We start from the raw sequence: 280458 nt of genomic DNA, 5'->3' as shown, positions 1-280458 counted from the left end.
AAGATCATAAGCAAGTGATTTAAGTACTTCAGTACCCTAGGCAACTCTCTAAGGATGTTACATGTCCTGACCAACATGCAAAGCACTGTATTGGTTGTTAGAATTATGAGCATGAAAAAAGTTTGGGCACAATTATTATTTACTCTTTTTTTTTAACCCTTATCTTCTTAGTATTAGTTCTAAGACAGAAGAATAATGGCAAGGGCCAAGCAATTGGGGTTAAGTGACTTGCCCGAGGTCTCACAGCTAGAGAGTAACTGAGACCAGACTTAAACCTTCCTGACTCCAGGCAGTGGCTAGAGCACTGCCCCTATTATTATTTAGTCTTGTGGAATTCTAGTTGGCCAGGACCCATAGTGAGGGCCAGGACCCTCAGCATCAGCCTAGGTAGCATCTAACTTCTTTTTGTGAGAATGAACTGCCCTAAAATAGAGCATATTCCATAGCCTGGTACTTCTCCTCCTTCTCTGTCCCTGCCCTCCTGTTCCCCTCATGCCTTTTCATTGCTAGCAGCCTAGACAGCTCAGGGTCGTAGCCGAGAGGTCTTGGACTTCTGAAGGCATTTGGGAGGTGGGTGGGAAGGACTGGTACTGTTGGGTATATCCAGACGTTGATGTGACCAAATTATAGGTTTAAATCTCAAATGGGCTTTGAGCCTCCAGGTACGATCTCTGGAGCATGGAGTCAAAGGCCAAGTGCTACAGTCTGACTGGCTCGCCATGTCTCTGCTTTGCTCCCCTTTCCCCCCTACCCTGCTCCCCAACCCAGCGCCCCGGGATGCCGTCTGGAGCCCGGATGCCCCATCAGGGGGCGCCCATGGGTCCCCCGGGTTCCCCGTACATGGGCAGCCCCGCCGTGCGGCCTGGCCTGGCCCCGGCCGGAATGGAGCCAGCCCGCAAGCGAGCAGCACCCCCACCCGGGCAGAGCCAGGCGCAGAGTCAGGGCCAGCCAGTGCCCACAGCCCCTACCAGGAGCCGCAGGTGAGTGAGAAAGCTACCTGCAAGTGGAGGGAAGGAGGGAGGAGGAAAGTGACTGGCTTTGGGAATAGCTAGCCTTAGGGGCAATGTTTCTAGCTGGGAAGGAATAATCCAGAGGGAGAATATGTCCCCGCACCCCCCCCCCCATCTAGGTGGATTTAAATAGGTGAAAGAGAGGGTCAAGAGCTTCCCTTTGGGCTTTTGCCTTTGGCTTTCCCCATTTTTCTTCCACAGAAGTTCACTTATGAAGTTATGGCATATGCAGCTTCTGCCTCTTCCCCTGCATTCCCCTACATGCCTCTTCTTACCCTCCTCCTACCTTGTTTCCTACCCACTCTCCCCAAACTTCCCATCATTACTGTCCACTTGGCTCTCAGCCCCTGTATAATTTGCTCTGTTAGTTCTCTACCATCTTTTAGGGGTGGTGGCTCAGTTGGTTATAGCCCTGGGAGGGTCTTAGAGGCCACAGGAGGCACACCCTGCCTACCTGGGCAGGCATGATTCCATGTCCTCTTGGTCCAGCCCAGCCCCAGGAAGATGAGCTTCCTCCCTGCCACAGTTTGGGCTGCAAATGCCCCAGTGGTTACTTCTCATCTTAACTGGCATCTAACCAGCAAGACTCCCTTTAGGTCTCTGGTTGTTAGTGAAACATGAAAGTCTTACTTTGCACAGAGGAATTCTTTAAAAAGGGTATAATTAGAATTTTTGCAAATTATCATTAATATTCGGTTGAATCCTATTTTAGAACATTGTTAGATCCGTTCTGTAAAGCCTCAGTTTCCATATCTGCCAAATGAAGGAATTCACTAAATGACCTCCAAGGTCCCTTCCTCCTTTTAATCCTGTGATTCCAAAAGAATCTCATGGCAAATATTTTGGCAAAGCAAACTGTTCTGGCCAAAACAGCATAGCCCATCCCTAATTTATCTCATGCAGACCTGGATCTTTCACAGAGTGAGTTAGCTTAGAGTGAGGTATACCTGTGATGCAGGATGCCCCCCCCCATTTTGGGTAGGATAATGGGGTGGGGAGTGAGGTTGAACAGAGCCCCGACAATGGGACCAAACACCACAGGGGGCAGTGTGGAGCTATTGTTCCCCCCCCATGTGCTCAAATCAGCCTTGGACTTCCCCAGCCCAGGTTGAGGAGGCATCCTCTGGTGTCAAATTTGTAGTTGGACGGGACCTTCGAGGTCACTTCATCCCATTGGGAGCCAGAGGCAGGGGCCTTAGAAGAGAGGGTTCATGTCTTTGCCCCCAGCCCCAAGCCAGCCTCGATCCCTTAGTCCCCAGTTGCCAGCCCCAGCCAACCTCACCACATGGGATAGTAAGTGGTGCCCCTGCCAGGGGCATGCGAGGAAGCTAGGCATGACTGCCCTGGGTCAGCCCTCTCTTCCTGGTTGTGCACATCCTGCCCTTGTCTCCAGTGACCAGGAGAGCAGCCTCCCTTCCCCTTAGTTTGGGCTGCTGGCCGGCCTCTCCTCCCCGAAGTTAACCCGATCACCCTGGAGTTTATTGTCTTGAACTCCACCACTTTGCCCTGCCCCCATCCTTGGTCTTCTCTCCAGTCCAGGCTTCCCGCAAAATCCCAGCCAACCAGACCTTTGAATACCACTCCCTCTCCTTCTCCCCCAAGTCCAAGTTGTTCCCGATCCTCCCTAGCCTGGTGGATTTGGTGAGAGGGAGGGAAGGGGCTTCTGAGCCTAGAGAGCCACTAGGGTCAGCCCAGGGTCCCCCTGGGAAGGACACAGCCCCAGCCCCACTGCCTGACCGATTAGCCCCTCAGGCGAGCGGGCAGGCTGTGGGAACCCCAGCCGGGCGGGCGGAGATGTCGGGATAATTTAGCAGGTGGCCTCGTTACTCCCAGATCTGTCGCCATGGTAACCTGGTTTTTTCTTTAAAAAATGTACAGTGCCAAGAGGAGGAAGATGGCTGACAAAATCCTCCCTCAAAGGGTGAGTGCCTTTCACGGCAGCCCCCCTGCCTGCCCCCCTCCCTTTCTGCTCCCCTCCTCTGCTGCTCCCCCCACCAAGATACCTCCCCCTCCTCCCTCAGGGCCAGAGCTTCTTCGTCACAGTCACTTTCACTTTTTCTCTTAAAAAGCTAATTAAGAAGTGAGGCTCCCCAGGCCAGCGGGTTGGGAAGGGGAGGGGGAGGGGGATAGAGGAAAGGCGCTGGGATGTGAGGGGCCAGAATGCTGACTGGAGCTGGGGGGAGGGAAGTCTTCAGTGAAGCGAAGTGGAGGGGTCCAGAGATAGAGACTGGGAGTAAATAGAGACTGGGAGTAAAAGGGGTACAGAAGCTTTGGGGGTAGGGCTAAGGGGAATAGAAAATGGGCAGAGGGACAGATGCCTAGGCTGGCACAGAGCATATAGGGACAGGGTACCCAGCAGGCTGTGATTGTCCCACTGTTTGGGGTGAAGGGCAGGAGGCGGCCATGACGACCAGGTCACCCAAATGCCAACAGTTTGTGTACTTTAAGAACAGAGTCTGACCCCGTGGCACCTAAACTATGATTGCTGGCTCCCTGGGCTCTCGAGGACCCAAGAGTCCCCCAGCCTCACAGGGACCACTAGAAAGCCATCAGGTCTCACTAGAACTCCAAGCTTCTGTGGTTTGGTGACTAAGGTACAGGGGAAAGTGGGCAGCTCTCTCCTTTCTCCTTCAGTCAGCCAGCTGCTCCCACCTTTCCTACTGCCAGAATGGATGGGTTTCCTTCTAGGGTCTCTCTTCCCTAATCAGTGAAGTCTTTTCCAGCAGAGATAACGTTCACTGGATATTGACTCTCCCTGCTCCTCAGTTCCACTTCCAGAGTTTAGGCATTCTCTAACTCCAGAGTTCGGGAAGGACAAGATATCCCTGTGTTTCATGGTCCAGCTTTGTCAAAGCTCCTGATTCTCTGCCCTTCCCTCCAGATCCGAGAGCTGGTACCCGAGTCCCAAGCTTACATGGACCTGCTGGCCTTTGAGAGGAAGCTGGACCAGACCATCATGAGGAAGCGAGTGGACATCCAAGAAGCCCTGAAGAGGCCAATGAAGGTGCCTCCGGGTTGGGAGTGGGCCCCACAGGGCTGGGCCCTTGGGCCATGGGATCAGGACCCCAGAGGATATGGACAAGGAAGCAGCAATGTTGTGGTGGAAGGCACTGGATGAGGATGGAGAGGTCCGGATTCCTATCCCACCTCCTCACACTTACTAGCTGTGTGTCCACAAGCAAGTTACTTAGTATCTCAGCTTGGACTCCATGTAAGATGGGATTATGCTGGAGCCTTCATTTCTAGGACCCTTAGAAAGGCTTACAGGAGCTCTTTTGTAGTGTGTTTTGCCAACTTTAAAAGGCTGTTTATGAATGTTCACCATTCTCTGCTTTGGGGGGTGATAACTGCCTTCAGGATAGTGTAGCATCAGCTCAAGGGTAGCCGGCCATAGGGTCCCCTCCTCAAAGAGGAAGATGTTGGCCATCAGCCTCCAGGATCAGTCTTCCCTGATAGCTCAGTGGCCGGCCTGTCATTTTCTCCTACAGCAAAAGCGGAAGCTTCGGCTCTACATCTCCAACACGTTCAACCCAGCAAAGCCAGATGCCGAGGACTCTGATGGCAGCATTGCATCCTGGGAACTGCGGGTGGAAGGGAAACTGCTGGATGATGTACGTCCTGGCCCAGGTCTCTCCACGGGTCCAGGGAGGGGTCGAGGCTAGGATGGACTTGCTTGGAGAGATGTGGCCGCTGCATTTGTGCCGGGTGTCAGGGACCAGGACAAGGCAATGGGATGGAGTGGGGAGATGTGGAGAGTTGGGGTGCTGATGCAGAGGGGGAGAAAGGGGGCGGCTGCATCTGCTCATGCTGCCCCATCCTGCCCTCATGGATTTCTTCCTGATAGCCCCTCCCCCTGCCTGCTCCCAGCCCAGCCTTATTCTACCCCCCATGGCCCCTGTTTTGCCCCCACGGCCCCTGTTCTGCTCCCACAGCCCAGCAAGCAGAAGCGGAAGTTCTCTTCCTTCTTTAAGAGTTTGGTTATTGAGCTGGACAAAGACCTCTATGGCCCAGACAACCACCTGGTGGAGGTGAGCAGTCCTGTTCATTCATTTATTCATATAGCAAGAATGTGTGGTGATGCTCCCCCAAGTCTACCTTCTCCACATGGAGCCCGAAAGGGGCTAATTGTAGCACACATTTATTAAGTACTCACAGCTTACAGACAGATCCCCAACGCTTCCTCACTATCTTAGCATTCAGACTAGGGAATGGCATCCTGGAGCCCCGAGTCACCCCAGGTTCAGGCAGGTCTGAGGCAGTGACCTAGCTCTTCTTCTCCTGGACAGTGGCACCGGACACCCACAACACAGGAGACAGATGGATTCCAGGTAAAGAGGCCAGGAGACCTGAGTGTGCGCTGCACCTTACTCCTTATGTTGGACTACCAGGTACGTGTTTCCTCCTGCCCTCCTCATGCCCCAAACTACATGGGTGCCCTTATCCTTTGGGAAGAAGCCTGAGAAAGGTCCCCAGTGACTTTTCTCTCAGAAACAGGCTCCCCTTAGGCCTCTGGGTTGGGCCCCCTGGAAATCCTCTCTTCCTTTCCTGAGTTCCTTCCTTTGGGATACGTCAGAAGAGCCCTTTCCCCAAAGCCCAACGTTCTCAAATGCTTGCCAGTTCACATCCCTTTACCCAGCTGGGCACCTGTTCCCACAGCCTCCCCAGTTCAAACTGGACCCTCGCCTGGCCCGATTGCTGGGGCTTCACACCCAGAGCCGATCAGCCATCGTGCAGGCCCTGTGGCAATACGTAAAAACGAATCGGCTGCAGGATTCCCATGACAAGGAGTACATCAATGGGGACAAGTACTTCCAACAGGTAACCTCTCCCCTAAATCCAGGGATCTGGGGAAGCCACCAGTAGGGGCAAAGACTTCCAGTCAGGTAACTCGAACCTAAAACTCTCTTGAATCTCAGTTTCCTCTTTCAAATGGGGATACTACCTCTCTTTCCTCACTCCTGCCCAAGGGCACGGAGCATTGAATGAAATTGTTCAATAACTTGATGGCTATTTATTGAACTCCTACCACATGCAGGCTCCATTTAAGCTTCATGGAAGGCAAGAAGTATATATTCACTGGAGGTCACATGTGTAGAGGAAGGAACAATAAATCAGGAACAAGAAAACTGGGTTCTTATCTCAACTTCCCCACTAAGTGCCTTTGTGGACAGAGTCAAACCATCTGTCTCAGGGTCCTCAGCCAGATATTAAGCCCTCCAACGTTCTAGCTTTTAGAAGCTCAGCTTCTCTGGAGTTAGGAGTCAGGAGTCCTATTTCTAACCATCCTTAGCCATTTCTAGCCCCAAAATGTGTGTGACCTTGAACAGATTCCTCAACTTCTGCTTGAAGCCTAATTTTCTTTATTTTTGAAATAGAGATAATGCCAGCCTCAACTACCACATAAGACTATTGTGAAAATATATAATGGGGGCAGCTAGATGTTTCAGTGAATCAAGTCAGGCCTAGAGATGCAAGGTCCTAGGTTCAAATCTGGCGTCATACACTTCCTGATTGTGTGACCCTGGGCAAGTCACTTGACCCCCATTGCCTAACCCTTACCACTCTTCTGCCTTGGAGCCAATACACAGTATTGATTCTAAGATGGAAGGTAAGGGTTTAAAATATACATGTGTATCTACATATACATATATAATACATGTAAAAAGCATTTGAAAAATAAAAAGAACTCTCTCTATATGTGAGAGATGAGAGTATTACTAAATAGCTTCAGAAGGTAATCTCAGAGGGGCACTCTTTAATCATCTTACCATATTCCCATTTCCACTGAGTAATGATGGCTGGGCTCAGCCTCCATAAGGGTACTTTTCTGGAGTTGGAAAATTGAAATGAGAGCCCCAACATTCTCAAGCACAGAAGGGTGAAAGCTTTCCTATCCCTTTTACCTCTTCCAGATCTTTGACTGTCCCCGGCTGAAATTTTCTGAAATCCCCCAGCGCCTCACAGCCCTGCTACTGCCCCCAGACCCTATTGTGATCAACCATGTCATCAGGTGAGCCTCTCCCTCTCTCTGCCTCCAATTTTTGGTCTTTCCCTACCTTGCCACTGAGCCCTTTGGCCTGTGGGCCCTGGAATCTAAGGGTAGCCTTTCTCCCCTGGTAGTGTGGACCCGTCAGACCAGAAGAAGACAGCGTGCTATGACATTGACGTGGAAGTGGAGGAGCCACTGAAGGGTCAGATGAGCAGCTTCCTTCTGTCCACAGCCAACCAACAGGAGATCAGTGCCCTGGACAGTAAGGTCAGTTTGGTACCCAGAGGTGTATTAAGTATAACCCAGAGAACAAAATGCAGGTATAAAATGAATGTTCTGGAGTAGACCATGACACCATTACAGCTTTTTCCCTTTCTTGCTGGAATCTCAGTATCTTCCCATACTACTCCTCTTCACCCTGACGGCTTCAGAAGTGTTAAAGGATATTTAGGATTTGCCTTCTGAATCAGTGGAGAATCATGCCACATCCCATTCAGCCCCTTTCCCACAACTGCCATGGAGACAGGTTCAGAATAAGAGTCTAGCTCCTGTATTTCTGCTTCCAGATCCATGAGACGATTGAGTCTATAAACCAGCTCAAAATTCAGAGGGACTTCATGCTGAGTTTCTCCAGAGACCCCAAAGGCTATGTCCAAGACCTGCTCCGCTCCCAGAGTCGGGACCTTAAAGTAAGAAAGTGGGGAGCAGGAAAAGTTCAGAAATTGTTAAGTGGAGGGAATGAGGGAGATTCGGATAGATGTTGTTAGGAAAGCTGGTAAAAAGAGAGAGGTTCTGGGTCGAAGGGTTGACTCCTGTGTTCTCTCCAGGTAATGACAGATGTAGCAGGAAATCCTGAAGAGGAACGTCGGGCAGAGTTCTACCACCAGCCCTGGTCCCAGGAAGCTGTCAGCCGCTATTTCTACTGCAAGGTACTGCAGCAGTTCCAACCACGAACACTTTCCTCTCCCTATGCCCTCCCTTCCAAGGCAGGTCATGTCTTTATTTTTTATTGCTTCTTCAATGAGGAGAATCCCCCTGGAAAAATCTCCCCTCAAGTGCCCCAAAGTGTACTTTCCCTGCTCCCAACCCAAACACAGGAAACTTGCTCCCAGAATTTCCTCCCAAGTAAGGTGGCCTGAGGACTTATGGGTGGGCTCTTCCCTCCCCAGGGGTGCTATACCCAGTAGTACTCTTCCTTTCTGCAGATCCAGCAGCGCAGGCAGGAACTGGAGCAATCCCTGGGTGTACGCAACACCTAGGGACACCTCCCTGGACCGGACACCATCATGGACCTCCAGGGCCAGGTCCTCTGCCCCCCAGGGACCTCCTCCTGGGCTGTAACATCACTCCTCAGACATTTTCCATGTGGGGCTGGGGGGACCAGATTAAAGGTCATTCAGCTACCAGTAACTGTGTAGTTATTGGGAACTGGGAAGGTGTAAGAGGCAAAGATGGTGACCTCATTGGGAAGGATAGTTTCCCATTCCTTTCCCCTCCCATGCTTCTCTCCTTTCTCCAAGCCCTGCCTCCAGAACTAGCAATAATCTGGCAGAAGAAAGTTTTAATAACATTTTCTCATTTAAAAAAAAATACAGTAACAATTTCTCCATCTGTCTATGTCCATCTTGCCTCACCCTTCCTGGGGCAAAGGCAGCAAAGGGAAGGTGAGGAAGTACCAGTGTACAGAGAAGTAGATTAGGTACTGTTGGCCTGCTCTTGTTCAAAGAGAGCCATAGCGAGCTGAGCCCGGCTCCCCAGTCCCTCCAGATTACTGAGCCTACAGCGGTGGTAGAGCTCCTCACTAAGCCGGGGGCTGCAATCCCGAAGGGAGAACCTCTGCACCAGGCCCGGCTCAACTGCACGAAAAAGGTGCAGTCCTGAGAATCGTAGAAAAACATCTAGCACCTCTAACCCCTCAAGGGCTTCTTCTTCTTCCTGTCCAGCCAGTTCCCCGGCCAGCCGGGCTCGAGCTGCTAAGTAGTCAGCATTGTAGAAACAGCCCTCCGAAGAGGCCTGCCGATCAAAGCGGCCCCCAGCAGAGGCCCCCCGAGGCTGGTCCGGACCGGCAGGGGAGGGTGGATCAGGGCCAGCCCCAGGGGGTCCCGGGGGTGACTTCACTGGGGCCAACACAGGGTTGAACTCCTGGAAGTGAACAGGGAAGAAAGCCTGCCAGCCTGAGATGGCATTCATGCGGCAACGGTTGAGAACATCAGGCCCCGGCCTCGTCCAGACAGTAGTCAGGAAGAAGAGTGTATCTACCGGGTGCTTTTTTGAGACGACGTCCATGAGCCGCACCTGGGAGGGTGCCTCAGCTCGCACAGCGAGCCAGGCCAGTCGCGTCCCAGGATGCCTGCGCTCTAGCTCAGTGGCAGATGCCTTCACCCCTGCAAAGGGGTCTGGGGCCCCTCGACCACCCTCCCGTGGCCCGTAGACCAGCAGAAGGGTCAGTAAAGCATGTTCCCTTGGCTCCAGGACACCAGCCGCAAAGGCCTCCAGGAAGGCAGGGGCAGCAGCGGCCTCTGTAGGCAGCAGTGGAAGCACTAGCTGTACCCTTGTGGCCTCAGTGACATAAGGCATAGGTAAGATTTCCACGCGGCTCAGGGGCCGAAGTAAACTGACTCTTCGTGCTAGGGCTCGACGGTGCCCACGCTGGGTCACAGCCTCCAAAAGAAGGTCCAGCGTGTACTCCATGCCTCGGGCTGGGTCAAAGCGTCGGTAACCATTGAGGAGCCGCTGTTTGCGGAAGCGTAGACGGGGCTGATAGCGCCTATTCAACTGCTCCAGAGCTGTCTCCACAGCATCCCCCACATCTGCCCTGCTGGCCCCCCGGAGTGGACATTTGGGGGCCCCATCTGTACAGGAGAAGATGTGCTGCTCTGTGAAATAATCCCAGCCTAGCACCTCAAAACGGGACCGAGGAGTGAAAGGGGCAGGGAGCCCCACTGGCCAGCTCAAGCCTGCTTCTCCCTCTGGGGTCAGCACTGTCAGGTTTCGGATCTGTGCCTGGGGAGAAAGACCATAACCTGTCAAAGCCTGATTCAGGGCCTTAGACAGCCAGGACTTTCTAAGCTCAAATCTTCTGGCCTCAGTCAGGAGCCCGAGTTTCAGGCCTGACTCTACCATTCACTAGCCTCAGGAACTTGGACCAATCATGTAACATTCCCCCACCCCCACCCCCATCAGTAAAATGTGATAATATGACTAGTCTCTACTTCACTGAATTGAGTGGATGATAGGGGGCAGCTGGGTGGCTCCATGGATTGAGAGCCAGGCCCAGAGATGGAAGCCCTGGGTTCAAATCTGGCCTCAGACACATCCTAGCTGTGTGACCCTGGGCAAGTCACTTAACCCCCATTGCCTAGCCCTTACCACTCTTAACATACACAGTACTGAGTCTAAGACAGAAGGCAAGGGATTAAAAAACAATTTTTTAAAAAAGTCAGATGATAGAAGTACCTGTACCAAAAAGTAATTATAATATAGAAATTATAAGCACTAGAGGAATCAACTATAACAACCTTTTCTCCCTCTTGCCCAAGCCCAATAACATATCCCTGTCACAGCCAAGCCCTGTTCTGAGTTCTCACCCTTACTGTCTCCTTAGCCTACTATGATTTCCACCACCTGACCCACAGCTGTACATTAACCTACTACATCTGGTCTCAGGACCTTGCTTCTTTCAGACATCTCTGGAGGTCCCAAGTCCCCCAAGAATGGGAACAGAAGCTTCTCTCCTTAATAATGAGGAACTACCAGCCTTCCACCAACACAGTACATGGCATTCCCAAATCCAGGTCTCCCTGCACTTCCTTTGACTCCTCACATCTTTAAAGAGACCTTGGGCTTGCCCAGCAGCTAGCTAGCGCTCTTGCTCTTGCTCTCGCTCTCTCTCTCTCTCTCTCTCACTCACACATATAGTCAACACCTTCTTTTTAGTTATAGTCTAGCCAACGGCTTCAGCTCAGCTACAGATGCTTTCTTGTAAACCCATTTCAATTCCTCTTCCTCTTATTTCACTGTGACAAAAAGCCCCCACCTTGTAAACTCCCCTAATTTTCTGACTCACCTGCAGCTGCTCTATCTCACTGTAGGCCCGATCCAGCTCTAGGGCACTGAAGCGTTTGTGAAGCCGATACATGAGTGTCCCATCGGAGACAGGGTGCACAGCAAAAGCACTGAGGAATGCAGAGCTTCCCTCCTTCTCAGGGTCCCTGTTTTTAGCCAACTCAAAAGATCGGTACTGCTGCCCCTAGAGGGACCAGAGGGAAATAAATGTCTCCTTCATCCAACTTGTAGATATTCCCACCACGTTCTAAACCCACAATAAGGAGGCAGCCTTCTCCACTGCTCCTTTTGAGTCTTCCCCCAAAATCTTCCTTCCCTGTTTGATTATTCATCCCTGGTTTTCTAGGAGGGATTCAAAGTTCCACTGTACTGATCTCCGAAAGGAGAGACTAAATGGGCCTCCTATTTCTCCAGATAATATCCCCATCTTTCTGGGCCGGAAGGGTGGAACATATCCAGGAACTGGCTCTCTCCAGGAGAAAGCTGGATGTGTAATGGTAGCTCTAACTCTCTTTCCGGGAGAAGAATAGATGTGTTCATTAAGGGGAAAAGATGGCTCTCCTCTGTGGTAAAGACCATGTCTAGCAAATTCCCATCTGTTCAACATTACTCCCATCTCTATTGGTCAGGGGTCCCCTGTTAATAATTTTGATATCTCTGAGGTATGACTATTGGGGGGAAGTGTAGGTTGATGAAAACTGAGGCAGGAATGGGTTTTGCTGAAAATGCAAGTAGCTGCTAAAGGTAAAGGTTGTGAGGACAGCAACTTCTGTGGAAAGCAATTGAATCAGGCACCAGGATCACTCAGAAAACTTTGACGAGCCTCCTGGAGCCTGAGGTTATGGGAGAGCAGTACCTGGTGCTGAGAGACACAGCCGATGCCCAAGGAGTCAATCAGGCAGCGCCCAAGCCACTCGTCAGGACGGGCACTGAGGATGTCTCCTCGGCAGCCATCCAGGTGGGGCCGAAGCCGGAGCAGAAGGCTCCTGGAAAGGAGGTAGCCAAACCCACCGTGACAGTATCGGGCCTGCTCCCCTGCACCAATGAACTCCTCAGCCCGACCCAAGTACAAGTCCTGGTTAATACTAAGGTGGCCAGCAAGTGCAGCCAGGCGAGGGGCCTGGACATAGGTATCATCCTGCATCACGAAAAACCAGTCATAGTCAGCGCCAAAGTGAGTGTGAAGGTGGCGAAGGGTCTCTGACATGAGCCAAGCTGGGCGCTCATCCCCATGTGACACTACTTGCATCCCCGCTGGTGCCCTGGCACCTCGCTGCCCTGTGAAATACAGTAGCCGAGGAAAATGGTGGGCCACGGTGCGGTTCACAGCCACTGCTAATGTGGATAGTGTGGCCCGGGAGGTCAGGACAGCCACCAGAAGCCGTTCACGAGAGCCCAGTTCCGTCTGGATATACCGTGTCCTGTGGAGAGACCACCACACCAGAGTCAAAGGACCGACTTCTCAACTCTCCAGAACCCTTTTGAGATAGTTTGTCCTTGAGATTAGACTACCTTTGGATTAGGCTAGGAAAGAAGAAAGAAGAGATTCTCTCTATCAGCACCCAATAATTAGAGCTATTCACCATTCACTGATTGGAGATGTAGCCTGATATAATAGTCAAAACTGATCTTGGAGTCAAGAAGACAAGTTTAATTCTGCTCCATACAAACTAGCAGTGTGATGGGTAAATCTGTTAATTTCTCAGTACGTCAGGCAACTCTCAAAGACTAAAACAAGTTGCTGATCTACTTTATCAGAGGGAGTTTTCATATTTGGAATTCCTGACATTGATGAAATATAGATCTGTACCAAAAAAAAAAAGTATGACTAGCTGGCACTGTTTTTTCTTTTGTTTTGTTTTTAATTGAAAACCCTTAATTTCTGTCTTAGAAAAAATGCTGTGTATTGATTGGTTCTAAGGCAGAAAAAGTAAGGGATAAGCAATGGAGGGTCACATAGCTAGGAAGTATCTGAGGTCAAATCTGAACCCAGGACCTCCCATCTCTGGGCCTGGCTCTCAATCCACTGAGCCACCCAACTGCCCCCTGGCACTGTGTTTTAAGGTTTACTGAGCACAAATCATATATGTTCTTCTTGCCTTCAAGGAGCTTACAAATTTAATCTCTTAAAAACCAAAGTAGAGGATCTGTTGTCTTAAAGACTATATAGAGCCCAACTCTCACCTGAGTACCTTCTTGTATGGCTTATTGGGATCCCTGTAGTATGGCACAATCCGGGGCTTGAAGTCTTCATCACTCTGGCCAAGATGGATCCTTGAGTCCAGCTTCCGTGACCCTCCAAGTTCCCCTAAAGCCTCCACACAGGGGTCATCACCCTCACCCTGGATCCAGGAGACCCTCAAGAGGCTCAAACTGCATCCCAAGGACAGTCCTAGGATGAGGGGTAGTGCTGGTCGCAGCAAAGCCAGAAGGGAGCCCAGTCTCATGATGGTATATCTTGGGACACTGATGCCTACCCCCAACAAGGGGCACAGTGTCAGGGATCAACTTGGCTAAAGGATATATAGCCTAGAGCAGTGGCAAACTTAAAGCTTTAAATAAGGAAGTCAAAATGGTATACAGCACAGCAGAGTAGGTGTGCTTCCAGGTCCAGCATTTCCCAAGGAAGTTCAAGACAGAAAAGTAGATTCCAAAAGAGTTCCCCCAAGCCTAGTCTGTCCTAACTCCTGAACTAGAAGCAATTAAGCCTGCAGTTAGCTCAACAAGGCTTCACTTCTGGGATCACAGGATGAGAAGATTAAAAAAAACAAAAAACATAAAAGACTAAATTCCTGGGTCTGATAGAAAGGAGGAGTAAAGGCCACAAAACCCCAAAAATTTGATCTTGGGCAAGCTGTGGCTGTAACACATGAAAGAAGGATAAGAGGTGAGATTCATGGCACCTCAAAACAAGAGCTACCAACCACAGGAGCTAACTTTAGCCTGGACCCAGATCTGCCTACTGTGCATAGTTCTAGATTCTAGATCAGCCATACCCTAGAATTCTCACTTTGCTGAACTGCTCAGATCTGATACCAGAAAGAATGTGATATGGAGAAAGAAAGGGTAGCTTAAAGTAGTCCACGAATTAAGAGTAGCTAAGAGCTATCTCCTAATAGTCTACATTTGAGAACAGGTACTAGAGTGAGGTAGGCAAGCTTGCTGAGGGAGCACCATCTCAAAAAAGTCCAGTGAGTGATGGCATTTCCCTGGAATTTGGGGTATCTTAAGGCAAGAAGCAGAGAATAGTTTCCCCTAGATCCTCTTTGAGGGAAACAGAAAAGCCAGCTTCCAGTAGTCCTTGCATCACTTGCTCCTTTATCGGTCTACCTATATATAGAGATTTTGCTACTTAATCGCAGTGTTCCCCTCCTTGAGCCTGTTTTGTCATTGGTAAAATGAGAGGGTTGGAATGGATGGTTTCCTTTCCAGCTTTAGACCAAAGAATCCAAGAAAGACTGTAAAACACCAAAGCAAACAAAGGAGGTGAAGGGATTGCTAAATGTTCCTGGAAGGGGAAGCCTATTTTAGATGTACACTCACCAAAAGTAAGGAAAACTTAGTTCTACTTCCCAAGAAGCCAATGATAAATCTCAAGGCTACACAGAAGAGACAAAGACCTGTCTGGGTTTGTCCCAGGATAGAGCTTAAAACCTATTCTTTCAAGGAGCGCCAGAGGCAAAAGTAGCCTAGTTGCGGAGTTCTTTCTTTCTTTTAAGAGGGGAGAGGAAAGGAGGCGAAGGGAAGGGGATCCTGACAGGGAGAGTCCTAAGGCAGAACAGAGGCTTCGGCGAAGACAGAAAACCTCCTCCCAGGGAGTCCGAAGTGAAGGGGGTTGGCCTCCAGACCCACAGACCCGAGGAGAGCTTGGCCTCGGATTAGTTAAGGACCCGGACAGGGGATGGGGGGGGGGGGGAGGGAGCAGTCTAATTTCCACACCCCCCAAGGAAGGGAGATCCCCAGCAGACAAGGGAGAGGACCTGATGCTGTTCTAGAGGATGACAAAGCCCGACTCCCCCGAGCAAGACACGAACGAACCAGAACCCCAAGTTCCGGAGACTTGCCGGCTCCGCTACTGCCGCAGCTGCCACCTCACAGCCCCCAGAGCTTGCTCCTTCCTCTTCCGCTTCCCCGGTCACTATGGTGACCGCATCCGGCTGCCTGCTCCGTGGCCGCCGGCCTTCTAATATAGTTGTCTCTGGCCCCCAGTACGCATGTCCAAACAGGACAGAAAGGCCCAGCTGGAACGGTGCAGCCCTGAATGAATAGCGCCCCCCTCCGGGGCCGCCAGGACCAGCGCATCTCCGAAGAGAGCACCTGCGGATGACAGTTTATCCCCCGAGGACGTAGCAGCCTGGTAAGGCGGTCCTCAAGGAGAGAGGATACTGTATCTTCTGGGGAACAAAGTATCTCCAGATGGCAGCTCAACCCCGTGAGGACAGCGAGAGCAACGTATGTCCGTGGGGGATAGTGCTTTATCGGATGACAGGTCAACCCCTTAAAGACAGAGCAGCCCATGAAAAGGTGGGGGGAGGGGTGTGGCCGTCCCTCAAGGACTGCGTGGTCCAGAAAAGACAAATAGGGACAGAGTATCCCAGTGGGGACAGTACAGCCTTGACGAAAGTTCAGACCCCGTGAGAAAAGAACCGTTCCACTGAGACAATACAGCCCATTGAGGACATCGAAGCGTGATGAGGACAGCTCGGCTCGGCGCTTTGGGGATGGCCACTTCTCGCCAAGAACTGAGTAGTTAGGCTGGACAGCGTGGACCGCCAGATCAGGACAGGAGCCCAAGAAGAACCTAACAGCTTCGGACAGCGCACCCTGGCGGGGACAGTGCAGCTCTACGAGGATGGCATAACTGCTTGAAGAGAACCTATATATTTCTCTCTCTTTGTCTCTCTGTCTCTGTCTCTCCCTTCTTTCCTTCCTTCCCTCACCTTCCTTTCATCTTAGTATATAGTATAGTAGTGGTAGTCTCTCGGTGACCGAGAATGACAATTGTCGTTGTGCAGTTTCATCTACAGTGTACCCTCATGTGGCTTTGAAGTCCAAAGGCTGAGGCACAGTTTGTGGCACTTGGGGCATGGGATGCCAGTTGTTACGTGCAGCGGCAAGACTTCCACATCGCTCATCTTCAAAGGTGGTGACGGCATGGTTAATGTGGGTTCACCAGCTGCTTCTGACAGAGGCAGCGAGTTCTAGTTACTTTGGTGTAATGCCAGCCCACTTCAAGTTGGACTTTAGCTGATCCTTGAATCTTTTCTTTGGTCCGCCTTGTTTCCAGAGTCCAGCTGACAGTTCACCATAGAATACCTGTCTTGGTATTCACTGTGGGTCCATGCGGATGATGTGTCCAGACCATGGTAGCTGGGTTTGGAGGACCATGACTTCGATGCTGGTGGAGTTGGCTCTGTCGAGGACTTCCTGGTTGGTGATTCAGGTCCTGCCATCGGATCCTCATGATTGACTGGAGGGAGCGTTGGTGGAATTGCTCCAGCTGTTTCATGTGCTTCCAGTACAGTGTCCACCTCTCGCAGCAGTAGAGGAGTGAGCTGAGGACCACTGCATTATACACTTTGAGCTCTGTTGCAGTGCTTACACCTCTGTGTTGGAGGACTTTGCAGCGCAGCCACCCAAGTGCCTGGCTGGCCTTTTGGATCCTTGGCGATGGTGCCGCCCAGGTACTTGAAAGTGTTGACGTTAGAAAGCTGCGTGCTGTCGATTGTAATGCACGGCTGGTTAGTTGGCCTCCCTGGTGCAGGTTGGAACAGCACCTCTGTTTTGCTGAGGCATCAGTCAGGCCAAACAGTTTTGTTGCTGTGGAGAACCTGTCCACATTGGTTTGGAGATGATTTTCTTGGTGGGCCATGAGAGCACAGTCATCTGCAAAGAGAGCTTCCAGGATGAGTCTCTCTGTTGTCTGTTTTTGCAGTCAGGCGGAGAAGGTCAAATAGTGAGCCATCCAGTCGGTATTTGATGTAGACATCCAGGTCTAGATCCATCACAGCATGTCGTAATACTTGGGTGAAAAATAGGTTGAATAGTACCAGAGCGAGGACACAGCCTTGTTTCACGCCATTGGAGATGTTGAAGTGATCGGAAGTCTCTCCACCAGATAGGACTTCCCCTGTCATGTCGACATGAAAGAGCTGGATCAGTTTGATAAATTTTGCTGGGCAACTGAGCTTGCCGAGGATCACCCACAATGCGTCCCTGTTCACTGTGTCGAACGCCTTTGTCAGGTCTATGAAATGGTAAAGGCTATGGGATTAAGTGATTTGTCCAGAATCACAAAACTAGGAAGTGTCTGAGGTCAGATTTGAAGCCAGGACCTCCTATCTAACTTGATTCTCTGTCCACTGGACCACCTAGCTTCCCCTGGGAGCCTATATTTTCTGTCCAACATGCCTGGACACAATCGTTGTCCTTCTGCCTCTCTCCTTCTTATTCTCCCTGGGATCCCCCTCCCACTTCTCATTCCTCAGTCTATTCCTCACTCAATTCCTTTCTCACTCTCCATAATTTAAAATGAATTTTCCAGTTCAATTCAACAAATTGTACTAAATATCTTCTATATGCAAAGCAGAGATAGCTAGGTGTTTCAAGAAGACCAGAGTTGAAATGTAGTTTCTGACTTATTAGCTTTGTGACCCTGGGCAAATCACTTAGCCTCTTTGCCTTAATCCACTGGTGAAGGAAATGACAAATCACTCCACCATTATCTTTGTCAAGAAAACCCACTGACAACATTGACCTGACATAATCCATGGGGTCAAAACTCAACAACAATGACATCAAATAAAGGAAGTACTATTCTAAAGGTCTGTTATATAAGGATGAAAGACACAATCCATGCCCATTCCTTTCTTCAAACCCTATAAAAGCTTCTTTTATACATCCTAACTCCTTTCAATTTTCTCCCCCATCCCTTTTCTCTTTTCTTCCATTCCTTCTCATTTCTCCCACCACTATTCATTTCACCTACTCTCCCTCTTTCTTTCTCTATTCTCTTTTTTTCCTTGCTCTTTTGCTCATCTCCATCTCTTTCCTCCATGTGCCTTTGTACAAATTGTTCCCTGTATCTGAAAAGCACTCCTTCCTTACCTCAAGCGCATGGCCCTTCTACATAAGTATGTAGCCCCTTCCTTACTTCCCAGTTACTAGTGCCTTCCACTCAAAATGATTTTGAATATATTTTAATATCATGTATATGTACATTTGGTCTTTACTGATAAAATACAAACTTAAGATGGGATCACAGTGCCCAAGTCATAGTGGGAGGTTAATAAATGCTTATATATTGGTTGATTAATGATCTCACCAATGAGAATATGCCTTCTAATCATAATAATTGCACTTATCCCTACCTTTCTATTATAGATTCTTGTGTACATTCTTTGATAAGTTTACTACAGAAGGTCTACCCAGCATTCCAGGAGCTTTACTCACATTTTTTGACATCACAAGGACATCAATAGAGCACACAGGTTGTTCATTGGTTATTCCTTGCTCTTGCCATATGAACAGTTCATCTTTTTCACTTATACATTTTTGATGACCTCATTTATTTTGCTTCTCCTTTGAATTAATGCATGGCAGTCTACTCATACCCACCACTTACTTATCTCCATTGTACTCTGGGTGATAATTCATTTTTATTTCTTCAGAGACTACAATGTTGCACATTTCAAACTATATACAACACTGGGTGAATATTAGTATTTTTTAAACGGATGTTTGTCTCAGCGAGAAGTTTGTAGTCATGAAAAGAACTATGTAATTTCCAAAGGCAATCCAACCTACTCTTATCCCATTCAATTCTGGGCCCAATTCATTTTATTTGAAGTCCTAGTTCAAGACTGATACTAATGGATGGACTGTATAGGCTGTCCATTCACTTGTCTATCATAGTCTAGATAATGGGTAGTATTTATCTTTTTGGTTTTTCCTAGGTGGATAATTAGGCCAAATTCTTTAGAGTGTTTGTGGATCTCAGCTTGGAGGCCCTGTAATTTTCTGGGGCTTGGTGCTATCATCATAAGATCAGCAAAAAACCAGGAGCATCTAGAGGAGACACTTCTTCAGTTTAGATCCTCTGCTGGAACTTCACAAAAGTAACAAATACTTTTGTTGAGGAAATGTTTCCATAGCTTATGCCTCACTTGGTATTAATAAATAGTGGGTGGTAGAACAAGACTATCTTTGCTATTTTTTCAAGAAATTTCATATAATCTTTTTTATTTTTATTTTTTATAAATCCTTACCTTCTGTCTTAGAATCAATATTGTGTATTAGCTTGGATTCTTAATTTTTTTAACCCTTATCTTCCATCTTAGACTCAATGCTGGATGGCTGCCCCCTGAGGTTTCATATAAATTTGATATTTACATAAGAAATGCTTTGATGGAAAGGAGCCCATGTCATTTGCATCTAAAATTAACACCTTGGAGGCGGTTGGGTGGCTCAGTGAAATGAGAGCCAGGCCTAGAGATGGGAGGTCCTAGGTTCAAATTTTACCTCAGACACTTCCTAGCTGTGTGACCCTGGGCAAGTCACTTAACCCCCATTGCCTAGCCCTTACCACTCTTCTGACTTAGAACAATACTCAATATTGATTCTAGGATAGAAGGTAAGAGTTTTTAAAATATTAAAATTTTAAAAGAGCAAAAAAATTAATGCCTTTTCTATTATATCATAAGACTACTCATTTTCCCTTGGTGATGACTGAGGGCTGGCTACACATATAGGGCCTGGGCTTTACTATCATAAGCCAACAAAGGCAGCTAGGTGGCACAGTAGATACAGAGATAGGCCTGGAAACAGGAGGTTCTGGCTTCAAATCTGGCTTTAGACACTTCCTAGATGTGTGACCCTGGGCAAGTCACTTAACCTTGCCCTTATTGCTCTTATTCCTTGTTACCAACACTTGGTATCAATTCTAAGAGCGAGGGTTAAAAACAAACAAAAAACCTCAGACATAGCATTTTAAATCACAACTACATCAGCTCTTTTTATTATATTCTTATTGTCATCTAATCTTTTAAATGATGTAACTTTCTGAAAATTTCTCATTATGAGAAAGGAGCTGCCTATCTTTCATTGTTTTCAATATTGGCCACTTAACAAAATCCCTAGTCTTTCTGATCCCTAGGATCCTTTTCCATAATACATCAGCCCATGTAGTAGTGGGAGTACTTATTTCAGCCCTGGGTTTGTAAGTACAGCACAAGCTCTAAGCCCATTCTCCTGCCTCACACTTGGACCAGCAGGTTGAGTTCTCACAATATGGAGGGTGTTATGAGGAAGAGGTAAGGTTTGCAGGGGTGAAGCTAGGCTCTTCATAGATTTAATAGGCTACACTTATCACCCCCTCCTCTCTAATCTATAAACCCAGTCCCTGTTTTAAATAACCTGCACTAAACCCCTCTCTTAGTTATTACTAGAGGTGATGGCCTGTGGCAGATTTGGCAGGGCCCAAGGTAGATCCCAGGTCCAGATGGACCCAGACCTCTGCTTACTACTCAGGGCAGTTATCTGGTAAGGGATCACAGATTTCTTCTCCTAAGGAAACACAACAATGAGAAAACAGCCAGGAAAGCAAGCAGGATAGGAAGCAGGAATAGGATCAGCTGACTCAGGACAGGCAGCCACAGTTCCCAGGTTGCATCCAGAGAAAGACCCAACTGCCTGCCCCCAGTTCCAGTTTCACCCTTCCTTCCAGCATTCCAGAATCTTTCTCTGTAGGTCTCATGCATCTGTCCTTTACAAGCCTTATCTCTTCCTCATAACAAGGGCTAGTGAGTTTTCTTCAGTACTATTACTCATGAGCCCCCATCTAGTATGTTCCCACAAAATCAATTGACCAGTTAATATCAACAAGTTTTTACCAAGGGAATTTATTGAGAAGGTACAACAAAGACCAAAGTACCATAATATCCTTTGCAACTGGGGGACCTCTCTTTCCTCTTTAACCCTCTTCGTCCCTGAGGAAAGTGAACTCAAACTTAAGGTTGCTGTAAAAATATTCTTCCCTTCATGGAGGCTGAAGTTCTGCCTGGCACTGGGAGTCCTTTTTTCCCTTCACAGAATCCTCAGTAAGTTTATTTCTAAGTGCAGCATATGAATGAGTTGCTCCCTTGCTTGCAGGAAGCAATGTTTTGACTTCATCAACACAGGCTGATTCATTGCTGGCCTGGGTCAAGTATGTTTTTTAGCTCCTTTAAGGTCTTTTCACTCCACTTGGCTATTCCAGCTACCATCAGACAGTGTTACCTGACTCTTACTCAACTTTTTGATAGCTTTTCTAACCTTTTGAAGCTCACAGAGTTGTAACCTGTTGTTTCCAATACTAATTCACCTGTGAACAGGAAAGATAAATACAATGCAGCAAAGAAACAGAGATGCCATATGCTTATGGCCACATAACACAGGTTGCAAGATAAAACATCTATTGTAGTCCACTGCCACTATTTCTGCCCTCACTCAGAGGCCAGAGGCAGTACTTTGCCTCACTTGCCACCAGGGAACAAAGAGAGTTCATCTATTTGAACCTTTTGTATACATACTCATTTCCCACTTAACAGCTAATTAAACAATATTAATAACCAGAAAATAAACATTACTTGTGCCAGGGACTTGCTGGTAAATGTTTAACAATTGGCTTTCTGAAGAAATAATTTATATACAACACACTTTTCAGTCAGTTCTGAATTATTCGCAGGACAATCAACAATCCATAAATGAACCCTTGATTTCATTTGCCTGTTTCCTGGGTATAAATTCTCACACAGGTACTAATCTGTTCAACCTATCTTTAAAATGTCTCTCCCCATGTCTGTCCCAAAGAGGGGAAAGAAAGGGCCCTTAATCATAAATTTCTGGAAGCAGGCTTTTCCCAAATGTCCATGTGTTTGTCCAAGCACCTGCTTTGTGCCTGGGTCCTCAGTGACTCTTCATTCATTACTTGAGATCATGAATAAAGGAGGGTTGGTGACATGATAATGAGATCAGTCCTTCTTCCAACAAATAGCAGCCACGGTGTAGTGGTAAAAGCTCTGCCCTTCAAGCCAGGTCTGAATTTAAGTCCCAGTCCTATTGTTTACCATGTGGCAATGGCCATGGCTACTTGAATCTCTATGAAATTCACTTTCCTTTTTTGTGAAGTTGAGGTAAGCTTTCTTATACTGATTTCCTTATAGCATTGGTGTATGGAAAGTACCTATAAACCTTAAAGTGCTCTGTAAATGTAAATTAAGCTGCTCTTGAACCTTTTATAAGGCAAAGTAAAAGATGCCATTATAAATAGTTCATATTGTAATATAATGGATCTTGGGCATGTAGGCTACTCACACACATCTATATGTTTATATTTCAGATTATAAAAAGAGATCGGCAAAGATGGTAAAGTAGGAAAAAGCAGTAGAGTACTGGGCTGGACTCCTATAGACAACAACAATGACCACCCCGAAAGAGCACCGGCTCAAGTTGTAATTGGGAAAGCCAGGGAAAAATCACAGTGAGTCAGTTTTCCAGACCAGGTCAGCCTAGGGAGACAGTCTGCAGGCAGTGGGGACAAGGTCCATAAAGGAAGATACTTCTCATAATCCCAAATTTAGCAACTGATCTGGGTCCTGTAAATACATTTGGACAAGAAGTGATAACATATCCAGAAGGAATGGGCCTGATGCCACAGGAGGGGGCAAAAAGAATAGAATCACCTGGCAGCTCTGTGACTAGCACCCTAGAGCTGGGTGCAGATTGTACATGGACTAAGAAGGGGACCGGTGACTTGAGTGATCAACCTGTGGCTGTGTCTGTGTCAAGGAGTGGTCAGGTCTGACCCTGTGTCCTGGGAAAGTAGCAGGAATAGAAGAAGTCAGCAAAAGCCTTGTGGTTCATGCCCTAGAGCAGATGCTCAAGATCAGCTCCAAGCCAAGTCAGAGAGCTGCCACCGAGTAGCCTCCTCAGACCAAGGGAGAATGTCCACTTTGGTCCCTCTGTGCGGAATTGTCTCTGATGGATTTCTTTCTACATCCATTCCTCTTTATAAGATTCTATTAAATGGATGACAACATATAGTTGAGTACACTTTGGCACTCTCTCAGAGCCAGGCTGGCTACATCTCCTCCTCAGCATTCTACAGTACCCTGGAGGGGTTCAAGGGATCTCCTCTCTACCATCATGCACTTGAACTTCCACCAGCTGCCATCCCCTCATTGTTAGGGACCTGTGAGTTGTGACCCAGTTCCACTTAACCACTTCACACTGGGGAGCTTTTTCAAAGGGATATTTACTTCAAAATATGGCAAGAGCAAAGTATAAACATTTCCCCCACAATCTCAGGGCCATACTCTTCCCTGTACCTCTTCAGGCTTTTGGTGTGTTGTCTCAACACTTAGCTCAATTCCTATTGAGTGACTATTGAGAGTCTTGGTCCCACTAAGTTCCCATCCGAAGGCTCCATTAATAATGGATGAATACTTGTCTCTGCCGCTGCTGGACCATAGCCCAGAAGGTTACTCTTTGTTCCTCAGGGCATAAATTCTGGACTGATGGCAATATTTGACCTAGAACTTAGACTCTGGAATTTCCAGAGCAAAGATATTCTTCTTTGCTTTCAAATTTGCAAGGTCAAAGAGGCTCAGCTCCCTTCATCTAAAATGGAGAAGGACAAAAGTGGAAAGCAAAGGCTGAGTCTTGTTTCTCAAGGACCATATGGCCTCAGAGAAGACCCTGTGGCTTCTTCTCTTACAAAATGGTCTCTTCCTAGAGAGCAAAAGCACAAGTCACCAAGATCCCTTGAGATCAATGGCAGTAAAAGGAGGTAGAGTGTCTGATACTGATAAGACTTTTACATGCCTCGAAACCAATCCAAGTGTCTCCACTTTACTTCATGTGGTTAGCTAACAGAGCCAATTACAGAATGTCTATGTGCACTGCCTAGTCTCTCTGCGGCACTTTCCTTATATGTCAGCAATATTCTACCAGAAGCAATCTCACCATGAAGAAGTCGCATCTGCTGAGCACACGCCTCTGATGCCTAATAGAGTACCTCCTTTTCTTATTCATGTTTGGTTACTTTAGTTGTGTTTTCCAATGAATGTAAGGGACTGCTAGCAAAAAGGTCAATTTGACTGAACCCCTAAGTGCCAGGATTGGAGTAATATAAGATAAAACTGGGCACAATGGAAGATAAGTCCAGGTCAGTGGAAGAGTGCCAGGCCTGGAGTCTGGAGGACTCGAGTTCAAATTTGGTGTCAGACAATTCCTAGTTGTGTGACCTGGGCAAGTTAATTAACCCCCATTGCCTAGCCTTTGATTTGATTTTATTCTACCTTGGAATACATTGTTTTGATTCTAAGATACAAAGTAAAGATTAAAAAAAAAGTCTGGAAATATAGGTTGAATAGAGTTAAAAAAAAAAACACCTTTATCTTCCATCTTAGAATTCATACTTTATATTGGCTCCAAGACTAGGACATATCTGAGGTCGGAGTTGAACTCAGGACTTCCTGTCTCCAGTCCTGGTTCTCAATCCACTGAGCCACCTGGCTACCTCTTTGAATAGAGTTTTAAATACCAAATAGAGGATTTTATGTTTGATCATAAAGGCAAGAAGGCATTGGGATTTGTTGCAAAAGGGAATGATGTGGTTCAACCTGCCCTTTGGAAAAATCACTTCAGCAGAGAAGAAGAGTGTGGAGAAAGGCTGGAGAAAGTGAAATCGACTAGAAGGTCCTCTGAAGAGCCCAAGTGATGGACCTTCTAACTGGCCTGGTGGCCCTGTGGAGAGCTAGAAGGTAAACATGTAGTGAGAAACAAATGACAAAATTCAGCAACTCTTTGGGTGTGTGTGTGAAAGTGGAAGCCACAGTTTCAAACCTGGAAACCTGGTGGAAATAGAGAAGTTTGAAAGAGGGGCGGTTTTGGGAGGAGGCTCCTGTAGGCTGAAACCCATCCATGCTTGCTCATCATCTGTACACATTCTGTCCATCCAAAACAAAAGGGTGGTGTGGGATTTTATTTACTGATAATTGCCTGTGAGTGCAAAGTTTCACTGAGGGGCCCTTGCAGGAGTCTTTAGATCATCTGTAGGTAAGGGGTGAGTATGCTGGGAATACAGTTTCTACTGTGGACCCCCAAGGATTGGAAGCTCACAAAGTGGGGAGAAAGGGGGCAGAGGAGGGTGTGTCAGGTGGGTAATGAGTGTTAGAGACACTTGATTGTCTGTCATGATGGATACATCCTTTGGGGTCATAGCACAGCCACTCATGAACTTGTAGTCTTTACTTTGAATACCACTGAAGACAACAACCTGCTAATACTACCAGCATCGTGGGTGTCTTCTGTGTGTAGGATATTATGCTTGGCCCTGAGGACAGAACCTTCATAATAGGACACACACATAAGAGATAAGTAGCAATATAAATCGGCATGGGCCAAGGATCAAATGAACAGAATAAATTAAACGAACTAGATCAAATGCACTCTTCTTTGGTCTTTGTGTGTACTTTGTAGGTCCCTTATGGACTTGTTTCCATTTTGCATTACAGATGTATGGTTTTAGCATAGCTATTGCATATTGGTTTAAATGCCATATCCCTTCTGTTAGATTGTAGGCTCAAGGAAGGTGGGAGCCATGCTTCAATTGTCCTTCCTTCTCCCTCAATACTCAGCACAGAATTTAATAACTGATTGTCAAATAGCCAAAGGAATAGGAGTTTAGATAGAGAGGGCACTCTGGCCTAAAGTCATCAGGGATATTTATACGGAATTTTGATAGTAACATACTATCTTTTTCTCTCATCGATTCTCACAATAACTCTATAAGGCAAGAATTGGGGATTTAATCCCGGGAACAATACAAAGCCATGAAAGGTTTTTGAGGGGGAGAATTATCTATTTCAGGAAGAATAGGGTATCCATATTCATATGAAAAAATGCTCCAAATCACTATAGTGCAATTTAAAACAACTCTGAGACACTACCTCACACCTACCAGATTGGATAATATGACCAAAAAGGAAAATGATAGCTGTCAGGGGGCATGTGGGAAAATTGGGATACTAATACACCATTGGTTGTAAAAATTAAAATTAATGTGCAATAATAAAAATAATATATTTTAGGAGATTTATTAATGATCATTAGAAATCAAGAAATAAAGAGGATACAGAATAAAGACCATGTGTCCATGGCTGATCAGTCAATTCAGATGCCCTCCTTACCACCATCAAGCTTGCTGTCTTCAAGCCGAAGAGACTGGACTCTCCTTGTCCTTGCCTAATATCCCATGCTACAGGAAATATGTAATGCCAGGAAGTCAGTGGGCTCCTGGGAAATGTAGGTTTTTTTTTTAGGTAACAGATTTTCAATTATACATGGTAGAACTATGAACTGATACAACCATTTTGGAGAGCAATATGGATTTAGGTTCAAAGGGCCACAAAACCATACATACTCTTTGACCCAGCAATACCACTACTGGGTCTGTGTTCCAAAGAGATCAGAAGTAAGGAAATAGAACCTACTGGTACCGAAATATTTTAGCAATTCTTTTTGTAGTGGCAAAGAATTGGAAACTGAAGGGTTGTCCATCACTTGGGGAATGGATGAACAAGTTATAGTATATTATTATAATGGAATACTATTGTGTCCTAAGGAATGATGAACAGGATGAGTTCAGAAAAATCTAGAAAGACTTATATGAACTGATGCAAAGTAAAGTGAGCAGAACCAGGAGAACACTATATATAGTAACAGAAATATTATATGATGATCAACTGAGAAGGACTAAACTGTTAACAGCAAAGCATTTCTCCAAGGTAACCACAAGGGACTCTTGATTAAAATGCTCTCCACAATCAAAGAAGGAACTGTTGGAGTCTGTGTGCAGATCAAAGCATGCCATCTTCCACTATATTTCCCTTATGAGATTTCTATTATATGTATGATATGTATCTTCTATCATGACATGAACAATATGGAAATATATATTACATGAAAATACAGCTAGGATCGATACAGCTAGGATTCACTACCAGGCCATGAAGGGAGGTAGAAAGAAAGAAAAATCCGAATTTTAATGTTAAAAAAAATTGTCAAAAATTGCCTAACAGATTGACTAACATGACAAAAGGAAAATGATCATGCTGGAAGGGATATAGAAAAAAAGAGTGCACACATGCACAAATGCTCTGTTGGTAGAATCACTAATTGGTCCAATCAATCTGGAGAACAATTCAGAACTACTCCTAAAGGGCAGATTCTTTGTCCCAGCAATGCCACTACTAGGTCTATATTCCAAAGTGACCAAAGAAAAAGGGAAAAAATATATTTGTACAAAAATATTTATATCAGTCCTTATTTGGTGGCAAAGAACTGGAAATTGAGGGGATGCCCATTCATTGGGGAATGGCTACACAATTTATGGTATATGGTTATGACAGAATACTATTGTGCTCTAAGATATGACTATATGTACTCTAAGAAAAGAAGGGGTAGTTTCATAAAAAGCTAAGAAACTTATATGAAAGTGAAATGAGAAGAATCAGAACACTGTACATAGTCACAGCAAAATTATGTAACAATGATCAACTATGAAAGACAGATACTCTGATCAATACAATGATCCAAGACAATTCCAAAAGACTCATAATGAAAAATATTACCCACCTCCAGAGAGAGAAATGATGAACTCTGAATACAGATTGAAGCATACATTTTTCACTTGATTTTTCTTGCTATTTTTTTTCAACACAGCTAATAAGCTAATTATGGAAATATGTTTTCCATTGTTTCACACTTTTAATTGATACCAGATTGCTTGCCTTTTCAGTGTATGGGGCAGGGACTAGAAAGAGGGAGATAATTTTATATTTAAAAAAATTTTTTTTAAATGCTAAAAATAGGGAGGAAAAGAAAAAAATGTCTTGAGAAGATAGATATTAAAGCATGCCACTCATTTCATGAAAGAAAGGTGTCTGGTGGCACAAAATGAGACAGATTTTCAAATATGGTCAATATAGTGAATTGTTTTGCTTAATTTTATTTGTCAGACAGGGTTTCTATTTTGGCAGGGAGTAGTGTGCTATTGGGTACTGACAGAAATGCAAAAAAAAAACCCATAGAAAAAGAATAATTTAACAAAATAGTTAAAAGTACTTAAAAAGAAAATAAAAACTCAGAAGAGGATGCTGAGAGATTTTGTCACTACCAGGCTCAGTTTATCTTATAAGAAACACTGTATTAAGGAAGTTTACAGTTTCATATAAAATTCTTTTTTGTTCTTTGTACATATGGAAATATCCTTGTGAATGAATGATTGTTAAATTCATAATAAAAAAATTAAAACAAAGAAATTTTGTCCCCCTATCAAGCCTAAATCAGTTTCTCTTCACTTTCTACCTGTTACTGTTAGTATTGCCTTTGGAGGTAAAAAGAAGCCTTCTTATATCAAAGGCTTCAAATATGTGAATGCAGCAATCATAAACCCTCTACATTTTCTTTGGGCTAACTTTGACCATTTCCTTCAGCCAATCCTCATACTGCATGATCTCAGGGTATTTCACCACTGAATATGTTTTTTATTAATATGCTTGCTAAAGAATGGCACTCAGGCTTAGAACGCAGTACTGCTCCAAGTGTGATCTGACCAGAGAAGAATAGAGTGGGACCAAGAGGACTATCACTTACCTTGTTCTGAATATTAAGCTTCTCTTAATGCTAAGATCACACAAACTTTTTCTGGCTCCTGTATTGTATTGTTGACTCATATAGGGTTTGTGGTCCTTTAAAAACTCCAAATCTTTTCCTGATGAATTCTTTTACAAGATTGGAACTTGGGAGATAAGTCTTGTCTAAAATCTATACTTGGGAATGTTTAGAGGTAATAGATGAATCCATGACAAGGAATGAGATATGTAAGGTAGAAAAGAGAAAAGAGTATAGGGGTGAAGAGTAATTTCTTTTTTTTTTATATTTTATTTGATCATTTCCAAGCATTATTCATTAAAAGACATAGATCATTTTCTTTTCCTCCACCCCCACCCCCCATAGCCGACGCGTAAATCCACTGGGCATTAGATGTTTTCTTGATTTGAACCCATTGCTATGTTGATAATATTTGCATTAGAGTGTTCATTTAGAGTCTCTCCTCTGTCATGTCCCCTCAACTGCTGTATTCAGGCAGTTGCTTTTCCTCTGTGTTTCTACTCCCACAGTTTATCCTTTGCTTATGAATGGTGTTTTTTTTTCTCCTAGATCCCTGCAAGTTGTTCAGGGACATTACACCACCACTAATGGAGAAGTCCATTACGTTCCATTATACCACAGTGTATTAGTCTCTGTGTACAATGTTCTCCTGGTTCTGCTCCTCTCGCTCTGCATCACTTCCTGGAGGTTGTTCCAGTCTCCATGGAATTCCTCCACTTTATTATTCCTTTGAGCACAATAGTATTCCATCACCAACATATACCACAATTTGTTCAGCCATTCCCCAGTTGATGGGCATCCCCTCGTTTTCTAGTTTTTGGCCACCACAAAGAGCACAGCTATGAATATTTTTGTACAAGTCTTTTTGTCCATTGTCTCTTTGGGGTACAGACCTAGCAGTGCTATGGCTGGATCAAAGGGTAGATATTCTTTTGTCGCCCTTTGGACATAGTTCCAAATTGCCCTCCAGAATGGTTGGATCAGTTCACAACTCCACCAGCAATGAATCAATGTCCCTACTTTGCCACATTCCCTCCAACATTCAATACTTTCCTTTGCTGTTATGTTAGCCAATCTGCTAGGTGTGAGGTGATACCTCAGAGTTGTTTTGATTTGCATCTCTCTGATTATAAGAGATTTAGAACACTTCTTCATGTGCTTATTAATAGTTTTGATTTCTTTATCTGAAAACTGCCTATCCATTTCCCTTGCCCATTTATCAATTGGAGAATGGCTTGATTTTTTGTACAGTTGATTTAGCTCTTTATAAATTTGAGTAATTAAACCTTTGTCAGAGGTTTCTATGAAGATTTTTTCCCAGTTTGTTGTTTCCCTTCTGATTTTAGTTACATTGGTTTTGTTTGTGCAAAAGCTTTTTAATTTGATGTAGTCAAAATTATTTATTTTACATTTTGTGATTCTTTCTATGTCTTGCTTGGTTTTGAAGTCTTTCCCCTCCCAAAGGTCTGACATGTATACTATTCTGTGTTTATCCAATTTACTTATGGTTTCCTTCTTTATGTTTAAGTCACTCACCCATTTTGAATTTATCTTGGTGTAGGGTGTGAGGTGTTGATCTATTCCTAGTCTCTCCCACACTGTCTTCAAATTTTCCCAACAGTTTTTATCGAATAGTGGATTTTTGTCCCAAAAGCTGGGATCTTTGGGTTTATCGTATACTGTCTTGCTGAGGTCGCTTTCCCCCAGTCTATTCCACTGATCTTCCTTTCTGTTTCTTAGCCAGTACCAAATTGTTTTGATGACTGCTGCTTTGTAATATAGTTTAAGGTCAGGGACTGCAAGGCCCCCATCATATGTGGTTTTTTTCATTATTTCCCTGGATATCCTTGATCTTTTGTTCTTCCAAATGAACTTTGTTATGGTTTTTTCTAAATCAGTGAAGAAGTATTTTGGTAGTTCCATGGGTATGGCGCTAAATAGATAAATAAGTTTGGGTAGGATGGTCATTTTTATTATATTGGCTCGTCCTATCCATGAGCAGTTAATGTTTTTCCAATTCCTCAAGTCTAGTTTTAGTTGTGTGGAGAGTGTTTTGTAGTTGTGTTCATATAGTTCCTGTGTTTGTCTCGGGAGGTAGATTCCTAGGTATTTTATTTTGTCTAAGGTGATTTTGAATGGGATTTCTCTTTCTAGTTCTTGCTGCTGAGCTGTGTTGGAGATATATAGAAAAGCTGATGATTTATGTGGGTTTATTTTGTAACCTGCAACTTTGCTAAAGTTGTTGATTATTTCAATTAGCTTTTTGGTTGAATCTCTAGGATTCTTTAAGTAGACCATCATGTCATCTGCAAAGAGTGATAACTTGGTCTCCTCCTTGCCTATTTTGATGCCTTCAATTTCTTTTTCTTCTCTAATTGCTACTGCTAGTGTTTCTAGTACAATGTCAAATAGTAGAGGTGATAATGGGCATCCTTGTTTCACTCCTGATCTTATTGGGAATGCGTCTAGTTTATCCCCATTGCAGATGATATTAGCTGATGGTTTTAGATATATACTGTTTATTATTTTTAGGAACGACCCTTCTATTCCTATGCTTTCTAGTGTTTTTAATAGGAATGGGTGTTGTATTTTATCAAATGCTTTTTCTGCGTCTATTGAGATAATCATGTGGTTCTTGCTGGTTTGCTTGTTGATGTAGTCAATTATGTGGATGGTTTTCCTAGTATTGAACCAGCCCTGCATCCCTGGTATAAATCCTACTTGATCATGGTGAATGATCCTTCTGATCACTTGCTGGAGTCTTTTTGCTAGTATCCTATTTAAGATTTTTGCATCTATATTCATTAGGGAGATTGGTCTATAGTTTTCTTTCTCTGTTTTTGACCTGCCTGGTTTTGGAATCAGTACCATGTTTGTGTCGTAAAAGGAGTTTGGTAGAATTCCCTCTTTGCTTATTATGTCAAATAGTTTGTATAGTATTGGGATTAACTGTTCTCTGAATGTTTGATAGAATTCACTGGTGAATCCATCAGGCCCTGGGGATTTTTTCTTAGGAAGTTCTTTGATGGCTTGTTGGATTTCATTTTCTGATATGGGATTATTTAAGAATTCTATTTCCTCTTCTGTTAGTCTAGGCAGTTTGTATTTTTGTATATATTCATCCATATCCCCTAAATTGGTGTATTTATTGCCATATAATTGGGCAAAGTAATTTCTAATGATTGCCTTAATTTCCTCTTCATTGGAGGTGCTGTCCCCCTTTTCATCTTTAATGCTGTTAATTTGCTTTTCTTCCTTCCTTTTTTAAATTAGATTGACCAGTACTTTGTCTATTTTGTTTGTTTTTTCAAAGTACCAGCTTCTTGTCTTATTTATTAAATCAATAGTTCTATCACTTTCGATTTTATTAATTTCTCCCTTAATTTTTAGGATTTCTAGTTTGGTTTTCTGCTGGGGGGTTTTAATTTGATTGCTTTCGAGTTTTTTCATTTGCATTTCCAATTGATTGATCTCTGCTCTCCCTAGTTTGTTAATATAAGCATTCAGGGATATTAATTTACCTCTGATTACCACTTTGGCTGCATCCCAAAAGGTTTGAAAGGATGTCTCGCCATTGTCATTTTCCTCAATGAAATTATTGTTTCTATGATTTCTTCTTTAACTAAAGGATTTTGGAGTATCATATTGTTTAATTTCCAATTGGTTTTAGATTTGGTTTTCCATGTACCATTACTAATCATTATTTTTATTGCCTTGTGATCTGAGAAGGCTGCATTCATTATTTCTGCTTTTCTGCATTTGTGTGCTATGTTTCTGTGACCTAATGTATGGTCAATTTTTGTGAATGTGCCATGTGGTGCTGAGAAGAAGGTGTATTCTTTTTTATCCCTATTTATTTTTCTCCATATGTCTATTAATTCTAATTTTTCTAAGATTTCATTCACTTCTTTTACCTCTTTCTTATTTATTTTTTTATTTGATTTATCTAAATTTGATAATGGTTGGTTTAAGTCTCCCACTAATATGGTTTTACTGTCTATTTCTTCCTTCAATTCTCCTAGTTTCTCCATTAGAAATTTGGGTGCTATATTATTTGGTGCATACATGTTGATTAATGATATTTCCTCATTGTCTAAAGTCCCTTTTAACAAAATATAATTACCTTCCCTATCCCTTTTGACAAGGTCTATTTTTGCTTTGGCTTTATCAGATATCATGATTACCACTCCTGCCTTCTTTCTGTCAGTTGAGGCCCAGAAGGTCTTACTCCATCCTTTAATTCTGACCTTGTTGGGTGTCAACCCGCCTCATGTGTGTTTCTTGAAGACAACATATGGTAGGGTTTTGGATTCTAATCCATTCTGCTATTCGTCTACGTTTTATGGGTGAGTTCATCCCATTCACGTTCAAAGTTATGATTGTCATTTGTGGACTCCCTGGCATTTTGATATCCTTCCCTAATTCTAACCTTTTCTTGTGAAGAGTAATTTCTAATGAACTCCCCTAATTAGGTGGCCAGTGGGAAAAGAGGTGCCATGAAAACAAAGAGGGAACAGTCCGAAAACTAGGAGAGCTGAGAAAATTTGCCCTTGAATGCAAGGGCAAATACTTTTAAGGAATAGGTATGTGAATGCCAACTATTGAAGACAGTTCAAGAAGGATGAGGTCTGGGTAAAAGTCAAATGAATTTGGCAGTTCTTCACTGATAACAAAGGAAGTAGGATCAGTCTCTCAAGCTGTTTTATTGTTCATATCCTCTTTCCCCTAGGAAACTCATTTACAATGGCCAACCTAGCACTTAGCCTTTGTATACTTGGAGTGTACAGATATATTAACACTTTGTTAGATATTAAAAACAAATTTAAATCCAGTAACTGATGCAAATGGCTTTGAAAATATTAGGAAGGTGAAACTTTGGCAGGGATACAAGGCTTTCTTGTGTTATCCTTTGACATTATTGGAAGGGGTCTAGTGTTATAGAAAGTCCCTAAGCAGAGCAGGAAGAAAATAATGTTGTGGCCTTTGTCCTCCTCTCAATGATGGAGGTAGAAACCTGCAGGGCATTCAAGTAGCCCTGTTTGGCAGGAATATAGGCTACATGGAGAGAAGTAGTATAAGGCTGGAAAGTTATACTGGTGTTGAACTGTAGTGAGTAAACAATAATTTTAGCTCCTATTATGGGTCAGGCACTGGGTTAAGTGTTCAAGATAGAAAGAAAGGCAAAGACAATTTCTTCTCTCAAAGAGTTTATAATCTAACGAGGGAGACGATATGTAAACAACTACATAAAAACAAGGAATATGCCAGATAAATCAGAGAAAATCAACACAGGGATGGCAGTAGAATTAAGGGGAACCAGGAGAGGCTTTTTCTAGAAGGTAGGATTTTAGGTAGGACATAAACCCAGATGGAGATAAGAAGGGAGAGAGAATGTTTTTTTTTAATTAATTAATTTTTATTCAAAGATATTTTTATTTTTCCAATTACATATAATAATGGGGCATCCATCAGTTGGGGAATAACTGAACAAATTGTGGTATCTGATGGTGATGGAATACTATTGTGCTGAAAGAAATAATGAACTGGAGGAATTCCATGTGAACTGGAACTACCTCCAGGAACTGATGCAGAGCAAAAGGAGCAGAACCAAGAGAACATTATACTCAGAGACTGATACATTATGGCACAATCAAATGTAATAGACTTTTCTACTAGCAGCAATGCAATGATGCAGGACAATCCAGAGGAACTTATGAGAAAGAACGCTATCCACATGCAGAGAAATAACTGTGGGAACAGAAACTCAGAAGAAAAGCATATGATTGATTGCGTAGTTTGATGGGATTTTGATGTTAAAAGATCACTCTATTGCAAATATGAATAATGTGGAACTAGGTTTTGAACAATGATACATGTATAACCCAGTGGAATTGCTTGTCAGCTCTAGGAGGGGGTAGGGAATGGGAGTGGGAAAAATCATGAATCATGTAACCATGGAAAAATATTCAAAATAAAATTTAAAAACCATACATTTTCTGAAATTATAAGATCCAAATTGTCACCCTTCCTCTTATCCTTCCCCACTGGGAGATGGTAAGTAATTTGATCTGGATTATACTTGTATTATCATGTAAATCATACTTCTATTTTGGTCATTGTTGTAAGAGAATACTTATATGAAACCCAAACCCCAAAATATAGTCATAAATAATGTGGAAGATAGAATGCTTTGATCTGCAACTAACCCCAACAGTTCTTTCTCTGGAGGTGGATAGCATTCTTTGTTACAAGTCCTTCAGAATTGTCGTATTGCTGAGAATAGATGTCTTTCACAGTTAATCATCATAAAATATTGTTGTTACTGTCTATAATGTTCTCCCAGTTCTGCTTAGTTTGCTCTGCATTGGTCCATGTAGATCTTTCCAGCTTTTTCTGAAATCATCTTGCTTTTCATTTCTTCTAGCACCATAGTATTCCATCTTCAATATATACCACAACTTGTTCAGACATCCCCCACTTGGACATCCCCTCAATTTCCAATTCTTTTTAAATACAAAAAAGAGCTGCTATAAATATTTTTTATAAAGTAGGTCCTCCTTTCCCCTTTTTTATGATCTCTTTCTTATAAAGACCCAGTCATGGTATTCCAGGATGAAAGGGTATGCACAATTTTATAGCCTGAGAAGGAAGAGAAAAATAAAAAATGGAAGACAAGTGAAAATGCTAGATTTGGGAGATGAAGTGTCTTGTTCCAGGAACAGCAAGATCAATGTTGCTGGCAGGGAAGGACTGGGTGTCTTGAATCGTGGTCCAATGAGTTTGGACTTTCTCATTAGGTAATAGCCAATGAAGGATTTTGAGCAGAGAGGAGTGACAAAACCAGATGTATTGGGAACATCATTAGTTTTTTAGTGTCATGAAAATTGGATGGAGGTGTGGGGTAGAGTGTAGATAAGAACACTTATCAGGAAGCTGCTTCAATAATCTAGGTGGAGGGCCAGAAAGATCCTTAGTAGGATGGTAGCAGTGAGAATAGAACAGAGAGGATTAATGGGAGAGATTTGGGGGAGGTTGAATGACAGGATCTAGCAAATAATTCAAGATATGAAAGAAATCAATCAAAGAGAATATTAAGACTTTTAAACATCTAAGACAAGATGGGTGGCTTTGCCATCAACAATAACAGCAAAGTCAGAGAAAGGAATTGTAATGGCGGAGGGAAATGGAGAAAGAAAGAGGATTTCTCTCCTCTCTTACTAATGGGGAGAGGTAAACCAGGTACAATTAGACAATTAGCTTGGCTTAAAATGTTTTTTATTTTAAAAATTTACCCCAGACTACATGTTGATACAATTTTTAATATTCATTTTCTGGCATTTTTGCATGTTCTCTCCCACCATCACCACCAAGAAGGTAGGTTATATGGATATAACTTGTCCATATGTTATCATATAATACATATTTCTACATTCATTTTGTGAAAAAAGATACATTGTTTACACTAAAGGAAAAATTCATGGAGAAAATCAGGTGAAGAATGGTATGTTTCAATCTGCATTCAGATTCTGTTTGCTCCTATGTTAATGGATATCCTTTTCCTCATGAGTCCCTTGGAGTTGTCATGGATCCTTGCCTTGTTAGTTAATAGTTAAGTCACTTACAGTTGGTCATCATACATTATTGTTGATACTGTGTACAATGTTCTCCTGGTTCTGTTTACTCCACTTTTGCATCATTTCATATAACTCTTTCCAGGTTTTTTGATGATCATTTGTCATTTCTTATAGTATATAGTATTCCATTTCAATTGTATACCACAACTTATTCAGTCATTTACCAACTGATGGACATCCATTCAGTTTCCAGTTTTTTGCTACACACACACAAAACTACTATAAATATTTTTGTACAAGCATGTTCTTCCTCTACCTTTAATTGCTTTGGTATACAGACCTTGTAGTACTATTGCTGGGTGTACAATTTGATGGCCCTTTGGGCATGGTTCCATATTGCTCTCTAGGATGGTTGTATCAAATGTCCTAATTTTTCCACAACCCCTCCACTATTTATCATTTCCTTTATGGTCACTTTAGCCACTCTGGTGGGGTATGAGGTGGTACCTGAGAGTTTAATTTGCATTTCTCAAATTCATAATGATTTGAAGCATTTTTATATGACTAAAGGCAATTTTAATTTCTTCATCTGAGAATTGCCTGTTCATATCCTTTGATCGTTTGTCAATTGGCGAATACTTTATATTCTTACAAATTTGATTCAGTTCTCTACATATTTGAGAAACGAAACCTTTGTCAGACACTTGCTATATTTTTACCAGTATATTGTTTGCCTTTTTTTTTTAACCCTTATCTTCCGTCTTAGAATCAATACTGGGTATTGGTTCTAAGGCAGAAGAATGGTAAGGGCTAGGCAATAGGGGTTAAGTGACTTGCCCGGGGTTACACAGTTAGGAAGTGTCTGAGGCTTGATTGCCTTTTAATCTTGGTTGGATTGATTTTGTTTCTGCAAACCCTTTAAAATTTAGTCAAAATTATCCATTTTACATCTCATAATATTCTGTCTTATTTTGACCTAAATTGGGTGATTATGCCATCCACCCGGAGGGGAGAGGGAGAGCCACAGAATGGAAAAGAAGTAACCAAGGCAGAAATTTGAAAGGGGCTGGGAAAAGGTTTAAAAATCAAGGAGTAGACTTTGTAGTTAGTAGTAGAAAGGGATGGGGGTTAGCGTCCGAAGTCAAAACACAACCACAGTCCCAGGCGCCAGGGGGATGAGGGCTGGAGGAAGAGGCCCTGGAATTTGTTAAGAAAAGATAGGAGGTGGCAGGTGATCTCGAAGAGGACATTACCCCCACCCACCTTCCGCCGTCCCGCCGAGCCTCATGGCAAAGAGATGAGTAGGAAGGAAGTGGAGGGAGAGGTGCTGAAAATTGTTGCAGGAAGCTTGGCCTCGTAACGTACAGAAAAGCCTATGTAAAACTTTTTAGGCAGGGAGGACTGGTCTGGGAAGACCCTCCACTAAATCTCTTAAATTGGTTTAGTACACTACTTCAGTTCCTCGCTGAACTCTTCTCTTCTCTTCTCTCTGCGACCCAGCCTGCACTTTGTGTCTTCTCAGCTCACGCCAAGTGGTGAATAATGGGAAATGTAGTTGGAGCCCAGCAATCTCTTCTGTTGGGCTCCCACTTGGAAACTCCATTTCCCAGCAGGCCTCGAAAAGGTAGTGGGGAGCACTTGAAAACGCTACCCGCCTATGCGCATATTCTGCTGGGATTTGCAGTTCCCCGGACCAATGTCAACTCACGTGCGAAGGTTATGGTGGACTACAATTCCCAGGAAACACTGCGCCCCCATTCTCCGATTGCGTCATCGCGACGGCGCTGAGGTCTCTGGGAACTGCAGTAGTTCGCGTGCAGGACCTTGGCCTTAGCCGGCCGCGCCAGGAAGACGACATTTCCCAGGTGGCCGCGGGGAAACGCGCCGGGAGCAGGCGGGTGTTGTGATTGGCTGGAGAGCCGGCCGCACGCGGAGTAGCCGAAGCTGTTCTGTTGCGACAGAGGCCGAGCGGCGAGGCCCGGTGAGCTGGGGGAGGGGGTGCCGGCCGGTGAGGGCGGGAGAGTCGAACCGGGCCTGAAGGGAAGGCAAGGGATGGAGGGAGAGGGGAGACCCCGGGGACGGACAGGAGGCCTGGGGGAAGAGGACTTCTGGTGAGGGACGGTTGGTGAGGGAAGAGAACCGGGCCGGGGTGGGGGGCAGGGTGGGGGGCGGGGAAAAGAGTGGAGAGGAGTTGGGGAAGAAGAGTTGGGGGAGGGGGGTAGATAATAGAGTTGAGGGTAGGGAACGAGAGTAGAGGGATGGGGGAAAGGGAGACTAGCAGGAGGGAGAGAGCGAGTTGGGGGAGGGGAAGAACGTGGAGGAGGGAGAGTAGGAAAGTGAGGGTATGGTAGAAAAGAGAATAGAGAATGGGAGAAGAGGGAAGAATGATAGTTGAGAGGAGGAGCAAGCGGAGAATGAGGGAGAAATGAGGGACTGGGAGTAGGGCGAGTGAGGAGAGTAGAGAGTGGATAGAGAGTGGGGGAATGGGAGGAAGAGATAGAGAAAGTGAAAAGTGAGAAGTGACTGAGAAGGGAGAGTAGAGGGAGAATCATGAGTGATGGAATGAAGAGGAGACCAGGGTGGACAGGAAAGAGGAGAGTTTGGAAGAAGTAGGAAAAGAAATAAACAGGAAGAGAGTAGAGGGGAAGGAGTAGTGTTGGGAAAATAAGGAATAGTAGAAGGGAAGAGAGTTGATACGGAGGGGCCAGAAGAAAGGAAGAGGAACAGGCAAGGTTAGATGAAGAGGAAAGGATAGAATGAGAGACATTTAAAAGGTAAAAAAGACAGGATCCAGGGGAGAGAAGTTTAGAGGAAACTTGTGAAAGGTAGGAAACTTTGAGGACCTCAAGGATGGAAGAGTAAGTAGGCAAATTGCAGAGGTATGGGAGGTAAACTAAAGAGTATATGTGTGTGAGGGTTTCTTTTAGGGGGCAAAGGTAGGCCATAGGAACATAGATTTAGAGCTGGAAGGGGCCTTCTAGGTTATCTAATCCAAAATCATTTTACAGACAAATTTGAGGCCTGGGAAGGTTTGGTGATTTGCCTAGCACTGCCAATTAAGTGGAAAACCTAAGTTGCTGACCTTAATTTACTCTGATTTAAAATTTAGCACTGGTCTGTGATCTGGCAGTTGGGGGTTCAGTGAAAGATGATGGTACCGGTGGGGTAAAGTTTGAGTAAAGTCTTAGTCAGGAAAACATCCCTGGCCACTATATAATGAGTAAAAAACAATAGTATAGGAATAGAAAAGACAGAAGATTAAAGAGAGCAAACCGAGAAAGGGCCTACTTCTTTGTGGTGTGTTCTTGAATATGTAGATATCTTTACCTTTTTCACTTTAGGTTAAGCTGAAAGAACTGTAACACCTGTGGCTCATCACCATGCCGTCTGATCTGGCCAAGAAGAAGGCAGCCAAGAAGAAGGAAGCTGCCAAAGCCAGGCAGCGGCCCAGAAAGGGGCATGAAGAAAATGGAGATGCTGGCTCCGAGCCACAGGTGGTAGAGGAGAAAAATGAGGAAGCCAATGGCAAAGAAACCTTAGGTAAGAGTGAAGTATCTTTTATGAGAGTTCTCTGATAGTTCAGAGTTGATGTGGGGTTCCCAGATCTAATGTTGTCAGAACTGTGACTTCTGTTAGAGCCTCATGATTTAAATCCAGAAAAGGGCAAGGAATGTGCCTTATACTGTGGGTGTTTGTTGGGGGGCTGTGACTTGAGCCAACAGACTGTTGGGTAACCAGTGCCAGAGTGTAGTGGTGTGCTCATTTTGGGGCCTAAGAACTTTTCTTTCTCACCATCTTATTTTCATAATTGATAATAATTCACTGTGCCCATATCATGGCCAAGGTGCTGGATTTTGTGTTCCATGAAACCCTCTAAGAGCTCTTAACCACATAGAAAAAGATATCTTATATTTGACCCCCTATAAAGAGACTCCTTTCTCTTTTTAATTTTGTTGAAAATGTTTATTGAGTATATGTTATTTACAAGCCACCAAACTGTAGTTTATGAGAAATATGATAGAATAAAGTTCTTTCAGCCTCCAAAGAAGTTTGGGGAGATGAAATACACAAGGAAAAGATTAACTATAGTAACATGTTAAGTTATTCATTATGATAAATAATTCATTATATTGGTATTGTTCAATTTGTTTAGTTATTTGAGACACTGTGGTATAACATAGGGCCTACCTCACAGGTGGAAAAAAATCTGAGTTCAGGTCCTACCTCTGACATATAATAGTTCTATGAATCTGGTTAAATCATTTAACCTCTTAATCAGTGGTTCAGGCTATCTGACTGTAATTTGCAGAATAATTGCTTTCCCACATCATAGAAAGTTTTTCCACTTCAGAAATTCCTTATACCAATGACATTATAATTCCTTCCAACCCCTTCCCCCCTTACTTTCAATTATTTATTACATGAATCTTGCAACCAAACTTGAATTTTTGTTGTCCCTCCTTATACTTTCTCAGTCTTCATTGCTTGATTCGCCTTTCATTTCCAATGATGAGTACTGTTCCTTCAAAATCAGCCTCTCTGGATACCTTTTCCTTTATGAATCCTTTTTCAACTACACCAGCCCACAGTAAGCTCTGTCCTCATTGAATTCCTATAAAATGATTATTGTCTCTACATATCATTTGATACTTAGCAACTGCTGTCTTGTATATCTTTTTATGTCATTTTTCTTCATTTAGATTGTAAGTTCCTTGAGGACAAGAATTAGCTAGGGAGTTTCTTCTTTTTGCCTTTGTTCTACTTCTACTTCTTGTGTCCTCTGTGCCCAAGAAAGTACTTCACACAATTACTTTTTAAGGAAGATGAAAATAATTGGTGCAGACAAAAAAACATCAGGGAGGGAGAAAAAGGGGGAGATTAGGAATTGCTCTATTTTTTTTGGACATTGGGAAAAACTGATAGGATACTCGGGCCATGTGATGAAATGTTGTTGAAAGGGAATAACTTTTACTCCTTAACTCCCAAACCAGTGCCCCAAGGAGGCACTTTGTTTTGTTTTATTACCACCAATCTAAAACTGGAAACCTGCCCTCCCTTCTTTAAGATGTTGGACAACTCTTTAATTGAGTAAAAACTATTCTGAGGTTTATAAAAGGGTAAAGGGGAGAGAAAACAAAAATTACAAAGCTCAAGATTGTCATTTTCAGGTTGGCATGTAAAGATGTTCTTATTCATTCTGTCTAGGCCTCTTGCATAGAAAAGGTTAGTTCTTCTTTTCCTGGTGAGTCTCAGCTCTCCAACTTTTAATTGGCATCTTAGCCTAACCTAGATTAATCTATTTGGCTCTAAGTAATTGCTCCCTTTTAGAGACTGGGAACTAGACTTCACTTTAGCTTTCCTGTTCAGTGTTCAAGATAGACTTCTTGTCTTTTCTTATATCAAAAGTGAAAGTTCCCACTAAATTTTGGCATCAGGGAGCTTCCATTGGACTTTAGCCTTGGCTATTTGATGCTCAGATGAGACTCACACTCTGGTTCTGATTAACATTTCATACTTGGCCTTCCACACACTTTTGGTATGATCTCAAGAAGATTAGTCAATTTCAATTGGCTCCTACTTTTCATAGAAGAGTGGCCCCTTCCTAGGATCCCACAGAAGAATTCTACAATATTCTAGTACTTGATGCTTTTAGTAATGATATAGACAGTTTTGATCCAAAATAAAGAACTAAGAGGTAGAAAGTTTTTCCTGACCAGATCAGAGGAGTAGATGGGTAAAGATGGAAGAAATGAGAGTGAATGGCTAAACAAAGTAAGAAATGTAATTTGAAACAAGGAAGATAAAACCCTCTCCTAAATAAAGTGGAACCATGATCTTGGGTTTATATGATCTTTAAAGCAATGGATACACATGGAATGAATTAGGGAATTTGAAAACTCTTTAACTTTCACTCTTAGACCAAACAAAGATTCATTCCCTAATTCCTAGCTTTCTCTAAGGAGGCAAATATTTTTTCATCATATCTAGTCTCTAAGAAAGTAAAATCTCTCTTTCACTCACCACTTAGCTTCATGTCACTGAAGGATACTTACATGTACTTAGTGCTTTAATATTTGGGAAGCATTTTTCTCACAACCTCATGATGTATATGTAGAACAAGGATAATTCCCACTTTATAGATGAGAAAAGTGAGCCTCTAAATGAAAGTTTAATGGCTTGCCCATGGTCACACAGCAACTAAATATCTGAGATGGAATTCTAAGGTTTCTTCCTTCTGAGTATCACTCTTTGGATTACTCTATAACAGTGGTTCTCAACCTTTCTAATGCCGTGACCCCGCAATACAGTTCCTCATGTTGCAGTGACCCCAAACCAAAAAATTTTGGTGGCTACTTCAAAACTGTAATTTTGCTACAGTTATGATTTGGAATGTAGATACCTAATATGCATTATGTATTCTCATTGCTACAAATTGAGAGGTTGAGAACCACTGCTCTAGAATATCTCACTAAGCTTCTTAATAACCCTCTTGGGACTTCCCATATTACTGGGTGTCAGGGTTATACCACTTCTTTCACAGCTCCTTTGGTTCACTTTTCAATCTGCTGCAGGCTGAATCTTCTCTCAAATCGATCGTGGTGTTTAGAATGATTCTGTGCTCCATATCACCAAGCTTGAGCCTTTCCAGTCTGGCCAGGCAGTCTTCCCAGGAATCAGAGAATGGAAAACCAAAAACCATGCAAGAGAGTAACCTTTGTCTGTCTTTTTTCTTTCTTGATTCTTAAGACTCACAGGCTTGTGATTTGTCCTGTGGGAAACAGCATGAATCAAAGTATAAGTAGGAACAAATGTGTTTCATTTGGGAGCCAGTGAGAACTTTGATTTGATTAGCACAGAGAGTGTATTTAGGAGTAGTGAGGGAAAAGATGAAAATCAGAGGGCTGGATAACGTGATTCAAATTCTCCCTTGAGGCAAGATGGTCTGACCCTGAACATCAGTATGACCTAGGGATCATGGGTTCGTGGCAGTGAATAAAAGGAAGAGAAAGAGTCACTAGAGAAGGAAAGAGACCCAGGGGTTGGGGAGCTGCTCTTAAGGGAGCTTTGATCATTTTCAGTCACACCTGTCTCTAGATAGACTTGCACAGGTCTAATCCATCTTCCTTCCCACTCCAACTTCCATTGGATACTTGCACCGGATGGCTTCTACTTTCCAAAGCACATAACTGGAAAGGTGGTCAGATTGGGGATTTTAAGAATGAACAGTTGGCCTACATCCATTCCTTTGTTTATCTCAGGAGCCTTTCAGACCTTTGTTATTGCAATGTCATTCCTAGATGATTGAAGACTTCTTTATTCCTGGCTCTGCCACTTGCTGGCCCATCCACAATGCCATTTCAATGGTTTAGATGTCACCAATTTAGTCTGATGCTGTCATCATTCTCTCTTCACATTAATTATCTTGATGCTAATAGTAGATGACATTTATGGAATACTTTAATATTTTTAAAGTGCTTTTAAAATAAATTTTTGCTTAAAAATTACAGCAACCTTGTGGGGATTCACACTAGATGATATTGTCCCAGTCTGATAGAGGAAGATGAGACCCAGCAAAGTGAATGACCTGATCGTGGTCCTGGAGCTAGAAATTGAGCTTAAATATCCCCTTAGAAATTCAGTGTTCTTTTCATGATGTGACAGATCCTTCATTGTAGATGACGTCCACATTTCCTCAAGATTTTCTCTATACTTTCATTGAACTCTTATTTTGTCCCACCCCCTTTAAGCCCCCTTCTTTCACCAGACCAGTTCTCTTATCCTCACTAGCTGTTCCTCTGTAGCCCCTACCCTTTCCTTTTCTAAACTTATTAGTCATCCTGTAGGATTCATCTTCACAAATTTATTTCATTGTTATACTTTCAAAGCACTTTTGCATCCATTCTTTTCTTTGATCCTGAAAAGAAACAGTGAAGGTAGGTGGGGCAGGCAATGATTAATTGCAATGGCAGTGTGGCTATGGGGTAGAATATTACCCCATATAGAAGTCAGGATTAGTGTCCAAGTCATCTTGTATAATCTGGTTATGTGACTTTGGGGGCAAGGCACTTTATCTTTCTGGACCCATTTCTTCATCTGCAACATAAAGAATTAGATGATCACTAAAATCCAATTCTTAATATTCTATAACCATAAAGAAATGCCCAGAGGTGAAATTAGGTCAGGTCACTTAGCTAGTTAGGAAAAAGACAACACTCATTCCTAGGCCTCTAGATTCCAAATCCAGTGTTCTTTCCACTATATTGTTGCATCTTCCTAACTTCTCTATCTTATCCCCATTTCATTTTATCCAAGCAAACTTCAAAGAGCTCCTCTCTCCCTCTCAGAGTAATGATTTTAAAACTAATATTGTTGAGCAAGCTGCTCAAACCTCAAGGACCATCTTTGGAGGTAGCTTTGGCCCAGATAACATAAGGGTGTAGTAACTATGATTCACAAGAATTGATTTACCATCTGGTGGTATAGGCCCACTGGTTGAACCTGGCTTTTTCTGGAAAAGTTAAATATAGTCCTTTCCTTCTTGGAAGGATAGTGATGACACCAGAAATGACAAACTCCTTTCATGCCTCGTTGGTGGGGATCATAGTGCCTTATGACTAGCCCCTTCTGGGCAGCTTGGCTTCCTAGAAACACAGCCTCTTAGATGATGAGGTGAGCTGTGTCCCTTTAGTATCTGCTGAAGAGCAGATAGTTTTTTGGACAAGTTCAATTCAACAGACATTAAGTGCATACTCTATACAAGGCTCTATGTGAAATGCTAAGGACACAAAACTAAAGTATATCGACCCTTCCCTCAAGGAGCTTACAGTCTAGCTGAGGGATTTGAACATATATAAAAATAATTATACACCTTATAATAAAATAAATGCATTGGAGAGGTTAGTTGGTGCAGTCAAGAAGGGTTCAGCCATCTCCATGGCAGACAGAAGCAAGGGAAGTTAAATATGTAGTGCAGATAGAATGTTTTCAAAAAACACTGTGCCCAGGTGCTAGGTCTGGTTGTCAGTTCTGATCTAGCAGACTTTTGAATTATCATTGTAAAGTTGCTGGACATAAGTTGAGTTCTAGTCTTTGGGAGCAATTGTGCCTGTTAATTGAACCTATCTCATACCCATTCCCTTGATGTCCTTAGAAGTGGATTTGCTGACCAAGGAGCTGGAGGATTTTGAGATGAAGAAAGCTGCTGCCCGAGCTGTCACTGGAGTCTTGGCCTCTCACCCCAACAGCACTGATGTCCACATTATTAACCTCTCACTCACTTTTCATGGCCAAGAGTTACTCAGTGACACAAAGCTGGAGCTGAACTCAGGGCGTCGCTATGGCCTCATTGGTCTGAATGGAATTGGTGAGGCATTGGAAGATGTCTGGTCAGTTGCTTAGTCAACCAACAGTGTATGTGCAGGGCATCTACTATGTTCCAAGCCACTGTGTCAGGCACTGTGAGGATCCATAGATTACTAAGACATTGCTCTTGCCTTCAAGGCCCTCAGTAACAGGCAGAGGAAAAGGCAACTGAACAATACAAGGCAGAGCATGATAAGTTTCAGAAGTATTGACAGTTTATAGATGAGAGGAGACAGAAAATAGTAGGCTGGGAAGATGGCCAAGGAAGTTTTATTTCAGAGAGGAGGGTGAGCTTCAAGATGGATAGAAGAGAGATAGGAGAATAAAAAGGTGCAGGCAGTGTTTGCAAACCCAAGTTAGGAACATCCCTTATGGTTGGGAAGAGGGATTTATATAAGGGAATTATGTGAGATAAGTTTAACTCCTCACCCTTTTCCTAAAATTTTCCTTCATCTTCAGGAAAATCCATGCTGCTGTCTGCTATTGGTAAGCGGGAAGTGCCTATTCCAGAGCATATTGATATCTACCATCTGACTAGAGAGATGCCCCCCAGTGACAAGACACCCCTGCAGTGTGTGATGGAGGTGGATACAGAGCGGGCTATGCTGGAGAGAGAGGCTGAGCGACTAGCCCATGAGGATGGTATGGACAGGGACTGGGGATTGGGTCCTTGGGTGGTGTAAGTGTTAAATTAAGGTTGGACTGAATATAAGAATGTGGTTGCTAAAATTAATATATCTATATCTCAAGTCAAATGACTTTTTAGCAGTATTTATAAAATAGAGAAAAGAGTGAAAATAGAGAGAAAGAGAGTAGAGAAGGTATATATTCTATCACACTAGATAATTACTTTGTCCTAGTTCAAGCCAGGTAGGGTTTGTTAACCTTCCACTGGAGGAGCAGGAGTCAGAGGGGCACTAGTGGTGAATAAAGCAAGAGTTTGAGCCAGGAGGCCTCCAAGACAGGGGGCCTCTCCAGAAACTAGTCCCTCCAGGAGCCAGGAAAGGAGTCAGCCTTTTTCACTCACCCATGTGGTAGTCCAAAGAGAAGATCTCCACCAGCCTTCAGATGCTCTGAAAGAACAATTCCAACTCCAAAAAACTTCTAGCAAAAACTCCCTCTCACAGGAAGTTGCAACTACTTTTTTTTTTTAGTCAATTTAGAACATTATTCCTTGGTTACCAGAATCATATTCTTTCCCTCCCTCCCCTCCCCACACCCCTCCCAGAGCCAATGTGCAATTCCACTGGGTTTTACATATGTCCTTGATCAGAACCTATTTCCATGTTGTTGGTGTTTGCACTAGGATGTTCATTTAGAGTCTACATCCCCAGCCATTTCCCCTTGACCCATGTATTCAAACTGTTGTTTTTCTTCGGTGTTTTTATTCCCACCGTTTTTCCTCTGAATGTGGATAGTGTCCTTTCTCGTAGATCCCTCCAGGTTGTTCAGGATCATTGCATTGTCATTAATGGAGAAGTCCATTACATTCCATTGTACCACAGTGTGTTTGTCTCTGTGTACAATGTTCTCCTGGTTCTACTCCTCTCATTCTGCATCATTTCCTGGGGGTTGTTCCAGTTCCCATGGAATTTCTCCACTTTATTATTCCTTTGAGTACAATAGTATTCCATCACCAACATATACCACAATTTGTTCAGCCATTCCCCAATTGAAGGGCATCCCCTCATTTTCCAATTTTTTGCCACCACAAAGAGTGCAGCTATGAATATTCTTGTACAAGTGTTTTTCCTTATTATCTCTTTGGGGTACAAACCCGGCAGTGCTATGGATTGGATCAAAGGGCAGACAGTCTTTTATCGCCCTTTGGGCATAGTTCCAAATTGCCCTCCAGAATGGTTGGATCAGTTCACAACTCCACCAGCAATGCATTAGTGTCCCCACTTTGCCACATGCCCTCCAGCATTCATTACTTTCCATAGCTGTCAATGTTAGCCAATCTGCTAGGTGTGAGGTGATACCTCAGAGTTGTTTTGATTGCAACTACTTTTAAAGACTCTTCTTTGTGTCACTTCCTGTGCCTTCCTCCACTTTACATGGACCAACCGTAGTTTATAAATTTTCTTAGGACTGCCCAAGGGACAGTCAGTCATTTCTGAGTTGTCACCCACTTTATTTAGCATGTGGGTTGTGGACCTCCCCCAATTAGGCATTAAGTAGGTTGTATAGACTTCTCGTAATTTAAAAGTAGGTGAGGGGAGAGTTAATCCCTTCTTCACAGTGGGTAAGATTCAACTTAAGTGAATAAAGGTGGCTGGTGAGATTCAACCTTAGGCACCAGATCTAAGGAGTTTTTTTGTCTTTTACCCTTTCTCTTGGTTGCAGCGGAATGTGAGAAGTTGATGGAGTTATATGAACGATTAGAGGAGTTGGATGCTGACAAGGCAGAGATGAGGGCCTCAAGAATTCTACATGGTTTGGGCTTCACACCTGCCATGCAACAAAAGAAACTCAAGGACTTCAGTGGTGGCTGGAGAATGAGGGTTGCCCTTGCCAGGTAGGTATCCCCTCCCCCCAGGCCAGTGTAATTTCCTTGAGGCAAATATAGGGTAGGACCCAAACTACTCTTTGGAACCATTTGTCATAGAACAGTGGTCAACAGTGATGCATGCCAAATGAATGATGATTTTAATTATAGGTATGGGGGTTATAGAGGGTGAGTTATGTAGGTAACAGGTCTAAACAGGACAGAATTTTTAAGAAGACTCCTTTTTGTCCTTCCTTGGCAATATCTTCCAATCCTTATTTCTCCTTTCTATCTAGTGCCTGACTCCTAATAATCTGTGTTAAGGAATTAACTAAGGCGTTTAACTAACAACTTAAGGTGCTGATCCTCTCCTTTCATTCTGCCCTCTTAAGACTTAGACTGGTAGATACTTTAAATTAGAGTCTCCAGATACTCCCCAAGTTATCTTCCTTTTCTACTTCCTGGGGCTCTTTGTCTCATTTCCTCCTTCAAGAGAATGAATGTTTATGTAAAACCCAGTGGAATTGTGCGTTGGCTATGGAAGGAGGGGGTGGGAGAAGGGGAGGGAAGGATCATGAATCATGTAACCATGGAAAAATATTCTAAATTAAATAAACTTAATTAAAAAAGAGAGAGAATGAATGTTTAAAGAACTTGTTTTTAACTGCTTGATCACATGGGTCAGTGAGAATATCATTGGGGTTATAAACCCCAAATGATCACCCTAGTGCAAATATCAATAATATGGAAATGGGTCCTGACCAATGACACATGTAAAACCCAGTGGAATTGTGTGTCAGCTATGGGAGGAGGTTGGTGGGGGGAGGAGAGGGAAAGAACATGATTTTTGTAATCCTGGAAAAATACTTAATTAAATTAATCAATTAAACAAAATAAAAAAAACATTTTAAAAAAAACTTGTTTTTGAAAGGCTACTTAACAACTCCTCTTAGAACACTGGGGCAGGGGAAACAGGACTCTAAAATCCATCTCTCTGCCTCCAGCAGAACTATTGGGTCTCTCCTCGTAAATGGAATAACTTACTACTCCAGGAAGCAATATGTTTTATGTTTTCCCTTGTTTCTGCCTTTGACTGTCATAGCAGCTAACTGAGCTGCTTTTGGCTGGTATCATTTCCTGTGTCCCTTGTGTGAGTGGAGACTTTTAAAGAAACAGCATCTTTATTAGGTCTCCTGTAGCTTCTTTTTGTTTTCAAGAATAATATTCTCTTTGCTCAAAAGTCTTAGTTTCCAACCCTATAATTATTTCTATCATTCTCTTTCACATCTCTTAAGTTCTACCCTTCTCTCTCAAGTTGTGGAGCCATAGACTGCCTCTGGGATTCCTCAGGGCCTAACCCAATGCTTGCATGCCAGGACAAACTTTAATAAATATCTCTTTTGTTCTTTTTCTTCCCACCAGAGCTCTCTTTATCCGGCCCTTCATGCTGCTATTAGATGAGCCCACCAACCACCTGGATCTGGATGCCTGTGTTTGGTTAGAAGAAGAGCTGAAGACGTAAGAGTGTGTGTGTGTGTGTGCATGTATGGGTGGGTGGGATGGATGAGGACTGACTAGGGCAGGAATTCTTAACTTTTTTTTTTGTGCCATGGACCCCTTTAGCAGCTTGGTAAAGCTTATGGATCCCTTTGCAGAATAAGGATTTTAAATCCATAAAATAAAATATATAGGATCAATTATATTAAGATTTAGTAAAAATATAAGAAAAATAAGTTCATAAAACCCAGATTAAGAATTCATGGACTTAGGGACAAGATCAGAAGCAACTCTATAGCAGATTTAAGAGCAAGACCCCCTCAAGAGCATCTAGATCAGATCCTCTATTCAATTTTGGAAGCCTAATAAAGAGAATAAGGAAGAACACTGATGAAGCCAAAAGGAATCCCTGATTTACATAAATAGACTATATTTGGCAATGGCTTTGGTCTGGGGGTGGGGTTCCCAGTGTGTCAAAACCTATTATATGTTCTTTCATCCCAGGCCAGGCAGCTATCTTTACATAGCCCCTGCCACATTTTTTATGTTTGTATTGCATATATATTCAGCCCAACTGACTTCCTTTCGCTTCCATGGTTATTGCCACCTCCACCTGATTTTTTTTTAATGATTAAGGAAAATGAGAGAACTTAGCCTCTTTCATGAGTTGTTTGACTTTTCAGCTTCAAGCGAATTCTGGTCCTCGTCTCCCATTCCCAAGACTTCCTGAATGGTGTTTGTACTAATATCATCCACATGCATAATCGGAAGCTCAAGTATTACACAGTGAGTGGGCTCCTGCAGCCTGATTGGGGTGACTTCTTTGGGTTCACGAATGTTATAGAGATTTTTTTGTCTTTATTGATATCTTTTATTTTTACATTATCATCATTTTCTAATATGCTTCTTTTTTTCCCTTAATAACCTATCCTTATAATAGATAGAGCCTTCTGTTCAAGATGTAATTTTTTAAAACTCCCAAAATTTTTCCCTCTTTCCTTACCAGAAAGTACAGGGCTAGATGTCTGCCACTAAATCTTCATCAGAATAAAAGAGCAGAGATAACCTCAGTAGCCCATTTTTAAAGGCTGCTTACTATTGTTAGTTATGTTATTCCCCCGGCTAAGATGGTAGGAAGAACTTTGGCTCTTGGGTGATTGCTGAGTTCTCCACTGCCCACACAGTAGTTTCCATATTCTGTATATGTCTTCTCAGCAACCTCTCCTAAGTCTGTGGATTCCCAAATTTGAAACTTTAACTTTGAACATATCCCCATTTTTCTGTTATTCCATCATTTTTTTTTAGTTGTGTCCAAATCTTTGTGACTCCCTTTTGGAGTTTTCTTGGCAAAGACATAGGACTGGTTTGCATTTCCTTCTCTAGCTCATTTTACAGATGCATAGCTCTTCAGTGTCTGAGGCCAGATTTGAACTCATGAAGATGAGTCTTCCTGACTAGGCCTGTCACTATGCAGCTGCCCCCTCTTTACCTGCTGTATAAAGTTGCCCAGCTCAAAGCAGAGTAGTCCTTCCTCTAACCCCTGACCTACCTGCCTGCTTCATCCAACTCATTCATGCAGGGAAATTATGACCAGTATGTGAAGACTCGACTGGAACTGGAAGAGAATCAAATGAAGCGTTTCCACTGGGAACAGGATCAGATCGCTCATATGAAGGTATGAAGGCTGTAGACAATGGGAAAACTACCTTTAGAAGCTGAAGTGTGGGGGAGGGATGAGAAACCATGTTCTTTTACCTCAACTACCCTGGTCTTTTTCAGAACTACATTGCTCGATTTGGTCATGGCAGTGCCAAGCTGGCCCGTCAGGCCCAGAGCAAGGAGAAAACACTGCAGAAGATGATGGCCTCAGGGCTGACTGAGAGGGTCGTTAGTGATAAGGTAGAGACCACATGGGCTAAGGGTTTGGGGCCATGTATTGGTGGTGGGGAGCAGGTGGGAAGGAGGCCTAGACTCTAATAAATGTTCTATGCTTCTACTCTTCAGACACTTTCATTTTATTTCCCGCCGTGTGGGAAGATTCCTCCACCTGTTATCATGGTGCAGAATGTGAGCTTCAAGTATACAGATGATGGGGTAAGTTCAGATTGGGGTGGGTCAAGGGGCCACACAGTGAAGAGAAGGAGGAATGGTGTCAGGAATGAGTAGAGCTATCACCACACAAAACACCTTAGAGCGTAGGGGAATTCATGATCTGACAGCTAGGGAAGAGCTGGGAATGGTATGGTGGTCCTCTTCCCTCTCTTGGGGGTTGAGGTTAAAGAGGAGCTTGTCACAGTAAGACAGAGCACTGACATATCCATATTTCCTCCACCTATACCACAGCCCTGCATCTATAACAACCTGGAATTTGGAATTGACCTGGATACACGTGTGGCTCTAGTGGGGCCCAATGGAGCTGGAAAATCAACCTTGTTGAAGCTGCTAACAGGAGAGGTAGGACTATCCCTCTCCTGGATCATGAGGGTCAGACCGGATATGTGTATCCAGTTGGGAGAAGGAGGAAAGTCTTTGCTTTGGACACTTTCTTCATGATTGGTCCGAGGACTGGAGATTGAGTACTCTTTTAGGCCAGTCCTCAATAATAATTCTTAGTGACTCACTGTAATTTTTTTCCTTGCTTTGTCTATGATTGTCCTTTCTTTCACCTGAACTCCTCTCCATCAAGAGCAGTATTTCTTTTGGGATTCATGTTGACCTTGGATGAGAAAAAAAATTACATCTTTTGTAGCCCTGCCTATTTTATTTAATATATTCAAAACATTCTGAGAAAGGGGACCAGAGGCTTCATAGGTTTCCAAAGAGACCTTTGATAGGTTAAGAACCCCTGAAGTAGAGACTGGACATCTTCCCCCAAATGGCTGGAGGATGGAGGACTACTTGACGTTCTTTAGCCAAGAGTTAGAGGTTGGGGAGAAGAAAGGGATGAGGTTCGCATAGGTTTGTATTTCTTACCTGTGTAGGTTTTCAGAAGATAGCTCAATTTTGTTCTCTTGAACAGTGGACATGAAGTTTTCATTGTCTTTGTTTGTATGCCTGATCTCTACTCCATCTGTGCCTGTGTGTATTTGGAGGTGTAGTTAGTTTATGATCTCCATAAATACATTTATGGTAACAAAGATAGAAACAAGTTGATGGTGCTACATTCTGTTTAGCTCTGTAGATGAAGCATCTCACTAAAGGGGGTAGAGGAAAATGATGGGTTGGGGTCTGTCCCTTAGGGGGAAAAATTTTGTATGTTCCTCAGTTGTGTTATTCTTTCAGCTGCTGCCCACAGATGGGATGATTCGAAAACACTCTCATGTCAAAATTGGCCGATATCATCAGGTACAAGGGGAAGGGATAAGCATTTTTATGATGCCTTCTGAGTCATTAACAAAGATTATCTCATTTAATCCTCACAACCCTTTGATGTAAGTGATATTAAATGCTTTTTTACAGTTGAGGAAAAGGATATAGGCAGAAGTTAAATGACTTGTCAAGGGTCACATAGCTACTCACTGTTTAAGTCTAGATTTAAACTCAGGACTTGATGATTCTAACTCCCAGTGCTCCATCCGTTGTGCTACCAGCTATCTAAGATACAAGGGTTATGTGTGTTCAGGGACCTCTGTCCAACTATGCCCGACTTTCCTGCCACCCCAGTAAGAGATGTACAGCTTTTCTAGTCTGTTCTTTTGTTACCCTATGCCATAAAGACAGAAGCAGACAGCATTGAGTTTACCATCTTTTAAGCAGGGGGACCTTAGAGGTGAGAGGCCCTCAAGGGCCAGGACTGCATGGTTGCCACTTTGAGGATCCTACTCAGAAAGGGGTAACTAACCCTTGACTTATTGCTATTCTCCTCATTTAGCATTTACAAGAGCAACTGGACTTGGATCTGTCCCCCTTAGAATATATGCTGAAGTGCTACCCAGAGATCAAGGAGAAGGAGGAGATGAGGAAGATCATTGGTCGATATGGCCTAACTGGAAAGCAACAGGTGAGCAAGAATGGCACTCCAGGGAGCTGGGAGAATCCCGAACCATAATATTATGGACATCCTATCTTGAACTTTAGAGTTTTGCCTGCTCCTCAGACTTCGAGGGCCAAGTAGCAGGGAAGAGACATCGTAACTTCCAGATGGTTCATCTTGTTTTGGAATCTTGCACATTTTCTCCTGGTTTAGAGTTCTATAATGGGGAGGACTGGGAAGTTTGATTTTTCTGATGGTCCCCTCCCGTGTTCTGAGGTCCTCACCTCTCATGGGGTAGGGATCTGTTGGAAGAAGAGAGTGGCAAGAGACTCAGATATTCATAATAATTTCCTAAAACACAGCGGAGACTGGAGAGCAAGCCCAGGAGCAAACCTTGGGTCTCATCCTGACTAGAAGCATTTTTAACTACGAGTTAGGAATCCTGTGTGCTGGTTTTGACTAACATCGGGGCTTGTTGCTGCTGGGTGTGCAGAGTGTCTCCCCAAAGTCTATATAGATCAAAGGGTTGTGATTCCCACACAGGTGAGCCCCATCAGGAATCTTTCAGATGGGCAGAAGTGCCGAGTGTGCCTGGCGTGGCTGGCTTGGCAGAACCCTCACATGCTTTTCCTGGATGAACCTACCAACCACTTGGACATTGAGACAATAGATGCTTTGGCGGATGCCATCAACGAATTTGAGGGTGGCATGATGCTAGTCAGTCACGACTTCCGGCTCATCCAACAGGTGGGTGCTCTTGAACCCTAGGAAAAGATGGGATGAGTATTTGGGAGGAGGAGAGCAAATTCAGATAGTGGAGGAAAAGGACCCCCTGGATAGGAGAGTTCTGGCAGCTCTGGAGTCATCCCTAAAGGAACTTCAGCAGAAATTCTGCCTTGGGGAAGGGGTGGGGGTGAGAATCTAGGATTCCTGGTGGGACTAGTTTTACAAGAAGGAACCAGTATCATCTGGGAGACTTTTGATCTACCGTGGTAGGAGAGGGGAGCTTGGACAGGGATGGTCCCTGGGCAGCAGTTACTGACCGAGGGGCCTGGGACCAGAGAGGATACAGTAGCCTGGGAGGGCTCTTTCTCTCCATGAAGAAACCAAGGCCAGATGGGGAAGCTAATGCAGCCAATGGGTGGGGGTGGGGGTGCAGGACCCAAGGCTCCTGATCCGTGCTTTGCACAGAGTAGGGAAGGCAGGGCGGGCTCAGGGCTGTGTGACTGGCCATCCGTCAGGATTGCATGGACAGAGACTGAGGGCTCCTGTCCTTCCAGGTGGCTCAGGAGATCTGGGTCTGTGAGAAGCAGACAATCACCAAGTGGTCTGGTGACATCCTAGCCTACAAGGAGCACCTGAAGTCCAAGCTGGTGGATGAGGAGCCCCAGCTCACCAAGAGGACCCACAACGTGTGAGCTAGCCAGCACAGGTTTGGGTCAGGACCTCGGTCTGGGGACTCGACCAGCCGCCCAGGACTGGACCCCGGGCCATGCTCTTGCATCACGGCAATACTCCTCACCCCTTGCCATCTTCCCTCCCCACCTCCCTTTCATTCCCTGTTCCTGCCTTAGCACTCTGACCTCTGCAGACATCGCCTGTCTGTTTCCTGCCCTCCCTCTGCTTACCTTTATCCATGTCTGGACCACAGTTGGCTGCCCTCCCCACCCCCACATCGTTTACCTTCTGCACACCTGGATGTTGATGCAGTCAGGGCCACTTGGGGGCAGCTCTGGGGCCCAGGCCTTAGAGTTTGGGCTCCAGTGAAGGGAGCCTGGGTTCGAGGAGGTGTGAGGAAGGTTCCAACCCCTCCTCCCCTTCTCTTCTCCCCTTCTGCTTCTGATTCAGAGCTAGGGGCTGGGGCCCTGGTCCTGGTCCTGGTTGGTTTTTAAAGAATTATTTAACAGTGTAACTACCAGATCTGCCTGACACCCCTACAAAGTGTCCAATAAAGAAAAAGGAAAAAAAAAAGCCACAGCCATAGTTTGCTTCCTTGGCCTGGGTAGTGTTCCCTTCTCTAGCCCAGCTCCCACCCCTGCCCCCCATGACCCTTCCCTCCAGAAACTGTAGGAACCCTGCCCTGAGTAGGATCTGATCTTGGGCGGAGTACACTGGGGAGGGCTAAGCCCGGAAGCAGTGTGGATGAGAGGGCTGAGTGTTTGTGAAGAGATTCCCTGCACCTGGGTGTCTGTCCTGCATCAGAGTGGCTCTTCCTTTTTGATTCTTTCGAATGACCTGATTTCTGTCAGACAACCCCAGGCCTATACAAAGACTTGTTTGTTCTCTGTTTTTATTTCCATCATTTATGCCATCTGACCCACTGGTAGCTGTTCTCTTCAATACTTAAAAAGCGACTGTGAACCAGCATCCCCACTATCTCCCTCATCTTCCTTCCACCTCCCCCAGCCTTCAGAAATTCTCATCTGTGTTAGAAAGGAGGCAAATAGCTCCTGGCTGGATCCCATTATCTATCCACTGGGCTGAACCTAAGCCTTGTGGGAAGTACATGCAAAAGAAATGGAATCCCAAGCCCTGCCCTCAAATGCTCTGTCTTTGTTGGAGAAATGGTTTTCCAGCCTCTGGAGTATAGGAGCCAGTACCAGGTGGAGCACTGAAGCATTCCAAAAAGGAAAAGAGATGGTTTGAGTTGAGCCAGAGGAGTTTCAAGAAGTTAGAATTTCAGCTGGACCTTTAGGGGTGCATAGGATTTGGAGAGATAAAGAGCTGGATATTTCTAGTGGAGGAGAAATAAGGACATGTGGAAGCAGTTAGGCACTGAAGGTGGTTTTTAATGAGGATTGATGAGATGGACAGCAGTGACTGAAAGGCCTCCCTCCATGCAGGCTTGAATGACCATCTCCTCTGCTTCTTGGTAGTCATCTGGAAGAAGAGACCTTTCTCTGAGACTTAAGAAACATCCCCTCAAAATTGACTATTGAGTGCCAAGGGTCGGGATTGGGAGTTAGAGGGAACCTTAGGTGTCATCAAGTTCAGCCCTCGGTTTATAGAAAATAGGCCCAGGTCCCAAGATCACATCACTGATAAGGGCTTGGGTTTGAACCTAGGCTTCCTTCCTTCCTAGCCAGTGCTATCACTCCACAAGGCTTCCTGATACTCTCAAGATCTTAGCTTCTACAGCAGTGGCCAACTGTGTGATTTGAAGTGTGTAGAGCTTTCCTAAAAAATATTTTTAGTGATTCTTGAAATTTCATTATTTGCAATTGAATCTCTTGGGATAAGTATTGCCCTCTTCCTGTCAAATCCTTGCACATTAAGTCCCTAATCCATTGGAGTAAATGATAAATTTCTAAACCTTGTAATTGGATCTTCCACCTTCAAGAAATTGACACTTTTTAAGACTAAACAAAAATAATGCTCATCCCCTGGGGCCAAGGCAAAATGGCCAAATCAGTTTTTGTCTTTTCTTTTCCCCATTTTTCATTTTGTCTTCCATTCCTTGTCTCCCTTCCTTCTCAAGGCTCCATCCTGTAAGGTTTCAGGTCTCCATGCTTCCTACAGATTCTAAAACTAAGGAAAAGGTCATGCATCCATGCCAAGGTTTCATAGTTAAAAAGGGACCACTTCACTGGGCTGCCTCTTGAAAGAGAATGGGTGTGAGTATTCTAAAACAGAGGATATATGCACTGTGGGTGGTGGGGAGAGCAGGCCCAGCGCATCCTTACCTCCCACTTCTATACCAGTTTAAGCCCCCTAGCCATCTCTCTGGTCCTTCCCCAACTGCTCCAGATTGGAAGAGGGAATTCTTTCTGACCCAGAAGCCTTTATTAGCATTCTACGCTATTGAGCACTCAGCTGTTCTCCAGTTGTTCCAGGTGCCTTAGTTTTGACTCCTAGGCAGAGTGTAAACTTGAAAACAAATAGCTTCCGCTTCTTTATCCCTGAGTAGCACAGTGCTTAGCACATAGTAGGTGTTCAATAAATATTTGAAGTACCATTGATGACATTTGCAGGTTTATGGACTTGAGGCATTGATGCATTCACTGGTAAGGGCCCTTTGTGAAATGGGGGGAAATGCCTGGCAAGCAGACCAGAGGAGGAGATTGTTGTACACCCTAATACACACCTCTCCCCTTCCCCCCCAGAAAGATTTAGAACTTGCATCTCCTGGCTGTACAAAGACAGGTAGTATAATATACTTTTGGGAAAATTACGAATTAGTCCAACCATTCTGGAAAGCAATATGGAATTCTGGGAAAATGACAAGTATTATCCCAGTGTTGGGCATATACCCCATGGAAATAATATATACACCGAAATAATAGCACTTTTTGTGGTAATAAAGAGCTGAGAATAAAGTAGATAACTGTTAATTGGGAATGACTAAATAGTGATACACTAAAGGAATCTCGTAATAAAAAACGAAGAGTTCAGAGAAGCATAGGAAGACATGAAATGCTGTAGGTTGAAGGAATCAGAACCAGGATGATAAGTACCATAGCTACAACAATGTAAATGAAAAAATGAAGTTCAACTTCTGTGTAATTGTAATGACAGAGTTGGGCACTATGAGAGAGATGGGGAAAGAGATTCTCTTTCGCAGAGGTGGGAGGCTCAAAGGTGGAGTGCTCAACCCATCAAGATTTGGTTGATGTGTTGGTTGGTTTTGCTGTATTTCTATTTTATTTTGTTACAAGGACGACTAGTGGGGTAGGGGAAGAGGGAAGGCTATTTTCCAAAATGAAGGTGATGTATTTAAAAAAAAAAGGAGATAGCAATAAAAATAAAATGTTTAAAAGGAAAAAATTGTTCCTCCTGTATGTTACCATTCTCTGGATGCTTTGTGTCATCACAAAATAAGTACAGAATAATAGTAAACAGAACACTTAAGGTTTATAAAGCACTTTACACATTTGAGACTAGAAACAACTGTATCAAGTAAGTACTCTCTAGATCTTAGCCTTGTTTTTACAGAGGAAATTAGTTGCACTCTAACATTAAGTGATGCTCATAGTCACACAAGTTTGGCTCAGTGAGATTCAAACCTCTATCTTGGGATTCTGAGTCCAACATTTCCCCTCCTTGTATGTTGGTGTAAGAAGTAAGGGTTTTTATTAAAAAGGTTGGACTGGATTATATTTTTTAAAATAGGGTCTCTAGGAATTTATATTAATTCCAAAGAAATTTATTTACAAAATATAGAGAGTGAAGTAAGAAAATCAGAGAGAGGATAGGGTAAGATATCTAGCCTAAGCACCAACTATTTTCTCCCAGCCCCTGGCTCAACCTGGGCAGGGAGAGTTAGTCCTTGGGCCTCGCAAAGCCAAGGACCTGGGTAAGTCTCCTGAGGCTAGTCTCTTCAGAAAATCCAATTTGAAAGAAGTCAGCCTTTCACTCACCACATCTTGGGTCCCAGTGGGCAGATTTCTTCACCGGCCTCCACTCCAAAGAAAGAACTGCCAGTAGAACTCCCAAGTGAAAAAACTCAGGAATTTATAACTCCCTTTTAAAGACACTTTATTTTGCATCACTTCCTGTGCCTTCCCCTAATTTTTACGTGGACAAATAATGCCTTGATTAGGACTGCCCAGGAGGCAGTCAGTCGATTCTGATTTGTCACCCGCTATTGCATATGTGGGTCACAGACCTCCCACTTAATCATTAAGTGGGATGTTTACACTTTTGTTGATTAGATCTAAAAATGGGCAGGGGTTACAATTAATCTTCACAATCAGGGGAGAGTTAAATTTAATCTTCACACTGGGGAACGGAATCATGGCCTTAACCACATATGCATTTAGAGGAGTCCTCCTCAGTCCAACCTCTGTACCCTGTGTATGGTCCCCACCCCTGGCTCTGGTGTCCTGGAGGGAGGGAGGGAGGCAGATGGCTTCATCTGTCTCCAGGTGAAAGTCTTCAGGACTGCATTGAGACACACTCCTCCCTCAATCTCCTGCTCCCAGGTGTTCTCCCTTTCAAACATACATCCCTGGGCCAGGTGAGCCACTTCCACATAAGTGGCTTCCCCAGAGAGCTAGGGGAGACGTTTCCTCTGGGGTGAGTGCCGAGAATGGACAGCAACAGCAGCTACTGCTGGCGGGAGCCTCGGGGTACAAAAAGGCCAAGTGGAGGAGCTACAAGGAGACCTACGTGGTATGTATCTGCAAGGTACTGAAACAGGTGAGACATTTGTAGGAGGCACAAAGGAATAAAGCCTAGAGCAGACTTGGAGAGAGAGAGGAAGAGATGAAGGGAAGGAACACCTGAGGCTCTTCCTTCTAGGTCGTGATCTGACTCTCCCTTTAGTAAAGAGGCTAGGCCTGGTGATGGCTAAGGCTCCTAAGCCTAACAGGGATGGAGGCCTGGGAAAGCTGTGGGGCATCAGCCCAGGGGGGAGGCAGTGAACTGGAGCCTCCTGTTTGGCTTCTAAAGCCCTCCACCTTCCAGCTCCTATCTTTGGCCTCCTTCACCATCACTCCTCTTCCTGCACTCCAGCCCATGCTTGCCATCTCTGTGGTCCTCTCCATGGTCTTCCATCACTCGCTCCTTCCCTAAACCAATTTGTATTCTCTAGATTCACATGTGAACATCAACTCTTGGAAATGAGGGATTGTTCAACGATTTGTGTCTATATCCCTGGTCAGGATGATAGTAAGACGGTAAACCAATGCCTATTGATTGGCTTCCATCAAAGGACAACTCAGAGATGCAGCTTCTGTGCCCTGCAATGGGAAATGGCCTTACAGGCTTGATCTGACTGGAAGCCTGGCCTGTGGTGCCAGGCAAGTGGAAGAGCCAGGATCTGCCAGAAAGGCCATCTCAGCAGCCCCTTGTCCTTTGCACCCTTCACCCCTCAAGATGCAGGAAGTCCTGTGGGGCTGAGGCAGGGGATTTCTTGTCTCTCCATTGCCTGGGTGACTCATTGAGCCCTTGCAGTGTACTGGCTGCTCTTCTGCCTTGTTCAAGCCCCCAGTGTCCAGTGCTAGAACCTCCTCCAAGGCTGTCTCTGCCCTACTTCTTCACCCTCTTTCCCAAGACAGTAGGGGAATACAGATCTGGGCGTCTCCTTTTCTCTCATGTTCCATTCTGCCCCCTCCCCCAACCTGTGACTAAACTGCCTTTTCCCCAACCTGCCCCGGATTCCCACCTCTGCTCTGGGTGAGTTATCCAAAGTAGATGAGAGGAAATCAAGCCATTCTCCAATTGATAAATGGGCAAGGGACATGAACAGGCAGTTTTCAGTCAAAGAAATCAAAACTATTAATAAGCACATGAAAAAGTGTTCTAAATCTCTTATAATCAGAGAGATGCAAATCAAAACAGCTCTGAGGTATCACCTCACACCTAGCAGAGTGGCTAACATGACAGCAAAGGAAAGTAATGAATGCTGGAGGGGATGTGGCAAATTTGGGACATTAATGCATTGCTGATGGAGTTGTGAATTGATCCAACCATTCTGGAGGGCAATTTAGAACTATGCCCAAAGGGGGATAAAAGACTGTCTGCCCTATGATCCAGCCATAGCACTGCTGGGTTTGTACCCCAAAGAGATAATAAGGAAAAAGACCTGTACAAGAATATTCATAGCTGTGCTCTTTGTGGTGGCCAAAAATTGGAAAATGAGGGGATGCCCATCAATTTGGGAATGGCTGAACATATTGTGGTATATGTTGGTGATGGAATACTATTGTGCTCAAAGGAACGATAAAGTGGAGGAATTCCATGGAGACTGGAAAGACCTCTAGGAACTGATGCAGAGTGAGAGGAGCAGAACCAGGAAAACATTGTACACAGAGACTGACACATTGTGGTACAAGAGAACGTAATGGACTTCTCCATTAGTGTCAAAACAACGTCCCTGAACATTATGCAGGGATCCAGGAGAAAAAAACACTATCCACAAGCAAAGGATAAATGGTGGGAGTAAAAACACTGAGGAAAAGCAACTGCTTGACTACAGGAGTGGAAGGGACAGGAATGAGGAGAGACTCTAAATGAACACCCTAATACAAATACCAACAACATGGAAATGTGATTGAAGCAAGGACACATGTGACACCCAGTGGAATCGTGTGTTGTCTAGGGGAGGGGCAGTGGGAGGGGGGGAGGATAAGAAAAGGATCTTTGTTTCCAAGGAATATTGCTTGAAAATAACCAAATAGCGATAGTCTCTCGGTGTGCAGTTTCATCTACGGTGTACCCTCATGTGGCTTTAGAGTCCAAAGGCTGAGGCGCAGAGTTTGTGGCACATGGGGCCTGGGACGCAAGTTGTTACAGGAGGTGCGGTTATGGCCTGGTGTCGGCGTTCACGCGCAGCGGCGAGACGTCGACGTTGCTCATCTTCAAAGGTGGCGGCGGCATGGTTAATGTGGGTTCGTCAGCTGCTTCTGTCAGAGGCAGCGGGTTCTAGTTGCTTTGGTGTAATGCCAGCCCACTTCAAGTTGGACTTTAGCTGATCCTTGAATCTTTTCTTTGGTCGGCCTGGTTTCCTGAGTCCAGCTGACAATTCACCGTAGAATACCTGTCTTGGTATTCGCTGTGCGTCCATGCGGATGACGTGTCCAGACCATCATAGCTGGGTTTTGAGGACCAGGACTTCGATGCTGGTGGAGTTGGCTCTGTCGAGGACTTCCTGATTGGTGATTCAGCCTTGCCATCGGATCCTCATAATTGACTGGAGGGAGTGTTGGTGGAATTGCTCCAGCTGCTTCATGTGCTTCCAGTACAGTGTCCATGTTTCACAACCGTATAGGAGTGAGCTGAGGACCACTGCGTTATACACTTTGAGCTTCGTTGCAGTGCTTACACCGCTGTGTTGGAGGACTTTGGAGCGCAGCCGCCCGAGTGCCTGGCTGGCCTTTTGGATCCTGGCATTAATCTCGTGGTCTAGGGACCCGTTGTTGGCGATGGTGCTGCCCAGGTACTGAAAGTGTTGACGTTAGAAAGCTGCGTGCTGTCGATTGTAATGCACGGCTGGTTCGTTGGCCTCCCTGGTGCAGGTTGGAACAGCACCTCTGTTTTGCTGAGGCTGATAGGCCAGTTTTGTTGCTGTGGAGAACCTGTCCACAATGGTTTGGAGATGATTTTCTTGGTGGGCCATGAGAGCACAATCATCTGCAAAGAGAGCTTCCAGGATGAGTCTCTCTGTTGTCTGTTTTTGCAGTCAGGCGGAGAAGGTCAAATAGTGAGCCATCCAGTCGGTATTTGATGTAGACGTCCAGGTCTAGATCCATCACAGCATGTCATAATACTTGGGTGAAAAATAGGTTGAATAGGACCAGAGCGAGGACACAGCCTTGTTTCATGCCATTGGAGATGTTGAAGTGATCGGAAGTCTCTCCACCAGATAGGACTTCCCGTCATGTCGACATGAAAGAGCTGGATCAGTTTGATAAATTTTGCTGGGCAACTGAGCTTGCCGAGGATCACCCACAATGCGTCCCTGTTCACTGTGTCGAAAGCCTTTTTCAGGTCTATGGAGACAATGTAGAGACTCAGGTTCTGCTCAAGGCATTTTTCCTGCATTTGCCTCACTGTGAAGACCATGTCGATGGTGCTGCGATCTGGTCAGAAGCCACATTGTGATTCAGGCAGGTTCTGCTCTGAAACAGATGACAGGAGTCTGTTGAGTATAACATGGGCGAGGATCTTCCCAGCAGTGGAGAGTAGTGAGATGCCTCTGTAGTTGTCACAGGCTGCTCGTGAGCCTTTGTGCTTGTATAGGACTACGATGGAGGCATCTCTGAGTTCTGGGGGCATGTCTTCCTCTTCCCATATGCTGGTCAGCACTATGTGGAATGCCTGGAGCACCTTTCCATTTAAGGCCTTGTACACCTCGGTTGGGATCCCGTCTTTACCGGGTGCCTTGCCTGCACTCATTTGTTTAATGACTTTTTGGACTTCCTCTATTGAAGGAGGGACATCAAGTTGTTCAATGGAGCGGTTTTGGGGGATCTGGTCAAGGGCGCTTTGGTCTACTGAAGAGGGTCAGTTGAGAAGCTGACTGAAGTGTTCTTTCCACCTGTTGCTGATGCCTTTTTTTATCTTTTATGAGAGTGTCACCGTTAGAGGATAGCAAGGGAGTGGTGGTGGGTTTTAATGGCCCATAGATAGTCTTGAGGGCACTGAAAAATTGTTTGTAGTTTTTCATATCAGCAAACCGTTGGATTTCTTCTGCCTTTTTTCCCCACCATCGGTCTTGCATCTTCATGATCTCATGCTGTGCCGTGGCTTGGAGAGACTTGAATCTGTCCTTTTTAGGAGCAGAGTTTGGGTTATTTTGCCGCTCCATAAAGGCTTTGTTCTTCTTGCTCAATAGGTCTTCAATAGCAGTGTTGTTCTCGTCAAACCAGTACTGGTGGTTGCGTTGTTTTGGGCCTAGAACTGCCTTTGATGTTTCCTTCACTGAGTCTCTGAACTGGTTCCATTTCTCGGTTGAGCTTCCACTGAGTGGTCCCTTGGCAGACAGCTTGTTGTCCAGGCAGGACTGAAATGTTTGCAAATAAGATGGATCTCTAAGACGACTCACATTGTAAAATGCGCGGTCTGGGCGCGTTTTGGATGGCGAGGCGCAATGCGCATTTGAAGAGTCGCTCTAACCAATCAGTGGTCTGTCCAGCATTCAGCTCCTCTCATGGCTCTGGTGATCTTTACATCCTGGATGTCTCGCCGGCATACAATGACGTAGTCAGTGAGATGCCACTGTTTTGATCTTGGGTGCATCCATGTTGTTTTATATTTGTTCGCCATTCTGAACACAGTGTTTGTGATGGTGAGTTCAAACTCTGAGCATTTGCTGAGTAGCAGTAGGCCGTTGTTGTTCATTTTGCCCACGCCGTGTTTGCCGAGCACTCCTTTCCATCTTTCATGGTCCTGGCCAACGCGGGCGTTGAAGTCTCCCAGTAGTATCAGCTTGTCATTTGTGGGCACTGAGTGCGGGACAGCACTCAGGTCAGAGTAGAACTGCTCGATGGTCTCCTCTGTGCTGGTCAGTGTTGGGGCATATGCGCTGATGATTGTGGCATACCTGTCTTTGCTGAGAGGCAAACGGATCTTCATGAGCCTCTCACTGATGCCCACAGGCAAGTCTGGCAGCTGTTTGAGCAAACTGGTCTTGATGGCCAGGCCAACACTGTGGATTCTGTCTTCATTTGTGGCTCTACCTTTCCAGAAGAAGGTGTATCCAGTGGTGGGTTCGCTGAGTGATCCCTCTTCTGGTAAGCGTGTTTCGCTTAAGGCTGCAATGTCGATGTTATATGGCGCCAGTTCTTTACCGATTAGAGCTGTTCTTCTCTCAGGTCTTGGGGTATTCTCTCTACCAAGTAATGTCCTGATGTTCCATGCTTCTAGTAGGAGTTTCTTTGTATTTTTTCTTTGATTTTGACTGCTTAAAGGGGATGACCCGCCAGTTGTGGTGTGCTGACTGGGTGTTTGTAGGGCAGGCAATGTTTGGGACACCTTTTCTAGTCCCCTCCCTTGATTAGGGTGAGCAGTGCTGTCCTAGAGAGGGCTGCTCAGTCGCCCAGGATGCTGCCGAACGTCCCTGCTGCCCACAGGGCCGAGCGACCACTGGTCCGTGGGCCACCTACGTGCAGGATCGTGACTACAACTGCCAGTGGTCACCTCCACCTGTTGCGTCACCACTCCCCCATCGCCGCAGGTCTTGAAGAGGGTGGACGGGGTTAGGATAGATGAGTGTGCACAAAGATACGACTTGTGTGTGAAGGAGATTTAAGTGGAAAAGCCGATGCACAGAGACTGTCCCACTCTCTCTCGGCGTTGGAAGCCTGGGTCCAGTGGCACGAAAAATTGTTACACCTGGAGATTTCCTCAGCTACATTGGATGGCCGTGTTGTCTTTTGTGCTCCAACACGCCCTGAGCACTCCACAGTGCTTTGCTGCGTCACCCTCTCAGCCGTTGAACCTTCTTATTGGTTTCTTCTGTCTGTTCAGCCGAAGCAGTCTTCACATGCTGGGTGAGCAAAGCCCTGGAAAGAATATTCATAGCTGCGCTCTTTGTGGTGACAAAAAAAATTGGAAAACGAGGGGATGCCCTTCAATTGGGGAATGCTGAACAAATTGTGGTATATGTTGGTGATGGAATACTGTTGTGCCCAAAGGCATAATGAAGTGGAGGAATTCCATGGAGACTGGAAAGATCTCCAGGAACTGTTGCAGAGTGAGAGGAGCAGAACCAGGAGAACATTATACACAGAGACGGATACACTGTGGTACAATCAAATGTAATGGACTTCTCTACTAGCAGCAATGCAGTGATCCAGGACAATTTGGAGGGACTTATGAGAAAGAACACTATCCACATTCAGAGAAAGAACCATGGGAGCAGAAACACAGAAGAAAAACAACTGCTTGATCATATGGGTTGATGGGGATATGATGGGGGATGTAGACTCTAAACGATCACCCTGGTGTAATTATCAATATGGAAATAGGTCTTGATCACTGACACATGTAAAACCCAGTGGAATTGCTCCTTGGCTACAGGAGGGGGTAGGAGGAGGGGAGGGAAAGAACATGAATCTTGTAACCATGGAAAATATTCTAAATTAACAAAAAAAAAATCAAAAACAACAAAGTAGATGGGAGGGGCAACAGGGTGACTTAGTAAACAGAGCACCAGGCCTGGAGTGGGAAGAACATAGATTCAAATCTGGCCTCAGATACTTCCTAGCTTGGTGGCCCTGGGCAAGTCACTTAGCCTCCATTGCCCAGCCCTTGCTGCTCTGAGTCTTAGAATTGATACTAAGACAATGGATAAAGGTTTTAAAAAAATGGGAGCTACTGTTTCCAGAAGGGCCCCTGGTTGAGTAGAGACTGGCTGGAAGAGGTTTGTACTGGGTCCATCACTTACTTCATCATTAGCTTAACAAGGCAATCCCTGGACTGAGGAGGGAAGGCCCTGAGGGACTATGGATTGGAAATACCAAGCCTTGGGGTTGAAGGAGGACATCCCCTTCAAGCCTAGGGGGAGAAGAGACAGGCAAAGAGCTTCCTGTGGCCTAGTCCCCTGTGAGCTCTTGGAACAACTCTGCTTGGCCTTTTAAAATCCTTCACAACTAGACTCTAGCTTATTTTTCCAGGTTAGGACTCTTTCACGCATCCCACGTCCCATTGAAACTGACCCACTTTGCTCTCCTCCACGAATGACATTCACACTCCCATCTTTGCACAGGCCATTCCCTATCCCAAGAATGTATTCCCTTCTCACTTTAGCCTCATTATCTTCCTTTGCAGTTCAACGGAATTACCATTTCCTACTGCAGTGGAATCAAATTCAAATAGAAAGCAGAGGCCACCAAACCTTACTTAATTACCCCATGCAGCCTCCTATTGACTCAGAAAACAGTCTGTTCACAATCTCTACACGCTAACATTTTTTTTGGTTTATTTTGTTAAATATTTCCTGATGACCTTTTAATCTGGTTCTGGAGCGCTGGGAATTTTGATCTGCAGTGCCACAGGCAGGGGTTCAAGCGTTGAATCCTCTCTCCTAGGGATCATCTTCTTCCACTTCTTAATTTTACAAAGGAGACACCAAGGCCCTCTCGAGACTGGGTTCTTCACTGGGCTGCCCCCATCTCTTGACTTTAGGATGGTCCTGTAGCTCTCCAGTCAGCCTCCCAGACTGAAGGTGCAGACAGCTTCGCTGATGCTGCCTTCTCTTTTGTCTCTCCCAGATGCACCTCGACATCAGCATCTCCAAGGCCACGAGCATCATGAACTAGCTGGTGAATGACGTGTTTGGGCATCTAGAGGGGAGGCAGCCCAGCTGGCCCAGTACTCCCACTGAGCCACCATGACTTCTGGAGAGATCCAGATGGCCATCCAATTACTGGGACTTGAGCTGGCCAAACACCAAGGCTCTAAGTGAGCTGTGGATGAAAAAGGTATTGGTTTGTGGAGGATCAAAGAAGAAGACTCCTTCCTCACTGCCCCCATGATGCTGGGAGCATTAATAAAGACTAGGAGGACCCCTCTATTGACCTCAGATGATTGATTGGTGGGAAAGGAGGTAGTTACCTTTTTACGATTCCTCACTAGAAAGAGTAGGGAACCATCGTTTATTTGGAAAAAATCATTAGGCTTTTAGAGCACTCTTGTGGGTTCCCAGCAAGATCCCTGGATTCGAGCAGAAGGAGATCAGTTCTAGTCTTGGTTCTACCATTCCTCCTCATTTATGGGAGAAGGGGTCTTTCAGGTGGGACAAACTATGATTCAGCCTCTCTGGACTTCATTCCCCCAAGATCCAACCTGAGCCCTTACTCTCAGGAACCCGAATCTTTCTTCTCATTCATTCCTTCAACAAATATGAAGTGCAAAGCACTGCATTATACCCTTCTGAGTTCATCTATCCCAAGCTCCCTAGAATATGTAAACTCTCCATTAAAAAAAACAAACCCAAACCAAAAAACTCTTACCTTCTGTCTCCATCTCAATTCTAAGAAGAATGGCAAAGGCTTTAGGTACCTGGGGACATGACTTGCCCAGAGTCCCAGGGCGAGGCCATGTCTGAGGCCAGATTTTAATCCAGTCTCCAGGTCTGGGGCTCTATGAGCTGTTCTACCTAGCTGCCCTGGCTTTCCCTCTCCTTATCAATAAGCATTTATGAACTGCCTACTGTGTGCCTTGTAGGGGGGAGGTGTCAGGGTGGGGCAGGTGGAACCTCTGGGGTTTCTATGGAAACTACAATCATGAAACAAAGGACACCTGTAGAAGAGAAAAGGCAAAATGTCTGAGGGGTGAGTGAGTTGGGAGTGGGAAGAAAGTCCCAAATGCCAACCCCTGGCCCTAAAAAACAAAGATCTTTCTCCATTGACTGGTCACACTATGGTCAAAACTTAGCCTAAATCCTGTGTGGAGCATCTGGGGAGAGGGGAGAAGACTTTTTTGCACCCTAGTTCCCCTCTCCCCATCCCATTTGTTCCCTAGTTCCCATCTTCACTGGGCGCCATGTACAGCCCCAAGCCACTATCTTTTCCCCCACCTAGAAATGCTCATCCATGGAACTGATGGAGCCAAGGAATTGTCTAGCTGAAGGAGGAAAAGACTAGCCTAGGGAATGAGGGGTGGGACTGGGGCAGAGCAGCAGCCCTAAAACTCTTCTTAGGTGTGTGGATTGGGGTCAGAGATTACTAGACTCTGATATGCTCACTCTGCCTCAAGGGATGGAGGCAGAAGCAATGGGTAGAACCTGGAAAAGGGCCAGTTTAATCTTGATGATAGGGAAAACTTCCTAACAAGCAGAGGGACTGAAGAATGGAATAGACTTGTCTTAGGAAGTAGGGAGTTCCTACTCAATGGAGATCTTTGGATGGATTCAATTGGTTGGATAGATTATAGTCGTTTGCCTGTTTTGGGTCGCCATCAACTCTTTGTGACTTCATTTGGGGTTTTCTTGGCAAAGATACTGGGGTGGTTGCCATTTCCTTCTCAAACTTGTTTTATAGATGAGGAAACTGAGGTAAGCAAGGTTAAGTGACTTGGCCAGGATCGCCTCTGGTAGGCATCCAGATTTGAGTCTTCCTGACTTCAAGCCTGGCACTCTATCCTCATCTGCACCACCTTGTAGGGATTCTCTTTGGGTAGAGACTAGATAAATCCCTGAAGTCCTTTCATGCCTAAATTCTCCAATTCAGATAATGGGAGTGGAACGGAGACCACCCCCCAGACAGACTTATTCTTCTGTCTCCACCTTCAATCTCTGTCCCCGCTGTATACCACCATAGACATTTCTAGCACCTCAGGACTATGTCCCAGAAAGATCCCCCAAGGAGCTACGTGGCCTCCTGACTCCCACAAAGACACCCTCCCCACAAAGAGCCCCCCAATCTCTTTATTGGCCTTCCATTCCCTCAGTTCTCTATAGTGTGGAGGTTCTTACCCTTTTTTGTGCGTCATGGAGCCCATTTCTAGTCTGGCAAAGCTGATGGGCACCATTGTGTTTTTAAATCCATAAAATATGTGGGATTACAAAGGAAGCCAATTACTTTGAAATAAAGATGTCATTTTTTCCTCATCCAAGTTCAGGGACCCCCTAAAGTCCATCCACAGACTCCTTGGGGATCCATAGACCACAGGTCAAGACCCTTGCTCTAGGAACTTGGGTCAATCCTCACACCAGCCCTCTAATATCCCACTGACCCCCCATGAATGTAGATTCATCCATTAATGTCATCCCCATGTAGACCTAAGATGATAGAATCCCAGATTATAGGATAAAAGCTAGCAGAACCTTAGCTATCATCCCAGGCTATTCCTATTCATTTAAAGATGAGTGGGAAGAAAGGACTTGACCAAGGTCACACAGATAAGGAATGTCAGAGCTGGGATTCTAGCCCAAGTTTCTCTGACTCTAAATCCGGAGCCCCTTCCTCTGCGTCCCACAGTCTTGCTCCCCCACCTCCTCCATGATTCTTGTTCTTCTCCTCCCACCTCCATCACTAGGACATACCAGCAGCTCTGGGTTTCCACGCAGCAGAATCTACAAAAGTTGTTGATTGAGGAGGAGGCCCCACCAGAGCCAGTGCCAGAACGAGAGCGAACCTCCTTCATCTACAAACTTTCAACCCTTTTTTTGCACTACCTGGGGATGATGCGGAGGCTGGACATCATCTATGATCAGATGGTGCAACCCCAGAAGCGGCGGCTCATCCGCCGCCTCTTGGACGGGGTGGCCGGTCGGATTCTGGAGCTGAAGGAGGAGTTGGTGCAAGTCAATCTTTCTGAGTACCATTGCCTGGACTTTGCGCTTCAGGATCTAAAACTCACACCGGTGCGGGTTGGAGGGTGGGGAGTAGATTTCAGAGAGCTCTTCTCTGTTTGAAATGGCAGGAGTATGGAGAGAGAAGGCTTAGAGAGAACAAAAGGTGTGACTCCACTCCCCTGACATCAGAGTTGGGCAGAGGATGGGAGAAGACAGTGACTTTGGAGCAAGAGGGTTAGTTAGTGAGTGGGGGAGACCGCGAGGCTCTTCCATGGAGCCCCAATAGAATTCTGATGACCCCACAGAAAATGTATTACCTCTCCCACCCCTACCCCTTGCCCAAAGGAAAGGGAAGAGATGGGTGAGGTGGGGCAGGAAGTGGCTGAATCCTATTTCTGAATGCCCCAGACGCCATAGATTTGGATTTGTACCTTTTGACACTTTTCTTGACCTTAGGCCAATGACTTCACTTGTCTAAAGCTCAGTTTCCCCATCAGTAAAATGAGGGAATTGCTCTGAATGACTTCTTAAATTTCTCTTGAGTTCGTGATCTTATGGACCTATTATAAGGGGGTAAGAATAATTCTATGGATGGTGGCTAGACTTGCCCAAAGATGGGAGGTAAGACCTAGCGAAGGACTTTAACTACTGGAATTCACCTCGAAATAGGGAAGTGAGAGATGGATGTTGCTTTTCAGCACATGTGGGGGGGGAGGGGCACAGAGTGGTTGGAAGTTAGATGTCATGATGGATCTCTTTAGAATAGTGCTCCTAATCTCCATGTGTAGACCTCCAACGCCTAGTTAGAATTCTCTAGATGGTGGCTGGGAAAACCTTCAGACAGCTCCTCTCTTCCACCCCAAACGCTCAGAGATGTTGGAGACGTTATCCAACCTGCCCCGGGCTCATCCCTAGCTTCAGTCTATGTTTTGACCCTGGAAGCCTGTATCATGGTCTTCTGGAAAGCAAATCCAGATGGGTGAGCCTGTCTGAAGAGATGAGAGAGGATGGAGTAACTTCTCCACAAGCCCAGCTAGGATCACAGAACTGAGGACTTGGGGAGGGTTGATGAGATATGAGAAGGTCCTGACACCCTGCTCTCCATACCCTTCCCAAAGGCTGACCTAGAAGTCCCAATTCCCAAATACTTCTTGTTGGAGCAGTCACAAGAAATCAAGGACCGAGAGACATTAATGGAAGGCCTCCTGGACAAATTCGGGCTAAGACTACTACAGGTTGTTAGAAAAAGAAACCCCTTTTATGCCTCTGAATCCCCAAAGACCCGTCCCCTTTTCCGAGATCTCAAACTAACTTGGGATATTCTTAGCCTTACCCTTCTCTAACTCTGGGCCATTCCTTCTCTAACTCTAGGAAACCCACAGTCTTAGGGGAGTGAGTGACCCAGGGAAGGCCACCAGTCAGGAAAAATTGGGGGCCACCAACTGGTGTATTTTTTTTTAAAGAGCTGGAACTTATATACCTACTGTAAAAATGGAGATTTTGAACCCTAGACTTCAATCCCCAGAAGTCCTTGGTATTTCCCAGAATTCCCTATAATCTCACCTGAGTCTCCATGTTGGCGAGATCACAATTGGTATTTAACTGGCAGTAACACCTCCCACGCTCTCTTCTCTTCCATTGCAATGATGTAGCAAGTAAGCTAAGCATGGGGATTTTGAATGGGCTAATCAGCCATGGGCACATGGTTTTTATTTTGTACCCTTGATTTATAATAATCCTTAATAAACCTCATAATGTAATTTTTATTATTAGAGATATAATTTTAAATTTAACACTACTCTTCCCTCCCACCCTGCTTCCCCTTCCCCTCCATGTACACACACCCCTTTAAGGCAATTCCTCATGATCTCTTTAACCTGAGGGCGTGTGGTGTGGCAGGATGATCACTGAATTTAGTCAGATGACCTGGGTTTGAATCTTATTCTGGTACTTACCAGCTGTGTGAGGGGCACATTGAGCCCCTCTTTGGGACCCTATTTTTTCTCATTTCTAAAATAAAGAGGTTCTACTAGGAATAACCTCTAAAGGTCCTCCCAGTTCTGAATACTCTCATCAGTTAGATACATGTGAGTTAGTTACACGATGTTATGTGTCCTGGGTACCACGATCCTAGCAGTGGGCCCTTGGCATAAGTCATAGTCCAGACTCTACATCCACTCCACAGGAAGAAAAACGATATTTCAGCCTCCCAGAAGCAGTACTTTTGATCCAACGAGCTGAGCGAGGCCGGCAAGGCTGGTTCCGGGCCAAGTTCATGCGAGAGATTCGAGAGGATGAGGAACGAGAGAGAAATCGGCGAGGGCGGGAGAACAAGCGGTTTGAGAACGATAAAGATCAGGCAGCAATCTATATCCAAAAGGTACTATCTGACGAGTCTTCCCCTTGTCCATCCAGAGGACAATGGAGGCGAAGAGGGAGGAAGCTATGGGCAGGGAATGGTGGAGATGGATACCCCTAGACTTCATACCCCAGTTCGTCTTCAAAAAGCTGCCTCTGCTTCATTCATCTTCACTCTGATCGCTTCACTGCCTTCAAGTGGTCCTTAGGATGCCTCGATACATGCTGAGCTCCTTAGGACTTCCCTGGCTAAAGAGGGAGATGATGCTGGTGTCCAAGAGACAGGGCAAGAACAAGCCAGTGATTGGAGCAGCAAAGGATAGGTTGCATGAGATAGCTCTGGAATTGTTGGGGAGGCCCGAGTTAGTGAGCCCCGATAGTACTCAAGAAGGGCTTCCTCGAAGGGGCAGGACTTGAGCTGGTCAGTGAAAATGAGGTAAGTCTTGGATAGGGAGAGGAGAGTGGGGAGAGCATTTCATGGAGGAACAGAATGAGCTGTGGAGTGAAAACAAGAATGATTCCATGCCTTTCTCTTCTCCCTCCATCCCTGGCACTTGCTGTCATCTAGGCTTACTGTGGGGGTTCACTCAATGCCTGTTGACTAGCTGAGGGCCCTGGAGATATTGCTCCTGTCATTCCATCTCCTCTGGAAAATGAATGACTGAAAACTACCCCCTCTCGATCTTTTCGGTCTTCTAAGAGGATTGATAACACCTCCCCATGCCCCCATCCCTGCCAGGTAGTAGGTGTTGGAGATTACTCGCCCCCTTTTTCTCTCATCCAGATTTGGAGAGGTTACCGTCAGCGGAAGATAACTCGACAGATGCGGCATCAAGAAATGGAATTCATTGGCATGGTAAGACCTCTCCTCTGCCCTTGTGGGATCCCCATTTCTTGTCTTTATGCTCCTGGGAATGAGGATTTTACAGCAGGGTTTCCTGAAGGACAGAGACCTGGGCTGATGTCTAGGACATAGACAGACCCAGAATCCCAAGTAAACGTTGAAAAGTGGACTAAGATCTGGAACATGGGCGGAGGGGTGTACCTGGCGAGCTTGGAAGGTCAAGTGGAGTGCTCTGAGGGGATAGAGGAATCCTCCACACCCCCAAGGATTCCCTGCCTTGGGGTGGCTACCAAGAGGGGCCCAGAGGCAGAAGGGTGGGACTGTGAGTGTCTTCTATTGGGTGGGTGGGGGAAGCTTGAGACTGGCTTGGGAAGACAGAGCTTGGGGGTGTTATAGGGAGGATGGAGGACAGCAGCAATGACAAGCAGGCCCTCTTCATGTGTATCAGGGAGGAGGGAGGACTGTTTAAAGATTGGGGTCCATGGCAGGGGAATATTAGGAGTGGGAAGGCCAGGAAAGTAGTCATGGAGAGACAGGATAAGCAGGACATTAGGGACAAGGAGGGGAGAGGAGGAAGGATGAGGAACACAGAGAATTGAGGGGCCATGGTGGGGGGGCCAGGGTGGCAGCCCAGTGGTGGTAGGTGAGGAATGAGCCTGACCACGCGGGCCCATCAGCAGTGTGAGCTCAGCGTTTTCAGTAATTGTCTCTGCGCAGAGTGATATTTAAAATACATTTGGGAGCCAATGAGGCGGGAAAGTGGCTTCGAGTTTGGCTGCCGACATGGGGTGGGGAGGCTGGTGGGGGGGGGCTGGAGGCCCACAGGGGAGTGGTGGGCATGAAAGGGGGGGACATGGGGGGCTGGCCCAGATGCATCTCACAAACTCATTATCAGAGTAATTTACAGAGATGAATTTCGGCTCCAAATGCAATTTCTCCTGATGCCAGCATGCCTGCCTCTCCGTGTTTGTGTTAGCGTGTATGGCGAATGGGGTGGGAGGGGGAGCGGCGGTGGTGGAGGTAGCTGAAGGGGCACGTGTGGGTTGTGGGTCTGTATCAGATAGGCTGTGGGCACCATGCTCCCATGGTGTGTCATCGGCGAAAGACCAAAGTTGAAAGGTGGAGGTGGTGGAGAGTGAGATGGTGCACATGTGGGGCCGGTGAGGATGTAGCTGGAAAGTGTGGACACGGACATCCCCCAGAGTACCTTCTGCACCCCTTGTCCCCAGAGCCCTGGTCAGGGTTACTTTAGGGAAACACCCCCCAGAGCCACCCTCCTCTAACCCTATCCCCCAGATGCCTCCTTCCAATGAGACCAACTACTTGATGACCCTGAGATCGGCCGAAAAAGGGGAGGAGGTGCGCCGACAACGCCAGTCAGAGAAGGAGGCAGAGTACCAGGAAGCAATAGTAGAGCTTCATAGGCATCTGCGGGATAAAGAAGGACCCAACCTACAGGAGAAGATGAAGAGTCAGATCCGTCAGTGGTTCATCGAATGTCAGTCAGTATCTTGTCCTTCATCCCATCCCATGCCCCTTTGGAGCCCTGGATTCTCACCTTCCTCCCTCTGCCTTCAGGTTTCCCACCAACTTTGCCTCTTATTCTCCAGACCCTTTGAACCCATTTCCTGACCCCACTTTCTCCCTAAAGCCTGGCCCTCTTCAGACCATGTTCTCTAGGGCACCGATTCTACCCAGCATCCAAATCTTCAGGCTCTGCTGCCTCCAAAACTGATTCTTCAAAGTGGAGGGGAAATGCCCAGGGATGTGGGCAAAGGGGATGGAGAACACTCATGGTTCTCACATAATTTGTCCCCTTGCCTCCTCTGTATTCCATCTCTCTGTCTCTAACTCATCATTCGTTCTCTTCACCTCCCATCTATCCATCCCTCTTTTATCCAATTAGTGATGTTACTGGTCAGTTCCCTGAATATCCCGATGAAGAGATAGGTGGTTCTGAAGTAATCTATTCAGACAAGACCCCACAACAGGTACCCATGAGGTGGGGGAAAGAGAATCCTTGGAGAGGGAAGAGAGCTGGGAATAAAGAACGTGTCCTGAGAATCAATAATACTGCAGAACTGGCATTAGTGTAGAGGCTGGAATGGAGAGATCCAACATGGCCAAAAGAGGTGCAGACTGGAAAAGGGATAGATCTAGAAACATCAATCGTAGCAAAAGAATAGATTATGCATGAAGAGAGCAGATAACATTGGAAAGACAGTTCTGATTTCAGAGTCCATGGACCCAGGAACACAGTCTCACAGAAAATAGCATTTTGATCCAATGTCCTCTCTCCTCCTCCGTATGTTTTCCTCAGAACCACTGGCCAGGATGTGTGTAGACCCACAGTCTCCCCAGGACCCCTTGCTGACCCATTGATCAGAACTCATAGTCCAGGGCTCATCCCAGTATTAGGACCAGTTTCCAGCCTTCCAGGGAATTGTAGGGTCTAAGAGATCCTTGAATCACAGGTGAAAACAGAAATGGACGAGATAGATGATGAAAATGCCAAAAAGAAGGGGAAAGAAAAACCAAAGGAAAAGGAAAAAGACAAGAAAAAAAAGGAAGAGGAGAAGAAAGAGAAGGAAGATAAATCCAAGAGGGTGATGAGACTCCATCCAAAGGGTTATGGTGGGAAAGGGCAGGCAGTAGAGGCATGGGGAGCAGGGGAGAAGTGGTCTGGGTAAGCAGATGAAGTGACCAGAAGGGAAGGACACAAGGTCAAGGAGATTGAGCTGGGCAAAGTCCAGGAGAGGATGGAAGTGAGACAGTTTCTATTCTAGATGGAAGAAGCTATGCTGCAAATGGCACCATCCAAATTTGTGCCTATTCTTAGTGATGGAAATAAGGAGTACAAGGGTAAGGAGGGACAAGGGCTTGGGTAGAGTGTCACAGATCTGCTGGGAGTTCTGAGGATCTCCCAATCTGGGGGTCATTCTGGGTCCTATGGGAGACTAATGGGGCTGACAGACTGGAGCAGTGGGTTAGAGGAAAAAAAGAAAGCCAGCAAGGTACAATGGAAAGTTCACTGGCTTGAGGGTCAGAAGACCTAGATCTGGGCCTCTGGCTCTGCCTTTTGTTCCTTTAGAGGTTCAAGCTTAGCTTAACAGCAACCTTGTTCAAGAGGATTTTCTTCCCAGTGGGGGTGGGAAAATCCTGGCTTGGGTGGGAATTTTGTGTGTGTGTGTGTGTGTGTGTGTGTGTGTGTGTGTGTGTGTGTGACTGGGTTTGGAGCATCTACTCATCTATCTGTGGTCTATGGTCTGTGGTCAGTGACATGGGAGAGCCAGAAATCACCTCTGAACCCAGATCAGAATTATAACGCTGAGATTATTCGGATGGAGAAGCGAAAGGAGGTGGAAACGGAAATCCGGATCCAGGTTGGAGGGTCTGGACAACAGACTCCTTGCTCATTTCCCTCTCTCTGCCAAATTCTTGAATCTTCTTTTCCTTAATTCTCCACCCCCATGCTCTTCTCCATCTCTGCCTCCATCTATTCCTTTTGCCAGTATTCCCATCTCTGTATCCCCAAACTCCAGCTCCATCCCTCCCAGGCCTCAACATTCAACAGTTACATTCTTATTCTTGCTCTTTTTCTGTTCCCCAGTCCGAGTGCTTGCCTTTATCTTCATTTCTTTCTCTGTCCCTTCCTTGCCTCCCTTCATCCTTCCATAACCCACCCCCATTCACATCTCCATCTTCACCCTGTATCCCCCATTCCCACCTCCAATTCTCTGTTACTTCTTATTTCCTTTATCCACAACTCCTCCCTGTCTGTCTCCTCCCTGCTGTCTGTCTCTACTCTGCCTTCTGATCTCATATTTCTGTTTCTTTCTCCATCTTGATTTTCTTCCCTTTATACCCAGTCCCATCTTCTCATGTCTGTATCCTCTGGCACCACTCTCATACTTTAGTTACCATTCTCTACTCCTTCCATTTATTCATCTGTTTATCCCCTTTTTTCTTGAACTCCAGCCCCTCAGCCCCAAGGAGACATTGCTAAGGGTCCAAGCTGACTACAGCAGTAGAAACAGAGAAGAGACAAAGAAGGGGTCAGATTGAGAACTTGACTAGATGCCTAAGCCCACCTTCTTGGGGAGTGAAGAAGCTACATCCCCACTCTAGGAGTATGACTTTTGACTCTTGCTCCCTTCTGTTTGTGAATACTCTATTCTTAGGTCTTGGGTCACTATTGAAGTTCCAAACTGGTTTTCTCATCAGGACACAGGGGTCAAGCCTTTGGAAAGAGAGGACCAGGGATCTAAGTCATCTATATTATCAGAAGCAGTTATAGAAATGATGGCTTCCAATAATGAAAATAGGTCTTGATCAACCACACATGTAAAACCCAGTGGAATTGTGTGTTGACTATGGGAGGGGGGGTTGGAAGGAGGGGAGAGAAAGAACATGCATCATGTGACCATGGAATAATATTCTAAATTAATTAAAGAAAAATTTTAAGACTAAAAAAAAAAGAAATTATAGCTTCCAATTTCATTGGGGATTCCAAGTGCCAAGTTAGCTCATCAGCAATCATTTATTAGGCACTTCCAGTCACTATAAGAGCTGGGGATTCAAAAAGAGGCAAAGCCCAAGAGCCAGGAATTCATGGTGAGAATCAAGGAAGAGATAGCTATCTGAAGTTCAGAGCAGGCTATAACTATTTGTATGACCTTGGGCAAGTTGGCCTCAGTTCTCTTGGCCTCAGTTCCTTCCTCTGTCTACAAGGAGATTGGATTAGACCATCTATAAAATGCCTTCCACCTCACAAATACAAGGAAGCAGTGTAGTCAAGGCTAATATGAAGGAAAGGGTAGTTATCTATGGTCAGAAGCAAGCAAAGAGGCCAGAGAAGAGGTCAGACAAGATCAAGAGGAACAATCAGATCTCAGAAGGTGAGGAAGCCAAGGATCCAGAATCCAAAAAGTCATAGATGAGTCAGCATGTGCTTGGAACCAGTCCTTGGCATAGAGAAGCAAGCCTGCTCTTGAGGTGGGACTGTGGAAGTGCTTGTCTTTAAACTTTATGAAGACAGAGACTAGTCACCAGATAGACTGGACCCAAAGGTTGGCAAAAGAAGCAATCACAGCTGGTTGGAAGACTATGTCTGAAAGTGTGCCTTGATCCTATCTGGGGTAGGCTAGGGAGAGTCTTCTACTTTTCCAAAGGTTTCACCCATTTTTCTTCCTATCCCTGACTCCTGCTCACGATCAACCAACCATACAAATACTTATTTGATCCATTTTCTGGCCTTGTGTCTACTCCATTCATTCCCGTTCTCTGTTGCCATTTTGCAATACGTGGTTTCATCTCCATTTCTTCAGCCTCTCCCTTTCTGTCTCTAAGCAGTTTTCTAAGTTTTCTAAAACTCTAAGAGTTTTCTGAGTAAGTGGAACAGGTAGCACGATTTTGAAGGTGCTAGACACCTTCCAAAGCTTCCAGAATTTTTCTCCAACATTTCTTAGGGTCTAAACTTTCACCATTCAGAGGGGGGAAAATCATTACATTGGATCTTCAAGGCTTTTTTTCAGTCTAGAAGAGTTCTTTAGGGAAGTAAAAAAGCCCCTGGGAAGGGTAACACCCTAAGGGTGGTAGAGGGAGAGCAGAGCCAGGTTTCAAATCCCAACTCTGCTACTTGGATGAATTCCTGATCCTCTCCCAATCTCAGTTTCCTCATCTGGGAAATGAGGGGATTGGATTAGGTAATATCTGAGGTCCCTTCCAGCACTAAATTCTATGATCCTTGGCCAATGATATATAGAATTGCTGATAATTTATGGGGATTTATTTTATATCCTGCTACTATGTGAAAATTATTGGTAGTTTCAACTAATTTTTTTTAGTTGAATCTCTAGGATGTTCTATAGAGTCCATCATATCATCTGCAAAAAGAGAATTTTATTACCTCTCTGCTCATTCTGATTCCTTCAATTTCTTTTTCATCTCTTACTGCTATTTCTAGCATTTCTAGTACAATATTAAATAATAGAGGCGATAATGGGCATCCTTGTTTCACCCCCGATCTTATAGGGAAGGCTTCTAACTTATTCCCACTGCAGATAATGTTTGCTAATGGTTTTAGGTATATACTTACCAGTCTAAGGAAAAATCCTTACCTATCCCTATTCCTGCACTTTTAAGTGTTTTTCAGCCACCTGGCTGCTCCTCAAGTATTTGTACTAAGAGTGGGAGGACTGGATTAGAACCCCAGAAATTCTGGGAGTTCCTGGAGTCAGGAAGACTCATCATCTTTCTGAGTTCAAATCTGACCTGAAACATGACTGGCTGTGTGACCCCAAGTAAGTCACTTCATCCTCTTTGTCTCAGAGTCCTCATCTCTTCAATGCATCATATTGTATTGATCCTAAACTGTTAAAGCCCAGGAACTTTGAAGGATTTGTTTGTGACCAGAAGAGAAAAGAACAAGACACAGGAAGGAGTTGAGGTTAGGTTCAGGGAGAGAACCGGAGGAAGGGGAGCCAGAAGACAGCTGGGGTTCCCTTTCTCTTGCATTTTCTCCACCATATTCATTTTGCTTCCTCCTCTCTGACTTCTTTCTTGTTTCTGGATCACTGCCCTCGCTTCTTCTCTCTCTCTATCATTCTTTCAATTCCTCTCTCCTCCCCTGACTGATGCCTGCCCTCCGGTCAACTTCTTGTGCTCCAGGTAGACAATCTGATGCGTCAAGAGCTGCAGGCCCTTCGACTGGCGGTAGATAGGGAATTGCCAAGACAAGTCAAGGGGAAGGCCAAGCCCAAGGTGAGGATGGAGGATAGACTATGAAGGAGCCAAGGCTCAGGGAGAGAAGCAGAAGGGACAAGAAAGAGCAATAACTTCTGTGCTTGCTTCCAACTATCAGAAAGCCAAGAAAGGCAAAGGGAAGAAGAGGGACAAAGATCTGACCCCAGACAGGTACCAGATCCCACAATGCCCCAATAGCTGTGTTGAAATTGTGGGGAAAACACTGGACCAAGATTTTAGATTTAGCTTCATTACCGTGTGAACTTGAGCCAACCACATGAACTCTTTGGTCTGTTTCCTCTTTCCGTCCAATGGGAATAGTGATATCTTACCTGCCCTGCTTATCTCATAGAGGTCTTATAAATACATGGGAAAAATTTTTGGAAAATTATAGAGCACTATGCAAATGAAAGGCATAAATTTTATTTATGTGAGGCTGTTAACATGTTCTGTAGGTAAGGGGCCTAGATTAGAACCTCAGAAATGCTGGGGTTCAAAGGCCTGCCTCTGACACATATTGGCTTTAAAAACTTAGGGATCCAGGTGGTCCAGTGAGTGGATAGAGGGCCTCTCATCTTCCTGAGTTCAAATTTGACCTCTGACACTCACTATCTGTGTGACCTGGAATAAGTCACTTAACCCTGTTTGCCTCAGTTTCCTCATCTGTTAAATGAGCTAGAGGAGGAAATGGCAAACCACTCCAGTATCTTTGTCCAGAAAACTCCAGATGGGGTTTTGAAGAGTCGGGCATGACTGAAACAACTCAACAACAAAACCCTGGGAAAATCACTTAACATCACCTCAAAAGGAAACCTTGGAAATATTGCTAGGTGCCACCCCAGCACATAAAGACACACTAGCTCTTCCTCCGCCTAATAGAAATACTAACTATATAGGCAAAAAAGCAGTATAAGCAAGTAGAAAGCCCCATACTATTCTCTCCCGCTCCCAGCACCTACATACAACTTCTCTGATTCTTTCACACCCCATTCCTTCCCTTCCTATCTTTATTCAACTCCTTCCCTTCTCACCCATTCCTGGTCCCATCTCTCCTTCACTCATACTCCCCAAGTGCCATTCTTTTCTCCCACTGCCAATCACCCTTAATGCCATTTACTCCCTGTGTTCTCTGGGGTGTTCCCTGCCTCACCCCATTCACCCTGCTCCCCCATCCCCACCTCCAGGACTGTGGAGTCTCTGTTTGAAGAGCTCGTGGAACAAGGCTTGATCAAGAAGAGCCCATTTGTGAGACTGTCTGAATTTATTGGTAAGACCCACCCCAGGAACCACATATCTACTGAAATGTGAGAGCTAAATTACTATTATTCCTTCCCTCAAGGGATGACTTGTCCCTCCCCAAGGGATGTTTGTCCAGCCATTCTCCCCACCTACCTCCAAATGACTTCCTAGTAACTCTCCTCAGGTGACTACTTATATCTCGGAACTGCTGCGAAACCAGGAAACAGATTGGCAATGCCATCCCTCTTCGACTTGAGGCAGAATATAATTCTGTATGGGGTCCTGCGGCTTGGTGAGAAGGGACCTGGTGAGGGGGGGAAAAGATGGAGGAGAGGAGGGTCTGGTTCTTGGAGATGGCTCTCAGTAGTCCTGTGCCTCAGCAGAGGGGGTCTGGAAGGCTGAGGACAGCTAGGTGGTATAGGGGATGGAGCAATGGAACTGGAGTCAGAAGGAACCAAGTTGAAATCCTGCCACTGACACTTACTAGCTATGTAATCCACATGACTCCAAATCCATCACTTGATCTCTTTACAACCTCAGTCACCATGTCACTTAAAATGGTGTCACAAGCCACTTTGGACACAGTTGGCCATGGTTGGCCAATTCTTGCCCCTGATGTTCCATCTTATGGAACCTGGCTAGTTGATAGAAGGTCCTAATCAGACCTGAGTCCACACCCTTTTCCCCCCCAGGCCTTGCTTGACCATTCCCTCCCCATAATTTCTCCTCCATCGACACTCTACGTGCTCTCCCACCTCTGCTGGTCCACTCCTTTTCCCCTGGCCCCTTCTTCCTATTCTCCTAGGCTCTGCTGAAATACATGCTTTGGCTCCCCACGTCCGATCCATTCTTCTGGCTGGCCCTATTGGCACAGGGAAGAAGATGCTAGTCCATGCAGTTTGTACCGAGACTGGGTCAAACCTGTTTGACCTGTCTCCAGAAAACCTGGCAGGAAAATATCCAGGCAAGGCAGGGCTACAGATGATGATGCACATGGTCTTCAAGGTTTGGAATTCTAAGCCCCACTCTTCTCTTCTTCCACCCTGCCCCTCTATTCCTCTATCCTTCACCTAATCCCTCAATAAAGGAGGAGGTTTTGTTCTTCTATGGAACTTTGATTCAAGAGAGCCTTGACTTTTTTTTTATTTGAATCTCAAAAGTATTTTATTTCATTTTTTAATTGAAAATTTTTATTTAATTAATTCATTGAGAATATTTTTCTATGTTTACATGATTCATGTTCTTTGCCTCCCCACCTCCATCCCCCTGCCCCCATAGCCGATGGGCAATTCCACTGGGTTTTACATGTGTCATTGATCAAGACCTATTTACTTATTATTGATAATTACACCAGGGTGATCATTTAGAGTCTACATCCCCCATCATATCCCCATCAACCCATATGATCAAGCAGTTGTTTTTCTTCTGTGTTTCTGCTCCCATGGTTCTTTCTCTGAATGTGGATAGTGTTCTTTCTCATAAGTCCCTCCAAATTGTCCTGGATCACTGCATTGCTGCTAGTAGAGAAGTCCATTACATTTGATTGTACCACAGTGTATCCGTCTCTGTGTACAATGTTCTCCTGGTTCTGCTCCTCTCACTCTGCAACAGTTCCTGGAGATCTTTCCAGTCTCCATGGAATTCCTCCACTTCATTATTCCTTTGAGCACAATAGTATTCCATCACCAACATATACCACAATTTGTTCAGTCATTCCCCAATTGGAGGATATCCCCTCATTTTCCAATTTTTTGCTACCACAAAGAGCGCAGCTATGAATATTTTTGTGCAAGTCTTTTTCCTTTTCTCTTTGGGGGTATAAACCCAGCAGTGCTATGGCTGGATCAAAGGGCAAGCAGTCTTTTAATGCCTTTTGGGCATAGTTCCAAATTGCCTTCCAAAATGGCTGGATCAATTCCCAACTCCACCAGCAATGAATTAATGTCCCGACTTTGCCACATCCCATCCCGCATTCATTACTTTCCATAGCTGTCATGTTAGCCAATCTGCTAGGTGTGAGGTGATACCTCAGAATTGTTTTGATTTGAATTTCTCTGATTATAAGAGATTTAGAACACTTTTTCATGTGCTTATTGACAGTTTTGATTTCTTTATCTAAAAATTGCCTATTCATGTCCCTTGCCCATTTATCAATTGGGGAATGAACCTTGCCTTTTTTTGAAGCAAAAAAGGGAATCACTCAACCTAATGTGATTTCAAGGACCAAGAAGCTCTCTTGCCCCATTCCAGCACCTCCACTTGTTGCTAAGTGGTTCTTGAATTGCATCATTAAATGTTCTTGTGAAATGGAATTTGAGACTTACATTTATACTGAGTCACTGAGGGGTGAATCCCCGAGACCAGGAGAACTTGGAGGCACTTAGTAGTCTTATGGACCACAGTTAGGGATGAACACTAGGAGTAAGGGAAAGAGGGAAGAAGGGAAGACTGGGGGAATTGAAGGTAAAATGATCCTGACTCTTATTTTTACCTAGAGATAGCCTTGCTCAGGGGTCTACTCCCTCAGTTTGCTCATTCAGAGGGAGAACAGGGTTCTAGCCCCGACCTTTGCCCCCTTTCCTGACTAGGTGGCTCGACTCATACAGCCTTCTGTGATCTGGATTGGGAATACTGAGAAAACATTTTATAAGAAGGTCCCAAAAGAAGAGAAGGAGGTAAGGGAACTTTGAGGGAATGAAAGGCTTAGTAGGAAGATCACAGGACTAGGAATCAAGACTACTTGGATTCTGGGCTGAACTTTACCATCCAATCCTTGTGTGAATTTGGGAAATCATATTATGATTGACTTGCCTCTGAGACAAAAATAGCAATAATTCAAATTTGTATAGTACTTTGGAGAGGTGGCAAGGGATAGTGGACAGACAGCCATCCTTGGGGTTAGAAGGGCATGGATTCAAGTCTTGCTCTGACACATGCCAGCTCTGAAGGTATGTATATATGGATGGATGGATGTAGGTGGATAGATGGGTGGGTGGATAGATAGATGGATGGATAGATATGGATGGAGATGGATGGATGGATGGGGATGGATATATGAATGGAGATGGATAGATGGATGGATGTATGGATGGATGGATGGAGATGGATGGATGGATGGATGGATGGATGGATGGATGGATGGATGGGTGAAGATGGATATATGGATGGAGATGGATGGATGCTAACCACAGGCAAGCCATTCAGCCTCTAAGATCCTCTAGCATCTGTATAAGATTTGGAGTTGCAGACAGTTGCCTGTCTACATCAGTGCAGAAAGTTTCCTACACTGATAAAAGTTTTCCAATAAATATTACAAAGTAAGCATTTGAACAGCAACAAAAATACAGATTACACTTTACAAAGGGCCCTCCTCAGCCAACAATCTTATGAGGTAAATGGTACTAATAGCATTATCTGAGCTTGGGCCTCAGACAGAGAGAGAGGTGAAATGATTTGTCCAAAGTTACATAGCTAGAAAGCACTGGGGCTGCGACAAAACCCCAGAACTCCTGGCTCTGGAGTTCTTCTATAGCACCATGAGGAGGAGGCTAAACAGAGGTAGAGTATGAAAACAACTGTTTCCGATCCAGGATTCTTTTGTTGTTACCTGGTGAGTCTCCTGCTGGCAACATCCCTTTCCCTTCTCTTTCTCTGGAATAGCTAGATCCCAAACGGATAAAAAAGGACCTGGCAAAGGCTCTGCGCCAGCTGCATCCCGGAGACCGAGTGATGCTGATTGGAACATCGGATCAGCCACAGTCTGCTGAAATCAAAGGACTATGCAAAACATATGAGAGGATCCTGATGGTGCCCCAGCCAGATTATGCCTCCCGCTACCGTGAGGATCTGGTGGTCTGGGGGGGAAGAGCAGGGACATGGCCCAAGAATGCTCCACCAACTCATCTTTGCCTCTTTTCTGGGCTCAGGACCCTCATTCCTTCTATTCCTAGTGGGAGCTTAGTTTTGGAATGCCATTCTATACTAGGATCAAGTAATAATAATAATAATAATAGCTAGCATTTACATAGCACTTAAGCTATACACATATTATCTCATTCTATTCTCCCACCATCCCTGGGTGGTAGGTGATATTATTATCCCAATTTTACAGATGAGGGAACTGAGATTGAGAGACATTAAGTGATAACCAGAGTCACACAGCTAATTAAGTATCGGAAGCAGAATTCTAACTCCGACTTTCCTGACTCCACATCTAACACTTTATCCAGCTGCCTCTTGGGAAGGGGACTGCCTGGGAGCCCAAGTGGTGCCCATCCCTGGATTTGGGCAAGTCACATCATCTCCCCAAAACGTGCTAGTTTCCACATCTGTACAATAAGAATGCTAATAGCAATATGGTGCTACAACTCCGAGGAGCGAATGTTACTCTCCTATTTTAAAATTTCTGCTGAATTTCAAAGAAGTCCTGGTCTTGAGAAACCATATAATCAGCATTAACTTGCTCAATGACTCTGGGCAAGTCTCAGTTTCCTTATCTGTCAAGTGGGATATCAATAGCTGCCCTAAAGTATGTACATCCCAGGGCTGTTGTGAAGAGATAATGAAATCATAGTTATGAAGTTGCTTAGGATTCATGGTAGAGGGCTAGGCAGCAGTAGCAACCCCAGGAAAATTAGTAATAGTGTCTTTTATTTATTTTTATTTTTTTGTTATTAGTTATTTTCTAAATAGTGTCTTTTATACCTTCTACTGCTCTGGCTCCAGGCCATTCAGCCCCACTTTGCTTAGGTGCCCTACCATTTTCTTCTTGGGTCCTCTTCACCCTTGCAGTCCTCTGGAACAGTTTGATTGGGAAACATGGGAAGATTCTACTAAGCCACCTGGATATCAGTGGCCTGACCAAGATTTCAGATGGCTACACCCCTGGAAAGATAACTCAGGCTGTCACATCTGTGATGACCGAGAGGCGGAAGCTGCAGCTCGTCAGACGGCACCTGAAATCCTCCGAGTTTCTGGACCCTCTGACTAAGCTGGAACCAGTATATCATGAAGAAGAGGCATCGCTGAAGGTACCAGAGACGTGGATGAGAATGTCGAAGGCAGGGTGAAGGGTTTCCAACGAGGAAGCAGGGGGAAGAGCTTGGAAGAGCCCTTTGGAAAGAGACCCAAAGTCATTCCTCAAAAGAGGGGTCTGCCTCCGGGGGAAAAGGTCCTTCTGTTGCTCTGTGGCTTCATCTCCTACCATAGATTTATAAAAGGGAAAAAATAACCTCAAAGGCAGGCTTTAAGAGGAAAGGATTTCACTGATATTGGGAATTCCCAGATGAGAAAATTCTCTTGGTCCATTCTTTGCCCTTTAGAGTGTTGGAAGATTGCCCAGAGTCCTAAGGGGTTCAGTGAGCCTTCCAGAGTCCTACAAACCAGTTCTCTGGCCACTACACCAGACCATTCCTTTGAAAGGGAAAAAGGTCACAGAAAGACCACACAATGGCTAAGAGCATGTGTAGAAAGGGTGAGGGGACAGGTCCACTCATTCCTTTGTGAGACTGGGGGCTCATTATATCCACAGCCTCAGTGAGAGTTGATCATACGCACGTGAACCTCAGTTCTCCTCTCTGTCTGTCTGTCTGCCTGCCTATCTGTCTATCTGTCTGTCTCTCAGCACCAGACCTTCCCACACACACCCCAGCCCTCTCCTTGAATCATTTGCTCAACCATTGAAAGTTTCTACTCCCCTCTCCTCTACCCCCAGTGGGACCCAAGGTCTTGATTCTTTGACCATACCCAAGGGATGGTTTTGAGGGCATGAGAGGAGTGAGGGAGGTGGATCTTAGTCTATGGAAGGCACATGGGAGCAGAGGGAAGGGATATAGCAAGATAATGGTAAGATTTTTATAGGAGGTCCACAGAATATGATCAATCCTTACCTGCTAAGAGGAGGAGGTTAGAAAGGAATTGGGTCCAATTTGGATAGTTGGGAGGAAGAGGAGAAGGAAGAGGAAGAGAGGAGCAGAAGGAGGAAGAAGAGGACATAGAAGAAAGGAAAGGGAGGGGGAGAAGGAAGAGAGAGGAAGAGGGAAGAGGGAAGGAGAAACATGAGAAGACAAGGGGAGGAAGAGGGAAGGGAGAGGAGAAAAGGGAGGGGAAGAGGAGGGGAGGAGAGAAGAGAATGGGAAAGGGCAGGAGGAGAGGAGAGGGAAGAAAGGAAAGGAAGTAGGAGAGGAAGGGGAGGGGGAAGAAGGAGGAGAGGAGGAAGGGGAGAAGGAAGAAAGGAGGGAGAAGAAGAAAAGGAGGCAGAGAAGGTGGGCAGGAGGAAGGGGGAGGGAGAAGAGATGGAGAAAGGGAAGAGGAGGAGAGGAAGAGGAGAATAGGGATGTGGGGAAGAATGAAAGAAAGAGGAAGAGGGAACAGGAAGGGGAGGAGGATTTGCTGAGGAAATTTGGTGATTGAGAGGCATAGGTCAGAGAGGGAACCAAGTCAAAGGATCTTTCTTAGAGGTCCAATAACACTCTCTTTTTCTTCCCATCCCATACTCTCCTACCCTGTCTTCCCCTGATTCCTTCAGGATTGGTACTTTAAGACTCCTCTGGGGAAGAGGTTTCTAAAAGATGCTGAAGAACGAGCAGGGGAAGAGGCAAGAATGGCCAAAGAGAAGAAAAAGAAGAAATGACGAAGCTCAAAGCAAGACCAGAGTGGGAGGGTTGGCTGAGGACTGGGGATGTGAAGGGGAAGCATCCTTGGGATGGATGGGCCAGATGACAGAGGTATAAATACCCAAATAGCTGTAGGGATGATGGAAATTCGTGTGGATGTCCATCTCTATGTCTCATTTCCCTGGTTTCATTTCTCTAGCTCTGATTTTTTTTTATCTTTTGCCTTCTTCTCTACCTTTCTATAAACATGTGTCCTGCTCATCTCTCTTGTCTCCTCTCTCAATCATGCCTTTGTTTTGTCTTCTAAGACATTGTTGCCCTGCTCTTTCCTGATCTCAGTCTCTGTCTCTGCTTCTGCCTTCATCTCTGACTTGGTCTCTTTTTCTTCCTGCATTAATGGGGTGAACAAGGATGGAGAGGGAGTCATAAGGATGGCAGGTGGAAAGTCTAGGGGCAGCAAGGTAGCACAATGGATAGAGCAACAGACCTAGAGTTCGGAGGACTTAGGTTCAAATCTGAGTTTAGACACTTCCTAGTGACCCTGGGTAAATCACTTAATCCCAGTTGCCTAGGCTTTGTTGCTCTTCTGTACTAAGACAGAAGGGAAGGAAGGAAGGAAGGAAGGAAGGAAGGAAGGAAGGAAGGAAGGAAGGAAGGAAGGAAGGAAGGAAGGAAGGAAGGAAGAAGGAAGGAAGGAAGGAAGGAAGGAAGGAAGGAAGGAAGGAAGAAGGAAGGAAGGAAGGAAGGAAGGAAGGAAGGAAGGAAGGAAGAAGGAAGGAAGGAAGGAAGGAAGGAAGGAAGGAAGGAAGGAAGGAAGGAAGGAAGGAAGGAAGGAAGGAAAGATGATGAAGAAATTGAGGTCTACTGGCATGAGACAGGGAAGTGCTCAATGAGAAGTTGGAGGATCTGAGTGTCCTTGGGTGAATAACTTGCATCTCTGGGCCTCAGTTTCCTCAGATGAAAAATGAAGGGGTTGAATTCTATTCTCTTTAAGGTTCCTTCTAAATAGCATTCTTTCAAGTAGGGGCACATGATAAGATAGATACTCTTTCCTTTAAAAAGGTCCATTTTAGTGGTATCTTTTGGTTTTACATCCCCTTCCTTTTCTGGTATATCCTTCTACTCTTTCTCTCTCAAAGAGCCATCCCTAATAACAAAGAACAACAAAAAAAGAGAGAGAGAGAGAAAGACAAAACCTTAGCAAAACAAACAATGTTTGAACAGCCCCCCACTTCAGCAAAGAGAGGAAGGAGGGCAGTGAGAGCATTCTCATGGCTCCTTTTTGGGGACAAGCTCGGCTCAGCATAACTTCCCAGGATTTCCAGTGATGTTGTTCGTTCCATTGACAATGTTACAGCTATTTTACACGTTATTTTCCTGGTTCTGCTTACTTCTCTCTGCATCAGTTCATGTAAATCTTTTTATTCTCTTCGAATTGATTCTAATTATTAATATGATTATTCTATTAATAATTTTATTAATAATCTCTTCTAGTGCAGTAATAATCTTTTACATTTATGTATTACGATTTATTCAACCATTTCCCCCGTTGATGGATGTCTACTTTTTCTCCCAGCTCTTTGCTACCACAAAAAAATACTTCCATAGATATTTCTTTTAATCATTGTCCTTCTTGGGGTACCTGCCTCACTGTGGGGCCTCTGGGTCAAAGCAGTTTAGTCTCAGTCTTAGCATATTTCTAAATTGCTTTCTAGAAGGGGCGGGGAGGGGGGGAACTGATTTACAGCTCCACCAACAGTGTATTGGTGTGTCTCCCATTCTGTGACTCCAACAGCTCAGATTTTCCCCTCTCCCTTTTAGGGGCCCCAAACCTATTCCCCGATGACCGGCCCCACCCCCAGCTTCAGGTCTTGCCTGGATGACAGCTGAGCCTGGGGCTATTTCTGGTCTCCATCTCAGCACCCTTCTCCCCTCCCCTCTCTGAGCCAGAGGCTGGATCCTATCCAGTGTCTGCTCAGGATATGGACCTGAGCCACCCTAAACCCTGCCTTCTGGGTCTCTCCCCCAGAAATCCCCCTGAAAACCGCAGCCATGCCCAGAGAATCGGAGAGAAGGCGGCGGCCGTCGGGGTTCACCTGGCTGCCCCCAGCCTCCCTCCTCTCCGGATGGGGCCCCTCGTCCCAGGGCTCCTCTTCATGGAGGGTGCCTCGGAGGGCGCCCCTGCTCAGCAGGGACATGGTCCTGCAGAATGCATTGTACACGGGGAACCTGGAGCGGCTTCAAGAGCTCTTTCCCCCCAACAGCACTGCCAACCTGCTGCTAGAGAGCCGAGTGGCTGAGCCTCGATGGAGCAGCCACCAGAGGGGTGAGGGGGCGCATGACCCGAAAGGAGGGCCCAGGGGCCCAGGCGGTGGGGGTAAAAGGGAGTGGGAGAGGGGCGCTGGGCTGGAGGAGCCAGAAGAACCCCAAGCTGTTTCTCTGGTCCTCAGGCACACCCTCACCCTGCAAACACTGGCTCTGACCCGAAGTCATGCGGAGCCCAGAATAGCTTCTGGGGGCCTGAGCGTCAGAGGCTGACTTTGAGCCTGGGGACTAGCAGGAGCCTCCCCCTCCCTCTCGTCCTGTCTTTGCCTCCCCTTCTTCCTCTGTCTCTCCCGCTCCCCTCCTCATCCCCCGTCTCCGCTTCCCTCCCACTCTCCCTCCCAAGCCCAGACCCTGCTATACCTTCCCCATGGGCAGCCCCTAGTCCCCAGGAGCCCGCAGACAGCCGAGGGAGGGCCCGATGAATAGCCTTTGTGCCAGGTTGGTTGAGGACCCAGACAAGGACCCCAGGGGGGGTCCCGGGCCACGTGGCGGGCCCATAGTTACCAGGACGGCCTCGGGGCCCACCTTGGAGTTCTGGCGAGCTGTGCTGCTCGGGGATGTGGCCTCTGTCTCCCGTCTCCTGGCTTCCCCCGGCTCTGGCCTCAGCCCTGATGTTGTCTTTGACACCAGCGACCCGGAGAGATGGAGAGAGTTCAGATTCAACATTCGAGCTCTGAGTACGGGCGGGCGGCAGAGGCTGGCGGGATGGGGATGAAGAGAAGAGGCGGGAGGAAGGGCTGCGACATTCCCATCCGCCGCCCCTTCCCATCGGGGCTCGGGGCGGGGGCTTGACCCTTTCTGGCATCGGAGCCCCCCCGCCACTCGAGCTCTCCACACCCTCCTCAGGGCTTTGGTCTCTCACCTACGTGGAGGAGCTGACCACCCCCATCCACGTGGCGGCCAACCGTGGCCATGAGCAAGTCCTCCAGCTGCTGCTAAATCGAGGAGCCCAGCCGGACGCGGCCCCTGGGGGCCGCACCGCCCTGCACGAAGCCTGCCTCTCCGGGCACCCGGCCTGCGCCCGACTCCTGCTCGTAGCGGGAGCCGACCCCGACATCCCAGACCAGGATGGGAGGCGTCCTCTACACCTGTGCCAGGGGCCGGATGCCCTCCAGTAAGTCCCCCCGGCTCCACCCAGATCCCCACTTCCTGAACAAAACCCCCAAATGTCTAGTCTCCACTTTTGCCCCATTCCTAGGAAAGGCTGTGGGTCAATTCCAAGAGATGGAAGCAGGCAGCACACAGCGCCCAAGACGCTTAAGAGAGGCAGGCACCGGCCAAAACAAGGAGCATTTATTAGAGTGCTGGATCCAGTAAAGCAGCATTTCTTGGTTCTTTGGCCTTTGGGTCCACTCCTGCCCCTTCTCTGAACCCCAGTTCCCCCCTCTTCCATAACGAGGGAGCTGGACTGGCCCTGGGGTCTTAATCTGTTGTATGGAGAAGTGGCTCCGTGCTGCAGTGGATAGAGGACTGGACTTGAACTGAAGAGGCTGGAATTCAAATCCTGCCTCAATCATTGATTAAATGTGTGAGCTTTGGCAAGTCACTGAACTCCTGCCTGCCTCCGTTTCCTCAACTCTAAAATGGGGATAATGATAGCACTTACCTCTCAGAGTCATGAGGGTTAAATGAGATCATATTTGTAGGTGCTTAGAACAGTAATGGCGCATAATTCCACCGTGGACCCTTTGGCAATGGGGTGGCCCCCCTCTCAAGAGTAACAATTTTAAATGCATAGAATTACAAAGGAAATCCATTTTATACATACGTACATACATACATATGTACTTTTATGGGTAGGATCTATTTTTTATGTTTTATCGTTTTTTATTTTAAGACCAAATTTCCACCTAAGTTTCCCAAAGTTATATGCCGCCCCCCCCCAAAGTTGACAAGCAGTTCAATCTGGGTTAACATACGTAGTTTTTTAAACCAAGCATAAAACTTCTCAACTAGATCATCTCTAGGGTTGTGTTTCCATGATGTTCAGAACAGGACTGCCTCAATGCCAGGAGGAGAGTTTGCTTTGGGGTGTTTGAGGTGCCCCTTGGGGCATTCCTTTAGGGGGGAGAAGTTGTACCCCTGTATATGTGTGTGTGTATGTGTCCGGGTGTGCTTTTATAGAACATCAGGAAAATCTGGATTTGGCCAAGTTTGTCTTTGACGTCTTCATCCACCCCCTCTCCCATCATGTGGGACCTTTTTCTGTACCCTCTTAAGCTATAAGAAGGACAACTAGGTGGCACGGTGGATAAAGTGACAGACCTGGCCTTAGACACTTACCAACTGACCTGGGCAAATCATTTAATTTTGTGTGCCTCAGTTTCCTCATCTGTAAAATGAGCTGGAGAAGGAAATGGCAACCCACTCCAGTATCTCTTCCAAGAAAATCTAAAAATGGGGTCCCAAAGAGTCAAATTCAAGTGAAAACAATTGAACAATGGCAAAGCTGTAACAAGAGAGACATACGGTGGACAACAAGAAAGGGAATCATTTCACTGAACTTTGCCTTGTTCATATGACACATATTGTGTTCAACATTGGGTTTCACATTTTAGGAAAGGTTTTGACCAACTGGTGTCCTCACAGAGAAGACAGCTAGAGATCCTGCTATATGAGCATCACTTCTTGAAATTGGAATGCTTAGTCGGGAAAACAATTGGGAAGGGGGTAGGGACAAGATATGTCTTCAGGTATTTGAAGGGCTGTGGCATGGACAAATGATTCAACTTGTGCTTGGCCTCAGGAGCAGAAGTGAGAGCATGGGGTGCAAATGGCAGGGAAGAATCCATAGATCCAATGTGGCTGTAACAGTTAGACTCTTTCCAATATGGAACAGGTTGTCATCACTGGAGTTCTTCAGGTGGAAGAGAATAGATGCTCACTTGTTGAGGATGTTGTAGAGAGGATTTCTATTCAGAGATGGTTTGGACTAGATAATCTTGGGAATTTCTTCTCATTTTCTCCCATACTTTTTTTCTTTAAAAAAAATAAAGGATATTTTAGTCACTTTATTGACATCCCAAATTTTCAAAATGGTCCCACCATTATTGGTAGAATTGTAAAATGGTGGGACCATTTTGGATGTCAATAAATCTTCTCATTTCACACCCCTTCAAAACTGACTCTGGGAATTTTTTGGTTGTTATTTTCACCAACTTTCAGGGTGTGAAGAAAACTTCAGGATGGTTTTGGTTTGCATTTCTCCTATTATTAGTGATTTGGAGCATTCTTTCATGTGATTGTGAATATTTTATAATTCTTCTTTTGAAAAATTCTTATCTTTTTGCTACTTATCTTTTTTAAATTAAGATTTTTCATTAATAGAGTTTATTTCTAAGTGTCTCAGGCCCTCTCTTCCATGCATCATAAAAGGCATCATTGGGGAGACAGACATGTATATATAAATTATATCTTTCATGTTTCCATTTTTCAGTTCATTCTCTGGAGGTAACATTCCCAAGTTATTCTTCAAGCATTAAATTTGTAGATGTATATAATGTTTTCTTGTTTTTACTCATTTTACTGTTCATTATCCCATGTAGTTCTTTCTAAGTTTAAAAAAAAATTACATACTCATCATGTGTTGTGGCATAATATTATTCCATCACAATCATATGCCACAGTTTATTTAACCATTCCCCAAATGATGGGCATCCCCTCAATTTCTAGTTCCTTTTCACCCCAAAGAGAACTGCTATAAATATTTTGGAACATATAGGTTCTTTTCCTTTTCCTCTGATCTCCTTCGGAAACAGACCAAGCAATAGTATTGCTAGGTCTTAAGGTATACACAATTTTTTAACTCTCTGGGTATAGCTCTTCAAAATGGTTAAATCAGTTCACAGCTCCACCAACAGTGTATTAGTGTTCCCATTTTTCCACATCCCCTTCATCATTTGTCATTTTAGCCAATCTGATAGGTACAAAATGGTATCTCATAGCATCATATCTTTTGCCCATTTATCAATTGAGGTATACTCTTTTCTTACTACTCAATGAGGAGGTTCCTAAATCCCACCAAAATCAGATCTACTTAGCCTATGAGTGTGTGCCCAGCTGTCTGTCTATCTGTCTGTTTGTCTGTCTCTGTCTCTCTCACATACATTTTTCTCTTCTCTCCCCTAATCTCCAGTTGTGCCGAGTTGCTGCTGAGGTTTGGCGCCAGTGTGGATGGGCGATCTGAGGAAGGAGAGGAAACTCCTCTCCACGTGGCTGCCCGAGGAGGGCTGGTGGAGCTGGCCGCATTACTCTTGAGGAAGGGAGCTTGTCCAGATGCCCGAGATGCCGAAGGCCGGACCCCTCTCCTGGCTGCCTGCTCAGTGTCTTTCCTTTCCCCCACTGAGGTTGAGGAAGCCACCTCTAGGTGTCTCCACCTGTGCCACCTGCTTCTCTCTGTAGGTGCTGATGCAGATGCTGCTGATCATGACAGGCAGCGGCCCCTGCATCTGGCCTGTCGCCGTGGCAATGTGGCTGTGGCTGAGTTACTCCTGTCCCAGGGGGTCAGCGTCAACGCCATGGACTACGGTGGCCATACGGCTTTGCACTGGGCCCTCCAGGGTCCACCTGCTGCCCTGCCCTGCAGCCCAGAACAAGTGGTCCGAGCTCTACTCAATCATGGCGCTGTCAGAATCTGGCCCGGAGCCCTTCCCAAGGTACCATGGGATGCTGAAAGAAGAGAGCATCTCCCCACGGGGGTGGTACAGAGTTTGAACAAGTCAATGCTCATCCATATACTCTGAGAACCAGCCCTTTGTCTCCCCTTCTTTGTCTAACCTGATGAGCTGGGATGAAGCCATTCATTCATTCGTTCCAGAAGGAAGGCACAAAGTTGAGAAGGTTTGGGGAAGGCTTCTTGGAGGAGATGGCATTTTAGTTGGCACTTCAAGGAAGCCAGAGAGTAGGCAGACAAAATGCCAAGAGCTGAGACGTGGAGTATCTCATTTGCGGAACAGCCAAGAGGCCAGTAGGGTCACTAGATCAAAGAGTGCACGGTGGGATGGAAGGGATAAGAAGACTAGGAAGGAAGGAGTAGGGTAGGGTTAGGTTTGAAGGGCTATGTACTTCAGAAGCAGGATTTTGCATTTGATTCTGGAGACAATAGGGAACCCTAGAGTTTAATGCGTGGGGATGGACCTGGGCTTTAAGAAAATAGCTTTGACTCTCAGCAATGCACTGATCTGGGACAATCCTGAAAGACTGATGATGGGGAATGCTATCCACCTCCAGAGAAAGAACTGCTGGAGTTGTCTTTCACATCAGTGTATTTTTGGCTTTATTTTGGGCTTTTTGGTGAGGTTTTAGTGTGTTTTTACAGCAGTGACCAATATGGACGTGTGTTTTGTGCAGCCATAAAAATAACATTAAAAAAGAAAAGAGAATAGCTTTGATTGATTTGGTTGAGTGGAAGATAGATTGGAGTAGGGAGAGGATTGAGGCAGGTGTCTCCATGGAGATGTGAAGCAATGAGGACTTGTTCTGGAGTAACAGCAGGGTCAGAGGAGTGAAGGGAGAGTATATAAGAGGTATTGAAAAAGTGAAATCAACAGGCTTTGGCAAAACGGATTAGATACGGGCAGTGAGAGATAGGGAGGAATCCAGGATGACGCAGGCTCTGTGCCTGAGGTACCAGAAAGATGGTGGTGTCTTTGACAGTAATAAGGAAATTAGGAGTAGGCGGTGAGGGAGAAAATGAATGAATTCTGGTTTGGACATGTTGAGTTTAAGATGACTACTGGCATGTAAGAAATGATGAACAGGATGGTTTCAGAAAGATCTGGAAAGACCTCCATGAACTGATACAGAGTGAAAGAAGCAGAACCAGGAAAACCTTGTACATAGGAACAGAAATATTAGCAATTCTCAGCAATACAATGATCCAGGACAATTCTGAGGGATTTATGACAAAGAATTTATTCACTTCCAGAGAAAGAACTGTTGGAGTAAGAATGCAGATGAAAGGATACAATTTTTCACTTTAATTTATTTTGGTTTTGGTTTGCATGATAATACATGTATGACCCAGATGGAATTGTTTGCCAGTTCCAAGGAAGGGGGAGAGAAGGGAGGAAGGCAGAAATTTGGATCATATAACTTCAGAAAACTTATGTAGAAGTCTGCTAGTACATATAATTGGTTAAAAAAAAACTTTATAATAAAAAAAATTTAAAAAGATGACTACTGGAATCCATTTCCAGATGTCTGAAAGATAGTTGGACATGTGATATTGGAGGTCAGCAGAGAGGTTGGTCATGAGAGGTAGATTTGTGAACCATCAGCACAGAGAAAAGATGGAATGATAAGAATATCAGAGCCTGAAACTGGTGAAGGACAATGTATATCGTAATTATAGGATCAAGACTATGAAGCCTGGGCAGCTGGGTGGCTCAGTGGATTGTGATCCAGACCTAGAGATGGGAGGTCCTGGGTTCAAATATGGCCCCAGACACTTTCTGGTGGTGTAGCCCTGGGCAAGTCACTTAAACCACATTGCCTAGCCCTTACCACTCTTCTGTCTTAGACCCAATACACAGTATTAATTCTAAGATGGAAGGTAAGGTAAGGAAGGAAGGAAGGAAGGAAGGAAGGAAGGAAGGAAGGAAGGAAGGAAGGAAGGAAGGAAGGAAGGAAGGAAGGAAGGAAGGAAGGAAGGAAGGAAGGAAAGAAGGAAGGAAGGAAGGGAGGGAGGGAGGGAGGAAGGAAGGGAGGGAGGGAGGGAGGGAGAGAGGGAGGGCCGGAGGGACAGAGGGAGGGAGAGAGAAAGAGAAAGAGAAAGAAAGGAGGGAAGGAAGGAAGGAAGACCTAAAACCAAACAAAAGTGAGGCTGGAACAGGAACTATTGATTATGAGAAAAGGAAGGAATGGAAGGACTGGAGATTGTTGTAAAGCTAAAGAAGTTTAGAAGGAATGAGTTAGAAAAAAATGAGAGAGAAAAAGGAGGGAGAGGTAGAAGATTTGAAGAATTATAGAATTCAAAATTACAGAGGTGCCATAGTTATGAGTGATGACTAAATCTTAGGTATCCATATTAGTGGCTATAGTGGAAAGGAGACATAGGTCATGAGATTTAAGGAGGTTAATTGGCTGGAAGGCCAAAAAGTTTTAGTTGTGTCTATTGAAGTCCCACTCAAGGATTGGGGTGGAGAGGAAGACTAAGCCAGGTACTGATCTTCTTTAGAAAAAGGGGCAGTGGTTCAGGTAGATTAGAGAAACAAGGATATGTCCCTGGTGATATAGATGGAGAAAACGTTAAAGGAAGAGAGGCAGAGAGAGGGAATGGAAATGGCGGTGGTGAGCAAAGAGTTTGCTAATTCCTCCTGATAGGTCTTGAGAGAAGAACCAACACACTTTGCTATGTTTTCCAAAGAGAGCCAAGTTTTTATGAAGGCAGGAAGATGGAAAGCCTGTAAAAAAGAACAGCTCTCAGATAAAGGGAAATGGGTTCATAACAAGGATTCCAGGGGACATAATGGAGTGGGAGGGAAAACAAGTAAAGGGACTGATGAGGGTTGAGTTGGAAAGAGAGAAGACTTTGGGGAGAGGGTGCAGATGAAAGGACTTTTGGCCTTATAATATGGCTTGTCACTTGTGGGAAAGGTAAGGTCACTCATTAAGACCCAATGCCAGATTGGCTCTCAGGAATAATGCAATCCTACCTTCTCTTCCACATTAATGAAGAGATCATTGCTTTTCTCTACTCTGATTTTATCAGATCTGTCTTCTTGAGTTGCCTCCTTGGTTGACCCTTCTGTCTCTATTACTTCCAGCAACCCTTGCCTATGTCTATATTGTCATAATTCTTCCCCATATTCTTCTGGTCTTAGTGTGGGTTCGTTCATCAATGCTATTTCTCTTCCCATCGGGTGGGCTTTTTAAAAAACCCTTACCTTCTGTCTTGAAATCAAGACTAAATATTGGTCCTAAAGCAGAAGAGGGGTAAGAGCTAGGCAATGGGGATTAAGTCACTTGCCCAGGATCACCTAACTAGGAAGTGTCTGAGGTCAAATTTGAACCCAGGACCTCCTGTCTCTAGATCTTACTCTCTATCCAATGAGCCACTTGGATATAGCCTCTCCTTACCCCCACTTCTTAAAATGAAGGACTGCCTACTTGGAGAGCCAACAAGTGTCACTGGGCAGAATGTCGGGATGCTGGTGTCAGTCAGCATGGAGATACACTGACTTCTGGACTGAACACCTGGGAGCCTCCATGAGTTTGCCAGTACTCCCCACTTTGAGCACAGCATGCTTTTGCTATCTAGGAGCACTGGAAGTCAATCATTATCAGATCCAAAGTCCAGTGAATCCAAAGGACAGATGAGGTGCCATTAAGTGCTTTGGAAGATATGAGAAGAGTCTCTGCTCTCAGGTTACTTGTCATCTAGTTTAAGGAACAAAAATGACAGAAAATAAAGAACAGTCAGTCAATCCATCAATAAACATTTATTAAGTGCCTAATGTATGCCAAGCATTGTGGCAGATATTTGAGATACAATGACAGAAAAATCCTTCCTCTCAAGGACCTTGAATTCTAGGTGTGTAATCCTCATTTTACATACTATCATGGTCAAAAAGGGAAGGCTAAGTGAAGGATGGATGGGTCATTGAGGAGGCGGGACATAGGCTGGCTCTTCATGGGTATGCAGGATTTAGATAGCCTACCTGGAAAGTGAGAAAAGCTTATCATAGGCAGGGGAATTCTCAGACTCTGTTGGCTGGAAAAAAGGTTTGAAATTCCTCAGGGACAGTAGACAGAATGGGTCCAGGTTATAGAGGACCAGGAAGCAGATTTTGCATTTGATATGGTAGGCATTCAAGAGCCATCCTGGGTTCTTGAGCAAAGGAATTGCATCATTAAAAGTAGTTGGGAAGCTTAGTTTGACAGTAAGATTAAGGCCATAGAAGAGAAATGGATGTTACATATCCCAGGAAGAAAAGGAGAAATTCCAGGTTTTACATGGTGTCCGGGTTTCTTGAGCATCAATACTATGTTAGGCATTTTGTAGTCCAATAACATGACGCCATCTAAATCTGACCTCTGAGCAGTTGTACATAAAGATCCCACCTGACACATTTTTTGTTCGTCCATCCATCCATCCATCCATCCATCCATCCATCCATCCATTCATTCATTCATTCATCCATCCATTCATCCATCCATCCATCCATCCATCCATCCATTCATTCATCCATCCATCCACTCATTCATCCATCCATCCATCCATCCATTCATTCATTCATTCAGCAACTATTGATTTGGTGCCCATTATCTATGAGAGTTGTGGGAATACAAAGACACAGCCCCTGCCTTCAAGGAGCTTGCAATCTATTACAGGAACTTAAGGCAAATAAAAAAGTATATTCAGAGGATTTAGAGCAGGGAGACTTTACCAATTGAGACCCAGAGAAATTAAGTGACTTGTTACAAGTGAGATAGGGAGGACCAAAGCTGAAATTATTATGCAGACCTTCTAATTACAGATCTAATACTGTCTCTGGTACGCCACCCAGCCTCTATGAGGCACTTTATGATAAGGGTAGTAAGGGGGTGGAGATAAGGAGGGCCAGAGGAAGGAGCCAGAATATCCAATGATCCTCTAGGTAAAGGAATAAACAATTGAGGAAGCCAAGTGGATAGAGGGCTGGCCTTGGAGCTAGGAAAACCTCTGTTTGAATCCTACCTCAAACATTTTCTAGCTGCGTGATCCTGGATGAGACCTTTTAGCTCTCATGGTCAGTTTCCTCTTTTGTAAAGGGGAGATGACAATAGCATTTCTCTCAGATTTGTGAGGATCAGATGAGATAATATAGGTAAAGTGTTCTAATCCTTACAAAAGACATGCCATTTGAGCTGGACCATCAGAACTTGGGGTTTGGGAAATGGAGGTCATTTTGCAAGTTCATTTTCAGCGTTCCACCCTCTTTTATCTCTATTTTTCTTCCAAGTCTGGGTGATGACAGCACAAGAGGTAATAAACTGTCTGTGTGTGCTGTGCAGTGTGGTGGAAGCCTTATGGCCCAGAGGGAGAAGTAGGGAGAAGGGCATTACCTAATACACCGGGCATGTGTTCTGGGAAGAGCTGGCAGCCATGAAGGGAGAATGCCTGAGAAGAGCTCCAGCGACCTTTGGTTTGGGTCCCGTTGACCCGTCCCTCCCTGGGGCTTGCCAGGGCTCCAGGTCAGCCCCTCCCCACTCCTGTCCCCACTCTTCTGCCTCCCCCTTTCCTCTTTGCTCACAAACGGTTAAGCATCTGTCTGGATTCCCAGGCAAGACCAAATAATTAAACAGCCCGAGAGTTCGGCAGATTGGTCTCCCCTTTGGGAAAATACAAGAAAATCAACAATTAACACTAATTAATCTCCTATTAACACCAGATAATTAGGAGACAAGCAATTCCCTGTAATCTGACAGAGGCTCTGACAGCTAATGATTCCCCTAGCCAGGAGGGCGGAGGGAATGGGCGGGCTCAGGCCAGCTGGGAAAATTGACAGCAGATGAATGGGCAGGAGGGACACCCTGTCCCACCCCATCCAGCCCAGGCTCCAGCCCAGAACCTCTGCCAGTGTCTAGACCCTGCTAGAGAAACCTGATGCACACGGTGTGTGCGTCCAGCCCTTTTGGAGTGGCCCCTGGCTGCAACAGCTTCTGAGCCTCAAGTCCCGGGGATCCAAGAGGGTAGAAGGAAGAGCTCTATTCTCATCCATTTCCAAATTCCTTCCATCTGCTTTACAGAATACCAAAGAAAGTGAGAACCATATTTTTTTAATTAAAAACATTTTAAACCCTCATCTTCTTTCTTAGAATCAATATTGTGTATTAGTTCTAAGGCAGAATGACTTTAAGGGTAAGCACAAGCAACTTGCTCAGGGTCACCCAAGTTAGGAAGATTCTGAAGCCATCTTTGAACCCAGGACCTGGCTCTCAATCCACTGAGCCACCTAGCTGCCTCCATACTTTTTTTTAACCCTTACTTTCTGTCCTAGTAACCACTCTAAGACAGAGGGGCAAGGGTTAGGCAATGGGGTTGAGTGACTTGCCCAGAGTCGAATAGTGAGGAATTGTTTGAGGTCAGATTTGAACCCAGGTCCTCTTGACTCCAGACTTGGTTCTCTACCCACTGTGCCTCTTAGCTGCCCCAAGAACTGTACCCTTCTGGAAATTGGGAGATCTGAATGCAATTCCTGACCTACATGACCTCGGGCTTCACTAAGTCTCTTTGACAGGTTTCCTTATCTGTAAAATGAAGGGCTTAGATGGATGGTGCACAAGGCTCCTTCCAACTCAAATGTGGATAGGTTTCCATGATTCAGAGCTGGAAAGGCTCTCAAGTACCTACTGACTGGGGGATTCTTCTTCTCTGAACCTCAATTTTCTCCTCTATAAATTGGGGCCAATAATAATTGCAATAACCTTCCCCGGGGTAGTTGTGAAGTGAGTGCTCTATCCAGATGTCAGAATTCTTGCCATTATGGCTGCCCTCTAGTTAGAGTCCCCTATTTAACAAGAAGGAAGCAAACTCCCAGAAAGGACCATATTCTATGACTCTGTGTGTGCTCCTCCTTACTAGAAGTCTTCAAGCAATGGCTGCTTGGCCACTTGCTGGATGCTGTTGATGGCTTTTTGTCCAGATGTAGTTGGGACGAGGTGGCTTTTGAAGTGGCTGAGATGATGGGTTTAGCATGAATTCTGTAGACAACACAGGTAGCTGGGGTCTTCCCTGTCCTCTTCTCCAGCCAGGCTGACCTTCTTGTGGTCTCCTCAGTGCCTTTCCTTCCTTTCTTTGCTCATTGGTTTTCCCCATGAGCAGGACCATACCTGCCCCTTTGGGCATCTTCTCTGGTCTTCAAAGCTCTTCTCCGCCATGAAATCTACAGAGAAGCTTTGAAATCGCCACCTGCTCTCCCAGGTGTGTCCTCCTGGGCAAGTTGTACCCAATGCAGCTTTCTCTTGTGATCATTTTAATGCAGAAGCCCACCTTCCCCTGACTCAGCAAACATTTATTGGTCACCCAATGGGTACAAAGCACCATTTTAGTTCTCTCTGCAGGTTCTGGGATTATATCCCTAAAAGGGACAGAGAGCCGAATCTCAACGAGCTTTCATTCTGTTCTCCAGAGGGGAGAAAGCAGAGAGGTATAGATCACATACCCATTAAAGGGTCATACGAGATGGGGAGAGATGAGGCTCTGAGAAGTTTTGGGAAGAGAGATTAGATTTCTAGTTAGGTTAATGGCGAGGGGGATTCGCTACACTACCCATAGGACAAAGACCCTGGTGCGAGCCCTGCACATAGCAGGTGCTGGATAAATATTGATGGGTTAGCAGTTAGAGGTGCGTCATCCTGGGAACACACCGTATGGTTTTGCCTCTCGTTTCCCTTCCCAGGTGTTGGAGCGCTGGTGTGAATTTCCCCGGATAATTGAGGTTCTGATGAATACCTACAGCTTTGTGAAGCTTCCAGGAGAGGCAGAGGACCTTATTCCCCCAGAGGTCCTGAAGGTCAGACTTGGGGGCTGCCCAGGAGACATAATCCCTAGAACATAGAACCACCCATCCTAGCCCCAAGGAGACTCTTGTCATTCTAGAGAAGGGGTTCTTAACCCTTAAAAAACCCCTATCTTCTAGCTTAGAATCAATACTGTACATAGGTTCCAAGGTAGAAGAGCATTAAGGGCTAGGCAATGAGGGTTAAGTGACTTGCCCAGGGTCACACAGCTAGGAAGTATCTGAGGCCAGATTTGAACCCAGGACTTCCCATCTCTAGGCCTGGCTTTCAATCCCCTGAACCACCCAGCTGCCCTCTCCTAAACCTTTTTTAAAGTCATGGACTCCTCTGGTTCTCTGGCCCTATGGACTTCTTCTATACATATACATATATATATATATATTACATATATATATACACCAGATAGTCTATCAAAAATGTACATCAGAATCATTCGTAAAAAAACTAAATAAAGCAGAGCCAGGAGAACAATTTGTATAATATGGTAAGAAAACTAACAACTTTGAAAGACCTAAAAATTCTGAAATTATATAGTTTTGGTATCATTTTGGTGCATATATTAATATATATTACATATCTATTAAAACTCTTATCTTCCATCTTAGAATCAATACTCAGAAGAGTGGTCAGGGCTAGGCAATGGGGGTTAAGTGACTTGCCCAGGGTCACAAAGCTGGGAAGTGTCTGAGGTCAAATTTGAACCCAGGACCTCCTATCTCTAGACCTGTCTCTCAATCTACTGAGCCACCCAGCGAGCCCCAGAATAATATTTTTAAATGTACAAAGTAAGATACACAATATTATAAAGGATACCAATTATATTAGAATGCAGTTCTCAAAATATTAAAAAAAAAAACCAAATCCATAGACCTTAGATTAAAATTCCCTGATAGAGTGGGGGGGGGGCACCATTAAGTTCCTCACTTTTTATGTGGGTACTCCAAAGAGATTGTTCATATTCTAGAGACAAAGAACTCTCCAGATTCAGGAGAGATCCTCCCAGAAGGGCTATATGGAGATGATCTCAGTCCCTAGAACCCCCCACAAATACTCTCTGCCTGCAAAAGACTGTTTTTTAAAAATTCAATTTTATTTTATTTTTACTTGGAATTATGTCCCTCCTGCTCTCCCCTCCCTGGTTGAGAAATTAAAAAAAAAAAACCCTGTTCCAACCACATATAGTCAATCAAGACACATTCCTACTTTGGCCATCAGCTCTCTATCTGGAGCCGGGTGTTGCGCTCCTCCGTGAATCCTCCAGAACTGTGGCCGGTGATTAGAATCAGAATTCTTGTTTTTTACCATATTGTGTAAATTGTTCTCCTGGCTCTGCTTTATTTAGTTTTTTTTTTATGAAATATTCTGCTGGGGATTTCTGATAGGCTATCTGGTATAATTAAATGAATTTAACCTCAAACAGAGAGCCTGACCTTGAATCTCCATCCTTTGACCATATTCATGACCTGGAGAGTGAACAGCTGAATCCCTGCCTTTGAATTTCCTCTTCAGTAAAATAAGGGAGTCTCTCCCGAGGTCTGAATTCGATCCCTTTGCAACCTTTCATGAACTCTTCCCTTGACCCCAGCTTCGTAATGTCTAGCTCTTGTCTATTTCCAGAAGCATCAAGATTTCTACTCTTCGCTCTTTGCCTTGGTGGGTCGGCCAAGATGCCTGAAGCACCTGAGCCGCCATGCTCTCCGATCTCGGCTGGCTGGCTGCTTGTCCCAGGCCCTGCCCCAGTTACCGCTGCCTCCCAGCCTCCTTGGCTACCTACAGCTGGACTTTGAGGATATTCTCTATTAGGTGAGTCCTAGGATCTGTGGTCAGCCAGAGGCTGACCCGGGATGGGGTGGGGTCTGCGGGAGGCTGTCCTTAGGAAGTAGGGGGTGAAAGGGAAACTCCATTCAAAATAACTCCAGACCACTTAGAATCTCTGGGGGTATGCTTGCCAAAACAGACCCAGAGATGTTATGAACACAACGATGTAATGTTGATGACTTCACACAAAGTCAGACCCAAACGATAGAAGTTCGGGAAGAACGAAGGGAGCAAATCTGGTATTCTTAGAGATCAGCATCCCTACAACTGTCTTTACTCTCATCTTCCTTTTTCAATATTCTCTCCAGTGCTGGGCTTGAAGCCAGGAAGACCTGAATACAAATCCAGTCTTAGACATTTATTAGTTGTGTGACCCTGGGCAAGTCACTTAACCTGGTTGGCCTCAATTTCCTCATTTGTCAATGAACTGGAGAAGCTAATGGTAAACCACTCTAGTATCTTTGCCATGGAAACCCCAAATGGGGTCCCAAAGAGTCAGCCATGACTGAAACGACTGAACACCAAAATTACTAACCTATTGGAGATTCCTGATGATTAATTTGGGAAACAACAATTCATCTAGCCTGTCCTATTGTAAGTTATCACTAGAGAAGTGGGCCTGGGGCTTTGCTTCCTGGGTGCTGACATCCAGGGATGTGCTGCTTCCCCAAGATAGTCCAGTGCCTGAAGATCCCCAAGTCCTTTGTTTGCCTGCCCTTCTCTTACTAGCCATTCTCACTCAGCCCCAGGCCACCCCCTACAAGGATTCTGTCCCCTTCTCCCAAGGTCCCTTCTACTTCTAAGGCCTTGAGGGGTGGTAGTTTAGACTCTCTTGGTCCCTTTTCTCCAACTCTTTTAACCCAGAAGAATTCCTAGTTGGAGCTGTGCCTCCAGACTCTAAACTAGATATAGAGCGCCTGAGTCTGAGCCCAGGGAAATAGGATGAGCCTGGATTGTCCTGATGGAAAAAGATACTGATACTGAAGCTACCTGATGCTGGGAGGGCAGGAAGATGCTGGTTCTGAAAAGGAAAGAGAAAGGCAGAGAGACTGTAATAGAAAAATGATAGAGGACAAAAACTGAGAGAGAGCTTGGGTTTTTTGGGGGGCTACTAAGAGGGCTTTCTTTTTATTCTACTTTCTCCATTGCAGTGTATCCTTTTCCCATTGCAGTGTATCCTGGAATATTCCCCTTTAAATTCCAACTCTGGATATGCATTAAAATGTACATTGTTGTCTCTATTGTCTCTCTATGTGCTGGCTCACCTGGAAGGTATATATAGATACACAAGTAGGACATAAGAAAGCATGGAGGCAGTGCAAATGGTAGAAAGGAAAGGTTTAGAGCCAGATTTAAATCTCAAAGTAGCCAGCCACACATTGAGCTGGGCAAGTCACCTTCTCTCTCTCAAGTCCTCAGTTTCCAGATGTGTAAAACAGTCCTTCCAACTCCACAATATATTATTCTAAGTTTAAATTTCTCCTTAAGCCTTCACTGCTTCAACCCTTCTCTTCACCATGTTACTACTTCTTTGGCTTCCCTAAAAGTCAGGAGGAGTAAAGATTGGGCTGACACATGAAGACAAGACCCTGAAGATGGACACAAGAGCAAGAGGAAGATTTTAGAAGGAAACAAAGAGAGAAGATGAAAATTTTAGAGGAAAGGAAAGTGCAGGAATAGGAGGGGAAAAGTGTTCATGATGGGCTTGGAGGAAAATGAGGGAATTAAGGTGGGCAAGAAAATGTAGAGGCAGCCTTGGGAAAATGGGACTGAGGTGATGAACTGAAGAAGATTGGTTTCGATTTAAGGAGGCAGTTAAGTGGCTTCTAGTGATCCTCTTGTGAGGTCAGAAAGAACTGAAATCAAATCTCGCCTTAGGCACTCACCAGCTGCAATTTCTTCATCTATAAGATGAGAGTAAGTCTAGCACTCACCTTACATAAATGTTAGTTAGCTATTATCATTATTATTATTTAAAAACCCCTACTTTCTGTCTTGGAATTCACACTAAGAATCTGATCCAAAGCAGAAGAGCAGTAAGGGCTAGGCAATGAGGGTTAAGTGACTTGCCCAGGGTCACACAGCTGGGAAGTGGCTGAGGCCAGATTTGAACAGTTAGCTATTATTATTAAGGATATCTGCTCAAACTTGTCAGGGTTCATAACTTTTCTCAGAATAATGTTTCTAAATTTATGAAATAAAATACATAGAATGGCAAAGGAAAGCAGTTATAGCGAAGTAGGGTTTTCAAATACATACACATGTGCATGTATAAATATACATACATATGCTGGTATGTTTTTGTGTATATATATCTAATATGTGTGCATACACAAATGCTCAGAATGAATATTTCTTCATCCCAGCCCATTGGTTTAGGTGCTATAGATGGACCCAGAGTCAGCAAGATTTGTGTCTGAATCTTACAGCAGACACTAATTGTGTGATATTGGGCAAGTCATTTAACTTAACTTCTGTCTGCCTCAGTTTCATCATCTGTAAAATGGAGATAATCATTCCCACATGACAGGGTGGTTGTGAGGATCAAATGAGTACTTTGCAAACTCTGAAGCACTCTAGAAATGCTAGCCATTATTATTATTCCTCTCCTTTGGCTGCTAATGAAAATTCATATGGGCACTCAAGTTTGTAAAGGATGTGTTATTGAAGAGCTGTTAATGTCCTGGCTGCCTTGTAACTAAAGCAGGGTAACTTGGGGCTGGAATCCAGGTGATCCAGAGATGGAGGGTCCCAAGGTTCTCCCCTGACCCCTTTGTTTGGTAGCTTGCTGGGGTCTGGACTTGTAGACCAGAAAGTTTACTCTTGAGAGATTGTTGATATAGACCTCTCCTCCAAGAAGCTTACGTTTGGATGGGAGAAGACCCCATAAAAGGGAGCTGAGAGGAAGGGAGAAAATGTATGGGAAGTAAAGATCCTTCTCAAAAGAGAGAAATAAGCTCTTTATTCCCTCCCTCACAAATAACTGTATCCCTCCCATCTTTTTCTGTCCCAGGATCCCGTCTCCCATCCACATCCTGCAGCTTCTTAACTTTCTGCCCTCCTGCTCAGCTCTCTTAGCTTTATCGCACAGACCACTGCTTCTCACTTCAGCTAGTTCCAGACACAGAGTAGGGAAGGAAGGCTCAGAGGCTCCGTAGCTAGTGGTCATCAAACAGACGGGATGTAGGGCTGCACAGCCCCTTCTGTTCTGGCTTCAGGAAATTCTGTAGGGCTCAGGGATTGGGGTGGCTGCGTGGCTGTGCCTGTGTATCTGGGGGAAGGAGGAGTTGATCAGGGACGTTCTGGGAAGGTCCTGTGAGAATATTCTCTCTAGAAGATCTCTGGGATATGTAATAGGGATGCCTGCCACCTTGAAAGGGGAGGGGAGAAGTTTTCAATTCGTAGAGATGTAGGAACCAAAACGGGGATCCCTACCTAAGCTGCGAGAGGCAACTGTTTCAAGAATCCTGGTGGGTGGGGACGTCTCTCTGAGCAGTAAAAGCCAGGGAGGTTTCCCATCCTGCTTGGTAGTGCTATGAGGGGAGGGGGCGATGGTCCACTTTGGGAGAAGTCCGCTCTGGCCGAGCTGTGTTTCCCATAGGTTTAGGGAGTTGGAGGGAAGATCTTTAAAGGGGGGGGGGGACCTTACCCTTAGGAGGGGAAGGTCCTTTCTGAGGTTAGACACCTAGAGATTCCTCCAAGCCCGGGCGCTTCCTCCCCGGCCTCTTCGCTGCTGGTCCCGCGGGCCCCTGAACCTCTCGCCGGTAATTGCTTTTAGTAATGTGTTTGCTCCAAACCAATTTCACGCCTCTGTGAGGACTCCGCCCTGCACCGGAGGCGCGGACCTCCCCGCCACCGCCAGCATCTCCCCCTCCCCGCATGGCTCGCACACAGCCATCGCCCGGCCAGACTACCCGGGCACACTGGCTAAGCGCGTCTGGGCGGTACAGCATACCAAGTCGGGCCGATCACCGCCCGGCCTGCAAGTTCGCAAAGTGCAGGGACACAACCCGGTTCTCCGCCCTCCCCTCTTCCTCCGTGTAGTGAACCAACACCAGGGGGCGCTTGTTCTTCTCTGTCATCTTCCTATGTGCAGTTCTACCCGGCTGCCACCAGAGAGAGCCCACGGACAGGAGCCAGTCTGGGCCGCGGAGACCCCGGGACTCGCTCTGGCTAGTCGTCCTGGGCTCAGTGAAACTTCGCTTCACTCAGCTCAGGGAGCCCTTTCATTCTTTCGCAGCATCCCAAAGTGCTGTCTCTTGGATAGAGAGAACAGCTGGTGGTCTGGGCAACTCAGGTGGGCACAGGATCCCAGATTTAGGGATCCAGAGGCCATTTGGTCCAACCCCGTCATTTTATCGTTGAGTAAACTGAAGCACACAGAGGCTGAAGTGACTTCACCAAGGTCACACATTCCTGCAGAGCAGCAGCAGCCTCTCAGAGAATTCCCTCTTCAGAGGCAGGGGTGAGGACCAGGCCGACTAGATGAGGCAAAGAGACAAAAACTGTTCTGAGACGTGGATATAGGAGTGGAGCAGATTCCCGGGGGGGGGGGGGGAGGGGGGAGGGAATGTGAGAAAATCCCTGGACTTTTGCAGTCAGAAGACCTGTGATCCTGTCCTTTCTGTGTCTTGCCATGGATTAACCTTCGGAGAACTATCTCTCAGCCTCAGTTTCCTCATCTGTAAAATGGGGGTTGTTAAATGTTCTCTAAGGGTTTTTCCTACTTTCAAATATTGTGAAAAGCGGCTGATTCCCATTCACGCGTTTATAGCAAGTTGCCGGCTCCAGCTTCTGTCCCTAGCCTTGGTACTGATATTAGGGCAAGCACTGTGCTGTAAGGTTGCCAGTTCTTGGGAACGTAAATTGTATCCATGTCCAAAACCATCTCTCTACCGCTTGCTATGTGCAAAATACTGGGCTAAGCGCTGGAGAGACAAAAACGGGAGCCAGCCATCGTTCTCAGGGCGTTTACAGTATATTGGGAGCTTCCATCCTGCTTTCCCCTTCCCTGGAGCTTAAGGTAAAGGGAGCCGAGAAGCCTCAGAATATGCGGGATGGGAGGAAGGGGTGGCGCTAAATGCAAAGCTTTGGTTTCCCTACTATATTATCCAAGGGTAGCTGCTCAATTGCCTTCAGTACCGCAAGGCACTTGCCCTGGGGGGGGGGGGGCAAGTAACAAAGGCACATGTTGAAGGGATGTATAGGGGTAGTATATAAAAGACAGTGCCTGTCCCACCCATCAGATCACTACATTGTCCCTGAGGTCCAAAATCTGCCTAGGTTTCTAATCAGTGATGGGATGGTTCCTGAATAATCCTGATAGGCTATTTTGTCCCCAAGTTTTGATCCTGATCTGTGTGCCAACTTGAGCAGGATACCACCTTGAAATCGATCATTCTAAGTGACCAGTTCTTGGCTTGGGGCTGCTATAACTATATCTTCAAGGTCAGGTGGCCCCCCCACCCCCCAGCCCTTGTATACCCTCCGGATCACGAAGGAATGAACACTCATTTAACAAAGTGCTCCTCCGTGCCTAGTTAGGTTGCTGCTGGAGCTGCACTCTCAGCTGTAGCTTCAGACTCTTTGGCCAGTGTCCCCTTGCCACTTTAAACAAATAAGTATTCATAGAAGCATAATATTCAGAATGAGGGAAGCAATAGTTCCCTGGTCTCTAATCTGCCTGGTTAGATCACTGTCTTCAGTTTGGGGTACTATATTTTAAGAAGGACATCAATGAACTAGAGCATGTCCAGGGGAGAGGGAGGAAGATGTTGAGAGACTTGGAGATCAAGTCTTAGAAAACTCCGTTAAAGAAACTGGGGACTTTCAGGTTGGGGAAGAGGCAAATTAAAATGATAATCATGCCTGAATTGCCTACCTCACAGGATTATTATAAGGAAAGCACTTTGTAAATTGTTTTTTGAGCTCTCCATATAAATGTGAGCTATTATTATTGAATTGACTTGAATGTTTTAGTTTATAAGTGTTTGCTTGAATGAGGTAGAGGAAGAGAAGAGTGTCAAGTATTTGAAAGACTGTCACAAGAGGAATTAGACATTTTCTGCTTGGCCCTAGGGACATGGAACTAGAAACCATGGGTGGAAATTTCAGAAGGGCAAATACAAATTTGATGTAAATGGAAAACTTTCTAATTATTTGAAGCTGTCCAAAAATGGAATTAAAAGTAAGTTCCTCATCACTGAAGACTTTTGATTAGAAGCTGGATGGGCATTTATTAGGCTTGTTGTAGAGAAGATTTCCATTTAGGTATAGGTTAGTAGGGTTAAGATGATTTCTGCTATTTGCAGTTCTCTCTCTCTCTCTCTCTCTCTCTCTCTCTCTCTCTCTCTCTCTCTTTCTCTCTCTCTCTCTCTCCCTCCCTCCCCCAGCAGACACATCATCTCATTGTTCCCTCTAGCCCCAAAGTCAAGACACTTGACCTTTTAACTCTTGGGAAGATACACATTTGGGCACCTGATCAGGCTCTGAAAATCTCAATTGTACTTTTTGCTATCCATGTGACCTTAGCCAAGTTGCTTATCTCTGGGTCTCAGTTTCCTCATCTGTAAAGAGAGATCATTGGACTAAATGATCACTAAGGTCCTTTCCTATGTATTGCTACTCCTCAGTACTTATTCAATCTACCATGTGGTGAATAAAATGGACTGAGGATTTCTCCATAGAATGTTTGCCAGCTTACATAGACTTCTGCTTGGCAGAGCCCACTTCATCAGGGATGGTCTGCTCAGGCTTAAGTTAGGACACTTCTTCCTTCTCCAAGGTGACATCAACACATGCCTAGCCAAACTGTCTTTTTAGATTCCACTGATTTTGTAAAGCCTGACCTAAGTCAGGGTCATAAGAAAAGAATACTCCAGTCTCCCTCCATCTCAGTCTGGTGAATCTTGGAGGGCCTGCAAACCAAGACAGTTGAACAATAACAGCTAGCATTTATATAGTGTGTTACAGTTTACAAAGCTCTTTCAACAGTCCAGTCCCATGAAGGAGGGAGATAACACAAATATTTCCATTTTTAAAATAAAGATGCTCACTAAAATCCATCTCTAATTCCTTGTTCTAACATGGCGGTTATCCTGGGTTCTCAAAGGCTATACCAACAGAAGATAAGTTCTAGAAGGATCTACCTACACCAAGCTGAAAAACATGGTACCAATAAGTCTCTCATGAATGATCCAAGGTAACCATGTTCTGAAAGACTTGTCATAGGGAAATGAAGTCTTCAATCACATCAATTCCCAAGGTCCCTCTGTTAAGTCATAAAGGGACACTAATACCAATTGAAATATGTACATTGGAGAGGGCCAAGGTACAGAAACTTGCCCATAGTTACACAGCTATGACAGATTTGGGTCTAGATTCCAAGTTTTCCATCTCCAAATCCAGTCTGTTTTGCATTAAGGGCCTACCAAAGAGGTTCCTTTAAATAAAAGCTCCTCTAATGTGCAAAATCAGCACTGTGCTAGATGCTGGCCAGAGAAAGCTCACTTCTCCCCTCAGTCTGCTTTGGGCCCACTTGGATCTCCTTTTCAAGAACTAAGCCTGGAATTAATGAAGGGCAGGAGGAATGTCATTGAGGCAGACCTGCTTCTCCATATTTTCTCGGTCTCCTTGTCTACCTATCCTATTTCTCTCGCTTTCTGCCATCCATCTCCTCCTCTGGACCGAGTGTCCCCTCCCCATCCTTGCACTGGAGATCTCCCTGCCTGATTTGACCCCTCCACTTAGCCCCGATGGCCTTCCCTAATGCTTAGCTCCCCATTTCCAGGTGGGCCTGCGTCCCTCACCCTACCTGGTCTGGCTATGCGAGGTGTGTGGGTGGGTTTTCCTTTCTCCATTAGGCTGGGACGGCCCTCTCCTGACTGGCTGCAGCCTCCCTCTCTTGCCTGACCCTCAGCCTAGAAGCCGTGTCAGGCCAGAGTTCTCTGCCTTTTGCTCCGTGTCAACTCTATAGCAGGCAGTCGCGAGGAGGGGGAAGGGTAAAAGGCGCCGCCGATTCAGTGCCTGGAAGCGGGGGGGAAGGTGAGCAGAGTCATCTGCAATTAGCGGATAATTAGTGCCGCTGACCCTTGGGGCTCATCAGCGCTTGCAGGGCCGGCCCCCAGCAATCAGCCGGGGCAGGTCGAGAGTGTCAGGCCCGGGAATGAATAGGGCTCATCAGCGGCGGGAGCCAGGGAGCCAATCAGGGAAATTAATAGCAGAAGAGGGAGGAAGAGAGAGAGGGAGAAGGAGAGACTGAGACCGAGACTGGAGAGACAGAGACACACAGAGATAGAGGGAAGCAAGGAGAAAAATAGAGGGAGACAGCAGCGCAAAACAGGGGTTGGAAGATGACAGAGCATGAGATAGAAAAAGAGATGGAGGGAAAGAACGGGGTAAATAGGACTGAGGGGAGAGTGACAAACCCTAGGAAAGAAGGACGTGGGTTAAAGACAGAAAGGGAGGAAAAGAACAGCTGTAAGAATGTGGGAAAGACGGAGCCCCAACATACATTTTGGGGACTCAGACATAGTACATGCAGACAGAAAGGGAGGGAGGGAGAGAGAGAGAGAGAGAGAGAGAGAGAGAGAGAGAGAGAGAGAGAGAGAGAGAGAGAGAGAGAGAGAGAGAGAGAGAGAGAGAGAGAGAGAGAGAGAGAGAGAGAGAGACGTGAGAGAAGTTCCGAATAGATGAAAGATTGAGGGAGGAGGGGAGAGGGGAAAAAAACGATTGGAAGAATAACAAGAGAAGATAAAGGGAAGAAGGAATGTGAATGAAGAAGCCTGAGGAATAGAGAGAATGAGATCGCAAGAAAGAGGAAGAGGGGTGTGTGTCTGGGGGGGGGGGGGGGAATAAGTATTTAACGAGCACTCTAACTGGGAGGGCCTGACAACCCTTGCAGTCTCCTCTCCCGGCGAGCACATATCTCCTCACTTTCCTTTTCTCGTTCAGACGGGGAGAGGAAAAAAGGCGTGTAGCAGGAATGGAGAGGGGAACTGTAATGCCCAAAGGGTCCATAAGGGAGCAGGTCTCTGTCCCGTGTAAACCTCACCTGGTACTCTGGACTTCCGAATCACCACTCTGTGCACCTGGTGGGGATTCAGAAGGAAGGTCCTGGGAGGAAAGTCCAAGAGAATTGGCTAAAAAGGGGTGGGAGGAGTTCCAACGAGGAGGTATCTTGTTGGCAGGAACCTGGGTTTGCCTTGTTACGATCATTTGTCCTACACCCCAAATTCTGCTTGGTTCCTCCAAGCTTGTTCCAGGTCTGTCTCGCTCTTTGCTGTATCCTTGGTACAGTACATGCCTATATACTAGGTTTATATATGCTGTTTGCCTCGATATCTTATCTTCTCCTCCTATTCCATTCTTCTGTCGGTGCATTCGCCCCAATTCTCTCCTCCTTTGGAAATTTACTCGAGGCCCCATCTCAATCTTTACGCACTACTCTGGCCTACCCTTCTATCCAGTTTTCTCCACCCCACCCCCTCTGCCCTTCACTTGGCTCCCCCTTCGCGCCCCCTAGCTAAGTCCCCTGGGGCCCGGTTTGGGGTGGGGGGGAACCGTCACAGCAGCTGCCGCCGCCTTCTCGTCCGCCACAAACTTTCACAAAGCGGCGGTGTCCGGCCTCATCAATCTCCATTAATAATAGTTGGTTGGGCCGCGGGGGGCGGGATGGGGGGGGGAGGGCGGGCAGGCGGGGGTCCCGGGGGCCGAGCCGGCCGAGAGGCTGGGAACAGGCTCTGCGGAGTATTCGGGAGAGCCGGGCGGCGGCGGGCGGGCTGGCGGGCGGAGGGAGGAAGTGAAGCGTAATTTGAGGAAGATGGATGAGTCCGGAGGGCGACACCCCCAGCCCGCACGCCCGCCCCCTCCCTCCTTATGAGAGCGAGCGAGCGGCGGCGCCCGAGCCACACTGCGCTGAGCCCGCTCCCCGCAGCCACCTCCGGCCCAGGAAGGGAGGGAGGGAGGGAGGGAGGGGTGGGGAGGGATCCCGCCCGCCCGCCCGGCGCGGGGCGCAGAAGCCTGGGGGCGCTGGGCACCGGAGCGGCGCCCCAGGCGGGCGTAGCAAGCTGAGGTGGGGCCCAGAGCTAGCGCGCACTGCGCTGCCCGAGCGAGTGGCGGTGGCGGGCTGCCCAGGGGCGCCCTAGGTGGCCTCAGCTCCGGGGCGCGATGCAGAGACCCGGAGGCGGCAGCGGGGCTGGGGGCAGTGGCGGGGGCAGCGGTGGGAGCCAGGGCACCGCCTTCTCCATCGACTCCCTTATCGGGCCGCCTCCGCCGCGCTCGGGCCACTTGCTGTACACTGGCTACCCCATGTTTATGCCCTATCGGCCGCTGGTCCTGCCTCAAGCTCTGGCGCCCGCGCCCTTGCCCGCAGGCCTCCCGCCACTCGCCCCGCTTGCCTCCTTCGCCGGCCGCCTCACTAACACCTTCTGCGCTGGGCTGGGCCAGGCCGTGCCCTCCATGGTGGCTCTCACCACAGCACTGCCCAGCTTCGCAGAACCCCCCGAAGCCTTCTACGGTCCCCCGGAGCTGGCCGCCTCCCGCAACAATCCAGAGCCCAGCGGCCGGCGCCCAGAGAGTGGGCTGGAGTCCGATGAGCTGCCGCCGACCAGAGAGAAAGTAGCAGAGCCCCCACCACCGCCTCCTCCGCCGGCGCCGCACTTCTCCGAGACTTTCCCAAGTCTGACGGGTAAGGTCTCCGGGCCGGCCCATACACTCTGGACATCGGGCAACCCAGGATGGGTACCCCAGTCCTTTACCCCAGATCCCTGCCGTGGGCCCCAAATTAGCCAACTTCCTCCTAGTTGGTCCACAGGTCTTCACTCCCACAAGCCGACTCTCCAATCCCCAGATACCAGCTACCAGAGCAACCCCGACGTCCATCCTCTCTTTTCCTCCGCCTAGGAATCGGCTTCCCAGCCGCCCGCCAGCCCCTTCCTTCCAGCGCCCCGACCTGGAACTCAGCCCCGCCCCAACCCAACCCTCTTTTCCTCCATTCACCTCCCCCCACGATCCACCCCCCCACCCCCAACCCCAGTCTCCCGAATAGAGTAGCTTAAGTGGAGGGTTTCGCGGGACCACGGTGGGAAGCCAGGGGAGCGATCAGTGTGTGGGTACCGTTCGAACTCGAGTGTGGGGAGGAAATTGGGAATGTTTTTTTCAGGGTTTCTGGGTGTGGTTGGTACTGACCCAGAGAGGGGAGCTCCTTAGGGCGGAGAAGCAAAAGGTGAGCCCCGGAGGATGCCTGACTGTGGCTGCAGCTGGAGATTTGCGGGGCAGGGGCGGGAAGCAGACAAGGCGGGGCTCGACTACCCTTCGAATGTAGGTGGAATGGGGGGGCTGGACGGGATTCGGCGGGAGGGACCCGCTGGGCTGGAATCCAGTAAAGGAGATCGGGCTTCGGACGGGGTGTGAGGTCTGGGTTTTGGAATTGAATTAGATGTTGAGGTTACAAAATCCACCACCCCAGGCACAGAAAGCTGAGGGCGCCCCCTCGGGATGTGGCATGAGTCGCTGTCCAGCTTCTACAAGCCCCTGGCCTCGATCTCAGTCCAAGATTTTGCTCCTAGTCTATTTACCACCAAACCAAGGCTTAAAACTGTGAGAGCAGGGGCCACGGGATCAGATTGCAGGAAGCATACTAGAAGGCTAGTAGAACCGGGGACTTAAGAACTCCCCTTCCCTCCGCCCCCGCCATCTTAAGATAGGGCTTTATGGGCGCCACTTCCCTCTACTCTTCAGGCTTTTCCAGCAGGGCCACAGGAAGGACTGGTGCTACATTCCTTTTGGCTTGGAAAGGGACAAGGGGAGAAGCTCTCAGTGCCTGGGAAGTCAAGGCAGCTTGGTGGGCCTTCAACTTTCTAGTATTGGGCCTGGGGGAGAGGGCAATGTCAAGTAGAGGAGCTGTCTCCTGAACGAAGAGAAATAACAATCTGGCTTTCCCAGGGAAGACCAAAGATGGGGACAAAGTGTCGAAGGGCTGAACAGACTTGGAAGTGTTGGACAGGTGGGATCTGGGGACTGGAGACGTCACGGAACAGTCCTGGAGTGGGGGGGGGGGCAGGGAAAGAGCAGGATTGCTCAAGGGATGATGAGATGCCTCAGGAGAAATGAAACTAAATGAAGTAAGGGGTAAAGAGGTGAAACGACCCACACAAGGAAGTTACAGGCTAGGGATCGAGGCAACAGGAAGATCAGAAAGAGTCCAGCCTAGCAGAGCTGAGGGCAACACAGCTTACAACAGAGAAAAGTCAGTAGCTCCTTTCTCTTCTTCCTCCACCCCTCTCTCCCCTCTCTTTCCACCAGCCCTGGTTCCACTGGCTCTGTGATTTGGGCTTTTTTTCTGGCAACAGAAGGGACTGACTGTTATCAGACTCTGAGAGAGGAAACAAACAGCAAAGAGAAGGAGGAGGGAAGGGCTGGGTTGAAATAAGTGAAATTGCTATTGGGATTATGGCGCTAATTTGGAGAGGAGAATATTTTCATATTGGCGGGAAGGAGAGTTTTCTGCATATAATTTCAAAGGGATTTTTGTATCAGATAAAGAAGGAAGAAAAGTATACCTTCAATGAAAATAATAGGCAAAAGAGTTCTGTGCAGGAATTGATAGTCAAAAGAGAAATGTTTATGCTGGGGGAGTGGGAAGAAAGAGGAAAGGAGAGGGAGAAAATCTCCACACTGGAAGAAGCATAAGATAGAGTACTGGGGATGGTGTAAATATGAGACTGCTGTACAGAGCAGTGAATATTGTATGCGATGGAAGGGAAAAGACTCTTGTGGTGGGAGGAATAGGGAAACATCCCCCCCTCTACATATATATATGTATATATATATATATATACTTATAGGAAAATGCTGAATAAGTGATGGACATAACTCCTACTGGGGAAATGATGGATGTCAATGGTTTGTTCTGGGATTGCTGGAGAATAGCTTGTCTTGGAGGTGAGGAAGAGAGATGTTACCATGAGAATGGTGGAAAAATAAGAAGGAGAAATAGATTCTTTTCTCAGAGTGGAGAAGGAATATTTCCATGACTGATGGGAGAGAGAGTAGTATGGAAAGTGAAGGGGCTTGAATTCTATGCTGTATGTGTATGAGTGGGTGGGTGGAGACAGGACTGGGAATGCTGGGAGAGAGGTCAGTATTGGAAGACAATAGAAGTTGAGACTAATGAGAAGAGAGATTTCTGTACTTGAAGTGATCTCAGAGCAAAGATGGTCTTTGGAATGATGGAAGAGAAACTCTTGTACTAGGAGAAAGGGGTGTAGTGGATCTGGATCGGCAATGATAGGAAGATGGGCCAGATATTGGGAAAAATAAGTGAGAAATCTTTTAATGGAAGATGCTGGGGAACAGTGAGTTTGCTGGGAGTGGTGGAAGACAGCACTTTTCACCAGAAGTAATGGAGAAGAGCAGAAATGTTATGGGATTTGTCTGGGTCAGGAAAGCAATTGTATTGAGAGGAATAAAGGAAGACATCGGTGTACCAGAAGTAATGGAGTAAAGCATGTACTGAGAGGGGTGGATTGAAAAGAATTCCATCTTAGGAGAAGAGAATGAAGGGAGTGACTGGGAAGAAGGCTCGGTGCTTTGATCTCTGCCCCACTGCCCCCAATTCAAAACTCTCCCTTATCACTCTCAGTACAAAGCCATGGGAAAAGAGAGAAAGGCTGGGTTGTGGGGAAGACAAAGCTCTCTTGTGGGAGTGATAGGAGGAGGGAACTCTGTATTGGGATGAGTGGAGAGTCCTCAGTGTACCAAGAGTGATGAGGAGGGAGCTTTGAAAAACAGCTGTACTGGTGGTGCTGCTAAAGGCTGTGTGTGTGCTTATGAGAAAGATCTTTGTAATTAAATGAACATTTATTAAGTACCCCCTATGTGCAAGGCAATGTGCCAGGTTCTGAGGATACAGAGATGACAAATGACCCAGTCCCTGTCCTCAGTGATTCACAGTCTAGTAGGACAGGGGGAAAAGATGTTTACAATGGAGTATGATAAAAGTTGGAATGTGATCAATGTATAGGGAAGGTCACTTAGAGAGGCATGAGAGAGTTGAGGAGGAAGGGATGAGGTAAAGTTTCATGAAGGAGTTGGCACATGCAAATGCTAGAAAAGGGCTTTGTAGTGTGAAAGTCATGATAGAAATCTCCATAGTAAAAGTGACAGGGGAGAAATTGGCATATTGGGAGAAATGGTGGAGAGATTCCATTTACAGCAAAGCAGAGGCAAACTTTATGCTGGAAGTGATTGGACAGGCAACTTTCCAAAGAGTGATGGGGGCAGAGCTCTTGAAAACAATTAAGATTAAAAACTGAGTGATATGATATGATATGGGGAGGGAGGGAGTAGGGAATTGATGTACTGGAAATAATGGGGGAGAGAAGGAATGAGAGAGGGAGACACACACACACACAGAGAGAGAGAGAGAGAGAGAGAGAGAGAGAGAGAGAGAGAGAGAGAGAGAGAGAGAGAGGTCAGTGGTGTGAGAGATGGAAAGAGAAGCATTTGGAGTGATGGAGAGAAAAGCACTAAGGATTGAGGGATGGAGAGTGAGAGATGATAATGGACAGAACATAGGAGATATCACCATAGTGGATAATCATTGAGCAGAAAGGTAAAGTGGAAGTGGTTTGGTGGAGAAAGCTCTGACCATACAAGGAATTATGGGGAATACAACCCCGGACTGGCACTGATGAGGAATATCCCTTCTTGTTGAAGAGAGTGGAAGACAAGGGACATTCATCAGGCAACCAGCTGGGCTTTGGGAGAGCATGATGTTTCCATTTCAAACACTTCGAGATCAGCACCACACTGAGCTGTGCAGTCAGAGGGCATTTTAGATGACCACCAATTGATTCACTGTTTGTGCACCAATTGTGATGATCAGAACATGACTTTTCCTTATCAGAGAGAAACAGGGAATGTTGAAGTGATATGCAATCGGCAAAAGAATTCTACTGGTAGTACTGAGGAATAACGCTTTCCTGGGAATGATATTGATCGGAGAATTCTTTCCAGGGGGCTTTAGAAAGGAGCCCTTTCAGCACTGAACAGTGGGAGAAAACTCTCCGCTGAGGATGATGGGAAAATGAAAGCTCAGATAGCATGATATATGTCAGGGGTTCTTGACCTGGTTGGTATCCATGGTTCTATGGCAGAGGATCATTGAACTTGAATGGACAAAAAAATCATGTCTATTTTTGTTAACCTCTAACTGAAATTTAGCATTTCCCTCAGTGACTTAAAGACATTGTTCTGTGGAGTACATAAGCTTCACCAGACTGCCAAAGAAAAGTTAAGAACTGCTGCTACAAGGAAAATACCTCAGTTCTGGTCCTGACTCTGCTGCTAATTAGCTAGAGTGATCTTGGGCAAATCATGTAGCCTCTCTGGGACTTAGTTTCCTCACCTACAAAACAAGAAGGAGGGAACTGGATGATTCTAAGTTTCCTTCCAGATCCATAGACTAAAATGGATCGATGCTTCTGAAATAATACTTTTGGGGAAAGGACCTTTATTGGGAATGTCCAGAAGGAGAATATTAAGAATAATACAGAACAATATAATGGAAAGAGTGCTGGGCTTGGGGACAGGGAATGGGGGCTCCTCCAGTGTCAACTTTGACATTTACTTATGTGTGATTATAGACAAATCACTTACCATTTTTGAACCTTGATTTTCTCATTTCTAAAATGGGGATAATACTTGTAGTGCTTAGCTCAGAGGATATTGTGATGATGTATGTAAAGCCCTTGGGAATCTCTAAAGCTCTCTATATATGTTAGCTATTTTTTTTAACCCTTACCTTCCATCTCAGAATCCTTACTGAGTATTGTGGCAGAAAAGCGATAAGGGCTAGGCATTGGGGAGGAGTCACACAGCTAGGAGGTGTCTGAGGCTAGATTTGAACCCAGAACCTCCCATAGTTAGACCTGGTTCTCAATTCACTGAGCCACCTAGCTACCCCCAATGTCATCTATTATTAATAGTGAAGCATAGACATCAGTGGTGAAGTGAAAGGAATATTTGAGAGTTCAGAGAGATAAGGAAGAGAGCTCCTTCTTCACAATGGCATTGGTGGGGAAAGGAGTCCTATATGCCAAAAGGAATAAGGAAGTTGAAGTTCTGCCACGGGGAGAAGTCTCTGAGTAAAGAATGACGGATATGATTTGTCATCACTAAGAATGGAAACAGAAATATTAGAGAAGTAACTGGGAAGTGGTTGATGGGGCTGAGTGGGTTTATATTCAAAGTAAAAGACATCAGTAGTCTATGCTGGTTACAATGGGAGAAGAGGCAATATAGAGATATAGAGAGGATAAAACAGCTTCGCCTTGTGAAGTACCAGGAAAAGATTCTTTTACAGAGGGGAGAAAATGGTGTATGCAGAAGGTACTTTGGGAGAAGTTATGGGATAGTTAAGTAACAGAAGCAGAGAGAATTGACTATTGTGCTGAAAGTGAATGGAGCTAGACATGGTGGCATATACCTGTAATTCCTGCTACTGTGGAAACTGAGGCTGGTGGATGAATTCAAGAGTTCTGAGTTACAGCAGGGCTAAAAACCCATTGGGGGTCCAAATTAAGTCTGATACCAGTATGTTCTCTCAGGACAAAGGGGTCACCAGGTTTCCTAAAGAGGGGTGAACCATTCCAGGTCAGTAGTAGATTGGGTCAAAGCTTCGGAGTCAATCAGCAATGAGGTCAGACCCAAGAAAATCCACTGTACTTCCAGGATAGGCAAGATAGGGAGGCCTAGTCTAGGAAGGAAAGAAGGAAGGGAGAAAAGGAGGAGGGGAAGAGAAAAGAAGGAGGGAGGGAAAAAGGGAGGAAGGAGAAAAGGAAGGGGAAAAAAGAGGAAGAAAGAAGGAAGGAAAGAAAATGAATGGAGCAAAGAAAAAATAGAAATATTTGCGTTCAGATTGAAGTATGATCCAATGAATATACATTTATTAAGAGATAGCTGCTTATTAAATTAATAAACATTAACATATTGGATAAATGAAAGGCAAATCACTTCAGTGGCCTGGACCTCTGTTTCTTCATTTGTAAACTTGGAGAATTAGAGCAGGTAATCACTAAGGTCCCTTTCAGCTAGATCCAAATCCTTTGATCTTATGTTTATTAAATGTAGTAGAAGGAAAGGCATATGGCTTGTTAGAGCTATTTTATTTTTTTAAGTTTTATCAATAGATGGATGAATAGAGAAGATAAGTATAATGACAGAAATGTATTAGGAATATTGGGTTAAAGAGATCCCTGTACTGGGAGTCATAAGAGAGAAGATTTTGAACTGGGAGTTGTTAGGGAGAAATCAAGCTTAATAAGTAATAGAAGACAAAGACTAAACTGATCACTATGAGGAGGATAGAGAGCTCTGTGGGAGAAAGGAAAGAGCTCTCATCTGGAAGTAGTGAAGAAATTGTAATACTCTGGGAAGGAAGGAAGGAATGGAAATTAGGCTGGAAGTGATGGGAAGGGCAGGCTTTGTACTTCTAGTGGGATGAACAAGGTAATGGCAGTGATGAGGAGAGTATTCCAAATTAGGAGGAGAAACTGAATGACAGCTTCATTTTCTTCTCATTAGAGCTAGAAATATGATCATCTTGGCAGTTAAGACTTAAGAGGAATATAGCAAGACTGATGTGCTAGGAGTAAGTAGGAGAAGAGGTATTATATTGGGGGTGGCAGAGGATTGACTTGTATTAGGAGTTCAGGAAAGGATGTCATAGTGGGAGGAATGAAGAAGACCCAACCACCTTGGCACTGGGTGAAAATACGGCTCTAGGTAGGCAAAAAATGCCACCGACTACCCTGCCTGATGTTTTTAGTTCTCACTAATAGAGAGCATATTTGCACCTAGTTTGAGACTCCCAGATGATGCCATTATTGCTATTAGATAATAATAATTATAGCAACCACAATCAAAACAACAATAACAGTAACTGGCATTTATGTGATGCTTTAGTATTTGCAAAGCACTTTACATAAATTATTGGTCTTTACAACAATCCCATGAGGTAGGGGCTATTATTATCCCCATTTTACAGAGAAGGAAACTGAGGCTAAGTAAGGCTAAGCAATACTATATTTAACTTCTAGGACTATTATGGGCTGTCTTCTTCCTTCTCACCCCATTTTATCTTCTCTTTTTTTTAAACCCTTACCTGTTGTTTTAGAATTAATATTAAATATTAGTCTCAAGGCAGAAGAGAGGTGAGGACCAGGCAACTGGTTCTCTATCCTCTGAGCCACCTAGCTGCCCCATATCTTTTATTTTCTACACTAAGATATGTACAAATCTCTTTATCCCTTGGTTCAATCAAGACAGGCTTGGAGAGTGGGAGGGTAAAGAGGGTTTCTAAAGAATCTTTATTGGATGAATAAGAGAAAGGTAAAGTGTGGAGAGAAATCCCTAACTAATCACACATATGGGGGACCATGAATTTATGTTGAATTTTCAGCATAATATAAAATACTAATAATAATAATAGGTAGCATCATTTAGTTTTAGGTCTTGCAAAGGACTGTAACATGTATTATCTCATTTAATCCTCACAACAACCCACCCTATAAGGTAGATGCTATTATCATCTCCATTTCACAGATGAAAAAACTGAGGCTGAAAGAGGTTATGTGACTAGTACAGGGTCGGTGAATTCTAAAGCAGGATTCAGATTCAAGTCTTCCTAACTCCAAGCCCAATGCTGTATCAACTATGCCACTGAGCTTTGATATATAGGTAGAGACTCGTATAGTCGTGTTCTCATCTATAGTCTTTGTCTCATGGAAGATGTCTTGCAAAGAGTCCAAATAAAAGAGGGATTCCTGATTGATCATGAGGCTTTCCAGATCTTCCATCCCCAGGATTGAGCACTGGAATACTATAGAATCCTCTTGATGAGATCCACAGTCACTTGAGGGTGACCTAGCAATTCACCCTGAAAAAATCCAAGTGGCTCAATTTGAAGCTGCTGATGAATAGAAAAGGCTTGTCTGGAAATAATCTTATTCTAGTGGAAATGATGAACATAACGGAAAGGGGCCAATCCCCCCCCAACTTCTATTCTAGTTTAAACCTTAACTGAATTGAGTGTGGTCTTGAGTCAATGTGGCTGTGCCCTCTTTGGTTGGAAACATTCCTGGTCATAGGACAGCTAGGGGATGCTGTGGGTTGGATGTTGGGATGCTGGACCCGGAGTCAGGAAGACCTGACTCTAAATCCAGGCTCACGTGTGTATGTGTGTGTGTGTGTGTGTGTGTGTGTGTGTGTGTAATATTTAAAATTTTTCCCATGGTTCCATTATTTTCCCATGGTTCCATGTTGTCTCCCTCCCCTCTTCCCTCCCAGAGTTTACAAGCAATTCCACTGAGTTATACATATATTTCACTCAAAACCCATTTCCATATTGTTCATTTTTGTAATAGAGTAATCTTTTAAAACCAAAACCCCCCATATCTTATACCCATATAAACAAGTGATAAAACATGTGTTTTCTTCTGCATTTCTGCTCCCACAGTTCTTTCTCTGGATGTGGATAGTGTTCTTTCTCCCAAGACCCTCAGAATTGTCCTGGATCATTGCATTGCTGCTAGTAGCAAAGTTAATCGCATTTGATCTTCCCACACTGTGCCAGTTACTATGTAGTCCTGGTTCTGCTCATTTCACTCTGCATCAGTTCACGTAGGTCAGACATAGTTTGGCTAAGTGACCTTAGGCAAGTCTGATATGATTTTTAATGAACAGGTTCAATAATACATTGCTAATACTGGATGGTATAGTGGAATAAGCTTCATACCTGGAGTAAGGAGAGGTTCTGGGTTCAAATCCTCTAGTGCTCCTTAGCTGTATGGTCATTTCATCAAACTGCTCAAAATCTCAATTTCTTAATTTGTAAAATAGGAGTAATCTACCCTACTCCTTCATAGGGATGTAGTGATGAATTTGTTGCTCAATTGTTTCAGCCATGTCTGACTCTTCATGACCCCACTTGGTGTTTTCTTGGCAACAGTACTGGAATAGTTTGCCATTTGCTTCTTCAGCTCAGTTGACAGAGGAGGAAACTGATGAAAACAGGGATAAGTGACTTGTCCAGGGTCACGCAGCTAAAACTTCAAGTCTTTCTGACTCCCGGTCTGGTGCTCTATTGACTGCACCAACTAACCGATGTGAGGAAAGTGAATCTTGAAATGTTATTATCAAGGATAATTTCTGTCCTTAGAGGAAATTAAGATTTGTCACCTTCTGTTCTAACTACTGCCAACACCTAATTTCACCACATGACCTTTTTGGAGGCTGCCCAGATGATTCCTGCTTGCCTGTACCCCAAACTAATATCATTTTCTTTCCCATTTCAAGACTCAGAGCCTCTTGCTGGACCTCTCACTAAGTCTCAGTTTCCAATCTTGGGATATGGCTAGTTGTCAGCTCATTGGCAGAGCTAAAAGGATGAACAGACCTTAGACCCAATAAACATTCAGCCCTCTCCTAGTCCAGGTTGTTCAGTCTGCTTGATGGCTCAGGTGCCCTCAGGGAAGATGCTTTCTAGAATCCCACAATATCACCTGGATGTCACACTGACCATCCATTAATGACACAGACCATAGGGTAGTAACATCTAGTGAGAAAAAGGTCAATTTGTCATGGACTGGTGATGGGGAAGAATCTGTGCTGTCAAAGATGGAGGTGAGAGGAGCAGAGCTGTAGCCATCTGGTAAGAGTTCTACGGTAGAAGTGTGGGGTATGGGACTCCAGCAGTCCAGTGAGTGAGAGAGAAAAGAGGAGTGGTTAGAGGAACCTGGACCATGAGGAAGGACTGAGAATGATAGGGGGTGAGGGGAGACAGATCACTCCACTGGGAATCTCATTGGAGAGAGAGACAGAAAGAGAAAGCAGGAGGAAGAGGAGGAGGAAGAGGAGAGGAAATAACTTTGTGCTTGGAATGAGGACAGAGAAGCAATGGAAGAGGTATTGATATACTGGAAGGGGGGATGAAGGCAATCTGTGGATGACAGCCAATTGTGACCTTGGACAAGTCACTTCTTTCCAGACCTTAGTTTCCTTATCTGTAAAATGAAGAAACACATGATCTCTAAAGTACCTAGCTCTAACATTCCAGGATTCTACCTTGATTATCAAGGTCTCTGGCAATAAATTTCTTTAACAAAGTTGTACTGTGCCTGGAGAAGTGGGCCAAAAAATTAGAGAAAATTAACTAGCATGGTGTCACGGAAAGAGAGCCTGATTTAGAATTGTTCAGAGAACTTGTTTTCAGATTTCTCCTTTGCTTACTGGTTGCCTTGGATAAGTCAATTCTCTTGGCCTCATTTTCTTCTACCTATAAAATGAGGGGTTTGGGCTAAATAATCCCTAACGTTGCTTTCAGTTGAAATGCCATAAGTCCTGGTCTTAGTGCTGGTTTGAGAGGAGCAGTAGTATTGTTAAAATTCAATTTGACTCAACAAAAATTAAGTGCTTACCATGGGCCAGAGCTATGATACAAAGACAAAAATAAATGGAGCTTACCTTATATGGCAGAATAAATACATAGACAGATAAATGCTAATAGATACATTATTTAAAAGAACTTCAGAAGGAAGAAAATGTGAATAAACAGGGAAATAAAGAAATAACTTTATGTGGGAGATGGCCACAGGTTTCATCAATTGAGGAGAGACCTTGGTGCCGAGGTTCACAGGGGACCCTGGGTCCTTGTGCTTCCATAAAAACCAAGCTACCTGTCATTCCTGGAGAGAGAAGAGTATCTCATAGGGGTTCATAAGGCAGTGGGAGTGGGGTGATGCTGTAAGACCTCCTTCTTCAACTGAAAGGGAAGGACCCAATACCTTGTTGACCTATGACCAAGAGAAAATCCTGACTTTGATTCATTTACTTTATTCATTTAATTATTTTATTTATTCCTTAGTCACATACATTGTACAAGGTGGGAGGAGGGAAACAAATAAATGGAACTTATTATAATCTAGGAAGAGTTTCTATCAAAAGGCATCCTTATGCTTTGTTTATTTCCGTCACAAGCAGCAAAGTCTCTGACAATATGTCATTAGAACATAACCTTTTCATTCCCTTAGATCATATATACTTTTCTGGAATTAGATGGAGAATGATGGGTGAGAGGGGTTCTTTTATTGCAAATTATGAAGAAGAGAGGACTCTACTGGTAATAAAAGGAATGAGTCACCAACATTAATAGTGGAAGAATCTCAAGTTGACAGAGAAAGGGATGACCCTAAGAAAAACTTCCAAGTTAGTTCTGAATCTCTCCCACCTCCCCTTCTGCACCTCTCTCCCTACTTGGCGTGATCCCTAATGATCACTGCCTTCATTATGCTTTTGGAAGACAGGTATCCTTTTTGAAGTATGCCAGACTTCCAAACTAGAACCCCTTCTCTTTCCCTTTCCTTGAATCAAACATTTCCTTCCCAAGAGATAGACTGGGTTTTAATGCTTTCAGAGGCAAGCCAGTTGATTAAACTCATTCCCACTAAAATGTGAAAGACTAATAGTCTTTCCAAGGTTATTTGCATTTTTAAAGAGGAAGGGTTTTTGTCACACAGTCTGAAGTTAAGCTAGAGCTGGGATTCCTTTGGGTACACCGAGTGAAGCAAAGATTTTCAGATTGAGTTGAGCAAAGATTCTGCCACTTCCCTTTACTATTAGATGAACATTTTAATTTCTAGTTACACCAAAAAGGATGAAAGAGACAACTATATACCATACCATCAGTGTTAGCAGAGAAAAAAGCACCATACTGGGCCTGCTGGAGAGAGTTGTCCAGGGAGTGATTAGGAGAGACATTAATACAGTGTGAGCCATTCGGTGGAGAGAGCTCTGTAATGAGGAGAAGGAAGGAGAACAATCAAGATGGGACAGAGAGTTCTCGAGACAAATGATGAGGAGAGAATTCTTTATTGGAATACATGTGTGAGTGGCTGGGAGGAGGCACGTTGAAGCTGGTTGTTATGGAAGGAAAGGATCCGCGTTGCAAATGATGAGTTTGAAACTTCTTCCCAGAATCCTGGGGAAAGATGCCTTTATGGCGAATCCAGCAGAAGAAGGAATCTTTATGAGCACTGAAGAGAGAGAGAGGGGATGGGGGACTACAAATGAAGGAGAAAGCAGCTCTGTACTTGGCATGAGGGGAAAGAAAAAAAGTTGAATCAAACGAAATGGAGTGATGAGATTCACTAGTAAGAAGCAAATCGACTTGGAGTCCTAGAGCTGGAACAGCTCTTTCAAAGCTTCTGCTCTGCCTACTCTCTTTCTGAAGGGGGGGGGGCATAATTTTCCCAAATCACACTGTTTAGAAGTAGCAGAGACAGACCTCAAACTCGAGTTCTCTAAAGACTATTTGTTCCACTAATCTTGAGAGAAACTATGTAGGGGCAGCTAGGTGGCACCATGGACAGCACCATGACTGGCATTGGGAGGAGCTGGGTTCAAATGTGGCCTCAGACACTTTGCAGCTGCCTGACCCTGGGCGAGTTGTGAACCCTGATTGTCTAGCCCTTGCCCTTCTGCTTTAGAGTGATCACTAAGAAATAAAATGAGGTTGTTGCTTTTTTAAGACTCCATCTGTATGAGTGCTTGCCTAATTGTGAAGTCATGGGATCTAAGGTAAAATCCTGGCTCTGTTACTTAATCTTTAAGTTCTCTGAACCTCGGTTTCTTCCTTTGTAAGATGGAGAGGTTAGACGGTGACTGGAAGAGTCTTCCAGGTTTTAATTCTCTGTTCCAATTATCTTGTGGTGGGAGAGTTAGCTATCACATAAGAAATGAAGCTTCTGAAATACGCTAGATTATTGAGGTCTCTTACTGGAAGCGATGACCATTTTTCTTTGGGAAAGAGGAGGGAGATAGAGAAATTGGAATTGGGATATAGGAGAAGGATGGACTGTCAGTGCTGAGATTTCTGGAAGAACCTAAGTTTTTACTGAAAGTGATGAGGGGAAGCTGGGAGAAGGGGCTCTGTTTTGAGAATAGTGGAAGGGAGCATGGCCCAGTTGAAAGAGCACAGAAGAGCTCAGGAGCCCTAAATTAGGGCCCTTTCATTCAGTTGCAATTTAGATTGTTGTCATTCATTCATTTCAATTGCGTCCAACTCTTTCTGACTTCTTTTGGGGTTTTCTTGGGAAAAATACTGGAGTGGGCAGCAAGGTGGCTTAGTGGATTGAAAGTCATGTCCAGAGATAGAAGGTCCTGGGTTCAAATTTGATCCCAGACACTTCCTAGCTGTGTGACCTACCCCCATTGCCTAGCCCTTACCGAACCAAAACAGTATTGATTTTTTAAAACCCTCACCTTCTGTCTTGGAACAATATTGATTCCAAGACAGAAGAGTGGTAAGGGCTAGGCAATGGGGCTCAAGTGACTTGCCCAGGGTGACACAGCTGGGAAGTATCTGAGGCAACATTTGAACCTAGGACCTCCTATCTCTAAGCCTGGCTCTCAATCCACTGAGCTACCCAGCTGCCCCAACAGTATTGATTCTAAGATGGAAGGTAAGAGTTTAAAAAAATACTGGAAAGATTTGCCATTTCCTTCTCCAGCTCATTTCACAGATGAATAAACTGAGGCCAACAAGGTTAAGTGACTTGCCTAGGGCCACACAGCTAGTAAGTGTTTGAGACTGGATTTGAACTCAGTGCTTCCTGAACTCCAGACCCAGCTCTATTCACTGTACCACCTAGCTGCCCCTGTGATTTAGACAAGTCCATTAACTTCCCCATGCCTCAATTTCTTTATCTTTCAACTGGGAATAATTCTGACTGTGCTATTTATGGAATTGCTATTCAGGCTGCCATAGGCAGTATGCTATAGAAGAATTAGCCCTGCGATCAGATTCACATTGAAGTCTCATTACTCACTAGCTGTGTGAGCTTGAGCAAGTCACTAAAAGTATATCACCTTCCTTGTAGTGACAGCTACAAAGAAGGATGCTGAGACTTTGATAGGAGGTCTTGGTTGGGAAAATGGGGAAGAGAGGTCCAGGGAAACTCTGACAATCAGAAAAGTGAGGGAGGAAGAGTCAGTTGGACCAGACAGTCTCTAAGATCCTTTTCAGTTCAAATCTTCTAAATAAAATTAGATCATAGTTAAAAAGAAATTAAAGGGGGGCAGCTGGGGAGCTCAGTGGATTGAGAGCAAGGACTAGAGACAGGAGGTCCTCGGTTCAAATCTGGCCTCAGACACTTCCCAGCTGTGTGACCCTGGGCAAGTCACTTGACCCCCATTGCCTAGCCCTTACCACTCTTCTGCCTTGGAGCCAATACACAGTATTGACTCCAGGACAGAAGGTAGGGGTTTAAAAAAAAGAAATTAAAGGAATGAGGGAGCTCCAGCAAAATGAAGGATTTTGGTGTTGTAGAGAGGGAGGGAGTGGACCCATGAATCAGGAAAATCTGAGTTCAAATTCCACCCCAGACATATACTGGATATGTGACCCTGATGAAATTATGCAACCTCTTAGTGCCCCAAGCAACTCTCTATGACTTAGACATGGCAGAGCAGTGTCGATCTACATTGATAGGAATTTCCTAAAAATGGAGTTTCCATCACCAATGAAATCAGAAATCTGGACAAAAGAAATTCTTAAGTCAATGGATTCAAATGTTGAGGCTCTTTCTAAGGTGCTCTTTAGAAATAGTAAGCTTTCTGAATAGGCATTATAGGGTGGAAAGAGTTCTTCTGCAGGGGAAGTACTTGGTGGAGGCACCTAGAAGAAGGGGGCTCTGTATTGGGAAGGATGGGGAGACAGGATTTTGAACTGGGAAGAATGGAAAGAAGACTTACTTTATTGACTCAGAGTGTAAATAAAGCCCATTACTGGGAGGCCTGGAAGGAGTAATGGACAGGATAGAGGAAGATTTCTTTGCTATGCCTAAAATTGATGGGATGAGTGACATGGAAATATGGGCATGATGGCAAGAAGAGAATTACATCCTGGAAGGGAGCTTATCATTGTAAATGATAGGAGGGAGTGCTCCTTAGTGAACTGAACAGGGAAAAACTCTATCCCAGGAATGATCCAAAAGCAAAAAAATCTGAATGGGCAATGAAGGAAGATGGTATATCCATCATGAATGATGGCTGTAGTGGGATTGTTATTGTTGATACTGGTATTGATGAAGAAGGAAATTTGTATGGAGAGAGAAGAGAGAACTCTTCTCTGGAAGTAAGGAGGGCATTTTCAGGCAGTGTTCTTGGAAATTATGGGCCAAATTGAGAGCAAGAGAAAGGAAACCTTTCTGCCATTGCTAAGGAATACTGTGTGCAACAAGGACAAGTTTGGAAGGCTTTGGTTGGAATGAGAAAGGCATATGTCATGGGGGCCAGAGCTGTCATATTTGGGGGCAATACAAGGGATGAGTTCCAGGCCTTGGGAATCTAAAGCGATTCTCTCCACTCCCCCAGTGATTTCCCGCCTCTCCAGCACAAGTCCATCATCCCGTGTGGCCAGAACTGTGGGACACTCCCACATCAGATGGTGCCAGGCAGTTGTCCTCTGTCCTTCTGCTGGAGATCCCCTACTACGGATTCCTTGGCTCTTGATTGCCCTCTCAGCCTGACCTCACCTGTCCATGAGAAGAGGTCTCTCTGTACCTCTGAAGCTGCTTCTCCTTTCTTCTGCCCCCTCCCCAGCTGTATCCAGCTGAGCAGACCTTAATGTGATTGGAGCATCTCTTCCCACTACTTGAAGAGAGTGGAGTCAGATTTCCTGCCAAGAACCCTACAGGTACCTTGGGATCTGGATCCACAATTTGTACTTCACAGGGCTTGGCCTCTTGGTGTCAAGAGGCCAGCATCAAAGCAGAAGTCCCATTGAACACCAGACATGACATCAGCAACAATCCAGACCCACACTCATCCAAAGGGCTCTCCCTGATAATTGGATTTCTCCTTCGCATTGCCCAGCCCATGGGATTCATCTACAGGAAGCAAGCTTGAAGCTCAATATATTGTCTTCCCACCAACATCTTTATACACTGAGGACAATGTACATCCTACCACTCAGTCTCTTTCTAGGACCAGGCTGGAGACAGGTGGATCAGTTCCTAACATCCTACCTCCCTGGAATTCTCCTAGAAGGAACAAGCTGGAACTAGTTACTTAGACACTCCAGGCCAATTCCATGAGGCTCTCCAAACCTCAGCCAAACGTTCTCCCATGAAGAGTATCAACACAATATGGGGAACTTGGCAGTCCTAAGAAGTTTTACCCAAATAGCTGTTGAAGGATGGCCTTCCTTCCTGACTTTCACAAGGTCTTGCCTCTTTTCAGTTGGAAAAAAGAGTCAACTCAGACCTGGACTGATGTCATCAGATCTCAGTCTGCATGTCTATGAGGAAGAGAACATCACTTCCCAACCTCTAATAAGATGATAATGATTCTTATGACCCTCTACAGGCATGGTTCCTTCTGCCCAGAAGAGAGCATCTTGGAAAGAAAAGAAGGAGCTCCTAGAGCCTCCTGGGGAAAAGTCTGGGCACCTATGATTCCTTTCACCCCCTTCTCTGAGACCCACACAGCTAATGGCAGCACAGTGGAAAGAGCACTAGCCCTTGTATTTAAGTCTTGTTGCTGATCTTTCCTCCTTGACCTTGGACAGGACACAACCTCACTGGGCCTTATTTTTCTCAATTGTAAAATGAAGGGGTGGATTATTTGGCCTTCGAGGCCCCTTCCAGATCTATAATTGATCATCTTAGGTCTCTAGCAGCCATAAAGACTACAACTTGCCTGCGATCAAGGCTGCTCTGTGTGTGTCTTACCTATCTGAATCTATTCCAAGCAACAAGTATTTATTAGGTGCCTGCTATATCTATCTATCTATCTATCTATCTATCTATCTATCTATCTATCTATCTATCTATCTATCACCTATCTATCATCTATCTACCTATCTACTTATCTATCTATCTATCTATTTATCCATCTATCCATCTATCCATCCATCCATCCATCCATCCATCCATCCATCCATCCATCTATCTGTAGCGCCAGGCATGATGCCAAGTGCTGGGGATACAAACACAAAAGCGAGATACTGTCTGTCCTCAAGAAGTTTGCTTGCCGAGGAGCCACTTGGGAAACCAGATGAGAGAGGACAAAGCCAGACCAGCCTAGGACTGGATGAGGAACTGGAACTGGGAGAAGGAGAACAAACTCTTCAAAGCCAGAAAGTTAATATAAGGGTCAGAATAGGTTTCCATGAATGGAATAACAGACGTTTCAGTTTTCTGGGGAATGGGAGCAAGAATTAATGGTACCCTCCTGCCCAGTCCATTGCCTACAGGTGGTATCAACAGGAAAGGACACTAGGGGTGGAGAGATTAGTTTCTAGTTCTGGCTTTGCCAGTAATTTAGGTTTATGATTTTAGGCAAATTATTTCATTTCCCTGAGCTTCTCTTAGTTTCCTCATCTGTAAAATGGGTTTGGATCAGATGATCTCTAAGGTCCCCTCTGTGTCTGACTTTCTATAATTTCACATTCCTATAATACCATTATTTTTAAAAAATAAAGTCTTGCAACATTTCCCCTGCACTAACTATATTCCCCCTCCAGATTTTGATCTGATCTCTCCATCCCATATATCTCTCCTGATTCTCCCCTAAACCTTTATCTCTTTTCCCAATCTTCTTTCAATTTGCTCTTTTGCCTTTTCCCTCCCATACAACCCTGATCTCCATGACTGGCCCCTATTCTGTTCTCTTCTCCGCATTTCCCTTCCCATCTTTCCTTACCTGCCCAGTGACACCATGCCCCTTTTCATTTGTATCCTGAGTGTTATGTCATAGCTTTGAGGACACAGAGAAATGAATGCCTCCCCTGCTTCCTGGCCTTAGATATAGCAGTTAGCTGGGATTGGGAGTGGATGGATGGATGGATGGATGGATGGATGGATGGGTGGGTGAGGGGCAGGGGCAACTTTTTCCTCACTTACTGAGATTTAGCAACAGCCTGAATGAGGCTCCAAACCCCACCTCCCTGACTGGAGGATGGGATGATCTCAGGAGGGCTCTGACAACTTGAGAAGCTTGGAATTCTCTTCTCAATCATCTTCAGTTTAGATTTATTGAGCATCCCCCGGGCACATGGAATGACACTAAGTGACTTCTCCCTGGAAGCCTTGAAATCCCACTCCTGGGTCTTCAGCAGCTGGTTCTTCAGATCTCATAGATTCGGTTTGGGGACAGATCTGACAAGGTCTTTTTTGATTGACTGGCTTTTAAAAATATATACTAGCTAGTGCTTATTTCTGTTTGCCCTTTGCAAACAAAAACAAACACCTTTTGAGGGCTAAAGCCTCTCTCCTGTTTCATGGGGTTCAGATTGCGGTAGGCTTTCCCTAGAATACTGGGCTTTCCTTATATGATGACGGTTGGTCAGGAAAGAGGAGAGGAGAGGAGATGGCCTGAAGGGAAGGAGAGGGGAAATCTCTTAACCAGAAGCTGGAAACTGAGGCAACATGGCACAGAGGGATGGATTTATCATTCGCATCTGATACTGGCTCTGCCATTTATGTGTGTGAGCTTGAGAAAGTCATTTCATCTGTCTGGTTTCCTCATTTTACAAATGAGGGCACTAGAGTCAACGGTCCTAGGATACCTTCCCTCTCTATCTCTATGAAAGGGAATGAAGAAGAGCCCAAAGAGAAAAGAGCTTAAATACGAAGCTATGTTTGGAGGGAAATGTGAAAAGTCAGTACTACTGGGGCAGCTGAGTGGTTAAGAGATCCTGGGTTCAAATGTGGCCTCAGATACTTCCTACCTATGTGACTTTTGGGCAAGCCACTTAACCCCTATCGCATAGCCCTTACTCATCTTCTCCCTTGGATCCTATACTTAGTATTAATTTTAAGACAGAAGGGGAGAGTTTTGGTTTTACTAAGTAAGTCACTAAATCACTTCATCTATCTAGGCCTCAATTTTCTCTTTTGTAAAATGAAGGGATTGAACTAGATGATCTCAGTTCTAACATTCCTATTAGCCTACAATCCTATGCTAGGTCTATGAAAGGGGAAGCTAATAGGGAGGAAAAAAAGAAAGAAATAGGAATCTTGGGGGTAGAAAGAGACAGCACTGGCACTGAAGCAGAGGGGAGAGCATAGTGTAAGGGGTTCGAGTGGATGGTGGACCCAATAGGTATCAAAAGTAGAGGCTGACACAAGTAAAACCCAGTGGAATTGTGTGTTGGCTACAGGAGTAGGGAGGGGAGAGAGGAGGGGGAGGGAAAGAACATGAATCATGTAACAATGGAAAAATATTCAAAATTAATTAATTAAATAAACGTTTTCAATTAAAAAAAACTATAGTCTGAGGGCCAGGAAAATATGGGGTTGAGGGCTATGAAAAGTTCAGAGCTAGTGGAGACTGAGTAACTGGGACATTGGGAAGAATGGTTGGAGTGGGATGCCATGCAAGATACCAATGAGCCTGGCTAAAGAAGAGGCTTCTGGGAGGAGGGATCTGGCTGAGGTGGAATTGTGGGTCTGGTTGCCTGCAGAGCGGGTCTCTCTTGTGTCTTTCTTTGTTTTCCTTAGCCCTTAAATGCAGTCAGTGCAAATAGTTGGCACTTAATGAATGCACATTGATTTGACTTGACTTCCTATGAATTGAGGAGTCTAACTGAAAGGAGGTGGTGAGAATGTTTCTGGGGTAAAGTATGTGTATGGGCTGGAACAACTCTAGTCCTAGAGAAAATGGCAGCTATGAAGATTGATAATGGGGGGGGGTCTTTACTAAAAGGTCAGGGGTAGGGAAAAGAAGAAAAGTCAAGGCAAACTCCAACCATCAGAAGGGCAAGAACATTTAGAACACATCCATATGTACCTTATTATAAAACACTTCCTACAACTATGAACTGGATTATATTGTGGGCCAAAATTCAGTGACCAGATTTTCAGAGGGATTTTGAGGTGCCTCCTGAGGAAAGTGACCACTTGAGGGGCTTCCTTTATTGGGAAGGAAGTTGGACTAGATTGGTATTTTCCAAGCCACTGAAACTATGCTTTGGAGTGCTAAAACATCCATTTTTCCCATTGTGGGCCACTTTTCCCTCTACCGCCTGAATAGGGTGGCTTTGGATGGATGGCTCTAGGACTGGGTTACCAAGATCCAGAGAGAAGGATGGAGCTGGGTATGGGAAAGGGGGATGGAGGGAGGAAGAGAAAGCACCAAGCTGGTGTGGAAAGAGTTCTGGGTCTGCCCTCAAAAGATGGAGAATTGAATAATGCCTTTATCTTTTAGCTGCGTGACTAGGGCCATGCAACTCAATCTTTCTGGATCTGTTTCCTCACTTGTGAAACTGGGTTAAAGTAAATGATCTTCGAGTTATAGTTCTAGATAGTTATAGATCTCATTAGTTATAGATCCCATTACCGCATGGGAAGAAATCAGTTTATTGTTTTGTTTTTTAGCTCATAGGTTTTAAGAAGGTAGGGCAAGCCAATGTTCTGGGGATCACTGGTTGGGAATAGGGGATTAGGATTGATGTCTGAGGTCCCCTCAGCTCTAGGATTCTTTTATGTGGACACGGTGCGTGTCTCAAAATATGGAAAGCCTTTAATGATGATCACTTGTCCTCCAACCCCAGATGTTTTTTATTTTTATTTTTTAAAATCCTTACCTTCTATCTTAGAATCAATACTGTATATTGGTTCCAAGGCAGAAGAGTAGTAAGGGAGTTAAGTGACTTGTCCAGGGTCACACAGCTAGGAAGTGTCTGAGGCCAGATTTGAACCTGGATCGCCTGTCTCAGAGTCTGTCTCTCAATCCACAGAGCCACCTAACTGCCCTCTTGACCCCAGATTTTGGATGGGATTCTATTTTATATCCAAATGCCTTCCCGCTCCTCCTCTCTTTCACAGCCACCTCTTCATTGCTCATTATTAGCTATTTTTTGGATTTCACAGGTCCCTTTGGTTTTTCTCTTGTCATTGTTGATTACCTGCCTTTTCACCCTCTCTCAGCTCACTCCTACTTCCCCAGTAAGTGGGAAGAAATGTGATCAGTATTTGACTGAAATCTTCCCAAGTGGTAAGAAGTTCTGGTGAAATCTTGGGTGGAAGATCAGAAGGTTGAAACCAATTGTTAAAATAAGGTCTTAGAAATATGCATGTTCTGTGCACACCTGGGAGTCCATTAGCCTTTGCTTCCTCTTCTGCCCCCTCCCCTGACCTCCTCAGTCCAAACTGCTCCTCTTCTCTCTTTCCTTCTCCCAGCTCCATGGCAGGTTCAGAGAGGCCAGCACTGTTGACCCGGGCAGAAAAACAGCTGTCTGCTCTGCTAAGGCAGCAGGGACAAGAAAGGAGAGGCTCCCCGAAAGAGAGAACATATATTTCCCAGGGAAGGAGGGCAGGGTTGGAACACAAGTGAGCCTGGGAGAAAAACATGAGAACGGGGTCAAATGGTTGGAAAAGGAACGTGTTAGGTGCTTCTTATCCATTCTGGCCTGAGGGGTGGTCTTTGGGGAGCATTTCTTGGACACTTCAGCTAGAAGATGGTGAAAATAGGGAAGGAAGAGGGTGATTCGTGGCCTTCTCTTGCCCTAGGCAGGAGATAGATAGAGTGCAAAGACCTGCACACTTGGAGTTCGAAGTCTTGGGTTCTAGTTCTGGGGGGCTTCACTTGTACATTAAGGAGGACATTAATAGTGCCTCCTCCACTGAGCTGTCCGAGGAAAAAGAGAATGGATGAAAAGGCTTCCCGAAGCACCGCCAGTGTTCAGAAATCACCCAAGATGCTGTTGTTATGTTTAGTGAGACGGGAACTGGCCAGGAAAATGGAGCGGACATGAGGCTTCTCAGGCCAGATCTGCCCGCTCGCCTAGCAAAACGGAGTTGCCCCCAGGACTGCGCGGAAGAGTCCGGGGATAAGCAGTCCAGAGGGCGGCCTGGGCCTTGGAAGTCTGGGTTCGGAGCCAGCAAGAGCGGAAGAAGCCGGGTGCCCGGTGTCTGCTTGGGGGCAGGGCTGTGGGCCGGGACAGAGGGTGGGGAACTCCGGGGTTGTAGTTCTGGGGAAGGTTCTCCTTGCAGCTAGCTGGCTATTGCCCCTCCAGATTGGCCTTGTGAAATCGATGCTGGTTAATACCTCTTTCCCTGTTTCTCTCTGTTCCTTCCCCGTCTCCCTCCGGCCCCTTTACCTCGCTCCCTCCTTTTGTTCATCCGCCCGCACCGCGCCCCTTCGGGGCTGCTTGTCCATCTGGACCACTCTCCCATTCCGTACCCCCGACGCCCCCCCCCCCGCCCCTTCCCGGCTCCTCGTGTCTTCTCCACCCACCCTGTTGGTTGACCTGCTGCTCGCCACAGCCGAGGGGAAGGTGTACAGCTCGGATGAGGAGAAGCTGGACGCGCCGTCCGGAGAGGCGGCTGGCAGCGAGCCCGAAGAGGAGGGCTCAGGCGGCGGTGATAGCGAGGACGACAGCTTCCTGGACAGTGCCACTGGGGGCGCGGCGGCCCTGCTAGGGCCCAAAGCCAAGCTCAAGGGGAGCCTAGGGGCCGGGGCCCTGGACGGGCCTCCCGGGGCGCCGGGGGCCTCTGCTCCCGGGGGCAAGAGCCGGCGGCGGCGCACGGCGTTCACGAGCGAGCAGCTGCTGGAGCTGGAGAAGGAATTCCACTGCAAGAAGTACCTGAGCCTGACGGAGCGCTCGCAGATCGCCCACGCCCTCAAGCTCAGCGAAGTGCAGGTCAAAATCTGGTTCCAGAACCGCCGGGCCAAGTGGAAGCGCATCAAGGCCGGCAACGTGAGCAGCCGCTCGGGGGAGCCCGTCAGGAACCCCAAGATCGTGGTGCCCATTCCCGTGCACGTCAACCGGTTTGCCGTGCGCAGCCAGCACCAGCAGCTGGAGCAGGGCGCCCGGCCCTGAGGCGCCCAGGGAGGGCAGACCATCCACGCTCCCCGGCCAGCTCTGGAGGACCTTGACCCGAGGCCGCACGGGAGCCTTGGGGCCCAACGAGGATCCCGCTCCAGGCGGCGGGGTGAGAAGCCCGCTCGGACCTGTGGAGACTCCGCCCAGAGCCCACCCCCGGGCGCTCAAGGCTATGGGTGGGTGGGACTGGGGAGGGATCTCAAGGGCCCGGGTCCCAGCAGCAGAGGAGCGGTGAGGCTGAGGACCCCAGGGGCGGGCGGGAGGCCAAGGGGCCCAGGCACTGAAAGGGACGGGAGCTCTAAGAATGGGGACTAGCTCTAGGCAGGGGGTAGCCGGCGTTCCCTGGGCCACTCTGCCAAGCGGATCGTCCCGGTTGGTTCCTTATTTATTTTGTGTAAAGTCTGTACATATGGAGCAGTATGTGTGTATACGTCTCTATGTTCGCCCCTCTAGGAGGAACGGGGGGACCTTAGCCTTCAGCCAGAGTGCGCTTCATTCAGGGCAGCCCCGAGACTATACCGGGACCTTGTGCTGTCCAGCAACTTCAACCAAACCTACCCTCTCATCCTTTTCCAGGTGCACTTCATCCCACCCTCATCCGCTACCCGCTGGCCCTTTAGCCACCCACACGGGCCCACTGGCTTTGGGATTCCTGTTCTGGAGAAGTTAGTGGGCTTGAGGGTAAAGGGCGAAGCTCCCTCCTGGGGGATGGGAGTTTGGGGACCCCTTGTCTGGCTGGTGTGTGTGTGAGTGAGTGTGAGTGTGAGTGAGAGCGTGCACGGTTCTCCGAGAGCGAGTGTTCCCAGCGGAGGGGTTATCCAGTCCTGTGTGACTGGGGGTCTTGTCCATTGTACATTCGTGGTTTCTCCAATAAATTATTTTCTATGTAAAGGAGACGAATAGTTCTGTCCATTTCTGCTGCTGAACCCCCCCCCCCTTTGGGGCTTTGCGGAGGACGCGCTTGGGACCCCACTCCTCCATTCTCTCGGGAAATGCAGCTTTACTCTCCCCGCCCCCACAGGCAGAGGGAAGGCCATAGCGCGCGGATCAACTTTTTCAGAAGGGTAACTGGAGTGTTTGGAGAAAAGGAACATAAAAAGGAATGTGTAGAGCATTAGGGGAGAAGGCTGAGGTCCTGGGATTGGAGAGTGTAACCCACGAAGGGGTGCTGAGGGGTTCAGACCTCAGTAGTGTGAAGATGGTCACCAGGTTTAGGGAGGGGAAGCTCAAAGGTCAGATGGTCCAGAATGAACAGCAAGGTTGACCCCTCGTGGGAGCCTATATAGGCTTTGCCATACACCAGCATCCAGTTATCCTTATGCAAAGTATGTCGAGGATGTCAGCCTGTGAATTAGGCTCAGAGACTGAGCAAAAAAGGGGACTGAAAACTCTGGGCTGGCATCACGCTGAATGAGGTTTCCTGGGAAAAATTTTGGTGGGGGGCCATGAAGAATTCTAAGGCCAAAAGCCAGTGAGATACAGACGTGATCTTCCAAGGTAAGAGCCAGAACCTCTGCTGCTGACATATATTGCGACCTCTATTTTGAGGGAGCTCCGCCCCTAGTCTTTTTAAACCCCATCAGTGAACCCTGGACCTAGAAGACAGCAAGGCAGCCAGACACCTTGTCTTACGGATTACGTCACTGTCTTGTTCTCTTGAAGAGCAAGGTTAGGCAGGGCGAGGGTAGAGGTTGAGGCAGGCTAGTGTCCCACGTGGTTTTGCCAAACACCCGGGGATCGGATATACACACGAGCTTAGGGCAAGCATGGGCTCTACTTCTGAGCTCTGATCCTGTCCGCGCCTCATCCTGCCTCCTTTAACAGGCGCCAGGGCCAAGGTCCCACCCCTTCTTACACCTTTCAGAGCCTTTCCTCCTAAAGCTTGGACAACAAAGGGGTTCATCCCCAGAGGAGCCAGGCAGAAGCAGATCACAAGTAATTATAACCATCGTAGTCCTGTTTGTGCAATGCCTGGTCTCCAGGTCCCGGGGCCCTGAATCTATGGTCCCAAGTTCCTTGTCCCCTCCAAAGAGATTTGGGGTGTACCAAATTGAAGACAACGAAGGTGGATCTTCTGGGCAAGTCACCAACAAGCCCCTTCAAAGGAGAGTTTTGTAGATTTAGCTCCATCTTATCAGTTTCCACCTCTCAGAGTAGATGTGAAGAAGCCCTTAGCAAAGCCTGAAGACTAAGGCCTGGGCTGTACTCTGCTTTTTTGGTCCCTGGGCATTTGTGTGTGCCTCCCACTCGTTCCCCATCCCCCTGAGGTTGGACCTCAGTCCCCCAAGAGGAGACTGCAGCGAGAGTATGATAAAGCTCCTCCTTTCTCCTCAGGGTCACTTGGTTATTTACAGGCTTCAGGCACCACCAGACCAGGGCCCTCCCCGCCTGCCCCCTTTCAAGGGAAGAAATGAAGGCCAAGCTGCCTCTCACAATCCTCAGCTTTGCCTTTTGGACAATAGTGCAAAGTGTGCTTCAAGTAGGTGGAAGAACTGGAGATGCATGGGACAGGGTAGAAGGGGGAGCCCAGCACCCTAACTTCTCCTTCATGGCCAACAGACACAAGGAGAACAGCCAGGAGGGCAAAGAGCTCAACTCCGTCCAGCCCAGGAGTGGGGGGGGGGTGGGGGATGATGGCCTACAGGCACAAAGCAAGGCAGGGGGCAGCTAGGGGGATCAGTGCATAGAAAGCCAGACTTGGAATAGGATCTACATTCAGATCAGGGTTCCAGGCTGACCTCAGACACTTCCCCCCAGCTGTGGGACCCCGGACATGTCACTTCCCCCCAATTGTCTAGTGGCTAGCATTCTTCTATCTTGGAATGGTAGAGGGGTGTTGGGCAAGGCTGGGAGCCAGGCCAAGTGGCTGTCACGCTCACTTCCAGGAGTGGCCCAGGCACCAGGCTCAGTGACCTTGGACATCAATGCTGAGTGAGCACACCAAGCCCCACAGGCTTGGAATCCCTGCGACATTCCTGAACTCCGACCCTTCTTGCAGTCAGCTCAAGCCTCTCCTTGACTCTCCATTTTTCCTCAGTCTATGAGCTCCACACCCCACCTAAATACTCCTGAAGCTCCTTCCAACTAGAATACTGTATCTGGAGCCCTAAATCCCGGGTTCGAATCTCTCTTTTGAGCCCCTGAGAAAGTTATCTCTGCGGGCCTTAGTTTTCTCAGCCCCCAAACAAGAGCACTGCCTTAGCTCTAAGGCCCCTTTCAGACCTCAATCCTATCCTCTGAGCTTGGGTTCCGAGGCTGATGGGAACCAGGCAGGGAGGCGGAGCGCGTGGGAGAGCAGGGGCTGAGCCGGGCCGAGGGGGCTCGGGCAGTGAGGACAGCCGAGCAGAGGGGGGGCAGCGGGAGCGTGGGGACACACACAGGGCACACACGCACACACAGTCTGGTTTATTGGCTCGTCACACACACATATGTACACACACATAAATATTCCAATGTACACATTTTACACGGGGCTCCAGGACGCCCTCGGCCCTCTCCTCAGGCTCTTCCTCCAGCCCCACACTCTCCACACCTCATCTCCAGGCTAGTCTGGCCGGGCCTTTGTGAGCGGTTCTTGAATGAAGACTCAGGGTGAAGCTGAAGGGCAGGAGGCGAGGGAAGGGGAGAGGGCCTGCTCCCCCCTCCCTCTAGGTGCCTCCAAAGGGCCCGACCCTTTTCAATGGCACCCACAGGGCCCTGGGCTGGGCTTCAGCCCCATTTCCGCCTTCCCTTGTCCTTTTCATCTCCTCTCCACCCCCTTTCTCCCTCCGTGTCTCCTCTCGCCTATGTCTCCCTCCCCCTTTCCTGCAGGGGGAGGGAGGTGAGCCCCAGATGGGGGTCTCCTCAGACCCCCGATCCTCCCTGGGCCTCACAGGAGGCTGGGGCTCCGGTGCAGCTCGGCAGAGGCGCCAGAACCATTGGCAGGGGTTGGGGTGAGGCTGCCCTCCCCGGGGCAGCCGTGCTGCAGCAGGATATCCACACACTCCTGGCTGCCAGCTCGGCGGGCGTAGGCCAGCGGAGTCAAGCCCCGAGCGTCCCGGCTCCTCACATCCACCCCGTACTGTGAAGAGAAGGAAGACTCAGGCGCCACCCTGGAGGAGGGGGGCGGGAGCAAGAGGGGAAGGGGAGAGCCAGAGGGGCCGGGCCGGGGCAGGGGCGACTCACCCAGATGAGCAGCTGCGTGAAGACGACATTGGCCATGGCGCTGGACAGGTGCAGGGCGGTGCGGCCATCCCCATCCCCGTAGGTCTCGTTCACCTCCTCCTTGGAGCCGTGGGCCAAGAGCATCACCAGGAGCCGAAGGTCATCCTCCACCACGGCCCGGAGCAGCTGCTGCCCCAGGGGCACATCAGAGCTGGGCAGCGGGGCCAGAAACAGCTTCTGCTCGTACTTGGCCCGGATCCAGTGCTCCTTCTCCTCCCTGAAAACACAGGCCCACTGAGGCACGGCCCAGGCTTGGTCAGGAGGTGGGGGAGGCTGGGGGAAGGGCGCCGGACGCCTGGGGGGAGGCTCTGTGTGAGGGGCGCAGCCACGAAGGGGTGGCAGGAGAACGCTGTGGAGAGGGCGCAGCAGGAAGGCTGGAAGCAGCGGCCCAAGAGACAGCTTATCTGGCCCCTGTTCCTCCCCCACCTTGCTTGTCAGCGCTGGGAACAAAAGGGGGGAAGCTTGTGATACAGGGGACATCACGGCCCTATCTCCCGCCCATTCTCCCCATCTCTGCACAGACTAGGGCACCTCAGGCGACAGAGAGATAGGCACCCCGCGCATGCGCTCCCTGCGGCCCCCTGACCCACTGATAAGGGCTCAGAAAGGGCCCGTTGTTGTGAGAGGCCTGAGTGACAGGCCGGGCCGGGAAGGGCCAGCCCCGGGGGCCCACAGCAAGCAAAAGCACCGGCTCTCCTGTCATTAACCCTTATGGTGCACTCCGGTAGCCATCCCTGTCTCCTTCCATGAGGAGCACCCCAGAAGACTGCCTCCCCTCCCCATCGCCCCAAGACGATGGGCTCCGGACTTCCCCTCACCTGCAGGCCTCGGGCCCTGGCTTGGCGTAGCCATCCAGGGCCCCCTCCCAGACGCTGTTGGCCAAAGCATTGCCCATGGCTGTCATCACGGCCAGCAGCTCAGGGGGCCAGTCATCCAGATCCAGGGACCGCACTCGAGACAGGTGGGCCCCCAGGTGCCGGTGGATCCCCGAGCATTCGATGCACATGAGGGCACCTAGGTTCAGGCTGGCCCAATCTGGGTCTGGTGAGAGAGGAGAGCTCCGGGGGATCAGGGAACCCAGGGAAGGGCCGGCTCCAGGAGCTTGCCTCTGCCCCCTGCCCCCACTCCCTTCTTCCTTCTCTCCAAGAGCCCTCCCAGCCCGCTGGGGGCCTTTCCTACTCACTAGGAGAGTCACAGTCGATACAGAAGCTGTTGCCTCGCGCAGTGCGCACGGCCTGCACCGCCAGTGCCGAGTTCTGACTGCCCAGGCGCGTCTGCAACAGGGTGGGAGAGAGAGCTGTGGGCCCTGGGGCCACCCCTGCCCAGCCAGGCCACCAGACCCGTGCCCAGGCCCCAGACCCACTGCGTCCTGGTGACGGGGCCTCTTTGGGCCCTCCATCCCCTCACCTTATCCTTGGCACTCCGACAACCCTGCAGGCTGGCGAGGATCTGAGCCTGGACACTCTGTACCCACAGCTCCCGCTCTTCTGCCGTGGAGGCCTCAAAATGCCACGTCTGCCCCGTGAGCGACACAACCATGAACTCAAACGACTCTTCTGCATCTGGGGAAATGGGTGTTTTGGGGGGAAGGCGGGGTGGGCGAGTGGGAAGACAATGATTCAGGAAAGGGAAGGCTCCAATTTCCCTCCGAGTACTCAATCATCCTGCTCGCTCAGACACTCCTTCTTCCCTACATCCCTCTGCATCTATCCTTCCGCCAGCCACCAGCCAGCAAAGGGCCCCCCAAAACCAGTGGGGGAGCAAGAGAGCGGCAGAGAGATCTGCCAAGGAAGCCCTTGAACCTGGACTACCTGCGGAAGCACAGACCAAAGGCTGCAGGGATAGAGGTCCATGAAAGGCCCCAAAGTGCCTGTCTGGGGAGGGATGGAAGGGGGTGCTAGGAGGGGCGGGGGCGGGGCGGGAATTGAGGAGAACGCGAGCGCCATCCGTACATGTCAGCTGCAGCCGCCTCATTTTGCAGCTCATTAAACCCAATATTCCTGACGGCATCAGCGAGGGGCTCCGGGGAACCAACCCCCTCCCCCACCATCCCATCACAGACACACGAGAGGGGCCGGGGAGCTAGGAGAGGAAAAGGGGGTCTATCCATGGACTGGGATGTGTGCTCAGACAGGGACCTGACCCCATCTGCAACAACAGCCATGGGGTTGGGCTGCGGTCCCCAGTAATCTGGGGACGGCTTCAAGCACCCTTCCTGAAGGTCCCCTTAGACGACAGCCACATTAATCTCAGCCCTACCGGTCACTGCCCCGTGGGCACACAATCCCTAATAAGCAGAGGGGCGACTGTGTGTGTGTTGTGGGGGGCTGGCGAGAGAGCACGAGCCACCTGGGAGCCTGGGCCAAGGCCAAGGGCAAAGGGAGCCCTGGCTCTGCTCGACCTTGGGTCACCTGTTGGCGCCTGAGGCCCCCCTTCACCTCCTTCTTCCCCATATTCCTCAGGGTGTCATCTCCCGCTCTCTCCCTCCCTTCCTTCCCCCCTTTCTCTCCCTCTTGCTCTGTCTGTCTCTCCCCACCCCACGGGCCTAACTGGAATCCCAGGCTGAAATAGCTTCCCACATGCCAGGCTCTTGAGCCCAGACCCCCTAACGCTGTCCAAAAAACGTACTCTTCCCCAGCCTGACTCCAACGCTAAAGTCTGAGCCTTAACGAGGTGCGAGCTCCTCTAGTCTCCACTGGCGTGTGAGGGGCAGCTGGGCTCAGGACTGCCGCAGCATGCACAGGGAGCTCCTTGGTTCACCCCCCCCATAACCTGCAGGTGTCCTCGTGCCTCTGGACACAGGCAGACCCCTCAGGAGGCCAGTCTGGACAGTCAGGGTTGAAGAGGAATGTAGGTACTTTGGGAAGACTCAGGAGAGTCATAGAAACCGGGACAAGGGTGGGAAAACGGTAGGGAGAGTCACTGAGATGAAGCGAAGTCTGGGAAGAAATGAAAGAGTCCCCAGGCAAGCTTACCAATGAGGAGATGAGCATTTGTAAAGGGCCTCCAGCATGCCCAGGACTGTGCTGGCCTTCAAGGGAGCCACGAGAGAGGGGAGAGGCAAGGATTTTTGGAAGACAGTGATTAAACAGAACCCTTTTCTAACTCCCACTCACAACAGAAGGAAAGAGTTTAAACGGCAGCTGGCTGTATTGTAAGCCGGACACAGGAAAGTATGTTCTCTACCTAAGACACAGCGGGCCGGACGATGAGTGCCTTCCGCAGACATCAGTCCCAGAGCCACCCTGACGGTCAGAGCCTGCCCTCGGTTCCCTTTACCTTCAGCTGTGCTAGTGGGGCCGTCCGGTCGGGGGGTTCCTGTACTCTTTTTCCGACGGTGCTTCTTACGGTTGGCGTGGGGAGAGGGAGGGGGCTCCAGCTTAGGGCTGGAGCTGAGCACGTCAGATGGGCCACTGGCTGGGAAAAGGAAAAGGGACAAAAAGGTAGGAAGCAGAGAAAAGAGGCCTGGGACACTGGCCCAGGCCCAGCAGGGGAGCCCTGAGCTTCCTGATTCAGCCCCTGTTCCATCCCTGGGACCTGACAACGGTCACGGCCTGGGCTTCGGTGCCCAGAAGAGGGAAGGAAGGAGAGAATGCTTGTGGGGAGGGGAGGGGGGCTGGGGAGCAGGGAGGCACTGAACAAATTGGGGTAGAGGTAATGGGCACATAGGGCCGGGAGAGAAGGGAGGGAACGCTTGGTTCCTGCAGCTCCAAGGGGTGGAGGGCGGCCCAGGGAGCTCACAGGGAGCCGCAGCCCCGGCAGCTCCGCACCAAATTTATCCTCAATCACACTCCCCGCTCCTCACAATTAATAGCAGAATTAGAAACAATCAGGGAGCTGCCTAATTACTGTCAATTAGAGCGCGCTAATCAAGCTCCCGTCTCCCACACCCCGCCCGGCGCTCACCACTAAATGTCAAACTTCATTAGAGGCAGACACGCTCCCTCCCTCCCCCCTCCCTCCTCCCTGCCTCCCCAGCAGGGCCTCCATGATGGCAGCGATAGGCCATCAGCGCCGGGAGCCCAGGGGCCGCCCCCCCTCCGCGTGTCAGTTACGTGGCACCGTGGAGATGCGAATTTGGGGGCGCGTGCTTCAATGAGGGGGCTCCCCCAATGCGCCCCTCTGACTGGAGGCTGGGGCACAGCCCAGGGTCAGGGCTGTGTAGCCCGGAAGAAGGCCCCTATGCTGGGAAAGCTGGGCAGGGTGGAAGGGAGAAGGGCTGGAGGGACTAAACGCTGTTAAGGTTAAGGGGGTGCAAAGGCTCGAGGATGAGATTGGGGGGAGGGGGTGGAGCCTGGCACCAAACAAGGCGAGGGGGTGGAGCGGGGAAGGGCCTTCTCCCTCTGCTCTGGAGTGCCCTTGCCCCAGATCCCCTCCCTCCCTAGCCTCTCGCTTCCCCATGCCGCAGCCCGCCCTCAGCTCCATCATCCCTCCTTCAGCCAGCGCCCGCCTGCCCCCCGCCGGGAGGCTGATGAGCTGACGGCGCAGGGGGCTGATGGGGATCGAGGAGCCGCCACCAGCTCTGCCCTGGGCCGCCAGGGGCCAGGAAGAGGGGGCTAGCATGAGAGGGAGAAGGCTGGGGCTGGGGGGGGAGCCTGAGCACCCCGGCCCCAGCCTGGGGAGCCACTCACCAGGGTGCTGAATGCCCGGGGGCAGGGCAGTCGCTTCACTCCACTGGTCTGCGCTAGATACAGAGCAGGAACGCTGATGGAGCCCGTCCGGCCGGGGCCCCGCCAAGGCCGAGCTGCTCAGGGAGCGGTCCGAGTGCAGGGATGTGCTGCTGGCTGAGTGGGGGGCGCCTGAAATGGGCGGGGGGGGGGGGGGGAAGAGGGGGCTCAATCAGGGGAGCACAAGCCAAGCCCACAGCCAGGCTGCCCAAGCGTCAGGGCCAGGGCCAGGCTTCCCTCCTGACCATACCCTGGCAGGACAGCCTGGATCGATGGCTCAAAGTCGGGACACACCGGGAGGCAGCCAGGGTGGGGAGCGTTCCCTGGGCCTGCATCACGACCACCTCCCTCCAAGAACATCTGCTGCCCCCGGCTCAGACTTGTACCTCCAAGAAGGGCAAACACTCCCAGAAGGGCAGGGAGCCATGCTGTCGGGAGGAGGGGTTCAGTGGCTAGTCAGGGGCTACCTGTCCCAAATGGGGGCCCCCAAATGGCTGGGGGCTGGAGACAAGGAAGGGGGCACAGTCCAGATGCCGGCCTCTATGCCCTAAATTCCCCTCTCCATGTGTCACTTGCTCTGCGTCAGCTTTGCTGCCATTCTAACGAGGAATAAGTGTATCAAATTCAAGTAATTATGTCTAATTAGTATTAGTAATTATCCTGTTGGGCTGGAGAAAATTAATCTTTCGTCTCCCATCGGGGAAGGATGGCAAAGCTGAGGGGGAACGGCCGCGAGGGGGCCGCGTGTCCCAAGAAGCCCTCAGGGTACAGAGGGGTAGAGTTTGGGGGAGACCCCATGGGGCTCCTCAGGCACCTCTCCAGACCCCTCTCAGACAGGGTGACTTGGGAGCCATCGGGACGGGTGGGGGTGTGTGATGGACCTCGGGCTGGGATGAGGGGCTGAGGAAGATGACTCATTATGGGCAGCTGGAAGCTGAGCAGGGCAGTAGGATGTTATTGGGCCAGTCACTAGCCGGGAAGGAGCTCGGAATCAGGAAAAGGGCCTAAAGCAGGCCAGAGGCAGGAAGAAAGCCGAATTGCAGGGCTGGTACCAGCAGGAGGCTGCTTGAGGGCAGGAACCGAGTATTAGACCTCTGGTATTACACCGCCTACATACAGAGGTCCCGGACCTCCCGAGGAGGGCCCAAATGGCTCCTGGCACAGGGTGGGTACAAATGCTACTTGTTGAACAGAGGAAGTCCGAGGCACACCACCTCCCTCTCTTCCAGGCGTGCTTCATTTCCATCCCAGTCACAGCCATTCTGCGGTCAGGGGCCAAAAGGGTTGGAGTGACTCTACTCAGTCCCCCTCCATGCGGCCTACTGCATGTGTGCCCCGCCTGGGACCGTTCTGGTACCCTGGCTCCCCCGGCCCCTCCTGACTCCTTGCCTCACCCAACTCTCGTCCAGTCCCCCTCCAACCCCAAAGCCCCCCAGCTCGAAGCCCTGAGGGAGGGAAAGTGCTTTCCTTTCTCTTTGTTAATTCTCCCCTCATTACGCCTGCAATCCCACAATCAGTGTGCACTGTAATTGTCGAATTTGATGCTAATGATTAATGAATTAAACATGGAGCCATCAATTAGTCCTCGGAGGATAATTCTGCATAAAGCAGCGGATAATGTAATTACAGTAACAAAGATAATGAGATGTTAACATCGCCCGGCGAGTGAGAGACATGTGTGTGTGCCCGAGCCTGTGTGCAGGAGGGTCTGTGGCACGGAGTGCCAGGGTACACTGGGTTTGGGGGGAAGCCTGCCTGCCCAGAGTGTGTACCATTGGAGGGTCTCTGGCAGGGAGGTGACTGGGTACAGCCTGTAAGGGAGGAGGCTCTCTCCTAAGATGGTGATGAGTCATGGTACAGCACAGTTCCCTTTCATCCCCCAAACTCTGGGGGTGGCCCTGCCCAGGCAGGGCTCCCCTCCAATCCCTGACTTCACCCGAGCCTTCTGTTAAGTGAACCCCCAAACCTAGTGAAGTTGGCAGTGTTATTCGTGACACTCCTATAGAGGAGAAAATGGAGGGTCCTGGGGAAAACCGTTAGCCTTTGCTGGAATCTGGTTTGCTAAGGGACCACCTCTTGCGTCCACCCCTGGGCATGCCTTCCACTAGAGGTGTAACTTTGTTATCAAGAGGGACTGTTTCAAATGCAGTGTCCCAAAAGTCTTATGGCAGTTTTAAGGGACTAACTGGCACCTAGACTTTGGGGACACCCGGTATAGAACCACAAAATCCAAGGGATGGAAGAGGCCTTGGTAGATAGACATCTAGCCCCTGCCAAAGGTGATGGGTAGCTCACTCCTTCACATGCATTCTCATTTTGGGATCTGGGCATCTCTGGCTGAGTACTTCTTTGTACCTTTCCCCTGGCACTTGGCACCATGCTTTGGCCACTCATTATGTGCCGGTTGCCATATTTTTGGAGTCTTTCTTCACCTAAGCTACTGTCCCAGTACCCCAGCACCTCATTCTGTCTTTGGTGCTCCTAGGGATCACTGATATTTGCCTCTGACTAACAGAAGGGACACATGGGGCAGAGGAGGGGGGAGAGGTCATAGTAAAGTCAGCACATTCCTCTCGGGCCTAATGGCCCACCTGTAGGAGGCTGCCACCTCGGCCCCCAGGCACTCCCTACTGCTTCCCTTCCCAGTCTTGGAGAGTGGAGATACTGGTTTTCTGGGAGGCTATCATAGGGCTGACAGAAATTGGGTGGTGGGGTCAGAAAGGGAGGGGGTGTCCTGAGCCTAAAGGAAACAGGACTCTATGAGTCTAGCCAACCAATTGGGGATAGATAGAATGAGTTTTGGAGGGAATGAATGAATGGTTTGTGGGTGGTAGGCATGACGGAGCCAAGGGGAAGGAAGGTAGGACTGGAAAAGAACATTCCAAGTAAAGAAGACAAGAGTAATGGGAATCTGGAATAAGCTAGCTCCAAGGATGGAAGAGAGATCATGGGTTCCATGTTGGAAGTTGGAGACACGGAAGATCACACCTTAGCTGTATGAGACAGAAGGAGCTATCCCTGCCTCCCTCTTTACCCATAACCTTTCCCCCTGGAGAATGAGGTCTGTGCCCAAGGCCTGGATTCCCATTCAGGCTCCTCAATCTCAAACAGGTCCCATGGGATTCCATGGCCACAACCAAGAGTTGGGATGCTGGTGGTCACACTGGCCTAGGAGCACCTGGCTGCCTGAAATCTCCTCTCTCCCATCTGCCACCACTGGCTGAGGAGTCTGAGGCAGCACCCAAAGGCAATGTGTTCTTAGCTCCCTGGTCCTAACTGAGAATGTAGGCTAGACAGTGTTCCGTGGGCCATATTCCTGGCACCATTTTCCCAGCTCATCTCTCCCTTTTTAGCCCCAAGGGGTGCCCTACCACTCATCCCCTGCCTTCTAGGCCAGAAGCCACCCACCCCTTCTGGTTCCCACCCAGATAAGACTAGCACTCTCAAGTCATAGCTGACCACAGTCCCTGAACTAGCCCCCCTGGGCACAAAGGCTCAGAGTTCCCTGATACCCCACTTCTACCACCCAACCTGCCCCTCAAGCAGTGGTGTTCCTCCCCTCACCTGTACTCCCCCCAAGCTGGGTGTTGCTTCTCTCTAGGACCAGCCCATTGGCACGGGGGCTGGCACCAGCTGAGGCTGTGGAGGCTGTGGCCCGGGGTAGCCGCTTCCCTGGGACTTTGACCGTTGTCCGCAGCAGGTCGATTTCCTTGCCATGAATATTCTGCATGTAATCCTGACAGAGGGAGAGAAGGGCAACCATGGGAGAGGGATGAATATCCACTAGATGCAGGCAATCCAAATCCCTGTGATGTGGTATAGCCCTCAACCCCTTTCCCACTGGATGGACTAGGGATCACCCCCATACTTCTTGTCACGGGGCACTGCAGGAAAGGGGACAGGCATGTTGGGCTTCTTGTCCATTCTTTCCTGAGGCCTATTACAATAGAAACAATGCTGGATCTGGAGTCAGAGGACATGGGCTTGACTCCCGACTGCTAATTAAATATGAGTGATTCAAATACAAGTCACTTGACCTCCTTCAAATTCTTTACCCATAAAATGAGGATGGAAAGAGGATCTCCAAGGCCCCGATTCTCTCTAGGCCAGACTGCATCTTAGCTAAAGGCCCTGACTGCTGGGCTGGACCTGGATCCCAAGAGGAAGATGAGGGTTAGAGCGGAGGCAGTAACAGGGGGTCTGGGCTGGTAGGTCTTGCTTGAGAATATGCTTGAAGAAGTCTTGTCGCCGGCTGAGGCCACAATGAGCACTTTAGGCAGCACTTCCAGCAGGAAGAACGATTGAGGGTTAGAGGGTCAAGAAATCCCCTCAGGAAAGACGGAAGAATAGATGCCAGGATTGGAATTCAGGAGGGATGGGGAAAAGGGGTGGTAAAGTGAGCAAAGCTGAACTACCCTTCAGGTGCAAACTCTCAAATGGCTATAGATAAGGATGATCAAATCAGCTACATGACACAGAATGCCAATTCAAGATCCCCACATGGTTAGCTGCTCCTCAGAGTTCCTCTCTCTGTCAGGCCCTGACAGTACTGAACCAATGAGGGTAGGCCAGGGAGGATCCCACTCTGAAGTCAGGACCCCATTGAGTTTTCTGCGCTGGGTACCCCTTTTTAGGGGATGCTCTACCCACTGCTGATTGGGGCCATGAAGGCTCAGGAAGGCATTTCTTCTAAGTTGGAGTTAAGATCTAGGAATTTCAATCTGAATGCATCGATTTATTAGTACCTACAATGTGCCATGCAAAAAACCGAAGCAGTCCCTGACCCCAAGGAGCTTCCATTCTACTGTGGAAGTTAAGTACAAAATGTATACAAAATAATGCAGGTGCCTAGAAGTGATCAGTAAGGACTTCATGCAGGTCACTATGGTACTAAGCCCTGAAGAGAGCTAGGGATTCCAAGAGGAAGAGGGGAGGATGCCTCCCTTACAATGCCCAGCTTGCCCTAGGACCAAAGAAAGAGCCCCCCCACTTCCTGGAGTCCAATGTTTCTGGGAAAGCTGCCCAGAAATGAGGCACACATGTGCTATGGCCAAGTGGCCCCAGGTTACTGTCTCTATTGCTGCCCCATACCCTGCCTCAACATCTAAACCTTGTCTGGTGAAGGGGAAAGTTGATGTTCCTTGGGGGAAAGACCCCAGAGAGCACAGAAGCCAGTCCTAAGCTTCTTATCCTATGCTCCCTGGGTCCCTCCTATCCACTTCTCCTTTCTCACTTTGCCCTCACCTCTGCAGAATGTCCTAATTTTATTGTTCTTCCTTACGTGTAAAAAAGTCAACATTGGCTTTTCTTAAAGGAAAATAGAATCTTTGCCTGTGGGATCCAGGTTGACAGTTGCTGAGGACCCTGCCCTAGATGGCACTGACAATGCACACGGCAGATTCCCCATTCCTTTCTGCATGGATGGTCTTGGGGTAAGCACTGGAGGTGAGTGGCTTCCCTGGCAATGGGAAGTCCATCCCCCCCCCCCCAATCCCTGCCCATTCTCTGCTTTTGAAAGCCAGAGCAATCAATGGCCCTGGTTCCTTGGGGAAATAGCAAGAATGGCTCCCTCCAGAGGGTGAAGGGACAACATGGTCATGCTGACTTTGGATGGAACCAGAGAGGCCTTTTCTAGGCTGTGGAGTATAGTTTTATCCTGGGGAAAGGGACTGCACACTGCTCTGGATGGGGATGGCAAAGAGGCCACCCAGCCCAAATAAACAAAGAACTGAACTGGGGATGGAGATTGGGGGTGGGGGGGGGAGAGAAGAGAAAAGGAAAGTACTGTCAGCTGGCATCAACTGAGCAGACTTCATGGAAGAAGTGGGCTTTGGGGCTTAGCCCTGAAGGAAGGGCAAGAACTGAACAAGGAGAAAAGAACATGGGGTGGGGGCAAATTCAAGTTGTGTACATACAACATGAGAAAAACCACAGTGGGAGAAGTGGGTAAGGCCTTCCAGATGAGGGCAAACTGCATGGCACCAAAGGGTGAGATCTTGAGTATGTCTTTCTCTGGGCCCCTAAAATTCACAGAAGGTAACCAGAACAAATGAGTAAGAACCAACAGGTGTCAATGGAGGCAAGGGCTCACAGGGCCAAATGGCACCCTGGGAACTTGATCCAAGTTGAAATTCCTGAGATCCATGACTGGCAACATCTCCCCCAAGACCAGAAGTCAAGGCTGATATAAGAACTCCCTCCCAACCTTGTTTCACCCCCACCCCAATCCCTGACCCAAAGCCAGTGGTCCCAAATCCAGGCTAATCCCAACCGCGATCCAGTGAAATGACTCATCTTGGGGCCTCCCCAGTAAAATGAAAGGGCTGTACCCTAAGGCTCCTTCATAACTTTTGGCTCTCCCCTGCCAGCTTTGATCTTAAAATTCACCCCCCAGCTACCCTCTGCTGGTCCCTGTCCTTAGCACCTGTCTGCCTTGTCTCTCCAGTCTAGACTTAGACCCTCTCCAGCGGTTTGACTCATTCCCCTCACTCTTAGCTGAACCCCAGCCTGCCAACCACACATCTGGGCTTCAGCCTGTCCCCAGCCCAACACAATCACCTCTTACAGCGGCTGCCTCCTGACAACTGGCAGCAGCTGGCTGGGCCAAAGTCACAGCTGCAGCTCCTTCTCTGGGGTGGGGGCTTGGGTCTGCTCTAGTTCACAAGGAGGTCACAGCAGCTGCACCCGCCTGCCAGGCCCCATTCTAGCCCAGAGCTGGCTGAAGCCAGGGATGTGGAGAAACCTGCTGACAAGCCCTTTTCCCCCCCTTCTTCCTATTCACAAATCCAGGAAAGCTCTCTGTTCTGAGGGGATTTGGGGGGTGGGGGGCAGGCGTCAGGGGACCCAGAAGCCATGAAGGGCCTCTGGGGAAATGGGCTGCCCTTAGGTGGACCCAGAGTCCAAAGTAGACATCTCCACTAGACCCAATGCGGGCCTCCTTCTGCACCCACAGAGCCTAGCCCAACACCACATCCCACAGCAGGACAGAGGCTGGAAGCTAAGAGGTAGAGTGTCGGGGATGGGCAGCTTAGGGGCGGCGGTGGCGGCGGCAGCAGCAGCAGCGGCAACGTTTCCCTCCGTCAGCAGAACGGGAAGCATGGCAGCGGCGGCGACGGCAGCGGCTGCTCCGGAGAGCGGTCACCACGGCTGCCTTTATTACCCACCATCAAACAGCAATTTCTTCCCCAGCCTCCTCGCTAATTACCCAGCCAGCGTTCTCATCTCGTTTTATTACTGGAATTAACAACGAGTTCAGAGCGTGGAAAGCTATTAAGATGTGTGATTAAGCCACATTCAATTAGTTTCTACAAACAATTTAATTGATGTTGCAGATAGAATTAACAGAAGGTGATTGTGTGAATGGCTCCACTGGCTGCAAAATGGGGGAGGCTCTGGCTGGCTCTCTGGGGCTGGGCAGGAGCTGGGCTCTGAGCCCGAGGCCTGCCCGCCTCCCTTTCCCCACAGTGTCCGGCAGGCAGGCCCCCTCATTCCAGGAATGACTCACCGCATTATCTTTCCCTTTCAGGCCCCAGGCAGAGCTTCGCTCAAAGAAGGTGAAAAGATCTCGGTCAGGCCAGAAACTTAATGCCAAGTCCTTGGAGTGCCTCACCTGGGACCCACTGTCTGGGAAACTCCTTGTCCACTAGTGACTGCGGGAACAGAAGGAAGCTAAGCTGGTTGTGTCGGTCCCAATGGGGTCTGGGTGCCTCTCTGCCCCGGCACTCTAAAAGTTTACCAGGTTAGAGATGCATAAAGGCAGCAAAGGTGAGGGCAAGACTGGCAGAGAGGGAGGCATAGGGAGCTGTCCCCAAGGGAGCAAAGCCAGGAGGCTCCAGGAGCCATGGCCTGAAGAAGGTGACCTTTGCCTGGGTGCAAAGCTCAGGGTCTTATTGAGAGGATCCTGTCCCAATTGCTGCCATCAAGCACTTGACTATATATATGGTATGCTCCCTTCCAGTTCTAGAGCTAAAAGGGCTCCTGGAGAGCCCCTAAAGCCCCTTCTCTATAAGATGAGGCAACGGAGGCCCAGACGATGAGACTAATTCTTGCCCAAGGTCTTCATACGTAGGTCTTCTGACTCACTAGTCTGGTGCCCTCTCACCCCACGTTCCTTCATTGCTTCCTGTCTCTGAGTCCTGTCTCCATTGCTAGGCTTAGTGTCTAGCCCCCACATTGCTTGGGGCTAGTCCTCAAGGGGTCCCCATTCCTCCTCATTTACTGCGGGTCCCCTTAGGCACAGTGATCCCTATTGGGGTTCATGGAAAGATGGATTTAACAAATGTTTGGGCCACAATCCAGGAATGCAACAGCTGAAGAGGTGCTGGTGCTTAAATGGGTGAAAAGTAGCTGTGGCTGCTGTGAGGCTCTGAGATCATTGTGGGTCCCCCATACCCCCAAATACCAAGAAGGTCAGAGGCACACACACCAAGAGGTGCCGCGTGCGTGCGTGTGTGTGTGTGTGTGTGTGTGTCACCCCCTGAGCCTCTTCAGACTCCCCACCAGGGACCATTCACTATCTGTTCTTTCTGTCCAAGGCTCAGCCTCTTTGGGGAAGACAAGGGAGAGGCAGAGGAGCTAGCTGGTGCAGGGACTCAGGTCCCCCCAGAGAGAGCAAGGGGAAAAGAAGGGGCAAAACTGTGAGTGAAGCACTGATAGACGACTGCTTAAGGAGGCCGGAGACTCGAATTTCTACAACGGTATTAAACCAGTGAATAAGGGGCGTGGATGAGGAGAGCAGAATGGGTGTTAACCAGCTGGGACCCCAGAACGGTCACGTCACCTTTCCTCGGCTATCAAAATCCAAGGGATTGATCTGGGTCATTTTGGGTTCAGAAATCCTTTTTCAGATGAACACTCATGACCTTTTCCTAAGTAACGACCCCTTACCACTCCTCCAGAGCCCCTGTAGAAGGTTCCAAAACATTCCCCTCATCTCCCCTGACGCTCAAAATAACCCTGGAAAGCAAATGGGGCAGGTGGTATTCTGGTTGGAGGCCCGTCTCACCGAGAAGAAAACAAATCCAAGGGAGTCTGGGATAGAGCCCGGGCCCCAAGACGGCGCCCCGCTCCCTCCCTTTCACCGGGTCATGCTGACTCACTGGAGAGAAGGCTCTCTCTTTGGGAGCAGAGGGGCTGAGGGATGAGTCCCAAGTCACCCCCTAGTCTTAGGACTATGATTCTGCCCCAGTCACCGCGTGCTCCTCCCTGACCTGTTCCCCTGGAAGTGCTAACACTGAAGACTAAGTGGAAAGTGAGTGCCCAGGGCACTGAGAAGGAAATTCAGAAGGGTCAGCCTGAGGAAAAGACTTCCAGACACAGATAGCTCCAGGGCTGGGGGCAAGGTCGGGTGGCTCAGTGGACTGAGGGTCCTGGGTTCAAAGGTGGCCTCCGACACTTCCTAGCTGTGTGACCCTGGGCAAGTCATTTTACCCCCATTGCCTAGCCCTTACCACTCTTCTGCTTTGGGACCAATACACAGTGTTGATTCTTAGACAGAAGGGCAAGCAAGCAAGCAAGAAATGTATCGCCTGGGAACCTGGGAAAATGTTCTTGGGAGCAGTTCCTAGGAGGGGGATCCCCTAGGCTAGGCGATCGCCAGGGGATTGGGATCCAGAAAGTTTGGGCCCCACCTGCTGACAAGTCGGGCAGATGCCGAGGAAGGGCTGAGGACCTTGGGAGGAGGCCGAGGGCCCACGGGCCGGGGGCGGGGCCAGCCCACGTGCTGTGCTTGAGGGGCTGCTCAGGAGAACTCATTAGCCCCACAGTGGGGCGGTGACAGAGATGGATTCCAGAGACAGCTGTGTGCTGGAGCCACGCAGTGAGGGAGAGGAGGGCGGAGGGAGAGAGAACTGCTGCCACAGGGCCACGGTGCATGCAGGGCCTTGCCTTTCCCCAACTCCCTTCATCCTGACCTTTGCTCCCCAGCCTGACTCTGCCCCCTCGGAGGGCAGGGGAGCCCCGGGCCTGGCCTGGCCGCTCTGTGCCTCTGCAAGTGCCCGGCCTGACCCCCCGGGCTGAGCCCCCAGAGCCTTTGGATAATTTGAACATAATCATTCCACAACTGCACGCTTGTCTTGCAGATACCTGGTGGATCGATTCCAGAACAGAATAATACAATTCGTGTCTGTGTGGCCCCATCAGGTTTTCAAAGTGTTTTTCTTGCAACAACCACATTGGGGCAGGTTGTGCAAGTATGGTCATCCCCATACTATGGCCGAGAAGACTGACATTCAGAGGTAAAGAAGTGACTTGTCTAGGGCCACAATGCAAGTTAGTGACAAAGATGGGACTCAAACACCAGATCTCAAGAGATTTCATAGGACTAAAAATGGGAAGGAAAATGAAAAGATCCATCCAGTAAGATTTCAACATTTGTATAATGAGGAGGCAGCCTCTGAGAGGTTGAATGATTTGACCGTGGCATAAATAAAAGAGTTGAATTCAAATCCAGTCTCACTTCAAAGTCCAGGGTTTCTTTCCCCTATACTATGAGAGACATATACACACACACACACATATGTATTCAAGCCTCTTCTGGAACACTGAGTGGAAAATTTGGGCATTCCAGCTTGCAAAGGACACACTTTGCCTTCCTGGTAATCACGTGGGGCTCCCAGACAGAGGCATTCTCCTCAAGGGTTCAGCCTTGAGTCTAAGGATAAGACCTCAACCTGGATGTCATGGTCTTTTCTGGTTCCCAGGTCATCACAGATTAGCCTCTGCAGAAGCTCCAGGGGAATGGCCAGGGCCATTTCCTAACCCTATAAAGCCAAGCCTATAAGGAGGCCTTCTCTCGTCCCCTCCCCTCAGTCCCCATTCTCTTGCCCCCCTCCCCCTGGGCTCAGGCCCTCTCTTCTCCCAGACTCACGTGTAAGCTGGGGTGGTAGGTGAGCAGCCCGTTGTCACACAGAGTCACGTACTTCTTCTTCCATTCCTTGTTCAAGGACTTGCCGCTTCGTTTCAGCAGAATTCCCTGAGAGGAGAGGCAAGATCAAAAACAAGGCAGAGGCAACCAAAGTCCTCCAGAATGCAGAGAAGGGGAGGGGGGCCCCTGAGGTCTGTTCAGTTCCACCTGGGCACGGTGATCTTTCACTCAGACCAAGCAGTGATTTCTCTGAACTTACCTAAGGACCTGGGGAAAACAATCTGACTGACCCATCGTCAGGGAAGAGGTAGGTTTATGGAAAAACATGGTGCTCCCTGGCCCATCCATCAGAAACATCCAGGGCGCTCTTTCACTGCCTTCCCTAGGGGCAAAGAATCAGCCTAGCAGGGATACTTGTGGCCTAGATTTTTAAGAGCATCTTTGAGGAATGATCGAAAAGATCTCTGGTCACTCACTCCTCATGGATGAAGAGTCTCCATACATGGTTCTAAGAGACCATGTGTGAACTTTGCCAACCCTCTCAGGCACCTCATCTCCCTCTCTCTTCCCTGCTAAAATGCAAGGAACCCATCCTTCTGACATCATCCTGAGCAGAGAAGTCACCTTTTAGATGGATAGGTATGAAGGCAGCATGGTTACTGGTCAGAAGAATTATGGGAAAAGCCCATCATTATAAAGTAGATCCAAGTGATATCTAAAGTGAGACCCAGGAGGCCAAGAAGGGGAAACTTCCACACTGACTCCTCCAGTTCCCTTTAGCCAAACCTCACGTTGGGTTGCCCCGCTAATGGCCTTTCACCCATCTCTGGCCTCCCTCCCTAAAACAACAGATGAAGACACACAACTGTGTTGAAGTACTAGAAGTGAGTACTAAAGAGAAAGATGGAACTGGGGATGGGACAGAGTGTTAGAGGTCTGAGTGTGCCCAGGATCCCAACATAGGTGTCAGGCCTGAGAAAAGTCAAGGCTGGAGGGGAAGGACAAAGGAAATGGTCACATAGTCCAGAACCATGAAAACGAGGGAAAGATTCCAGGTCTCCCTTTATGTGGGGAGTTGGAGACCAAGAGGATAGAAACGATCATGGAAATGGGGGTTAGGTAAGAAATCTCCTGTGGACAGAAACAGAACAATTCTCTCTGTCCTGGGCATATCTTGGGTTCAAAGGAGGAAAAGAGACTAGCTTCAGCCCCTTTTGTCTCTTGAGGCTCTTCTGATAATAAAGCTGAGCTCTAGTAACTGAAATTATTAGAAAGGTAGCAGAAGGACAAAAGAATTACTGGCTGGATTTCCCTATATTGAGGGTTCATGGGGAGCTATGATGTAGAGTCAAACTCCAATTATGGATTTAACATCACTCCTTCACTTTGGAGTTGTTTTCCATCCCCTTTCCTTCTTCTTTCCCAATTTTTCTTTCCTTCTCATTCCCCAAAAGGACAAATAGGTAAGGGGTGGCAGAGTCAAAGGTAGGGCTGATATTGTCATAGGTGATATCACTAGCTAAGAGGAATGGACTTCCTGATTTACTTACTTTCTCTCTCTCCCTTCCTCTCCTCCTTCCTTCCTTCTCTTATCTTCTCTCTTAGAATTGATTCCATGGCAGAAGAGTGGCAAGGGCTAATTAAGTGGAGTTAGGTGACTTGCCCAGGCCCATATAACTAGGAAGTGTCTGTGGCCATATTTGAAGCCAGATCTTTCTGACTCCAGTTCTGACCCTGTCATCCCCCTTTCTTATCCTCAGCAAACACCGAGGGCTCACTTTTAGAGCTCTGGGGTCCAGGTGGGTGGGAGGAAGCCACTTTTGACCCCTTTGGTGATATGGTGAATCCTATAGACCCCATCTCAGCCTCTTTTCAAATACATAAAATGAAATATACAGGATCACAAAGAAAACCCATTCTATTAAAATACAATTATCTACATCTATATAAAAGAAAAGGTTTACAGACATCCAGTTAAGAATATCTACTCTAGAATAAAATGCAAATTCTTCAGTTTGGCATTAAAATCCATTCACACTCTGGCTCTGGCCTATCCTGCCAGCCTTATTGCTCACTTACTTACAGTGCATGATCCAGGCACTGAACAGGCCCATGGTCCTTTTACTGTTCTTCACAGTGGCCCTCCATCTCCTACCTGCATGCCTTTGCATAGGCCTGGCATGCACTCCTTGCTAATTTCTCCCTCTTGGAATCTCAAGAGTTTCCTACAAAACTTCCTACTGAAGCCTTTCCTGACTCCCCTCTTAGCAAGGGGGTGCTACTTTTATCCCCAAATTACCCTGTATTATTTTGTACACTTAAAAAAAACTCTTACCTTCCACCTTAGAATTAACAGTGTGTATTTGGTTCCTAGGCAGAAGAGTGATATGGGCTAGACAATGGGTGTTAAGTGACTTGCCCAGGGTCACACAGAAGGGAAGTATCTGAGGCCAGATTTGAACTCATAATTGAACCCAGATTTTTCTATTTTTAAATGAAGTTTTATTGTATGTAATAGCCCTGATTTGGCCTTCAGGCTGTGAACTGCTGAGCCTTTTTCAAGTAGGAAGAATACTGGAACAGGGAGACGTGGGAACCCATGTCTACAATTACTACTAACTATAGCCTTGTACCCTCTGGACGGAAGCTTCCTCATCTATCTATAAAATGGTGGTGGGATGGGGGGGTGCAGATATTTTGGACCATATCCTATATGGGATCCATTCTAGCTCAAATGTCCTGTAATCTAAGTATCTAACAAGGATCTTCCCAAAGAGCCTCACATCCCTGAGGCCGGTCTCTGGGGACCCTCTGGATTCTTCTTCCAAGTCCTGGCTCTCCCTCAAGCCTCTGCTCTCGTGGTCCTCCCTGCCCAAGTCCCTCTTCCACAGAGCCACGTCTGTCCCTCTGGGCCGTGTCACAGATCACAGACTTTAGTCAGCCAGGGAGCCTGGATCAAGGCGCAGAGGGTGCAGCTGGCTGGGATGGCAGGCCAGTTTTTGGAGTGGGAAGCCCCTTCCACAGCAGAGGCCTGGCCCTCCCCCTTTAGACAGTCGGGCAGTAATGATGTTCGTTAGTGGTGAGAGAGGGCGTGGGATGAGCCGCCTCAGGCTTCAGCGTAGGAGGTAAGGCAGGACGGGGTCTGGGGACTCAACTTCCCTCCTACTCGCAGGCCTAGCTCCCCCTCCACCTCTCCCCTACCCCAGCCCTGCTCTCCCTGAGGGAGGAGGGAGGGGGCTAGGCTGGGGAAAGGCCCTGCTTGCCCCTCAGCTCCTTCCCACTGTGCCCGCTGCCCCCCCAACTCCTACAGCTCCGAAGAGCTATGGGGGTCCCTGTTCCCCTCTCCAGGCTGGGCTGGGGCTGTGCACGGTGAAGCAGGAAGCAATCTGGGGCGGAATGGAAGCGGTGCGGAGGCGACGGCCCCCAGAGGACCTGTTCCCACCACCCGCCTCCCTCCCAGCTCCGCCAGCCGACTTAATTGCGGAGTCCGGATTGATTGGGAATGCAAATGGTAAATGAAATGCAATCTCTACTCCCAGCAGGAGCCGGGGGACTGAGGGGGGTGGAAGGGGAAGAAAAGGAAACGGGGAGATAGGACAGGAGGGGGGGGCAAAGGGGAGGCGCCAGAGCTGAACCCAGGAAGGACGGGCCCGGGTGGGATGGGGTGAGGGGGGACAGGATAGGGCCAGAAGGGAGAGGGATAAGCATCAGGTCCAGGAAGGGCAGGGGCTCTGCCACCACGCTCAGTCCCAGGAAGGCGAATATTAGGAGGACGAGCTGGGACCAGCCTAGAGATGTCGATACAGCGTGCTGTGCCCCCCCCCACCGCCAGTGCCAGGAGGGTGTCCTGGCTTCCAACAGAGGGAGGACTAGGGAGGCCGGGACCCTTCCTGGAGGAGCCCCAGGGTACCTGAAGAAGGCACAACCAATGGGTCCTGCCTCTGCCTCAGAGGAAGGTGCAGCCTCCAACCACGGCCAGCCTAGAGTCAGAGATGGGAGGAGCTGGGTTTGAGTTCTGCCCCTCTGAGGCCTGGGGGGGGCACTTAATACTCTAAAGACATTTGCTCATAAAGCTGATGGGGGGGAGATGACCGCTAAGGACCTTCCAGCTCGGACACTAGGCACCGTTCTCCAGCACCTCAGTCTTGTCCTCACCACCCCCTCCGTCCAGGCTCAGAAAACCCGCGGCCAAGGACAGGCCTGCAGGTGAAGCAGGGAGGCTGCGGGAAGCCTGCCCTGCCCCTTCCACGGCCTGACGTATAGTCGCAGCCATCCCTGGAAGGGGATCTGTGAACTTTAGAGTGGTACACGAGCACCAGCTGTCACCCCAGAGCGCCCCCGCGCCTGCTCATTCTCAATCATTCTGCGCAGCTCCACACACGCCCCACTCACCTTGTCCCCTCCTCACTCAGCACCCAGGAGAAACACCACAGCACAGAGGGGGCCCTTCCTGCCCCCTGCCTGACGCAGCGCCAGGCAGCCCCCACAGACACAGGGCCGGGCAGCCCCCACACAGACACAGGCAGGGCAGCCCCCCATACAGTCACAGGGCTGGGCAGCCCCCCATACAGACATGCAGGGCAGCCCCCCATACAGACACAGGGCCGGGCAGCCCCCCATACAGTCACAGGGCTGGGCAGCTCCCCATACAGACATGCAGGGCAGCCCCCCATACAGACACAGGGCCAGGCAGCCCCCCATACAGTCACAGGGCTGGGCAGCCCCCCATACAGACACAGGGCTGGGCAGCCCCCCATACAGACACAGGGCCGGACAGCCCCCCATACAGACACAGGGCTGGGCAGCCCCCCATACAGACAACAGGGCAGCCCCCCATACAGACACAGGCAGGGCAGCCCCCCATACAGACACAGGGCCGGGCAGCCCCCCACACAGACACAGGGCAGCCCCCCCCACAGACACAGGGCCGGGCAGCCCCCCCCACAGACACAGGGCCGGGCAGCCCCCATACAGTCACAGGGCAGGGCAGCCCCCCATACAGACACAGGCCGGGCAGCCCCCCATACAGACACAGGCAGGGCAGCCCCCCCACAGACACAGGCCGGGCAGCCCCCCCACAGACACAGGGCCGGGCAGCCCCCCACACATAGGCAGGGCAGCCCCCATACAGACACAGGCAGGGCAGCCCCCCCCACAGACACAGGCCGGGCAGCCCCCCACACAGACACAGGGCCGGGCAGCCCCCACACAGACACAGCTGACCACGTCCCTCCCCTCTGCACACAAGGAGGTGCGCGAGGCCCCCACCCTGAGGCTCACACTAAACACACGTGCCCCAATGGCCAACACCCTAGTTGCTGATACATGGGCCATCTCAGCCTAGACCATGTGGGGCCAGGGACAAGACAAACAGCACCCATCTAAGCGCTGCAATTCTGTAGCGGTTCAGCTCCCAGAGCGTCACCTGCTGGACACAGAGACAACCAGAGCCTCGGGAGGCAGCCGGGGGACTGCCAGAGCCCGGAGAGCAGGGACAAGTTCAAGGGGACTTCCTAACAGTGGCGCCAGAATCCAAGGCCTCAACAGGACTAGCCCAACAGGGCCAAATCGCCAATCCCAGCGTCTCTGGGACCCTCCCCCAAAGCCTGCCTTAGGAAGTCCTGCCCTGCACAAACCAAGCACCTGCTGGCTGTGGCTAGGCCCGGAGCTTGTGCCCCATGGGCCCTGGGGGCTTGGCTCCCTGTTATTCCCCGGAGGGCGAACCTGGCCACCTCAGGGCTGGGGCTTAGCTGCGGTCAGCCTGCTCTGCTGGCTCTCTCACGCTCCCTTTCCGGAAGCCATCCCGGAATGGTTTTAGCCTCCTATTGCAGCTGGCCTCTGGACACAGCACTTCTGCTGGCATCTAAGGCCTCTGCCTTAGCTACAGAGCTCCAGATGTCCTGGCCCCCCAAAACTCATGGATCCCCCACCCTCAATACATCTAGCAGGCGATGGGCTTTACAGAGGCCCCCTCCAAAGTGGGGAGGCTCAGGCGGGGAGTCCTGAGCTTCGAGGGGAGGCTCCGCTCCTTCAGATCAGCCTGGAAGCATCCCTGACTGAGCCGCGGTGGGCCGCCTCTTCCTGGGGCACGATTCTGATTCTGAATGCACTCCCATAACCCTTTCACCAAGGTGCGATAGAGGGATCCTGTCTCCGCCCACCTCGGCTCCTAAACTTTCCGAGGAGGGATGGGCTATTGCTGCCCCCCTGTGGCTACTGCAGGGACAGCAGTGGGGGGATTCCATAGACCCTGGCCTCAAGTCTAGCCCACCAGGCAGAGTCCTCCCCGGCCCAGGAGCTGGATGGGAGGTAAATGAACAGCCAGTCCACACGTCCCAGGCCTCTGGTGGGGGACTGCAGGAAGGGTGAGCCCATCAGCCATGGAAGGGGCAGGCTGGGCCCTTGTGGTGCTCAGCTCAGGCCTGAGCCCCTCCTCCCTGGCCAGGCCCAGGCCACCCTCTTCTCCCGTTGCCCCTCTAGGAGGGAGGGGGGGGGGGGACGGCGAACCTGCTTAATGGGGATGGCTCGACCGCTGCCGATACTGTCCACCTTGCATTCCAGCGCTTTCTTGTCCCGGTCCAGGTCGGCGCCCTTGCGAGACTGAAAGAAAGAGACAGGAGCGGGTTAGCCAGAGCCCCGGGGCAAGAGGCGAGGGCGGCCCCTCCAACTCCTGGGTCCCCCCCTTTTCCTCCCGCGTCCTGGGCAGGGTCTGGCCATGGGCTGGGGGCAGGGGCGGCGGGAGGAGGGAAGGAATGACACCACGAGTATTCCAACGGGTTTATTCTTACACACGGCACCGTACAGAGCAGCACAGGTCACTGGGCCAGGGCCGCCTCTTACAAAAGAGCAAGGACAAGAAATACCGAGGGCACAGGAGCGCACGGCCCAGGGCGGGGGCAGGGGCAAGGGGGCGGCAGGGGGAGGGGCGGTGGCACAACATGGGGGAGCAGAGTCCGGGAGGGAGCGGGCGGATGGCCCGTCTACAACAGACACCACGGCACGGTGCGTCGGGCACACCAGCGTGGCCAGAGGGGCACGGTGGACGGAGAGAGAGGAGAGAGAGAGGCGAGGCCGAGGGGCTGGGCGTGCCCCGCCGGGCTCCTGGGACAGAGTCCGCCTGAATTCGGCTCCTAGGAAATAGGGGGAGGCCGGAAAGAGGGGGAGAAAGGCAAGCGGCGGCGTCCGGAGCAGGAGCAGCAGAAGTCCATGCAGGAAGGAGCAGGAGGAAGGAAGGGGCAGGAAAGCTTCTCCCCCCAGGAGTGGCTGGGCTGAAGCAGGCGCTCGGGCTCCCCCTTCCCCGCTGGCCTGGCCGATGGGTGCGGGGCTGAGCTCCCTTCTTCTCCATGCAGCGAGCCTGGCGCGGCAGCGGCGGTGTCCGGCCGGCCCCGGTCCCCCCAGGCGCCCCGCGGCTGCTGGCTCCGGGGTTCCTAGCCTTCCCTGGGGTGGGGGTTAGTTACAAAGGTTCCTGTGGGTCTCTGGAGCGGGGAGCACGGCGGCCGCTTCTCATCTGAGAGCAGTCCCAAGGCCCGGCCCGCCTCCGGCCCCGCACAGGGGGACAATGTCCAGAGGTGCTGTGTCACCACCTGGTCTTCTAATTTGGAAGGAGTTGGAAAGGCCTTTTTGTTGATGAAAAGTTGGAAACAGTGGCACATATCTGCAAATATCGAAAGAATAAAGATTTTGGCAAGTTATACTCAAGCCCGGCACGCGGCTGGCCGGCCCCAGAGAGGGGAAGGAGGCAGCGGAGAACAGAGGAGGAGGAGGAGGACGAGGAGGAGGAGACACCCCCGCTGGGAAGACCTGGGGCAGCTGCGCCGGGGGCCAAATGTCCATCTCAACAGGAAGCTTCCGCCACTTGGTGGCCCCGAGTCCCCATCCTGCCTGCCCCAGCCTGCCCAGAGCGCAGGGCCAGGGAGGGAGCAGGACGCAGAGCCAGAGGGAGCAGGAAGGACAGACTGGAGAACAGAACCGTCGGGGAGCCGAGCGTCGCCACCGCGGCTCGCCTGGCCCCTTGCCCACCCGGGCCACGCGGCCCGCTGCCGCCAGGTTCCCTCGCAGCCGGGGTGTTCCAGGACGGGCCTGGCCCCCGAGCACGTGGCCGGGGGAGGTGGAGGGGGTGGTCGGGCAGAGGGATCGACGGCAACGGCGGGCGGGGAGGTGACGAGGGCGCTGGCAGCACATGAGGCAGAACCATGGAGACAATGGCAAGGGACACCGCGAGGGCTTCTTTCCACGAGCAGGGGGCCGAGGGAAGGGTGATGATGGGGGGGCGAGCACCCCCGGAGCGAGGATGTGCGGGTGAGCTCCCCTGGGGCGCACCCACCGTGACGGACAAGCACGAGGTCACCCGGAGACAATGGTGCAAGAACTGAGGTCGCCATGGAAACGATGGAAGGGACGGAGGCCGCCATTGCAGAGATGGAGAGAATGGGAGCAGCGCCCGGCTCGAAGACGAGGTGAGGGCGGGGTGGGAGAGTATCACCAACAGCCAAGAGGACAGAGTGAGGTCACCACGGCAAGGACGGCAGAGAGGGGGGTGGGGAGGAGAGAGCATGAGCACGCCACGGTCACTGAGGAGCGTCATGGAGTGAGGACGTGGGGCGATGGCGAGAGTGACGGGGGTGGGGATCAAAGAATGGTGCCCGAAGCCTGATGGACGATGTCTGGGAGCGGTGGGCAGGCGCTGACGGGGTCGGCGTGTGTACAGGCAAATAGCGGTATTTACGACACTGGCGGGCAGCAGCGGGGCAAGCGGGCACGGAAGCAGGGGAAGGGGCGGGGGAGAGCTGGGGCATTAGCCGGGGTCAAGCACGGGGAAGTGCGGTGAGCGGGAGGGAAGCCGTTCAGCAGAGCATGAGGGGAAGCGGCGGGAGCTGGGGGAAGCCGGGGCACACGCGGGGGACAAGCTAGAAAGCGGTGGAGAATCTGGAGGAGAAGGGATGGGCCTAGAGGAGGGATCAGGCCTTTGGAAACCCTGGCCCTGGGCAAGGTTCCTGAGACGGGCTGGAACCAGGTCTGGCTGGCTGGACATGGGGCCAGGCTGGGAGTCAAAGCTCTAGGCTTCCGGAAGAGACGCACAGATTGACGCTGAAGGACAGACTGCCTGGTGGTCTGTGATATCCCCTCCCCTGTCCTCCCCAAATCCGAATGGCAAGCTCACATGTCTGAGCTGTGACCCCAGCAATGGTCCAGGGTGCAAGCCAGAGGGTATGGCCTTGGGGGCAGGGAAGAATGGAGGGAAGAGCCGTGCGGTCAGCATACGACTGCAGGGAGCCAGTGTCCACAAAAGAGAGGGCCGCAGGCCCCGCAGGTCCATGGACATCTGCGTGTGCCCCCGTGGGAGCAGAGCTGAGTCGGGAGCCCTGAGCACTAAGAAATAACGTCCAAGTGGGGGCAAACCAATCAAGAGAACGGAAAAGGAAGTCTGTGTGTTGCGAGATACTCTGTCCCTGAAGAACGCTGGGTCCTGAGAGCACCTAGGTTCTAAGTCCTGCCTCCGCCACGGTGACCCTAAGCACATGGCAGCTACACTCTCTGCCTCAGTTTCTCCATCTGCAAAGCAAATGCCCCAGTCTCTACGGTCCCTTCCAGCTCCAGCCAAGCTTCATCGAGGGGAGCAGAGGGGAGCTCCACGGCAAGACAGGAGAGAGCTAGGTGGGGCGATGAGAATCCTGCGTGGGGGTCGGGGAGCTGGGGGTGTTGTCCACGGGAAGCAGGATGCCTGTGCAGAGGGGGAGTGTGAGGGGGAGAAGCTAAGCCTCCGGCCCCAGCAGCCCATCCTGGCATGGTTCCTGGCCATCTCCCTGCTCCTGGCTCAGCCTGGCCTGCTTAGACTGGGGCTCTGGGAGCGGGTGGGGGAAGGGAGAGGCAGGGCCACATACCGTGAAGATGTTGGATCGCCGCTTGGACTGCTTGCGGATGGGTGTGGGGGTGGAGGAGGCAGCGATGGTCTCGATACGCAGCTCCCGCTGGCTGATGCTGGGGGTGGAGGGGACGGAGGATGAGTAGTCGCTGAAGGCGCTGCTGCCGCCATTCGTGGCCTGAGGACAGAGAGTGCTGGTGAGGGGGACTGGAGAGGGACATAGGGAGCTCTAGGGAAACAACGGGGGATCTGGGGGGTGGGAAGAGGCACTCTGGAGCCTGGAAATGAGGGGAAGAACTCCTCTGGCCTGCAGACTGACTCTTTTCCTAGAGAGCGCAGGGACATCTGGAGTCACAAGACCTGAACTGGAAGCCTGCCTGGGATTCTTTGGAGGATGCTGGGCAAGTCACTTAACCTCCCTCTGGACTCAGTCTCCTTTTCTGTAAAATAGGGGAGTTACACAAATAGATCTCAGAGATTGCTCCCCAGCCAAACCTGGGTTCCTAAGGATGACACTAGGCTGTGAGAGAACAGAGCATTCCCAAAGTGAAGGATCAAGGGGAAGACTTGGTGGGAGAAAGAAGTAGTGAGGCAGATGGTCAGGTCAGCCCTTGCCTCAGTTTCCCAAATTCTCCCATTTGAGCAGGACGACTGTTGGGCCGGAGCAAAAGGAGACTGTGGCAGAACTCTAAAGTGAATCCTGTTGTCTCTGGTTCTTTCAGTGGGTGGGAGAGTTGTGCATGGGATTGGGACCACTTGGAGATATTTATCTCATCACACACTTTCCCCTCTGATTGTATGGGGACAGCTAGAACAAAGTGAGAGCGGAGTGAAAAGGGGCTTTTCTTTAGGAAATGTGCATGATGGGAACAGGCTGGGGAAGAATATATTGTGGGCCTGAAGGCCAAGGGTCAGATGGGAAGGAGAATAGAAAAGGGTGAGGCTTCTAATCTGAGTCATACCTGATGACCTGGATGAATAAGAAAGCAGAAAAAGCTACAGGATGGAAATGAATGAGTTCCCCAAAGAATCAAAGGAGAAGAAAGGCAGATGATCCCAGAACCATATGAAAAAATACTCTGAACCAAGGTTTCACCTCACAGCCAGACAATTGCCCAAGACAATAAAAACTGAGAAAAATGAGTAATGGAGAGGTAGCTGGTTTTAGCCAAGTTAATTCTAGAGTCAAGAAGACTAGAGTTCAAGTTCTGCCTCCAATATTACTGGCTGTGTGACAGTGGGCAAGTTAGCTAACTTCTAAGTATCCTAGGAAATGCTCTCAACTATAAATCTGCAGGAGTGAAATCACTGGTCCAGACAAAAAAATAAATCAGTGTTGGAGGGGTTGTGGGAAGACAGACATGAACACACTTCTAGTTGATGGAGCTAGAAACTGATCCACTTATTCTAGAAGACAACTTGGAACCGTTGGAGAAAAGTCATCAGGTTAATTGTACTTTTTTGGCTCAGTAATCCCATTACTGGCCATTTGCCCCAAGATAAGTAAAAGAAGGAAAATACAGGAAAATAACAAAATATTTAGAGATGCACTTTTATATAATAGCAGAAACTGGAAACAAAATGGGCACCTACTAATTGGGTAAAGGCTGACCAGATTGGGTATAGGAAAGTGATGGAATACTACCGGACCGTAAGAAATGACAAACATGAAGGACGAATTTGGAGAAACCTGGGAATACTTGCATCAACCTTCAGGAAGCAAAATGTGGGGAACCAAGAGTCCCATCTACATAATGACCAGATAATGTAAAGGAAAAAACACCAAAGGAAGAATATTCAAACTCAGTTCAATGCAATGGCTAATCTGGGTTCCAGAGCAAAAAACTGATGAGGTTGTATGTTTGTCTCTCTCTTCCTGGTAGAAGTGAAGAAATACAGACTTGGAAAGCAATATACTCTATTCATCCCCAGCAATGTAGTTTCATTTAACTATATGTCTTAGTTACTAAGGAGGGTTTCAGTGGGAGTGATCTTAGAACTGAAATGTGTAAAAAAAAATGTTTTTCTTAAAGAAATGACAGCTTACAAGGTATTAACCTAACAAAGCTCCTTGATTCAGGAAAGACACACAGAGCAATGAAGGGAGGCCAGGCTTAGGTAAAGTTCTTATTGGTTGTAGAGACCGTTCTTTGACTGGAATGCTTCCCTCCACCCCAGAAGGTACACAGACAGACCTTTGCTACTAACTTTTTAGAAAAGTCTCTCTCCCTGATGGCAAGGGGCTATTTGCAGGAATGGGCTGAGGGTTCTCTGAAATTTTTTCTCTCCATTGGTTGGGAGTTACTGAAAGGTTGAAAAGAGATTTTTCTAACAGAGAAACCCTGGTTCTTTTTTCTCTTACCCAGGGACAATTACAAGGCAATTCCCACCCTTCTTCAAGAAAAAGGTGGCTCCTCCCTCTAAGCAACCAAGTTATCATTTGAAAGCCAGGTAGGGTACTCAGGGCACCAAGAGCCAGGACCCAAAGGAATTGCCCTCCAAGGTGTCTTGCACACTGGAATATTTAAACAAGCTAGCTGTGAGACCCAGTCCCATCCAAGTCACTTCTGTCCACTGGTATAGGGAAAGCAAAAAGAGGGGCAGAGGCTTAGAATGAGGAATATAGTCAGGACAAATTAGGCCAAGAATCGAGAAAAAAAGAATTTGGAACTCAATTTTTTTCCTTTTAAACAATTGTTAAAAAATTTTTTTACATGTAATTGGGAAATATTTAATGAAATAAATGAATATATATACATATACAAATATATATAAAAGAATAGAAGAAAACAGGTAATAGTTTACAAGTAGGGCTTATAGTAGAGGGGGTTCTAAAGTATCTCACCCATTAATTCCACCATCAACCCATTTATTCCTTGTGTTAAGCACTGCCCCTTTTCCCCCTTTCAATATGCAAAGACTTCTGAAAAGAGTCAGATGTTAAATCCCCAAAGGCCTTGTGTGCATGAGGTTAACAGATGCTTTTTGCCCTAACCTTAGGGACAATAGTCTCATAGTGTTGGTCCCATTAGATGTCTGTGGTCTGGGAGAAAGGAAGGAATGGGGATAGATACTTTGGAAAAGGGGAAATAGCACAAACTGCAAAGAGGGGCACAGCAAACCATAAAAGCCAAATGGAATATTCTAGCCTTGCAAATGATTCTCCAGAGGTCATGCTTGCGGGCAGGGGGGCAGGCTGTAGCACATTTACAGGGCAGCAGACACAGAGGCAAGCCTGGGATAAAGCAGGGTATAGAACGGGGACGGATGGGTGGACAGAAAGTCAGGGGCCCACACCTGGTTGATGTGCACAGCTGGGATGGAGGCGGCGGACACGGCCGAGTGGCTGGGTGAGTTGGGTAGTGACTTGCAGGGCCCAATAGCTAGCTGTTGCTTCTTCCGCAAGGCCACCACCTTCTGTGCCACTGCAGGGGACAGCACAGTCAATTACCTCCTCTGGGAGAAAGGGGAAAGCCCACCTTCAGCCCTCCCCTGGAGCACCGGCCTTGCAGCCTCGCTGCAGGGAGGGAGGCTGCCTCTCTTAGTCCTTGCACCCAGCCCTGGCCCAGGGTTACCGTCCTGGAAGACACGCTCCACGTTGAGTCCATAAGTTGCACATGTCTCGTAGTAGGTGCAGCGCTTCAGGTCTGTGGAGAGTTTTCGGGCCCGGCTGTCATCAATCACTCGGGGGTTGGCGGCGCTGATAGCATCTGATGGGGGGAAGAGAGGGGCAAGCTTGGTGAGTAGCTGAAATACACACGGGCAGGTGAGGAGCACTCAGGTGTGGGTGGGATGGGCAGAGACCGCTTCAAAAGGCAAGCCTCCCAGGTCTTAGCAGAGAGGTGCTGGACTACAAGCACATGACGAGACCTACGCTGGCAGCTACGGCCAAAGCAGACTGATCTGCTAAGAGGGAGGATTCTGGGGTGTGTGGAGGGTGAGCCGAGGTCCAGGGGAGACAGTCCCTAGGAAATGATGGACGTGTTTTAAAAAGGCATCTATAAAGCATGTTTAAAAAGGAAGGCATGGAAAACAGGACCCTAGGGATAAATGTATGGTTCCCTATGACCTTATACAAATCACTTTGTCTCTCTGGGCCTCAGCTTCCTCATTTTTTTAAGTGTTTTTAATTTTAATTTTTAATTGTTTTGTGGCTCCAGAAACATCTGAATGTGTGTCATCTGGGGAAGATAAAGTATGTGTGATGGGATAGGGCAGGGAATGAGGAAAAAGGCATTTTAGAGGCAGGGTAGGCAGGGATGTTATGTTGGGGCTTGATGCAAGGTTCAATACAAATCCAGGATGGGATAAGAGGGAGTCCTAAATTATTCCCAGGAACCCACATTGGCCTTTAACTTAAGTTCTGTCCAGAAGATCAAGGAACCAAGGATCATTCCCATCATTCCTGCTTTGGGATAATTCACCCTTCCCTTCCATGGACCCATTGTCAAGGTGAAGCCCTGCTAGGAGACTCCTCTGGATTTTCTTCCCTAGCCCGGCCTCCCCAGCCTCACCCTGAGTGCCCACCAGGACCATGGGCACCTCGCTGGCACTACGGTAGCTGCAGAGCCGAAGGAAATAGTTGTACACCGTCTGGAAGCTGATCTCATCCTCCAGGCTGAACACAAACACCACAGCATCCACCCAGGCAGCAAACTACAGGGGGAGAACAAGCTACATCATCCCAGAGCCCAAAGAGCAAAAAGCTTTCCCAGACCTGGCCACTTGAAGGCCCTCAGTTTTGTCCTTTCTAGAGATCACCCTTCTTAGGATAGGGATATGGAATTGTGGAAATGACACTGAGCTAGGTGTCAGGGACCTGCATCGCAGACCAGGCGCAAGGTGGCTTCTGAGCCTCCACAAAGGCACCGGAGAGAGTGATGGCGAGAGATGCAAGAGTACAGATACCACATGAGGAAGACTTCCTCCTTTTGGTAGGAAGGTGAGGGAGGACAGGTAAGGACTATTAGTGTGCTATCAGGCATGGTCGGTCAGTCAATCAAACATGCTTACCCTGTGCCAGGTGTTGGGCTAACAACTGAGGATATAAAAAAAGACAAAGGGTGAACCTAGGTGGCCCAGTGGATAGAGACTGGAGGTCCTGGGTTCAAATCTGGTCTTGGACACTTCCTAGCTGTGTGACTCTGAGTAAGTGACCCCCATGGTCCAGCCCTTATCATTCTTCTGCCTTGAAACCAATAAATAGTATTGATTCTAAGACAGAAGTTAAGGGTCTAAAAAAAAAAAGCAAAAGGTATTCCCTATCTCAAGGAGCTGACAATCAAATGAAGGCAAGAAGTAACCAAAAATTGCAAACAAGCCATATGCAGGAAAATAGAAAATAATTAAAAGGAGGACACTAGAATGAATAAGGATTGGGATACGTTTCTTGTAGGATTTTAGTTGGGCCTTGAAGGAAGCCAGGGAAGATAGTAGGTAGAGATGAGGAGGGAGAATGCTCTAGAACAAGAGTCTTATTTGTGGAATAGCCAGGAGGCCAGTGACATGAACTGAAAACTACTAAATGGAGTAAGGAAGACCAGACTGGTAAGAGGGGCCTGAGTTACAAAGGGCGATGAACACCAAACAAGAATTCTGTATTTATCAGGGCATCTGCTGGGTTTTTGTTTGTTTGTTTGTTTTTTTAGGAGGGAGGGGGAAGGGGGGCAGCATCAGAAATGATTGCAATGTAAAAACTAACGTGTCAATAAAACAATCAGCACAGTCCTCTTGCCCCTAAAATCCTTTATCCCTAGTTGGAAGCCTGAAGAAAAGAGGGAGAGACGGAGAAGAGTATGGATAAGGAGAAGGAGGGAAGGGAGGAGGGAAAGGAAGAAAGAGAGACAGAAAAAAGAGACTGGGAGAGTATTAGTTTGTGAGTGTGAGTGGGTGGAGGGCAATCACTCACTCACCTGGAGCTCAGGGGGTCCTCCCTCATCTCGTATCAGCAGCAGGTAGCTCTGGCCATCCACCACAATCTCCTTCTTAAATCGGCCCCCTGGGAACAGAGCACACAGGAGCTCACCTCAGGGAGCATAAAGAGAAACTGCAGAAGGGATCAGAAGGGAAAGGAAAAGAGAGGGGCTCTGAAGCCCCATTTCTTTGAAGAGCTGGGAACAGAAAGAGACCAAAGTAAGTCATCCCTGGGGTTCACATAAGGCTCAGTACTCACCTTCTGGGGACTCCTCCTGGACATAGGTCCCTGTCAAATATCGATGCACCAGAGCCGACTTCCCGCTAGACAGGTTCCCAACAATGCCCTGAGGGAGAGGTAAGGGAGTGAGACAAGGGGCCAGAGAGAATGAGGCAAGAAGTACATGAAAGGGTGGAGAAAGGAAAGAAGTGAGGAGAAAGAGAAGCAGGGGTGAGATGGAAAACAAGGAAGACATAGAGGGCGTTAGGGTTAGTATTAGCGAGAAGCTAGTAAATATATGAGGCTACGTTTGAACTCAAGTAGTCCTGACTTCAGGTTGATGCTCTATCCATATCTCTCTTCTCTCTGGGCAAGTCATTTAATCTGTTTGTCTCAGTTTCCCTCTTCTGCAAAAGGAGGATCTCAATATCATCTGCATCCCAGTGTTATTGTAAGAATCAACTATGATATCTGTTAAGTGCTTAGCATAGGGCACAGCACATAGTATATGCTATATAAATGTTAGCTATTATTGTTAGCTAATATCAGGATTAGTAAAATTAATAGAAAAAAAACAAAGAAGGGGAAGAAAAGAACAAACATTTATTAAGTGCCAATCGTATGTAGATACAGTCATAATGCTAAGCACTTTACCAATATTATCCCATTTGATTCCTGCAACCACCCTGAGAGGTAGGGGTTATTACTATCCACATTTTACAGTTGAGGAAAGTGAGGTAGATATCTATGTCCATCCCTCCATCCATCCTTCCTTCCATCTATCTATCCATTCATCTTTCCATCTGCCCCTCCATCCATCCATTCCTTCCTCCATCCATAAGTGATACAGTGAACAAGTGTCTGGGGAGGCTGATGTGGAACTCAGACCTTCCTGACTCCACATCCAACACTTTTCCCGTTGAGCTGCCTAGCTCTTCAAGGAGAGAAGAAAGCAAGCCTCTGTTTCTCTAGAGAAGAGAGGGAGTGAGGGATAGGGGCCAAAGGGAGGCAGGTGGGAGAGAGTGGGAAGATGGGGCAGGAAAAGCAAGGGGAGGGAGGGAAGAGCTGGGGGCAGGGAATGAGAGGATACCTAAAGAGAGAGATGTGAGGAGAAGGGCCTCTCGCCCTCACTCACCACTTTAAGCTCAGGGACAGATCGGCTCAGGGTCCATTCTTGGCTATTGACAAATGAGTCTGATGGGCAAAGAGAAGACAACATTAACCGGGCAGCCTGCCATTCCCCCACTCTCCCTCTGACCCTTTCACACCTACCACCTGGAGGCCTTGGCCAGGCTCTCCTGGGCAGCCTTGGCCCCAAGACCTCCTCAGTGGGTCTCTGGAGGCAGGCTGGGCACCAGGCACCAGGCACAGCCCAGGAGCTGCGAGTAGAAACAGCTCGCCCAGGAGGGTGGGGCCACCCACCACATTCCTGAGGCGGGAAGGGGGAAGGGGGAGGGTTCCACACTCTCCAGCCCAGGCTCCTCCCTGAAATGAGGAGCGCCCTCCTTTTCCCTTCTCAGACCTGCTCCTCCCCGCTCCAGGCTCCTCTTACTTTCCCAACCCATACTTGACTCCCTTTGGAACCCCTGTCTTGGTTTACAGGGGCCTTTGTTAGGGGGAGGGGAGAGAGGAAAGGGTTCCCCTCTAAGTAACTAGAGGAATCCTTTGGGGGTGCCCAGTCAGCCAGTGGCCCAGCCCCGCTCCCTCCTGGGGGGTGTGCCGTGAGCCTTCCTGGCGCTCTCAGCTTGCTGTTTACAGATCCCCTTGCCCAGGAGATGCTCAGCCTTGAAGGGGGCTCTGATGGTCACTTTCCTTTCCCTACACCTCCACCCCAGCCTCTCACTTCAGCAGTTCCTGGGTCCCTCCTCAGCTGTGCAAAAAAGTCTATGCTAGTTTTGGAGATGCAGGGACAAAAACCCAAGAAGTCCCCTCCCAGCCCTCAGAGCGTCTGTAATTCTGTCCTCCCCTAGAATGGAGCCTTTCCTCTGACCCATGCTTTCCAGCCTAGGCACCTGCCATCATTCAGGGCCAACCAGAGTGCCCAGTGCTTGGGGGCAAAACCACCCGAGCTCCACCCCATCACCCTCCCCTGAGACCACCAGCCTCTGCCTGGAAGGCTCTCCATTTTCACATTTCCTTTTTTCCTGGGAGTTAAAGGTTCCTCTTGTCCAGCTGTCTCATTTGACAGATGAGAAAACGGAGGTCCAGAGAAATGATTAAGCTCAAGGTTAGAGATGACTGGGGCAGCAGAGCTAAGATCTGAAGCCAAGCCAGAGGCTGCAGACCTGGAGCTTGAAGAGCCAGGGTCCATGGCTCACCACAACATGCCCTGGCGACATCCTGGATGGTCCTTGGCCTCCTAGGCCTAGGCACAAGAAGCCAGGTGACCCCAGCAGATAAGGACGGGATCCAGGTGACCTGATTCCTAGCCACAAGAGATAAAAGTGCCCAGAGGAAGGTTCAAGTGGCAGAGTGGGCACTGGCCAGCCATGGCCTTTCCTCCTCCTTACCCGAAGGCAGCGGGGAACTCTGGACCCCCAGGAGGACCGGGGCCGTGGCAGCCCGCCGACTCCACAGGGGCTCTCGGGGCAGCGGGGTTCCGGCTGACCCAGACTCTCTCCGGCGGAAGCGGCTGGTGAGGAGTCTCCAGAGGCTGGCACCTGTGCTGGATCGGGTGGAGTCTGGGGCCACCTGCCTACCCTCGGGGTACAGCAGGTCCCGTCGGCTGGGAAAGGCATGCAAAGAACTGGCATCACCGTCGCTTTTGGTTCGAACCCGGGGCCGGGGTAGCAGTCCTGACTCGGAGCGCCTAATCTCCTGGCCCCGACGGAGTCGGAAGCTGAAGCTTTTCCTCAAGGCCGAAAAGCCTTTTCGGGGAGAATCGGCGCTCCGCCCGCTGCTCCCCCGGAATACCTGCCAACGCTGACTGCTCCAGAGCGAGCTGCCCCTCAAAAAGCCCGAGCTCCCCGCCCGGCCTAGGCCCCCACCACTCCCATCAGCTCCTGAAAGCTCCAGTCGGTTCACCTCCAGGAACGTCATGCTGGTGGGCCGGGGCCGAGGCGTCTTCTCTCCCAGGCCCCGGCTCCTGCGGAGGGGCTCGGGGCCGGGACTCGGGGCCGCTGCAGGGGGCTCTGGGTGGGCACAGGCAGGAAGCCTGTCAGACGGGCTCCGGGGGGTACGTGGGCGGAGGAGGCTCAGGAGAAGGCTCCGGGCACCGGATGGAGGCACCCCCGGATGGGCAGAGCAGTAGCTCTTGGGCCGAGGGGGCTGCTCCCTGGCGGCGCACAGGGCAGCCTGGATGGCCCAGCCAGCAGAGGAGTCCTGCAGGTCCAGCGAGTCAGAGGCGCTGAGGGTGCGGCCACTGGCGCCCCGGGGCCGCTCCCTGCTGCAGCTGTCACCCCGGGGCCAGCCCCGCTCCATGCTCAGGAGGCAGGGTGGCCCAGGCCCATGGTGGGGGCAGGGGAGGGAGGGCCACTGCCTCCAGTCTGGGGGGGGTTCTGCGCCCCGGCCTCCCTCCAGGCGTCCCCCCTCCACTCCAGCACCAGCACCTGAGAGCAGCAGCAGTGGCGGCGGCAGCAGCAGCAGCAGCCAGGCAGACAAGCCCAGACCTGGAGAGGCCGGGAGCCAGCGCTGGGGAGGGACACCTGGCAAGCCCGGCCTGGAGCACACACCTGGGATCGGAGGCTCCACCCCAGGATCCAAATGGGGCAGAGAAGGGGAGCTGGACCCCGGGCGCACAGGCTTGCATTCCTTCAGGCGCTGCACTACCCCCAGTGAAGGGCCTTCCCCAGGGCGGAGGCTGCTCGCCAGCAGGCTGGGCATCGGATGTTTCTAGAGCCAGGGGAGATGCTTGTCCTCAGGGATGCCCAGCCTCCAGGCTAATGACTAACCTCCAGGACCCTGACTCATTTCAGCTTCTGCACTGGGAGTCCCACGCTGGGGAAGACAAAGGGGGAAAGGGACGGCTCGCCTCTGCCTGGTGAACACTGTCCCAACAGCTGGTGGCACCAATGGCAGCTCCAAGGTGGCCTCGGACACTTCCTGGCTGGGTGACCCTGAACAAGTCCCTTGGCCCTCACTGCCTAGCCTTGGAGCCAAGACGCAGTAGTGATTCTAAAATGGAAGGTAAGGGATTTTTAAAAAAGAATTGTCCCACCTATCAACACTGATCAAACAAAAACCAACCGGCTCTTTAACCACTACCACCAGGGTCTTAACTTCAGGCCAGAAGAAGTTAGGCTAAAGGAACTGGGGGGATGAGCGGCCTGCAAAAAGAAGACTCCGGCAGGGGAGGGGGGGCTGATACTATTTTTAAGTCCTGGAAGGGCCCTCTTGAAGAAGAGGGGATTCGTCTCTTGAGCCATGAGAGCAGAACTAGAAACAACTCGTGGAAGCTATAAGGGACAGGTTTAAGCTTGAGAGAAGGAAACATTTCCTAGTGATGAAGCTCCTCTAATTTGGAAAGGGTGGCCACAGGAGAGAGGGCTCCCCCAATCAGAGGCCTGCACCTGGGATCGGGGTGGGCCCTTGCTAGGCTGGCCAGGTCCGTGCCAGTGTGGAGTCGGAGGCCAGAGTCAAGAACAAAGGGAAGAGAGAGCTTTGACTCCTTCCCAATGGGTCCCAGTGTTGGGTCCCCCGAGGTGCTCTGGCTCAGGGGTCTCTCTCCAGGCCCTGTTCAGGGGTACAGTGCAGGATGAAGTGCCTGGCACATTTCCGCTGGGGTTGGGCAGGGGGTCAGGGGGCAGCGCCTGGAGAGGGAGGCGCCTCTCCATCCTAGCTAGGTGCTCAGAAACACACAAGAGGTGGGAAGCCACAAATCCTGAGCTGGATTCCCTGGGGCTGGAAGGGGACTTTGCATCTTTTCCCAGGCTAAACCTTCCAGGTGTCAGGGAGGTCCAGTCCTTCCTCTGGGGCCCCTGGGAAGCCAGATAGACCAACGCTCCAAAAAGAAGGGGCTTTCCCAGAATCTGACAATCAGAAAACCAAGATTAAAAACCCAGGCATCCTGGGCTCCCAACTCAAGGCTTTATTCAAAAAGCCTCACTTGACTTGAGGTAAAACCTCAAGGAACACATGGCAGGGCTTCCCCAGGAAAAGCAAGGCTTTCATCTAAGCATCCACGTCCTCCCAGGTGACAGAAAACCCAAGCAGAAAGACAATGCTGCAGGGTCAGTGTCTGGCATGAAGGACGAGCCAAGGAGCCAAAAGCTGGATGGCCTTCCTGGGGCACTTTTAGCCATGCTCCTTCCTTAGGAAAGGGCCATCTGTCCCCTCAAGAGCCCCCAAAGTGTGTAGGGGGACCAGAGAGGCCAGATAAATGGATCCAGATCAACTTGGGCCTTGGTGAAGGAAAGGACGCCCAGGAACCTCTGAGCCTTTTCAGTGCAAGAATCTCCCCTCATCCTCCAAGGGAAAAACCAGTCATGGGAGAAACTAACCCCAGCAGACCACTTGGCCCAAGCCCTGATAGGAAGCCCTCTTCTATTGTGGGTCCCTTCTTAACTTCAGCCAAGGACAGAAGCCTAGTAAAGGCAGAGAACAGCTAGAAGGTGGGACATTGATTCCCTCATTTGGTGAGGAGAATTGGACCTGTTCCAAAGCAGACGTAACTCCACTTTCAGATCTTGAGTCTCCCCCTTCCACCACCCACACATCTCCTTTCCTCCACTCCAGTCAAACAAGTTTTCTCTGCCCCTTAGGTCTGCTTCTACCATGCCAACTCCTAAACCAGCTTCCTCATCTACACCCAACTCCCTTCTCTCCCGAGAAACCTCCCACCAATGTAAAATGGACCTGGATGGTCCCCCACACCATGCCAGAAAGCACATTAATCCAACTCAGTATTGCCAGTTGGAAGAGATCTTAGAGTTCAAAGATTCAAAAAGTCCAATTCCTCGTTTTATAGATGAAAGACCCTGGGGCCCAACCAACCAACGTGTATTTATTTTTTTAATTTCTAAAATGTATTACATTCAATATTATCTAATTATATTTGAAAACATGTAACATTTCTTCCCCCTTCCCCTTCTAACTTTACTTTCTGTCTTAGTATCAAGGCTAAGAGTAGCGAGGGCTAGGCAATTCGGGTTAAGTGACTTGCCCAAGGCCACACAGCTAGGATGTGTCTGAGGCCAGATTTGAAACCAAGTCCTCCCGAATCCAGGTGTAGGGCTCTATCCACTGTGCTACCTAGCTTCCCCATTACATACATTTTTTGAAATTTTGAGTTCCAAATTCTCTCCCTCCCATTCTTCCCCCAGCCCTTGTGAAGGCAAGCAATAGGATATTGAATATACATATGAAGTCATGTAAAACATATCCATAAGAGCCATGAACCAATACATATTTAAAAGACCCTATTGTGAGCAGGCATTGAGCGTATTAACCAAAAAAAGTACAGTCCCTACCCTCAAGGAGCTTACATTCTGTCTGGGTCCAAGAGGTTAGATGGCTTTTTCAAAGGTTACACAGGGAGTGAGCACAGTATGCTGCAGAAGGGCATGATAGCAACCCTGATGATTTGATTCCAAATTCATCCTCTTTCATGTGTTAATTGGATGACATTTACAAGGAAACTATATCAGCCAAGAGGCACATGGGAAAAGAGTGACTGCCCTTATACACCCATACCTCAGGCCTCCTTTATACTATCAGCTCTAAGACAGCAATTACTCTGTTAGTCTTCAGAAGACCCAGTGCTGAGAGCCCTGGGTAAGGGCATCTTTGATTCTAACCTCTCTAAGGACTGAAAGAAATTAGGCCATAACTAAAGTGTTTGGGCTGTGGGCAAGGAACCGTTCTAGAAATATTTTCTAATTGCTTTCAATAATGGTATTTTATGTTTTTGTTTTAAATATATTTAGGTATATCTTTGGTTTTTATATCACCTACATTTCCCAATGTATCCTCCTTTCTCCCTGTTCTCCCATTCCTAAGTAGGAGTTGTAAACCTAGAGTCTGAACTTATTTATTAACAAAAATTTAAAAAAATTTTAAACCTGATGTTCCATCTTAGAATCAATACTGTGTATCGGTTCTCAGGCAGAAGAGTGGAAAGGGCTAGGCAATGGGGGTTAACTGACTTGCCCAGGGTCACACAGCTAGGGTATGAACTTATTGTTTTAGATATTTTGATAATATTTCAATAATTGGTAACTAGGAGCCATAGTGAATAAAGATGAAGGTCTTGGAGTCAGGAAGACTTGAGTTCAAATTCAGATTCCAACTCTTAAGTAACTGTGAGACCTTGGGGAAATTACTTAATATTTTTGTGCCTACTTTCTCATTTGTAAAATGGGGATAATAACAGCACTACAAATCACAGGGTTGTATTGTTATGAGGATATAATGAGTTATCTAAATATCTAAAAGTATTCTATAAACCTATAAACCTATCTATCTATCTATGCTAGCTATTATTATTATTCATTTAAAATACATTATTTGGGGCTGGGGTCACTACAAGCAAAAGGGATCCATAACACAAAGAAAGGTTAGGAACCCCTGTGATAAAGAATAAAAGAGAGGGGAGCAAGTAGGTGGCTCAGTGAATTGAGAGCCAGGAGATCCTGGGTTCAAATAGGACCCCAGACACTTCCTAGCTATGTGACCTTGGGCAAGTCACTTAACTAATGCCTACTAGCTGTTATCACTCTTCTGCCTTGGAACCAGTATTCAATATTGATTCTAAGACTGGAAAATGAGGGTTAAAAAAAAAAGAATAAAAGGGGGGGAGGGAATATAGGTTAGTAAAATTAACCATCATTTTGATAAATTCTGATATATTCAATGCTCCACATCCATATTCTCCCATCTCTGGGAAAAAAAAGAGGGGAAGTACCTTTTTACATCTCTTCTCTAGAGATCAAGTTTGGTCATTATCTTTTTTTGCAATATTCAATTTAAAATTTATTATTGTTTTTTCCATTCTGGTTTCAGACACTGTATATATTATTTCCTGGTTCTTTCTATTGACTCTGCATCAATTCAGGTAAGTCTTTCCATATTCCTTGGTATATTACTGGGCTTCTTAAGGCTCTGGATACCTAAGCCTACCTGAATCTACTGATCAGGGGTGCACAGTCTTTAAAAGGGTCACTAGAGGGCCACAGAAAGCCTAGCAATGCTTAAAAATTGGCAACTTCTCTTCCCTAAAGAATATGAGAAAGAGGGAAAAGAAGAGAGCAAAGAGGGGGAAAGAGTGAGAGGAAGCAAAAAATGAGAAGAAAATGGAGAAAAAGGCATGGGGGGCAGAGGGGGAAGAGAGATGAAAAACCCAGTCAGCACTGGAAGGCTATGAATTTCTGAAAGAGAGATCTAATCCTGGCTGTAGGCGGGTGCTAGGTGACCTGAGAAGAGTCACTTAAACCAGGCTGGGACTCAAATTTCCTTCTGTGAGATGGGGAAAGGACTGACTGTACTTGTCTTCTCCACCAAATGATGGAAGTACTTTGAAAAGGCCTTATGAAGTCTAGTTGCATATTTGTATACATTCAGATTTCCACTAAAAACAAGTATGAAATGGGGATATATTCATTGTCACTGCTTGTATTTGATGTAATTTTAGGAATATTAGCTATAACAATAGGTTAAAAAGAAAAAAATTTTGGTAACTGAAGAAGTTAAATATCTCTATTTGTAGATAACTATATTCAGAAGATACAAGAGAAAACCAAATAATTTGAGTTGACAAATGGCATGTGTACAATATCGATGGTAAGGGGGCAGCTGGGTAGCTCAGTGTCTTGAGAGCCAGGACTAGAGATGGGAAGTCCTAGGTTCAAATCTAGCTATGACCTGGGCAAGTCACTTAACCCCCATTGACTAGCCTTTACCACTCTTTTGCCTTGGAACCAATACACAGTATTGATTCTAAGACAAAAGGTAAAGGTTTAAAAAAAAGATATCAATGGTAGAAAATCAAATGCCTTTTTAATATAGGTCACTAACAAAATTGAGAAATTGGCAAAGACAAATACTATTTACAATAATGAGACAAATTCTATCAGCTATTTGGATGTCAACTTCCAAGGCCTTTTGTTAGACTTATATAAAGACATATTAAAATGATTTTGACAGAAATAAAGAACTAACCTATCTCAAGCCTCCAAGTGAATAGGTTGAACTAAAATAATAAAGATGTCAATATTTCTCCAAATTAAACTTATAAACATAGCACCAATAAAAAAAAATGCTAATGGGCCACTTAAAGAATTAAAATAAAAGAGCACCGCAGAGCACCTGGAGAAAGAGGAAAAGGAGCATTATATGTAAAATTATTTACGGACGTTTTTTGGAGTGGCAAAGAACTGGAAATCCACAAGGGAACGGCAGATTCTGGTATATAAATGCAACAGAACACTGTAGGAAGGGATGAGAGACCTGCCATAGTGGTCCAGCCCCTGAGGTGACTGCTGTTGGGAGGTGAGTCTGGAGCAGTAGGGTAGAAGCTGAGTCCTGTGGTGAGCCCCAGGCTGCAAAGGATGAGTGCCTCGGTCCAGCTCAGAAAGGAGCTGGTCAAAGATTCCATGAGGATTAGCCATGGGGTCTGGCTCGTCAGTGACCAAAATGGGGAAAAGAAAGGAGGATGACAAAAGAAACCTGGGAAGACTTGTAGGATGCAAAATGCAGTAGAACAAAACCACAAGATCAATTTATTCAGTGCCAGCCTTATAAAGACAAAGCTTTGAAAGAGATTTGATCGATGCAATGACCAATCGATTTCAGAGGTTGAATTTCAAACCATGCTACCAATCTGGGTCAGAAGGTTACTGAACTCACAATAAAGAAAGAGACATACATTTCTGGAAAGTCAGTTTGGGGATCTGTTTTGCTTGACTGTGCATATTTATAACAAGATTTTTTTGGAGGGTCTTCAAGTAGAGGGTGAAAATAAGTGCTTGTTGATTTTAAAAAATGGCAAAACAAAATTAATTAAAGTTATGTTGAAAATGAAATTGAATGAAAAATACATGTGGAATAACAAGTACGCCCAGACATTTTAGATAAGATATATGAGAGGGTTATAACCTTTACCTACTATTTGGGGAACATGATTCTAAGGATATAAAAGTAGAAATCTGCTAATAAAGGAGTGATACAAAAGGAAAAAACAAAACAAAAAGAACCTAAGTGGAAACTAATTGTATGGTGAAAAATGACAGAGGCTTGTCTTGCCAGATTTCAAAATGCATTATAAAATGATAGTTCTCAAAATCATCTGGTACTAGATAAAATTGAGAAAAAGAAATAAGTAGAAAAAATAGAGAACTAGAAACAGGACCAAAGTTACACAAAAGATTAGTGCCCGACAAGCCCAAGATCACAAAATGATGCAAATTAAAACTTTTTAGTATTCAGGTTTTACATATACTCAAATTGACAAGTATATATTTAAAAAATAATTAAGAAAGGGAATAAGCACTAATATGGTACCTATTATGTGCCAGGCACTTATCTCATTTGAGCTTCACAATGCAGAGAGGTAAGTGCTGTTAATACTTTCACTTTGCATTTTAGGAAAGTAAGGCAGAGATTAAGCAAGGTCACATAGTTAATAGGTGTCTGAGGCCACATTTAAGCTCAGGTCTTTTGACTGCAGGCCCCATATTCTTCCCACTGTGCCATCAGATGTCTTTAAAAGCTATTATTATTATTATTATCTTATCTTCTAAAAATAAAACATGTGGGTTTAGAGTTTTAAATTTTACTAAGTTTTGGGTCCTTATTTTGTTTACTTAATTGTTGAGGCCCATTATATTTGCTGTCTGAGGTGACCAGACAAGCAAAATTCAAAGAGGCTCATTGCCAGGTTGGCCACAGAGAAAATGAGATTTTTTTTTGGTCATAGCAACTTTCAAAGACCACCTACTAAGTCACAGAGGGTCTGCCATCTGCATTAGTAGAAGGAATACTCAAATGACAAAATGATAAAGCCTTGATGTATGACTGCTGATGTTTGTGGAGATCTTAAGTTTTTTAGGAAAAAAAAAATAAATGTACGAGTCTAGGCGACTGTGACAATGTCTTTCCTATAAGTAGAAATTCACATTTGTTGATAGACAAAAAATTAAGTGTGGGATGGCATCCAACAAATTGATAAAGATGATAAATGATAGAAATGGTTAAAGTTGGATAGCCTACATGATGACAGGCACACTGATACATTGTAGGAAGAGTGATGAATTGATCCAACTACTCTGAAAAGCAATTTAGACTTATGCATTTAAAAAAAAAAAGTGACCAAGAAACCTATACCCTTTTACCCAGAGATTGTTTTACTGGGCATATCTACCCATGGAAAGTCAAAGATCCTATTTACATTTACAGTAGCATGTTGGTAATAACTGAGAAGTAGGAAAGCCAGACCTGGAGACAAGAAGCCCTGGGTTCAATCTGGCCTCGGACACTTCCCAGCTGGGTGACCCTGGGCAAGTCACTTAACCCCCATTGCCTAGCCCTTACCACTCTTCTGCCTTGGAACCAATACACACTAGTAATTCTAAGACAGAAGGTAAGGGTTTAAAAACAAAACAAAACTATATGTTGCAGAGCAAGTACCAACCTGCACCAGTAGAAGGAGTTTCTCCAGCCAGGAGTTCCCTATACTAGTGAGAAATCACAGTTCCAGTCTCTATTCCCTATTAGAGGCAGCTGGTGCCAGTGGATAGCATCCTTAGCCTGGGGCCAAGAAGTCCTGAGTTTAAATGCACCCTCTGGCATTAGTAACTGTGTCACACGGGGCAAGTCATCTAAGTGCTCTCTGTCTCATGTTCCTCATCTATAAGATGAAGACAATAAGGGGCAGCCAGAAGGCTCAGTAGCTCAGAGAGCCAGTCATGGAATCAGGAGGACCTGAGTTCAAATCTGGCCTCAGTCACTTAATCCCCACTGCCTAACCCGTACCACTCTTCTGCTTAGAACCAATACACAGTGTTGAGTCTAAAAGAGAAGGTAAGGGGTTAAAATTTAAAAAAGGTAGGAATCCAAGCTAAAAAAACCGTGGTTATGAGTATACGAATATAAAAGATTCTGAGACACACGGGAAGAGTACCGGGAAAATAATATCATCAACAATGACATGTCCTGGATGCCGTGTAATTATAATGGCCAAATTTGGGCCTGGAGAAGAGTTAAGAAATGCAGCCCTCACTGAAGAGGGAGGGAACTCGAGTCATGGAATGTTGCATCTACTGTCAGGCACTGCGGAGGCCTTTTACAACATTTTTTACAGCATTTTGCTAAATTGTTGGTCTCACTCTCTCTCTCCCGTCTCCTCCCCCCTCATCTCTCTCTATCCCTTTTTCTCTCCTGTCTGTCTCTCCCTCCCTTTCCCTCTCTCCTTCCTTTCTCTTTGTTAAAAGGGATGCCTTTGAAAGAAAGGAAAAACCATATTCAGATGTAAAAAGCAAAAGGCATTCATGAAAATTAAAACCCAGAATGAGGGGTGCGAGCAGATGAGGTCTCCGCCGCCCCCCCAAAGGTGCCTCATGAAGCTGCTTTTCGGCTCAGACCAGGAGACTTGGGGAGAATGACAGCCAACGCCAAAAAGTCTGGGTAATCCTGGAGAGTTCTGCCAGTTTCCTCATCGCGTCCTAAAGGGAGGGTGGAGGACGAAGCCCAAGCTGTGCCAATGCTCTCGGCTCCACCAGGTGGCAGCAGAATCTCTCCTTTCGGTCTCCTGAGACAGGCTGGAGAGAGGAGGCACTGGGGGATGCCCGCAAGCAAAAAGCAGGGGGAGGGAGGGCTGGACACCCTCTCTTCACTGGGATACTCTCCCTGAGAAGCCCCAGTACGGGTTCCTATCTCAGTTATGAGCCAGAGGGAAAACTCTGTCTCCAGGAGAGGAGTAGCTAGTCCGGTGAGGGCTCACGGGGAGAAAAGGGGCTTTCGGGGGCTTTCTACCGCCAGGAGGCTGGAGGCCAGGGGGTCTCTGCCCCGCTGTTAGTCTAGGGAAGCCTCTGGTTCTGTTCTAGACAAGGCTAAGTGAGCAGCCCCAGCCCCGATGGCCCTGGGCTGAATCTTGGAGTATTTATCCTTCTTTAGAGCCGGGACTAAGAGACATGCAACACGCACTGTTAAGAGTTTATCATTCGTTTTTGGAAGCGAGGAGTCCTGTAAAACCAGAACCCCAAACATCTCGGGTGCTCCCATCTATAGTCCCTCTCCAAGGACTCGCCCTTCCTTGGCGGGCGGATGCCCTTCTTTGTCCCAAGTCCCTCAGAATTCTCCTGGATCCTTACATGAAAGACTAAAGGAACGACAGGCCTCTGGGGGTGCAGCGAATGGACAGCACTGGGGCTGGAGTCAGAGAGCCCAGAGTTCAAATCCTGCCTCAGATACTTAAGGAGCTCTGTGATTTTGGCCAAGTGTTTCCCTGTTTCCTCCAATGCCAAATGGGGAGGAGGACAGCACCGACAGTCAAGTGAGGGAATATCTGTAAAGCTCTTGGCACAGTACCTGGCACACAGTTGGTGCTCAATAACTGTTTATTCCATCCCCAGCATTCCAGCTTCAGTCTTGTAGACCAGGAAGGAGCATGTGGGTTCAAGGTCCAGATCTGGGGAGAGCCGGCGAGCACCCTTGGCCGAGGCTCTGTAAATGGGCCAGCGGCCGGTGGGTCTCTGAGTCCCCGGCCCTTCCTCTTCCTCCCACCTCACAGGAGGAGAAAGGACAAAGACGCACCGGATGGTGCGGGGAGAGGATGATCAAAGACCTGTTTGTAAGCCCTTTCTTCCCTCTTAGACTCAACACCATGTGCTGGTTCCAAGATAGGAGAATGGTAAGGGCTGGGTCACGGGGTCACCCCTGTATCGGAACCCAGGACCCCCGGTCTCTAGGCCTGGCTCTCTATCCGATGACACCTTGCTGCCCCCCATCTTCCTCTCCTCTTAACCAAGCAAGCCCTGTCCAGTCAGCTGCCAAATTCTGTGTATTCTTTCCATTCCCACAGTCAAGGTCTGGGTTCAGGCCCTCACTGCTTCCCTGACTTCCACACATGGGGCTTTCAATACAACCCGAGGCCCTGCGGCTCAGCGCCCAGCACCGGCCCAGCCCAGAACTCGGGGGTCTCCGTGCTACCAAGAGATGAGGAAAGGAGGGAGGAGAACAGGGTGTGCTGGCAAGGGTTTGGGGAATTCGGTTAAAGACCAATCATGGGGGACAGGGTGATGGCTGGTGATGGCAGGCTCAAATCAGGCCTCGGACACTTCCTGGCTGGGTGACCCTGGGTAAGTCACTTGGCCCTGGCCCAGCCCTTCCTGAGGAAAAACAAGTTAAAAACAACAAAAACCACACACAACCCCAGGCTATCACTCAGAACCCTCCCCAGGCCCGGGGAGCAGGTGCCGTCATCTCCATTCAAACCTACCCCAGGTGGGCACTTAAAATGCCCACAACCCCCTGCGGCCCAGGGGTCACGTTTGTAGATGGCTCGGGGACCCTGGATGAGTCACTTCACCCCAGGCGGCCCCGGCTTTCTCAGGTGTAAAACGGGGGCTGGTCACGAGGCCGCAGGCCAGCGCACGCGAGGACGGCCATCCTGCGTCCAGCCCTGGTCCCCTGCGGCCTCTCTGGGGGACAGGAAGCTTTCGGGGCAGCTCTCGGGATCCGGGAGGCTCACGGTCATCTCCTTCCACGCATCGAGACTCTCCAAGTTGGCTGTGCGCATTTACACGTCGGAGTACGCGAAGTGATCCAGTTGTTTACGTGGTCTGCCGGGGTTCTGGTGCCACACGGGCGCTGCCTTAGTAACGCCTCCCCCAGGAAGCCTTCGGGCCCTCTTCCCTCCACTGGATGTCTTATCCCGGGTGTCCCGGGCGGCCTTTGTAGCGGGGCCCACGGGACCAGCCTTTATTCAGGCCAGGCTTTGAGTGACCAGACGTCGCCTCCCTGCCTTGGGGCCTGACAACCGGAACGAGAACGTTACTCTGGTCCCTCCCGAGGCAACGCTCCCGCAGTGGCTCACGAGATGCTGCAGCAGACAGGACTGGCTCTCCCTGGTCCACCTCTGGATGCGGCCTGAACTGGGGGGAGGAGCTGCGCGCCACCTGGGGCCTCCCCAGCCGCCCCCGAAGCTCAGGCAGCCAGGAGTCCGGGCTCTCCAGACGGTGAGCTTGAGAAAGAGAACCCGGGCTTCAGGGGAGCAGAGGATGCCACAGAGCGGGAAGGGACAACCCTACAGGCCCTGAGGCCCTTGGGCGCCGGGAGACAGTCTTCTGCCTGGGCAGGGTCTTGGAGGGAGCTCGCCGGACGCTGCGGCTTGGAGTAGGCCTGGGAGCTGCGCTTCAACCTCGACTGACTCTGGATGGCTTTGTGGGGTGAGGGCAAGGCCGCCTCCCTGCCTCCTTTCCTAAGAGACCAGCTTCCACGCTGGGGGAGGCCGCGGGGTTGCTCCCCACCAGCCCTGGTGGCTGTATTTTCTCTCTCCTTTTTGGTTTCCCCTCGAGTTTGGTAAGCAAACAGAGTCATTTCATCAACCACCACTCAAGCGAACCTTTCCACAGGCACGAACGGATTTCCCTTCCTGCTCTTGTCTGGCCCAGGGCGTCCGTCCTTCTGTGCCATTCTCCCCTTCCCGCTGGCCCTTGTAGCATGGAGGCCCACAGGGGATAGAGCCCTCCCTGGTGGCTCCTTCCTGGGGCCTGGCAGGCCGTCTAAAGTGCTCATGGTCATCTGCCCCGTGAATAATTAATGACAGCCTAATGTGTTCCATGACGAGGCGGCCCAAGCAGAGGCGCCTCACAGGAAGGGGGGCCCCGGTGCTGAGGCTGAGCTCCCTCCGCCCGACACCCCAGCACCCCCTACACAGGAAAAATGGGGTCACAGGTCTCCCCGGGAGAGAGGAGGCGCCAGCGAGGGATGTGGGGAGAAGGGCTGAGAATGGGAACAGGGCGGGGGCCGATGCTGGTGTGTCCCTCACTCGCAGGGGGCGCGCAACCCTTTACCAGCCCGGTACCACCTGGGGAGTGGAGCGCGAACCCGCCCGCTCACCATTCCTGGCCCCGTTTCAGCATCACAGGATGGTCAGACCTGAAACGTCCTCATGGGGCAGAGATGCTTTTGTCTTTTTTGTTCTTTCTCGCCTCCAGTCTGATGGGGGTTTTTTGGGGCCTTAACCTAATTTATCTCAGGCCTGAGCCTGGAGGAACCACATAGTAATGAAATAAACTCATTAAGTCCCCCCCCCATTTACTTATATGAGACGTACAATAGTATAGATGGAAAAGGCAACAGACTGGAGAGTCGGGAGGCCAGGGCTCCACGAGGACGCTGTGGGGTTAGAACTCTGCACCTGGAGCCAAGAAGACCCCAGTCCAAATGCAGTCTAAGTCTCACTTCACCTGTTTGCCTCAGGTGCTTTATCTATAAAATGGGGGTCATGGTGCCCACTTGCCAGCATTATTGTGAGAATTAAATGAGATTATATATATATTTATATTATATATTAATATTCATTTATATTATAATTTTTATATGCATTATATATTATATTGCACTATCTATATATCTATATCTATATCTATATCTATATCTACATATCTATCTATTTATAAACCCTAACCTCTGTATTAGCCCTAATACAGAAGAGCAGTAAGGACTAAGCCGTTGGGGATGAGTGACTTGCCCAAGGTCACACAGTTGGGAGAGTGGGAGGCCCCATTTGAACCCTGGACAGCCCCTCTGCAGGCCAGACTCTCTCCACAGGGTTGTAAGCAGGCGAGAGTTCCCACAACCCTCTTCTCCCAAGGCCACTATTCTGCCCATTTTACTGATGAAGGCCCAGAAAGGTTAATGAGTGCATCTAAGGCCACAGAAGCAGTAAATGGCACAGAACTGTCCAGTCTGGATCTGTGCCTTCCCGGTGCAAACCACTAAAAGGTGGAGGTGGCCCAGTAAATAAGCAGTCACCCTATGCCCTCAGGCCCCAAAGCCAAGTCTCAATTTCCCTCAGGGGAAGCCTCATGGAGGCCCGGAGAAAGGCTCTCTTCCAGGAGTCCCTTCCTGCCAGCAGCAACACCATGCCGGGCTCTGCCCACACTGCGCCTGGGCAGGAGCTCTCTGTTCTCTCAGTATTTCAAGGCCAGATGGAGCCCCCTCCTGCCTGCTCAGGATCCTCACCTCACCTGGAGGCAAAGGTGAATGCCCGCTCCTGAGCGTTAGATCCTCCTCATCCCAGGCCCAGAGCTTGGCTGCCTCAAACATGCAACTGTGCCTGCCAACCAGCAAGCAAAAGGATGGAGGAGCCCGGGGAGGAAAGCAGGGGGAGGCCCGTGTCTACCCTGCGCCACACCTGCCAGGCAGCTGGGCATGGAGACGGCAGACCTTCTTTGCTTTTTAAAAACCTGGCTATTGAGCTCTTTGTGGTGGCAAACAATTGGAAAATGAGGGGACACCCTCCAACTGGGGAATGGCTGAGCAAACTGTGGTATCTGTTGGTGATGGAATACTATTGTGCTCAAAGGAATAATGAACTGGAGGAATTCCATGGGGACTGGACTAACCTCCAGGAACTGATGCAGAGTGAGAGGAGCAGAACCAGGAGAACATTGTCACAGAGACTGATACACTGTGGTACAATCAAATGTGGACTTCTCCACTAGCAGCTGTGCACTAATCCAGGATAATTCTGAGGGACTTACAAGAAAGAGCACTATCCACATTCAGAGAAAGAACTGTGGGAGCAGAAACACAGAAGAAAAACACCTGCTTGGTCACATGGTTGGATGGGGATAGGATTGGGGATGTAGACTCTAAAGGATCAACCAGATGCAATTATCAATAATAAGGAAATAGGTCTTGATCAATGACACATGTAAAACCCAGTGGAATTACGTGTTGGCTATGGGGAGGGGGAGGGGAGGGAAAGAATATGAATCATGTAACCATGGAAAAATATTCTAAATTACTTAATTAAATAAAAATTTTCAATTAAAAAAAAATCTGGCTATTAAGGGGGAAGCTGGGTGGCTCAGTGGATGGAGAATCAGGCCTAGAGATGGGAAGTCCCAAATTCAAAGCTGGCCTCAGACACTTCCTGACTGTGTGACCCTGGGCAAGTCCTTAACCCCTTACCCCCCTTGCCCAGCCCAGTGATGGCAAACCTTTTAGAGACAGAGTGTCGTGCCCCCCTCCCATGCTGGGTTTACCCCCACACACACACATAGGGAAGGGAGAAAACGCTCCCTTAATTTGCTTAATTTCTCAGCACTCCTGCAGACATCCTGAGCCCCTACAATTGCCTAAAAGGGGCTGACTTGTGTTTGGTAGCCGCAATCCCCACACGGTCCCTATCCCTATTCCTCTAATCAAGTTCTTCCTTCTCTTCTTTATGCATCAGTTCCTGAATAAATGCTTTTGCTCCCTTCACCTCTCTGGGCATCACAATCACCACCATCCCCTTCCCCAATTGCCCTAGCACAAAGAATACCACAGACATTGGGTATCCACCCAGGACTGGAATGATCCAGGGAAGTGAGCCTCCAAGCAGAGAGAGGTCAGGAAATGCAGGGCTGGAGCTCCAGGAGCCCAGGCAGAGTCAGACCTGGCCTGTCTCCCTGGCCCCAGCTTGGTCTATGGGTGACTTGGCCTAGAGAGGCAGCCAGACTGTGGAAGAGTTGGAAAGGGTCTCTCTATCCTCTTCTTGAGGGCCCAGGGCTGGGTGGCTGCATCAGAAGCCCCAAAGGTCCTTCCCTCCTCCAAGGCTAAGGCCGGGACTGCTTCTTTCTCCTCTCAAACTGGGAGGAAGCCAGAAGAGAGGGCCACCATTCTCCCTCAGGCCCAGCAGGAAGATGACTGCATTGCAAAGTTTCCTTCTCCCCCTCCCCCCAGGTTTAAAGGGTTTTTCCTCCTGTGTGACAAATAACAATATTGTGGCTCTCTTCTGCTACCTCTGACCCATTCTCTCTCCTCTTCCTCCTCCCTAGCACCATCCATCCATCTCAGACTCCAGGGTACAGATGCTTCATAATTTGGAGGCAGTCACTCTGCCTATCTGTCCCTCCATCTTCATGTGGACAGGGTGCCTGGTCAGTTATGACTAACATTCATCTTCCTGGGTTCTAATGTGACCTCAGACACTACCTGGGTGACCCTGGTCAAGTCACTTAAATCCCCCACCCCCACCCCATCAGTTTCCTCATCTGTAAAATGAGTCAGAGAAGGGAATGGGAGACAACTCCAGTATCTTTGCCAAGAAAACCCCAAATGGGGTCACAATGAGTTGGATGTAACTAAAAACAACTGAACAACCACCAACACATACACAGCACATCAGGGGAATCCACGAACTTTGATGAGGAAAAAAATGATATCCTATTTTTAGTGATTCTAAATGAAATCTAACAACAGTTCCTTGCATTATGAATTAAAAAACCCCCCAAAACATCGTTCAAAGAAGGGTTCTATTGGCTTCACCAAACTGCCTTTAGACACTCAAAAGAATAGGGAGAATTAAAAATGTATTTCCAGACAGCCTGAAGGGGGGTGGCGGGGAGGAGACGGTGTAGGTGTAGTGACCAGACAGGACTGGGGAGAAGAGATGACCAAGATGGGCCTGAGAAAGAGGTGGAGAAGAGGTTTGCATCTGCCCACCTGCTCCCCCCTCTCTCCCCAAGGCTTCCAGGGATCAGAAGCCAGCGGGAGTCGAGGGGGTCTGCTTTGGACCCCTCTCCTTTCAAGTCCGAGGAGAGCTTGGTGTAAAGAGGTGGCCTCCAAAAAGGAATGTTAAAATTATTTTTACATGCAACTGGAAAATGTTTAACAAAACAAATTTATACACACGTATTTATATTTTTGAAGAGGTGGCCTCCTCTGCTAAGCCCCAGGGGGATCCATTAGTCTCCTGTCTAACTGCATTTCTCTTCCAAATGCTTTTTTCTTCTCCAAGTCCTCACTTCAGCTATTTCCCCTTTCTTAAAACCACAAAGCTTTTTCCTCAGTTTTTCCGTGCTCAGCAGGGAGGGTCACACCAGTATGGAGCCTGTTATTTGTCCTTCTCAAGGACCACATTTGGAGCAGGCGAGGCCAGGACTCCCAGAGACCAGATGGGAAGGAGGCTCACTCTTCCCACTCTTCTTCAGGGAGGGTTCTCTTTATAACAAGAGAAGACAAACTTTTATTTTAAAAACAAAGACAAAAACATATGTTGAAAAGAGGGCCCAAGTAATTCCTTACTGCCCTTTTTTGGGGGGGAGTGGGGGGGGAGGAAATAATGACCAGGAGGAGTGGAGGAACACATCCTCTAGGCCTTCCCAGCCTCAGGTTCCAAGTTGGAGAAAAGGCTCTCCTCCTCTGGGTCTGCTTCCTCATGGATAAATAGAGGGATCCCAGGCCTGGGCCAATGTTCTCAACCAGATCAAAGGAAGTGTCAGAACAGCCTCTAAAAGGGACATCTGGTCACCTCTTGGTCCCCGTGGAGAGCTCATTGTAAATGCTTCCTTCCCCTGAGCTCCAGGAGCCAGCAATGTCAGGTCCCCTGAGCTAGAGGCTCTCTCCTTCCCCCCTCCAGAAGTCTAAAGTGAGGCCTGGGCAACACCAAACCTTTTTAGTCCTTACAATCCCTCTGGGCCCAGATTCAGGGAGACTGGCCCTAGATGAGTCCCTTAATCTCCCTCCCCTTTGGCCTCAGTTTCCTCATCTGTAAAATAGGGGTAATCACAGAATCCATCTCCCAGGGTGGTTGAGGCTCCAACAGGATCCTATTGTAACCTCGAAAATGTGGTTTCTAAGACTGTGAATTGCCAAAACTGTAAATGTTTCGGCCAAACTGTAAAGACAATTTTTAGTGTCTTGATTTAAATCTAAAATTAAGTGGTCGCCATGGGAAAATTCCCAAATATGAAAATACCCAAGTCAGCTGGGTTTTATGGAGATTTTAATTAATACAAAAGGGCCTAGGCCAAATGGCCTAGGCCTGAGCCTAAGGGAGAGCGAGTCAGTCTTTATCACTCACCACAAGATTGTCCCAAGCAAGCTCCAGTTCTTCACTGAAATCCTCAACTCCTAAACTGATTTCAGAGTCCCTCCTCTGAACTCCTGAACTGAGTTCAGAGAGCTCCTTTTAAAGAGAATTTTCTCTTATGTCACCTCCCCTAAATTTTCAAATCTACCAATCATAGTAGACGCTTTTCCCAGGACTGCCCATTCTTAGTTCTCACCACTCTTTAGTTCTCACCTTCTTTGGGTAGACTAAAACTTCACACCTCTTTTGCTAAACTTGCCTTTTGTAAATTGCTTGACCTTTTAGTGATTAATTTAACCTTTGTAGGTACTTAGCACCCTTTTGTATTAGATCTAAAAATAGACCACCTAGCTTAGGGTTTTGCTTCACTATAAGTATGAGTTGGGGACTTTTCATTGTTCAATCAGGAATTTGCAACTTTCTCTTCCCCTAAGGCACTGTCTGAGCAGGGTGGAGTAATTTTAAAGTTCTCAATACATTCCTGACCAAGTACCTCCATTGTTAAAAATGGGGAATAGGGGGCAGCTGGGTTGTGGATTGAGAGCTAGCCCTAGAGACCGGAGCCTCAGACTGGCCTCAGACACTTCTCAGCTGTGTGAACCTGGGCAAGTCACTTGACCCCCATTGCCTAGCCCTTACCACTCTTCTGCCTTGGAGCCAATACACTGTATTAACTCCAAGACAGAAGGTAAGGGTTTAAAAAAAAATAAAAATGGGCAATAGCTTAATCAAATCTTCTGAAGTAGAGTCTGAGCAGTTTTAAGATTCACACTATCTGGAAAGCCTATATAAATGTTGGCTGGCGTTATTTGTATTGGAGGCTCTAGGGAAACCTCCCTGGCATCCTAAGAGAATTCTGCCCAGGCTGGGTAGACCTGCATTTGTCCAAGTAGAACAGGCTCTCCAGTATCTGGGCCATAGTTTGATGAGGCACACAGACACTGGCCTGAGAGAAAGAGAAGACACCAGCTATCACTGCCTGGTATTTGACCCAAGTGATATTCTGAAGCAATCGACACATGTCTATGAAGTGCCCACTTGTGTGGTACCAGGACCTCTGCTAAAAGCCGAGGACACAAAAAGAGCCGAAAGATAATCCTGCCCTTGATCTATTGACACTGGAGGAAGGGAAGTGAACCAGCACTTATACAGTGCCTACTATGTGTCAAAAACTGCTAATGGCTTTTTTTCCCTTAAACAAACACACTATGTGGACTCTGAGAGAGTTAGGTACAATTATGATTTCCATTTTACAATTGAGATAACTGAGGTAAATGGAGGTTTTGTTTTAACTGACTTGCCCAGGGTCACACAACTAGTAAGTATCAGAGGTGTGATTTGAACTCAAGGCTCCTGAATTCCAGGCCCAGAACGTTATCCAGCCTCTTGTTGACTATTAGGTATTCTTGATGCATCCCCCCCACCCCCCAGCAGAAGCCTTCCCATATTAATAAATGATTAAATTTAAAAAATTTTTAAAAAGCAAAACGGAACTAACCGGAAGCTATTGGCCCTGATCTGATCAATGCCTGCAGGGGCAGGAGATTGGCTTCATGATGGGGCTTTTGAAGTATGGTGGACTGATGCTTTGGGGAAGGGGGTGCCTTTCAGAGAGGTTCCCCTGCATTCCCGTAGATCACCCTGCCAATTATTCCCCTGGCCCTGCTCACTTCAGTCAAAGTGCTCATTTTTCTCAAATTCAGTTGCATTCATACACTGTACTTGGGCTCTACCTTTGGTGGGAACCTTTTTGTTTCCAGTTCTTTGCCATAACAAAATGGACTGCTATAAATACTCCTGTACAGACAGGTCTGTTCCCTCTTCCTCTAACCTCCTTGGGGCTGGAGGTCAGAAAACATAGCTTCAGATTCTAGCTCTTCTCCCCTTTCTCCCAAGTCACTGGAGCTCTTTGGGTGTTACCTTCCTTAATTGTAAAAGAAAGGGGAGATACCAGGTCAGGGAATCTTAACCCAAGTTCCATAGATCAACAGATGTCAGGGACTCCATCAACTTGGATCGGGAGGAAAAAAACCTTGTGTCTATTTCACTAACATCCAACTGAAATGCAACATTCTAATTTTAAAACCATTAAATTTTGCATTTTTATAGTTAAAGGATTTGCAAAGTTCATTGCACTGGATCATTTTTTAAAAAGACCAATGAGTTTTATTTTATTTTATTTGTTTGTTTGTTTGTTTTTTAGCCCTTACCTTCTGTCTTGGAGTCAACACTGTGTATTGGCTCCAAGGCAGAAGAATGGTAAAGGCTGGGCAATGGGGGTAAAGTGACTTGCTCAGGGTCACACAGCTGGGAAGTGTCTGTGGCCAAATTTGAACCTAGGACCTCCCATCTCTAGGTCTGGCTCTCAATCCACTGAGCAACCCAGATGTCCCCTTTATTTTATTTTTTGAACCCGTATTTTCTGTCCTGGTGACAATTCTAAGACAGAAAGGCAAGGGCTAGGCAAACAAGGTTAAATGACTTGCACAGGATTACATATTGTCTTGGGTCACATTTGAACCCAGGTCTTCCTGACCCCAGACCTGGCTCTTTATTCATTGTGCTACCTATCTGCCCGACTAGTGAGTTTGAAGAATAAGAAGCATGCTGTGTGACCCCAGGCAAATCATTTAACCCCCACTACTCTTCTGCCTTGAAACCAATACATAGTATTGATTCTAAGACTGAAGGTAAGGGTTAAAAAAAAAAGTAAAAAAGAAAAACATTATTTTTGCTGTTGTTATTTTTTGCTTAAGTCCAGAGGATCTTTCTGCTGCCTGGGACTGGGGTCCACAGACTTTAGCAGAATGCCAAAGGGGTCCAGGACACAAAAACTGTTAAGAACCTCTGCACCAGATGACCTGTCTCTTATAGGGGTTTATTACCACGTTCCTATTTTCTAATTCCTATAGTCTTTGTGAGAATGGTCAAAGTAAGGACAGCAAGTATCTCTGATGAGAACATAAGAAGGAATTAAGAAGGCTTTCACAGAGAGATTTTCAGCAACCGCATCTTTTAGGTCAAACCACTGCCTGAGACAGAAACAGAATAGAAGATCCTATTGTGTTTTTTTTTTTTAAAAGCTTTTGACTACACTGAATAAAATGCAGTGTTGGAGGCTTTTCCTCTGAGATGAAGTGTCTCCCAAACAATATATTAAAGTTACACTTTTGTGCTAGGATCTATAAAATGAAGGGGTTGCACCAGATGGCCTTAATGCTTTCTGGCTCCAGATAATAAGACACTCCTGAGCACTGCCACCAACCTGGGCATAAAACACACCTCATGTCTCCCTAGAAAAAGGGATTCCTTTAATCATCCACTGTGTATTGGTTCCAAGACAGAAGAGGGGCAAGGGCTAGGCAATGGGGGTAAAGTGACTTGCCCAGGGTCACATAGCTAGGAAGTGTCTGAGGTCATATTTGAACCCAGTACCTTTTATCTCTAAGCTTGGCTCTCAATCTCCTGAGCCACCTGGCTGCCTCAACATTCTCTTTCTCTTAAAACAAAACAAACAAACAACAACAAAAACTCTTTACCTTCCATTTTAGAATCAAGACTGTCTATTGGTTGACAAGAAAGAAGAGCAGTAGGGGCTAAGCAATGAGGGTAAAGTGATTTGCCCAGGGTCACGCAGCAGATAAGGAAGTATCTGAGGCCACATTTGAACCCAGGACCTCCCATCTCTAGGCCTGCCTCTCAATCCACGGAGTCACTTGGCTACCTCAACATTCTCACTCTCTCTTAAAAACAAACCCCCAAAACCCTTTTCCTTCTGTTTTAGAATCAATACTGAAAGCATCCAAATGTCTTTTTCTTTCTATTTTTTTTAATAAACCCTTACCTTCTGTCTTGGAGTCAATATTGACTCCAAGGCAGAAGAGTGGTAAGGGCTAGGCAATGGGGGTCAAGTGACTTGCCCAGGATCACACAGCTGGGAAGTGTCTGAGGTCAGATTTGAACCTAGGACCTCCTGTCTCTAGGCCTGACTCTCAATCCACTGAGCTACCCAGCTGCCCCCCCCCCATTTCTAAAGGAGAAACTAGAGGAGCTCAAGGATGAAATAGACAGAAAAACTATACCAGTGGGAGACCTGAACTTTCCTCTATCAGAACTAGATAAATCAAACCAAAAAATAAATAAGAGATAAGAGAAGTGAATAAAATCTTAGAAAAATTAGAGTTAGTAGATATGTGGAGAAAAATAAATGGGGACAAAAAGGAATACACCTTCTTTTCAGGAGCACATGGTACATTCACAAAGATTGGCCATGTACTAGGGCATAAAAACATTGCAAAAAAAGAATAAAAGCAACCTTCTCAGATCACAATGCAATGAAGATAATAATTAGTAAGGGTACATGGAGAGGCAAATCAAAAATTAATTGGAAATTAAATAATATTATTCTCCAGAATTGGTTAGTTAAAGAACAAATCATAGAAACAATAATCTCATTGAAGAAAATGACAATGAGACATCCTTTCGAAATCTATGGGATGCAGCCAAAACAGTACTCGGGGAAATTTATATCCTTGAGTTCATATATTAACAAATTAGAGAGGGCAGAGGTCAATGAATTGGGCATGCAAATTAAAAAACTAGAAAGTGAACAAATTAAAAACCCTCAGATGAAGACTAAATTAGAGATCCTAAAAATCAAAGGAGAAATTAATAAAATTGAAAGCCAAAGAACTATTGATTTAATAAATAAGACTAGAAGCTGGCACTTTGAAAAAACAAATAAAATAGACAAAGTACTGGTCAATCTAATTTAAGAAAGGAAAGAAGAAAACCAAATCGACAGTATCCAAGATGAAAAGGGAGACCTCACCTCTAATGAAGATGAAATTAAAGCAATCATTAAAAACTATTATGCCCAATTATATGGCAATAAATATGGCAATCTAGGTGATATGGATGAATATTTACAAAAATATAAATTGCCTAGACTAACAGAGGAAGAAATAGATTACCATATCAGAAAAAGAAATTGAACAAGCCATCAAAGAGCTTCCTAAGAAAAAATCCCCAGGTCCAGATGGATTCACAAATGAATTGTATCAAACATTCAAAGAGCAAATAATTCCATTATTATACAAACTATTTGACAGAATAAGCAAAGAAGTAGTTCTACCAAATTCCTTTTACAACACAAATATAGTACTGATTCCAAAGGTCAAAAACAGAGAAAGAAAACTACAGATCAATCTTCTTAATGAATATAGATGCAAAAATCTTAAATAGGATACTAGCAAAAAGATTCCAGCAAGTCATCACGAGGGTTATTCACTATGACCAGGTAGGATTCATACCAAGAATGCAAGGATGGTTCAATATTAGGAAAAGCATTCACATAATTGACCATATTAACAAGCAAACTGACAAAAATCACATGATTATCTCAATAGATACAGAAAAAGCCTTTGACAAAATACAACACTCATTCCTATTGAAAACACTAGAAAGCATAGGAATAGAAGGGCCTTTCCTAAAAATAATAAACAGTATATATCTAAAGCCCTCAGCAAATATCATCTGCAATGGGAATAAACTAGAAGCCTTCTCAGTAAGATCAGTAAGGATGCCCATTATCACCTCTATTATTTAACATTGTACTAGAAACACTAGCAGTAACAATTAGAGAAGAAAGAAATTGAAGGTATTAAAATTGGCAATGAGAAGACCAAGCTATCACTCTTTGCGGATGATATGGTCTACTTAAAGAATCCTAGAGAATCAACCAAAAAGCTAGTGGAAATAATCAACAACTTTAGCAAAGTTGCAGGATACAAAATAAACCCACATAAGTCATCAGCATTTCTATATATCTCCAACACATCTCAGCAGCAAGAATTAGAAAGAGAAATTCCATTTAAAATCACCCTAGACAATATAAAATACTTAGGAATCAATCTGCCGAGACAAACACAGGAACTATATGAACACAACTACAAAACACTCTCCACACAATTAAAACTAGATCTGAACAATTGGAAAAACATCAACTGCTCATGGGTAGGATGAGCTAACATAATAAAAATGACAATCTTGCCCAAATTAATTTACTTATTTAGTGCCATACCCATTGAACTACCAAAAAACTTTTTTACTGAATTGGAGAAAACCATAACAAAGTTCATTTGGAAGAACAAAAGATCAAGGATATCCAGGGAAATCATGAAAAAAATGCGAAGGAAGGTGGCCTTGCAGTTCCAGATCTCAAACTATACTATAAAGCAGTGGTCATCAAAACAATTTGATACTGGCTAAGAGACAGAAAGGAGGATCAGTGGAATAGACTTGGGGTAAGTGACCACAGCGAGACAGTCTAGGATAAGCCCAAAGATCCCAGCTTTTGGGACCAAAATCCACTATTTGATAAAAACTGCTGGGAAAATTAGAAGACAGTATGAGAGAGATTAGGTTTGGATCAACATCTCATACCCTACACCAAGATAAACTCAGAATGGGTGAATGACTTGAATATAAAGAAGGAAACTATAAGCAAATTAGGTGAACACAGAATAGTATATATGTCAAAGGAAAGGAAAGACTTTAAAACCAAGCAAGAGCTAGAAAAAAAATCACAAAATGTAAAATAAATCATTTTGATTACATCAAATTAAAAAGGTTTTGTACAAACAAAATCAATGCAACCAAAATTAGAAGGGAAGTAACAAATTGGGAAACAATCTTCATAACAGAAACCTCTGACAAAGGTCTAATTACTCAAATTTCTAAAGAGCTAAATCAATTGTACAAAAAAAAATCAAGCCATTCTCCAGTTGATAAATGGGCAAGGGACATGAATAGACAATTTTCAGTTAAATAAATCAAAACTATTAATAAGCACATGAAAAAATTTTCTAAATCTCTTATAATCAGAGATGCAAATCAAAACAACTCTGAGGTATCCCCTCACACCTAGAAGATTGGCTAACATGACAGCAATGGAAAATAATGCTGGAGGGGATGTGGCAAAGTCAGGACATTAATGCACTGCTGGTGGAGTTGTGAATTGATTCAACCGTTCTGGAGGGCAATTTGGAACTATGCCCAAAGGGCACTAAAAGACTGTCTACCCTTTGAAAGTAAAAAAGGAGCTATGGAAGGGTAGGGGGAGGGGAGGGAGGGAAATAATGTGATTCTTGTAGCCATGGAATAATGTTCTAAATTGACTAAATAAGTTTTAAAACAATTTAATTTAATTTTTAAAAAAGAATCAATACTGTATAGTGGTTCCAAAGCATAAGAATAGTAAGGCAATGGGGTTAAGTGACTTGCCTAGGGTCACACAGCTTGGTAGTATCTGAAACCAGACTTGACCCCAATATTCTCTTGATGCTATATACAACTATATATCATGAAACACCGGGATCTTGGTTGAATCAAATTATAAATAACCCAAAGAAGAATGGAAAGACCCTGTGGTTCTAAGTACGTTGCACCGTATTACTGATGATGGCTTGTATGAATGAATTGAGACAGATCAGTTAGTATGATCAAATAAGATGGATAACCATGAACTGATAGAGGAATTAACAAATGCATAGACAGAGCAATTCACACATCCCCCCCCCCAAAAAAAAACAGCAACAACAACAAAATAGGAGGAAAGGACCTTCTGGCAAACAGGCTGGGTTTTTTTTATGAGGGGCTCAGAAAAAGATATTCCCAATGATGGAGATTGGTACTTCCTGACAGAGATGGGCTAAATATACAGACACGTAGGTTTTTGGACAGGGCCAATGTGGGAATTTGTTTTGCTAGACTATGCATATGTGTAACATGGGTTTTCTTTTTCTTCAGGGAGAAGAGTAGGTGGGAGAGAGAGAAAATAAATGCTGGTTAAGTGTTTTTTAAAGGCATAGGGGAGAGAGCTTGGACAAAATGTCCAGGTGGACATCCTTCATGTAAAAGTACCCAAACAAAAGACATAGAAAGCTATCCGGCAATGAACAATTATGAGGTGACATTTCAGAAAGGCTACCAGTATGTAAAAGGAAGAGGATTCTACTACAAACTCACTTCCATATTCTGAATCATCAGATCCCCGACTTCCTTTAGCCATTCTATTACTTCAGAGATGGTCTTTGAGAGTTGTTGTGGTCTAAAAATTCTTTTCAGAGCAGCCAACCTGAGGATGAGCTACCCTACACTGAGCTCAGAAGCTTCCGGAGTCCTGGCCCATCAACCAACCTGAGGATGAACTACTCCACCTGATTCGTTGCCCAGCAGCCAAAGGGGGTGGGGTGGGGTGGGGTGGGATGAGCTTCTGTATACTGAGTTAGGAAGCTCCTGATTTGTCACCCATCAGCCAACCAAGGGATGAGCTTCTCTACTCTGAGTTAGGATGCTCCTGATTTGTCACCCATCAGCCAATCAGGGGATGAGCTTCTCTACTCTGAGTTAGGATGCTCCTGATTTGTCACCCAGCAGCCAACCAGGGGATAAGTTTCTCTACTCTGAATTAGGATGCTCCTCAGACAATCAATTACTGAGCCAAAACCAGCTCCTTGGCAGCCAAGAGAGCTTCCATTGGCAAAGTCAATGAGAATCCAGAGTCATACAGCAGTGTGTCCATGCTATTTATTGCATTTTGCTTCTTTTTCAAATTATGAGGATTGGGGGGGAGACAGGGAGGAGATGGAAGACTGTCACTAGTTATATTTGGTCTGGTAGGAGACTTTTGCCTGGAAAACTTGCCTTTGAAAGAGTTATTTTTCTACTATAATAGCTGATATTTTGCTATTATTGGTTTATGACTTATAAACTGCTTTACCTACATTATCTCACATTTATCTCACAACAACTCATTGAAGAAGTTACTCCAGGTGTTTGAATCCCTCAACTGAGTGACCTAGGACAGGTCTGAGCCTCTGAGGGTTCTTGTCCATAAAATGAAAAGGTTGGACTAGATGTCACTAGACATTTGATATCACTCCTAGCTCTGAATTTATAATCCTATGAGCCCATTTTACAGAACAGGTAACTGACCTGTGCATGTTAACCAATAAGGATTAGCTGGCACTGCACACCAAAATAATGGCCAAAATGTCAGTCAAGAGAAGAAGAGGGGTTGAGAATGAGTGTTGTGAAGACTGGATTTGACTCTCCCCTGATTGTAACAATGAAGGTACTTGGCTCTTCCTGATTGTCAAGATTAAATTGTAATCCCCTATCTATTTTTAGATTTTAATCCCCAAAGTGTAAAGCACAATACTTAAAGTTGAATATGGAGATCTACCCATTTTGGATTCTAACCACAAAAAGGTGTGAACACCCATTTCATACATTGAGTGGGAGGTCTGTGACCCACATATAAAAGAGTGGGTACTCCTGAGTGGAGCGTCAGCTGTGATTGGTAGACGTAAAATTTAGGGGAAGTGACACAAAAGAAAAAGATCTTTAAAAGTGGAAACAGACATACAGAGGGAGACACTCGGACTTGGAGTGAAGACAGACTTGAAGGGAGTCACTGGGAGTGAAGTCACTTGGAGTTGAGGCTGATAAAAGAATTTGCTGATTGATATGACAATGTGGTGAGTGTAAAGGCTGACTTCCTTCCTTCCCCTTTCTGGAGGTATAAGCCTCTGGGAAAGGCCCATCATTATGAGACTCCTTTCCCCTGGCTGGGACCTTAGAATTTCTACCTGGCTCAGAGAAAGCCGGAGCTTTCTCTTGCTCTTGCTCTTGCTCTTGTGCGCTCTCTCTCTCTCTCTCTCTCTCCCTCTCTCCCTCTCTCTCCCTCCCTCCCTCCCTCTCTCTCTCTCTCTCTCTCTCTCTCTCTCTCTCTCTCTCTCTCTCTCTCTCTCTCTCTCTCTCTCTCTCTTTCTCTCTCTGTCTCTCTCTCTATCTCTCTCTCTCCATTAATATCTTCCCTCTATTGTAAAAATAAACTACCATAAATTCCATTTTACTTTAGTAATTCATTTTGGGATCTAGAAATTAAATCCCTGTCAACTAATTAAATATTCAGTCCAGCCATAAATCTAACAGTGCCCACTAAAGGGACATGAGAACAGAATTGGGGGCAGAAAAGATTTTAGAACTAGAAAGGACCTCAAAAATACAAGGGACATTATCAGATAAGGTATCATTTTATAAGGCAAGTAGCTAGACTTGGGGAAGTTAAGAAACTTTCTCCAATTTCTGAAGACCATATGTGCTATCGTATCAACCTTTACCATGCCCTACCCTGGTGACCAGACACATTTCCAAATGAAGGATTGGCATATCCAGAGAAACTAAGTGCCTTAGTATCCTTGTTTCACTTCCTTTTGGTGTTGGGGCAAAATAAACTTCCTTTTATTGAATGTTCAAAAAAATAAAAATAAAAACTTGCCCCAAATCAGAATGATGGAGGTGGGTCTAGAAGACAGGTGACACAGTAGGAACAGAGACTCCTTAGAAGCACAGTTAGGCCATGAACACTAGAACTGGTATATTTGCATTTGAACAGTGAATTCAGTAAATTACTTAATTGCCCTGGGACACAGGTTCCTCACCGGTGAAAGAAGGAAGTCAAAAGAGAGAATATTCAAAGAAAAAGGAAAAGCACTTAGACATTCAAAAATATTTATAGCACCTCTTTTGTAATGGCAAAGAACTGGAAACTAAGGTGGTGTCCCTCCACTGGGGAATGGCTGAACAAGTTGTGGCTTATTTTTGTAATAGAATACTATTATACTTTAAAACATGATAACAAAAAAGGATGATTTCAGAGAAACCTCTAAAGACCTATCTGACCTGATGCAATGAAACGAAAACCAGGAGAACAATTTGTTCAATAACAAAAAACCTTCAAAGACTTAAGAATTCTCGTAAATAAAATGATCAACTTTAATTCCAGAGAATAGATAATGAAACATCCTCCTGACAGGCAGGGCTGGATTTAAGTTACAGGGTAAGAAAAATAACAATTTTGGACATGGCCAATGTGGGAATGTGTTTTAACTATGGATATGTTACAAGGATTTTGTTTTTCCTTTTTCCATTGGAGGTCAATTCTATGACCTCATTTTACAGAATAGGAAACTGACAGAGGATAAGCAACTTGTCCCCATTAATCAATAAGGATGAACTGACATTCCAGGTCAAAATATTGGTTAATGTGTCCGTTGGCCAACAGAAGGGAGATGAGAGCCAATCAAGGAGAATGTGAGAAAAGAAAGAGGGAGAAGGGATAAGTGGGGCTAAGGCTAGGATACCCAACACCAGAAGAGAACAGAAGAAAGGAGAGAAAGAATCACAAGCAGCAGCATGGAAATAGGTTTTGATCAAGGACACATATAATACCCAATGAATTTGCCCTACGGGAAGGGGGGGGGAGGGAGGGAAATAATATGATTCTTGTAACCAAGGAATAATGTTTTAAATTGACTAAATTAAAAGAAGAAGAATCACAAGCAGGACAATCTGGAAAGGTACAGATCAAATACAGTATAAATACTTTGAAAGGAAAGCAGCCTCTAATAAAACATATTCGGTTTTATACACAATCCCCTTCTTCTGTTCTTCAGTGTGTATGGGATGCTCTTTTTAGCTGTTGTTGGAGTTTTTTGCCTAACAGTCCCACTAGGACAGAGGCAGCAGAGCTGGAGGGAAATGGAAAGCTTGAGCCACTCCCCCCTCCCACACTGAGCACATTCCTTACTTCCCAGACCCCTTGGTCCAGCAGCCCAATGGGAGTGCTTTCTCCCTCCCCTGTTTAGGGTAAGGGGGGGTCAGGCAGAGCCAGTCCAGCACTAAGTGGGAGGAGGGGCATGGCATTCCATCTCCAAAAAGTTCACTATCACTGTCCTAGATATGTTGCCACTTTTGGGTGAGGGAAGGAAAAAGGAGAAGAAGGGGAGAAAGGAAGGTGGGCAGGAGGGATAGAAAAGAAAGAAGAAAGGAAGGGAGGGAAGGGGAGAGAAAGAAGAAAAGAAGGAAGGAAAAGAGGGAGGGAAGAAGGAAGAATGGAAAGAAGGAAGGAAGGAGGGAGGATTTTTAGTGCAAAAAGTCTCCTAGCTTGAGTTTGTAAAAGGCAAGGAAACTCCCTTTCTGCCCGCCTGCCCTTCATCCTTAAAGCAATATTCTGGGTGATTTTATTCAGGCTAAAATTAACTTAAGCACAGGTGTTATCTGCAAAGGGTTAAAGGGATGAGGCCACTCCAAAGTATTTGTACTTTCAAGTCCATGATCTCTCCAGTACTCCCAACCAGGTCTAGCACGACATTGGCTATCAAAAGTTCCCATTTCTTTGAAAGTAAAAACTAATACCCCCCCAACTCCTCTTTCTCCCTCCATCTTGCCCCAACCCCGCAAGCTGCAGACTAAAGTTACAGAAGGAACAAGGCAGCCTCAGTGGAGAATTCAGCCATTTGGCTAGATGCAGACCCAGCTGGGGCTGGGAAAGGCTGCTATACAAAACTGACTCTCCTCAAACGAGGATCCTCCTCCCTACATCCACTTCCCTTTGGGAGAAGACAGAATAAGATTTTAAAGATTGATAAATTCTGACCTAGGTGTGTGGTAACAAACTTCACTTGTGCAAAATTTAGCTGGGTGGAACATGGCCTAGACCAAGCCACAGTATGTCCTTGGGCAAGTCACTTAACCTCCATCTGTCTCTGTTTTCTCATTTGCAAAATGGGGACAATAAAGCCTGCACTTCTTACCTATCAGGGTTGTCCTCAGGGATATAAGAAAAGCACTTTGCAAACCCTCAGAGTCTCTCCAGATGTAAAGAAAAGAAGGCCTGAGTAGCTAGGATGATTCTCCACTACACAAGGATCATCAAGGGTCCCTCAGGCACCAATCTTCTTTGACTTTACCCACAATTCCAGTAATTATCAGGTTTTCAAGTCCACAAAGGAGAAAGTCTGAGAGTGCTCCACTTACCGGGCAGCATCAGCATCAGAAAGCCTGCCTAGTGGAAGACCACAAAATTCAGATTTCCACAAAGTAAGGACAAGAAGGAGCTGGAGATCATTTAGAAAGGGGGCAAACAGGCCGGCTGGCATACCTCAGTGTGCCCAAGGACACAGGGCATTCTAGCCCAGCACTAGACTGAAGTTTACAATGATGGGATAATGGGTATATTGGACCACTGGACTGGACTTAAGGGGAATGCTGGCCTCTTGATACAAGGCTTTTCCCGGCCCCCTCAGCCCCCAGTGCCTTCTCCCCAATTATCCGATATTGTTATCTTCCTTAATGGATATACAGGTCTCCCTTCCACATGGAGGGAGTTGGGTGCACAGTGGTGTCCCTGATTTCAGGAAAATACTTGGTTTGAGTCCTCCTTTCATACCAGAGAAGTCTGAGTTTTTTCTTTTTTCCTTTGTGGGGATTTACAGTACCTTGTTGTAAAATTTGGGTTAAGTATTTGATCACAGACTTTATAGTTTCTAAACTTCTGTAGTTTTTGCTGGCCTTCAAATGTTGTCTTTGGCTTTTGCAAAACCCCTCCTAAGTCCTCACTTAATTTCTTATTCTTACTTGAGATATCAAAGCCAACATAGGGAAAGTGGAAAAGTGGAAATGATATACATAATTTCCTTGGGATGGGAGAAATGGTTTCCTTTTTGGCTCTATGTCCCCAGGACCTGGTAATGGTAGGCATTTAATAACTACTTAATTTATAAGTAAATCTGTAAGCCTCTCTGAGCCTCAATTTCCCCACCTGCAAAACAGGGATAATAACTTTACCTTACATAGTCTTTGTGAGGAAAAGCACTTTGTTTTTTGTTTGTTTCAAACCGTTATCTACCATTTTAGAATCAATACTGTGTATTGGCTCCAAAGCAGAAGAGGGGTAAGGGCTAGGCAATGGGGGTGAAGTAGCTTGCCCAGGGTCACACAGCTGGGAAGTGTCTGGGGCTAGATTTGAATGCAGGACCTCCTGTTTATAGCCCTGGTTCTCAATCTACTGAGCCACCTCGCTATCCTTGGAAAAGCACTCTGTAAAATGCAAAATACCGTGTAAGGTAAATTACATAACAAGGACGAATACTTGTTTTTTAAAGATAATTTAGGGGGCAGCTGGGTAGCTCAGTGGATTGAGAGCCAGGTCTAGAGACAGGAGATCTTAGGTTCAAATCTGGCCTCAGACACTTCCCAGCTGTGTGACCCTGGGCAAGTCCCTTGACCCCCATTGCCTAGCCCTTACCACTCTTCTGCCTTGGAGCCAATACACAGTATTGACTCCAAGACAGAAGGTAAGGGTTTAAAAAAAAAAAAGATAATTTACATTCAACATACTCTACTTAATATGGGTTAGAAAAATGTATATCCAAAACATTGAAAATGAAACAAGTTTAATGCTTCAGAGGTAAGGTTTGCCTTGTGTCAGAATTCAAGCCCAACTAGGATCATTAGACCATTGATTGAGAGCTGAAAGCACTAGGCACCAGGAACCACCCACAAAACAGGCCTGAACTAGATTAAAATGTTAATTGGGAAATGTTTAGCAAAATAAATAAAATACAATATGCTGCAGATAATGTTAATGAGTGGTTTTCTAAGGGAATCACTGCCAGAAGGGATCCACTTCACTTGGAGTTGGATTCTGGGTTCCAGAAGATCTAGCCTGGTGGCTGGCTGGCTGGCTGGCTGTCTCCCTGCGAAGCTCCTTCATTAGATTCTCACAGCTCTGGAGGTGTTATCATGACCCCATTTTGCAACTGAGGAAACTGAGGCAAAGGTGAAGTGACCTGCCCAGGGTCATGAGGCCAAGTCCGTCTGAAGTGGGACTTGAACTGGGCTCTCCCTGACTCTAGGCCCAGTGCTTTCCCTGTACTGCACCACCTCATGGCTGTGACAATGCCCCGCTTCCCTTACAAGCGGGTTTCTGTAAAGATGTCCCCAGTAAACTGCCCTGGATTCTGTGCCGCAGAAGTCAGTGATGCAGTTTGTGAATTAGCCAGGTTGCCGGCTCCCCCACCCCTCTTCCTAGATCTGGCTCTGTCGCCTTTCTGGCCATCTGGTGGCTCATTAGCACCTTCCCTCTGAGAGGGGGCAGGAGCCAGGTTCCGGTTCCCACAGAGACTAGGGTAACCTCCTGTGGTAAGGAGGGCAAAGAACGAGCTTAGGGCCCCTCCGTCTGTAACACGAGCCAGGGTCTAGGGCCCTTCCAGCTCCCGGGACCCCTGCGATTCTGACCCAAGACAGGGATTCTGGGGGGGGGTCCATCACCGTGTGGCATCCACCAGCCTCCCTTCTGACCCAAGACAGGGATTCTGGGGGGGTCCATCACCGTGTGGCATCCACCAGCCTCCCTTCTGACCCAAGACAGGGATTCTGGGGGGGTCCATCACCGTGTGGCATCCACCAGCCTCCCTTCTGACCCAAGACAGGGATTCTGGGGGGGTCCATCACCGTGTGGCATCCACCAGCCTCCCTTCTGACCCAAGACAGGGATTCTGGGGGGGTCCATCACCGTGTGGCATCCACCAGCCTCCCTTCTGACCCAAGACAGGGATTCTGGGGGGGTTCCATCACCGTGTGGCATCCACCAGCCTCCCTTCTGACCCAAGACAGGGATTCTGGGGGGGGGGGGGGTCCATCACCGTGTGGCATCCACCAGCCTCCCTTCTGACCCAAGACAGGGATTCTGGGGGGGGTCCATCACCGTGTGGCATCCACCAGCCTCCCTTCTGACCCAAGACAGGGATTCTGGGGGGGTTCCATCACCGTGTGGCATCCACCAGCCTCCCTTCTGACCCAAGACAGGGATTCTGGGGGGGGGGGGTCCATCACCGTGTGGCATCCACCAGCCTCCCTTCTGACCCAAGACAGGGATTCTGGGGGGGGTCCATCGCCGTGTGGCATCCACCAGCCTCCCTTAACTTCATCATTCAGCAGTGAGAGAGGCCTAGCTTGCGGGGGGCCAGCTTTGTGCTCAGCCCCAGGGATCACAGAGAGCCAGGGTCCCAGGAAGGCTTTCCAGCTCTTAACATTTCACAGGAAACTAGGGTCTGCCAGCCAGCCTGCCCAGATCTGAGCCTGGAAGGAACCTGCACGGCTCCTCAGTGACAGGCTCACTCCCGTCTCACCTCCCCACTCCACAGACACACATACCACTGGCCAATTTCTTGTCCATCCATTTCTCTCCTCTCCCTGGAATCGGGGGATCTCCATAGTTGTCCCCTAAACTTTGGAGGCCCGGAGGGGTCTCTGTGCCTGAAACTTCCTTTCTCTAGGCTTCCCTTTTTTTCCGAAGAAAACAATGCCCCTAAGAAGAACCAAAGGACTGTGGACCCCTCAGGATGATCAGAGGCCCAGGAAGAGGAAGTGGGCAAGGTAATAAACAGGGGTTCCCCTGCCCCCACCCCTCAGGGCAATCTCACTTAGCAATAGAACCAATTTTTAAAATGCTCCAGTCCCCCATTCCACAATTCCCATTGGGCAGTACTTGCCACCAATCATCCCCACACACCCTGCAAAATCCCCTGCCTCCCAGCCATCTTTCCAAGGGGGCGTCCCGATGGGCTCCCTTTCATAAGGGCCTTCCATTTATTATCTTGTATCACTTGGCACTCCCATCCTCCTATATGTATGAATGAGATCCCCCCCCCCAACACTAACAGCCCCAACAAGGGCAGAGGACAGCGCTTCTGGTTTTAACAAGCATTTCATGAATTGAACAGAATGGTTAAATCCTTAAGGAGCTCACAATATAATTGGAGAGAAGAGTGAAAAGATAAATTATATATAATATACATATAATATATATGTGGCAGGAATAGAAGCGTATCACTTCTGATCATTGTTCAAAAAGTCATCGGACACATGTAATACCCAGTGGAATTAAGTGTTGGCTATGGGAAGGGTGGATGGAGGGGAGGGAGGGAAAGAATATGATTCTAGGAACCAAAGAATAATGTTCTAAATGGACAAAATAAAATTAAAATTTAAAAATTAAATTTTTTAAAAAGTCATTGGAATGGAATTTGGGGGTGAATCTTTTCTTAGAAATAATTTTATAAATGATGCTTTAATGCATGCTAATGCAGACTAATGCACAAATGCCTACTTTATCCACAATGGAGTGGAGTTTTCAAAATGAACCCTAGTTATGGGGACTGATTAGGAAAAGAGGACTGGACTAGCAAGGTGGCACAGCTCTAGTTCAAATTTAGCCTCAGACATGTATTATTAGCTGTGCGACTCTGGGCAAGTCACTCCATCTCGACCTGTATTCTCCACTGTAAAATGGGTATAATAATTGTACCTACCTTCCCTGGTTGGTTGTGAAACTCAAATCCGATGACATATGTGGTGGCGCGTGTTAAGTGTTTAATGGATATTTAGTTCCTTCTTCCTGGCTTACTGGTTACCTTCCCAGTGCACTAACACATTGTTTTCACAGATCTTAAGAGACCTGGTTAGGGAGTGAAAGAGATTGGCAGACTACGTCTGGCAGAGAGGGAACTGACAACTCCGGGACCCTACAGTCTCACAAGTTCCAAACGGGAGATTATTTGGATATAGCAATCACTCCTCCGAATGGGGTGCCACCTCCCTCGGGGCGGCCTCCCACTCTGCATGCATCAGCGGGACACAACGGTGCTTCCTTCGGTCAATGCCTGTTCGCTTCCCAGTCGGCAGAGGGAGAGGGAGTTTCCTCCCTAGCATCACGCTACGTTCATAACATCACACGTCTGGATTCCCCCCCTCCAAATTAATAATCATGACTCACTGACATCACGCCAACAGCTTACAACCCAGTGAGTGAGTGAGTGAGTGAGTGCCAAGGATTATTATCCCACAGCAAAGTCCGTTCACTTGGTCGCCCGCAGACACCCCACCGTGTCGGAGACCCCGACCCCCTGGCCCCTTTCCTTTCAGGATCCATCACCCACATGGCTCCGGTAACCTGGGGGGTCATCGAGGCCGGGCCTGGGAGGGGAAGGGCCTGCGTGCAGGGGGAGAGCGGCGCCTACAGGCTAAGGGCCAGGTGGGGAAGCTCTGAGGACCCAGGGGTCACTTTGGCCAGTAGGGCGGCGGCAGGAGGCTTCATTGGCATCGGTCTCCTTGCTTTCTCAGGTTCCCTTCATCAGGCCCCTCCCCTTTCAGGAAATCTTTCAGCACTTACAAGAAACCCTCTGCCACTTTTTCCTGCCTCCCTGAAAGGCTTCCCGCCTCGACATTGGCCTCGAGTCTTAGGAAGCAAGGTTTGAAGGTTATGCCTGGTATACCAAGTCTAAACATCTTCTGCTCAGCTCCTCTAAGGCACCATCATTGGCCCTGTCCTACCAGACCTCATTCTTCTTCTTTTAAAAACAATTATTTATTTTTAAAAATCTTTCTCCATTATGTAAAAATAAAAAATATGTTCCCATGTTTACATGATTCATGTGCTTTCCCTGCCGTTCCCTCCCCTCTCCCAGAGCCGACAAGCCATTCCACTGGGTTGTACAAATGTTGTCACTTGATCCCCATTTCCCTGGGATTCATTTCTATCAGACTTCATTCTCCAAGATGCCCCGAGAGCTGCCTCCACGGGCCATGCTCCTTCCTGTCCCCGTGCCCTTTGGCGGAGCCTCGGCCTTGCCCCTCTCGTTCATAGGAATCTACTTGTATTTCAAGGCTGAATGGCAACCGTACCTCCTTCGTGAAGTCTTCCCTGACTACTCCCAGAGCAAAACAAATGGCTCCCTTCCCACTTACTGGAGGACTTATCAAGAGAACCATTGTCTGGAGCACTTCACAACTGGTCAGTCTTGTGCTGGTTTCTCAACTGTTCCGCATGTTGTGCCCTTCCCTCAATGATCTGTAGGCTCTGTCAGGAAAGCAGGGCCCGTTTCTAGAACAGTGGCGGGCGCAGGCCAGGGGCTCGGTAGTTGGTTATCCCTGGGGAAGAAGGGCCGACCCCGCAGAAGAAAGAGGACTCGAACAGCCACAGCAAACTATGCACGGCTAAAAAGAAGTGTTATTAAAGGGCAGCTAAAGGCAGAGCACATACAATGACAAATCTTGGTCTCATGAAACACAGTGAAATGTATTTTCCTTCTCTTGTTAGAGATGGGAGAGACGATGGGTGCTGAATGTCACTTATACTCCCAGTCAACAAGAAGTGGCTTGACTTGACTGAAATATGTTTTCTTTCCCTCGTGAGAGATAAAGAATTATGGGTGCTGAATGTCTCATACACAGTCTTATCGAGTTCCAGAATTGAATTATTTTGCTTGACTTTCTGTTGCAATGGGAGTGGGGAGTGCTTTAAGCAGATGGTGTATACTGAAAACTGACTGTGATATAAAAGACCAAATGTATCATCAATAAATACTTTAAAAGTATGTGTATGGCATCTCATTTGAAATAACACTAAATTTGAAACCCCGGTCCTAGACGGCTACCAGAGAAGAAACTGCATCGCCTAGCCCTAACCCTGAGGAGCCTGGAGAGCTTTACTTATTATAGAGACAAGAGCACTTAATAGCTGGAAGAGAAATGACAGGTCATTAAATCAAACTCTCTAATTTTAAAATAACCAAGTAGAAAAAAAGGTTAATGACTTGGCCAAGGTCATACAGGGTAAGGATTCAAATATAGACCTCTGATATCCTATACAATGATCTCTTCTCCTCCCTCAGAACAAAAACACAGACAATTTCTCTCTGGCAGCATGATATAGTAGAAAAAACAAAGGATCTTAAGTCAGAGGTTTAAGTTCCAGCTCTGATACCTGAGACACTCTGAAAAGACAACTTTTGAGCCTCAGTTTCCTTATTTGTAAAATCAAGGCATTTCTATACTAGATACGTCACAACATCAACGAATGTAAGTTGAAAGTACGATCTATGTTGTTGGCATGACTATAAAAATGACGATAGCTATTCCTCTTGGGTCCCATTCTTTCTTCAAATCTGGAAAGGAAGATTTACTACAAATACTTTTCCTTCCCATTAGACTTTTGGATGAGCAATCAGGTCACTCTGCTTGATCTCTTCTTTGCACATCTGATTTCTTGGTGGTAGAGAAGAAAGTCTATGCCATAAAACCCCAAATTTTGAAGAAGAAATGGTGCCCCAGTTGGGCTTGCAAGGGAGAGCATTTTAATAGGATATGTGTAGGTGACCTGCCCTAGTCATGGTGGCCATAGAGCAAGATGGCAGGACAAGATGAGGAACCATTTGTGTGAAGAAGGGAATTTTTAAGAGGACAGTGTGCTAATTAAATAAAACTGGAAAGGTAACCTGGGGAGAGGTTGTAGACAGTCCTGAATCTCAGGCTATACAGTTTGGATTTTATCCAGGAGGCAAGAGGAAGTTACCATTTTACGTAAATATTAAGACAGCTACTTTGGCAACAATGTGGAGAAAGAATTGAAGGGAAAAGAATGGAAAGAGGGAATCCAATTAGAAGGTAAGTACAAGTCTAAATAAGAGGTAACTGAGGGCCTGAACTAGGGAGGTGGAAAGGGAAGGGATGGATGGACCAAAGTTATTAGGGGTGTAAGTGTCCAGCGCATTTAGCGCCTTCGCCAGCTGGACTGCGGTGGAGGAGAAGAGCCAAAGACAGTCTCACTGGTAGTCTCATCTCACACGTATAATCCATATCATATTGCTTGTCTTCTCAAAGGATGGGAGAGAGAGGGCCTAGAACTCAGAATACTAAAAAATGAAGTGTTAAGCATCCCATGGAATTGGGAGATATTTAATGAAATAAATGAGAACATCTGTCTAGAAAAAGGGCACTTTCTTCCTCTTAGCATCAAAAGTCTTAAGTTCTCTCTCTCTGATTCATGATGTAGATGTGGGTGGTGTTTTATTCCACCTATGGGCCCTGGGGAAGAATGTGCAGAGCAAATGGAACAGGTAGAGTAATTCCACGGTTGCATTTCTTCAATCCCCAGACAGAATTCTCAGCAACTAACTGCCTCTACATCCTTTCTCAGGGATGGGATGAGATCAATAATGTACCATAATTGACCAAAGTATTTAACTGGTTCTAAATGGAAAACCTTTTGGAGCATAGAGAAAATGTGGCTCATTCCCTCGAGTTGACAATCTAAAAAACAGATAAGATGACTTAAAATAATTTATTATGTATTAAGGATATTGTGTTTTCTCATTTACCTATAAAGTAGTATGACTATTATGCCCATTTTGCAGAAAGGAAATGAAGGTTCTAAGAAGTTTAGATGACTTATCCAAGGTCACATGTGATCAGCAGAGCTGACAAACACAGGTCTTTTGATACCTTTCCATAGAGCAGGGTGTGTATGTTGGGAGCCGTGTCATTATTAGAGGGAAGATCATGGTGAATTAGGGAACCTACCCCTAGTACCATTAGGGAAAGGTTCTAAGTGAAGGGGCTTCAGAGAAATGGGCAAGGAGACCATTTTACTGGGCAGAAGCAAAGCTGTTTGACAGATGAGTAAAGACTCTCATTTCCAGGGGAGGTAATATTGGAAAAGAAACAAAACACCAACAAAACTCCTCATGTTTATGGCAAAAAATGGGCTGGAGAGAAATTAGAGATGAAGTGACATTGGAACAATAGATAAAGAAGATTAACCAGAAGCCTGGACTTTATCCACAGGACAGGAAATAATTGCAGGAAGATTACAGGACCAAGACAAGGTAGATGGAAGGGGCCCTCAAGCATTCTACTGGGGATGGATGAAAAGAAAGTGACTGAAGGAAGGGCTTGAAGAAGGACAAGAAAATAGCTTTTAAAAAAATCATGAACTCTTCAAGATCCCATTTGGAGTTTTCTTGGCAAAGATATTAGAATAGTTTGTCATTTCCTTCTCCAGCTCATTTTTACAGATGAGAAAACTGATGCCAATAGGTTTAAATGACTTGCCCAGGTTCAAAGCTGGTATGTGTCTAAGATTTTAACTCAGAGAGAGAAAAAGTCTTCCTGACTCCAGGCCTGGCACTCGACTCACTTTGCCACCTATATGCTCAAGCATGGGGGAGGGGGGAGATAGATGACAAAAAAAATTTGGAAAAGGGGAGAAACTATTTGCAAGAAATATCAAGATTCCGGAACAAAGGGAATAGAGCCAAAAAGGTAAATAACAGAAGTTACTTCAAGAAGACACCAAAGTCTTGAAACATAAGCAGATAAATAATGCAGAAACTGAAGGAAGGTTTTCAAAAAGGTGACTCTTTTTCCATTTTCCTGAATTTCAAGGCAGTAGTGAAATACCCAAGTGTATCCCAGGTACAGGCTTTGGGGATCCAGATCAGTATCATCAGCTGCTTAAGACTGAGGAGTGGTTTATCAAGTGCTTTCATGAGCCTAACCAAGGAAGCTCTTCTTCCCTGGAATGGCATATTGGATAGCTGCTGCTTCCTTCCTTCCCTGGCCCAGGGACTCTGCTGCTGGCAGGAAGCTAAGTGGAGGGCAGGAGGGTCCCAGAGAATCTTCCAAGGATTCAGAATTCCTTATTCCAATGAGAAGCGACAGCCCGGAATTCTGGCTCTCCTTCCTCCCCATCCCCTTTACCTGACCTCCTCAGTGAAAGCCTCCTGAGTCCACAGAAATGCCATACTCTAAAGCATGGGGAGAAAACCCAGTTGTAGGGCTCCAACGAGGATTCAGGCCACTGACTCAGATCCATGTTAATGAGATTTTTCTGCCACTGTATTACTTAATTAGTTCACAGAGAACTAAGCCTTGGGAGGAAAGGGACCAAGAGGTGTGGGAAAAGGGGAACTGAGGAAAAGAAGTCGCCTCCCCAGCCCTGCCTCTGGGCCTCAATGCTCCAGCTTTTACTAGCCTCTCTCAGGGAGGCTAGGGAGGGGAGAGTGAGGGTCGGACAAGGGGAGTCCAAGCCTCAGGGCCAGGCTCGACCTAAGAGGGACAAGCAGAAGCACCGCCCCCTGCCCTGCCCCATCTCCAAGTAGACTCCGCACAGCAAAAGCTCCTTCCTAATTTCACGTTCCTCCTCCTGGGCCCCGCAAGGTCTTCGGATACCTAGCACTGCGGCTGACAGGGAGGGAGAAATCTTTCTTTTCCCATCCCAGTTCGGACCCCGGTGAAGCAGGCAGATGGCTCAACTCTCATTCCATCTGCCCCTTCCGGGTGCGCGAAGGTCAGGGTGCCACTTAGTTTCGCTGGCCCTCTGCCAAGGAGCTGAGGTTCGGGGCTGAGAAGGGAGGACAGCTTGAAGGTTCGAAGCTCACAAACGGCTTTCCACCCTGAAACAGTCGCTGCGCTCCAGGGACTTCAGGGAAAAGCACCCAAGTGGGGCGCAGCCCTGCTCCCAGACGCCGCCTCCCCACTTCTTCCAGCGCCTCAGGGGCGGCTCCCAGGGAAGCAGCCGCATGGATCTGAGCAGGCGGTTCTGCAGAGCGCGGGTGGGGACAGGAGGGCGTGGAATAACGGGCCCGCCGCCCACGCGGCCCCCGGTGCCGAGCCACGCGCCAGGCCCGGGCCCGCAGCTCCCCCGCCGCGGCGTGGGGGTGTGTGATGGGTGAGGGGAAGGGAGAAGAGCCGGGGGCGAACGCCAGTCTCTGGGGGCCGGGAAGAGCCCGGCCCGGGAAAGATGCCATTACTAGGGAGGCTCCGGATCCCCAGTCCCCAGTCCCTCCCCCTCCCCCCGGGAAGGACGGAGCAGCTGCCTAGACGCCTCCACGAGAGCAGCCCCACCTCCCGCGCCTCCAGTTCTGGATCTTCGGCCCCCTCCCCCTGGTTCTTTCACTGGTCATGCTCGACCCTCCTCCTCCCCATTCAATCTCTTGGACTCGGCTCCCGCGCCCCCTACCCTTACACACACCCCGAGTCCCAAGCGGCGGGGAGCAGCGTCCCCCAACTGCAGCCCGGGTGGCCTGTACCAGGGTCCCAGGAGAGCGTGGTTTGGACCCCAGCCCTGCCTGCTGCGCCGCGAGTGGGGAAGCAGTACGGCCTAGACCCCAACCCTGCAAAGCCCTCCGACGGGAAACGGCGTGGCTGGGCCCTATGGAGCCAGCTGAACTGCGGCTGGCCACGTCCCGAGCCCCCTCAGACGGCGGCTGGAATGGCCAAGCCCCTTCTACCCGACCCCGCAGCCCACGGCGTCCCCGAGTTTCGCTTACCCTCGATGGAGATGACGTGCTCTCGGATCTGGTTCTGCAGCCCCAAATCCTCGATGCGTTCGATCAGGTCGTAAATGGCGTAGATGTTGGGGTGCACCGACTCAAAGCGCTGGATCTCGGCCCGGATGGCCGCCGAGTTGGACAGCGCGAACTGCTGGGGGGGGCCCCCGGCCAGCTGCTGGGAGGGGCCGCCGGCGCCCCCAGCCCCAGGCCCAGCACCGCCGAACTGCCCTCCGCCCCCGCCGCCCCCGCCGCCAGCTCCCGAGGCCGCCAGACTCTGCTGCTGCTGTGGGCTCTGCCCGCCGCCCGCCTGGAAGTTCATGGCTCGGGAGCCGCGGGGGCCGGGCCGGGGCGGGGGCGGCGCTGCTGCTGCGGCGGCGGCGGGGGTCTGGATCTAGCAGGGGCCGGGACCGCGGAGCCGGCAGTGCGAGGCTAGTGCATGGAGCCGGAGACTCAGATTCGCCGCCGCGGCTGCTACAGATGCGGTGGCCGCCGCTTCTCGGGTGCTTGCCGGAGCCACGATCCCGCGGCCAGCCGCTGCTTCCCACCAGCAACCAACGGTGGCAGCAGCAGCAGCAACAACAACGGGACCGGGAGCGCGCCGCCCGGGCCCTCCTCCCGCGTCATGCGCACGCACCGCCGCCCCCGCCGGCACCGGCACACGCAGCCCTAGCCCCCCTTGCGGCCGCCCCCGCCCCTGTCCCCTCCCCCTTCCCTGCGCACGCTGCCCGCCGCCACTCTCCGTCGGCCTCCACTCCCACCCTCACTGTGCTCCTGAGCTTCTCCTGGACCTCCCGAACCCTTCCTCCTCTGCTTCTCCCTGCCAGCTCCCAAGGAAATGCAGCGCAGATGCTTCCCCTCTCCCCGACACTCCGAATCCCTCCACCCCTTGGAGGCTGCGTGCCTTCCTTTAATCTCTTCCCAGAGTGGTCACTGGGACTAGATGCCCTACTGCCTCCTTCTTTCACTCGGGGGCCAGCTCCCTCCTCCCTGGAGTGACCCATCGTGCCAGGGCTCCAGTGGGCAGTGCCTGGACACCTATTTACACTCTATGGGCGAGAGCCCATACCTGTTGATTGCCTGAGAGAGGAGGCACCACAGTGTCCAGGCCAAGCTCAGCACAGTACCAGGCACATGGAAAGCTATTTGTAAGTGTTAATTGAATGAATGAATGAATGAATGAATGAATGAATGAATGAATGAACGAGTGAAAGCTCTTCCCAGACAGTAACAAGGCCAAGGTTTGGTGCCATCTTACTTCCATCCATTCCTACTTCAATCCATCCCAGCCTGGTTCTCCCTCAGGCCCCCTAGGCCCAGCAGTGAACTGAGAATCAGTACAGTTATTCTTCTTTTCTCAGATCTGGATATTGTTTTTGTATTCCCAGCAGCTGGGATTACTTATTCTAATAAAAAATGGTTGAGAGAATGACACCCAGAGCATTCACATCTCAGGAGTTAACAAGTCCTCATCCCTCCCCACCTCAGCAATGGATGAACTCTGTCGTAGTTTGGGAATCCTTAACGCGTAGTAATCTGTTAATAAATACAAGACTGATATATAGGATAGGCAGAATTAACTGGAACATGACTAAGCAGAGTTGCAGACTCTACAGAGAAATAAACTCAGGACAATAAATGCTACCATCTCCTTTCTCTGCCCTTGCTGGTTCTGTTCAAGGGGATCCCCTATCATGTAGCGCACTATTCATTTTCTTTTCTTCCTTCTCCTTCTTGCTTTACTTTATTCTGGCCTGTGTCGAGATTGTCTAGATCCAGACAGCATTTTCCTCCCACCCCCTTCCTCTTCTAGAGATGTCTCTCTCCTTATGGTCCCTAGAAATCCCTAAAAACTGGCCTGGTCCTTTCCACATGAGGAGCTCCTATCAGTCAGGCCTATATAGCTATTGGCAGGCTTCTGGTGGTGGTGGCAGAGGGCTCTATAATTTTCTGTCCCCACTTGTTCTCCAAGCCAAGGAGCTTCCAGTCATTAATATGTTCTTCAAGTATGCCCAATTGTTACTCCACTGTCCCTGTGGGCTATCCTTATAACTAGCTGCATGCCATGTAACACCTGGGGGCTCCCTGGGAAATCTGAGTCTTAGTTCCCATTTTTGTCATTAATTAGCTATGTGGTTTTGGACAATTCAAATGACTTCTCCAGGCCTCATCTGTAGGATAAGAGAATTGGACTCTATGATCTCTAAGTTCTCTTCCAGTTCTAAAATTCTATTATTCTAAGTAATGACTAAAGATAACTGTGTTTTGACTTACATTTATATAGATAGCATTTTCAAAAAACTCTTACTTTCTGCCTTAGAATTGATACAAGGTATCAGTTCCAAAGCAGAAGAGTAGGAAGGGCTAGGCAATGGGTATTAATTGACTTGCTCAGTCATACTGCTAAGAAGTATCTGAAGTCATATTTGAACCCAGGACCTCCCATCATTAGATCTTACTCTCAATCCATTGAGTCACCTAGCTGCCCCCATTTATATAGTATTTTGAGGTTTACAAAATGCTTTCTTACCTAAAAATCTTCAAGATGAGTAGTATAATTATTATTTCCATTTTTACATAAGATAAAACTACTACTCACCAATGTAACCAAAATTAGAAGGGAAGTAACTAATGGGGAAACAATTTTCATAACAAAAACCTCTGACAAAGGTCTAATTACTCAAATTTACAAAGAGCTAAATCAATTGTACAAAAAAATCAAGCCATTCTCCAATTGATAAATGGGCAAGGGACATGAACAGGCAATTTTCAGATAAAGAAATCAAAACTATTAATAAGCACCTAAGAAAATGTTCTAAATCTCTTATAATCAGAGAGATGCAAATCAAAACAGCTCTGAGGTATCACCCCACACCTAGCAGATTGGCTAACATGACAGCAGAGGAAAGTAATGAATGCTGGAGGGTATGTGGCAAAGTAGGGACATTAATTCAGTGCTGGCAGAGTTGTGAATTGATCCAGCCATTCTGGAGGGCAATTTGGAACTATGCCCAAAGGGCGATAAAAGATTGTCTACCCTTTGATCCAGCCATAGCACTGCTGGGTCTGTACCCCAAAGAGATAATAAGGAAAAAGACTTGTACAAGAATATTCATAGCTGCACTCTTTGTGGTGGCCAAAAATTGGAAAATGAGGAGATGCCCTTCCATTGGGGAATGGCTGAACAAATTGTGGTATATGTTGGTGATGGAATACTATTGTGCTCAAAGGAATAATAAAGTGGAGGAATTCCATGGGGACTGGAATGACCTCCAGGAAGTGATGCAGAGCGAAAGGAGCAGAACCAGGAGAACATTATACACAGAGACAGAAACACTGTGGTACAATTGAATGTAATAACTTTTTCATTAGTGGCAATGCAATGATCCAGAACAACTTGGAGGGATCTACAAGAAAGAACACTATCCATATTCAGAGGAAAAATGTGGGAGTAAAAACACAGAAGAAAAACAACTGCTTGACTACATGGGTCAAGAGGGATATGGCTGGGGATGCAGACTCTAAATGAACATCCTAGTCCAAACATCAACAGCATGGAAATAGGTTCTGATCAAGGACACATGTAATACTCAGTGAAATTGTGCATTGGCTATGGGAAGGGCAGGGGGAGGGTAGGGAGGAATAGAATATGATTTTTATAACCAAGGAATAATGTTTGAAATTGAACAAACAAAAAAAATTTTTTAAGATAAAACTACTACTCAAATTAAAAAGTTACACAAGGTCACAGAGCTAGGAAATGAAAGAATGAGGGTAAAACCAAGACCCTCTTAGTACCTATTGTAGAGACAAGACATTATACTGGGGTGAGATCCCCAGAAACCTAGAGGAAAATAAATCTGAAACTTGGGAAATTTGAAAAGGAAGCTATAGGTGTGGGCTATACTAGAGGCACCTTGAAGTTGAATAGTGCTTAAAACAGACATAGTTCTTAGGCTCATTCCAGAGATCCTCTGGGGTCCAGAATAGAGAGACTCAGAAAAGAAGAAAGCAAGTTTCATAAGATTCAGCTGATCCAAATGATAAACTCTGACACTCCATAGGCAACAGAAGGTTGGGGAAGGGAATCCAAGCTAGATGTCTTCTGAAATCTGATATGCTAGTCCATGGGTTGGTTACAAGATGGGCAAATATGGAAATCCAAACTGGCCTCTGACTCTCAATTTGGAAAGAAGCAATCAGTTCAAATCTGGCCTCAGGCACTTCTAAGCTGTGTGACTCTGGGAAAGTCAGGAGCCCCCTTTGTCTAGTCCTTCTGCCTTAGAGTTGTTACTAGGGCAGAAAGCAAGGGTTTAAAAAAAGAAGGAAAGGAAAAGAGAAATAACAGTGGTAGTCTAGGGCATGATGGGTTTTGGGGACTATTCTTAATATTGTACAGGGCCCTTAAGGGCAGAACTGATCTTTGGCATTGGGTTTCATTTGTAGGTGTTTTTTTTTTTTTTTAACCCTTACCTTATGTCTTAGAATCAATACTGTGTATTGGTTCCAAGGCAGAAGATCGGGGTGAGATAGGCAAGGGGATAAAGTGACTTGCCCAAGGTCACACAGATAGAAGTATCTGAGGTCAGATTTGAATGTAGGACCTCTCATCTCTAGGCCTGGCTCTCAATCCACTGAATCCTCATTTGTAGGTATTAAAAAAAAAATTGAAGGCATTTGACTAAGGCTAATTTCTATGGTAAGCCTTTTTCTGTGAAAAAAGTAGTGAATTTGAAAGGAGGTGATCTGCTACTTTTTGTAATATTAGATAAATCACTTTGCTCTCCCTGGGCTTGTTTTCTTATCCACAAAATGAAGAGGTTGGACTGAGTCAGAGGTTCTTAACCTAAGGTTCTTGAATTTGTTTTCAAAATGTTAGGATAGGGCACCTAGAGAGCCCAGGGGAAAGAGCACAAGGCCTGGAGACTGGAGGACATGGCTTCATATCTGTACTCAGACATTTCCTATCGGTGTGACTCTGGTCAAATCACTTTACCACCCTTTGCCTAGCCTGTCCCTCCTGTCCTAGTATTCTCATAGAGATAGGTTTTAGATAAGATAGATAGACAGATAGACATCTATATAATGACATTTCAGCTTAATTTGGTGTCCTTTTAAATCCTGTGTTTCCTTTTATTTACTTAAAAGCAGTTTCCTGTGCTTCAGCACACACAAAAAAGTTAAGAGATGATCTCTAAGTCTCCCTCCATCTTTGACCCTAAGTTGTAGCCTTGCAGCTGGTCAGGGTTACTTCTGATAAAGAAACCCAGAGAAGGGGGACTCCCTTCCTTCCCTGACCTTCTCCATCCTCCCCTACCTTTTCTAGTCCGAAGCCTGGGAATGTTTCCGGGAGTTAAGCGAGTGAGGGGCGGGGACTGAGGGACGCACTCAGGACTACAAATCCCACAATGCATTGGGCGGGCCTGTGTGGGGGCAGGGGGCGGGGTGGACAGGTAGCAGCGACCCCGGCGCCGCGCTCCCGGAAGTACTGGAGTGTCCGACATGGAGATGGCCGAGCGGAGCTGTGAGTAGCGGGTACTGGGATCCTTGCCAGCCCCATCCTTCACATCCCGGCTGTGGCCCCGGGTTTTCTCACACCCTCCCACAAACCTTTTAATTTTTAAGGGTGTCTGTTGGGATGGAGAGAGCTGCCCTGGGGATTCTGGGTCCGGGGCTTGGTGATGGGGGGCAGGGAGAGAGGACAGGGTCGTACAGGTGACTTTAGGGGTTCTAGGGAATAGGAGATAAAGACCCGTAGGGTGGGATTTGGTGAGGGAGGGTGGCGGAGAATGAGTTTGGGTTCTTTAAAAAGAGAAAACGAGGTACCATAGGGTGGGACTGAGGATGGAAGGAATATTTAGGACCCGGGGGTTGGAATTTGGAGTTTGGTGATGGAAGGAATTGTGGAGCGATGGGGCGGGGCGAGAGGGCGTTTAGGAAACGTATATTTTAAGGTCTTAGGGAATAAGGCGAGGGTCTGGTGATGGAAAGAATTGTGCAGTTGAATGGGGGGGGGGGAGGAGCTGAATGGAGGTCCTGAAGGATGAGACTTAGGGTTTGGTGTTGGAAGGAATTGTGTAGAGATGGCCGGAGAATGGGGGGGGCGGGGTAGGGGGGATAGTGTTTAGGAGGCATGAATTGAGGGCCCAGGGGATGGGATTTAGCTTTTAGGGGTTTAGTAATGGGGGAGGAATTTGTCTAGAGGTGAATTTGAGGACTTTGGGCAACAGGAGTTTAAGTTCCAACATCTGCAGTTGATGGGAGTAAGGTATCAAGTCAAATTTAGAGGTTTTTCGCAGACAAAAAATAGAACTAGTGTTTCAGTAATGGGTGGGGAGTGGATATAGAGGGGGCTTTAAGATACAGAGAAGTTGAGGGCAATAAGTTAGGAATTGGGTTTGGTGGATCCTTGGAGCATTGTATGAAATAAAGTTTGGGGACCTCAATAGATGGAGAGGACCAAAGTTTGGGACTTGAGGTTTAGTGATGAAAGGTCAGGTTTAGAAGACAGCAGTGTTGAAGTACCAAAGGGTAGAATTTGGACTTCAGGAAACAAAGGAATTGAGGATTGCTGTGAAGCTGGAGTTACTGATGAAATAAAGAAGGTTTTCAGTAGGTCAGTCTCTCACTGGTCTCTTTATGTCCTCATAGCTCAGTAGCCTGGTCTAGGCAGGTGCCATGGCCCTGATTGAGGGGGTGGGGGACGAGGTGACTGTCCTTTTTGGGGCACTCCTCTGTCTCCTGGTGCTGGGCCTGGCCTGGATCTCCACACACACCTCTGAACAAGGCGATCTACTGCCCCCGGACTCAGGGACCCCCTCCCCAACACAGTCCAGAGAGGCTGCAGTATCCACAGTCAGCAACAACCAGGATGCTTCAGGATCTGAGGCTCCCACCCTGAGACACCGAGTACCAAGCTTACAGTCAGAGCCTGGCAGAGTGTCCCCTGAAGCGCCACCCCCCAGCTCTCAGCCAGGACCCTTGGTGCTCAGGCTGAAGTTTCTCAACGAATCAGAGCAGGTGGCTAGAGCCTGGCCCCAAGATACCATTGGCTCTTTGAAAAGGTGAGTCGGAATGGGAAGAGAAAGGAGAGGGGCAGGGAAGGAATTGCTGAGGGAATGGGTTGGAATCGGATATAAAAGGAACCTAAGAGATCATCTCTAGTCTAGTGGTGTCAAACTCAAATAGAAACAGATCCCTGCAGGGACATATTGACCATAAACACACACATTAATGTCATCTCTATTGTATTTTAAAACTCTTTCCCATCACATTTTCACCTGTTTGGGGGGTTGCTAGCTTGACACCTCTGGTCCTGCCTAATTAATAGTGGAATTAAAGTCAAGCTTAGATTTCCTAATTCTAGCCCCACACCTGGCTGCCTCTCAATGAGGAAATTTAGTCTAATCTGATGGAGGAGGGAATGGGGGTGGGTTGCCCCAAGGCACAGGACTAGGACTGGCTGAGGCCTGCTCTCTTACCCAGGTCCCTCTCTCCTCAGGACCCAGTTTCCAGGTCAGGAACACCTAGTTCGGCTCATCTACCAAGGGCAGCTTCTAGGAGACGATGCCCAGACCCTGGGCTCACTTCACCTCCCCCCCAACTGCGTTCTCCACTGCCACATTGCCCCGAGAGACGGTCCCCAACACCTCGGCTGCCCACCAGGGTCAGAGACAGACCCCTCGGGGTTGGGGGTGGGCAATCTTCTGCTCCCCCTGCTGCTTCTCATGCTGACACTGCTTTGGTACTGCCAGATCCAGTACCGACCTTTCTTTCCCCCAACCGCCACGCTGGGCCTGGCCGGCCTCACCCTGCTGGTCAGTCTCCTGGCCTTCGCAATGTACCGCCGCTAGTGCCTGCCCGAGGGCAGGGCCAAAGCCACCCTGGATCCCTTTCTCCTCGGCACAGCGGGGGCTGCTGCCTCCCTAGGCCTGCAGCTCGCCCATGCCTCTTTCCCCTGCCTTGGAGCCCAGCTCTTCGGAGGGAGCTTCGAGGGCCCTCAGAACTCGCCCCATGTGAACAGCACTGCTCCCGGCTGGCTCCCGGGACCGCTGGAGCTCACCCTCCGCTGACAGCGGCCAACTCCCAGCCGGGCAGCTGTTGCCCCTGCCTGGCGGTGCAGGGCCTGCCCAAGACTTTGGGCCCCCGGAACGCCGGGCCTACCCATGCACCGTGAGTGCTGCCAATGACCCCCCAGAGCAGCTCTGCCAGGGTCCGGAGGCATGCTGGACAGGACTGTGCCACCCCGGTTCTTTGGATAGACATTTCCGATTGAAGGCAAAAATGTGAACGCAACTGCGGGTTGTGAGTGTACTAGAGTGGAGGAGCCCAGCTCCAAGGACCCCGTGGCTCCCGTGGCTCCCGTGGCCAGACAGCCAGGGGAAGGAAGGGAGCCGCTGGGGCCGCATTCCCTGCGCCAACATTGAGCAGCTGTGCCCCCGGGGGCGGGTCACCTGCCCCTGGGTCTCAGTTTTTCCCCGTGTAAGAGGGGATAAGACTAGTTGCACTACCTACCTCACAGGGCTGTTGTGAGGGACGCGCTATATAAAAAGAAGCTGTTATTCCACTGTGGCTCCCATTTCTTTGGCCTGATTCGGCTATTGCCCGGGGGGAGGGGAAGTGGGAGCGGGGGCGGGACGACGGGAGAGAACGAGGTTGGCTCCGCCCCCTCCCAGCCCCTGCGCTGGGCTCGCCGGGATAGACGGGAGCCACGTCCTTGCGGGCTAGGAGATGCGTCTGCGATTGGTTTTGGGAGCGGCGGACCCGGGGCTGCCGGGAAGATGGCGGACTCGGAAGCGTCAGGCTTATGACTGGGACTGGGTTGGGCGGACCTGGACGCAGTGGCCTGAAACTGGCCCCCTTTGCGCGTCTCCGCCGTGCCTGGGGGAGGGGGTTGACGAAGCACTGTACCCTCGGAAGGCCAGGCCGCAACGCTACCGGGGAACTGCTGCAAAGCCTGCGGCTGGGTGGTGCACGCTGGGGATGTTTAATAAATGCTTATTGAATTGACCCTTGGCTATGAGGCTAGGCTGGGCAAAACTGTTTGGGGAAGGCTACAGTTAGCTAGGACATCCCTCCTTCCACGCCCCAAATCTGCATCTATTTACACAACTGGCCCTGCGGCTATAGAAGGGCAGGAGAGGAATAGAGGCAAGATAAAGGTTACTCTAGTAATGTTGAAGAACCCCGAGGTACAGGGGGAAGGGCACTGGGCCCCACGTGGGATTCCGGCTTTGCTAGTTCCTACCTGGGTGACCTTGGCCAAATTCAGTGGCCACTCCAGGCCTCAGTTTCCTCCTGGGGCCCTACCACCTCTAACTTTATGAACCTCAAGGTTCTATTATAAAAAGTAGATCAAGAAAAGCCTAGGGTAGAAGCGCAGTAGTATACGCAAAAAACAATGGGTTGGACGAATTCAAATCCTATTCTCTAATGTATGTCATTTGTCTATTCAGCTGTAAAATAAACTTAGGTTTGTCTTTGAGGTCTCCTCTCTTAAAATTTTAGGCTTGTGACAGGATCAGACTATCCCCATTTCAAAACTGTTTTCCTCAACTGCTGGGTTGCCCCTATTTTCATTTAGACCAAATGATTTTTTTTTTAAACCCTTACCTTCTGTCTTGGAGTCAATACTGTGTATTGCCTCCCAGGCAGAAGATCGAAGGTCTAGGCAATGGGGGTCAAGTGACTTGCCCAAGGTCACTCAGCTAGGAAGTGAATGAGGCCAAATTTGAACCTAGGACCTCCTGTCTCTCAATACACTGAGCCACCCAGCTGCCCCCTAGACCAAATGATTTTTAAGAACCCTTCTATGAGCCTGTGATGGAATTCTAGGAATGGGGATAACACTGTTCTACCTATCCTAAAGGGTAGCTTTTAAAGTATTCTGCAAATTAAGTGCTAAATGCTTTTGATTTTTTCTTGTTATCTATTAACTTATTTTATTCTTTTAAGAAACTTTCTAAACTAACACTGAAATTGCATTTTCCTACAATCACACAATTAAATGGCAAATGAATCCAAAACCTGGGCCAGAATCTCATCACAGCCTCCGTATATTTCCCAGCCAAAGCAGTAGATCTATCACCTTTTGAAAATCCCCCCTCCCCCCATCCTCCCTTGATTATGGTTAGTCTGGAAGCTGTTAATTTCCAACTGCATCCAGTCTGGTATCTTGTTAGATAATAGCAGAGGGGGAGGGAATATGTAGGGAAAATATGCAACAGCCCATTCTTTGGTGGTATGTTCTGGACTAGGGGGCACCTTATGAAACATTCTTAACCACACAGGCAAAGCCTTCCTTTCACTACTTGGACAACCTTTTTCAGCCCACCCTCATGATAATCTGGGCCAACCCTCTTCTACCTTCCCATCCTTATCATTAACTCTCAGCTCAGGCCTGGCCTACTTCATATCCTTAGAACTCTTCTTTCAGGCCTGTATCAAATCCTGTTTCTTCTATGGAACCTTTGGCTACTTCCGACCAGTGTTCTGTCCCTCTGAATTCCCTGCTCTTTTCTCCATTTAAACTCCTATGGCACTGAGTCACTGCCTTATGAACTCATATTGTCTTGTTTTTTTGCTTGTCTCTTCACAGGATATTGAATCAGCCACAGTACTAGAAGTAGACCAACAAATGGGCAATCATCTTCCCAACTCTACCACAACTGGAAGCCCCTGGGGCAGAGGAATGATTTGCCTGGAGACCAGCAATTTGTATTCTACCTGGACAGCTTTTTAACCTGGCAATGAAGATTGCATCCTGCCCACCATCCTCTTCCTCCTCCTTTCACTGTCAGCTTTATCTTCCTCAGGGGCCCTGCATAGCATGTTTTCCCCAGCTTTCATTGGTCATGTTACTGGTACAAGGTAGGATGATACCTAGGTCTTGTGACCAAAGGGAAAAGGCAGGGAGGGAGAGGGGCACATGTGGCAGTTGTAATGTTTTAATGCCGTGGCATCTTAGGCACATCCAATTTCTCCATAGACCTTAATCTTATATGTTTGACATCTTTATGTAACTGGAGCTCTCAGGACATCAGGGTCTTCACTCCCGAAAAACACCAAATGTTTGTCTTTCCCTGGCTGACCATACTAGGGAAAGTCCAGGTAGGCATGGGGAAACAGACTTTTAATCCAGATAAGGGAGCAGAAAGGGGAAATGTTTGGAATTAGATAGGGTCCAGTCCTTATATTGCTATTTCAAAAGGCAGAAGTTCCCAATACATTTAGGCTTATATTTCATTCTATCAGAAATCAGATTTTTTACACCTGGAAAGAACCGCTAAGGCAACCTTTTCACTTAACAGATGAGGAAACTGTCTCAGGCAAAAGACAATTTCCCTAGGCTTCCATGGTCAGTTACTCTCAAAGCCAGCACTAAAAGCCATGTCTCTTGAATTCACAGGTCTTTCCATTTTTAGGATCTCTTTTCCCCTTTTCCACAATAATAAGGAAACAATGGCTAAGAGTCATGAGCAGCAGTTAGGAGAAAAAAATACTGACAGGATTATAATTATGCCACCAGGTTATACCACACTGAACAGGCAAAGGTATTTTTGGGCACTGGATTGCAAAGGGATCCAGGGAGGAGTTTTGCTTTTTTAGTATTTAGGGTGTCTGAGAAACAAGAGCAATATTCGTGATGTAGAGGTGATGAGCATTCTGCCCCAAGGATAATGATTTTCACATATCCCTTCTCTGCCTATAAAATAGTTTAGCATCAAATTCCTCATACTCCCACCACATATCTGAACAACCAAGTGAATAAAGTCTAAAATAATGAACCTCAGCCTCTGCCCCCTTCTCTAACAGCTGGCCAGATGTGGACATGGAGTCCACAAAAGCTGCCCTAGCTGAAAAGTTCCCTGAGATTAAAGTTACCAGGCCCTTGGTCCATGAAGTAGAGACTCTCCTGTTTTGGATTGTGAAATCACCCCACCACCTATGGAGAGTGAATAAGGTACCACTTGTCTGTGTCCCAGTTTTCATTAAAGTCTTTCCTGATCATATGTATGCTTTCTGGAAGCCTGTCCTGTCTTCATCTATATTTCTTCCCCTTCCCCCAGTGAAGCATGGAGTCAGGGGAGCTGCGGGGGCCAAAGCTCTTTACTGCTAAGGGAGGACTTTAAATTATTCACTTAAATAAAAATGAGGGAGAAGAGGATGGAGGATGACCTGTTCCCCCTACCCAGGCCCTGATCCCTCTGTCCATCAGTCCCTCAGTCTTGTCTCTCCGTCCAGCACCCTACACCGGCATAGGCATCTCGTTATACTCATCCACGCCCTCCCTCTCATCGAACACCGGCTCGGCCTCATTAGCATCCAGCTGTGGAAAAGAGAAATTGAGGTCAGAGGAAGGAAGGAATGTTTCAAAGTAGAAATTTTTCCACAATTCAGTTGTGAAGGGACATGGGAAGTACAGTTAGGCTGGAGGCTTGACAGGAGATGAGTCTTGTGGAAAGGTCAGGGGAAACAGGAACAGAGCCTGGGGGGTGGGCCTTACACATTTCATCTCTCGCTCAGTGAAGATTCGTGTGAGCAGAACCATCCGAAGTGGCACTGTGAGGATGAGGATGAAAGGGAAGGCAAGAGAGGCAGCTGTGGACATGACAGCCCAGAGCAGGGCCAGGCACAGGAGCTGCAAGGCTGTGAACAGGTGCATCCGAAGGGTTCGAACCTGCACAGAACAGACAAGGTTGAGCAGACTAATAACCCAAGTCTCCCTGTGTGCAAAGCCAGTCTCTTCTACTCTTCTAGGGTGCTGGACAAGCCTGGACCACTGGGGAACCAAAGCCGGATAGGGACTGGATACCAGCTGATAATGGCTGATATGGAGAAAGGGCAAGAGACTGGCTTTACTTAACATCAAAATGGTGGAGGGGTGGCTGGAAAAGCCGAGATGAAAGAGACCTAGGTACAAATGGAGCCAAGAATAAGGGAAGGGGGTCCCACCTTTTTGACATAGGTGACATCAGGGTGATGCTTGGGTGGCATAAGCAGCAAGTGAAGCCGTTCATAGAACTGGATGCCATTTAGGGAGGTCACACCCATATACAAGAAGATCCCAAAGAGTACAGCCAAGGGGATCTGACGCAGCAGGTCCCCAATCACTAGGGAGAGGCCTTTAGGGGAAGAAAAAAGGAGAAGTAAAGGGAAAGGACTCACCCCAGCCTCTCATCCTGGGAAGGTGCTGAGTCTCAGGGAGCTAAAGCCACGAAAAGAGACACATACCCACAAGTACAGCTACTAGGAGCCCTGTCACCCTCTGCTCCTTGACTTCCTGGATCTTGGGCTTGTCCCCTGGTGCCACAGCTTTGCTCATGACAGTAAGTGCATTGGCATGTGTGACAGAACGGACAGTAGCAGCAGCCAGCCAGGGCAGGCCGAAGAGGGCACAGAGACCTCCCATGGCCACAATCAGCAGCAGGTCCAGGTGAAAGCCAGAGCCTTTCTTCAGCATTCGCTCTTTCTTAGAGATGATCAGCCTAGAGGAAGGGGAAGAGAAGGTCCACTTATTACTTATTGCTTTCCTTACATATGGGAGGGGAGCTGGGTCCTAGATCCTGGCTACCCAGCATCTTTATTTCTCCTTCTACCCGTCTAATCATCCACCCTGGCTCATTCTTCCTTTGAAATATCTTGAAAGCCTATTCTTCCTGTTTTTATTCAGGCCAGGCTACTCACAATAGTCTCCTAATTGATTTCCTTGCTCCATTTTTGTTATTCTAATATATCATCTACAATGCTGCCATGTTAAATGAATGTAAGTGCAGGCGGGTCATTTATCTGCTCTGTCTCAATTTCTGCACCTGTAAAATGGAGGAGGATTGGGCTAGATCATTTTTAATGTTCTTTCTGGCTGCTTCCTTGACATTCTGGACAGTACCATATCACAGCCTCTACACCAAAACCTTCAGTGATTCCCCAATGCCAGTTCGAAGTCATTGGGTTGGTAATCAGGGGCTTCCATAATTTAGTTTCAATTTAATTATTAAACCTTATCTCCTAACCTTTGTGGTTGCTGCTCCATCAAGCTCTATCCCTAGTTGTTCAGGTCCATCCTCCCCTATGAATTCCCCAAATACAGACTTACGTTGTGATCTGAGTCTCCATGAAGATGAGGATGAAGACAAGGATGGCTGGCAGAAAACTTGCGATCATCATCCAGACTGGGAAGTCCCCATTTCTGCCCAGAGGATGGATTACCCAGCCTCGATTTTGAGAGTCTGTCACTGAGAACCCTTTAGGCACACTCAGCTTCTGCAAAGGCAGGGGTTGGGGCTGTGAGCAGTGTGGAAGAGATTGAAAAACAGCAAGAGTCTGCTGTGCTTAAGAAAAATGAGCACCAGGCAGAAATCAGCTTTAACAGAAATAGGGTGCATGGAAGTCACAGGGAAAGGGGAATTACAGAGCTCTTAAAGATCCCAGAGATAAGGAAAATGACTGTCATAACCCTTTTAGTGGTGGGTTTGGATGTATGCCCATCCATCTCCCCTCTCACCTGGGTGTAGGTGTCTTCAATACTGTAATCCACCAGCACCATGATGAGAATTGCAATGGGAACCCCAAAGTCTCCAATCACTCTTCGGATCTGCATGGGAAAGAGTACAGGTTCAGAAAACATTAAAAGTCTCTTCCGCTTAATGGAAAAAGGCAATCTTAGAGGTGACAATATTAATTTCTTGGACTTTTCCCCACCACATCTCCCAACCCACAGCCACATACCCTCCCAGGGAAGAATCTGCTGTTCTTGAACTTTCGAAGGAAAAAGGCAATGAAAAAGGTCCCAGCCATGAGCACTAGAGACAGCAGAGCTGTATTGGGCTGGGGCTGTGGTTTCTGTCCTGCTTTCGCACTAGTTGCACTCCCATTTCTCAGTACCACCATTACTTCTGTCCATGTTTTATTCTCAACTTCTGACTCAGAGCCATTGGAGACAGTGCAACCATGGAGTGGGTGTTCTTGGAAGATCTGGATAGATGGAAGAGGGAAAAACTTAATCAAGGACCCAATCTTTGTTTACTGAATACTTTCCCCCCTTCCCTCCAGGAATGAACAGTTTGGTTAGAGATAACACAAAGAAAACAATCAAAGTGGAGGACAGGTTGTGAACCGCAAGTAAATGGCAAAGGCAGTTAAGCACTCCTGAAGGTCAAGGGAAGAAATAAGTATGAATCAAAGTGATTCAAAAATTTCATGGAAGAAATGAGACTTAAAACATCCAATTCAAAATTAAGAAGTGCTTACTAGATTTAGACCACTGGGGTTAGGAGAACTTGGGACACCACAGATAACATAGTTCTCCCCTGTTACTGAGAGTTTACTGACAAGTGGGAAAAATAGGATATATGTCCAAACTAGAATACAAATGAGATCATTTTTCGTGCATAAAGAATATAGAAAGTATTGGAAAAATTAAGACAGAGATCATTTCTGGCTGGGGCAGGAGTCTAAAATCAGAAGTTTTCTGAAAGTCACATGAGCTGGGCCCTGAAGGAGGGAGGACTGAAGAAAGGAAAATTCCCAAACACGGGGTTCGATGGGTTTAAGGTTTCTGGAACTTCCCTTTAGGTCTGCCAAATGTCAACATTTCCCTCTAGTTTGCACAGCACCTATTCTGTCTTCTGTCTGTGCTTCCTTCCCCACCCAGCCTTAATAATCAGTCATTTCATCCTTGTTCTCTGCTTTTCTATTGTGCCTGCCTGCCTGCCTAAGCAGTGCTCCACCCTCCCCACCCCCCACCCCAATCACCCCCAACACCTGCCTTTTCTGTTCCTACTCCTAATGTGCTGACTTGATCTACAAGGAATTTGTGCAGTCTGAAGAGGTCCTCACGATGCACAGCCATTCAAAGCTGATTTCCTTTCCCATTAACACAGCCTGTTCAGAGCAGACTTGTGTCCTACCCGATGTTCTGTGGCAGAAAGTGTGGAGGCTATCGCTGAATCCACTGTCATTCTGGACCTCTGCCCTTGGCTGCTTCTCCCTGTTTGCCTCTTTCCCCTCTTGCAGTTCTGTGCTCAGGCTATGTTCCCACCCCCCTTCTCTCTTTACACTATCATTTGACAACCCTCTATGCTATCATCCCTTTAATTATTCCCTCTCTCCTGACACTTCCCAGATCTGTGCCTAGTCCCAGTTTCTCCCCTACGCTCCCGAACTCTATTTCCAGTTGCTCATTGTACATATCCACTCAGAAGTCTTGCCATGCCCTCAAAGTCTCCAAAACCAAACTCCTTCTTGTCCCACTCACAGGTCCCAGGTGCTTCTTCCCTCGCCTACATTGAGTTAAGTACCAAGCCCAGATGATTGTCACTGCAGTCTCTCTCCCAAACACCCCTCTTATGCATATCCACCAGCCAGGTTCAGGGCTCCCGGCCTTGATCAGAACTTTGACTTGTCTCTGACACCGGTCTCTCGGGTCTCTCATCTGCCTTTCACATGTGCCAATGTGAGCTTCCTCTTGCACAGGCCTGACCACTGCCCTTGCCCCTCCTGGTCCTAAGTATGGCACCCATTTCCAAAGACACAGGGGGTGGGAAGAACTCTGTGGGCAGCCAGCCCCTTCCCACTCACCAGTCCAGGAGAAGAGAGCTGCTCACCTTGATCAGCTTGTAGAAGGTCTCATAGATGAAAATGAGGGAGATGAGGAAGGCAAAGATCTCCTGGGTGAAGCGGGAGACGAATCGGACCAGGAAGCTGCCCTCCAGTGCCACCATCAGCAGAGCGAGGAGCACGAGCCAAAAGCCGATCCACACGCGGCCCACCAGGTACTCCAGGCCATTGGAGTTACAGAACTGGGCAGGGGAGAAGGGAAGGTTCAAGGTTGAGGGAGCTGTTGGGGAGAGCGCACCTCCTGGTCCTGCGAAGTCAGTGTTAACCCCCTTCCCAGCACTTTGCAGAAGAGGAACCTGAGGCTCAGGGACATTAAGTGACTTGTCCAGGGTTACACAGCTCTAAAGCTCTGAGGCAGAATTCCAATCCAGGCCTTCCTCCTTCCAAATTCAACCTTCTTATCCATTATGTCACAGCAGGAAAGTAATGGGTACCTCAGGGTGAACTTTCACACCCCTGCCAGCACCCTGGACAGCCCACAATCAGCCTTACCGAGAAGAATGCTTCCTCAAAGACCAGCAGGGGCCCAGAAAAGCCAATGATGAGCAAGGGCTGGGCACCCAGCAGGCAGAAGATCAACCCCTGGAGAGCCGTGGATATGATCAGTTCCGATACCCCAATGAGACCATCCGTCTTTTCTCCTGAGAGGAAAGAGATGATGCAGGTGCCGAGGATCCAGGGATCCCTGCCCCATCCCGGCATGACCAAGCCTAGGGATTCTACTCTCTCCGCCCCTTTGCACCACTCCCTTCACTCCCCAACTTACCCAGCAACCCCCCAAAGGTGATAGCAGGGGACAGGGCAGCAAAGTAGATGAAGATGACAGCAGCCAAGCACTGAGGATCCAACGCATCTCGAAAGTCACTCAGGTAGTGAGGATAACGGCGCCGCACATCCCGAATCAGTCCCCCGAAGGGCCGGCCCGTGCGTCGAAGGGGGTCATCATCATCATCTGCTCCCCCTGCTGCCTCTGCCATCTGTAGGAGCGCTGCAGCCCCGGACTCCATCAGGGACAACCCCCGGACCCTTGCCAGTCACCCACAAATTCTCTACCCTGGTGCCCAAACCTTTAAATCCTAGAGAACCTGAGTCACTCCTCTCCCTGCTCGCTGTGCCTTCTGAGGATCCCCCTTGTGAAATATACCCCAATACCTGCATTAGAACTCTACCCTCACCTCAGTCTGCACCCTAGTTGTGTCTCCCCACTTTTCAGAAACTCTGGCCAGCTGGCCACATCCTTCTGCCCACTCAAAGTCCTCCTCGAGCATTTCTCCCGCCTCCCCTCCACGCCAGGCCCGTACCCTTGTCCTGAGGGGATTTTGGCTCCAGCCCTGCACCCGTGGGCAGCAGCCGACCCTTCTCCTCCCGCTTCTTGAGCATCTGCCGCTGGAAGTGAGCGACAGACCGGAGGAGCTCCTCGCCCTGCACCTCTGATGGCGGCAGCACCACACTGCAGTCCAAGAAGGCATTGATGGCCGTCAGCAGATCCTCCCTCTCATCCGCCAGGTAGGCCGCCTCGTGGAATTGCTGCCAGATGGGGAGGGCACGGGCACAGATCAGCATGAGGGGGAGAGAGGACCAGAGACCTTGCTTAGCCAGCTTTGCGCGTGGCTGAGTTATCTGGGAGAAAGGAAGGGGCCAGCCCCCCTGGAGTGCGGCTCCTGCTCGCTGGCTGGCCAGGGTGACAGAACCAGCATTGGCTAAGGGGCCTCTCTGGGGCAGACTGTGTGGGGGCTGACCTTGTCAGACATGAGGGTGGAGATAGAACGGCCAATCTCGTGGTAATCCATGTTGGCACTGCTTGGACCCAGCAGCAGGAAGAGGAAGCGCACAGGCACAGGCACCTCGAGGACAGCGTCCAGCTCCGCTGCCTCTCGAAGCCTCACAAAGGCCATGGTGGGGCGGGAAAGGAACTCTACGCAGCCTGGTGGGGACAGTGGGGTGTCAGACTCACGAGGTCCAAAGACCTCCGTTACCGTGGGAGGGAGAGGGTGGGAAGGGACCCAGGATCTCCGGGAGAACGTGAGAAGTCCCCAGATGTAGGGACGGTTCCTCTCATGCCCATGGGGCACACACAGATCTTAACCTAATCAAGGACCCCAATTTGGAGGCGGCGAGTACTATCATTTTTATTTCACAAAGGAAGAAACTAATGTGCAGAGCGGTCCAGCGGTTCACTGAGCACATCTGGACTCCTAGGCCCCAAGTCCCGTGCTCGCTGTGTGGCTGCCTGGGGAGAGGGAGGCACTTAGTAGGTCCTGGGAAAAGGGAGTCTTCGAGGACAAATAAGGGCAAGAAAGGAGAAAGAGAGGTCCAAAGGAGAATCTCCAGGAAGGACAGGTCTGCCTGGAATGGAGAGTGAAAGGGGATGCTCCACAGGATGCAGAGACAAAGCCTGGTACCAGGAGCTGCATCTGGTCTAAGCTGGTCTAAGAAGAACATGGGAGTTAAGGGAAGGAGAAGAGGGCACAGAGGGACCTCCAAACAGCCTCAAGCTATCCACTGTACCTAAACTACATCCTCCCCCAAACCCAGCCTGAACCCCTCATACCAACGAGCACCACAGTGGCCTCCGCATTCTCAGGAATTTTTTCTAGCAGCTTCAGCTCATGCTTGGACTTGGATCGAGTAATGCCTGCAGGAGGGGCGGCAGGAGGCAGCTCCCGCTGGGGTGGAAGGAGAAAGAGAGGGACATACAGCTTAGTATCTCCCTCCCTGCCAAAACCCACTCTTTCCCCTTGATCTACAATTAAAGCACTTTTTATTTTTATTTTCTTCCAAAGCATTCTCACAGTTCTCCTGAGAGGAAAACATGTCTCCATCGGATGGTTGTTAGTATCGTTAATAGCTAAAATAATTCCCAACAAATTCTCGTGTCTTTCCCCTAACATTTACTAGATGTGTGATGATGGGTGAGTCATTTAACTTTTCTGTGCCTCAATTTCTTCATCTGGAAAATAGGGATGATCCTAACCCATTCTTCTCAGGGTTGTCAGAATCAAATGCGGTCTACATGTGTGAAGTGCTCTGCAAATGTTAAAAGTGCCATCTAAATGCTAGCTATTATTATTGTTACTATTATAATGCAGGTCTCCCACATCCTTTCTTCTTCCCTCCTCTCACTGATGCCAACTTCAGTCTTCCTTCCTCACCTCTTTCTCTACTTCTAGCCGGGTCTCAGGAACTCCTCCAATCAGGGGCTCAGTGACGTGGGGGTCACTTTCGGTCCCTTGAACATGGTGATGTCCAAGCAGGGACCCGAGGGAGCCAGCAGAGATGTTTCGAGGAAAGGAGAAATCTTTTTCATCACTCGGATGGCTGATGGGGAGAGAAGTAACAGATGAGGAGGCCTAGGAGGCTGTGGAGGCGGAAGGATGAAGGGGAGGGAGGAGTGGGGGAGCCTCGGCAAGGCTGACCACCGAAGGGAATATTTCTCGCTGTGTAGACTGCCCTGTGGATCCTTGGGTTTTAGTGGAATGTCCCAATAGTGTTCACTGGTGAGAAGAATGGATTTCTTTGGGGTGGGAACAAGGATTAGAATGAACCTCAATGGAGAAGGGTGAGGGAAGGAGTCCCTTTAGGCCTTGGGGTTGGTGGAAGAATTTTATCTCAGGAGAACCACTTACCTGTGTTTCAGCAGCAGGGCCCGAAGCACATTTGCTCGGTCCTCCGCCTTGATCTGGTCAGAGATGACCATTTGTTCTACCACCTGGTGTGCTACCCCTGGCAGAGTCTGCTGATCCAGGTCGAGGAGTACAGCCCCTGGAAGGATGCAAAAGGGAAGATGGCGAGAAGGGAACTGTAAACACACCTCCTCTGGGTTGGTGGCCAAGAGGAGAGGCAGGAGCACACAGAAACTGTGGGGACCCCAGGGGGAAGTTCCAAGGCTGAGCCTGGCTCCTAGGGCCAGGGGACGATGGTCATGGAGAAGGGAAGAAGTCTCTAAGTAAGCAAACAGCTAGTGTGCTTTAGTGAAAAGTCTTTGGGCTAGGAGGCTGGAAATTTAGGTTCTAAGGTTCTAGGCCTACTCTCAATAAGCCTTATGCTGCAGCCCATGTCTACGAGTTGTTACAAGATTGCCCAGGATCAGAAGGTAGAATCTTGGTGTTGGCAAAGACCTTCGTTAAAGGTCATCTTATCCAACCTCCTAAATCCAGGAAGAAACCCCTATGACTGTCAGTCTGTGATAGTCCTTGATAGAGCATTACAGGAGTTGAGCAGCTCACTACTTGGCGAGTCCCACAGTCCTCCGGTGCTTCCTTATAGCATCTACCTATTCATTCTAGAACTATCCAGAATAAATCTGTGCCCTACAGACAGGTGTTCAAATATCTGAAGATAGATTTCACACATCAGTTTTCCAGGTAACACACTCCCAGTTCCTTGACCTGACTCTCGTATATCTATTTCCAGAACTGGTCCTGGGCATATATTTTCATAAGATTCAAGTCTTAAAAGTTTAAAAAACCCCATAAACACAAAAACGTATCATAACCTTATTGCAAACAATAAGACTTGACACAAATATTTGGTCATCCTAAAACAACACAAAAAGGAATACAGAAAGCTTCATAGAGGTCACTTACCTAGCAGCTCCACTATCCCCATTCTAGTTAGCTAAGAATCAGAAGCAGACCCCAGAAATCAAAACTGTGCTGAAATTTGGATCCTTTACTAAAGGAGAAGCCCTCCAACCCTCACTTTCAGCCCACTTTTCTTTTGTCGTTTTTCTCTCTATTACCATTGTATACTTGTTCTGCTTGCTTCACTGCACACAAGTCTCCCAGTACTCCCTGAAACTTTCCACTTAATTTAAGGTCCAATAATATTCGATTATATTCACATGTTAAAATTTATTTATTCCCAATAGAATGCCCCCTTAGTTTCCATCTTTGGACTTCCACAAAAAGAGCTGCTATAAATTTCTTCATTTACATAAGTCCTTTCCCTCTTTGATTCCTTTGGAGGTATAGGCCTATGGGTGGTTTAGCTGGGTCAAAGATTATGCACAGCATAGCAAATTTTGGGGCATAGTTCCAAACTGATTTTCAGAATGGCAAGATCAATTCACAATTCTACCAACTGTGGGTGTATAGTTACAGTATAGAGTATATTAGTGTACCTGTTTTCCCCAAACTGTTCATTTTCTATTGTCAGCACTACCAGTCAGATTCACATAAAGTAGAACCTCAAATTTGTATTTTCCTAATTATTAATAACCCAGGATGTCTTTCTTTCAAACATGCTTGGTGATATCCTCAGACGATTTTATCTATTGGGGAATGACTTAGCCTTTTACAGCTCTTTATAGATATGAGACCTTTGTCTGAGAAGCCCACCCACTCAAAGATTTTTTCCCAGTTTCCTGTTTCACTTCTAAATTTACCTCCATTAGACTTTTGTTTCTGCCAAAACTTTAAAATGTTTAAAAACTGTAAAATCAAAATTTGTTTAGTTATAAACTCTTCCTTATCCATAGATCAGGAAGATAATTTCTCTCTTACTCCTCTAATTCATGATGTGACCGTATACATTTAGGTCATCCATTTGGAATTTGCCTTGGTATTTGGGGTCAGGTGTTAGTCTAAGCCTTATTTCTTCCAGACTTATAGGGAGACCTTCCCCCAGTACTGGATTGGGTTAATTATAAATATTCTCTGTTTACTTCCATTCTATTCTACCGATCAACTCTTTAACGGCTTTGTAATAGTTGGAGGCCCAACTTCTTCCTCCCTGTTTTGCCTTTAAATTCTTTACCTTTCTTTTTGTTTCCCCATATACTTCTGAAAAATATTCTTTTGCCTATTTTATTGGCACAGCACTGAAGGAGTATTATAATTTATTATATTGTCTTGACCTACTTATGAACAACTGCTATTTCTCAAATTATTTAGATCTTATTTCTATGAAGTGTTTTATAGTTAGATTTATATTGTTACTTCTAGTCTTAGTAGATAGACTCCCAATATTTTATTACTTCTGTAGTTATTCTGACTGAATTTTTCTTTTCTAACTCTTCCTGTTGGGTTTTGTTAGTTTGGTGGAATACTGAAAATTTATGCAGATTTATTTATATATCCTGCAATTTTCCCAAGGTTATTGTCTCATTTTTTTAGTTGCCTCTCTAGGGTTCTCTTATCTGTTTAATTTGCATGTATCTTAACATGCTTAGTCACCTGGCTCCCAGGCCCAAAGCAGATTAGAAACAGCAAATTAGAAAGTGGGCTCACTGCTAGAAGCCAGCTCCCTGACAGCAGCAAGGGCAGCCAACAAGCCAAAAGTCCAGAAGTCATTTAGTGTAGTAGAGGGCTAAGCAGTACCAGATTATAACCCAGAATTACAGCAAATGCTCAGAATGATGACTGCATTATCATGAAAATGTTAAATTCTGTTTGGTATCCTCCATTTAAGAAGGCAGGGAGGGGAGTACTCCAGTTTAGAAAAAAACCTCCATGAAAATGGTTAAAACCAGCTTTGATGCTTCAAGTCACAAAGCTTCATTTATCTAGAAACTTCACTGATACAGAACAGCCTGTTCCCACGACAGCTTCTGACAGATAAGTGGAGTGTAACTGTAGCATTAGTATTCTATGCCCAGAACCAACCAAAGAAGAATACATGAAAAACAGAAAAACCTGTAGTTGGGAAATGAGGGGTCGTTGACTTCACAATACAGATATCACAACACGACTGAGATGTCTCAGGCCAGCCTGGCATATAGAACTAAGTTATCTGATGGCATTTTGCAATCTGGATGACATCACCAAAAGTTAGCCACTTGGTGTGAGTATGTGTGGCAGGGAATACAGAGTACAAAGATTGGAAGGACGGATCATGGATGGCCCAATGGGCCAGCAGTACCCCAGCCCACCTGTGAGAAGTGGGCTGGAGAACCTGGAGAGACAGCGAGGAGGTTACCGTGAGCCAGGGTTCTCCGCAGCTCCAAAAGGCTTCGGAAGGAAAGTGAGGCAACGTGGGGCTTCCCCCATCGGTCGGTCTCCTCCTCTACGTCCTCCTCAAACTTGATCCAGCGAGCCGTCTCCCTCCACTGAGGCTCCTGGTTTTTATCCAGCAGGAGCTCATTCAGCTCCACAAACACCTGGGAAGGTGAAGAGGTTTGGGCATCCAGCAAGCGCTGGTGGTGAGAGGGGGACTGTGTTCTGGCTTAATTTGGGGGTGAGAATGGAATAATTCAGTGGTCTGGGCTGGAGGCAGGCTGCTCTGATGACCTTTGGACGGGAGTATGGGCAGGAGAAAGAACACTGGGTTGAGAAGCCAGTGCCCCATTGTCACTAAGTGGGCATGCTCTTGTCCAGGCAGAGGATGAAAGATGCTGCCTGCCTGCCTTACCACACTAAGGGGAGAGGACTGAGGGAGCACAAAGGCAGCGATGCTTTGAAAAATTAAATGGTGAAGAAAAGAGGAAGGTACAAAGATCAGAGGGGTTACCTCATGAGGCTGGTGGGGAGGCCGGGGCCGGGCACGTGGAGTAGGACCCGGCTCTCTTCCCTCTCTGCCACCCTGTACAGGTCCCTTGGCATTCTTCCTCACTAAATGACGCCGCACACCAGGGACATCTTCAAACCGGTGACCTGCAGGGGATGGAGGTTGGGGGGATGAGTGTAGAAGCACAAGGTGTGTCTATGGGGGTGGGGGGACCCCACTTGAAGGTTCAAGGATAAGAAAAAAGATGGATCATTCCACTCCTTCCTCCATCCACCCAACTCTGGACCCCAGTCCTTTATTTCTTAGTGGCTGCCTCCCTGTTCTATCTCTGAAGCTCTCCTATGACCAACCCATTAGAGCTCTCACTCTTCATGAGATCCAGGTCAGCCGTGCCGAGGGTCTGGGCTTCACTCTCATCCGTAGGCACACGGGGAAGCATTGCCTGCTCAACCCCTGTCATGCTCCCGATTCTCCGCCGCTCCTGCAGATTGTAACTTCGGTGCCCAGGTTGGGGCTTGGCGAGGGGGCGACCTGAGGCTCCCCCATCGTCTCCCCCCATGGCACCTCCAGGTGCCTCTTCTGCTGGAGCCCTGGGACAAATAAGCAGAGCGTGAGCAACCCTTCTACCCTCAGTGCCACCATACTCAGGACTTGAACAAAGGATATAGAGAGTTAACAAGGAACAGGACGGGTTTGTGGTGCTTCCAGCCCTTGTGGACAGGTCAGTTTCTACCGGCACCAGCCTCTAGATCCCCAAAGCATGGCAAGGGGTCAGAGCAGCCCTGGTTGTTTGTAGAGAGACTCACCAATCCAAGTGTTATGCAGGGACCCCCTTCTCCATCCCAGACTCCAATCTGGTCCTACTCTACCTGTCTCAAGCTTTCCTCTGTGGCTAATTCTAAATGGGACCCTTGTTCCTATAATTACGGCTTTGCTTATGTTGTTTCCTTTTCCTGAAGACCCTTCCCTTCCCTTTTTGCTAAGGTACTCTTGTGTGTGTTATGTGCCTTTTCTTTTATATTTCTTTTTGGGGGGACACAATAAATTTTTATTTATTTTCAATTTTCAGATTTTGGGCAAGGTATGCTTAAAGACCTAGCTAATAGTTAATAGCAAACATTTATGTAGTACTTTAAGGTTTGCAAAGCCCCTTTAGATATCTCATTTGATCCTCACAACAGCCCTGGGAGATAGGAAGACTGAGGCAAAGAGGGGCTATATGATTTATATAGTCAAATTTGCATGTCACACAGCTAGTAAAAGTATTTGAACTTAAAGTCTTAGACCTCCTCAGTGAGGCCTTCTCTGCTCATTTAAGCCATCCCAACCCAGCCCCCAACATGCACACTTCTCCCTTCTCCATATTCCATGACTTTCTAGTCCATAGCACAAAGCACAGTTATTAGGCAGTGAGGTGCAGGCCAAGCACTACACATGGAGGCAGGGAGTCCTGGGTTCAAGTGTGACCTCAGTCACCTACTAGCTGTGTAAACCTGGCTAACCATTGAACTTTTCCTGGCCTCAGTTCCCTTAACTATAAAATGGGGATAATAATAGCACCTGCCTCACAGGGTTGTTGTAGAGAATCAAGATAATGTGTGTAAAGTACTTTGCAAATTTTAAAGAAATAAACTCCTCCAATTTCTCTTTTGAGGAGACCTATAACAATCGCCTACTTCCTTGTTTTGGATATCACAAAAACAAAACAAAAGCAAAAACTGGAATCATCTAAACCACTTCTGGTCAGTTTGTTCCACATATAATAAATAAGATTTTCCACTACCTATGTGCTTCCTATTTCGCATTAGTCATTGCTGAGCCTGGCGGCAGGGACATGAGTGAGTCATATGGGGCTCCCTGCTGTACCCTGAGTTTGAACCAGTTTCCTCTAACCACACAGGGCCCTCAGTAGTTATGCCCTCAGCTTTGCCCACAAAGATGGTCCTGTCATCCCTGCTCTCCGTGTCTACACTAAACCCTCTAGAATCTATGCCAAGCCCTAGCCCCAGGCCTTTAGGACTTCTGGCTGGAGGTGGCTTAAGTGAATGAGTATCCACCTCCTCCATCCTATCTCCAGCCTGTCCTCCATCAGAGACCATTTCCCCCTCTGCCCTACTGCCGGGTCACCCCACTCCCATCTCTTTCTCCAGACACTGTAATTAAAGCCATATTACCGCTGCGTCTAGGAAGGACAGGTCAAGTGACTGCCCTGCGGATTATTTCACCATCCCTAGTGGTGTTGAGAAGTCAGAGAGCACTAAGGCCTACCTATCTCTTAACTGGTCTAGGGTCCATTCTCTTTTTCTTTGCTGTTAACTATTTCCCAATTACTTTTAACGTGGTTCCTGCCCACCGGGGCGGGCGGCTTTGAGTTCGCTGCCCCTGCCTCAGACCCAAACTCCTCTCTCCTGGACACCTGTTCCATGTGATTTAGAGTATAAGCTCCTAGAAGGCACACTCTCGCCTTTATTTCCAGTGCTTAGCCCCCAGTAAGAGCTTTAACGTGTCTTTTAAATTCTCTCATAGTGAACAGGCAGAAAACAAGCCATTTATGAAATTAAATTAAAAAAATTTAAAAGCTCATCAATTCCTTACAAGAAGCCCTTCTTGATTGTCTCAGCACCGATTCCCCCATGCAAACACACTGCAGATGTTACAAAATACGGACAAGGCAGAAACCCTCCCAGGTTGATTTGTTTACGGTGTAGTAGAGGAGATTTTAGAAAGAGACAAATCCTTAAATACAAGGTACAACATCAATTCAATACAACTAAACAACTATTTGAAAAGTATATACCAGGCACCATGGTGGAAAAAATGAGTCACTGTCCTCAGTGAGTTTATAATCTGCTGAGATGTCATGGGGGAAAGAACAGAGCTGGACAAAATGTTCTGTCTGGGAAAATCTGGGGAGGGGAGAAACATTCTCCGCTTGGGGGAGGCAGACAGGAAGCTGGAGGTACAAAACAGGGCTGAGTCGAGAGGAGGGAGAGATCACCTCCGGATGGAGGCAGCAGAGGCTTCAGGAAAGAAATGATCTGAAGTAGCCCTTTAAGGAGGAGTACAGCAAAAGTTGGAGGACAGAAATGTGTGTGGGGAAGGGGGGAAACAGGGAAGTAGAGAGCCCCAGCTCAGTTTGGTTCAGAGAAGGTGTTTATGGATGCTTAAAGAGTCCATGAGGGTCCAGCGAGAAGGCTCAGAGGTCTGAGAGCTCCTGGGAGCTGTGTGACCCTGGCCAAGTCACTTCACCTCCATTGCCCAGCCCTTACCACTCTTCTACCCAGAAACCAATACAGGTAGTGATTCTAAGATGGGTTATTTAAAAAAGAAGAGCCAAAGGCATTTTAAAGGATAAGGCAGAAATCTGGGAGAATCGCATTCCTTTTTGTCCTAAGGTGATAGCCTTTCCTGGTTTTACAGGGGCTGGAATGTCCAAAACAGCTCCAGGCGGAATCGCTAATTAGAAGGTAAGTTGCCGCAGGGCAGATCTCTCCCCTCAGTCGCTAGCCCAGCCCTGAGATAGCACGTACCCGGGCTGGGCCCCCTTGGGGGCTTGGGGGCTCTCGGGGTGGTCGGGCTGCGGCGTGGGGGAAGGAACAGGTCCCTCAGGTTTTCTGTCGCCGCTGTCATCCTCCTGGAGAAAGAACTAAAAAGCAAACAAAAGTTGGAGATCTCCGACCCGCCGGCTCTCTGGCTCCTAGAGGCGGGGCTGGGGGCTCCCCTTACCTGGACAGAAGTAGGGGTGGAGCTTGGAGACAGCTGGGGAGCTGTTCGCCCGCTCTCCACCTCACTGACATCCTCCTCTTCCTCTCCCTCTTCAATAGTGGGGGTTTCTCCGGTGGGGGAAGCGCCGGGGCGTTTGCGCTGTTTTCGGCCGGGACCCTGGGCGTTCTTCCTGCGGCGTGCGTCGGGAGGCAGGTGGGTGGACAGCGGGTGGTGAATGTGGTGGGAAGACTGGCGGTGGTCTGGCAGGGGAAGGGAAAGTCCATTACAGAGGGCGGCACTCCGGGGGCTCTCCCGCCCCTCCCCCTCCCCGGCCTTCGCCCTTGTACCCCAGCTCCCGGGGGCCCTCTCCTCCTAAGCACTCTCCCCCGCGGGGGCGCCCCCCACCGGCCCTTCTCAGACCCCGCCCCCTCACACTCAAAGTCTTCCTCCCCATAGCTGCGGCCCGGCTCGTCCCCGCTGCGGGATCCTGCCTCTTGCAGAATCTCATCAAAGCGCTCCAGGCCCAAAGTGCGGTGCAGTTCGTCATCTTCTTGTTCGGCGAACGGAGGGCACCCAGGGCCCGCGTGGGGGCCTGAGCCCTCTGGCTCAGGCTGTGGAGGGTGGGGAGAAGAGGAGATGGAGCCTCAGGGGTCCCAGGTCTTCTCGGCCCTGAGGCCCTGCTCCTAGAGCCGCCTCCCCCCTCCGCTGGCCCCTCCGGGCCGGCACACCGCCCACAAGGGTGGTCATTCCGGAGGCTATGTGGAGAAATCACAGCTCGGACAGCAGGACTTTCCGCGGCCTGCCCGCGATCCCGATGCTCAAACGCACCCCTCGGGCGGTTCTCACCTCGGCTAGGCTCCGGGCTGAGCCCCACTAATAACTTCGGCAGCCCCCAAGGGGAGCTCACACCGAACCCTGGCTTGGTGCTGCACGCCCTGGGAGGGGACGTGCGCGCCGCATCCGACCCGGGGCGCCCCACATACCCCCACCCCCGCGGGTGCCGCCCCGTTCCCCCCCACCTGAGTCATCCTGCAGGAAGGAGCAGCAGCAGCAGCGGTGGTGGCGGTAGCAGCCAGCGGAGCTGCGGCGAGGGAAGGCTGTGCCGCCCTCCGGGAGCGAGCTGAGCCGGCAGCCGGAGCCGAACTAATCTGGCCACGAGTCTAACCCTGTCTCTGTCCCCTCAGGTGCCGGGCCAGTCCCCTGCTCTAGCTACCACCAAATATTTGCTCAGGAGCCTCAGGCCCTGAAGGGCATCAGAACCTCCAAGGGCGAGGGAGGGGTCCCCCCCACCTTGCCCGTGCCAGCTGGGCCAGGCAGTGACCCAGAAGGCGGGGGAGCGTAGGGCAGCCACTGTGGATACCCGAACAAGGTGGGAGTGTATTTAGGGGTGCCCATGCCCCGGGGAGGCCGGCACCTGCCCAGCTCTAACCCAACTCTCCCGCTCCCACGAAGCTCTCTGCACCTCCCCCATAACAAGCTGGGGCCGAGGGGAGCACGAAAAAGGGGATGGGGGACCAGGCAGACATGGGGGAGGGTGGAATGAGGGCAAGGGCGAGACAGAAAGGGGGAGGGAAGGGTGGGAAAAGGGAAAGGAGGGAGGGGGTTCGCGTGGACCCCTCGCACCTGAGGCCGCAGGAGGAAGTCCATGGCCGGCGGGGGGTGCAGTGAGGAGGGAGGGGGAAGGGGACCAGCCCGCGCACCTTCCTGGTCATGTGTCTGACGGGACCAAAGTGACCAATAACTGGGCTAAGGCATCAGGGCTCCGGGGTTAATGATTTCCCCCGGGAGAAAGAGGGGGGCCACGTGGGGAGAACAGCCACATGGAGAGGGGGCGGGGCCTTAAGACACGCCGGACCGAGGGCGGGGCGGATCTGCCGAAGCTACACCCTCCGAGTGGGGAGGGCTGGCCGCGGGATGCCACTTAGCAGCGGCAGAGTCCGGGAAAGGAAGGAGAGCCCCTTCGAGGGGGAAATACGAGTCTGAATTCTCCCCTCGTCCACTTCCCGGGACAGGCCCTCGCTCTACCGAAAAGGCGGCGAACCTCCTGCCACCTCCCGCCCTCCTCTCCGGGCCGCCAGCAACAAGCCCAAACCTTCTCCCCAGGCTCCCGCGGCCCCAACAACCCCCTCCAGCCCGAGCCACCCTAGAAGGGGCGTCGGCTCCCCCTCCCCCAAGGAGCCGCCCGAGGTTACAGGGCGGGGGTAGTCAGTACTCACTGTTCGGAAGGGGCCAGGCCCTGGGCCCGTGCCCAGGGTGGGACGTCTGGGAGTGCTGCTCATGGCCAAGGTGTTAGCCCTTCTCACTGTCCCTGCAACTCCCAGGACAACTTGAGGGCAGCATACCCTGCGGCATTAGGAAGCCGTCAGTGCCGAGAGGCGGAGAAACGCGGGCACAGGCGACCGCCCCGAGCCCAGAGATCCCCGTGTGCGCCTACTATGTGCGCAGCGCTCCGAGAGCCGCCGCGACAAGAGGAGGGGCCGGGGGCACCCCTGCCCTCACCCCCAAATGCACGCACACGGCGCTCTCTTTCAGGGTCAGCGGCCACTTTACAGGCAGCAGTGGATCCAGTGAAGAGGGGGGTCCCCCGAGGGAACAGGGAGACGCAGGACGGAAAGAAATGCAGCGACAGAACGAAGGAGCGCCCTTTCCAGGGCCCAAAACAAAGGGGGCTGGAGAAGAAAGGGTGAAGGCCGCTAAAAGCCACGTAACCAAGGCCAAGGGAGCAGGAAGGGAGACCAGAGGAGAACCAGGGGATCAAGCAGGGGGCTAAAGCTGCGGAGGCCAGATCGAGGCACGCAGGGGGCAAGAGAAGGAAGGAGAGACGGAGGCAGAGGCAAAGCCTGGTGGCCATAGTAACAGACGAGGTGAGAGGGCGACCGAGGCAGACAGCAGAGATGGAGCCAGAGAGCCTGTGCCGGAGAAGCGGGAGGGACAGAAACTTGGAGGGAGAGGAGATGAAAACGGAACTCTTTCCAGGAAGAGAACTGGCCAGAAAGGCAGAGGGGTCCCGCTCCAGGAACCGCCCCGCTCCCCTCACCCACACCCCCAGAAGCTGGGGAGGGGAGGGAAGTGGGGGCCCGGGGAGGAGGAGCTGAAGCCTAGCCTCAGAACTCACCCAGCAGGAGCAGAGGGAGGGAGGAAACTGGGCTGGCGGGGCTGAGTTTTATGCTGGGGGGGTGAGGGGCACGTGATAGGATTGGGAGGTCGGGGAGGAGGTCTCCCGCTGGCGCCCTCACCCTCCACAGGCTTTAGCTCCTTGGACACAGGGACCCTGGCTGATGGGAGGGGCCGAGTCTCCTCTCCCCGCTTCCCCTCCCGGGGAGGGAAAATCTGAGCTTTGGGGCTAGAACCTGCCCGTGACCGTGACTGGCCTGGAGGGAGGGGGCGGGCACGGCCTTAAAGTTCCGCGAAAAGCTAAAGAGTGGGTTCAGGGCCGGGGGAGTGCGGTTGGAGATGCAGGCATGTATCCATGCCTCAAATAACCGAGGATGGGGACGCTCCAGCCCCGAAGATTGGGGAAGGAGAGTCTGTGGGTTCTGGGGTGGATCGGTGTATAGACATTAGCGCAAGGGTAAAGAGCCGGTTAGTCCGTGGGAGCGGGCCAGCCCCTCGGGCTGAAAAGGTGTAAGTCTCAGGGTCAATTCTGGGAGCCTAGGGCTGAACATTCCTGGCCCTAACTTCAACTCAGCTGACCGTCTCCCCACCCCCATCCCCGGCCCGGCCCTTGGCCAGGGCACGTCCCTTGGAGGCTGCACCCCACTGCCCGTGGGGGGCTGGGGGAAGTCCCGAGTGAGGAAGAGTTGTGTGTGCTGAGGGGGGCGGGGAACCTCGGTCCAGAGTTTCTACAGGTGGTCCTACTCTTAATGCTCCCTACTTCTCCCGCGGAGTCTTCAATTTGCCCCCTTTGTGGCTCATCACCCCCTCCTCCTCCCTCCTACCCCCATCCCCCCAACTCTGGGCTGGAGCACAAAGCGGCCTCTGTCCCGAGCGTTCCGGGCCGATAATCCGGGGTGGGGGCACATTCCCCGGACCAGCCCCGACCGGCCCGGGGGGATTAAAATCTCTCCCCACTCCATGGTTGACGGGATTAGCCCGCACCCCGGGACCCCCTCTTCGGCTTTATTCCCTCCCCCCACAAACTGAATGCACACATTCCACACCCCACCACTGCCAGGTGGTAAGGCGGGGCAAGGGGGCAGCCGGACATCCCCAGAAGGGGTAGTAACCCTTCCCTCCTCACCCCAATTTCCTAAATCCGAGACATTTCTCTGGAGCCCCAAACTTCCAAGATCGAGTTCTCTATCCTTAGGGCTGGTCCTCACTCCACCCCGCCCTTCAGTTGCCCCTCCGGTTTGACCCTGTGTCCTGGACTGACCTGTCTCCCCCCACCCCATCTTCGGTCCCGCCTCTTAAGAGGCAGATGGAGGGGCGTCCCGGGGGGAGGGCCCAGGGAAGTCGAATCTGGGCAAGAGGGGTGGGGGACGGAAAGGACGAGGAGGGGTCGTGGAGGGAGCAGAGAGGGATGGAGGGGTAGATAGAGACTGGGGGAGGGGGACCCAGAGCTTCCAGCTCGGGCGCCAGGGTTTGGGGCAGGGGTCTGCTGAGCTCGGCTGGAGCCCGCGCCTGTCTGGAGGGCTCTTTTTGATAGCAGGAAGCACAGCACACCTATTTTGGGGAACCCCAAGAAATGGACCTGGGCCGGGCGTCTACACTTCCGACCAGTTTCCCCATCCCGCCTCCGCCCTGCCCGCCTCTCCATCCTTCTTCCTCCGGTTCTCCGCCTCTCAGCGCCCCCTTTACTCCCAATCCTCTGCGTTCTCGCCTCCACTTCGTGTCCCCGGGTCCCTTCCCTCCTTCCTTCTCTCTCTGCCTCTCCCTAACGCCCCAGGCCTCCCTCGCCTCCTTCCCCTCGACCCATTCCTCCCCCCCCAACTCCAACTCTCCCCCCTCCCCCTTCGCTTACCCGCTTGCTCCAAGCTTCGCTCCCCGGGGATCCCGAGGGTCTCACTCCCTTGCTGGGCGCCCGCGCGCGCTCCCGGCAGCTCCCCCTTGCCCACCCTGGGGCGCGCCCCCGCCTCTCCGAACTTCTCCCAACTCAACTTTCCCCCGCGCCGCAAGCAGGCCGGCCCCTTGCGTGCGCGCCCCCCTCCGTGCCGTGCGCGGCTCCGCCGGGGGTGTGTATGTGTAAGGGGGGGAGGCATTACAGCCCGGGAGGAGAAGATGTGCATAAGGGGGGGAGGGAGCGCGCTTCCAGGCACTGCCCGGCACTGGCCGCTTCGGGCGGAGCTGCAGGAACTCCCCCCTCATCCTCGCCGGCCTACCCACGGGGGGATGATACAGGCCACCCCACGGGACTTCCCTGGAGTTAGGATGTCATACACCAACGAGACGCTGACTCCTGACCTGGTCACTTCAGTTTTGAGGCGTGTGCAGGGAGACGGCTTTATCCTAACGAGAGTTTCAGGCGGAGAAACTGAGGCACAGGAAAGGCAGGGTGGGCGTGCGTACGTACAACTAGCCCTCAATTCTGAAGCAGAGTTTGCCTCCTAGCCCCGCCAAAATTTCTCCCTTTCCTCATGGGGACGGGCTCAGGTAGTCCCTCCTCCACAAAGCCTTCCCTGAATTCCCAGGAGCCCAAAGTAACGATATCTCTCTCCTGAGAATTCATACAGCATTCTGTACTAATCGCAGTTCTTTTTGCAGGTCTTATCTCCCCAAAGAACTGCAAACTTCTGAAGGAAAGACCAACTGTGCCTCCTACGTCTCTGTATCCCCGGGGCAGCAGAACACACTGAAAAAATTTGCAGATGTTTTGTTGAGCTGATACCTGGAGAGAAGGTCTTCAAAGAGGAGCAAGGACAGGCGAATGACCTGAAGCCAGCACGGAGCAGGAAATAAGAACGTTGGGAGCTGCACGGAAACTTAGAGGTCATCAAGTCTGACAGCTTTGTGTGTGTATGTGTGGGGGTGTTCATTTATCTTTAAACATTCTTTTTATTTATAACCTTTGTTTTTGCCTTATTTTCCTTTTCAGCTATATCCTTCCTCCAGAGAGCCATCTCTAATAACTTGTCACCAGGATTTTAGAAAGGAGAAAAAAAAGTTCAGTAAATGGAATCCACACATCCACAGGGCTTGGTAGTATATGAAGCATTCTGGAGCCCTAGTCCCCTGCCTCTGCAAAGAAGCATCCTTCTTATGGAAGAGGAGGCTAGAAGCCCAGAGTTGAGCTGGCTTGTTTGGACAGTTAGCTGAGATTGAAACCTATGGCTTCTGACTGCAGATTGGCACTCTACCATAGTGTGACTTGTGGAGAGGCGTTAGCCTAGGGAAACCCACTTCCTATGCTGCTGGTAGACAACTGCTTTTTATGTGTCATTAACTCTTAGTCTCGCTCTGCCTCTTGGGTATACACCCAGCCAGTGAATATCTTTAGGAATGGCTAGTAAAACTGGTAAACATTTGTGTTATTTAAACTTTGCACATAGGCCACTGTGACCAACCATTTCGTATACTCAGCCAGGGCAGAACTGTCCTTGGCTTCTGTCTTGTGTCCTCATCGAGGCCCAGCATAGTTTTTTGTACATAGCTGACACTAGAATCGGTCTCTTACAATTTAAAGTCAATAGGATTTAGTGTGAAGACCTAGTTCAATTCCAGCATTGCCATTCGATACCAGGGCAAATTTGGGCAAGTTCCAATCTTTGAGGGCTTCCCCCCCACCCCCATCTTTAAAATGTAAGGGGTTAAACTAGATGACCTCTAAGGTTCCTTCCATCTCTCCATCTGTGCTGAAAAACCAATAAGGCACGAGTCAAGAGGCTAAACCTGCAGGGCCCTACCAACTTACTTTCCTTATCTGTAAAACAGGGATAACATCTGTCCTGCTTAGCTCCCAGAATTGATATAAGGATCAAATGAAATATGTGGAGTAGGAGGTCACTTTGTGAACTGAAAAGTTTTATACATGTCAATTATTATATATTTGTTGAAAAAAGAGCAAAGGAAAGAAGTAATGTATTGATTAACATATATGAGTATATGCTCTGATGGGAACAGCACTGGACAGGAAGTCAGAAGACCTGTGATCTAGTCTCAGCAGTTAAGATTACAGAATCATAGGGTTTGAAGGTGGAAGCTATCTTCAAGCTCAAGCTCCCTCATTTCACAGATGAGAAAACTAGAAAACATTGAGGTGAAATAACTTCAAGTTCCAACAGATCATAAATAACCAGCCTGGAATTCTAACTCGGGTCTTGTGATTCTAAATACAGTGAGTGCTTTTCCTACTATACGTTCTTTATGACTTTTGAACAAGTGACATAACGTCCCTGAGTCTCAGTTTACTCATTTGTAGAATGAGGTTAATATCTCTCTTTTCCACTTGGCAGTTATTGAGATGATCAAATTTCATTATGGATGTGAAAACAAGTTCTGGAAGAATTTAATAAACTATTAAGCCATATACATATTATTTAGTATAGCTACTATAACTTACAATATAATTAGATATTGATCAGGTACCTATTATATACAAGGCATTGTGCTAGGGATGTACAAAGATGAAATAATAGTCTCTGCCCATAAGGAGCCTATACTTAATTAATTTTGTGTCAGTGAGGTAGATAGCCAGACTTTGAGTTGGGAAGACCTGAGTTCAATTTTGACCTTAGGCATTTATTAGCTTCTGGACAAGTTAACTAATAGCATCTACTTCACAGGTTTATTATGAAGATCAAGTGAAATATTTATAAAGCACTACAAAAATGCTATCTATTTTTATTTAATGTAATAGCTGTCTGTGCTCCCATCTCTGGGGTTCTGAAAAGGCTTATTACATCCTGCAATACCCCTCAGACTTCTTTGTTTCAGCTAACACCCTATTTCACCTTTAAACAGACTTTTCTAGATTCCATCTATTTAAAAAAAGAGACTGGACTTTTCACATTCTGTTATTCTAAGTCAGACCTCCTGGAGCATCCTGGGATGATCTGAGTTCTTAAAGGCCCTTCTCCTCAGCAAAGTTGGAAGAATAGTGGCTGGAGAGTAACAGAAGACTCCCAGGAGGGAAGCAGATCTATGGAGGAGGGAAGGGGAGCGGTGGTCTTCTGGCCCATGAGTTTGTCCGTTCTTGTGATCAGCTTGTCATTTGGGGTCAAACCGTAAAACCCTGGGTGTCAGCTGGACAACACCAGGGATCACTTGCAGTAGTAGGTGGGGGGAGGGTCTAGAGGAAGGGGTTGGGTGTGGGAATAGTAGAATCATCTGGAGGTCACCAGGAACTGTTTCACACGTTGCTCTATTAACTCCTGTACAGCTGGAGAGGCTCGGGTGCAAGCTCTGGACCAGCCCTCCGAAACCAGTGCACCCTGGACTACCTACTGCATTCTGGGACATGTAGTCCTAGAATAGACCGCGATGGAGGAAGGACTTTCGGTCGCGATGCATGATGGGAGCCGAGGCGCTGCGACGGCGACGGCCCCGAAAAGGCGGACTCAAAAAGGCTTTCTGGGATTTGAAGTCCGGGGTTTGTTTCCACTGTCCGGCTGGCGTCCCTGGAGTCCAAGACAGGCGAATCTTGGCGCAGAGCACGACGGGGCTGGTAGTTCTGTGGCATCCGCTAGCTCCAGTTTTTCTCTGGGGCCAGGAAGCCTCCCGGACTTCAGAACCCATAATCCACGCATAGGCGAGCAAGAGGGCAGGCAGGCAAGCGGGGCGGGGCGCGGCCTGGGGGGACTCCTTGGAGCCTCCTCCCCAGCTGAGCCTGGGTCTTAACCTGGGAGTCTGGGGCTCGCCGGGCACTCCGTGGTCGCCGTGATGCAGAAGTATGAGAAGCTGGAAAAGATAGGCGAAGGTAACGAGCTGGAAGACTCTTCTGCAGAGGTTCCCCCCCCCCCCCCCGCCCCCTATTCCCCTGCAAAACCCGAAATTCCTCCCTCATGCTGCAGATGTCCACTCCCCAGGCAGCCAACCCCCACTTCTGCAACCATTGACACCCTCCTGCATGAAGCCCCATCCCCCCTCCTGCAAAAGATACCCCCTTCCAAAGATATTACCCTTCCCGAATCGCCCTCTCCCTCCCCCCAAGACACACACATACCAATAAACACTGATTCCCTCCCGGCCAGGAAAGATCTTATTCTCGATCTCCCCAAATTGTTCCCCAACCACCCCCCTCCATTTGCTTAGAGATATATTTCCTTTCCTTCCTCGACCCACCTCTGTTTAGGACTAGCCTTCATAGTCAATCTCCCACCAGAAAATCTCCAGGCTCATCCCATCCCATCTGTCCTGCCCTCAGAAGTACTGGCCCCTTCACCTCCTTAAAACTTAAATGCCTCCCATTCTTCATCTAGCCTCCCTTCTCCCCTACTTCAGTCTCCCTATACCATAAAGCTGCATTTCCTCTTGCTCCCTAGGCACCTATGGAACAGTGTTCAAGGCCAAAAACCGAGAGACGCATGAAATTGTAGCACTTAAACGGGTTCGGTTGGATGACGATGATGAGGTGGGGCCTGGGATTGTGGGATCAAGACTTGGGGATCAGGGCTTCCCTGGGAATATGGTTAGTGAAGGTCTAGTCTCATTGCTTCCTTCTTTCCATCACCTCCCAGGGGGTACCAAGCTCTGCCCTGAGGGAGATCTGCCTGCTTAAGGAGCTGAAGCATAAGAACATTGTCAGGTTTGTTTGGGAAAGGACATAAAGGAATTGGGGAAAGGGGAGCTATATTAATGGGTCCTTCATTGCTTGTATCAATATCTGTTTGGTTAATAGGGAGGGGCAGGAGAGAGTCAGGTAGGATTTGAGTGTACATACAGATTCATATATTTTTTTAAACCCTTAACTTCCATTTTAGAATCAATAGTTAGTATTGGTTCCAAGGCAGAAGAGTGATAAGGGCTAGGCAGTGGGGGTTAAGTGACTTGCCCAGAGTCACATAGCTAGGAAGTACTGAGACCAGATTAGAACCCAGAACTCCCCATCTCTAGGCCTAACTATCCACTGAGTCAACTAGCTGCCCCCAGAATGATATTTGAAAATGCAGCTGAGGAGTTAAGGTAGAGGAAATTGGGAGGAAAGAGTATAGAGAAAGGAGACTATATCTTGTGACTCTTCACTGGTGATATCAGTACTTGAGTGGGGGAAGCATGGTTTTAGGAATTAAAAGAAACTGGGTTGGGGGATTCAAGTTGGAAATTTAAGTTAGGGAATAGAGGGTTATAATTGGAGTTCTAGGGGTTAGAATTGGGATTCAGATTAGGAGTTGAAACTAAAGATTCATGTAAAAAGTTCATGTTAGGGACTAGAATTAGAGAATTAAGTCTAGACTTCTAGGTCAGCGTAATTCACCTTTCTCCTTTTCTTTCTCTTCCTTACCAACAAGGCTTCATGATGTTTTGCACAGTGACAAGAAACTGACCCTGGTTTTTGAGTTCTGTGACCAAGTAAGGAGAGGGGGCAGCCCAGGGGAGGGGCAGCCCTGATGGGCAAAGACTGAGGCTGAGACAACCCATCTTTCTTCCCCTTCCCCCAGGATCTGAAGAAATATTTTGACAGTTGCAATGGAGACCTGGACCCTGAGATTGTGAAGGTGAGATGGTAATTGAGGAAGCAAGGGTTGAATTTCAGTCCTAAGGAGCATACAGGGAATTTGACCTGATTTGAGTGTGAGAGTCTATCTTCCATCCAATTCAACAAATATATTAGACATCGACTGTGTATAGAGAACCAGCATTTGGCACTAGGGAGCCAAAGATAGAAATCATATAACACAATCTAATTAAGTTGAAACTATTGAGCACCTACTGTGTACTTAGCTTAGCTCAAGGGACGTTGTGTAGGAAATAAAGACAGAGATTTAACACTGTTTTCACAGAGCTTATAGTATTATTATAAAGAAAAAACTCAGACATTAAATAGCTAGAGAATGATTTAAAACAGTATGTGATTGGGGCAGCAAGGTGGCTCAAGGGAAGAGAACCAGGCCTAGAGATGGGAGATCCTGGGTTTAAACCTGGCCTCACACACTTCCTAGCTGTATGACGCTGGACAAATTACTTAACTCCAGTTACCTAGCCCTTACCACAGTATTGCATTGGAATCAATACTGAGTTTTAATTCTAAGACAGAAAGTAAGGGTTTAAAAAAAAAAGAAGACAGTATGTGATTAAGGGCCAGGAAGTGTGTAGGTAAGAGACAACAGGTCAGGATAAAGAGTGTAGATTGGAGTACTCAAGGATGCTTTGTGGAAGAGGTAGGATTTTTACTGGGCCCTGAAGTATAAGTTTGTTTTAGACTGGTGGTGGGGTTGGTAGATGAAGTTGAGGTAGGATCAGAAGCCCAAATGAGAGAGGTACATGTTGCAGGGGAAAGATGGATTGATTCCTCTGACTGGACTTAGAACTGTATAGGAGAACAGTCTAGACTAAGGCTAGATAGGGAGAGTAAAAAGGGATGTCTGATTTTTCCTACTTCTTTCATTCCCTGTAGTCATTCCTTTTCCAACTACTGAAAGGCCTTGGATTCTGCCACAGCCGTAATGTTTTACACCGGGACCTGAAGCCCCAGAACCTTCTAATTAACCGGGTATGATGACAGGGAGAAGGGACTGAGGGTGGAAAGGGGTAGGAGTAGGAAGGGGAGTGCCTTTGGTCTAGGTTTGGGAACTCTGGCTGGGAGGAAGCAGCTTTCCTTGGATCAGTTAGAAGATTTTCTTTATATGGGAGAAAGAATAATATAAAAGGAAAAAACTACCACTGGATTTGAAGTCAGTAGCCCTGAGTTTGAGTCCCAACCCAGATACATGTGTGACCCTGCGCAGATTATTTTTCCTCCATGAGCCTCAGTTTCTTACTCTGTAAAGTAGATAATACTTGTTCCATCTCTCCATGGGTTGTTGTGAGAAACTCACTTTGTAAGCTTTTCCTACTATAGAAATGTAAGTAATTGTCATTGTCATTAGCATCCCTTTCTGATCTTGACTGTGCTAAGTGTTCTTCTCTTTTACTTCCTATCTCTCTACCCTTAGAATGGGGAGCTCAAGCTTGCTGATTTTGGCTTGGCTCGAGCCTTCGGGATCCCTGTTCGATGTTATTCTGCAGAGGTGAGTCTTGGTATTTAGGCCCCTGGAAGGTGGCTGGGGGAGGAAGGAGAAGAACCTAGAGACCTTCTCATTGCCTCACTTTGGTTCCTTGGAACATTATTCCTCTTCTTTCATCTCTATTCCTTTTCCTGATCTTCTCCTAACCCCACTGTCCCGTATTAGAGGGTCATTAGAGGTTGGGGTCCTCTCATCTCCTCCAGGTGGTCACTTTGTGGTACCGCCCACCAGATGTCCTGTTTGGGGCCAAACTATACTCTACTTCCATTGACATGTGGTCAGCCGGATGCATCTTTGCAGGTGATGGAATGGGGAAACCTAGATCTCTCTTGCTCACAGCTATTCTTCCCTATCAGAGTTAACAAGTAGACCCCATTTTCTCAGGAAATAGGAGTTATGGATAAGTTATTGCCAGGGTAGGAGAGGGGGAGGCAGGGATGAAGAGCCTTGGAGTAAGGAGAAGTTGAAGCCTGTTGAGTGGTGGTGGTATAAGACATGGGGTGGAATTCACTGGGAAGATGTTTTAAAGATAGGATGTTCCCAGGTAGTGATCTTTACTTTCTGTCTCCCACAGAACTAGCAAATGCTGGAAGGCCTCTCTTCCCTGGGAATGATGTAGATGACCAGCTGAAGAGGATCTTTAGATATCCTTAGGGTTTTCTTCCCATTTCTACTTCACCTTCAAGCTAAAGAATTTCCCTTCCCAAATACTAGGGCCAAGAGAACCTCTAATTTATAATCCTAGACCCATAGGAAATAGAGTATAGAGATGAACTGGGCTAGGGATGGAGAAGGAGATTTAACTTGGTCCACCGTACAAAGGATTCAGGAATTTGGGGGCAACCAGATGGGAAATTAGAAGGACTAGACACATACATTTGTTTTGCTCTGGTAACCAAGAAATAGTGGTGCAGTGAGAAGAACTTGACTTAATTACATTTATTAACTGGCTATTATGTGCCAAATACCAGGGATAAATGAAAATAGTCCCAGCCCTTAATAGCTTATATTCCACTAGGAGGAAAAAACATCTGCACAGATCAATAAATATAAAAAGTATAAGCAGTAGTTTGAGGGCTGGAGAGACATCAATAACTGGGGAGGGGTGGTGGTGGTAAGAAAAGACCTTATAGAGCAGGAGGCACTTGGGCTGAGTCCTAAGAGGAGCAAAAATTTCCAAGAGGACAGAGGGGAGGATAGAAAGTATTCTACTTTCTATTCTGTGCCTATTCTACAGGGGCAGTCACCTATGGAAACATGTGGAGGCAGGAGATGGTGAACATATACACAAGGTGATTAGTATGGCTAGAATGTAGTGTGTGTGAGGAAGATTAATTGTAGTCATTTGGGAAAAACAGATTGAAGTCCGGCCATGAAAAGCATTCAATGTGAAGGAGAAATTGTATTTTATTCTAGAAGCTACAGGGAACTTCCTACTGAAGCCTTTTGAGTGAGAGAAGGAGATGATCAGAATCTTTTAAGAATATCCATTTGGCAGCTTTGTGGGGGATGGAGTGGAGGTGGAGGGACTGGAGGCAGTGAAGCTAATGATGGGGCCAGGAGTCTAAGCAAGAGATGATGAGGCCTTGGGTCAGGCAGGGGAAATAAAGGAGCATGCCTAGAAAGATAGGGATGAAGAGGACTCAATGAGTGACCATATTTGGGGAAAAGAAGCAGAAAGATGTAAGGAGGACTAGCTTCAGTCACTGGCCTGAGTGACTAGGGTGGTAGTTTCCTCAGCAATAAGAGAGATTGGGATTGGGGTCAGGAGTTTGATTTCAGCTCCTACTTGGCCATTTTTGCCTCTCTGCCATTGGTTTTCTCATTGATAAAGGGAGGGTTTGTATGGTTTGCTGTGCAAAGGGTTCTGTATTTGGAGACAAAAGACCCTGCTCTGCTGCTTGCTGTTTCCTTGGGTAAGTGATTGCACCTGCCTGGAATTCAATGTCATCATGTGTAAAATGAAGGAGTTTATTAAGATCTGGATCAGTGGTTCCCAATGTTATTAGATTTTTAAAACAATTATTTTTTAAGCCCTTTTCTGCCTTAGTAACAACTCTTAAGACAGAAAGGCAAGCAAGGGCTAGGCAGACAGGGTTAAATGACCGGCCCAGGGGCACATAGCTAGGAAGTATCTGAGGCCGGACTTGAACCCAGATCCTCCTGACTAGGCCCAGCACTTTATCCACTGTGCTGCCTAGCTTCCCCCACTTACTCCTTTTTGTTCACATATATGTGGTGGAGTAATAGAATAGTAGAGGTTGGAGAAAGGATGCCAGATCTCAGACTTACTAGCCCTCCCTCCATTCTCGTCAGCCTAAGTAACCCTTAACCCTACTCTTCACATTGCTGGGGACCCCAACTGAGGAACAGTGGCCTGCTATGACTAAGCTTCCTGATTATAAGGTAGGTGTGGGTTCAGAGAAAGACTTAGAGCTTTGAAGGACCATTTGTGATATGAGCTCCAGGCCTCCTGTAGCCATCCCTCCATTTTTCTGATTCCCATGGCTCTACTTTTGTACCCCATGTGTCTCCTACTTCTTTTCCCCAGTCCATCCATTTTTCATGTCTTAATTCTAATTCCCTCCCATCACACCCCTCCAGTTCCCATGACTGTTTCCCAGGCCATATATCTAAGATCCTGTTTCCCTCTTCTAGCCTTACCCTATGTATCCAGCAACAACATCACTTGTCAATGTTGTGCCCAAGCTCAATGCCACAGGGAGGGACCTATTGCAGGTAAATGGCCCAGAGAGAGAAGATGCTTGGGGGCAGGGAGGTCAGAGCACTTAGGCTGATCTTGGTTGGAGGTAACAGAAGGTTTGGGGGAGTGCATGTACTCCTTAGTATTTGGGGGAGGGGATGGTTGGGAGCTACAAAGCTCAGGGAGCTTTGGGAGTTGGGAGAAGGGAAAGGTTGATTCCTAGAGGATCTAGAGACGGGGTCCTCATCCTATCTAGCCCCATCCCAATTTTTCCCTCTCCCTCAGAACCTGCTCAAGTGTAACCCAGTTCAGCGCATCTCAGCGGAAGAAGCTTTGCAGCATCCCTACTTCTCTGACTTCTGTCCTCCCTAGTCAGGGGTCTCCTTTTCCCTTTCCTTGACCAGAGAACCAAGCTCACTACCCTCAACCCCTCCTCTAGGCCTCCCGATTGGGAGCTGCTCAATGCACTCTCACCTTGCTGGCCCACCTTGTTCCCTACCTACCCAGGGACCTCAAGTTTTGAGGCAGGAGAAACAGACCCTGGAAGCAAAGGGGTTTGAGGCTCCTTTGTCCTCTCCTCTCCCCTGGCCTTCCCCAGTCTCCCCCACCCCATCGGAAAAAGGGTAGGGGTGGGGATGGTGCTATGCACTTAAGCTCTGCTATTTGGGCCAGATATTTGGGGTCAGCCTTGGTGGGGTATGGGGCGTGAAGGATGGATGCCAGCCGGAGCCCCTGTCCCCCCATTTCCTGTGCTCCTCCTCCTTGTGTATGGACTTTATTTAATTTCATAAATTGGCTTTCCCACAATCTAGGCTTATGTCATGAGGGAAGGAGTATGTGTCTTTCTGTTGTAAGCATGGATATCAGGTGGCATGAAGATTGTGTGACCTCCGCCCCCACTTTACTGACATCACCAGTCATCTGTCTTCACCCACTCACTCTCCCATCCCTGCTTTTCTAGCCCAGGTGTCCAGTTCCTCCTAGGGCCCAGTGAAACCTGTCCTTCAGAAGAGGGATTAGCCTGGGTCTGCTCTGACCACCAGAGGGCAGAAGTCAGAGCACTGGGTGGAAATTGGAGACTAGTTTTGGGTCATCACGAGGAAGAACTTTCCTAACCAATTGGAACTAGCCAGAAATGGGATGGGCTGCCTGGGGAGGTTAGAGTGTCCACATCCTCCTTGGAGGTTTTCAGGCTGGTGAGTGGTTGTGCTGGGGGTGTTCCACAGAAGATTCCTCCTGTTCAAGTGCTTGTTGGCCCAGTGGGTTCCCGAGGTCCCTTCAACTCTGACTCTGAGGCTTCTATGGAACCTGACCTGAGGATGAACCTTAATGCTTGGCTTCTGCCTGAAGGCTGGGAGATGTACACAGTCATCCTGAGCTAGTACTTGTTGGGAGTAGGGTGAGTTTAGGACTGGAAAACAAGAGTTCTCATTTATTAATAAATAGTATGGCTTTGGCTGCATTCTACCCTGACCTCTCCCATTCGCTCCACATCATGGCTCAAAGTGGGAGAGCCCTGAGATAAAAATGTCAGACATATGCCCTCTGCTCCCAACTGCTACTCCCCAACACTGCCAGGGGGAAGCCCTAGAGTCCTCTGACAGACTGGTAGGAGTCTGTGGCCAAGTTGAAGTAGGAATATGGAAGGTGGGGTCTAACTTTCTAGATTTCTCATTGGTATCATCTCTTTTGCACTTTTCCCAGAGTATTTGTGCCAGAGAGGCCAGCTATGAGCCCAGTGTGTTTCATTGAAGTCTGGAGGTGATTTGGGAAGAAGATGGATTATTTTTCTATTTTCAAAAGACAATGCAAGTCCTGTCTAATTCAGAGGGTGCTTAGTACTAAATATTAAAAACAGAGTCAAGCCCTCCGAGACAGGATAATAGGTCATCTTCTTAAGTGGCAGAACTAAGATTGGAACCCATACCTCCAGAGCCATTGTCCAGTCTCTTCCTGCCCTCCAGTCAGTCAATAAAGGTTTATTAAGCACCTACTATGTGCCAGGCACTGTGCTAAAGAATGGAGATACAAAGTGACAAAAGACAGTCCCTGCCCTCAAGGATATACTCCAAACTCTTTGTTTCTAAATACATTGCAGCTCCACTGTACTGCCTTCTATCTTCCTTTTCACTTACCCCATATTTCTGTAACTCTGGACCTGACTGAAAATGGAGATAGCTTGTTGCTTTTTCTCCCATCTTTGAGTGGAGAGGTGAGGTAGAAGAACCATGCTCCAGACCATTCTTTCCTAAGACTCCCAACAATCTCATCTCCACCTCCCCTGTCTAGAACGTTACTCCTAGCAACCTTAGCTTTGGGTCCCAGCTACCCTGGCCAAGTCACTTAACCTTTTCATGCCTTAGGGTATAAACAATGAAGCCAATGTTTTATTTATTTATTTTAAGCCTTTCCCTTCCCTCTTGGAATCAATACTGTGTATTGGTTCTAAAACAGAAGAGTGGTAAAGGCTAGGCAATGGGGTTTAAGTGACTTGCCCAGGGTCACACAGCTAGGAAGTTTCTGAGGCCAGATTTGAACCTCGGACCTCCTGTCTCTAGGCCTGGCTTTCAATCCACTGAGCCCCAAGACTTTATGTTTTAGAGAGGGCTCTGACCTTCATTGGTAGAGGGAAATCTTATCCCTATCCCTTTTAGATTTCCTCTCACATCTCCCAGGGCCATCCATCTACCATGATACCCTTTCCCAATAACATCCTAGATTTTTTTAGGCACCATGTCCTCAATGTCAAAACTTTCCTCGTTTTGATCAACCCCTATAAAACTGAAAAAGTGGAATAGTTTGGCAGAAAGAGAAATAGATGACAAGTCTCAACTCTGATGCCTTTCACCTATGTAATTGTGGACAATTTGCCTTAATTTTTCAGGGTCTCAGTTTCCTCATTTATAAAATGGGGATAATAGTACTTGCACTTGTGCAGAAAGCACCTTGTATGATCTTGAGGGTAACAGAAATATGTATAAAGTGCTATAGAAATGTACATGTGGGCAAGATATATCAAGACACCATGAAATCCCTCCCATCAATTCTAACATACAGAAGCCCCCTCCCCACCCTTTTGCCACTGGATAATGAGATAGGCTGCTTGTTTTCTAGCATCGAGAGGATAAGGCCCTGCTTCCCATGCCCATCCCCATCATCTTGACTCAAATCATCATAGGATGTAAGAGACTTCTGCTAGGGAGCTTGTAAGGTATCGAACCTAGAACTTACAGTGACAAGTTTTAGTGAAAGAAGTGACAACTTACGATGAGTTTCTGCCAGCAGCTAGGTCTAGGGCTGGTGATAATCTCCGACTTCCAGGTCAGAGGGAAAAAGTAAGCAGGGAGAGGATATGTGCCACTTAGCAAGAAATGAGAGGAAGGTGCAGCATCTCTCACATCCAACCACTTCTTGGGATTACCAAAATGGTAGCCTGCAGCACTCAAAGTTCTCTTCCCTCCTTCCCTTTGTAATAAGTGTAATGTATTACCCTATCCTGGGTTGGGAGTTGGGGGTGGAAAGGAAGAGGATTCACCATTTTTAACAGAGCACTCAGCCGAAAGTAATTAAGCTATGATGGTAGAATTTCAGGCAATGCAACAGGACACTAAGATGTTTTTGAACAGAAAGGCCTTCAAGCCTTCATCCTTGAAATTTGGTATTCTCATATGTAAGGCCTGTCCAAGCCAGTTTCCCATGTCATCCGTAGTGAAACAGTCACTGTCATCTCAAACAACCACTTTGGTCTCATGCCAGTCTGGAGCTTTATTTGGAGAGGGCTAGCAGGGTAGGTACATGCAGGGAATGGAGCCCCAAGGGGGCAACAGATTGGACCTGACTCTAGAGTCGAGTGACCAGGTAGCAGGTCCGGTGTGAAGTAGAAACCGTCCTGGTGACAGCACAAGGTGGAGTGGGAGGCCTAGGAGGGGGTAGGATAATACATCTGGAGGTCAGTTAGGACCAGATGAAGCTTGACATATGTAAACATCCCCCCCCCACCCCAACTCAGGCTTGCTTCTTTGACTTCCCCTTGCTCACATACTTCCTTGGAATGGAAGGAGAGGCACCAGTCAGAGTCCCCTTGTCTTGATCAGGGGTTCAGGAGGGTGGGATGGGGTGATCTCTCATTACCTGGGGATAGAGTTGAGGTGGGGTCCTGGGCTTCGGTAGATGTCAAGTCCTTGTTGGAGCTATCGTGTGGGATATAGGAAGATATGAACAGGAATGGTAGCCAGATATTGGGGGGGGGGACCTTTTCATTCTACTGTTGAGGAAACAGCTCTGGAGTAATGAAATGTCTCCACCCAAGTCATAAAGCTAGTAAGTGCCAGAGACAAGACTTGCACAGGTTCCTGGTTTCCAGGCTGGAGAATTTTTACATTTCACCTCTAACCCCCCACTTCCAGAACTGCCCCTGCCTGATGTCAGTCACTGAATAGCCAGCCTTCAGGTCCAATTCTTTGTTTTTATGCAACCCAGTTCTCCTAAATTCAGACTTGCAGATGACTCAAGGATTTTTCTCCTGTTTTTGACTGGAGAAATTTGAAAGATGAGGAACTCTATTCAGGAGACTGGAAAAAGGGCAGCTTAACAAGACCAAATGTGTATATGTTTGTATGAAGATTGATTTATACCCAGGTGAAAAAAACACCAGACTTGGGGCTATAAGGGCTAGTTTCAATTCTTGAATGTGATACTAATTAACTTCTACCATGGGAAAGTTAAGAGCCTCAGTTTCCTCATAAAGTTTTGGCAATAATATTTGTTCTCCCTGCCTCATGGATTTATTATGAGAAAATTCCTCTAAAAACTCAAATCTAGAATAATGTATTATTAGTGGTATTACCAGGCTGTCCCTGGGCCTCTTCTGTGACCTCCTATTTTGGAAGTAGCCAAGAACCCTGTCTTGGAAAACCTGGGAAGAGAGAAATGCCATGGAATATCCTGGTCTTATCTACTCCTTGGCCCAGTATTCTGCCAGATCTCTAGAACCCATCCATCCCAGTTCCTCCCCAAGCATATATTGGGCTCCCAATCCACCTCAAAGAGAAAGTCCAGGATCTCCAGAATGGTCAGCAGACTGGCACCAATAAAGAGTCCCATTTGGCCTCCGATATCACCTGGGAGGGAAGAGACACCAGTAAAGCCATTCTGCCCTCATCTCTCTGCTTTTCAGCCAGCACCAGTCTCATCTTGACCCAGTGAGACTCATTTAACTCAACCCTTTCCCCAGATCCTATCCATTTTCAATACCCTTACCATCTGTCTGAAGTCTAGATTCTGTTCCCAAATCCCAAATCCCATCCCTCACCCAACAGATCGGCCACTTCATAGGCTTTCTGCTGTTCCACGGACTCGTAATTCAGGGCCTCGAAGAAGATGTCTAGCACCAGAACATTATCCCTGCAGGAAGAAGTGACCAACTGGGTGACGCCTAGATCCTTTTGTCCTTGGTCAAAAGCGAAGACTGCTCCTTCTTTGCATGCAATCCCAAGCATCCAGAGACGAATGAGCCAACGGGTTAGCCCAGGAAGTGTGTAGGGAGTGTGTGTGGGAGTTATGGGTGGGTGGATGTGGCTGTGTTTGAGCCCACTGCTAGAAGGAAGAGTTGTCCAAGTCTCTCCCCTCCCCCATCCCGGGACGAAACCCCTGTGTTTTGGATATTCATCCCCAGGTGTGTAGGTGTGCCCGTGATGGAGGAGTTGCTCCGAGTGTGTGGAGGTACATGCGTGCGTCTTAGGTTGTTTTTCGCCGCTCCCCACACCTTATTCCTCAACTTTCAGGGCAGCAGTTTCTCGGTGTGTGTTGGGAGAGTCTCCCCGCGTGTCTGAATGTGTGCGCGTGGGAGAGAGGGCTTCCATGTATGGTCTGTTCCATGGTTTGTCCCCCCTCCCCGCCCCTTTCCGGGATGTTTACTTGTCTAGGCGGTGGGGTGGGAGGTGTTGCGGCGGAGGAGGGTAGTGTTGTAGGAGTTCCTTCTGCTGCGTAAACGCTGGGAGATCCGCCTTGTGTGTAGGGGTGGTTGCGGGGAGCGGTCCCCAAGTGCACCTGCGAGTCTTTATTTTGGGGGCGGGAAGTGACTCACGCTATGTACTGCTCGCTGCGGTTGTATTTCCTGGCCAGGTAGCTGGCCGAAGCACGACTGGGAATTCGGACCATGGAGAGCTCCTTGGCATAGCGCGTGCTGTCGCAGGCGTTGGGGCAGGAGCAGCCAATGTCCTTCCGCACCATGCTGCCTAAGGGGGAGAGGCCACAGGAATGCAGGGGTCTGGGGCGAGGGTGAGGTGTGTCGTGGCGCTCAGCGCTCAGCGGAGGCACGAAAGGAAGCGGGAGGTCCCAGGAGACGGGGAAGCCACAGGGTGGGTGGGGAGAGGTCGGAGGTTCCATTTGGAGAAGTGTTTTGGGCACTGTAATTCTCCAATATCCCTCAGCGGTGCTAATTGGTCGGGGACTCCTTACCGAGGGCAGGTCTGGCACAGTCCTTGTACTGTTGGGGGCTGCACACGGGGGCACTGCCTGTGGGGAGAGTGCGGTGTTATGACTGTCAGATTCCAGCTCTCCTCAGAGTCCTCTAGTCTTTCCCCGGTTTTCTCTGCTTCATGAGGGCACAGGGACTCTCCCTAATCCCCAAACTGTCCCCTGAGCCCATCTTGATTCTGACCTCCAGTCCCCCAACTCTTGGCATGACCCTTACCGGGCATGTACACCATGCGGCAGCCACACTTCCGAGACAAGTATTTAGTCTCACAGACCTGGTGACAGCCTGCGAGGCTGTAGACTGGTTTAAGGCTGGGGCTGGGATTAGACGGGTTTAGAAGATCTGGAGGATCCATGAGGAAGTCGGGGTCCAAGGACACAGAGCTACAGTCCCCCCAGGGCTGTGGTAGGAAAGACAGCTATAGCAGAAGAAGAGTTAAGGAAGAGCTGGGAAAGAAATGGAACTAGAGGTGTGTGTGTGTGTGTGTGTGTGTGTGTGTGTGTGTGTGTGTGTGTGTGTGTGTGTGTGAGTGAGAGAGAGAGAGAGAGAGAGAGAGAGATGGGAAAGAGGGAACATGACCTCTGTCCTAGGGAAATGGTTAGGCCATCCCTTGAATATCTGGATGGGGTCAGAACTGAGAAATAAGAAGGAATTCATGTAGAGTATCTGAGGGAAAGGAAAGATTTTTGAGTCAGTGAAGTTGGGAACTGGGATATCTGGAGGAGTAGGTCTGAGGTGCTGGAGACCAAAGGCTTGGAGGAGGCAGGGTACTGAGGTCAGGGTAGAGGATACTTGCTGCTTTTGGCAGGACACAAAGGTTTGGTATCCTGGGGCAACCCCAAAGCCGAGCTGTTCAATGGTGGGTGGCTCATCTTGGCTATGAATCTGCACTCGAAACCCTGCTTCATATGGAGTTTCATCTGGAGTGGGGAGAGTAAAGGGGGGAATAAAAGCTCTTCTTTCCTATGAGACCTTAGCCCCATTATGGACCACCATTGGGAATCCTTTGCATTCCTCCTAAGGACACTTCTGCTCTAAGGATAAGAAGAGCTCTAGCTCTAGTCCCTGTGGTCTAGTATGCATCCCTCAACCCCCTACCCACCAGATAGTGATTTTTGCTGGTGTCCTATGCTCTTCAAATGTCCCTATCACTATTTTTTTAAATCCTTGCCTTCCATATTAGAATCAATTGGTCCTAAATCAGGAAACAGTGAGGGCTAAACCACAGTGGAGTTAAGAGAATTGCCTGGGGTCACACAACTAGGAAAGTGCCTGAGGTCACATTGGAACCCAGGACCTCCCATCTTTAAGCCTAACTTTCAATCCACTAAGTCACGTAGATGCCCCTTCCCCATTACTATTATAAAGACATGGCATAAGAATTGCCATTTAGGGTCAGCCTCACACTACCCATCTTTTACAACCCAAGATACTACTGAGTCTCTTACTCCCCCACAAACTCACCTTCCCATCAACCAACATTTTGCTTTGTTGACAGGGTCATCAAGGATGAAATTTGGAGGTTGGTATGCCTGAGACCTCTGATTTCAATCTCACAGGATAGGAATAAGCCTGACAACTTGCATCTATCCTTTTTCCAGATCCTTAGGCCACTATTCTCCATTCTTTTTCCTTCTCCTTTATCGTGCCTTGTCCCATACTTTTATGCCTCGCCTCCCATATCTGGTTGTTCTCTCTCCCTTATTACTGATGCATCATCCCCAATTCTCTCCCACCAAGTCCATCTCCCAGTCTTTTCTGAGAGCTTCTATACGGGTCCGCCTTCTCTCTTGGCCTCTGTGCCACATACCTCTGTCCTTCCACAGGGGCAGGTATTCATCCTGCTGCACTGTCAACATTATCTCCAGCCCATTGCCAGCACCTCCTTTAAGAGTTGTGAGAACCTCAGCTCCATCAGCTCCCGAGTTAAAGGTGAAACACCGACCCAATCTGGTAAAGACCTGGGGAGAAAGGAAAGACAAAGATGGCAAGAATGGGGGAGGGACCAGAGTGATATTGGGGAATGAGAAAAGCCTAGAGGTAGCCCAGCTTCTGGATCACTCTCTCTCTCTCTCTCTCTCTCTCTCTCTGTCTGTCTGTCTCTCTGTCTCTGTCTCTGTCTGTCTGTCTGTCTGTCTGTCTGTCTGTCTGTCTCTCCAATGTATACCCCAGTTATGTTACTCTCCTAGCCCTATAGATGGAGAAGATGCCATCTGACCTTTGGATGCTCACCATCATCCCCCATCCCAGAGAAGACTGGGCCAGGTCCACCAGGGATCTTGTCTCCCTAAACAATAATATCTATATAGCACAGTTCACAACTTGGAGCCTCATTTGACTTCTTTGAGCCATTATAAAATGAAGAAAATAATACTTGAACATGCACCACCTTCTCTGTTGTTATAAGCAGAGGACTCTATCATTGTGAATTTGTATTATCAATATAATTAATGTGGAGGTAGGAGGCAAGTGAGCCCAAGCGAGAAGTGGCTTAACAGCCTCTAGGATCCCTCTATTGGGGTGGTGGTGGAAGCTTGGAAGTACAGTGGTTAGAGCACCAACCCCCCCCCCCCCCCCCCCTGCTCTCTGAGAAACTCTTGCAACCAGGTCTGTCTTTGGAGATCACTTCCTACCCTGTGATCTCCCCCCCCCCACTTTTCCATGCTTCCTTTCTCTTACCCCTAGGGATCCCGTGCTCTCAGGCTTGGGTAGACTATGATAATAGGGGCAGGCATGGGGAGAAGTGGGTGGGAACAGAGCTGCTCAAACACTCATTTTCATTATAGGATTAGAGGTTTCATGCAATGAAGTCCAGCATGGTGTCTTGCAAGGCATAGACATTTACTAGCTTAATACACTTGTGATTTTAGGAAAGTCGTCTAACTCTTCTGAGACTTAGTTTCCTCCTCTGTAAAAACGGTGACAGTACCCCAGTACAGAGTCCTAATGAACTTTAAAATGTTACACACGTGTGAATTGTTGTTATTATTTCTATAGTTGAAACTTCTATTTGAGCTGAGCCCTCCCAGGGATGGGTGCACGGTAAGAGCACTCTCCGCCCCGCCCCCAAAGAGGGTGGTGGGTCACGGGAAGGAAGAATGCCAAGATTTCGATCATGAGTATGTCTTTTGCCTGTTACTTCAGCTGTCGTGCAGGCAGTAGAGAAGCTACTGGGGAGGAGGGACATCTTCCCAGTGTTCTTCCAAATGATGCCATCTCCATGACCAGCTAACCCACAGAGTAGGAATGTGAGGCAGCCGTGCGGCTCAGAGCCGTGGGGAGGGGGAGGACGGATTTTCAGGGCGTTGAGTGGGAACCAAGGTTGGGGCGAGGTGTGATTCAGAATAGGCGATGATGGGGGATTGAGGTCTGGTGGAGCTACAATTACAGTTGGGAAGAAAGGGGAGGCGACTGTCTACAAGTTGGGCAGAGAGTGTCGGAGAAACCCTGGGGGAAGCTTTGTCTGCCTATCCCTAACGCCTCAGCCTCGGGAAGCGCCGATGGGGGCAGATCCGCATCAGGATGCAAATACTCTGGAGACCGTCCATACTTCTCTCCTTCCACCCTCCAACAGGACGTTCCAGGGGAAGGCGAGCTCCCCCAGGGCTTGAGTAAGGCTCCTGGAGAGCCAAGATAGGGATGCCACAAGAGCTAGGCGAGGGGCCCCTTGGGGGAGCGGAGAGGAAGGTGGGGGATGGGGCCTGGGCTCCTCAGGGCGGCTGCGCGGCTCCCGGGCCGGTTTCAGGTGTTTCCCTGACCTGAAAGGGATCTGCAAAAAGAAAAGCAGGGGCGCTGCTCACCGTGGTGAAGTTGTCCGGGCCACAGTGCTGTCCTCGGTAGCTACAGTCCAGCAACATGTCATGAATGGCGTGGCCGGCCCGATCATAGAGTTCGGCCAGGTCATAAGTAGCGCTGGGCATGAAGCCGGGGGGAGCGGGGGGATGGCCCAGGGCCCTCAGGTAGCCCGCGTGATCTCGAGGCTCGAGGCCCAGCAGGGCAGGGCCGGCCCAGTGCAGGTCATTGGGCGTGATCCGGGAGCGTCGAAGCGGGTTGAGGTTGCACAGGGTGACGGCAGGGAATTGAAGGTTGGGGCTCTCGCGCTCATCCAGCACGGTCACATGTTGGAATTGCCCGTAGTACTGAATCCGGTCCGCCACTTGGTAGAGGAAGATGGACAGAGAGAGCAGCACCGCCCCCGCCCAGAGCCCCCTGCGCAGGGTCAGGCCGCCCGGCCCAAAGACGTGGCCCAGCCCGTGCAAGGTGCAGTTGCTGGCAAACACACAGATGTCGGCGGCTTGTCGCCTTCTCTCCATGTCCTCCTCGTGTGGGCCCGGGAGGGGCTTCATGGTTGGGTCCGGGATGAGGCACCAAAGCGGGGGAGAACTCTGAGAGGGAGCAGAGGAATGCCCAAGAAATCTTGGTCAAGGTGGAGGGGAGGGGAGAAGGCTGAGAAGTACCAGAGGGAGGGGAGTCCGGAGGGAAGGAGGCAAAGGAGGGAGCCAGAGGCTCTGTGGAGGCCAGCTGGGGGCTGGCTGGGGCTCCTGGAGTAGGACTACTGGCTGGCTATCCCCGCCGGCCGATGCTGAGGCTGATGCTGATGTAAGGATGGAGCTGGCTGTGGGAGGGCTGGGGCCGCTCTGCAGGCCTGCTGGGCTGGGAGGTGCTCGCCGCAGAGGATTGGGTTTCACCATCAAGGGGGGTTGAGGGAGGCCCAGATAAGGGTAGCTTGGGGAAGGCAGGGAAGGTCCCTGGGGCCACAGACAGCCATTAGTGGGGTATGGAGGGGGAAAGTAAGAGGAGGGATGGCTGTTAGAGACCAGAGGCGCCAACAAGAAACCGCAAGAGGCCAGGGAGGGTAGAGGGAGGGGAACTCCAAGCCAAAGTGGAAGCAGGCGGGTGAGGACCTCTGGGACCATTCCTGCCTGTAATCAGCCACTCACAAAATGTAGGGGAGACCTTTGGGCCACCCAATGGCCCCTCATCCTCAAGAGTTTCCCTTCTCCAGCGCCACCCCTCCTCTAGTTCTTTTTCCTCAAGCCTCAGAAACACGTTTCCTATCCCGAGGAGCAGAGCCAGGTACTGGCCAGTTTAGGAAGAGGCCAAAAGCATCCTCTGGACCGGTCCAGGGCTTCCTTGGCCTTAACTCCATGGCCTCCTCGCCCCAAATGCTTGACCCATATGCCACCCCCTCCTATTCCTGTGCTAGGTGACCGCAAGCCGATCAGAGACACTCCCTGGCATGAATGGAAATATGGGCAAAGATGACACTTCCCAAGGAAATTGCCTACATTTCCAAGAGACCCTCCTGACGCTTGCACCCAAAGGATGCCTCATTGACATCGGGGATGTTAGGCCCTTGGAAAGGCGGGGGTGGGGTGGTAGAGATTTGGGTTAGGGCAAGGAGGTCTTTGCATTTTTCCGGATCTTAACATTTTACGGGAGCAGAATGGGATGTCTGTGATAAAAGATATGGATTTGGGCAACTGGAGCAAGGTCAATTTGAAGGGCAGGATAAGAAGGGAAATGGGGGCACGTGACCATGGCAGCAACTTAACAAGCTGGGCTCAGCAGCGGACTTGGTGGTCACAAGTTGGCTAGTATGAATTCACCCTCCCTAATGACTTATTTCGAGACACCTGCCACCTTCTACCTAGGTGACCTTGGCCATGTAATTTCTCTTCTTGGCACTTTGATTTTCTGAGGTGGAGGATGAGATCTAATCCATAGATTAGGTTCTTCCTTAGAAGGTTCCTTCTAGCTTTAAATCCTTTGATTTAAAGGTAACCTGTTATGAGAGACAATGTAGGACTTGGAGTCAGAAAAATCTAGATTCAGATTCTGCCTCAACTATTTCCTAGTTATGTGACCTTATATGGGCAAATCATTTAACCTCAGTTTCCTCATCTTTATTTTTATTTTTTTAAACCCTTACCTTCCGTCTTGGAATCAATACTGTGTATTGGTTCCAAGGCAGAAGAGTGGTAAGGGCTAGGTAATGGGGGTTAAGTGACTTCCCCAGCGTCACACAGCTGGGAAGTCTCTGAGGCCAGATTTGAACCTAGGACCTCCCATCTCTAGGCCTGACTCTCTGTCCACTGAGCTACCCAGCTGCCCCTGGGGGCAGCTTTCTCATCTTTAAAATGAGGTTGGAGTTGAGAAGACCTGGGTTCAAATGTGGCCTCAGATATTTCCTGGCTATGTGACCCTGATCAAGTCACTTAACATCAGCTGCCTTCTGTCTTAGAACTGATACAAAGACAGGAAAGGGTTAAAAAAAAATGAGGCTGGATTTCCTTTCCAGTTGTAAAATCTATGATTCTATAATCCTCTACTGAGGTCTCTGACAAAGTTGGGAAGAAATAAAAGAACCGCTCCGGGTACTTGGGTAGTGGCACTCTCAAAAATGAATGAATGAATGAATGAGTGAGAGAATGAATGAATTTTTTAAAAAACACGTTTTGAACACTCCATATGTGCACAATACTGTGCTAAACCCTGGTGATGCACACAGGAAAATAAGAAGCTTTTAAAGTGTTCATATTCCAAAAGGGAAAAAACAATATGCATAGAGGTTTCATTAAGCTGCAGGTCTGATGGAAAGGCCTTGTGGTCCTTAGGGTGCTTCAGCAATTCATCTTCTTTAGTGTGATTTCCATTGATAAAACCATATCCGCTTCTGATATCGAGCCATTTAAGAGTGCCAAGAATTTTGGTGGTGAGGCCTTTCTGGGTCCCAGGAGCTGTGACTGCTGAGGAGGCAAGGACTGTAGCATCTTCAAAGCAGAGGATGTCAGGGGCCATCTCCCCCAGAACTGATCCCCTGGACAAGGGATGGCTGCAGGGGTCAGGCTAGAAGCAGGGCAGGTGGTCTGAGTGGTACTGCTACTCTACATTTTCTTGAATCTCTGTCTGGGATGTCTCTCCAGATGGAATTGAGTAGGAAGGATCAGACCTAGATTGTAAGGGCTGGGATAAGCCAGTGGATGAAGCTAGGTGGGGATGGGAGGGCTGGGGAGGAAAAGCTGCAGATCTGGAGGCTTGGAGAGATGAGACTTTCTAAGAAGGAGACTGGAATGTACTCTGAAAACATATCACATCCGAGGAGAGGGAAAAGTACTGGGAAAAGGGATCTGTATCTAGTGGTATAGTGGAGAGTGCTCGATTTAGAATTAGAAAGGTCTGGATTTCAATCCCATTTCTGACACCTTAGCTGGTTCATCAGGGGCAAGTCATTTAGTTGCTAATTCTTGACAATAGACCAGCCTGTTAATGATTCCTCCACCTGGAGAAGTGAGAAAATTGGAACACTAATGCACAGTGGAGTTGTGAACTAATCCAGCCATTCTGGACAGCAATAAATGTGCCCCAAAAGACTAGAAAACTTTGCATACCATTTGGCCCAATAATCCTACATCTGTATCTCCTAGAGATTTAAAGAAAGAAAAGGGGGGAAGAACCTATTTGTACAAAAATATTTATAGTAGCTCTTTTTTTTTTGTGGTGGCATGGAACTAGAAATGGAGGGAATGCCCATCAATTAGGGAATGGTTGAGTAAGTTGTGTATATGATTGTAATGGAATACTATTGTGCTATATGAAATGATGAGGAGGAGGATTTCAGAAAAACCTGGGAAGACTTACATGAACTGATGCAAAGTGAAGTGAGTAGAACCAGAAGAATATTATACACATCAACAGTAATAATGTATGAACAATTGTGAAGGATTTAGCTTTTTTCAGCAATATATAATGATCCAAGATGATCCCAAAGGTCTGATGATGAAAAAAACTATCCACCTCCATCAAAAGAACTGATAGAGTCTAAATACAGATCGAAGCAGAACAATGTTCTTTATTTTTTTCATGGGTTTAAAAAAAAGTCTTCTTCCCTAAAATGATGAGTATGGAAATATTCTTTGTATGATATTTTATATGAATTTGTATGAGAGCACATGTGCAATGGGGAGAAGACAAGGGAGGGTTAAAACATGGAACTCAAAATATTAGAAAATGAATGCCAAAAATTGTTTGTGGGAAAAAATACATTAATGAACATTAAAAAAAAATTCTCCTCTCACCAGACCACTGAAATTCCTCAGTGTTTCGGACTTGATATAAAAGTCCCATTTCTCCAAAAGACCTTTTCCAGTTGACAGCCCTTCCACTCACCACCACTACCACCCCAAGCAGACCTGACCCTCCAAGTGCGGCAGGCCCCACCAGGTCAATGGCATATGGATTTTGGAGACAAAGTCTTAGAGGCAGAAAGGGGTGGGGTCTACTGGAACAGAGGCAGATTCTCTTATGGGGGAGGGGCTGATATATTTTCTTTGCATCTTCAGAATTCTTTTCCTTACAAATAATAAGTCTTGAATCTACCTACCTGAGCTTGGTAGCCTGAGAAATCAAAGCTAATTCACAGCCATTTTCAAACCCATCAATGCAACCACAAACCATCTCTATTTCTTGTGCAAGATTTTCTTCTAAGGAACTTTCACTTTTATTAAGGGATTGTTTCATTTTTGCCTTTGTAGTCCCAGTACTACAAAGGGTGTTTAATAAAGACTTGCCTGATTTTCAAAACAATTCTGTGAGGAAGGGGGTTGCTAACCCCATTTAACAGACAGGAAAAACAAGGCTTAGGGAGGTTCAGTGATTTGCCAAAAGCAAATTAGTGGCAGGGGCCAAGGTAGCTTTATCCATTGGTTCATATTGATTTCACTGATGAAATGGAGTGGGAAGTAGGACTTTGTAACAAGTCCAACCTAATTAAATCTATTATCCATACTGGAGGATGCAACAAGAGTCCAAGAAGCCAGCCGGTGTCAGAATACACTTATGGACTGCTGGGAAACGTCCAGCTCATCGCTCTTAGATTGAAAACCTCATTGCTGGAGCTGGTAATCTAGGAGCTGCAGATTGCTGACAGCTGCATTTTTGGAGCTAGGAGGGTGATAAGGGAGGAGACTCAAAGGGGGAGGAAGAGATTCAAAAACAAAGGAGATAGGAAAACACTGGCTAGTTTGCAGAATAGGTTCCACAGATTTCTAGATTGTTTGAACTGGAAAGGGACCTTCTGGCCTAATCTCTCCCTTTTAAAGATGCGAAAACTAATATTTAGAGGAAGTGACTTGCTGAGAGGTAAGGAGGGTATTGTGCTGGATGTGGAGACACCAGCTGGGTAATCCCAGACATCTATCTAACTGCTCTGAAGCTCAGTTGCCCCACCTATGAAGTAAGAGTAATAATGCCTGTAATGCCCATTTCAGATAAATGCTTTGCAATGTTTAAAGTGTTATACAAATATCAGTTATTGTTGCCCAGTCACAATGTCACTGCAGCTTGAAGAAGGGTTTCTGGATTGCTAATCTAGTGCTCTTTCCTAGAAAAGCCCCCAAATCTTGTGGTAGCCCAATCCAAAGACATCTCTGGATTCTGCTGCTCAGGTCGTGTGCAACCCTGAGCAGCAGTGAGAAGACAACCATCCAAATTATTAAGGTTGGAATCAGAGCAGTTTGGGAACCAATTATGGTCACCCTTTAATATGCTGGTGTCTTCTACATTCTCCTTTTGCAATGTCTCTTGCATCTATCCCTTCCTCTTTAGTCACCTTATTTTGTTTCCCCATCCCAACCCCAAGACAGCTAGTAGAATGTTCACTGAACGTTAATGGAGTGATTTCATGACTTGGGCCAGATTTTTCAGATGCCCCTGCCTAGGCAGGATACTAGATGGGTCTTTGGCTCCTATCAGTGCAGGTGTAACCTATCCATCATCTCCATCTGTCATGGGCTGAGGGTCCATTCAAGGTGCTAAATATTTTCCTCTTTTTCTCTTGATGGAGCTAGCCAGTAGGGCACAAAGTGGTTTGCCTTTCTGGTTAACATCTGTACTCCGCTTCTCTCATTTAGTCTAGGGCTGGTAATAAGGTGTTGTAGACTACAAAGATTTTTTTAAATGGGCCTTTTGTTTCCAGGAGACTCTTGAGGTCATTAAAAGCACTCCACAATTCCCCTGGGACAGCCCAGTTCCCTCTGCTCCTGCTCAATTCTAGACCCAGCTTCATCGTCCAGGCAGTTTGAAGGAGGGAGGTCATGAACAAGTTCAATGAGTTGTGCATGCAGCTCTGTGTCATGTGCTTTGGAAAGTGCAAATACTTAATGAATTCTTTTGAGCGATCATGAAGTTCATTTAAGAGGCTCTATAAATGTATTGATTAGCTTTCCTGATTTTTCCTCCTCTTATTAAAAAAACTGCCAGTGATGTAAAACATGTCTATGAAATACATATATGTATATACATGTACATATATTTAAACTCTTAGCTTCTGTTTTAGAAGCAATATCAAGTATTGATTCCAAAGCAGAAGAGAGGCAAGGGCTAGGCAACTGGGGTTCAATAACTTGCCCAGGCTCACATAGCTAGGAAGTGTCTGAGGTTTTGAAGCCAGGACCTCCAAGCCCCACTCTTAATCCACTGAGCCACTTAGCTCTAAGAATTTACTGAACAAGACTAGAGAATAATGTGACACAATTTAGAACTCATTACAAAAGCCTAGCAGATTGGCCAGCTCTTAGGGAACAAAGGTCTAGATGGCTTAGTCACTTAAGGCCAAGTTGTCAGTAGCATATCAGCCCAATCTTTATAGTTGGGTATGGAAAAAAGGGTTATTGGTTTTTAACTCTGCCCACCCCCACCCAGATAATGGCCATAATTACATCATCTCCCAACTTGGAAGGAGTTTTGCTTGGGGACTGGCCAATTCTTCCATGTGTTTTTTTTTTTCTTCCATGTGTTTTAATGCTCAGTGATCAGTAAAGGGCACCTGGGTGCTAAGGGAAGATTTCAGATGAGATGATGTTTGTTGGTCTCTGGGGTAACCTCATCAACATGGGTTGGAGGTGGGAATCACAGATGTGTGTGGGATTGGGCACCTTAATTCCTACTACTCCCATACATAAACTATTTTTTCTGGTTGGACTGGTCTTCTCCCTATTTTCCTAATGCTTCCACAGGATCCCCTAAGCCTCTTTATCTGCATCCCACTGGATCAAACATTCCACTTTCTCCATGTGTACTTCCTGGAGCACTCCAGGCCCAGGACATTCTTTCTCCCTCTTCTGAACTCCTATGGCCTCCATTCAAGACTGATCATGCATAGGCTTGCATTTAATTGTTCTTTTGTCTTTCTTCTTAAAAAAAGTCCCTTGGCAGTAGCAATAGGTATTCCTCATTCTTATAGGATCCAGAGTTATCAGCACAGCTTCTGGTATTGAATAAGCATTCAATAATCGCTTATGAACAGGATCCTTGCAAAAGGGGAGACAATATAAAGCTGGAGTGAAGTGGGGGAAGGGATCCCCAAGCCCACTTTTAGGATGTTTGGGGGCTAAGAGTAGCTGCAGGTGACATTGGTCAATAAAAAAGGGCATAAGCTCCCCAAGTTTGGACTGTTAAAGGGTGAATGAATATGAGAGGTGGGAATAGTTTCAAGGAAAAGAAACTATACTGGTTCTAAACAGCCAAGGTGTGTGCTTTCTGAGGAGTCTTCAGGGATAGTCACTAGGAGGTTCAGATTGGGGAAACAGAAGAAGCCTCTTGTACAAAATGACTTGTGCAAAGGACTTCCCTCCAACCAGTCAAATGATATCTGAATGGAGGGGATGCGTGGGGGAGCACAGGAGGTGGTGACCAGGGATCAGGAGAAAATTATAGGATTAGATCTTTTCCTTCTTCTCCAACAATGTGGGCTTGTTCAAGATAAATCCTGGAGCAATTCTGTGGGACTTAAATACAGAAGAAAATGTGATCACTTGTTTATATGGGGATGTGATTTAGGTTTTTGGTTTTAAAGGATTGCTCTTTTATAAAAAGGAACAACATGGAAATGGGTTTGAGTGATAATGTGTGTGTGTGTATAAACCCAGTGGAATTGCTTGTCAGCTCTGGAAGGGAGAAAACTTGAATCATGTAACCATGGGAAAAAGAAAAAGATAGATCCTGGAGGAG

The 280458-nt window shown here is 47.7% G+C and overlaps 11 protein-coding genes across 27 annotated transcripts in view; 7 read left to right on the top strand and 4 right to left on the bottom strand.

Annotated features, from left to right (window-relative positions):
* SMARCD3 (SWI/SNF related, matrix associated, actin dependent regulator of chromatin, subfamily d, member 3) overlaps positions 1-8405 on the top strand; it is a 55110-nt gene extending 46705 nt beyond the window's left edge. For all 4 annotated transcript variants that reach the window (XM_056799927.1, XM_007504628.2, XM_056799926.1 and 1 more), the window contains 12 exons: positions 769-980; positions 2889-2931; positions 3892-4014; positions 4499-4621; positions 4943-5038; positions 5297-5398; positions 5667-5828; positions 6923-7020; positions 7131-7266; positions 7566-7688; positions 7827-7928; positions 8205-8405. In XM_056799927.1, coding sequence (XP_056655905.1) covers positions 769-980; positions 2889-2931; positions 3892-4014; positions 4499-4621; positions 4943-5038; positions 5297-5398; positions 5667-5828; positions 6923-7020; positions 7131-7266; positions 7566-7688; positions 7827-7928; positions 8205-8258 — 1374 coding nt within the window. In that variant the 3' untranslated portion in view covers positions 8259-8405. The remainder of the gene's footprint in view (positions 1-768; positions 981-2888; positions 2932-3891; positions 4015-4498; positions 4622-4942; positions 5039-5296; positions 5399-5666; positions 5829-6922; positions 7021-7130; positions 7267-7565; positions 7689-7826; positions 7929-8204) is intronic.
* Positions 8406-8545: 140 nt separating this feature from the next.
* Positions 8546-15266, bottom strand: CHPF2 (chondroitin polymerizing factor 2). Its single transcript, XM_001363954.4, has 4 exons — positions 13249-15266; positions 11921-12485; positions 11066-11248; positions 8546-10002 (listed from the first exon to the last, which is right to left on the bottom strand). The coding sequence occupies exons 1-4, from the start codon at positions 13509-13511 to the stop codon at positions 8695-8697; spliced, it is 2319 nt and encodes a 772-aa protein (XP_001363991.1). The 5' UTR covers positions 13512-15266; the 3' UTR covers positions 8546-8694.
* A 22855-nt stretch (positions 15267-38121) lies between these two features.
* Positions 38122-55645, top strand: ABCF2 (ATP binding cassette subfamily F member 2). Of its 2 annotated transcripts, none has more exons than XM_056799917.1 (15): positions 38122-38334; positions 39695-39893; positions 45505-45717; positions 46176-46358; positions 48063-48234; positions 49627-49722; positions 50385-50487; positions 51281-51376; positions 51481-51600; positions 51706-51795; positions 52045-52155; positions 52984-53046; positions 53573-53701; positions 54218-54421; positions 54955-55645. In XM_056799917.1, the coding sequence occupies exons 2-15, from the start codon at positions 39734-39736 to the stop codon at positions 55090-55092; spliced, it is 1878 nt and encodes a 625-aa protein (XP_056655895.1). In that variant the 5' UTR covers positions 38122-38334; positions 39695-39733; the 3' UTR covers positions 55093-55645. The 2 variants fall into 2 exon arrangements, with proteins under 2 accessions (XP_056655895.1, XP_056655896.1); XM_056799918.1 differs by having other exon boundaries at positions 38311-38464.
* A 12662-nt stretch (positions 55646-68307) lies between these two features.
* Positions 68308-88417, top strand: IQCA1L (IQ motif containing with AAA domain 1 like). The gene is made up of 19 exons (XM_056799916.1): positions 68308-68391; positions 70097-70424; positions 71474-71590; positions 72541-72735; positions 73498-73569; positions 74854-75059; positions 75464-75548; positions 76032-76163; positions 76344-76419; positions 76834-76940; positions 80227-80319; positions 80420-80472; positions 81486-81568; positions 81725-81832; positions 82346-82545; positions 84129-84215; positions 85201-85378; positions 86332-86570; positions 88067-88417. Exons 1-19 carry the CDS (start codon positions 68381-68383, stop codon positions 88169-88171), a joined length of 2475 nt encoding a protein of 824 aa, XP_056655894.1. The 5' UTR covers positions 68308-68380; the 3' UTR covers positions 88172-88417.
* A 1476-nt stretch (positions 88418-89893) lies between these two features.
* ASB10 (ankyrin repeat and SOCS box containing 10) lies at positions 89894-106038 on the top strand. 2 transcript variants are annotated; one of them, XM_056799921.1, is made up of 6 exons: positions 89894-90480; positions 91326-91593; positions 94615-95134; positions 102863-102976; positions 104601-104786; positions 105110-106038. In XM_056799921.1, exons 1-5 carry the CDS (start codon positions 90207-90209, stop codon positions 104784-104786), a joined length of 1362 nt encoding a protein of 453 aa, XP_056655899.1. In that variant the 5' UTR covers positions 89894-90206; the 3' UTR covers positions 105110-106038. The 2 variants fall into 2 exon arrangements, with proteins under 2 accessions (XP_056655899.1, XP_056655900.1); XM_056799922.1 differs by lacking the exon at positions 89894-90480 and adding an exon at positions 90529-91156.
* Positions 106039-114625: 8587 nt separating this feature from the next.
* On the top strand, positions 114626-139584 carry GBX1 (gastrulation brain homeobox 1). Its single transcript, XM_056799923.1, has 4 exons — positions 114626-114811; positions 114957-115488; positions 138131-138866; positions 139267-139584. The coding sequence occupies exons 1-3, from the start codon at positions 114626-114628 to the stop codon at positions 138685-138687; spliced, it is 1275 nt and encodes a 424-aa protein (XP_056655901.1). The 3' UTR covers positions 138688-138866; positions 139267-139584.
* Positions 139585-142080: 2496 nt separating this feature from the next.
* On the bottom strand, positions 142081-220033 carry AGAP3 (ArfGAP with GTPase domain, ankyrin repeat and PH domain 3). 7 transcript variants are annotated; one of them, XM_056799910.1, is made up of 18 exons: positions 219399-220030; positions 175555-175613; positions 174459-174546; positions 174199-174284; positions 172801-172942; positions 171862-171996; positions 171584-171711; positions 168306-168464; positions 164932-165024; positions 158428-158532; positions 151125-151296; positions 147525-147692; positions 146173-146310; positions 144301-144455; positions 144077-144167; positions 143712-143934; positions 142855-143110; positions 142081-142750 (listed from the first exon to the last, which is right to left on the bottom strand). In XM_056799910.1, exons 1-18 carry the CDS (start codon positions 219718-219720, stop codon positions 142559-142561), a joined length of 2712 nt encoding a protein of 903 aa, XP_056655888.1. In that variant the 5' UTR covers positions 219721-220030; the 3' UTR covers positions 142081-142558. The 7 variants fall into 7 exon arrangements, with proteins under 7 accessions (XP_056655888.1, XP_056655889.1, XP_056655887.1 ...); XM_056799911.1 differs by lacking the exon at positions 219399-220030 and adding an exon at positions 203407-203589; XM_056799909.1 differs by lacking the exon at positions 219399-220030 and adding an exon at positions 176930-180654.
* Positions 220034-224825: 4792 nt separating this feature from the next.
* TMUB1 (transmembrane and ubiquitin like domain containing 1) lies at positions 224826-227964 on the top strand. Its single transcript, XM_001371490.4, has 3 exons — positions 224826-224922; positions 226050-226462; positions 226900-227964. Exons 2-3 carry the CDS (start codon positions 226077-226079, stop codon positions 227249-227251), a joined length of 738 nt encoding a protein of 245 aa, XP_001371527.2. The 5' UTR covers positions 224826-224922; positions 226050-226076; the 3' UTR covers positions 227252-227964.
* A 3524-nt stretch (positions 227965-231488) lies between these two features.
* On the bottom strand, positions 231489-252348 carry SLC4A2 (solute carrier family 4 member 2). Of its 5 annotated transcripts, none has more exons than XM_056799905.1 (24): positions 252130-252286; positions 249383-249509; positions 248790-248882; positions 247600-247777; positions 247188-247426; positions 246992-247107; positions 243828-244051; positions 243465-243607; positions 242934-243114; positions 239642-239777; positions 239168-239333; positions 238567-238681; positions 237755-237939; positions 237317-237542; positions 236782-237003; positions 236508-236656; positions 236003-236197; positions 234126-234371; positions 233902-233991; positions 233494-233660; positions 232632-232885; positions 232353-232522; positions 231904-232077; positions 231489-231726 (listed from the first exon to the last, which is right to left on the bottom strand). In XM_056799905.1, the coding sequence occupies exons 2-24, from the start codon at positions 249443-249445 to the stop codon at positions 231646-231648; spliced, it is 3813 nt and encodes a 1270-aa protein (XP_056655883.1). In that variant the 5' UTR covers positions 249446-249509; positions 252130-252286; the 3' UTR covers positions 231489-231645. The 5 variants fall into 5 exon arrangements, with proteins under 5 accessions (XP_056655883.1, XP_056655884.1, XP_016281732.1 ...); XM_056799906.1 differs by lacking the exon at positions 252130-252286 and adding an exon at positions 250282-250375; XM_016426246.2 differs by lacking the exon at positions 248790-248882 and having other exon boundaries at positions 252130-252348.
* A 49-nt stretch (positions 252349-252397) lies between these two features.
* CDK5 (cyclin dependent kinase 5) lies at positions 252398-266732 on the top strand. 2 transcript variants are annotated; one of them, XM_056799925.1, is made up of 14 exons: positions 252398-252670; positions 252870-253121; positions 255484-256020; positions 256586-256674; positions 256781-256848; positions 257552-257612; positions 257702-257758; positions 258658-258753; positions 259196-259270; positions 259471-259567; positions 259842-259913; positions 261615-261673; positions 261926-262006; positions 263676-266732. In XM_056799925.1, the coding sequence occupies exons 3-14, from the start codon at positions 255984-255986 to the stop codon at positions 263721-263723; spliced, it is 840 nt and encodes a 279-aa protein (XP_056655903.1). In that variant the 5' UTR covers positions 252398-252670; positions 252870-253121; positions 255484-255983; the 3' UTR covers positions 263724-266732. The 2 variants fall into 2 exon arrangements, with proteins under 2 accessions (XP_056655903.1, XP_056655902.1); XM_056799924.1 differs by lacking the exon at positions 263676-266732 and adding an exon at positions 262257-262778 and having other exon boundaries at positions 252404-252670.
* ASIC3 (acid sensing ion channel subunit 3) lies at positions 265712-273040 on the bottom strand. Its single transcript, XM_056799920.1, has 11 exons — positions 272250-273040; positions 270260-270410; positions 269242-269369; positions 268666-268867; positions 268431-268487; positions 268057-268207; positions 267283-267374; positions 267012-267091; positions 266818-266886; positions 266103-266161; positions 265712-265890 (listed from the first exon to the last, which is right to left on the bottom strand). Exons 1-11 carry the CDS (start codon positions 272793-272795, stop codon positions 265812-265814), a joined length of 1614 nt encoding a protein of 537 aa, XP_056655898.1. The 5' UTR covers positions 272796-273040; the 3' UTR covers positions 265712-265811.
* Between the last annotated feature and the right edge of the window lie 7418 nt (positions 273041-280458).

This window comes from Monodelphis domestica, chromosome 5, assembly GCF_027887165.1.
Source record: "Monodelphis domestica isolate mMonDom1 chromosome 5, mMonDom1.pri, whole genome shotgun sequence".
Classification (NCBI taxonomy): domain Eukaryota; kingdom Metazoa; phylum Chordata; class Mammalia; order Didelphimorphia; family Didelphidae; genus Monodelphis; species Monodelphis domestica.
This window is presented reverse-complemented; position numbering and strand designations above follow the sequence as displayed.

Coding starts and splice junctions, on each gene's coding strand:
- CHPF2 (XM_001363954.4), bottom strand. CDS start 13,511: ATGAGACTGGGCTCCCTTCTGGCTTTGCTGCGACCAGCACTACCCCTC. Junction 12,486..13,248: donor CCATACAAGAAGGTACTCAG/GTGAGAGTTGGG, acceptor GTCTCTCCACAG/GACACGGTATATCCAGACGG. Junction 10,003..11,065: donor GTGAGATAGAGCAGCTGCAG/GTGAGTCAGAAA, acceptor CTTTCTCCCCAG/GCACAGATCCGAAACCTGAC.
- TMUB1 (XM_001371490.4), top strand. CDS start 226,077: ATGGCCCTGATTGAGGGGGTGGGGGACGAGGTGACTGTCCTTTTTGGG. Junction 226,463..226,899: donor ACCATTGGCTCTTTGAAAAG/GTGAGTCGGAAT, acceptor CTCTCTCCTCAG/GACCCAGTTTCCAGGTCAGG.
- ASB10 (XM_056799921.1), top strand. CDS start 90,207: ATGCCCAGAGAATCGGAGAGAAGGCGGCGGCCGTCGGGGTTCACCTGG. Junction 95,135..102,862: donor GGCCCGGAGCCCTTCCCAAG/GTACCATGGGAT, acceptor TTCCCTTCCCAG/GTGTTGGAGCGCTGGTGTGA. Junction 102,977..104,600: donor TTCCCCCAGAGGTCCTGAAG/GTCAGACTTGGG, acceptor GTCTATTTCCAG/AAGCATCAAGATTTCTACTC.
- GBX1 (XM_056799923.1), top strand. CDS start 114,626: ATGAGTCCGGAGGGCGACACCCCCAGCCCGCACGCCCGCCCCCTCCCT. Junction 114,812..114,956: donor GCCCGCCCGCCCGGCGCGGG/GCGCAGAAGCCT, acceptor AGGTGGCCTCAG/CTCCGGGGCGCGATGCAGAG. Junction 115,489..138,130: donor GACTTTCCCAAGTCTGACGG/GTAAGGTCTCCG, acceptor TGCTCGCCACAG/CCGAGGGGAAGGTGTACAGC.
- AGAP3 (XM_056799909.1), bottom strand. CDS start 178,241: ATGCCCAGCCTGCTGGCGAGCAGCCTCCGCCCTGGGGAAGGCCCTTCA. Junction 144,168..144,300: donor GTCGGAGTGCCAAGGATAAG/GTGAGGGGATGG, acceptor ACCCTGTTGCAG/ACGCGCCTGGGCAGTCAGAA. Junction 142,751..142,854: donor TCACGCAGCTGCTCATCTGG/GTGAGTCGCCCC, acceptor TTCTCTTCACAG/TACGGGGTGGATGTGAGGAG.
- ABCF2 (XM_056799917.1), top strand. CDS start 39,734: ATGCCGTCTGATCTGGCCAAGAAGAAGGCAGCCAAGAAGAAGGAAGCT. Junction 39,894..45,504: donor CAATGGCAAAGAAACCTTAG/GTAAGAGTGAAG, acceptor TGATGTCCTTAG/AAGTGGATTTGCTGACCAAG. Junction 46,359..48,062: donor GCGACTAGCCCATGAGGATG/GTATGGACAGGG, acceptor TCTTGGTTGCAG/CGGAATGTGAGAAGTTGATG.
- IQCA1L (XM_056799916.1), top strand. Junction 72,736..73,497: donor CAGCAATCTATATCCAAAAG/GTACTATCTGAC, acceptor TCTCTCATCCAG/ATTTGGAGAGGTTACCGTCA. Junction 84,216..85,200: donor TCCCAAAAGAAGAGAAGGAG/GTAAGGGAACTT, acceptor TCTCTGGAATAG/CTAGATCCCAAACGGATAAA.
- SLC4A2 (XM_056799905.1), bottom strand. CDS start 249,445: ATGAGCAGCACTCCCAGACGTCCCACCCTGGGCACGGGCCCAGGGCCT. Junction 244,052..246,991: donor CCCAAGGGGGCCCAGCCCGG/GTACGTGCTATC, acceptor TATTTGTCCCAG/GGCTCCAGCAGAAGAGGCAC. Junction 233,661..233,901: donor TTGAAGACACCTACACCCAG/GTGAGAGGGGAG, acceptor CTGCCTTTGCAG/AAGCTGAGTGTGCCTAAAGG.
- CDK5 (XM_056799924.1), top strand. CDS start 255,984: ATGCAGAAGTATGAGAAGCTGGAAAAGATAGGCGAAG. Junction 259,914..261,614: donor GCTGAAGAGGATCTTTAGAT/ATCCTTAGGGTT, acceptor TACTCTTCACAT/TGCTGGGGACCCCAACTGAG. Junction 262,007..262,256: donor CAGGGAGGGACCTATTGCAG/GTAAATGGCCCA, acceptor CCTCTCCCTCAG/AACCTGCTCAAGTGTAACCC.
- ASIC3 (XM_056799920.1), bottom strand. CDS start 272,795: ATGAAGCCCCTCCCGGGCCCACACGAGGAGGACATGGAGAGAAGGCGA. Junction 267,375..268,056: donor CGCAGCGAGCAGTACATAGC/GTGAGTCACTTC, acceptor TTCTTCCTGCAG/GGATAATGTTCTGGTGCTAG. Junction 267,092..267,282: donor TGAAGTGGCCGATCTGTTGG/GTGAGGGATGGG, acceptor CTTCCCTCCCAG/GTGATATCGGAGGCCAAATG.